The following is a 288,358-nucleotide window of genomic DNA, read 5'->3' on the forward strand; positions in this document are numbered from 1 at the left end:
GAAGAACAAAAGGAGAAGAGGAGTCAAAGGGAAGGGGGGAAAAGGAATAAGAAAAGTAATGAAGGAGGATATCAGTTACGATTTTCTCGCCAACAATTTGTTGATCCTCAGGGGGGGGGGGACAAAAAAAAAGAGAGTAGGAAGGGAAAAGGGAAGAGGAGAGCTAAAGGGAACAAAAAAGGAAAAGAAGAAAAAAAAAACAGGTAAAAAGAAAGGGAGGGTGGTCAGATGCAATTAATCCAGCCAACAGCATGTGGTTCGGGTAGGGGGTGAAAGGCCTTTGCCTCCCCCCAGCAAACTTTAAAACGAGAGAAGGAAGGGAAGGGGAAGGGAAAGAGATAAGTAAGGGAAAGAAAAAAAAAGAGGAAGAAGAAAGGTAGGGGAGATCAGTTGCGATTTTTCCCGCCATCAAGGTGTGGATCGGGGGCGAAAGGCCCTTGTCTCCCCCTCCCCCCTCAGCAAAAGAGAGAGAGAGAGAGAGAGAAAGAAAGAAGGCAGGGAAGGAATGGGAAAGAGGAGAGAAAGGGAAAGAAAACAAAGAGTAAGAGGAAAAGAAAAGGGGAAAAAAAATATGGTTTCGCGCTCATCTCGCCTCCCCAAACGAGACCAAGCGCCAGATACGCCTCTAGACACCACTGGCGTACTAATTCGAAGGGGGCAGCCTCCCCCTTAAGTGGTTCATTACTAATTCGATTTTAGTGATTTACAAATGTTGTAAAATGACATAATTTTTTAATAAATTATACTGTTTATGAGTTTGTTGGAAAATAACGAATTCCGAAAGTTACAGTCAGGCGAGAAATATGCTTATTTTGAGGTATGCACGTCAAGGCTCGCGGAACATAAATTGGTGTGGAGTCTAGGGGCGGAGCCCCGGAAGCTCAGGGGCAATGGGCATTCATTACGTTCAGATGAGCATATTTTGATACCTTATTAATGACACGGGTAGGTCACTAATTGGCGTGGGGTCCAGGGGCTGAGCCCCAGGAAACTCAGGGGCTATCGGGGCATTCATTACGTTCAGATGAGCATATTTTGATACCCCAGAAACTCAGGGAATTTTAGGCATTTTATAACGGTCAGATAAGCATTCAGGGGCACTTCTTCTTCTTCCTCGCCCCTCCCACGCCTGGTAGCACACACTTTAGCAGTCATGCAGTCATGTAAAACAAACACTTGCAAACTATTATTTTGTTTTAATCTGAGAATGTATACTATTATCTAGATCTGTTAAGAATAAATCATTGTCAAAATCATTCCATAAACTGGGGTAAATAGGCCACCTTTATGACCAACATCGTATTATTATAATTTGATTGCAGGGACCTCAGGGAGAACAGCATTATTACTGATGAGGCTACCCTGGGTAAACAAGACAGTATTATTATTATTATTATTATTATTATTATTATTATTATTATTATTACACATATCTTAAACATTCAAATATTAAAAACAAACAAAGAACAGAAGTATAAAGAAGGAAAAAAATAATACACAATGAACAAATGAAGATACTACCATCCACCCCCCTATCATCAGTTATTGTTTTCCAATCAGCGTTAAACAAAAACGTAGAGTTATGTAAATATATATTTAAGCGTACGTAATATATAAACACTATCAATTATTTCAAATATTATAGAACTCAAACAGTAAATCATATTGGGATTGCATTACCCCTTTGTACGCTACATGACGCGAAAACCTTCAAGGCCCGAGAGTGTTCAAGCCCCTATCCCCCAACAAGACACAATTCTAAAGTCCCCCCCCCCCCCACCCTCTCAGAGCAGTAACTAGGCTTGTAGTCCGGTTAGCTCCGTTTGGTATCCTGAGGTTTTGAGAATTTCGATGTCATGGACAAACGAAAATCTTGAATTTTCATTGGCTAAAATTGTATAGTTTCTGGGTGCCTGGAGATGGTAGGTCCATAAGTTCTAATAAAAGCTCCGTTCACATATGCCTTCCGTTCACAAAATCATATCTTATTTAGCTAAAAATCTTGAAAATCTAACTTCCTTACTTATTTGGAAAATATATCGTGCAATATTGTATATTTACGAAAAGCTTGAATGTGGTATAACCTAAAGGCTAAATTCACTTCAAAATACTTCGCTTTCAATAGATGCAGAAAAACAAGAGGAGCAGAGCAAAAAAAAAGGGTAAAATCGGATAACTTATAAGGAAGTTATGATTTTTTTTTAGATATGAAAAACTATGGAACAATGGAAATCACTACACAAATTGCGAATTTGGTTATCAGTTTGTGACGCCATTGCCTCACTATTTGTCAATTGCTTTATATATTTTGTTCCCATTAATTTTCCTCTTTATCCCAAAAAACTTGATTTCCCCATGCATTGGCCCAGGTTGTATGATTTGTATCGTATTGCGGGCATGACATTTCACAAGATCTTTTATAATCTTTGAAGAAATGAAACTATTTTCAGAATATTGTATATTCATAATTATTGACTTTTATATAAATACATTTTCAGAATTCACATCTATATTAGATTATTAGTGCATCCACACAAAAACATATTATTATCAATATGACTTGGATGCTGGTGTTAGGAGATGAGATTCTCAGGGGGAAAGTGAGAAATGTATATTACCAATAGAAAGAAAACAATAAGAGGATAGCGAGGCAATGACGTCAGGCGCGGATCCAGGGGGCCGAGCTGTCCTTGCCCCCCCCCCCCCCCCGCAAAAAGAGAGAGAGAGAGAGAGAGAGAGAGAGAGAGAAGGAAGGAAAAGGGAAAGAGGAGAGTTAAAAGGGAACAAAAAAGAGGAAGAAGAAAAGAAAAGGGTGAAAAGAAGGGAAGATCAGTTGCTGTTAATCCCTTCAACAGCGTGCGGAGCGGGATGGGGGCCGAAAGGCACTTGCCCCCCCCCCCCGGTTAACCTATAAGAGAGGAAAGGAAGGGAAGGGAAAGGTAAAGAGGAGAGAAAGGGAAAGACAAAAAAAGAGAAAGGAGAAAGGTAGGGGAATTCAGTTGCGATTTTTTTTCCCGCCAACAAGGTGTAACGGGGGAGGGGGGGGGGGGGGCACTGGTGTACTGATAGGGGCGGGGCGGCTTGGGGGAAATACAATTAAAACGTGTTTTATTTCTAATTCCATAACGGTGGTTTACAAATAATGCTAAAATGACATAATTTTTCCGAGATTTGTCCTCACTTTTTAGTAAACTACCTATATTTTTGAATGCGTTTGTTGGAAAATGACAAATTCCTAAATTTACAGCCAGGCAAGAAATATGCTACTTGAGGTGCCTACATGTCAGGGCGAGCGGAACGGCGGGGATCTGGAGCCTCAAGCTCCCCCCCCCCCCAACACACACTTAACAAAAAAGTATATTAAAGAGAAAAAGAAAGAAAGAGAGCAAGAAAGAAAGAATGGTTAACTGCCAGTGGCACAAAATAATGAGGTATCAAAATATGCTCATCTGACCGTGATTAATGCCTATAAAACCCCTAGCTTTCGGGGGCTCTGCCCCCTGGATTCCACCTAGGGGTTTAAGGCGGGCCCTTAGATGCTCATCTGACGGTGATTTATTGCCTTAAACCCCTGAGCTTCCGGGGCCGGGGTGGGGCAGTGGGGGCGGTCCTCCCTTAAACGCTGGCCCCCAAAAACAAAAAAATAAGAGAGAGGAGAGAAAAGGAAGAGGACGTAGGAAGAAAAAGGTGCAGACAAAGAAGATTTTTGAAGGATTAAAATAAGAGTCGAGAACGGTATACAACGAATCGTCTTCTTTCTATAATGATTTAATGAAACGTAAAAGCTTCCGCGCTTCGCGCAGGAGGGGGGGGGACTGAATTTAGACGAGGATTAAGAGACGAGAACGGTACAACGAATTGTCTTCTTTCTCTAATAATTTATTGAAACGTCAAAGCTTCCGCGCTTCGTGGAGGAGGGAGGGGGAAGCTCGCCCGTCCATGTACCCACCCCTAGTTCATCACTGCTGGTCACCATTACGTACCAATATTTGGCTCGCATGATTTCAAATTTGGCCCCCCTCCCCCCTAAGAAATCCTGGATCCGCGCCTGAATGACGCCACATGGCCCCGAATATTTGTAGAAAACATTTATTGAAAACGTACATTTCTGAACAAATAAAGAAAAAAGGCGTGCCCCAATAATGTACGCGACCCATCATCCAGCCCCTGCCCCCCCCAAAAAAAAAAAATCATTACGACCACTCTGCGCCATTCGGTCCACCCTCCCCGCAGTATTCCCTTGGTACGAGTAAACAGCGGGGGCTAGGGTACGTCGCCGCCCAATAAAAAAAACACAAAGAAAATGCAATAAATTATCAATAATTCATTGCATTTGGCCCCGACCCCTAACATAACAAATTTCTCTATGTGGGCATGCCTTAAACTATAATGCATGGTCCTACAGAGTTCCTATTTAACTAACATCTACATTATTATAAGAACAGTTTCATTATCAAATCGAATAAACACTTACATACAGATAATGTTATATATGTTTTGTTCTTATACACATCATATTCATACTAGTATGGTGATCAGGGGCGTCGCTAGACCTTTTTCAGTGGGGGAGGGGGGGGGGTGTAGAGGCCAACGATTACCGACAAAACTAGCCACCAATTACCGACAAAATTAATTTTCCAATATCTACAAATGTAACCCTATAAACCCGGGGCCGAAGGCTAAATTGTTTTTCCTATGGACTATCTATAGTACTTGCGTATGCGCAAATGGTCATTTTCCACGACGACACAAATATACGAATTATTTCGTCAACTTAGTCAGCATTCATAGCTATATATTTTAATGCAGACACGGAGCTAGGATCTTATTTTAGGGAGGGGCGGTAGTGAGCAAGCGAATCACTTAAAGAGCGCGGGGGTGTTGGTGATAGGCCTCCCGCGCGAAGCGCGGAAGCTTAGACATTTCCTCAAATTATTAGGAAAAGAAGACGATTTATTGTACCGTTCTCGACTGTTAATCCTTGTCTAAATTCAGTTCTCCCCCTCCCGCGCGAAGCTCTGAAGATTTGGCGTTTCATTAAATTATTAGAGAAAGTAGACGATTCGTTGAACCGTGCTCGACTCTTAATCCTTGTCTGAATTCAGTTTCCACCCGCGCGAAGCGCGGAAGCTTTGACGTTTCATTTAATTATTAGAGAAAGAAGACGATTCATTGTACCGCGCTCGACTCTTAATCCTCGTCTGAATTCAGTTTCCTCCCGCGCGAAGCGCGGAAGCTTTGACGTTTCATTAAACTATTAGAGAAAGAAGACGATTCATTGTACCGCTTTCGACTCTTAATAAGCCCTATTTGTCTGAATTCAGTTTCCCCCTTTAGCGCGAAGCGCGGAAGCTTTGACGATTCATTAAATTATTAGAGAAAGAAGACGATTCGTTGTACTGTTCTCGACTCGTCTAAATGAAGTTTTTATTTCCGCGAGAAGCGCGGAATTTGTGGCGTTTCATCACAATATAGAGAAAGGAAGACGATTCGTTGTACCGCTTTCGACTCTTAATAAACCATATTTGTCTGAATTCAGTTTCCCCCTCTCGCGTGAAGCGCGGAAGCTTTGACGTTTCCTTAAATTTTTAGAGAAAGAAGACGATGCGTTGTACCGTTCTCTACTCGTCTAAATGATGTTTTCTCCCCTTCCGCGCGAAGGGCGGAATTTTTGGCGTTTCATCACAATATAGAGAAAAGAAGACGATTCGTTGTACCGTTGTTGACTCTTATAAACCTTGTTTGAATTCAGTTTCCCCGAAAATTTCAAACCTCTGCTTTCTTAAGCTGATATTATAGGAAAGCGAAACTTCGAGAAAATACAAGTATAGTAGTTGTAGTTACTCTCGAAGTCGTCACAGCGGATAAAAAGTCACAGTTCGTAGGGAAAAAAACTTGTCGGCACCCCCCACCCCCACCCCCCCCCCCCCTTTGGAGACGCCCCTGATGGTGATTCGTTATACCCTAACTCTACTTCATTGTATCTAGGCAATCTCATCTAAACGCGCTAATCTATTATCCTCTCAGATTTAGAAATAATAATACTAACATAGAAATATGTAATTGTATTCTTCCAGCACACAACACATACATATTCCAGGTGTAAATATCGTTTTAGGAAAACGAGCTTATCAATCAATACTGCAATCTGCATGTGATTCACCTATAATTATTGCACTATTATTATGCTTCGACTACCCATATGACATAGAAATATAAAGGAATAATCATAAACTATATACAAGACAAGAAATATAGACTAAAATTGATTGTCTCTAAGAAATGTGATAACATCCACTAAACTAAACTGCCGCGCAATATACAGCAATACATGTTGTAGTATAAGCAGGGAGGTGTTTAACTCACATACCCTGGTATAAGCCAATCAACATCCAAACATCAACCCTTAAATACAATTAGGCCTATGGGATAATTATGAGCAGGTTTATTCGATTGAAAACTACCAAATAATAATGGTCAGACAATCCCTTGTGCCAAGCAAATGCAAACTCTTCACAGTGTTTCCAACTTCTAATCTGATAAGCAAACATGCCTCCTATCACTAATCCCCCTGTCCTAGCCCAATGGAGAGTGTTGCTCAACAACACAACATGAACAAAAATATTGGGGAAGAAAGGGAGAGAAAGAGAGAGCAGGGAGGTGTGTGTGTGTGTGTTCCCCTACCACGAGTGAGGTGACCTCTGTACAGAGTGACCCAAGAGAGATAAAGGAGAGATGGAAGAGGGGGAGAGATCTAATCTGTTGTTCCAACACTAACTCCATTATACCGTATATCTACACTGGATCATACACGTTATCACAATGGCACTGTTGCATAGTATATCACCTAATTTGCAATTAGCGTAGGTTCTGAATGATGGATTGTAAATCTGGAAACTACCATTCATGATATTAGACTTACCTTTTCTTTATCAACCCTAGACTAGCTTTATAGTATTAACAAACTCCAATACTAGGTGGAGGATAAACTTTCATATAGCAGTTCGGCACCTCGTTTATAATTTGCATCAGAGAGTTCCAACCTCAATGGAAGTACTCTTACAATGTATACATCTTTTCTGACATAGAAATCAAAGTCAATACTTTTAAGAAGGGTAAGAGTACCACGTGCGTCGATCACCACGTGCCCAGTACATTTTTGCTTGTCTGCGCTGCATGCACTCACCGTACACGCACATTAAACTCCATATTAAACAAGGTATCTGATTGGTCGATCAATTCCAGACGCATGCGCAGTAAACAGCATCCGTCTGGAAAAAGGCACACGTGTGCTAATAAAGTAACAGGCGTGTGCTATCACACCTTGCACGCGCCTGCTAAATAACAGGCGGTGATTGGTCAATTTAGCAGACGTGTGCCGCGTTCCATACGTCTGGGGCACGTGAATAAAGTCACCAACGGCTTTCCATAATTGGCTGTGTATCGTACGCGTATATTCAGGGTATTGCGCATTAACCGGTAGTACCGTGTATTTACATGTACCAACTTTCTTTTCTTTGGAATACAAAGTTTTTTTGGGGGGTGTAAATGCTGGCCTGTTGGGCATTGTGTATTTGTTTAAGTAGTTTGTGTTGACTAAAAATAATTAGTAACTAAATGGGTAACTACTATAGTGTGTTTAAATTGAATAATATAGATCTATGGACCATATAGATCTAGATCTATTTGCCAATTTGTAAAATAATAATAATAATATATTATTTTGCAACTTTTCAAGTCACAATTTACATATATTTGAAAACTATATATCAAATAAATGTAAATGCATAAATTATTGGAGGGTTGTAGTGTTGCACAAATCGACTGGATGATTATGAGGCATATGAGATGAGCGATTAACTAGGTCAAAGTTCCCAGTCCCAGCTGATCATAATTTGTACGTATAACAAAACAAAACATATTACGTATACTCGCCTCTTGATGGCGCTAGAGCTGCAATATTGTCATACAGCAAAAGCAATTCACTTTTTGTGCAATTAGTCTAAGTTTGTTATTTATTTAGCATTGTATTTGTATTCGATATTTGAAACACTCCATTTGGAGATTTATTGCTACATTATCATTGGTGTTATTATAATCATTATCATTATTATTATTGTTTGTCATTTATTTGCAATTAGTCAAACACAAAGTACAAAGCACAATTTAAATAAAGTCAATAGTTATATTAAGAGTGCATTTTCTAGTTATGCCGGGGTAGAAAAAGATCCTACTAGCAAAAGGCTCTTCCTTCCATTATCTTCCATGTTATGCCATTTATACCGCAGGCTTTATATATCACTATCAATTTATGGAAATTGTGGATAAATAAATTCAGTGTAAGGTAACATATAAACTGAGTGTTAAATACTGATTTAGCGAGGGTCGACGAACCTGCATGGCATCATGGGGGGGGGGGGGGGGGGGGGGTGGCACTGTCGGTGATTATAGTCAATGATATTGTGCAAATATTATAAACTGATTAGAGAATGGGTATGGGAGGGGGTCGAACCCCTCCCTCCCCCCGCCTCCTTCCCTCCAAGTTCTTCCTCCCTTAATTCCTTCATTCAATCTCTCTCTCCTTCCTAGCTTCCTTGTATCTTTTTCTTTCTTCTATCTCTCGATCTCCCTCTCTCTCTCTTTCTAAATATCTCTCTATATATATATATATCGATCTCTATCTATTATATCTTTCTCTCTATCTCTCTCTTTCTCCCTCCCCATTTCTCTCTATCTTGTTCTCTATATCTCTCTCTCTCTCTCCGTCCTAGCTTTCATGTATCTTTTCCTTTCTTCTATCTCTCTAAATATATATATATATACATATATCAATCTATCTCTCTCTCTCTCTCTCTCTCTCTCTCTCTCTCTCTCTCTCTATATATATATATATATATACATGTCTCTCTCTATCTCGTTCTCTATCTATCTCTCACTTTCTCCCTCCCCCTTTCTCTCTCTTTCTGTCTCTCTGTGTCTCTCTTGTTCTCTATCTGTTTCTCTCTTTCTTCCTCCCCTTTCTCTCTCTCTCTCTCTCTCTCTCTCTCTCTCTCTCTCTCTCTCTCTCTTTCTCTCAGCATTCGATGGGGGGGGGGGGGGGGGGGGTCGTGCACCCAGAAGATATCCAGGACGATATATTTCATATGTCAAAGAAAAAGAATATCAAAACATGATAATACAAGTACATGCAATGTATATCTTTCTTTTCGACCAGGTATCTGTAAGTGCTCCCCTTTTCTCCCAAAGTGCCATTTTTTGGCAATGTCCCCACTATGAGAGCATTTGAATGTTCACTTGGAAGGGTTACTTTTTATCGCAGGCATCAGTGTTATCAGTGTCTGTGATATGGTGGAATATTGAAGCCCAGAATTGCGCTTCAAGATGATCATGAAGTGCCTCAAAAAAGTAAAAATCTTTGAGTGACTGGTTTTACCACTCATTTTCCCCAATAGACTGTAGTGTTATAAAAACTGTTAGGAAAACGGAAAATTAAATTCTGATTTCCAATCATAAATATCTTGATAATGAGACAGGCGATCGGCTAGTAAAAGTCATTGGATTCCTGACTGACCTAAAAGTTTATAATTATGATTGCAGCATGAGCTAAATCAAGGATTTTTGGAATCTGAGGCAATGTTACGAGTCACTTTTAAGGTATGCCAGAATGGGTTTTGCATCACGTCCCCTTCCCCTCCCCCACCAAATAACACACAAAGCATCTTCACTGACCCAGCTTGAGGACTCACAATCATCCAAACTAACAAATACAGTACTATACACACACAGGCACACACACTCATGCAAATTCACCCATTAAAGGTACTATGTCCCATTTGCAGGCCAAAAAATGAAAAAGTTAAATTCCAACTGCATTTGAAAGATAATACTAATTTAGAACTTCCCTAAAAAAGGTGGGGCTTGAAAATGTCTTCAAGTGGGAAAATAACGACTATTAGTTGTCAAATCGACTTTAGGGCTATAGAGCCCAAAAGTAATAGTCTTGATTTTCAGACAATTGTACCGAATGGTCATACGTTTTATTATGCGCAAATATTCAATCAGTTTAATCTTGGCCATCACAAGAAGTGGGTTATTGATGTAGACAAATGCTCATGTATACCCTTTACAACTCTTTTCATGTATGTTATTACCAAAGAAGAAAAAAGCCAGTCAGTCACTCAATAGTATAGTATTAATGACTGCTTTGAGAGAAATAGTTGTTTTATTACGCTCAAGGGAAGGTTAGAATTGTGCTATTCCCCGAGGCTTGCCGAGGGGAATAGCCCAATTGTAACCTTCCCGAGAGCGTATGAAAACAACTATTTCTCGAATATTAAAGCAGTCATTAATACTTTTATATGCCGAAAAAAAAATAGACTAAAAAATAAAAAATAAAAAATAATTTACATTGTAGTCGAAGACGGGATTCGAACTCTTGCGTACAACAAGAGGTGTATCGAAAACCAACACTTAGACCACTCGGCTATCGCGCGACGTTAACATGCTAGGCAGTTTTCTCCAATATATACATTAAAATGGATTGAAAACGGCTCCGCGTGAGGGATGCTTCGCAAAAGCTCCATGAAACGGACCCTTCTTTTACTTTTGCAATGCATATTGGCACGAACTTAGATCAAGATCTATCGGCAGATGTTGTTTTTTTGTTTTTGAGAGTTAATTTTCGTCTTCATGTCAACAATGCAAGATAAAATTGTCGGTAAGATCGATCGAGATTCAATTGTATTGAAATTGCCGACCAATTTTTCGCACACGTATGGTATCCTCCATCGCTCAAACCATTTTTTAACATGTAAACCTATGGGGTAACCATGGAGACTGACCTATTTTTTTAATAACCATGGTTATTAAAAATATTGAAATGTTTTATGCATGGTTACCGGGAATTTTACAGGAACAGTTGAAGTTTATGAATGCAATTCGACCAATCAGATGGCTGGATTTCTTAAGTGAGGTATATAATGTCTGACAGTGAAGTCTAGCAATTAAACGGGTTTCCTTGAATAATTTGAATATGAGGACACTGCTAACGTTTAAATTTCACAGATAGGACATACATGACATATTCATAATTCCTGCAAAGTTCTACAGCATTTGAGGTTGGCTGCAAAAGGGACATAGTACCTTTAAGCAAAGATCAATTAATTAACATACTAATCATAAATTGATCTGAACTGACCGGTACAGCGTAATGACCCCAAAATATATTCACCTAAGCAAACACATCTATTAAATCAACATCCATACAAAATCAACCAAACTGCAAAGTCAGAAGTTAGAAGATAAACTCACACATTTCTCCAGAGGCAATCATGTGTTCTTTGTGCCACTTCACAATATTTAATATTTAGAAGGCACATAATTCATTGAACAATCTGACATGTATACAAACAGTATATTAGATCAGTACTGTTGTTCTTGTTTTTATACAAAATGAAATGAAAGAAACTCTACAATGTCATTAAAGAAACTCTGATATCCATATTGTAACTGGAAGATATAAAGAAAATATATTTTTGGAAAATCATATCATATAGATAGAAAAGACAATCCATATTAAACGTCTCTACGCAACCAAAACATTCCTTTAAATTTCAGAATGTACACAAGAAATGTTGAAGGTTTTTACTTGACTATTTTGCTTATAACATTGAGCAAGCAAAAATACTATTATCATGTCACACGCTTGTAGTATGGTTGGCTGATTATGAAACCAGATTTCATCTTGTCTAATAACTATACTACACTGGATATATCATTTCCATCTTACCCTTTAATATCAAAAGTCTTTTTCACTATGTTTCATAGTTCAAATGAAGCATTCATCAGTCATTTAGACACGCTTTTGTCCCTTTTAACTAGAAACACACAAATTCTTAGAAAATAAATTCAGATTAATATTCACTATACAAATTATACAAACATATGACTAAACATGGAAACTGTTAGTAATTACATTAAAATACCTCAAGAACCTTTGGTCTATCTGACTTCCAACTAGCTGTAGTGTAACTTAGGATAGCAAACCAGAATTGTTACTTTGACAACACCCAACCATTCCCTGCAAAGTTACATCACAAGATTTAGAGGTAGTTTTAGTTCTACAAGTACTAAGATTAGATGAGTAAACAAATATTGTACAAGATTTTAAACCTCCATTTGAATGTTTCTATAACTTCCCAGCATGCAGCTTAAACTTCCAAGCTCAAAAAAACAAAAATATGAGAATTATCAGAAAATGGGATTACTCCACAAATTCCCTTTCATTTTGCTTCAATTTATGAATTATTGCAAGACGGTATGGAAATGCATACATTTTAAATAATACAATGGTATAAACTTGGCACTTCCTTTCGTATAAAGTGCAACACACAGGTTGTATGCTTCGGTGATACACAATACAAACACAATACTTCTCGTACATTTTAAAAAGACGATCACAAACCTTATCATTTTGCTGACATTAATGCTATATTATCTTGCTGATAGGTCAAAGGTTACATGGGAGCTGGGGTGGCTGGCCACAAATAGAATATGTCAGAAATATAAGCAGCGAGGTTCACGATATATTCATACAGATACATTGTACATGACAACAAAATAAACAAGTTTAGTTAATCTCAAACAAAGAGGGAAGTTAAAAACATATTTGCATAAATCAACTTTGTATCAAACCTGCGTTTCTTGCATCCCTGCGGATCACTCTCTGTATCCAATGTCCTTCAGACGCTCTTCATATCTCCCTTACTATCCAAACAATACTATTGAACTGTTATACATGATTTTGTTCTCTTTTGTATTAAGTAAAAGAAATATTAACAGCATAAAAATAACATATGAAAGTAAATAAACTGCATGGAAGTTATAATACCCTAACTCTTTGTTGCTCATTGCCAAGTGTTTTTAACGATAGTAAGGCAGTTCGAAGGTCAAGCAGTGTTTCATACATACTTTACAATAAGAGTTCCTCTATAAATACCTTCCTGCTTTAATAAAGGGTTTATACAAACAAACCCAACACTACAAAAAAGCAGTCGGCTATAATAAAGCTTCTTCTTATCCATAGAAAATCAACTAGCTAATTCATGATTGAATATAAAATGGAAAATATCAAACATTAATGTACACTTTTTACATGATCCATAGCTTCATGGTTTTCTTTCTTATATAATATTACAAACTTGGATTGATTAACATTGATTGTTTATAACACAACCCTGCAATTCTATTATATAAAGCTCATTCCTCCGCAATGACTTAGTCTATACATTTATGTAATAGAATTTATAACAAAATACATACAAAATTCATTTTCGGCTCTCACAATTAATAGTTCAAATAAATGTGTAAGTCTAACAAATACTTGGATTAACGTAAGAAAAACTCATTTTCCATTCAGAGTTTTCTCACATCAGTTCAAATAAATGTGTAAGTCTAACAAATAATTGGATTAATGTAAGAAAAACTCATTTTCCATTCAGAGTTTTGAACGCCGCACTTTATTTGAAGAAATACATGTTTGGACAAAAACAATGAATCATTTTACCTTTGTATTCTATTGGAATATACTAGTGCATTTTTACAAACATAGCTTTGGTGTGAAATCAAGCCTTGATAAGAAAATGAAGAGAAAAGATATTCGAGCTGATACAATCATCAACTTAGAAATATTTGTATAAAATGTTATTGACCGAGTATTTCAGATAATTTGAGTAGATGAAAGTGGCACAATTAAATATGTTTTATTTAAGTGAGACAACATGAAAAGGGTTGGGAACCGACAAGAAATTCAATATTAATGTTTATAAGATGATGAAGCGGATCCTAATCAAATGATTGGTTGAGAGCCTACATGTGACCAGGCATTTATTTTGCCAAACACATAATTTTACTAATGACCGGTCATTAGTAAAATCATGTTATAAAACATCATTCTACGTAAAACAAATAAAACATCCATCTTACAAAACAAATAATACACACCATTTTGTTCAGGCATTAGTAAAATTACCCACACTCAGTACCTTCAAAACAGTTCAAACACCCTTGGCTATCGCCTTGGGCGTGTTAGACTGTTCCAAAGGTACCTTGTGTGGGTAATTGTTCTATTTATATGTATCCTCAACAAATACATTTCAGCGTTTAGGCTGCAGCATGTTTTTTTAAATAAACCGTAGAATTGAAGAAAGAAAAAAAATTGAAAATATATCTTATGAGGTGACAGGTACCAGGGTTGCAAGGTATCATACTGATGATCAGGGGGGGGGGGGGGCAATTAAGGAAAAAAATCATCTTTTCTATTTTATAGGACAGAACTGAAGATCCGTATCGTGATGAAATTGGCGGTACAGATGGACAAAATCTGTTTGCGTTTCTTGCGTGTGCATCCTTGAGCGTACGACAACAAACAAACTACAAAGGAATAGAAAGCTAAGCTGCTGCGGCATAGAAAGTTGAGTCTGTGTGATCTCTGAAGCTCAAGCTACTACACGTAGCTGGCTCAGACCATGTTCTGATAATCTTCAAGAAGCTTGAAGTTTCGGAGTCCAGCGGCTTTGACAGGTTTGTGATTCGACGGGTACGCCTCAAGATTACTTACAGGACATAGGCTTTAGATTGTAGTGGAGCTGAGTTTCTTGAGTTTTCTCCTCTGTGCAAGGTTGGAAGCTGTTACTGGTTCTAGAGGGCCCTGTTCAGCTTGAGCCTGGTTGAGAGCCTTGAAGGTTGCTTTCACAGCAGACTGCAAAAAAACATCAAGATTATTATCATCATTTTTTTAATAGTCTTTGATAGGTTTGTGATTTGATGAGCAAACATTAAGCTAATTGTAGGATGTATGTTAAGATTGTCAGTAGTTTAGCTGAGTTTCTTAAGTTTCCTTCTCTTTAATTTCAATGGTTGATAATAATAATGAATAATAATAGGCATTTATATAGCGCCCTCTATCTAGACAATTCTATTTCAAAGCACACAAGAAAAATAGAAAGAATGAGAGAGTTCGGATGAGTGGCAAAGTGCCAAGTACAGGGAAGAAAACTTCACGTACCTAAGTGTTGACTTTAACTTTTAAATTACAACTCAAATCAAGAAAAGTATTAATTGAGGACAGCAGAATAATTACCTTAACTAAAGTTGTTTCTGGTGCCTTGAGTTTGGTTTCTGAGAGTAGATCAATCCTCTGGAACCAGGTATGTTGTAAGACTTGCTTGGTACTAGGTCTCTGGAATGGATCTACATGTAGCATCCTGGAGATCAGATCCTACAACAAGACGAAACATAATAATAATCCTTTCCCGTATAGCGCATAAAACATTATGAATTTAACGTTCCTATGCGTTTCCAAAGAGCTTTGGAAAATATTACCCTAGCTTTAGCTCCGACAGGTGTTATCTGTGCAAGTCTATTTCAAGGAATAATCCTACCAGGTACCCATTTACCTCACCTAGGTGGAGTATGGCAAATGTAGAATAACGTCTTGCCAAAGGACATTAGTGTTGGTACAGGAATAAGATTAAACTCAATACAAGTCATCTAAGCAATGGAATAAGATACATGAGATAACTTCATGAAAGAGGCTTATATCTAAACCATGCATTATAAAGAGTTGCGATTGATCCTGATCCAAATCCATCGCAAGTCCTCTAATCAATCGCAAGTTTGCTATCCCCTATATTTTATGTACATAGTTGTGATTGATATCAATCGCAAATAAGTCGCAATCAATATCATCTCATTATAAGATGGGGCCCTGATCCTAGGACAACACCACACATCAATACATAAATTCACATACATGTATACGTGTTGCTTCAGTTCTCATTATACAGTAAAACCTCACATCTTTGCGTACATGAAATGTTCATGAAATTCAAGAGAGATTGCAGATTTGAGAAAGTTGCATGTTGCGAAATAAAAAACAAAACACCAAATTTTCATGATTCATGAAGTTTCTTGTATTACCCTGAGGACTTGGTTTGTGCTTACCTTAGCTCTGTCTGAGATGTTGTCCCAGTTTCCTCCGTTCATAGTGAGGTATTTACCTTCCTGTATCCTGGCTAAGATCACCTTACTTGAGTCATCAGGCTTGTGAACAAACGGTGTGAACCTACAAAGACAGATAGGAAGAAAAGATTACTTATTAATGTCACTTTGGAGACTTACAGTTTATTCATACCCCTTATAATTTTGATTTTTTTTTTTTTTTTTTTTTTTTTTTTTTTTTTTTTTTTTTTTTGTAACTCAAGATCAATAGGTGGACTGGTTGAGTTAGGGTCTTCGTTGAACATTTTTAGATCGAAGCTTTGATATGTCATTTTCAACAAAAATAAAACGGGCCACATTGATTTTTCACATAGATCTAAAATGACAATGCTTGGCTAGGGTATGAATAATTTAGTAGTTAACTGTACATTAAAGCTAGTTATCTTGATGTCCCAGAAACACTGGATGGATATATACCGGTATGTAGAGGGACCTATAGAATACAATTCATTCTTAAATGGCCATAGGAATAGACAACTGCATTGCATACCTGCCATCTTGTCTACAGCAAACATCAATAATAGAGTTATACTGAATATTTCACATGCTTACATAAAGAGGTTTTCAGAAATCAAGAGAATATACAGTTCATAAAATTAAGGCAGAAAATAGGAATCCTTGTCCTTGTATACATGTACATATGAAAGAGTGAGATGTATAAAGGAAGTGTGGTTGAAGAAGATTCAAAAGCTTGAAAAGTACAGTCAAAGCTGCTTTAAGAACCACCTGTCTACAAAGACCACATTTTTGTTTCCCATGAAAATGGTTTCTCATTGAACAATGTACTAAAGGAACCTGTACATAAAGACCACCTGCTTATAAAGATCACTTTTCTTGTCTCTCTTGGGTGTTCTTTATAGACAGGTTTGACTGTATCTGATAATGTAATAGGACCTACCCTGCTAACATGGTGTAGAGAATCACTCCTAAACTCCAGATGTCACAGGCTGCATCATAACCCTGTTTCTTCAGCACCTACAATAAAAGCAAACATACAATTAATTCATTAATTAAACTTATTTATTAATTCATTTATTAAGTCATTTATTTTGGATGTTTATACTGGGTGGCACATTTCACCAATTATGGTGGTCTTCCATTGAGACCCTGTTTGGTAATAATGCTATTCAATAAAAATCATCAATAAAAATGGATAACAGCAACAAAACAAAATAGAGAAATAGAGAAATGTATACAAATTAATTGGTATCCTCATGAAAAGCAGGATATTCCAGAAATACTGTTTTTTAATTTCTTATATCTTATTGTATGTAAAGACAGTTATTAGTGGATAGAGGGATCACAAGGAATTTCTTAGAATATACCGTTTAGAGAGTTACTGTGAAGCCTTGTTCTGATATGTGGTAAACTGCTGCATTTTTTTCTTTCATGAAGTAAGTGTGATATGCTTCTGTAACTTATAACACAGAGCTTTAATAGGGGAATACTTGTAGGACTTTTGTAGGGTGCAGATGCCATTTATTTACATGTTTTAAGAATAAAGGTGGGGTTATTACTACTTAAAGGTACTATGTCCCATTTGCAGGCCAAAAAAATGAAAAAGTTAAATTCCAACTGCATTTGAAAGATAATACTAATTTAGAACTTCCCTAAAAAAGGTGGGGCTTGAAAATGTCTTCAAGTGGGAAAATAACGACTATTAGTTGTCAAATCGACTTTAGGGCTATAGAGCCCAAAAGTAATAGTCTTGATTTTCAGACAATTGTACCGAATGGTCATACGTTTTATGCTGCGCAAAGATTCAATCAGTTTAATCTTGGCCATCACAAGAAGTGGGTTATTGATGGAGACGAATGCTTATGTACCCTTTACTACTCTTTTCATGTATGTTATTACCAAAGAAGAAAAAAAGCCATTCAGTCACTCAATAGTGTCTGACAGTGAAGTCTAGCAAGTAAACGGGTTTCCTTGCATAATTTGAATATGAGGACACTGCTAATGTTTAAATTTCACAGATAGGACATACATGACATATTCATAATTCCTGCAAAGTTCTACAGAATTTGAGCTTGGCTGCAAAAGGGACATAGTACCTTTAAGATACTGAACAAGCCTTAAGTCAACATAGACATTCCTAGCGGTTCATATATTTTTCACATAAAGGCAATTACCAGTTCTAATCTTTTCAGGGGAGTTTTTAGTTGGTATTATCTCTTGTTTACCATAGGATTCACACAAGTTTATATTTTCAGCCTACAAAAGGGACACACCACCTTTAAGTCAACATAGACATGACTATTCAGTGATTTTATTGCAACCTGTTGACTGTAATCAGTATCACAAAGCTTTGGGCGAGCTATCTTTATTATGGAGAGGATCAAATTACTGAGCCCCCACTTGTTTTTCCCTGAGTAAGGGAGAGATTAAGCACAATTTACCTCAAGTACAGAAATGATGAATGAGATAATTTGTAACAAGGCACCTAACAAAGACTTGTGCATTCAATTTTATTACATTAAATTACGAAAACAGTCTATTGGACAAAGTGTACTAACCTCTGGAGCTACAAAGTTGGCTGTATAACAGGGTGTCATCAGCATACCATTATCAGCTCTCATCTGTTTAGCAAAGCCAAAGTCAGCTATCCTCAGTGTACCAGGTGAATAGGTCTCATCGGCATACAAGATATTACTAGGCTTCAAATCACGATGTACAACCTATGGCAAACAATCAAATACAGTAAACAGAATATAATAATAAAAATAATAATAGGGAAATTCATATATGAATATAATCTAATGCGCTTAATACAAGGTATATTATTACCCTGGCTGTAGCTGAGCTGCCATGATAAGGTGCTAAAGCAATCAAGGAATTTCTTTTTATCGGGTACCCATTTACTTTACCTGGGTGGAGAGTGGCAAATGTAGATTAATGCCTTGCCAAAGGACATAAGTGTCGCGGCAGGACTCAAACTGTGAACCATATGATCCACAGTCTAGTGACATATCCGCTAGACCACGACACCTCTACTAGGATTCAAATCACAATGTACAACCTATACTCACACAATCAAATAAAGCAGGATTACATTTAATTTGATGTCATAAAAGTTTAGGCATTAGCAGGAACTCAAGATCCAAATGCAACAAAAAAGAGTCAACACAAAGGATTTAGCCTTTTATTATGTTAAAGGGATCGTTTAACAATGTTAAATCTGAGATACACGGCCCTACGTGTTATCAGTGTCTGTGATATGATGTAATATTGAAGCCCTACAAAAATTGCGCTTCAAAATGATCAAGAAGTGCCTCAAAAAAGTAAAAAATCTTTGAGTGACCGGTTTTACCATACTCGTTTTCCCCAATAGACTGTAGTGTTATGAAAACCGTCAGGTGAACGGTTTTCAAAATTTGTAATTCCAATCATAAATATCTTGATAATCAGACAGGCGATCGGCTTGTAAAAGTCACGGGGTTCCTGACTGACCTAAAGGTTTATAATTATCATTGCATTATGAGCTAAATCCAGAATATGTTTTCAGAATCTGAGACAAAGTTACCGGATCCCTTTAAGTCTTATCACGTCTTACCTTTTTCTGATATTAAATTAAAACAGGTCCTTTATCAGGATGTGACTACATCAACCTCTTAAGAACTCTAGTTACATACCAGTTACAACACTAGCATCACATCCAGAAAACCTTCAGTAGCTTGACAGTGTCAAATCTGATATTTTCATTTGTGTTTGTATCAATTACCAAGTAAAAGTAAACATACTCTAACATATTTCACTACATTTTAAATATGTTGATATGAATATACCTTTTGTTGATGAAGGAAGTCCATGGTCCTGGTAACCGTTAACATGATCTCACAGGCTTCACGTTCAGAAAGAAACTTCTGTTTGAGCAGTCTATCTAGGAGCTCCCCACCTCGCATTAACTCCATAACCATGTACACATTCTGACCATCATCAAATACCTGGTGTAAAACAAAGCAAACAATTTCAAATAAAGGCATCGTTTAACAATGTTTTCAGTTGAGATGCATGGCCCTCCGTGTTATCAGTGTCTGTGATATGGTGTAATATTGAAGCCCTTAAAAAATTGTGGTTCAAAATGATCATGAAGTGCCTCAAAAAAGTAAAAATTCCAACAAGAACACACCACTACGAACTCTAACTGACTATATTAATTATTAATGCCAATCAAATAAAACCCTACAAAATGATGTTTTACAGTTATACAGTGTATTACATATTACATTTCACTATATATGACTTACATCTCTCAATGTAATGACGTTGCTATGGTGACCGTATCTAAGTAAGATCTCAATCTCCTCTCGTACATCCTTGGTGTTCTTCTTGATGATCTTGACTGCATAGTCCTGGCCTGTTGCTTTGTGTGTACACCTCTTACATACAGAGTACGATCCAAGACCTATATCCTGCAATCAGAACATAATTACCAATCTCAGGTTTAATATATCATTATTAGTATTTATTTGACCAAACATACAATGAGTATAACAATCAGTTAATACATAGAAATTTCATAATACATGCAAACAGCTTTAGGAAAGTGGAGAGGAGAGAGAGAGGGCTACAATCTGCTGGTCAGGGGTGACAAAAGCGATTAAAATTGCTATTACTTGAAAGTATGTCACCCCCCAAATGGTGGTGTGTATTAAGTCATTAGTTTGCGGATGCACCCGAGGACGAACAGTCATCCTGTTCAGAACATTGAATCTCAAGCTCTATCTCTCTTTAGGCCAAACTAGTGCAGACAGGCTTTAATACCTCAGCCTCTATCCATACAATACAAATTAGTCCTCCATGAGATGAAACTGAAAGAATATCTCTCTCTCGCGCTTTCATTTCTATCCCCTTCTCAGGACAACCCACATGGTGAAACTCAAACTTATGAATTTATTAGCAATCCCAATGATCAGAAAAAACATTTTTTATATATTCATAAATATGACGCAAGAATGCATTCATCCAATATTGTTCCAGCATATTTGTTGGTACCTGGGGCAGTCTTCTAAAAACAATGTTATCTTATATCTTCGGGAAAAAGATGTTGTCATAATAAAACTGAAATTGCACAGAACTAACACTTTCCATCGGTGTGTTTTGCGCAGATATAAAATAAGCAATGACTTGTCCTAATTTGGATTTGTTATGATGATGAACATTAATCTAGTAACATAAAAGATAACATCATTTTACGAATACCACTCCAGATCTCATCTTGACCTTACACACTATTAGCCAAGTTAAATTTCCCTTGCCAAACAGTGCACTCTTCGAGATATTCATCTATATCCAAGGTTTTCAACTTATCTTATTGAGAAATCAACAGAGTTAATAGACCCGTACCATCTTAACACTATATGAACAAAACACAAAACCCATTTGCCAATGAAATGTATTTCAAAAGGTGCTGAGCTTCTCTGCATTTGCAACGATATTCTGATTACTTTTGCAAGCTTTAATAGCACTTTCATATGACTGATTCGGGCAAAAACCTAATTATCATGGCCTTGAAAAAGATAAATATTTCACAAAAACAGAGAGCCGAAATCGTAGGACATAAACAAAAGCACAAGGAAAATGGCGAAATAAATAACGTGTTGTGATTGGCTGCTGGAAAGTAAACGTTATGCTAGCCGTTTAAAGACAACAGGCTTTATCAATGCTAACTAGAATAAGACACGTCCTCGCGAACTCTTTCTGTCAGCACAGAATAGGGATTTACTCTGATTAAGGGCATGACGAAAAAGCTTCAGAATGTCTGTATTAGTTTGCTTATTCTTTAATTCTGTAATAGTAAACAAAAATTTACATGAATATTTGTCTTTCAGTAATCATTTGAGACAGAATATCACCTTTTTTTTTAGATAGACATGAGTTAAATGAAGCAATGAATAAGAACCACTAACCTCTTGTAAGTCGTACTCATCGAGGATCGAGGAGACTCGAGCGTGCTTGATTGCAATCTAAAATAGAGTAATACAAAAATAGATATTAAATGAGTATGGCTGGTGATAATAATATTCTGGTTCTTATACATACGTTCACACTATCTCTCAGACTATAACTGGTTACGTAAGAGAACATCATTCTTGGAGGATAAAAGAGATTTTCTTGCTATAAGCTGCAGGCTGAATTCTCTATAAGTACCTGTAATCTATACAAATATTTAAAAAAAAGATAAATCCATCAAAGCAGTTGTGCATGGCTAGGTAACCATGTATAAAAACACAAAATGAAGTATTTTTCATAATCATTAAATGGGTAAAGTTGGTAATTTGATTAGTGCACGAAAGTGAGCAGGAAGCAAGGATCAGGTGTCATACAGATAGTTATCAAATAAAGTCTACTACTACTACTAACATTACTACCACTACCACTACTTAATACCTAGAAGAACTACTACCACTACTACCACCACTACCACTACTACTACTACCACCACTACCACTACTTCTAACATTACTACTTCTACTACTATTAAGCATAGAGAGTTTTTTCTTCTTATTGTTTTCTTTTCAGGAAGTTGGTAGGATTTGGTACCAATAACTACATGCATTGGATGATAAAAGATTCAGAATTTCTGTCAGAAACCTCTTGGTTACTATGGAAACAACAAACTGAGATACGTACCTGTTCTTTTGGTGATTGATGCGAGTTATTAGATTCAGCTTCTTTCGTTGCCTCTTCTAATAAAGTAGGATCAATGTAACTAAATCCTCGGAACAATTGATGAGCACCAGCACTGGGCGGTATAGCAGGTGAATCTAATCATGAAAACACAAATTAATGGGAGCTCATTGTTATCAAAATCACCCAATGAATTATATTGATTGATTGATTGATTGATTTTATTCCATTTCATACATCAATTCTTTGCACAATAAAAACAAAGTTGACAAAGTAAGTTCAAACTTCAAAGTTATGTAATGAAACAGGAACCTACAGGAAAGCACAGCTTGTTTTTGTAGGTTCCCAAGAATAAATATAATATGAACATTAATTTCATAAATCATTTTAAAGTGTCTTAATAATCACAGTAAAATAGATATAATATAATAACATTGATCTGCATGGGCCCTGTTTGATAAAAATTTGTTATCAATAACACGTTGTCATTGAATTTGATTGGCTTAAAGCAAATTTGTCGTAAATCTGAAGCAGTTGTCATTAATAAAAAAAAATTATGAAACAGGGCCCTGACTGAGCTGTGAAGACCACACTTCTCCTCCCTTCACCCCCCCCCCCCCCCCCCCTAATAAAAATAATGCCTCCGGCTACTTTGTAGCGGGGGCATGAAAACATGACTAATCATGCCCTGATCATATTCTGTAAAATCAAACTTAGTACTCATTGAGAATATGTTGAGGCCAAATAGATAAGGAAATGGTCTTAGAAACAAAGGAGATTAGGAATACACATCCAGGTTTTGTGGTAGCACCAATTAGAAAGGTACCAATCCTCAAATGGCAGGTTCCATTAGATACAACTTGGTTAATTTACTATGTAATACTAACTGTAACAATGAAGTAAAACAAAGTGCCAGTCAGCCCTTACAGATGACTACAAAGATGTAAATATGTATATAGTAATAAATCATACCCACATTACTGCTCTTTTGTTTATGTGTAGAAGGCATTTACGATTGATCGTTATAGATATCGGTGAGTCCGACCAGCCGTTAAAGATGAAATATGAAAGCTTACCTCTGGGAGTACGTGATGTGAACTCTGTATCAAAGTAATGTACTATATCACTGGTAGGTATGACTGGTCTGAAAGGTGGGGTCAGCTCTGCCTTCTTCAGTTTCTATGACAACAATAGGTCAAAGGTCAAAGGTTACAGTGATCATACATTGGGCTCAACAATTAATCAACTCATTATTTTGTGTCTGGCTTGTATTCTTGTTATATCTAAACAAAAATGATTATGATCATTGCTACATTATGAGAAGAGCTTTAGTGCACCATACAAATGATGAAAGGCAGAGGGCTCAGTGAGAGCCGATCCCAACGTGTATTTCATAAGAAAGGGAGTAATATGAAGCCATAGTATGGTGGGGTGACCATATTTCATGAATGACCTAATTTCACTTTCTCCAGAAAATCTATAAGATTTCAAAAATCTGATACCACCAATGAAAAGAGGAATTTAAAATTACCCAGAGACAAAATTATAAATAGAATTGCGTGTGAAATTATGAAAATATTTTTAAAAGATCAGCAAATATTGCATTCTTTTACGTCCGTTCCAAAAAATATGAACTATGTTGCACACAAATGTTGATGCAGATCAAGCCAGGAATCAGTCACAACCGTCCAGGGTTTCCACTCTCCTATATACTATCACTTAACTCAATAAACACTTACTTCTTGGCTCTAAAATATAAGCTGGATGAATGAAATATTTGACTATGTCATATGATTGTGGTAACTTACTTCCCAAAGGATGCTTGCGAAGAAGGCATGACTCTTGATATCATTAATACCGTTAGGACCAGCTCCAAGCCTGTTCTGAGGATTCCTCTTGAAGAGCATCCTAAGAAGACTTTGGGCTTCAGCACTCAAGAACTGAGGCATACCTAGTTTGGCTCTGAAAATCAAACAAACAATAAACAATGTTTCCATGGTTACTAATTTTGTAAACAATCTCTAGAGCTCTACAAATTCCCAGATTGGATTAGATTGGATAATAATAATAATATTTAGCTTTTATATAGCACTTAATACAAATGTCTCTAAGCGCTTTACAAATATACTATTACCCCGGTCATTGGATTCAGTGCTTGCCCGCACACACTGTGTGCACAAGCTCAACTCCCTGGGGAGCATTCCAGCCAGGCGTTACATGACGCTCAAAAACTGTTTGACCAACAATGACCGTCCCATCCTACCGGGTACCCATTTAACCTGGGTGGAGAGTAGCAAGTGCAGGTTTATATCTTGCTAAAGGATATTAGTGCCGTGTCGGGATTCAAACCCTCGACCTTCGCATTTCCAGCGGGTATACCACATAGAGGATCTCTAGTGGTCTTTAAAGCCCCACTGTCCTACTTGTAGCTACTTACTCCCTCTATATAGAAAACTTCCCCAATTGGTGCCTGTTGGTCCCCCATGATCCTCTATGTCTTATGTTATTTGAGAGCTGAGTTGATGAGATAGCCACCTGTCAGTGACCTCGCTGTGTGGTCTAATCCCTTCTGGCCAAACTAGTGCAGATAAGCTTTAAGTGCTGAGGTGCAGCTACAAAGGGGGTACTACAGCAATGTGTGATGGTAAATGAAAGGTCACTGTAAAGCCTTGTTCGGGTACGCAGCGGTACACAGAAGGCCTGTTTTCATCAGTTTGAGTTTGTCAAATAACCCCCTATTTTCAGAACCGCTCAAAATTGCATTTTCACCAGACCGTTACGCTCATCACAAACTAGCTCAGACGGGCGCAAATAGCATGATTATTGTTTTGGAAACCAGTCCAAGATTTCTTGGGATATTTTCTCGATCAAATATTTCGCTGATTGCAACTAGGGACTGATGAATACACAAATTAATTTGTGACCAGGATAGTTCAAATAGTGGGTTATTTGGCAAAATCGAAGCTGATGAGGACAGGCCTAGAGAGATCTTTTTTTTAAATGATATGAAGTGTAATATGCTTCACATTTCTTAATCTTATTACACAAAGCTAAATGAAGATGCGTAAGTCCTTTGTTGTCGCAGTTGCCATTCATTCACACATTTTAAAAATGGTGGGGGTTTATAGCATTACATATGAAGTAGCCTTAATGGGTGTATAAACTTACTTGAGAATGAGTGCCATGGTCTCTTTCCTGTGTTGTCCTTGAAATGGTAATGCTCCAGTCAGCATCTCATACTGTACGGTAGAGAGAGAAAAGTAATTTGATATAAACACAATCATATTTGATGGTTATCGATGAGTTCATCTATTTTCATATGCTTTTTATACCTTCTCTTGTTTAGTAGATCTGTAATGTTGGTACATTTACTCAAAGGTCCATCTTAAAAGAAGGGATTCTTCATGAGAAACCCATGAATTTGTTCACACATGCATTCATTTCTCAAAAGCCACACTCCAGAAGCAAGGAAAGAAATTAAGAGAGAGAGAGAGAGAGAGAGAGAAAGGAAAAAGGAGAGAAGGGAGGAGGGATAGAGAAGGAAGGTGGGAGAGAGAGAGAGAGAGAGAGAAAGAGAGATAAAGATAGAGAAAGAGAGAGAGAGAGCATTCAATTGGATGTAGAGAAATGGAAACAAGCAGGTCACAGTATAAGATAACTCAGTATCAGCTGGGTATGAACACTTAAATTTCTGGACCTGCTAACACAATCTGAAAGGAACTTTGATAGTTACAACTGACTAGTGTATAATAATAAAGAGCTACTACTGACCATAAGAACACCAAATGACCACCAATCAGCTGCTGTAGTATGGCCTCTCCTGTTGACCACTTCAGGTGCCATGTACTCTACGGTACCGCAGAATGAGTATGTCTTGCCATCTACCGACTCCTTGCTTAGACCAAAGTCTGTTAGCTTGATATGACCGTGATCATCAAGGAGTATGCTGTTTAGGAGCAAGAATACAGAAATGTTAACATAGTGACCAATAAACTCTCCTTATCATCATGCTCGTCGTCATTATCATCATCATGGGTACCCGGTAGGATGCGACCGTCATTGTTGGTCAAAAAGTTTTCTAAAGTCAAGTAACGCCTGGCTGGAATGCTCCCCAGGAGCAGAGATTAAGCACACAGTGTGTGCGAGCAAGTATTGAATCCAATGACCGGGGTAATTTTTTTTTGTTGAATGAAATTAATGTGCTGCGTGACGTACGGGACCACAGCGTCCCGTACGTCACGCAGCACATTAATTACATTACAAATTAATTAAAAAATTGGTCAGAACTAAAACTTTCCACAAATGAACTAGCCCATAATAGCCACAGACTCATACCAAAAGATAGCCATATAAATAATTTTATATGTTGTTATTTCTTGTTTAAAGTCTCTAAATGTCCCGTACGTCACAATCCAAATAGCTTGGACCTGCCCTGATACGAAGCTTGCAAACTTTTCATTCCTGCTGCTGTATTCATCTATCGCCATGGTAACTACTTACTTTTCTGGCTTGAGATCTCTGTAGATGATACCTAGTGAGTGGAGGTGATCCAGGGCTAAGGCTAACTCGGCCAGATAGAACTTCACATCCTCCTCTGTAAACATCACCTGCATAATCACAACATAACATTAATTCTCTCTGCTTCTTTAATTTTTTTAATTTTTTTAATTTTTTAGGGGGGGGGTGTGTGTTTTCGTTCTTTTAATAGAAGTTTGAAATATATTGAAATAGATCTTTATTTCATTCATTATAAAAACATCATAAAAACATAAAATACAAAGCATAGTGTACAAGTAAAACAAACACATTAATAGAATACAGCAAGAACAAAAATGTCATATGAATATGGAGACAGCTAGGAAAGGCAAAGGTTTTGTTGGTGCTGCCACCAAAACAAAATATAGTATATTGTAGTTTAAAAAGATGATTAAAAAAAAAATACATGTATATGTATGTAATAGTTTGTCTAAAAATAACAATAGACATGTCTCTTCACATCATCCAAAATGGTAAGACATTATTACACAAGTTCAGTCAATTGGCATTGCATTTAAATACTGGTATGTGTGCTTGCATAAAACATAAAACCAGCACTACTGGTACATGAAATTCAATTTGAAAGATTCTTTGATATCCAACGTCCGAATCTTAAATACGTTATTAAGTCAGGTCAAAATATTTGAACAGTACTTCATAATAAGCCAGTTCATAGTTGCAGTCTGAGCATGAGCAGATAAAGGTCATTGCAGACCAAATTGTGAAATACGCAGAGACAAAATACTGGATAGGTGCTCATTCAAGTTATGTAATTATTATTTATTTATGCACAAACAGTGCACTCCATGATACACAGGTGGAAGTATTCTTTGAAAAAGGGAAACAAAGGCTATTTATTTGGCACCTCCATTGCTGTAGGACTGATTTTTTATAAAATGTACAAGTGGGACCCCTTCATGTTTTGAAGATCTGTGGATATTCAGGGTCATTTGGGACATGTGCTATAAACCGTGAACTAGTCTATTATTAGAGGATGATCGTTTTACTCAATGACAAGCCAATAAAATCAGTATGCCACAGATTAGGCGCGTCTTCATCATCTCAAGATTGCCAAATAGCCCGCTTTTTCTGATTTAGGAAATAATCCTGAAGTTACAAATCGCGTCTTCATCAGCTCAAATTCGACCTCGAAACTTGAACTCGACCTTGAGAAATTAGCTCGAGATATTTTGCTCAGCGTTCGCGCATAGGGTGAGTCTTCGGTCTGGAGAGGACGCACCGGACAAATAGCTGGATATTTTGCGAACTATCCCAAGATATCTTGGGATGACAATCCCGACCAAATATCCCGCTAATTGCAACTTTGGGCTGATGAAGAGGCAAATTAGCTGGATAGTTTGCGATCGGGGTAGTTCAAATAGCGGGATATTTGACAATCTCGAGATAGTGGAGACAGGTCTAGATTATAAGGCACAAGATCAATTTGAGAAGGAATGCTGACTGACTTACTTCTTTGGATAGCCTTGTGAACAAGTCTCCTCCTTTCAAGAAATCAAGGATGAGATAAAGTTTGCCCTCTGTCTGGAATGCTGTAACAGAAAGAAGAAAAAAAATCATGATAAGATCAGCATTTCATTATGTGGCACGGACTCGGTCCTATCATAGTCAAACTTGCTTTAAATTTTAGCAACCGGCTTTTAAAGGTATAGAACAGTTGTGGAAACGCCCCCCTCTCAAAAAATGAAATGGAAGCTCTTATTATCAATCATGTGAAAGAATATGTTTCGACTAATAAGTGATGATACAAATTTTGCCAGAAAATCGTCTACTAATTGATATATTTGGTAAATTATTATATCTCTCTGGACTGGATAGATATTGTGTAGCCCTATATAAAATTTTCTGTGTACAGTGCTTGTAAATTTACCAAGACTGGGCCAAATTTCTAATCATTTTGATGATTCCAGAACCTTGCAGTACACACCAATACTTATACATGTATGCTAGATGATCAACCTTTTCTGATCGATTCCACAACGTTTCTTTCACAATGCAATCGCATGACCAGAACTGGTCTATACCTTTAAGAAAGACCACATGTTTCTATTTTTAAGAAAGACCACCTGTCTCTACAAAGTCCACATTTTCCATTTGCCTGGAAAATTGCCTCTCATTACAGCATGGACTAAAAGAACCTGTACATAAAGGCCACCTGCCTATAAAGATCTATTTCCTTGTCTCCCTTGAGCAGTTTTTATTTATAAACGGGTTTCACGGTACCTGTAGTTCCACACTTGCATTATGTTGCATAATAACAGTGACAACGCCAAGTATTGTCACCTCTCCCCAGAACTAAACCTTCTCTTTAAAGGTAAAGATCAGTTCTGGTCATGCCATTGCATTGTGAAAGAAACCTTGTGGAATCGATCAGAAAAGGTTACGTAATCATCTAGCATGTATTTAGTATTGGTGTGCACTGCAAGGTTCTGGAATCATCAAAATGATAAGAAATTTGGCCCAGTCTTGGTAAAGTTACAAGCACTGTACACAGAAAGATGTATATGGGACTACGCGACATGTCCGCGACATCTGTCAGGTCCAAATAGATATAATAATTTACCAAATACACACTGTATATCAATTAGTAGGCTGTAAAATTTGTATCATTACGTATTAGTCAAAACATATTCTTTCTCATGATTGTTAAAGGCCCACTGCACTACTTGTAGCTACTTGCGCCCTCTATATAACAAACCATGCCTAATCGGTGACCATTGGTCCCCCATGATCCTCTTTTTCTTAATTTAACTGAGAGCTGAGTTGATGAGATAACCACCTGTCCAGTGACCTTGCAGGGCAGTCTAATCCCTCCTGTAAACTATGGCAGATACGCTTTAATAAGAGCTTCCATTTCATTTTTTGATAGGGGGGCGTTTCCAAAACTGATCTTTACCTTTAACTCTGTGATACATGATCAGTTAAGACTCCTCTGATTCTTAGCTGACAGTACATTTAAACAATATGGCTGACCCATAACAGTTTACTGCAGTGGTTGAAATTTCAATACGCAACGCCATTGATGGAACATTTCCAACCCAATCATTAAAGGACAAATCAACCCTCCTAATAAGTTCATTTAAATGAAAGCATAAAGATCAGAGAAACAGAACGGCGAAAGTTTGAAATAAATCGGACAAATATTAAGAAAGTTATGAGTGTTTGACATGAGATCACTACAGCTGTGCGAATCTCAAATTGGCAATTTTGTGGATTGTGACGTATTGACGGATTACTCTCCTGTTTGTCGCGTACAAAAATATCACTTGTATATTTTTTTATCTTCCAAGTGCCTTCACCCTCGGGGCACTACTCAAAATATATCATGTAGAGTACATTATTACAGGTCCTCTAAAAAGAACAGATCATCCCGAGTCATACATTTATGATAAGTTGAAATTTTAGTCATTTTGTGTGTTGGAGCAAATGGGAAAGTTGTCCGCCACTAGATCACATAGCCATTATCAATTCAGCCAAGTTGAAGAGCCCATACCTATATTAATTGCAACTTTCAACAATTTGTAACTTTCTAATTTTTTGTCCGATTTCATTCAAACTTTCATCAGTATGCTTCTCTGATTTTTCTGCTTTATTCTAGACAAGTTTGCTATCAAGGTTGGATTTCCCTTCAATGATTCAGTCAGGAAGTACCCACCTCTATACACTTAACATCTCATTAGACTAAAATGATATCACAAATAAGTTAAATAATATCACAAGTATACAAGTGACACTGCATACATGTTCCTCCCCTCTGCTTGTAATATTGATTCTTAGTATCAATGTTGTTGAAATTTCCTGAAAATATCTTTCTTTAACAAGTAATTCTTAAAAACACACCCACTCATTTTCTAAAAATAAAATTTGGGATGCAGGATTTCCTACGAATCTACACAATATGCATCACCACACAATATGATCCAGGAAACTAAAAAAAACATGACATTACCAGAGATTTAAAAAGGAAATGGATTAAAAAAGCCACAATGACCTTCCTAAGATTAAAATTACATGACAGATAATATTGAATTGTACTAAATATTCTCTGAAATACAAATACTGTATTTATCAAATGAGCACTTCAGCACTACAGGTCCAACCTTGCCAATAGTATGATTACATATGCATCTAAAGACAACCTCTACCACTTAAAGGGATCCGGTAACTTTGTCTCAGATTCTGAAACAAAATTCTGGAATTAGCTCATGCTGCAATGATAATTATAAACCTTTAGGTCAGTCAGAAACCCAATGACTTTTACAAGCCAATCGCCTGTCTGATTATCAAGATATTTATGATTGGAATTACAAATTTTGAAAACCGTTTGCCAAACGGTTTTCATAACACTACAGTCTATTGGGGAAAACAGTATAGTAAAACCGGTCACTCAAAGATTTTTGCTTTTTTGAAGCACTTCTTGATCATTTTGAAGCGCAATATTTTTAGGGGTTCAATATTACACCATATCACAGACACTGATAACACGTACTGTAGGGCCGTGTATCTCAGATTTAACATTGTTAAACGATCCCTTTAATCTGTTTACACAAATAGAAACTCTATTTTTCTTAAGATTTTCAAAGCACTTGATTTAATTATTTCCTGAACATGCTTAATAGATATGAGCAGTAAATGATGCATCATTTCTCATACATATTGGTTGGTAGGAAAATAGACTGTACCAAGGCTTACATGTCAGCATTGAATGGAATTTACATCATTATCAAGTATACATACAAAATAGTTCTTCAGTAGACTGGGAGAAGCGAGACTAAATCTTACAATTGTTTGTTTATATGTATTGGTAGGTACATGTAAAAAATAACCTAATATGAAGTCATCCGTCAAACTGGATCATCATACATCCAAATAATAAAATATCAGTGAAGGACAGAAATATACCGTATTTGCTGGCGATAAGGCCGCAGCGCCGCATAGGCCGCACCCCCGATTTCGACATTTAAAATAAAAATTAAATAAAAAATTGTCGGAGGCGGGATATGAACCCTCCCCTACAAATGTTGATATGACCCAAATCACCGCCTTAGACCGCTCGGCCATCCCGTCCCTAATGCTATCCCTTGCAGTTTTCTCGTCTATATATTGAAATGGATTCAAAATGGCGACTTCGCGTGCTGGATGCTTCACGGCAGCTTCGTTAAACAGGCCTTTCTTTTACTTTTGCAATGCATTGGCACGCACTTAGATCAAGATCTATCAGCAGATGTTGTTTTTGGAAGTTTATTTTCGTCTTCATGTCAACAATGCAAGATAAAATTGTTGGTAAGATGTGTGGAAATGTCCTGTACCATAGTAGTATAGTTATTGTACCGTTTGTTGTCCCATATGTGCAAATTCGTGCTGGTTTTGATTTTTTTTTTTTTTTTACTCTTTCGCCGCAAAGGCAGCACCCCGACTTTTTGAAATTTTGTCTTCCAAAAATACTGCGGCCTTTACGCCGGCAAATACAGTAGGTAACTATCTAACTTATGAAAAATAAATGTTTGAAGGTAAACTAAGTCCACATTGTGATAGGAAGCAAACAATAATATGACATTGTTGTGAATATTACCCCAGTGTTTAGATTCAATTGCTATTCTAAACAAAATAATGCCCACACTCCGCTCCCTGGAGAGTATTCAGGCCAGGCGCCATTTTTTACAAGTGCACACATACCACCCACATTAACATTCACATCCTACCAGGTACCCATTTAACACCTGGGTGGAGGGAAGCAATGAAGATAGAATACCAGTGCTCAAGGACATACATGTACAGTACATTTAAGTGCTGTGCTGGGGATCGAACCCACAACCTTCTCATCTCCACTCATGTGTTCAAACCACTCGACTACAACACCACTCTCATATATGAAGAAAGAAATGTAATTGTAATTGTATGTAGCATGGTGCTACTTGATCCATTGTAGGGTGTTATAGAGACATTGGATCAATGCGACAAGAATGGCCCAAGGGAGTATTCATCCAGGCTACATAAATCGAGAAGATGTCTACTGCAATCAAACTCAATTAGTTGGTACACTTGCATTGATGTACTCAAATGACAGAGCGATGGAGGGAGGGAGGGAGGGAGACAGATAGAGAGAGACAGAGACATAGGGAGAGAGAAAGAGACGGAGAAAGAGACAGACGGATAGAGAAAGAGACAGAGGGATAGAGAAAGAGACAGAGAGTGTGAGAGAGACAGAGAGAGAGACATAGAGACATAGAGAGAGAGAGAGAGACACACACACACACACACACACACATAGAGTGAGAGAGAGAAAGAGACAAAGGGATAGAGAGAGACAGACAGACATACAGGGACAGAGAGAGAGACACACACACACACACACACACACACACATAGAGAGAGAGAGAGAGAGAAAGAGACAAAGGGATAGAGAGAAAGACAGACAGACATACAGGGACAGAGAGAGAGAGAGAGAGAGAGTCACAGAGAGAAAGAGACAGAGGGGTAGAGAGATACAGACAGACAGACATACAGGGACAGAGAGAGAGTGAAAGAGACAGACAGACAGAGACAGAGGGATAGAGAGAAACTGAGACAGAGAAATTTATGATATTTACATGAACATATAGTATGATATTGTATTCAGAATGAGTTAATTAGTCATTGCCACTGACCGTGCTCCAGAATCTAGATTTAACCTGGCATCAAACATTGTATCTGGCAACCAAACATTTAGTGTACATAGTAACACATTGCAAATTTGGCAACATAAGCATAAAGTATAGTAATGCATGAGCACTGAGTCATACTGTATTATTTGGAGCCTCAGGTTGTCACTTTCTGTTTTGTTTCCCGTGTCTATTAATAGCAAACAACATATACTCAAAGAAAGACAAAATTAAAACTATTAGCAACTTCAACTAGCCAGCTGCTGAAGTACAGTTCATTGTAAACTCATTGGGCAAAATTCATCTTTATTGACCATTTCCACTGAAATTAGTGACAAACTAGGCAGCCAATACAGCATACGGCAATGTAATTTATTAACTTGATTTCATATTTTAACGAGGAAAATTGTGATTCATAGACATATGAACCTACAAAGGTATAATACCTGAGCAGCTAGACTGGTCGTCTGTAGGGCTTGTCTTTAAACAGGAAGATCTTGATTTTTAAAACTAATCAGTACGCTCAGATCCTCGTGTGTGAGTGTGTATAGTTTTATCATGCTGTCCAAAACAACTATGCATTTCAACACAGCTTCAAAACTTATTTTATTTTATTTCATTTCAAATTATACAAATAATGTTTCTGGAAATATTTGATTTACAGTTTACTTGTCTGCATGTGTATGATATTTGGGAAAGGGAGATCACTTTCTACCAGTTCTGCAGTAGATACATAATACATGTGGGGAGGGGGGGGGGGTGTCAATGAGAGAGTGTTGACTGACTTAACTTTCAAAGCTCTAAAAGAGATCTGGTAACAAGAATAGGTGAAAGACATCAATATCGATGTGAGAGAAAAGAACCCCATGGTTTACCGCTTCGGCTTCATACTATATCTAAAGGGGTTTTAATTTAAACATGCACACACCTAGAAAGAGGCTACATCACTGGGTGATGAATTCTCCTCTTTTATTAACTGAAGGTAGGGGGTATTCATACAGCCTTGAAGCTAGGCTAAGAAGGCTAAGGATACTATGTAATTGTAAGAACATAATGCAGGGGCACAGAGAGATACCATAGTGATACCGCTTTATATCTAGAGGTGTTTTAAACATGCACACACCTGGAAAGAGGCTACATCACTGGGTGATGAATTATCCTCTCTTATTAACTGAAGGTAGGGGGTATTCATACAGCCTTGAAGCTAGGCTAAGAAGGCTAAGGATACTATGTAATTGTAAGAACATAATGCATGGGCACAGAGATAGAGAGAGAGAGAGAGAGAGAGAGAGAGAGAGAAAGAGAGAACGCGAGAGGGAGAGACAAAGACAGAGACAGAGAGAGAGAGAGAGAGAGACAGCGTGATGATAATGGCCAGCCAGGCCAGGAGGGCTAGCTACGTACGTCCATTCATTATTCATGTATCCTGACTCACTTTAGCACACCATGAGCACAGAAAATGAGCTGAGGCTCCCTCTTAAATGCGCCAAGTTTATTAGGTGCATGAATATAAATGATCAGCGCATCTTCCCAGATTGTGAGTAGGTAGAGGCCACATAAAGGACAAGCTTCTACTGCTTAAAGCTAATCTTGAGCTCTGGCATGAGAAAAGTATTTTGAGAGAAAATTGCAATGATTTATTCTGGATTGTTTATCCTGCAGTAGATTGGTTTTTTTGAACCAGTGAAATACATGTATAAACAATCGCACAAAAACCTACTGGGCATCATCTTGGACGAGAAAAACATAACTCTCATTTGCACATAGTGACCTGTGTTTATAAGGACATGGTGTCGGCCTACTTACCCAGATTTCCTCATGCTCATTACTCAGCCACTATACCTTTTCTTCCCAAATTGTTTGGCACATGACATTTATTTGTGATCTTGAGCATTGAGTGTAAGTTTTGTTGGATTCTGTGAGAATTTATTTTCTATATTTACCAGAAATTCAATTTATCTTTAACCAAATCTAAAGTCATTGCCTGTTGTTATGGCTTGGATACAGCAGGGGTATAGAAAAGCAGCACAGGATAAAACAATTATATTCATTTAATTTTAGTGATTACTCTCTCTGAATACAATTGTTCTGAAATAACTCTAAGGAGTGGCCATTGCTTATTCAGCAATACTAAGATCCCTAGAACAGAAGGGAACTAGATGGAATTTTGACTGCGCGTAGTCCAAAATGATGCCTCCGCCATAGAGCAATTTAAACAAGTTTGGAGTTTAAATCTCCAGTGGTTCTTGAGATATCATGATAACAATCTCAATGTATGGAATTTCATAAGTTGACCTCTGTGACCCTTGACCTTTGACCTACGTGCTCCAAAATCTAATCAGATTGTCTTCCTATGGTGATACACACTATCATTAAGTTTGAAGTTTAAATCTCCAGTGGTTCTTGAGATATTATGATATGGTGATACATGTACATACTATCATTAAGTTTGAAGTGAAAATTCTCCAGTGGTTCTTGAGATATCGCGATAACGATCTCAATGTATGGAATTTCATAAGTTGACCTCTGTGACCCTTGACCTTTGACCTACATGCTCCAAAATCTAATCAGATTGTCTTCCTATGGTGATACACACTATCATTAAGTTTGAAGTTTAAATCTCCAGTGGTTCTTGAGATATTATGATAACAATCTCAATGTATGGAATTTCATAAGTTGACCTCTGTGACCCTTGACCTTTGACCTACGTGCTCCAAAATCTAATCAGATCGTCTTCCTATGGTGATACATACTATCCTTAAGTTTGAAGTTTTTACATCTCCAGTGGTTCTTGAGATATCATGATAACAATCTCAATGTATGGAATTTCATAAGTTGACCTCTATGACCCTCGACCTTTGACCTACATGCTCCAAAATGTAATCAGATTGTTTTCCTATAGTGATACACACTATCACTAAGTTTGAAGTTTAAATCTCCAGTGGTTCTTGAGATATCATGATAACAATCTCAATGTATGGAATTTCATAAGTTGACCTCTGTGACCCTTGACCTTTGACATACGTGCTCCAAAATCTAATCAGATCGTCTTCCTATGGTGATACATACTATCCTAAAGTTTGAAGTTTAAATCTCAAATGGTTCTTGAGATATCGCGCTAACAATCTCTGTCTCTGGTACTGGCATACTACATCATAATCTTCAGGATCAATCTCATGAACTGAATAAGAGTAACATTAAACAGTTGGAAGGTGGTTCAGTTCCTCCGTTTAGAAATAGGGGCTTAAAATTTGCCCATTTGAATATTCATAGCTTAGTTGCTAAGATTGACGAACTAAGATTACTTCTGAGAAATGCATCATTTGATGTTATTGGTTTAAATGAAACATTTTGCGACTCCATGATTGATGATTCTGAATTGTATATAGATGATTATATTTTATTACGTAGAGACCGTACAAGACATGGTGGTGGTGTGGCTGTATATATATCCAAGAGGTTCAATTATAAAAGAAGGGATGATTTGATTTCATCTACTTTAGAATGCCTTTGGTTTGAATTGCATTATCCAAATAAGTCTCCCATCCTGGTTGGAGAGTTTTACAGACCTCCAAATTCTCACGTTGATTTCTTTGAAGAATTAGACGGAAATATGGACGCTGCTCTCTCGCAAGATATGAGCTGTATTATTTTAGGTGATTTCAATTGTGATTGTATGCCACACCAACTTGATCTGAATGCTGAAAAGTTAAGTTTTTATACAAATATGTACGGGCTAAGTCAGCTAATTGATACTGCCACAAGAGTTACAAATACCTCTTCTACTTTAATTGATTTGATATTTGTATCAGACAAGGAACTTTACAATGAATGGGGAATATTTGAAACTAGCATAAGTGATCATTATTTGGTGTATACGGTTCGCGATTTTAGTGCAAAGATCCATAACAAATCTGAATACGCAGAATTTCGCTCGTTTAAAAATCTTGACGAGGAGAAATTTTACAGTGAATTGAGAAGTACTCCTTGGCAGGTCATAAAAGATATAGATAATGTTGATGTTGCGTGGGATATGTGGTTGACTCTATTCAATAACATAATCAACAAGCACATACCAGTATGTAAAAAGCGGATAAGAAAAAAGGCATGTCCATGGATATCTGACGAGATTGTTAAGCTTATGACGGAACGTGATAAAGTTCTCAAAGCTGCTAAAGCTAACAAAAGTGATGATCTTTGGGACACCTACAAATATCTAAAGAATAAAGTTATTCATCTCATGAGGAAAAGAAAAAGAGAATATAATGCAGACCAGATCTCGCAAAATCATAACAATAGTAAGCAAATGTGGAGATGTTTGAGAAACCTTGTGCCTAAGTCATTACCTATATCTCCCAATAGCATAAATGTTGATGGTGCTAATGTGTCAGACAATGCAAATATTGCTGAAGCTTTTAATGACTTTTTCATTTCTAATGCTACTAAGATTACAAAGGACCTGCGAAGGAATAAGTCTCAACTGAGAGTAGACGAGGACAATAATATTGGTCCAACTCATTCGCAATTTAATTTGAATTTGATTACTGAGGATTTTGTATTGAAACAGATTGATAATCTGAGTATAGATAAAGCAACTGGTGAAGATCACATCAGCTGTAAACTTTTAAAGATGACGAAGAATGTTATCTCAGAGTCTCTTTGTGATATCATTAACAAATCCCTGTCTACAGGAGTTGTTCCACGTGAATGGAAAAAGGCTCGGGTAGTACCAATATTCAAATCTGGAGATATTTCTTCTTTGAATAATTACCGCCCCATTTCAATATTACCTATCGTGAGTAAAATTATAGAAAGGGCCGTCCACCAACAACTCAGTGAATTCTTGGACGTGAATCAATTATTACACCCTAATCAGTCTGGTTTTAGACCTAAACATTCAACAGCTACTGCACTTGCAAAACTTGTAAATCAATGGTCGTTGAATATTGATAACAAAGAGATTTCTGGAGTTGCCTTCATAGATCTTCGTAAGGCTTTTGATACTGTTGACCATGAGCTACTTCTACATAAACTAGCTTGTATAGGGTGTAGTAATAGGACTATTTATTGGTTCAAATCATATTTAGGGGATCGACAACAAGTGACCCAATTTAAAGGAGCCAAGTCGCATCCATCAACCATCAAATTAGGTGTGCCACAAGGTTCAATTCTTGGTCCCCTTTTATTTTCAATATATGTTAATAGTCTACCTGAATGTACTCCTGAAGGTATCATAAATATGTATGCTGACGATACGACACTTACCGTCAGTGCAAATGATGCAACTGTTGTGGAAGAAAAATTAACTGTTGCGTTAAACAGAGTCATGGCATGGATTAAGGAAAATCGTCTTGTTCTTAACACTGAAAAAACTTGTGTCATGTTAATAGGCTCTCCTGCTAATCTCAAGAAAATTGAATCTTTCACCATTTCATTAAACGGCAATTTGATCAAAAGAGTTCAATTCACCAAATGCTTAGGACTTTTGATAGATGAAGAATTGAAATGGTCTAAACAAATTGAAAACGTAAGTAAACTTACCCAGAAAAACATTAGCATGATAAAGAGAGCAAAGAGTTTTTTGCCTCAAAAATCCTTAAAGTTACTTTATAACAGTCTAGTGTTGCCACGATTAGATTACTGCTCTGTTGTATGGTCGAACCGATTTCATTCTCATACAACGAAGCTGCAAAAAATTCAAAAGAGGGCCGCAAGAATAATATTGAACAAGACATATGACACACCGTCGGCTGATTTGTTCACAAGTCTTAAATGGATGACACTAGACAAGCGGTTTGAGTTAAGTCGTGTTATGATGATAATATGCATTCATAACTTAGCACCTTCTTACCTTCAGGTAGGCTTAATTAATCCTAATGATGTACATGAGCATCATACAAGGCAAATAGACAGTGGATGTTTACGTGTGCCTAGATTTCACACTGATTGTTATAAGTGTAGCCCAATTGTTTCTTCCATATTTGAATGGAATAAGCTAGATAATTCATTGAGAACGGCTTCCTCTGTCAATTCATTTAAGAGATTGTTTAAACAAAGTTGTAATTTGTGAATGGCTCAGCCGTATATACACTACGTGCATGTTCTGTAATATTTACATGACTTATTCACATAATTGCGACTTAATTAATATTTTCCTATTGACATTACTGTTTACTAGGTTTATGATATATGTTTATTTTGCAAACGAGTATTATTTTTGTAACTGTTCTGTATAAATGTTATAAACGATGTAAATATGTTCATTCAGGGCCCCATGGAAGACCACTACTTGCTGGTGAATGGGCTACCCTGTCAAAAGATCAGAAATAAATAAATAAATAAATAAATAAAAATACAAGGAATTTCATAAGTTGACCTCTGTGACCTGTGACCTTTGACCTACATACTCCAAAATCTAATCAGATCGTCTTCCTATGGTGATAAATACTATTCCCGAGTCTTAAGTTTAAATCTTAAATGGTTCTTGAGATATTGTGATAACGGTCAAACGGGACGGACGTACGGACGTACGGACGGACAACCCGAAAACATGATGCCTCCGGCACCACCTTCGGTGGCGGAGGCATAAAAAAGGACAATAAAAGGAACCTGAGAAACTTGTGAATTTTTTGCTATGATTGAAGTTCTTGACATATTTCTGCTCCCTTGCCCGACAAGGTGACTGATAGTTGAAAAAAAAGCTATGAGTTTGGTGGTCTGCATAGGGCTACATATTTGTGAATTAGATAATACAGTGAAACCTGTATACAAAGACTGCTAAAGGGAGAGAAGAAAAGCGGTCTTTATAGGCAGGCGGCCTTAATGGGCAGGTGGCCTTTATTACAGGTGACCTTCATGTACAGGTTCCTTTAGTACAAAATTCAATAAGAAATTCTTATCAACGGAAACAGAAATGTGCACTTTGTTAGACAAGTGGCCTTTCCATACAGATGGTCGCTAAGGCAGGTTTGACTTTTCTTGTCACTAATTCCTCTCACATACAGTATATGCCATGTGATCTTCCTATATACAGCAGGCCTATTATTATGGATGTATCACCATACTATCACGTAAGATTGATAGATGATAGGCCTTGACACATCTGTGCAGCTCGTTAAGTTCCTCAATATACGATGACAGTGCAGTAATTGGCTCTTTGCAGTCTGACCTAAGTTTACCTGTTCATACGTAAGTAGGTCAAAAGTTGGGTATAGAAACTCATATTTTCCTTGAATTTGAAAAGTAGATGAGGATTGGCCTTTAATACACAATATTTCAAATACACCATGTATTTGCGTTGAATCTCTTTGATGATACAAAGTTCATCTTTGGGTAGATATGCTCAGGTAAATCAGTTTTGAATACTGTACTTTCTATGGAATGGCCGATGCAATGTTTGATGACTTTTCAATTCTACGTAAAAAGAACAGGGGATCCCTCTAGGTCAAACTTAAAGTAAATGGAACCAAAAATATCTTCATTAGTGCGCAGCAAGGGTGTAGTAGCAATGATTTATATGATGTTCTTGTCATGCACAACATGCTTGTTAACATACATATCATTCTTGGAATGTTTACCAATCAAATGCCTCTCATTGTGCAGACCTAATGACATGTTAAAATGATGTACGGTGTATATTGCAACCTTGCTTTGCCCAAGCAAAAAAATGCTATTAACCCTGGACTGTTTTTAAATGACTGCAATCACTTTTTTGGATAGAGCAATTATTAGTCATTAGTCTTCTTAATGATCCTTAAGGCATGTCACTTTGAGAAAAGCAATCAATTTCAGAAACGACATTTATTGATGGAACCCTGCTCTTACTATAATTATTATTTGTTTGGCACTTTTATACAAGTCATTCATATATTAATTATAACAAATTGAAGGAATAAAATGAATATTTACTCATTTGCCAGGGTTTTCCCCTAGCCACTATAGAAAAGGCAAGATTACTAGACCCGTACGTCTTTCCTCCTGACATACAAGAAATGTTAGTCAGTGTTAAACTTTACCAGCTACAAAGATAATTTGCTCAACATGTCAGGGATTCCACATCACTATACTATTTTCAAGCTACAAGCTCTATTCAATTTTATTCCTTGTTTTCTAATTAACTGTTATCCCATAGAATGCAAGGTTTAAAAAAATGGTTGATTTTATATTTCATACCTTCTAGTTGTACTCAAATTATATTTGTTAGGTGATTGGTAGACTTTAAAACAGAGACAAACTCCTACAACACATTTACAGTCTTGTTCTATAATTTAAGAAGATTGAAATGGTGCAAAAAGGGTGCAAAAATAAAAAAAATAAAGCTAAATATTATCCCCTTATGATCAGCTTACAAAACGAAACCACTTTGACGTAATTTCTTTGGAAGATATCTGAAGAGTCCTGATGTTAAACGTTTGATGTAATTAAATATATCAAGTGAATTGATCCACTTCCGAGCCACCAGTTCGGACGCTCCACTGGCTAGGTAGCCCTGATGGTCAATTACAATTCAGGTAGCATTATCATCCAGAGTCCGAGAGTGTGTGTGTGTGTGTTCGAGAGTGAGTGTGTAAGGTATACCGGTAGTGACATCAACCTGCTACTCTATCCTCTCCTATGTCCCATCGATTACAAGCAGTGCCTCAGGATATTATATCCTCACCATTCATCTCATCAAATCACAAACTCTACTCCTAGCTTTACCTGTACCCCCATTTCTTTTTCATTAAAATTAGGTGAGGTTTTTTGGTTCACTTTTTGATGAAAGAGTTTCACTAAGGATGGAAAAATGGGAAGGAATCGTCATCCCAGGAGAAGAAAATAAGTCTATAAGCATAAGATGAAAACAAGAGTAACATGAAGCCAAAACGCTTAAGATATGGCGCTGTAAACCGCTGCTAAAAAACACAGGATGATTCTGGACAATGAGATGCATAAGTAATGGAACCGGAATCGCTCCATGTTAGCCTTCACCAAAAGTTGATTAAAAATACTATACAGCAGTGGTTGCTATTTTGGTAAAGTACCCTGCCTTAAAAATCAAGTTGTTTTACACGCACAGAGCTGAGTTGTAGGCCTGCATGCAAATCCCATATCAGGAAGATCTAACATGACAAGAAAACAATGTCTTTATGCCCATTTACATTGTAGAAAACAAGTTTGAAAAAACCATTGATTTTATTTGAACCACCATCTACATTACTGGAAAGGCCCATAAAAAGGCTGTCGGTGTTTGCTCATTCTTTTTTGTACCTGTTCTGCATGTGATAGCATGGAAGCAAGAGGAGTTACATGAACCGTATTAACGGTGTATAAGCCACACCCCTCTTTTTCGCCCTAAATTTTTTTTTTTAATTCTGACTCTGTCGGCAGCAAGCCAGGTCTGTGTTAAAAAACCCATGCGGGAAGGCCTTTCATTTAACTGCGAGGTGCAGCTGAATGTGTAAGATCATTAATGTAAATTAAAATACAGTAGAGGACCTAGGATAGAACCTTGTGGTACGCCATGTAATAGAAGACAAATTGGAGGAATTATTATTATAAACTACATATTGAGATCTATTAGAAAGATTACTTTCAAACCTTCTAGTTTCCGAGTGGTGAGTCAACACACCGATTACTGAGCTGGGAGACATTGCCAGGCATAGCGCCAGGTTTTTTTTGGTTTTTTTTTGGTGTACCGTGTATAAGACGAACCCCCTTTGAATTTTTTTCGGCGGCAAAAAAGTGTGGTTAATACACCGTTAATTACGGTATGTGAGCAAAAACCAGAATAATTCACTGGTGTTGTACATGTAAAAGCTAGAATTTACACTGCAAAAAAAAACGGCAGAGTTTCAGCAAGCGTTTCAAATAACCACAATTTTAGAGGTAATTTTTTGTTATGGTATTGTCTTTTTGCCTAACAAACTCTGAATGTGAGAGAAACCAACGGTTTTTACTTGAGTGTAAATGCTCCTTCTATCAGTATTCAAGTCAGGTATTGAGAACGCTAAGGGATACATGTGAGATACCACTTATCTGCTTTCTTTCATTTGCATTTCATCATGTCCCAGGAGTGGCGCACTGCTTTACAAAACCTATCGTCTCTCATTAATAATCACCTAAAGCTCAAAAACGCATCTAGAGAAGCGCTCTATCATCATAATGCTCATTGGAATAAAACTATGAATTTTCTCTACATCACAAAATGATAAAGTTGATTTACTCATCATGTATCACTATCGACATTAACCTGCATGACATTTTGACAAGTTCTTTATTTAGATTTTCTATCATCCTAGCAATCAATGCTACTGTCATTTAAAAAAAAACTACTTTCGCATTGCCATATTAACTATATTCATGAAGTAAATATAATTCTGGATAGTAAGTAACATCCTTTTCTTCTATTGCACTTCGATGCATCCATACTGGGTTGCTGACTCTTTCTAATCATCCATTAAAATATGAACATATTCTCATCCTAGGACAGATTTCAGTTCTGCTTCAACTCACATGATAAAAAGCCAACATTTAATAGTTAGGATGCTATTGTCCCGACTAATATCACAGTGAATTTTCTTTTATCGCTCTGCTCCAGCTGGGCATGTTCTCTTTCTACTTCAAACTATCTCCTCCTTCTTTCTTGCTCAGTTCTCTTCCTTTCCTTGTAATCTGCTATCTATTTCCTTCTCCTATTTTTGTCACCAATTCTCAATTTTTGTTTTCTCTTTGCTTTCATGATAACATCTGTATATCAGTCAAATAAGAAATCTATAATTTGTTACTGGAAGAATGAGATTGAGAATGATGATATTAAGAAATTCAAACCTCCAAACTATCCGGAACGCTGTTGTACATGTACACTGTAAGTTAACCCGACGATTACTAAATTTTCTCACTGCCACAGGCTTACTACATGTACATGGACCACTCGGTTCCAGAAGGCAATGGGTTAAATTCATGGCCTTATCAAGAAAAGTTTCTAGGATGCATTGACTTACCATAGTGGAGTTGGACGATAAATGGATGATTCACATCCACCAAGATGTTTCTCTCCATCTTTGTCCTCACACGATCACGTACTGTTAAATAATGAAAAGACAAAGAGATATATAACTAAAGACAAAGACACATATAACTAAACATCATGGAATATTAAAGATGATTAGGAGGAGATGTAGAAATGACTGAATTATTGTAGAGATAAGGACATAATGTAGGCATATCTAGAAATTAGTATACAACATTATACAATATACCAAAGGATGGTTAAAGCTATGAGGAAACATAGTTGACAAGACTATGGAGTTATACAAAAAACAAGAAAGTGATAACAAATACAATGGCAATTTATAAGAGCATTTGGGATAGGCAGAAAGGAGGGATTCCTTATATAAAAGCCTACCCCTAAAAACACACATACAGGAAAACGAGGACAAAAGAACAGAACAAAAAACAAAGAACATACTAAAACTACTGTAACCTATCTAATATGAAATTGAAAACATGGCTTACATAGACACTAAAAGGATATTTTCACAACTACAATATTCCTCTGAAATTTCCTTTCAATTTATTACAAGATATTTGAAGAAAATTAAATGGTTCTGAACATATTGTACCCACTTGTTATAATGCATGTGATGGAAATTATAAGCATGAATACTTACTTGATTGATCATAATTCAGCTATCACATTTTATTCTATAATCAATTGACCGATATATACAATATATTTGCATTCTGGAACATTCGGTGTATATTTCATTGGGTAGAGTCAGTGAGAATTGATTTTCCGTCCTTGCCAGTATACATGTAGTACTCATAAATCCATTTTAGAATAAAATTATGTTTTCTGTCTGGTTGGATAAACAGATTAGGCATTGATGTCCTCTTTTATCTCACTTTCCTTTTATAAACATCAATGATATTGCTTACAATTACCAGGGGGCATACATGTACATGTATACTGACACAGTCAGAACAGGATAAATATGCAATCGCACCATTTGTGGATTGAGAATGCATTATTCTAATACAAGAAGTCTGTAATTATGCATAACAGCTCAATCAAGATGAGCAGAAACAGATTAGATATACAGGCTAGAATAAAACTCAGTTTGAATAAAAGATGAGGACTCTGTTCCTATTCTGATGAGGCAATGATATGTCTGGGTTCAAAAAACAAAGTATACAGGGAAGGATTGGCGTAACCATAAGATGCGTAAAATAATTTTGGAGGGCTACTGCCTGCAAAGCTAAAGTGGACTTTGCCATTATATTTAATGATTTAATAATTTAATGATTCATACATTAAGAGCCATTAATTAACAGAAATTGTTTTAAGTGTGCTAGTTTTTCATTAACATGGGTTATATTTAGAGTTTCTTAGACTCAGATCATGCATGCTTCTTTTGCCTGAGGATGGTGCCACTTATTACGAGCATCAGGGAGAGGAGATGAACTATTAATATTATGATTACAAATAAGGCGTAAAAAATTAAGTATTGTTTTTGCTGAATCTCTAATTGATAACCCACAATGCAAAGGCTGGATTCCTGAACAAAAAATTGTTGGCATGTCATTATGAAATAAACATGCCAACATAAATAGTTGCAGTAGCAACTACTCCGAAGATCAAGATACATTAATCTTGATCTAAGGAGACACGAACGAACGAACGAACGAAAGAAATAAACACAAGAATAGTCAATATAAATGCAGAACCTCTCGTTTTAAACAAAGTGCAATACCATATTTTATTGATCTTCTTAATAATCACTGATTGTTTTAAGTTTTTCTTTTCAAACCCAATCTTTTTTATTTGTGTATTTGAACAGTTGTCTTTTTAACCAGACCAGTATTTTATCTGTCATGGTTTCATTGTACGATAATGTAGATATGTTTTGTGAATGGATATTCTTTTCTATTTATATGTATCCTCGATCATTGTAAACACATACATTTCAGCTTTTTAGCCTTGAATTGAATTGAATTATCAATGATATAAAAGACTTCTTAACTACACACTCTTATCTTCACACAGTGCTTTTTAATGTCTACCCGCTTGCTCCATGGGCCTAGATTTATATTATCATTATACTTTTCATTTCCCAAATATGCTTTCTTTCTCGTAACTTTAGTTGTTGTTTTTCACAATGTATTTAGTTTTTACGGGCTGCCCACTTTGATCAGTCAAAGGGTTTCAAAACAATTGGCAATAATTAATCCTATTTACCGACCCGTCATAGTTAAGGGGAAAAATGTTTTGAACCAATATTAATGAAAATTGCAAAATTTAACAGAAAAATGACAGATTTGTACACAAAAATAGTGACTTGATATCTTAAATCGGGTTGCTAATTTAAAGACTAGTTAATGATGATTAGTTAGTTCAATTAAATCTAGGCCTGAGTCATGTCGGGATTTTCATAAACCGGGTCCCGACGGCCTTGCACCGGTCGGGACCCGGTGTCCCGAAATCAGCTCGCAGGATTTGTCACTTGCCTCTATAAAAAGCGCATATCATCAGTATGTCCCTTAAAAGTGACATTTTTATCAGTCAAATAAATCAACACATGCATACCTCGGCACAGATTGGTATATTCTTCCATTTGACATTATATTCATCCATGATTGGCGATGTTTAGTGCCATTATCGTGCCTCTAAAAGTAAAAAAAACTCGAGCAAAAATATAAAGACTACAATCGAGCCGCCATTTTGTCTATGCAGGTTGAATAAATCTTGTCCAAAAATATGAATGTTAGAATAATAAAACGGCTTTCTAAAAAATTCTTCTGTACAATATACCGATCATATAATATTTTAAAGACAAAAATAAATATTTATCTTTTATTTTAAACATCGCATGCTTTTTTTTTAAAGCTGAAAATTACTTGGTAATCACAAGAAGTTTCGATACGAATAGCTGTTGCAAGGCAAGTTCAGACTAGTCTCGGAAAAATGCGCAGTGCTCCTCGTTATCTGTAATGCGTGCCAGAACGAACCCAAACAAAGACGTGATCGTAACGAGAAAAAAATCATTAAAAACTACGAGAGCACAATTGGAAAGATATACTGCTCAAAATTACCATAATCAGATACATAACTTGGACAAAGAATTCAATAATCGCCCAAGAAATGCCACAGAAATTGTGATAATCGAGGAGTAACTGGGTACATTTTTATCGCAAGGGGCCTGCTGCAAATACTCGAATCCTTTGTTATACTGCTTTTTACCGTAGAGGGCGGTATTTGCCTCGTGTTCAATTTAAACACGTTTAGATATATTGCAGCAGGCCTTTCCGATAATGATTGTACCTATAGTAACTCATTAAATATCACTATTTATGTGGCTTTATTTGGACAACTATTGTATTCTTCCTCCAAGTTATGTATCTGCTTACGATAATTTTGAGTAGTTGTCTTTCCAATTGCGATCACGTCTTTGTTTGGGTTCGTTCTGGCACGCATTATAGCTAACAAGGAGCACTGCGCATTTTTCCGAGACTAGTCTGAACTTGCATTGCAACAGCTATCCGTATCGAAACTTCTTGTGATTACCAAGTCATTTTCAGCTTTTAAAAGAAGCATGCGGTGTTCAAAATCAAAGAAAAAATATATATTTTGTCTTTTAAAAATTATTCGATCGGTATGTTGTAAAGAAGTACTTTTTAGAAAGTCGTTTTATTATTCAAACATTAATGTTTCTTTCAACCTGATTTATTAATTCTGCCGAGAGACCCGGCCAGTACAGTAGCTAGCTAGCAGCTGGCAACAACAACCCCATGGGGCGAACTGCTTTGCAACCCATATTTATATCAGCAGTTCGGATTGATTCTGGATGAGCTAGAATACGATTGGTAACAATTAAATACTTAAGTTTTAGGGTGGATTGATTTTAGTGGTGTGCAAAACTGCAATTTCTTATATATTTCATTATTTTTTTCGGAGCGCCGGTTCTCAAAAAACGAAACCGGGACCCGACGGCAACGGTCGGGTCCCGGTGTGATCGACCGTACCGACTCAAGCCTAATTAAATCGCTCTCATTCAAAAACTTCAAAATGTACTTCATTGGAAATAGACTAAAAACTTTCTATACTTTTTGTTATTTCTGCTCATTTATAACATAGTTCCTAGCATTCCAGATAACAAATAACGCAAAAATATCACTTAAAGAAGACGCTGTACTGTTATGGTAAATCATTTCTGACTGACCTAAAGGTTTATAATTATGATTGCAGCATGAGCTAAATCCAGGATTTTGTTGAGAACCTGAGGCAAAGATACCCAATCCCTTTTAAGAGATATGACCCCTCATCTTACCTTTAAGTGTAGCCTTCTTTAAGACCTTCATGGCGTATTTTGTTCCTGCATCTTGACCTGATGTTTTTCTCACCAAGAACACCTGAGCAAAAGGAACAAAGAAATTAATAAAATGAAGTAAGTTTACATTCCTGTACTGCTGGTTATGAAATATTTGCATTGGTGAGCAAACTTTGTTTTCTTGAACTTCAACATTCATAATTAAAATCACTTTTTTGAATTCTGATTTTGTATGTGTAAGTGATCTCTAATTTATGCAGCTTGCTGTACATAAGAAATCCTGGAATATGTTCTACAATAGACAAATTATTTAATTCACCTGTTACAAATAATTGCAAATCAATAGTCAGTATGGTAATTGCAATATATTAATTATTCCTAGGTTAAACAAAGAAAACATCATGGCTTGTCCTTCCTATCGACACATAATTTATACAATTTGCATTCTGACTACCTACAATTACATGTATATGTAACAGGTGAACTAAATAATTGTAATGAGGCACTCATTAAAGTTTTGTGCAATAAAATTTGATTTTACATATATTATGAAAATGGCCTGTTTTCTCACGGACAAGAATCATTGCTTTAACAACATGTACATTCAAACCTGCTTTGTAAAATGACCACCTGTATAGAAAGAACACCTGTCTACAAAGACCACATTTTTTGTTTCGCTTGAAAATGGTTCCTCATTAAAACATGTACTATAGGCACCTGAACATAAAGACCACCTGCCTTTTAAGACCACATTTTTTGTTTCCCTTGAGAATGGTTTCTCATTGAAACATGTACTAAAGAAACCTGAACTTAAAGACCACCTGCCTATAAAGACCACTTTTCTTATCTCCCTTGGGTGGTCTTTATAGACAGGTTTCACTGTATATATATATATATATATCATGTGCTGAGAGCCAGAAGGGTGTTAACTCTCATGCCCTTCTGGCTCTGAACAGACGATACATGTAAATGTATGAAGTTTGAACTTTAGGCGGTGTCACATAGAAAAATCCCGACCCATCTTGAATAAACCAGATTTTAGAAATCTAGTTTTTTCATTTACTTTGGTGAAAGACTGGTGACAAATACCAATAAACCGGATAACTGATATCCAGATTTTTGATGGGCCACTGCGCATGTGCCGTTTAGGTAGATAAACATTGTTAAATCACACGTTCAATCATTAAATGTGCGCTACATTGTAATATAATTGTGCGCAGGTTATGATAGCGCGTTAAAAACCCTATGCCAGCCAATCACGTTAAACTTACACTGACCTTTAAAGAGATTATTTCAACATCGGTATCAGATAGAAAATCCCTTAAAAAAAACCTTGAAAAATCCTTTCAAGAGAGAATTATCTTGCTTCATATGAACATTTTTGAAGGGATTTTTGAAGGGATTTTTGAACAGACAGCCAATTAAGAGGATAACTAAAATCTGGATAACTAAAATTCAGATTTTGGGCCTCTGTGTGACACTGTCTCATGTGTGAACTTTATGTACCTCTGTTGGAATGTCAAAGATATGTAACATACATAGGTAGCTTCCATGTGAATAACATTACAGACATGTTATATGAGACAGGAAGTACAGGGCATAGAGACGGATGTAGCCTACACTCATCCTAGAACATATATGACTATCCAATATAACTCAGCAGGCACCTTTCAAATGAAAAGTGGTGTGATCAATAATGAGCTAGAGTCTCTAGGCACGTCTTCATCAGCTCGAGATTGCCAAGTAGCCCGCTATTTCTGATTTGGGAAATAATCCCGAAGTTACAAATCGCGTCTTCATCAGCTCGAGATTCGACCTCGAAACTTGAAACTCGACCTTGAGAAATTAGCTCGAGATATTTTGCTCAGCGTTCGCGCATAGTGTGAGTCTTCGGTCTGGTGAAGACACACCGGACAAATAGCTGGATATTTTGCAAACTATCCCAAGATATCTTGGGATGACAATCCCGACCAAATATCCCACTAATTGCAACTTCGGGCTGATGAAGACGCAAATTAGCTGGTAGTTAGCGATCGGGATAGTTCAAACAGCGGGATATTTGGCAATCTCGAGCTAGTGAAGACAGGACTTCTGGCTGGAGCACTTGTCATCAATTCATGCTGTCGCGTCGGTGGGACAGGTATTTAAATGAACATTGGTAAGAACGCACCACAGTGGAGAGGTGAGCCCCTTGGGAGGAGAGGAGGGCATCAAAGAGAAAAGTTTATGAAATTGAATGGAAAGGGCAAGTCAAAGGAGAATAATGGCCCGTTCAGACGGTAGGGAGAAACGATGTATAAAGAAACGTTGTATAGCGAAGAAGCATACAGACTAGATAACAAGATTGTACAAAGAAATGTCATATGAAGAGGGTATCTCACTGAGCGGCGAAAGCTTGCAAATTAAGCGAATTGGGGTTTCGCCAGGGTTCGTAAAAGGTCTCAAACAATCACAAATGATGGCAAAGGATTGGCAAATGGTGGCAAATGGTGGCAAAGGATTGGCAAATAGTTGCTAATATTCGCTAATACTGTTGCTAACATTTGCTTACAGTTACAATCATTAATAATCGCCAACTGCCAAAATTCACAACGTTCGTAAGCGTTCGCTGCTCAGTGAGATACCACCTTATAGAATCATTGTATAGCGAAGGAGCGTACAGACTAGATAATAACATTGTACAATGAAACGTAAGTTTGACAAAGGCTGCGTTCATGCTTAAATTTTGAAGGCAGAATGAGCGATCTGAAACGCTCATCGTAAACGCTCATCGTGATCGCAGTTCCACGATGTAGTGTTCATGCTTATTTCTCTGGCTCCCCCAGGCAATTCTCAGTGTGTGGCCTTAATTGGTCTTCCAGCTGGATTCGCAAACCTTCACTGTGCATGCTACGTAGACCCACTAGAGGTCAGTGCGTTGACCCCATTTAAACGCGTTTACAAATTGTAAACGCATCTTTTTGTGAGTTTACGATCGGCGATCGTGATCGCCGTTTTTCGGTGATTCTACAAAAGTGAGCTAAGACGCAACCGTGTTTTAAACTAAACGCGTAACAGATGCCTGATTCTGGCCGTCAAAATCAAGCATGAACGCGCCCAAAGTCAGTCGACAACTTGATGTGACAGCTGGCTAATTTTCATTTCTGTGTGCTCACAGTAAAATACAATACGACATTCAGACTAGAATAGGACCCCGAGTCTAAATTGAGTTTTCATTGAAACACGGCACAAACAGGTATTTTGCTACACGATAGTTCCAACATTTCTTAACAGGGCGCTCAGACTAGGAAAAATGTCATCACTAAATCGTATCTAGCTAAACGAGAGTCGTACAGCTATAAGACGAATGCCGGTAGTCTGAATGCAGGAAAAGTGGGATGGAAGCGAGGAAGTGTAGAAATAAGGAGGAGAGGAGGGGGGGGGGGGGGAGCATGTATGACTCTTTGATCAGTTAATTGTACAGGTATAAGAGTGGGTGGCGAGCTTGACAGAGAGGACATTTTAAGCAGGGAAGATTTATGAGAGGAAGTGGGAAGAGGGAGGATGATGAAATACGCCGAGTCAATTTAAACAGTCTGAATAATTCATACGACTGCAATATTCAATATATTCTCGAGATTGGGGGATCCTTACAGGATATGAAATGAAAAAAGAAGGGTCCGTCTAAACTGTAATTCCATTCGTCAAATATCTTGTATGCACTGATTTCTGTCACATAAGATGATATACAGTAATGCTGTTTTGTTTATATGAAGGTTGATAATGATCTTTAATACAAGTATATGGTGAAGAAAAAAAAATTCTCTTTTTGTGTTTGGTAATGACACAAAATCCAATCAATGTATTGTGTGCAAGAAAGAAATCAAGAAAAACAAATATAGAGTATCTCAATCTTGCTACAGTTCACTGCACTTCTAAAACTGGCTGACTTTGCATTGAAAATACAATAACTTTCATTCAATCAAAAATTCTTTAAAATAGCATGTTTTTTTATGATGTAGAATAACCTTCTTCACAAATGCAGAAGGTTACAATCAATGAACGTACCAGTAATCCCATTGTAAGTATCCAGAGTAGAATAGTAATTTGACTCAAAAACATTTAAACTGAAACCTGAATGATAGATGGTCTGTTGAGGAAACCTTGGGATCATGATACAACACTACTATTTTCTGATTTATTTGCCAAATCAGGGAATTAGTTCATAGGTATGGCATAACTGCACAAACTACAAATGACCTTTTATCTGCACACACACAATACATGTATAATCTCTGAAGTAGCTCGAGAGGAAGGAAAATCAAAAAAAAAAAATAGGTTTGTTCATGATCAAGTTTCTCTCTTTCTTAACCAATGCCCCCCCCCCCCCCGCCCCCCTCCCTTTTTGATTTTTACCTTTCCACATCTAAATATTATTTGCTAATGAGTATTCTGATATCTATTTTCAATGTGCTAGAATTCATGACCTTTCAAAATCAATACGAAAAATTAATAGAGCACAAAACACTCAATTATAATATTTGGAAATGTCAAGGGATTATTTAAGCCTATCAATGACACTATTTGAATGACAATAGGTAAGTGGTTTTGAATGTAAATCTTAATCAAATCATTTTAGAACAGTCCGAGTAGGTCTTGTACAATACAGCTAACGTGATGCAAGAGAGTGGCTTCCACGGTCGGTCCATCATTTCCTCAATTTATGCTGAAGTCCATTTCAAGGAGACACACACACGCTTATCTCCATTGATCATTTACCTCCTTTTATTGGGGTAATGTACTTTATACAACCACCATCTCAGCAAGAAAGTGGTTTCGGATTCCCGGACAAAATTAGGCACAAGAATTACGTCAGCGCAATCCCAATGTACTTTATACAACCACCATCTAAGCAAGAAAGTGGATCGGATTCCCGGACAAAATCAGGCACTAGAGTTTAATACGTCAGTGCAATTCCACTGCTCATTTTGGTTTCCATATGAACTTGTCCAGTCAATTTCTTTTCTCAAAAATATCATGAACTTAAATGGAAGTAGGTCCATGATGAAAGCATCGATTTGACATATCTGTTACATAGTGAACCAAAGTGGAAGGAAGTATGTCAGTAAGACTGAAGGACGTTGCATTAAAGGTACTATGTCCCATTTGCAGGCCCCAAAAATGAAAAGGTTAAATTCCAAACGCATTTGAAAGATAATACTAATTAGAACTTCCCTCAAAACGAAAGGGCTTGAAAATTGTTTTTGTTGGGAAAATAACGACCATTACGTGTCAAATCGACTTAAGTGATTGCAACCACTTAATAATTATCAGACACTTTTACCAAATGGTCGTAAGTTTTGTGCTGCACAAAGATTCAATCAGTTTAATTTTTGCCATTACAAGTAGATGGATATTGATGTACCGTATTTGCCGGCGTAAAGGCCGCAGTATTTTTGGAAGATAAAATATCAAAAAGTCGGGGTGCGGCCTATGCGGTGAAAGAGTAAAAAAAAAAAAAAAAAAGTAAGGCAAAACCAGCACGAATTTGCACATATGGGACTATAAACGGTACAATAACTATACCACTATGGTACAGGACATTTCCACACATCTTACCGACAATTTTATCTTGCATTGTTGACATGAAGACGAAAATAAATTTCCAAAAACAACATCTGCTGATAGATCTTGATCTAAGTTCATGCCAATGCATTGCAAAAGTAAAAGGGCCGTTTAACGGAGCTGCCGCGAAGCATCCAGCACGCGAAGTCGCTATTTTGAATCCATTTCAATACACAAGAGAGAGACGCAATGTATACATCACAGAAAACAGCATAAGCTAGCATCAGTGCGGGATGGCCGAGCGGTCTAAGGCGGTGATTTTAGTCACATCAACATTTGTACGCAAGAGATCAAATCCCGACTTCGACAAAAGTTTTTTTTTTTTTTTTTTTTAAATGTCAAAATCAGGGGGTGCGGCCTATACGGCGCTGCAGCCTTATCGCCGGCAAATACGGTAGTCAAATGCTCATGTACCCTTTACAGCTCATTTTATTTATGTTATTACCAAAGAAAAAAAGCCAGTCAGTCTCTCAAAAGTGTCTGACAGGGAACTCTAAACAGGGAACTCTAAACAGTAAACTGGTTACCTAGCATAATTTGGATACTAGGACACTGCTAATGTTTAAATTTCACAGATAGGACATACATGACATACATGTATTCATAATTCCTGCAAAGCTCTACAGAATTTGATGCTGGCTGCGAATGTGACATAGTATCTCTTAATAAAGAATGTCTAATTGAAGGATTTGATTCAATCAAAATATGATAATTGCTTACCTTTCCGAATGATCCTTGTCCTAAGACCTTGAGTAGCTCAAAGCAGCTTGGATCAGCTTTCTCTAAGCCCTCAGCAGCCATGCTGGTAACCTCTATCTCCCTCATCTCTTGATCCTCCTTGACAAACAAAACCAACATAGTCACATGTCAACAAAACATGATATTATCAGGGGAAAAATGTTTTAAAAATTTGGGGGGCTACTTTTCAAGCTAGCTGCATGAAAATAACATTCTCGAATTTGTTTTGCATAGAACTCTGTGCAAAAATTTTGGGGCTCTTTTATGACTTTCGGGGACTACTTCGCCCGAGCCCCCATGAATTTTTTTCCCCTGGATATTATATTCTCAAATGAAAAATGGCAACATCAAATCAGATTCTCAAACATTGTTAACATTATTATGTGGCGACATTGGTTAACGGTCATATATGGATTTGAATCTTACAGAGATAATGTGCTAACCCTATCAAAGTCTGTTTTTCGTTGGGGGCGGGGGGAGGGGGGCGAGGGAGAGGGTTTGTCTGCGACTCTGCGGGCACACTTTACCACAATTCCTGAAGCCTTGGACCAAGCTTAGCTCTGCCAGTCTCTGGCTGTGTCAAAGAAGAGCAGCTAATTAGACCATGCTGTCACACTATAGTCTCACAGCCCAGACACATCGACCGACTCTAAACAGGGGAGGGGGGGGGGGGTGTTGGGGTGGGGGTAGGCTCATGCCATCTGTAAGTCAAGTCTAGCGTCTATGGGTGCGTTTATTGGGTCTTGCCACTAGATATGTACAAATCGTACCCTACTATCATACCCCACTATCGAACCCCACTATACGAAAGTGATTTGCGGGATGTCACGTTTATCGTCTCTTCACGATTCAAAATAAAGGCCTTGTGTCTGCGCAGCTGTTTTGCGCCGTTTGACCCGGTAAGCAGACAGTTTTTTCGGAGGTCAACTACACACACATGCTTGTACACAACACATGGCGCACGCTAGCCTCCAAACCGGAAATTAACCTGGGTGGTCCGATTTGTATGTGGGGTTCAAAACAGCTTTGCGTTTATCATCTCTCAGAAACGTGATTCTGGCTGTATGTCACATTCAAAACACACCTTTTTGCGTCTTTAGATATGCCCATATCTAAAGACCTTTAAAAAAGGCTTTGCGTTTATCACCTTCTAAATTTGCCTGAAAGACGTTTGAGAAACCTGATTCTAGCCAAAAATTTGGTCAATAAACGCACCCTATTATGGACCCGGCCATGCTTCCATCTATCCTCCATTCCATCATCCTTCAGGCTATAACAATTAGCTGATGAATAAACCCCTCTTCTCCCCATAATGCATTTCTTATGAGATGAATTCCTAACTTTCCTATACATTCTACACAAAATATAATGCACTACCACGTAAAAAGTGACTTGATGCTTCAAAACATCATTTCTCATCTCATCAATACATGATGCGATGAACGACCGCTGCTTTTTTTTCTCTTCATGATGATGTTAAGTTAATATGATTCAAATTTCTATATATCTTATAACACAGACTTCAGTGAATGTGCGTAGGACTTAATTGCGCGCAGTTGCTTTTCATTTACATGTTAAAAAGTTCATCACTTCATATCTGAACGAGCCTTATGGGATTCAAAGGAACAAGTAGATGGGGGCATACCTAATCTTTGTGAATATGGGTCTGCTGAATATTGATTGTGATAAGAAATTGTATACAAAATAACATAATAATAATAATAATGAATTACTTAAAGATCTTTCCCAAAAGATAAAGCACACACACCCAAAACATAACCAAAGTTAACATACAATGACTGTACATGTACAAATCTGTGTCAATGATTCATATACAACACAAGTCCCTTTAATGATATCAGCCATTCCAATGTCGATTGGAGGGCAGCCTTGTAGAAACCAGCCTTGTAGAGACCAGACAGACTTCTTTACTTACATTATACATTGCTTATCCGGTCTTTCAAGTACACACAGCTAGCACTGATAATAAAAACTAGCCAAGAGCATATAGTATGTCACAGTAAAGCTACGTTGAACAGCACTGGCAGTGAGGTGTACAGCGGGGTATATTCCTGAGAAAAGTACGGATGTAATTCATCATTCCAGGAACCTGCAAATATTTACGACTGTACCGAGAAGTGACTCAGTTCTGGGCATGAAGGTATTTCCCCTCTGACTGATGCTCAACAACATTTTCAAGTCAACTGTTTCAGAGACCCTGACTTACTCGCTGTCAACAAGGATTCTTTGTAGGGCAGATCACTATCAGCTTTTCCTCTTTAAATTGGCAACACCAATATAATTGGCAACACCTACATGTTTATGTTACTGTTTAATACAGTCTTCCGACAAAACAGTCTGGGTCTAAATAAAGTTTCAAACAAATTATCTTTTACCGCAATTTAAACAACACTAATTGATAAGATCTATTTTACACTGAATCATATCTGCACCTTTGGACTACAAGATTTAGGTCCTGTTCTTAGTTTCCCCGAAACTTATAATAAATTAACCCCATGACATTTATTGGAGAGGGAAAAAAATGGGGGAAAAAACGGGGAAAAACAAAAGGGCAATATATATTCTGCTCATCCTGATCATGACATCTCAGAAGTGTTTTCATTTTCATCACTCCAGTGCCCTTTTAGATTGACAGATCATGTACTAAATGTAACTTGCCTTTAAGTCAATCAACATCACATTTGATTTTTTGTTTTAACAGTTACTATGTCAAATACAAAACTTGTCAAGAAAACTAAAGTGTATTTGCATACATGTACAGTATGATGTTGACCTAAGCTTTCATGATAATTCCCCCTGTATAAATGTCAAATGCAATAGCTCTTGAACTCTCTTGATCATACATGATGTAAAGAGTGTCAAATGGGAATTTCATCAATTAGAGCCCCTTATTGTGACTCATACCTTTACTAAGGACCTTGAAGGTGAGAGGCTTGAAAGTTTCAGTATTGGATTACATACAGGTGAAGGCTAAGTTCACACTTTTAAACCATGACTAAACTTAAAGTTTACAGAGTGTTGTGTAAACCTAACTATGGATACAGAAAGACATAATAATACTCAGTTTTTATATAGCGCTTTATATTACAATCACTAAGCGCTTCGAAACTTGGAGATTATTACCCCCGCTTTATCTGTGCTGCCATTACGGCGCTTTAGCATTTCAAGGAATTAATTCCTGCCAGGTACCCATTTACATCACCTGGGTTGGGTGTGGCAAATGTAGATCAATGTCTTGCCAAAGAACCGCGGACCCTGTGATCGACAGTCTGGCGACTTAACCACTCGACCGCGGCACCTCTAGACATGTGTACATGTACCGTAAATCTCCGTGTATAAGGCGCACCTGTGTATAAGGCGCACCCCTTATTTTGGGAAGGAAAAAAAAAAAAAAAAAAAAAAAAAAAAAAAAAAAAAAAAAAAATCGTTTTTTTTTTTTTTTGGTTGTTGTTGTTTTGTTGCCGAAAACCCACGCGGGGAAGGACCTTCATTTTACATCGAGGTGCAGTTGAAGGCGCTGATTTGTGCTTGTGAACTTGTCACAAATAATAGTAACAATGTCGTTTTTAGAAGAGTGTGTAAGATCATTAATGTAAATAAAAAACAAAAGAGTACATATGGTACCAATGGTGCACCTTGTGGAACACCATTTGCTATTCAAAAAAATATTTGAGGAATTATTATTATAAACTACATATTGAGATCTATTAGAAAGATTACTTTATAACCAAGATGATAGACAAATTTGAGTGTTGTTGTAGTTTCCGAGTGGTGAGTCAACACACTAATTACTGAGCTGGGAGACATTGCCAGGCATAGCGCCATAAATCGAAACTAAAAAAAAAAAACTATAAAAAAAAATTTAAAAAAAAAAAAAAAAAAAAAAAAAAAAAAAAAAAATTTCTGTACCTGTGTATAAGGCGCACCCCCGACTTTCAAATTTTTTCGGCGGCAAAAAAGTGCGCCTTATACACGGAGATTTACGGTAACTGCAAGATAAGTTCACACTTTAAAACCATGACTTAACTTAAAGTTAACAGGGTGTTGTGTAAACCTATCTATGAATACAGAAAGACATGTGTAACTGGAAGATAAGTTCACACCTTTAAACCATGACTAAACTTAAGGTTAACAAAGTGTTTTGTGATCCTACATGTAACTATGGATAGACAGACATGTGTAACTGCAAGTTTAGTTCACACTTTAAACCATGTCTAAACTTAGAGTTTACAGAGTGTTGTGTATGGATACAGAAAGACATGTGTAACTGCAAGATAAGTTCACACTTTTAAACCATGACTAAAGTTAAAGTTAACAGAGTGTTGTGTAAACCTAACCACGGATACTGGAAAGACTTCACAAAGATCATTTACAGTTCTGTTTTCATAGTAATAGAGCTTTGTAATAGTTGACTACATGAACCAAGGAGAAACATTTCCTTCCTGTTAGTTACAATACACTAAATAAAGCTACAGAGAATGCCAGATAGCTGTACGACGCAGTCATCATCAAAACGGCAACCACTGGCGATCGTAAAGTTGGCGGCTTACTTCAGTCTGCCAATTCACGTCTGAGGAAGATATCTGAACTCTAGACATCAAAACTGATACAGGTAAATTTCGGATATGATACCAGGGCCCCAACTTACAAAGAATTATGATAGATTCAAATCAATCGCAAGTTTGGAGTCTCCTATCTCTTAATATGTACATACATGTAGTTGCGATTTATATCCACTCTTTGAAAGAGGGGGCCCAGAACTTTCAAATCATTATTACAACCATCCTGATGAAACTCTTTCATAATCTACAGAAAATAGAGAGTTTCATATTGAAGAAGAAAAAAGATTCATAGTTTGGTTTGACATCTACTAGACAAAGTATATTCAGTAAAGATATTTTAATATCTTGTGCACACACAGTGGAAGTCCGTCCCGAAAAACAAGCATAGCTTTGTAAAATTATTCCTAGCTAAACAATCAAGGAATTTGAAGGAGATTACAACATTAATACCAGGAAGTAATGTTTCTCTTAAAGGGGAAGTCCACCCTGATATTAGGTTGGTTTTAATAGAAGCAGAAAAATATAAATTGGTTAAAATTAGAACAAATTCTGCTTGAAAAAAAAGATAGTTATGAATTTTTGAAGTTGCAATCAATCAAACAGAAATTGGCAACACTGTGACATATCTTGATAGCTCCTTTCCACTTTGCTCTGTGCATACAATTTCATAAACTTTCACTTTCTCTGTTATTGATGATAGAATATATTTTGTTATCCATCCAGGGGTCGAATAGAAACTTGTTAGCAATAATTATTATTTAGGGTGCATGCATGATTTAGAATTTTCTTCAGGGAAAATTAAAAAATTCTGATTACTTCCCCTTTAACTGGCATGAACATATTGGACAGTACATGCATTTAGCATTCTTGTGGAAGAACATTGTCATTAGCTCACATTACTAATGTGAGTTTTCTAATGATCTAGAATACATGTTTGCATTCATGCATGGCACGTCTTACAGCCTTTTCACACACAGCTACAATTCATTGTACATGTTTCTAGAGCTGATTAGTTTAAAGCTGTTTAACTCAACAGTTTTAAACAGCTTTAAAGAAAATTTTCCCTGTGTGAACATTGTTTATACGATGTTTGGATAAATACAAAGTCGTGATTCATACGCCGTTCAAAGCAGGCTGTAGATACGAAGTCCATATCTAGAGAGCTTGACATTTTGTGTGTGAACGGTTATACGTGTTTAAACTGGATGGAGCGTGCGCTTTGTTTGATATTGTCTCTCATAAATAGTGACAGGAAACAATTACATTTTTTTTTTAAAGCAGTTCTTCTGAAATGTCATGTATTCTTGTTGGTCTGCTTATTCATCCTTTGATCAAATCAACTTCCTATTGGGGTAAATAACATTTCAATTTTCTGTATTATACTAAATGAATCACAGAGTATAACCATCTAATGTTGTCTGTATGACATCCACTTGGCTGGACAACTAGAATGATATGCTCGCTATCTCAAGTCTAGATAGAATCCAAAGAGAATGAAATGAAATCTATTGTTCTATTAAATATCAACCAATCCCCGGTTTCACATCCTATCGGCTATTACATACAAGTATAGCAATCCTTTCACAAGGCACGTCTTCATTAGCTCAAGCTAGATATTACCCTGTGGCTGTAGTTTTGAAACTAGCTCGAGCTTAATATCTCAACCTATTTGTTAGATGAAAGATGTAATTAGCTGGATATAGAAGAGGCGTGATATAGCTCAGTTGGTAGAGCAGTGGTCTCGTAATGCAGTGGTCTCGTAATGCCGTGACCTGGGTTCGAAACCAAGGCGATGCGCTAGTGCTATTTGGTAAGGCATTAATCCTCATTACCAGGTCCCTCGGAGAGGACCTAAAGCCGTCGGCCATCTGGTTGCCTACTAATACAAGCATTTATGCTTTCTTAGCAGTCAGGTAAAATAACCATCACATCCATCTACATGTAGCTTGAGCTCACTGCCCCAGAAAGTTTTGGCTAGTTCGTAAAATGCCATGCTACAGTTGTACATGTACATGTAATTCCGAGATTCCATAACTGGCTATTTACATTCTGTCTTCATCAGCACGAGATGCAATCTCGATCCCAACATGCACGGCGACCATCCATTTCCGGTGGTTTGTTTACTTTTTCGATCAGCTGCGTGGATGTAATGCCTGTACTTACGGCCCGGGTGTGGGGCATTCGGTTTCCCCTGCGTGACTGGAGCCCGGTATGGCGGTATACAGAACAATTAAAACTGCTTATTCAATCTAGTGCATAAGTTTTGAGCTTATATTTCAATATTCGGCATGCCGTTCAATCTTGAGCTGATAAAAAAGCAAACCGAAATTTCAGGTTAAAAAATAAGCTCCCTTTTTTTTTGTTAAACTCGAGCTAATGAAAACCAACCCATATTGTACATGAATGTCACTTAGCATCGTCAGAGAGAAGATTGCTTTTAGTGAGTGCTATTGACAACTGAACATGTAATTACTTCAAGATGGCCTACAATGTACAAATGATGTGAACAAGATGTCTGGTGACTCACAGTACTCACAGTACATACAGATACCGGTAACATTCAATTCCATTCTATATTGTAGAATCATGGCATTTGGGATAGATTAAAAAATGAAAGGTTATAAAATATGTTGAGAAATAGTAGAAATAAACAATATTTTTCTCTTCCGTTTAATTCTTTTGTGGATGAATATCATATTACTAATGCTACAAGAAAAGGATTGCTCCTAAAATGTTCACATGTTCAAATGTTTTAATTTTTCAAATATGACGAGAAGTACTGTACAAATCTGGACCAACATTCTAATAACATCTGTATCGTACCAATGCTTATCATTGAATTCTTTTAATGATGTAGTCTTAAAGGGATCCGGTAACTTTGTCTCAGATTCTGAAAAAAATTCTGGATTTAGCTCATGATGCAATGATAATTATAAACCTTTAGGTCAGTCAGGAACCCCATGACTTTTACAAGCCGATCGCCTGTCTGATTATCAAGATATTTATGATTGGAATTACAAATTTTGAAAACCGTTCGCCTGACGGTTTTCATAACACTACAGTCTATTGGGGAAAACGAGTATGGTAAAACCGGTCACTCAAAGATTTTTACTTTTTTGAGGCACTTCTTGATCATTTTGAAGCGCAATTTTTTTTAGGGCTTCAGTATTACACCATATCACAGACACTGATAACACGTAGGGCCGTGTATCTCAGATTTAACATTGTTACACGATCCCTTTAAAATTCAACATCGCAGGGGAATGTACAATATAGCCATTATCTAGCATTCCTTGCTGATATTTACACTGGTCATGCGATTTGCATTGTGAAAGAAACGGTGTGGAATCAACCACAAAAGGTGATCATGTATTCATCTAGCATATAAGAATTTGTGTGTATTGCAAGGTTCTGGAATCATCAAAATGATAAGAAATTTGGCCAAGTCTTGGTAAAGTTATAAACACTGTACACAGAAAGATGTACAGTGTATATGGGACTACACGAACACGTGGCGTAAAAATCCTACCCCCGAGTTTTACGATGTTACATGTCATATTTAGAGTATGAAGGCATTTGAAGAGCCATGCTTTTCAGGGAACATGTCTTATCTGATGTTCTTCCACACTTGCATAATAAGAATGATAGCGCTCACAAATTATTTTTCACCTCTTCCCAGAACTCAACCTTCTCTTTAAAGTTGGTGGACGCACAAAATGACACACCTCCAGTTTAAACACCATTACGGCATCTTTTGGAGGAATCCTACCAAGTACCAAGTACTATCTCTATCTAAGCAATGTAAGCATGTATTCGGCAAGCACAAAACAAAAGAATATACGCCATGTTGTGACCCAGTGACACCGAGTTGGCCAAACTCTGTGTATAGATGGCTCTGGGTACTACCATCTCTGTCTAAGCATGTATTCGGCAAGCACAAAACAAAAGAATATACGCCATGTTGTGACCCAGTGACACCGAGTTGGTCAAACTCTGTGTATAGATGGCTCTGGGTACTACCATCTCTGTCTAAGCATGTATTCGGCAAGCACAAAACAAAAGAATGTACGCCATGTTGTGACCCAGTGAAACCGAGTTGGCCAAACTCTGTGTATAGATGGCTCTGGGTACTACCATCTCTGTCTAAGCATGTATTCGGCAAGCACAAAACAAAAGAATATGCGCCATGTTGTGACCCAGTGACACCGAGTTGGTCAAACTCTGTGTATAGATGGCTCTGGGTATTACTACTATCTCTATCTATCTAAGCATGTACCAGGTCAACAGGACATTGCTCATAACACAGCCTGCCCTTGGAGTAATCAATGACCCAACATCACGCTCCACCAATTTAAAAAAATGCAATATGGAAATAGATCATTTTCCTACGCCCAGGAATGTGATTAAAGAAAGAGACCAAATTTATTTTTTTTCTATGCTTTTGCTTTGCTTTTTATATTCAGGTTTGTTTAAATGTACTACAGTACATGTACAATAAAGCAGGTATCTCTTTGCTCTAGTTTTGTGCATTTTCCAATCCATCAGAATTGATGTAAGTATTAGGACACCATCAGAAAATCTCTGCCTTCGGTGGTTAACTTGCAAATGGTAATTTATTCATTCCTTTCATTGCAAAAGGGGGCGAAGGACCAAAGAACATTCCTCTTTGTGTTTCTGGTTGCATACCAGTAAACTAATTTGTACATATTTACGAGTTTCAAATACCACTTATCATAATAAGAGCTTAAATACGGTGGAATTACAATCTACATTAGTTATAGGTTCAAAAGAGACATGTGAATTAACCGGTCAATGCACCCGGAGCCTTGGCTTAAATTCTGTATGGGCCTTAATAAGAAGTCACTTACCCATTTATGCGCTTTCAAGAACCGATAAAAGTTTGCATACTTTAACTACATATCCCCCACCCCCCTAAAGAGAATTTTTACACAAGCTGCCCCCCCCCCCCCCCCCCCCCCCCCCCGTCCCCTTATGCTCGAGAACTGTAGAATTCCAACTGGATCAGATGTGCTCAATAAATTACCTGTACATGTACATAAAGGTATTAACATATTATGGAGTGGCCATACATGTAATCAATAGAAACAATCAGACTAGTGTGAAGACAATTTGAGACAAATAACACCAACGAACCAACAATCCAATCAGCTGATCAATTATGGTGTGAATACACCAATCACTGCCCATACATTGAATCAAGCAGTCAATAAGCTCATTTCATAATGATGTGAACGTCATACCAATCACAATTAGCTACATTCAGCTCATCAATTTTTGTTCTCTCTATAACAGTAACAAGAATACACAAATCACAAAACTCACGGAGTCCATACCTCTACATTCAAGGCATCCATCACATGTAGTTAACACATGTTTACAAGCTCAAATCATGCATAATAAAATGTGAACATGTCCACAAATATTTCAGATTCAGATAAAAAAAAAATCTAATGTCAACAAACATCCATTTAGTCTACAAATGCCCCAGCAACAACATCCCCATTTCCCCTCGTTTAGACTACCAAAAATTCATTGTATAGCCTAGGCCATAGCTGTATGAAAACTATCATTACTAGTGCTGTAGTCAAACGTTTAACCGTCCGTTTTTTTTTTTTTTTCTCTTTTATTTCTCCAATTCGTTTAACCGAAAACCGTCCGGTTTTGACTGGCGGTTAAACGGAATTGGAGATATCCGTGATGTTACGGCACTAATCTTTACAAATATATGATTTTTTTTTTTTTAGTCTGAAAGTTGCATTATAATGAAACATAACATAATGAAATGAATTTTTGAGCATTGTTTCAAATAAAAACTGACTAAAGTGCCAGCTGTCATGTTGACTCACCTCTTCAAGATTCCAAAACTAGTGTTTTCTATGAGATAAATCTTTATACTGTTCAAAACTTTTTTCATGTGTGTACACCCCTTTCAGTCCACTACATGCTGATTCTGTATTTGATGTTTCTTTATACCAGAGATGTGAAAGGTATTACAAGCATCGCATCAGATCTGAACGAGGCCTTGCAGATTAAAACCAGTGTATGGAGCTCTAGGTGTATTGCTCTAGTTCTGATCAAGTGTGATCAACTTGATCATTGAAGCAGAATAACTAGCAAACAAATTGTGCTCATCAGACAGCTACTAGCTGCTACTGCTGACATGTATGTATATGTATGGTACTTATCAGTGACCTTCATGTGCATGTAGCTCAAGCTCTAGCTTCAATTCATCAGATTAATCTTATTCTCCATGGATTGGAAGGCATTGAATTTTACCATCCTCTGTATTAGGGTATGTATCAGGGTCTGTATGGAGTCGGAAGGACATTGGCCCATTAGCTCATAATTTTTATAAGATGATGACATGGAGCCTAACAAAATGATTGGTTGAGAGCGTACACGTGACCAGGCATTTATTTCGCCTAACACGTAATTTTGATAATGACCGGTCATTATCAAATGCTTATGACCGGTCATTAGTAAAATAATGTTTTAAAACATCATTTTATAAACCAAATAATTTTTTATCATTTTGTTTGGGCATTAGTGAAATTACCCACACTCAGAACCTTCAAAACAGTCCAAACACCCTCGGCTATCGCCTCGGGCGTGTTAGACTGTTCCAAAGGTACCTTGTGTATTAATAACACACAGTTAAAGATAGTGTATCCCTTTTGCAGCCAACATCAAATTCTGTAGAACTTTGCAGGAATTATGATAGAATCGGCAAAATATTTTTTTTTTTTTTTTTTTTTTTTTTTTAGGGTGAAAAAGAGGGGTGCGGTTAATACACAAGGGCAGTTTATACACCGTTAATTACAGTACATAAAATGAGCTGTAAAGGGTACATGAGCATTTGTCAACATCAATAACCTACCTCTTGTAATGGCCAAAATTAAACTGATTGAATCTTTGCGCAGCACAAAACGTACAACTAATGGTTAGAAGGTCTAATTAAACGACAGCGATCACTAAATTCCCAGAAAAAGACATTTTCAAGCCCCTTTGTTTTGAGGAAAGTTCTAAATTATTATTATCTTTCAAATGCCGTTGGAATTTAACCTTTCAATTTTCCGGCCTGCAAATGGGACACAGTACCTTTAACATAACATATGTATAACTTAAATGTGTAGAACTACATGTATAGTAAGTGTGTCGTCCAAGCAGGGTATAGTCCCACCTCCCTGGTACAAGTTAGTATTATGATGTACACAATATGTGCATTGTAAAGTAGACCTCATACACCGGCATGCAAAGGATCAATAGTCAATACATTTCAATTTTGTAGTCTGCATGAAAAGGTCATGCATTTCAAATTTTGTTTCATTTCCAATAAATTAGGACACAGGATATTAGGTCATTTGAGATTACGAAGAAAGGGATAATTACATGTTTCCAACTTTCCATGGATTCCTTGTACAATTTTGAAGTTTGTACATGTAATCCAGAGCTGAGCATACGTATTTTCCTGTAATCCAACACTTTCTAAAAGTAGATTTTCTTGTACATGATGTGATTGGTATGCCACCCATTAGCTTGCATATATAATGAACCTCCTCACTCTTCCTCATCTTCCTGTTATTTTGCTCTGGTCTTTGGTTTATCTTCCGGTATCCTACCATGGTATCCTACCATTGTATTCCATTCACTTCCTGCCAGCGTGAGACCTGTCTACCCTTTAGTTTATCAGCCTGTTCAGACCAGGGAATAATTTTCTTCAAATTTTTTGATTAGCAATTTCAGGCGATGGATAAATATTTCAAATGAAATTCTGTACATGTACATTTCTATGGAAGAAAACTGCTACACAAAAGATATTTTGTATAGCAGTCATGCAAAAATGCATAGCAAATTGCGATGCGATACCAGGAAAATTATTCCCTGCAGACTATAGGAAAGTTACTATTACAGTGTACATGAAGAACATAGAATATAAAAGAAACGTCATATAAAGAAACTAATTTTGACAAGATCAAAGCCTCAGTCACCATTTCGATCTGCTACGAACGCCGTACGAACGAGTTCCAGACCATGGAAAAACAGGGAGACCGGCGTTCGTACGAACCTTTGTGGCCGTAGCTTAACATTACATTTGTTATATGGCATTTCTTTATACAACGTTCAGACTAAGACAAATTGAATTACTTATCGTATAGCTATACGATAAAGGCTGTTAGTCTGAAAAGTGTATATCTTTCAACACACACTGCTTGTCTGCCTACTGTACACACATTAGGAAATATTATAAAATGCACCCTAATCTCAAAACCTACTGATCAATGGAGGAATTCATTGTTATACTTGTTTATGTATTTACTCTACTTTATTCATTGTTTTGAACAAACGTTTCTGAACATTTTATGTTGTTTCAATCCCATAATTCTGTGCATTATGCAAGGCCAAACATTTTGTAATTTTTTTGTTGTTAAGGACTCCACTGTCTATTTCAAATAATTTTCCTACAGCTTCACAACCTAATCATTTTAAAAGTGTGTGTGTTCAGTCCAACTGTAATGACCATGAAAAACTGAAATGCCTGGTATTTCTTTTCTAAAAAGACATGTTTTTTTATTCACACTTCTTATCAATTGAAAGAGGAAATTACTTAATGCAGAATGAACTTAAATGAAGAAATTTTGTGAATACTCTGACGATAAAGCACTGCTTCTCCAAACATAATTTGGGTGAAGTATTTTTCTTAATTACAGCATCTCCCTGCCTGTATATAATGCTATATTCATGTACAATACTAGCTTCTACCATCTTTTTTCTTCTTTTTTTTTTTGCCATAAAACTTTTAAGTTTGAATAGAAGCAGATTATGATGGTATTCTAGTTTTAGATTTCGGTATCATTCCTCAGTAGCAGTGAGTCTAGCCATGTGAAATGATCTCTTATTGTCAAGTTCTGAACTTTGATCGAGTATGGGAAGGAACAAAACACCCACCTAAACTCCCTCCCTCTAAGTAAAAAGCACTCCCATACCAGGTATGACTAGGATGGTGCAAACAGTACACATACAAGTATGTAATGTTCATTTTCAAATGACTGGAATTTATTTTCAAAGAATTTAATAAGAGCTATTTTTTTCCTTCATGTTGGTATACTAATTCCCAGCTAAAATATATCAAGGTTTTTTAACAAGTGAAAAACATATCTCCCCATACCCCAATGAGCAAATCTTTGAATGTGTTATTAAACTTGCTTATGTTCAGGAAGCAAATATTGTTGTAAAGCAGTATTTGTTTAATGATTGAGTGACTTTGAGTCTGTAGCAAGTTATTGAATGTGCTTGCTTACATTGGGCTGGACATAATGAAACATACATGTAGATCTGCTCTTTTGAAATCTTTTGATTTGGGGTGAAATTTTGATTGATGCAGCAACAAGTGATTTGTACCGCTCACATTGGAGAGCAAAATATACGACTTTGAACAATTTCAAAAGCATTCCTGTAAACTCCAAAGTTCAGAGAAGTTTTCAGACAATATTACTTGTGCTATAAGAGAACAAAAAAGAACTCATGTGAACATAATTTACACTGTTTACTTCAACATTCAGGAAACTATATCAAATCAAGAATTATGGTAAAAAGAAATACACAACCAAAGAAATTACTTAATTTGTAGGTTACCAAAGTCAGCTTTCGGCAGTCATTAACAAAATTCACAGTTCCATGTACATCTAAATTCAAAAAAATTAATTAATCAATTAAAAATAAAATATAAATTGCTGGAAGTATGACTGCGAAAGAAAAATAACAATAAGTATTCAATTTAGAGAGAAAGTGATTGAAGGATCTTTCAGGAATTTTTATATTGCAGGAAGAGTGAATTAAAGGTATTACAAAGTTTTGGTATGGGGTCATGAATTTGGTTCAAATTAACATATTGGAAGCATACATGTATGCGTTCCTACAATATACATTGATCGTTGTCGCGGTTGAAATCGAGTCTAAAGTTATGAAATTATAAATAATAAACTCTTTATGTTGTATAGCTCCCTCTCAAGGTCAAAATATTAATTTAGCTATGAAACAATGTTTCTTGACTGAAATCGACCGACTAGCTATTCCCGTTTGGAAATTATATATCCCAACTACATATTCTGAGATTTTCATGGTCGCAGCTACGATTGTACGGCCATAGGCGCTATTTGAAATTATCAAAATTTACCGGGAGCACCGGTAAATTTTTATATTCAATTTTTCTTGAAAACAGAAGTGTTTTAGGGGCTATTTTTTTAGTGCTTATAATACATGCACAGGGGCATCCTATCAAAATTGTAAAGATTCACTATCCACCCAATTTTCAAAATTTCCCAAAACTTTGTATTACCTTTAATGAATTGCCAGGCATTAACTCTGTTATGCCACCACAGCCCATCTCTAGCTATCTCCCGGACCAAATGCTTTGACGAGATACAGTAATAATGGCAACAATGCATTTTCCTCTCTTGCCCAAAAACTCAGGAACAATCTTCCCATCTACATCCATAATTATCTCCTCCCCAGACACTTTCAAGAAACATCTCAAATATTTTCTTCTTAGGCATTCCTAGAAGAAGTAGTAGTGATAGTGGTAGTGGTAGTGGTAGTGGTGGAGGTGGTAGTGGTAGTGGTAGTAGTAGTAGTGGCAGTAGAGGTAATAGTGGCAGTAGAGGTAGTAGTGGAAGTAGTAGAAGTACAGTAGTAGTAGTAGTAGTAGTAGTAGTAGTAGTAGTAATAGTAGTCGTAGTAGTAGTAGTTGTGAAATTTATGTGTCACTAATGATTTCTCTCTCTCTCTCTTTCTCTCTCTCTCTTTCTCTCTCTTTCTCTCTCTTTCTCTCTATCTCTCTCGTCTCCCCTCCCTCCCCCTCTCCTTTCATTCCTGTCGCTTCTTGGGCACAATAGAAACGTGGTATTCAGCGCTTTATAAATGTTTCATGTGTTACTCAAAGTAACAAGAACTGGCATACTTACAGGCCCATGACTTTCACTATCGTCCAACATTTCTTCATGGCTTTTCCCCTGAAAAGATAAAATATAACAAATATTGAATCCAGAACTAGTCATACTGGAATTTAGAATGGATCTAACAGGTAAACATAGCACAGATTACTACAGACCCCAAACAATATCATAGTTTCATTTTGTTATTGAGCACTTCACAAGCCCTGTCTGGTGCTGCAGGGGTGTTGAACCCTCTAGGTCTCTGGGAGGGGGGGGGGGTGCACTTCATATTTTGATTATGTGGGCAACAGGCATTTGACTAGTCATCCTTTTTAGAGGACATTTTTTAATGATATTCTTCCACACCAATGTTGACAAAAATGAAAAAAATCTCACAAAATATTTTGCAACTTTCCCAAAGCTCAACCTCTTCTTTTAAACTGAACTTTAGTTTTTTTCATCTGATCAAGCTGATTAAAAATTTACCCTAATTTCTTTTTCAGGAAAATCTTGATGATTCCCATTTTTATTTTTGGGCATTGAACACATTAAAAAGTGGTTCTTTGCCACTGCCACACTTCATCAGCTCTTGTTGAGCATTAGGGTTAATATTTTGTTAATCATAGTAATTGGAAAGTAACAAGATTGATTTTGTAATCTATACTGCACCAATTGTCATTTCCGAACAATAAACATGCACTCCCTCATGCAGACAGTTGTGATTATAATTTGGCTTTGGACAAGAGTGACTTGATGATACCAAAACACAACCATCAAAATTCTGCATGACTGAAAACAGAACTTGGGTTGATTGGATGACCAGTAGGGGTGCTGGTCCGCATAAACGAGGATCGTCTTCGTAAACGCGGACAGAGGCGTCTGCAAAAATAAGGATCGTCCTCATTTTCTCTGACGTTTTGTATTTCCGATCTGCGCGTTAGCGATACGAAAATCGAATCGGATGATTTTCTTGATGCATTTCAAATTTAATTTTTACAGAGACTTTCACGTTATGAGCGATAAATCTTTGAAAGGACGGACAACCCATAAAAGCAGACAGTGAACTGGGGTTATTTCATTCGCGGAATCCGTTTTTCGCATCGCCGGGTCTATGACCCGAAACCTGCAGAGCGCCGATGAAAAAAGACAATCCATATTTTTTAGGACGCAATTTGCCAGCGTTTCCAATATCTTTGTTTATGCGGACAATCCTCATTCTCGGACCAGCACCCCTACTGATGACAAATTAAGACGCTACTTTTTCTCCTTGTTCTCCCTCATCCGGTTTTACCAGAGATCAGCTAAAAATACTGCTTTCATCAGTGAAACTGTATATTTTACTGAATCTGAAATAACTCTAATATGTAACAATTGCAAGCAGCAAAGAGCAAATGTTGAAAAATAAAAAATGATTGACGTAAAGTCCAACTCAAGTATTTATTAAAAAAATACATTTTCACACAAATCTATATTTAGTTATTACTAGACTTCTATGCCAAGATGTTTTTGGCAGCCATCAAATATAATTAAATTGTATTTTTACAAAACAATACAATGTCAACTAATATGGCCCCACTGCCACCTCAGCTGTTCCGGTTGAGATCCATGCTTATGCACATCATTCAACGGAAGCAGAGGCCAGCCAGCGCCAGTAGCCAACATTATCTAACTCACTCACTGGTTGGTATCCCCGACCCCGGTTCCTTTTAATACTTTTAAAATCTGAATTTTAATTTACCTCTGCCAGTTGTTTTACTGGCACTTTCTGCCAAGGGTCCGCTAGCTGGTGTAGCGGCATCTTCGAATGAAGTCCGAGAAAAATTTTGAGAGATTTCAAATGCTTCCAGGAAGAAACCAGTCTGTGGAAGTATCCCACTTTGAACCTGTTGTGTGCCGATACGTATACCACCAGTCCCGATGTAATGTGCACAATATTCCAATGCAATAATAGCGCATTCTCTATAACATACACCCAATATGGACGTTCGGACAACTTGAAACTCAGATGGCGCTATGGAAAGATTCATATCGCTACGAGGACGTGACCACTCAGAAGTCGAGAAAATGAATAATCATTCCTTAAAGGACATTCGTAGGACATTCTACAAATGAAGGGGGGGGGGGGATTATATTCCACTTTTATTTTCAATAACAAGTTTTAATCAGCAAAATCATGAAAAGTGATTGGAGGCTATATTAGAATTATACTGAGATAAGGCCAATCAATTACTTATCCCCCAAGAAAAAAAATCTTAAGTTTCTCTCAGATAACACATTTTCCGATTTTAACCTATACTCAATACTAACAGCTAGTATTCTTTTATTCTTCTACATTGTATATTGAAGTCAATCCCCGATTTTTAAAAGCCAAGAGTGGGGAGGGGCAGTAAACAGAGCTAGATGCGCTCTCCTTTTTTGATTTGCATAGGCCGGGGGGGGGGGGGGTCATTGTTTTACGACACATATCAAATGCTCCTGCGATATATTTTGTTCCACGATAATACTGACCGCATTGTTAACTTCAACCCAGGACTTCAACCATGAACCCAACACCCTAACCTAAGTAAATTAAGGTATAATATAATAATTAACTTCACCCAAATCCTGATAACCTATAGTTTCTAACCTGAAACCAAATTGCATCCCTAACCCTATAAAAACCAAAGGATTTTATTGTTGCCGGAGTAGTTTCGGATCACCACTATTATCAATTCTTATGGGTTATTCGATCAATAATTTATTGAACAGTTGTAATGTTGTATTATTAATTATTATATTATACGAACCTGAAACTCAACTCAAATTGATTGGGGAATGAGATTGATCCTAGATGGGATGGGATTAGCTGAGTTTCATGTAATGAAGTGGTAAAGTATTAGGCGAGTTTAAAGGGAAAGTCCACCCCAAAAATAAGTTTGTTTCGATAGAGGCAGAATAATAAGAAAATCAGGTGAGTGAAAGTTTGAGCAAATTCTGAATGAAAATAAGAAAGTTATGAATTATTGAAGTTGTGATCAATCAAATACAATTGGCAACTCTGTGACTTATTTACGAGCTCTCCTTCATTTGCTCTGTGCATAATATTCCATAAAATCATGTTTTCTTCGTTATTGATGACGGAATATATATTTGTTCCTTGCAGGGGGAGTATAGAACATATTTGCAATTATTATATTTAGGGTGCATGTATGGTTGAAATTTTTCTTGAGGGAAAATGAAAATTTTAGATTTTTTTAGTGTGAGCAAATGGAAGTTGAGCTCGCATGATACGTCATAGAGTTGCCAATTTGTGTTTGATTGATCACAACTTCAAAAATCCTAACTTCCTTATTTTTAATCGGAATTTGCTCAAACTTTCACTGACTTGTTTCTCTCATTTTTCTACTCCTATTAAAACTAACTTAATTTCAGGGTGGACTTCCCCTTTAAAACAAGGTGCGGTGGGGCGTCTTTCAAAGAGGGAGCACAGAAGGGCACTTAATTGGGGGAAACGGGGCACTTACAAAAGGTAACTTCAAGGCGGAACTACTGTTAAATACCCATACTTATACTTATGTTAATGATAGTCTGAAGATTCGTTTGCGAGAAAGAGAAGTGAGCCAGCATAACAAACAAAATTTGTGAGGACATAATTATAATTGTGACCGGTCCGATATCAATTATTTGAGACAATACAAAACAAAAAACCCCAAAATAATATAAATTCGACAGTCAAGGTTCAGCTACATTATAATTGGATAAAATTTGAATATAATACTCTCGATCGTAGCGAGCAAGCTTTGGGGGAAATTCTGAAAAGAATGCTAGGGCACGTATAGCCTACTAAATTAGTAGGCTATACGTGCCCCAACATTCTTTTCAGATTAAATGCGAAAGCGGGAATAAGAATTTGTTTTAGAGGATGAAGCGGAGTCAAAATATCTTGTCATAGCACATTATTGTATGCCCTTTTTATACATGATTTACATTAACTTGGTATATGCTTTGCAGTTGTCTCGAAAAAAAAAAACAAATTCAGTTTTCAAAGCGCACTTTACCCAAATTCATGACACCGCCATTATGGAAATGCAGGGGCAGAGAAAGATCATTATATGAAAGACATTTGGGGGAGGGGGGGGGGGTACTGAATTCATGGATGTTGTATGATTCAGTCAGTGGCAGATTCAGGGGGACGCAGGGGGCACGTGCCCCCCGATAACAAAAAGGGGGAAGGGGAAGGGGAAAAGAAAAAGGGAGAAAAGGAGAAAAATGAGGGGGAAAGAAAAAGGAGGGGAAAAGGAAAGGAAAGGGAAGAGAGATAGAAGAAGAAAAGAGGGAGGAAAGAAATGGGAGAGAAGAAAAAAGGAGGAAAGGAAGAAAGGGGAGGAGAGAGGAGAGAAAAGGCGGAAAGGGAAGAAAGGGGGAAAGACGGAGGAGAGAAAAGGAGAATAATGAGAAGGGAAACAAAAGAAAGGAGGATGATATTATAAGAAGGTGTTTTTTTTACCGGGAAAGAGGCGGGGGGGGGGCACGCAATGTTGCAGCGTGCATTATGCCCCCCCCCCCTCAAAAAAAAAAAAAAGCGCAAGAAGAACCAAAAAAAAAAAAAAGAGATGGAAAAAAGGGGGAAATAGAGAATGTTTGTGAGTACAAGGAGAGAGGAAAAATATGAAAGAGAATTAAACAACGATAGAAGAGAGGCGCGAGAGCATGAGGAATTGCATTTCTTTTAAAATAATAATGGGATAACAATCAAGGGCGTTGCTAAAGAGGAAGGGATGCGACACCCCACCTGTCAGGATATTGTCGGTAAAATTGCGCTGCTGTCGGTAAAAATGAGAAAAGGGGGAGGGGGGAAATGAGAGGGAAAGAAAAGAAGGGGAAAATGAAAAGAAAGGAAAGAAAGAGAAGAGAATAGAAGAATGAAAAAGAAAAAAAAAGAAAAAAAGAGGAAGGAGAGGAAAGAAAGGAAAAGGAAGAAAAGAAAGAAAAGTAGAAAAGGAAACAAAAGAGTGAAAAGGGAAACAAAAGAAACAGGGGAAGAAAGAGAGGAGAGAGAGAAGGGGTTAGAGCTTGATAGAAGAGGGGTGGGAGTAAGAGAGAGAGAGGGGGATGTTGGGTGGAGTCACCACGTCCAGGGGCAAGAAAGATACGCATAGATAGTTGTGTTGCTGTGTCGGGTCCGCTGTGTCGGTATTCTTGCGATCCTCGTGTGCTATATCAATGCAGAAGTTTGAAGTCGGTGAAATGTATTATGTCGGTCGGCCGGCAATTTTTTCCCCCTACGAACTGTGACTTCTTACCGGACAAGAAACATTTTTGAATATTCAGACAATGATGTACAACGAAGCGTTTTCTTTCTCTCATAATTAAATGAAACGTCAAAGCTTCCACGCTTCGCGCGGGAGGGAGGAAACTGAATTCAGACAAGAATTAAAAGTAATAATTTAATGAATTTCGAGCATTTTGAAATAATTCAATGAAACGTCAAAGCTTCCGCGCTTTGCGCGGAAGGGGGAAACTGAATTCAGACAAGGATTAGGAATAGAGAACGGTAAACCGAATCGTCTTCTTTCTCTAATAATTTAATGAAACGACAAAGCTTCCGCGCTTCACTTCAAACAAGGATTAAGAATTTTAATTTAACGAAACGTCAAAGCTTCGCGCGGGAGGGGTCGAGAACTCACATTGTCTTCTTTCTCGTCAAAGCTTCCGCGCTTCGCGTGGGATGGGCGAAAATGAATTCAGACAAGGATTAAGAGTAATAATTTAATGAAACGTCAAAACTTCCGCGCTTCGCGCGGAAGGGGGGGGGGGGGGGGAACTGAATTTAGACAAGGATTAAGAGTCGAAAACAGACAACGAATCGTCTTCTTTCTCTAATATAAATGAAACGTCATATCTTTTGCGCTTCGCGGGAGGGGCGAAACAGTCCTGTACAGTCCTCATATCTACCGCTATAGCATGGTACTCCATGAAGAAAAGCATGATATATCTATGCCTCGAACAGGCTTTTAACAATTGCGTATATATCACGGTAGTTTAAAGGGGCACACTTTTTAATGTAAAAAATTATGTACAGGCTGCTCTTCTTGTATTAAGGGGATTTATCTCGAGAAGAGGCATAGTGATATCCTTTGAAATGAGCACTACGACCAGTATGTTTTTTTTAAAGTGGCACTGTTTGTTCTTGTAATATTGGCGACATTGTGCTCCCCCCCCCCCCGCTCCCAGTTCAACTTCTTTGCACTTTTGATGAGAGCAATTAATAGAGTAAAGGAACTTATATAAGCTTCTCCAGTTCTTTAAACTATAATGGGAAACGTAAACAAAACCTTGGGCATGAACATGATTATCAAGGACTTTTATCAGAAGAGAGGAAAGTGCAGTTATTTGGAAGAGAGCATATCCAAAGAAAAAATGGGGAATTTTCGGAGTATAAACAGGAACCCTTATCCGAAGTATACTAACTGTTGGGTGGGATGCGGGCTCCATCCCAGTATACATCAATGATGTATGCTGCTAGCCTCTAGAATCTAGACGGCGGGTGGCTAGCCAAAGGGAATATTTTCCTTTTCCTCCCCTGTTGTAAAGCCGATATGTTAATACCAAATTCTAAAACTATATTCTAAAACTATAAGTTACATTTATTCTCTGAAAGTGATGGACAGCTAGAATAAGTGCTCTGTGATCTCATTCTTCACTTCCTGGAAGCCAGCGATTTGTGTGTAGGCCATAAAGCGTTGTATTCATACTATTTTGCCATTTCTTCATGGCAGTAGCACAATAGGTTTTGAAATATCGAGCCATTACACCAATCGGCTATATTTAGCATGCATTGCGCGCACTCCATTTGCACATGTGTATGTACGCAGATCAACAAGGCGACAGAAAGTCATTCATTCTTTAACGAATTACGACACATGAATTGCAAGTTTCTTTCAGTGGATTTCTCATTTCAAGTGCACCAGATCATCCATCATGCCAAAGAATAAAGGTGAGTTGTAAAAAATAACTCGATTTCATTCATTTTAATTCGAAATTTCACACAATATGTCGCCAAAGTTGACATCTGTGAAGTCTACAGTAGTCACTCAATGCAATGGGACTAAGGGAAAAAGTGTTGTGTGATGGACTGAGCTGATGAGCTGATTATACTTTGTTTTCAATTGCTTAAAGTTAACAAAGTCATTGTTACAGAAGAAATTCTTTAGTTTGCATTGATTCTACATTTTCTTAAGTTGAGTTTATGAGAAAATTAAGTCGGACAAATGTTTTTTTGTCGATATTGAATGATGCCCATGACTTGAGTTGACCATCGCCATTTTGTTTATTTTAAGTTACCTTGCTTGGGTTTAACATTTGAAATGCGTTGCTAAACTACATCAACGCACATGTCATAAATGAATGCAAATTTTGATTTTACAGGTGATGTATGTGAACTTCACCTTGATTTCAAATTGGTCCGAGAATGAGGATCGTCCGCATAAACGAGGATATCCTTGTAAACGCGGACAGATCGTGTCTTAAAAAATAAGGATCGTCTGCATTTTTGCAGACTTTTTTTCCTGTGGAGCTTTGCGGGTGTAGGGTTCCCAATTTGCACGCTGGCAATGCAAAAAACAGATTCTGCATAATAAGATACCTTGGTCTCTGTACAAAGTCAATCAGGAAATCTGTTTTTCGCATCGCCAACGCGCGGTTTGGAAATAGATTATGCTTGACGGGATTAAACACTGTCTTAAGGTTTGTTGAAAGGTTGTATTCTTGATTTTCTTTACAGGAAAGGGAGGAAAGAACAGGAGGAGAGGAAAGAACGAGAACGAGTCCGAGAAAAGAGAACTGGTCTTCAAAGAAGACGGACAAGGTCAGTGAATCCTGTCAGGATTTTTTTGTTTGGGGGGGGGGGGGGGGGAGAGGGAGAGACAGAGGAGGGGGTAGGAACTCTGTGACCATCGGAGATGCATGGTAATTTTCTCTATGTTCATAATATTTATTTCCATTTTGGTATTTTGCTGTCACATTCAAAAGAAGTTAACTGGGAAATAAGTTCATAACTTGAATGTCTTTGGGACTCCATTCTAGGAAATCTTATATTAAATATTTTTACATTGTATTGTAGTCCTTGTAGATTTGCATCCCTGAAATTTGGTCAGCCTTTGGTAGGAGAAAAAAAATCAATGAATATTTTCAATAAGAATTGTTTATCATTGAGTACATGTGGGACAAATATTTTAGTCTTTTTTTAACAGACATACTGTATTAACTATAAGGGAAATTTAGTGAAGGAAAACTTAATTAACTTATAGAACAAATGTCAACCCCCCTTGCAACCTTTAAAGTAGACAGAATCTCAGATCTTTTTATTTTAATTTTTTAATTTTTGATGAAAGACGGAAGTAGGAATATTGTCTCTCTGCATTTCAATCATAGTGTTACTCACAGGCTCTGATTGACAAATGAATGCTACATGGTTTTACACACTGTATTTGTATTAATTGCTTATTTCTTTCTACAGAGTATGCTCAGGTGATTAAGATGCTTGGTAATGGAAGGTTAGAGGCGCTGTGTTTTGATAGCAAAAAGAGGTTGTGTCACATCAGAGGAAAATTAAGAAAAAAAGTGAGTATGTTGTTGGAATTATTATGGCATACAAAGCAAAGTATTATTTGGTGTTTAAAGGCATTGTTTAACAATGTTTCCACTTTTACAAATCAAAATGCATGGCCTATGTGTATCAGTGTCTGTGATATGGTGTAGTATTGAAGCCCAAACAAAATTGCGCTCCAAAATGATAATGAAGTGCCTCAAAAAAGTAACAAATTTTGAGTGACCTGTTTTCCCATACTCATTTTCCCCATTAGACTGTAGTGTTATTAAAACCGTTGGGATAATCAGACAGGCGATCGGCTTGTAAAAGTCATGGGATTCCTGACTGCGCTATAGGTTTATAATTATGATTGCAACATGAGCTAAATCCAGAATTTTGTTTAGAATCTGAGGCAAAGATACCCAATCCCTTTAATACACTTCAAAGTAATAAGTACCATTTTGTGGAAAATCTGTTTATAACATATTTATTTGCTCATTATATGATATTAAGCAAATAATTACTGTTGGTGAAGGTGATGGGACAAACTATCACTTCCAAGGCGATCTGGATGTAGCTATCTTTCCGAAGCGAAGCTGAGGAAAGATAGCATATACAATACATTCAGATCGCAGAGGAAGTGATAGTTTGCCATCATCTGAAACCAAAAGGTGATTATTTGCTTTATATTCCACATGTGAAACAATTTAACTACAGAAGTCAGAAAGAAAAGGATGTGTATTCATCTACAAGAGACACCTAGGCCCAAATTCACCCCAAAAAAGTTTAACCCAACCCCTCCTTTGTGCGCGCATGTGTTTTCTTTAATTGCGGGCATTGGTAATGCACGCTTATTTACGCCTATTTTAGTGCGCTTTTGGATAAGAAAGTACGCAGTGCAACACACTTTTATCCAAGATAGTACACAGTGCAGCCCCCCCCCCCCCCCCCACTCCGAGAACGAATGGACCCCATGCGTGTTGCCAAAATGTCCTTTTCGTAACAAAAGAAAAAGGTCGACCCGGCTGCGACGGGTAGTCGAATGCTCGAGTACCCGCACGGTTGACAACTACTCGGGTACGATTTCTCGTACCCGAATATTCGGCCGCAAAAAAAAAGAATTAAAAAAAAAAAAAAAAAAAAATGTCCAGGCCCACGCTTAGCCGTGCCAGGGAGAGCGGCGTCCGCTGGCATGGTACCGTCGGTAAAAATGTTTCCCAACTCAAGCACTGTCTAACTCACCTTTCAGAAACTGGGACCAAATGTCTGGATTTCTGTTTGGACTTGGAGGGAAATGGATTATTCTGCCATCTTTGGTTTTTAAAACAGCATTGTTTACTGTTATTATTCTTATTAAATCGGCGCCTTCAACTGCAACTCAAAGTAAAGTTGCATGCGTTTTCAGCGAGGGACCTTAGAAACTGCCGAGTGGTATGGTAGTGGCAAAAAATGAAGAAAAAAAAAAAAAATCAAAAAATCAAAAAATTTAAAAAAAAATCAAAAAAATTATAAAAAAACATGGCGTCCGAATATTCGAGTATTCGCCTGTGAGCCTGGGAGTGTACTCGGGTACCTCATTACACTGTTGAGCACAGCCCTAGTATTGACTTTACACACCAGACTTTTGCTGAAAAGGGGGGATGCTGAAAAAGGCTCGTATACAAAAGAAAAAGGTCGAGCCGTATTGACTTTACACACCGGACTTTTGCTGAAAAAAGGGGGGGGGGGGGGGTCGGTTGGAACACGCATATGCGTACCCTAAATAACACTGAGTGGGGGGGGGGGCCGGGAGTGCAGCGCTGTAATTCTATAGAACAAAGCTATTAATTTGAGAGATCGGCGAAACACAAAAATACTGCAGGGCGATTGATAGGCGCATCTATCTTTCTTCACATGATTTACTTTTGACCAATCATAGAGCTAGATTAATGTTGTTGGCCATAGAAGCTGGACTGAAATTGAAATAAGATAGAATCATAGCTTGGCTACCATAACATTCAGCCCTTCTAGAACAAATTGTAGAAAGGCAGATGCAATTCAAAGCATAATATTATCGTTCTAAATGGATTATTTGATTTCTTGCAGGTTTGGATCAATCAAGGTGATATCATATTGATTGGTCTGCGTGATTACCAAGACGAGAAAGCGGATGTCATCCTCAAGTACAATGCCGACGAAGCAAGAAACCTCAAGCTCTACGGAGAACTCCCGGAGAATGCCAAGATCAACGAATCGAGCGCGTTCGGTCAGGACTACGAGGATGATGAAGTGGCGTTTGACGATCAAGGCTTTGATGATGACATAGGGGATGAAATAGCGGGGGTAAGTAGCATCTACATGTAGGAGTAGTTGGTTTGCAGCCTTGTTGATGTGATGATAAGGAGCGATGATATAAGACATGGAATAGAATCAAACATCATCTTAAAGAGAAGGTTGAGTTCTAGGGAGAGGTGAAAAATAAGTTGTAAGCATTATCGTTGTTATCATGCAAGTGTGGAAGAACATCAGAGTAAAAATGTACCCTGAAAAGCATGGCCCTTCAAATGCCTTTATACCTTTTATGGCACATGTTTGTGTATACATCTTTCTGTGTACAGTGCGTTTTACTTTACCAAGACTGGGCAAATTTTCTTATCATTTTGATGACTCCAGAACCGTGCATTACACACCAATACTTATATGCTAGATGATCGACCTTTTCCAATCGATTCCGCACATTTCTTTCTCAGCATGCTCTGAATTTGATTTTTGTTCCCCCCCCACTCTACAGATTTAGCAGCGTGAGAGACAACAGGATGGGATCCACTCTGTGTGCCTCTGGTTTCAGTCTTGTGCAATGGAATTTAGCAAAGGACAATATAACATCGAACATCCACTCCTTTACTTCATGGAATCTTGGTCAGAAGGGGTTATGTTTCCATTTTTTTTTCATTCTGTGTGAGAAGGTTAAATACTCCTTATCTCCATCAAGTTTTGACCAAATCACACAGTTATTAAGGGTTGAAACAGGTTGAAAGTATAGACTATTCCAAACCTTTTTCTTCCTCATTCTGTTGCATTTCTATCTAATGTAAATGTGTATGTTTTGATTTCATTTTTAAATCTAATATTTAATAAATTTTCCTATGAGGAGTCTAATGGGTATCAGACTGTCTAACTTCCGTAATGGACAAAATACATATTATATTTAATGGCCCTTTTATTTGGAAGAGGGGGGGGGGGGGGGGGGAGGGGGAGGGGGAGGGGGAGGAATCGCTTTCAAAGGGGGCATACCCCTTTTGGAAGCTGAACCAAAGAAAGAAACAAATTATCCCAGAATTAATCTCTCCAGTCTGTATATGTTTGATGATTCAGTTTTCCCCATTTTTGTTTGTGGTAAAGATGGCAGCGGTGGGCTTATTTGAACAGATTTGAACAGTGTAATGTGAGTGAACTGTGGCACGATGCCCTAAGAATTCCTGCATCATCGTCTGTACTGTACAAAGGAGTGTGGATAAATTGTAATATAAATTTCATTGCACAAGCTACTGTAGATAAGAGAACATACAACAAATGAGGAGAAGCCAGGGCCCGTAAGGGACAATATTGCCTTTGTAAAACTGCATGCTATTTCATATTCACATAAACAAGGCCAATTATATAGCCATGCATGAGCCGATCACATGCATAACTGACTTGTGAATAATAATAAATGGACATATTTTTGTCCTAAAGAGAAATGCATAATGACTATATTGGCACGATGCAGTTTAATAGCAATTACAATGCGGAGATAAAACAATGTAAAGAGGAAGTTGTTTTAAGGCTACATGTTCATTTGTCGGTGCATATTTGAATTTTGAAGAAGTTTAAATTTTCTTCCAAATGCAAGACTGCTTTGTAATTCATAAACCTGTCTTGGATTTTTCTTTTCTTTATGGTTTCTAGACTAGTTTGGGAGAGATATTGAATGTCTGATCGCATTATTGACTTTAATGTTATGCTGAATACGTAAAAATGAAGATAAATTAAAGTCTACTGCTAAAGTCATTCATTTCAACAACACATTTATTGCATCCAAACACCGTGGCATTGTTAGGCCCAGCAAGACTGATGTATTGGAAAGGATTGATTACGGTATTAAGATTATTTTTTTGCAATTAAAATTGTTTTTCATCAATCGCTCTGATTCTATTATAAAATCTTCAGCACTTCCACCCAGAAAATCAAGTATTGTACGTTATTATGTCTTGTCTTTGGAATTTTTTTTTACAATGATTAATATATATTTATTACCATTCCCATCATTTCAACAGGTTTGATACACTTTCTCCATATAAGCAAGTTGCATGATATTAGAGTATTTTTTCTTTTGGATAGGGCATACATTGTAATTTTAAGACTTATCGTTTGACAGTCGTATTGGTTAAATGTGTTTGTAATACGTCAAATAAAGAGCATTCAAGAACCTTACCAGGATGATTTCACGGCAAGGATAAATAATTATTGATCAAGAAAATGGTTTAGATGAGCTCTGTACAAGAAACTGAATTTGTTTTCCAAGTTTTGTAATCTGCATACTAGTTGTAGAATTTGAGTCAGCACCGAAGTCAAATCATTGCCTGATGACTATTTTTTGTGCTATATTATGTTTTGTCCATGTACATGAAATTACTTTCTCATGTAGCTTGTATAAACTTTCCATTCAGATATCATTTACTTTCTGTATAGGCATGTTCACATATACCACAGTAAACTGCCACAGGTATTTTTTTGTTTTAGTGGGTGGGGGATATTAAATTAAGGGCCAGTGGAAATTTTAAAAAAGTGTCTGCATGCCACAAAACATAGTGCACCTACTCACTTGATCTGTGTGTCATAATAATCTAAAGATCTGAAGAAATTACCATGGTGAAACCACCTTGGTTACATGTTCTGTGGCTTTTGCGAACATGTAGTAAGGCTTTTGCTTTAGCTCTCCCAGTCATTTAATCCTAGAAGCAAGTGCCAGCATTGTTATGTACTTACCGGTATTTAAACAGGCAGGGATTACACATGTACAGTAAACCTGCTTTAGCAACCACCTGTATAGAAAGATTTTCTGTTTTCCTTGAATACATTACATTTCCCTTCTGAAACATGTACTAAAGGAACCTGTACATAAAGACCACCTGCCTATAGTATTACTTTTCTTGTCTCTTTTGAGTGGTCTTTCTATACAGGTTTCACTGTACATGTTACATGTAGTAGTAGCATGAGGTTATAAAAGTATATCTTATTTTAGTTTTTCAGTGATTTAGGGAAGGTTAGGTAAACCTTAAATGCACTTTTTTATTTGGTTTTCTTTTACTTCAGCATATTACATTCTGTAGGTTTTGGGAATAGGACATAATGCCACATTTTTTCATTTCTTTGATAGCTAGGGTTTGGATCTCACATCAAATGTACATGTTCTTTTATCAGTCCATACAAACCATTCAATTTGAATCAATAATTGCCATGGTATGATTAGTGTAATTTATAAAGATTAAAATTGAGAGATATAGACAAAAAGAATTAAAAGAAGCCAGCAACGTGGTTTTAGACAATGAATATTAAGATACTGATGTATAAAATAAGTTCTTTTTCTAAAGAATGAAATATTCAGAGAAGTAGAGATGAATTTTGGTAACCATACAGAATTAGCTGAGAAGAATATTGATTTACACTGTGTATAATTTGCATATATGGAATCTCGAGTATCAGACACACTTTTTATAAGTGATATGGCTGTAAATGAACTCCTTATGAGCATGCAAGACAAGGCCATTTTTGTTATAACAAACATTTTATGTTAAATAGCAGGCATTATGAAGTAAAACACTGCAAATAAATTCCTTTATGACAAAATTAATGAAGACTTTGCATTTCTTTATTCATACACTGCATTAAGAGTGATGTGAACAGTGGAGTATGTGATTGTGTATCCTAGTCTGAAACTTTAAATCTGCAATTACAGTCAAATCTGGTTGAGTGACCACCTGCCTACAAAGACCATATTTTATGTTTCCCTCGAAAATGGTTTCTCATTTGAAACGTGTACTAAAGGATCCCCGTCTACAAAAACCTCTTTTTGTGTTTCCCTTGGGCGGCCGCTATAAGACAGGTTTTTGACTGTTCCGGTATAGTGAAAGATCAATTAGAGATGCAGGTACATGTACTAAATGTGCATTTCTGATTGAATAAAATCCCTGTTGGTGTTACTGTGAGGGATAACGCGTGATCATCGGCATTCAAAAATGAAAAAAAAATAGCCGGATATTATCATATAACCCTATTTTGGATATTTTCAAAGCTTAAATTTAATTTCCCCCCCCCCCCCCATTTTCAGCATTAAGAAAAGGTCGCTGAACAGTGAAGTAATGAATATTCATCAGATCAATAAGAAAATGTCATGTTGTTTCATTGGAATGTGTTTGATGTCTTAGGGACTCGACTTGACTCGTATCAATATTTGTTTTCAATCATTATAGTCTATAATTAGAGGTGTTGTGGTCTAGTTGATAGTCAGCGGACTGTAGATCAAATGGTTCACTGTTCGAGTCCCGCCACGCCACTAATGTCCTTTGGCAAGGCATCAATCTAAATTAAATGGGTACCGGTATGAGCACCACTTGAAGGGTGCAAACGACACGAAAGAGAGAAAGAAAGGGGGAATCTTGTTTATAGGGAATGCTACTGATCAAGTTTTCTATAATGGAGAACTTTCTATTTGTGAGTTTTTAGGTGGAATTTGTGCTGTGCCAAGGCATCAATCTTAGGTGGACATATCGGTGATAACACAAAATGATACTGTGTTCTAGCAATAAATGTCAAGCTACGGAATTGCGTAAACCATGAATGAATCACACTTTAGATTTATATATCTTTTTTTTACAAAGAGTGCTTTTATTTTACAAATAAGCAGGAATATGCATGCTTTACATCATCACTATTCACAATGTAGATTATTACATGAATGATGTTCCATGTACAACATTTGGCAATATCTATGATACACAGTAGATTTACAAAATCCTAAAGTGAATGTCTTTCAGATTTATGACAAAAATGGAAGAAGTGACCGTATTCCCATCATGCCATTACTTGAACAATATTGGCTCTTTCATGCTTTGTTTGGATCGAAGGTGGTTCACTATTCTATTCCAAGTAAAATGGTTTGTGAATCCAATGACTGACAAATTAATGTACCTTTACGCACTTTGCTCAGTTAATTATATCTGGGGAAAAGTGTTTCATAAACATGTTGAAAGGCATGCATTGTCTCCCCTACATTCTATCATTAGAAAAAGGATCACTTTTTGAACATTAATGCCATATTTCAATTGGTTACAGGTCTCAGCACAACCCTGGAATTTTGCATTGAAACTATCACTAAAACCATATGGGAGAAGTAAACTGAATCAAAATTGGTTGAGAAATAACGAAGAAGCATTTTCATATACAATGGCACTAGTGCACTTCACTACCTATTTTTATGTAAATTGACCCTTAAGACTTTTAGACAAGCTACATCTTTATTTAGTCAGTCTACAATATATATTCCCAGGATCACGCAAAATGATTCTAGGAATTAAAACAAATATTTCAGAAGCAGGATGGACAGATATGCCATTGCAAGATGATAAATTTAGGTAAAATTCATTATCATGTGAGCATTTGAAAGCTACATTTCGATTTTGCAAAGACAAGCATATTATGTCTTCAGATAAATTCTGTTATGCACAGTTCAGGAATGTTCACATGAAAGATGACATTTCAAGCCTTGTAAATTCAATTGAATAAATTGAACCATTTCCAGTATTTAAATTCACTGATTGAACCAACAGCTTTTGCATTAGTAATAATTTGTTGCAAACTTTCGATATCATGAAATTAGCCTCAAAGGGCCTCCAGAAACACAATTATAAAACGAGCTGAAGTGTGCACCTGGTAAGATTCCATCTACTATCAAGGGAGATTTACGTGGTACAATCGCATTTTTAGAAGGTACCCTTTGATGAATTGATAGTAGTTTACTTGGTAGGATCCCATCTTTAGAAGGTACCCTTTGATGAATTGATAGAGGTTTACTAGGTACAATCCCATCTTTAGAAGGTACACTTGAATAAATTGATTGTAGTTTACATGGTACAATCCCAGCTTTAGAAGGTACCCTTTGATGAATTGATAGTAGTCTACTTGGTGTGATCCATCTTTAGAAGGTAGTTTACTTGGTACAGTCCCATCTTTAGAAGGTACCCTTTGATGAATTGATAGTCATCACCAGAAGGTACCCTTTGATGAATTGATAGTAGTCTACTTGGTGCGATCCTATCTTTAGAAGGTACCCTTTGAAGAATTGATAGAGGTTTACTTGGTGCGATCCCAGCTTTAGAAGGTACCCCTTTGATGAATCGATAGAGGTTTACTTGGTACGATCCCGTCTTTAGAAGGTACCCTGTGATGAATTGATAGTAGTCTATTTGGTGCGATCCCATCTCCAGATGGTACCATCATCACATGCAGCAAGGAGGATGTTACCGCTGGGATTGAGAGCTGTCTGGCGGATGGCTGATACACACTTCGGATGAGTAAATGTGGCGCATCTGTAGAAATATCAACAAGATAATAAATCATGAGACTTTGGAATATAAATCATTTAAAACATTCAGTTCAAGAATTTCTTTACTAGAGAGAGAGAGAGAGAGAGAGAGAGGCAGAAAGAGAGAGAGAGAGAGTATGTGTGGGATTATAAGAGTAAATATTACATGAGAGAGAGGGAGAGAGAGAGAGAAAAGTCAGGGGAGTGCACAAAATTAAGAAATCGATGGAGAGAGAAGGGGAGATCATAAAGACAAGGGCAGGAGAGACAGGAAAAGATGGGACAGAACTAGAACAGAGGAGAGAAGGAGAGAGAGAGAGAGAGGGAGTGAGAGAGAAAAGGAGAGTGAGAGAGTGTATGAGGTGGGGTTGTGAGAGTAAATGTGGCATGGGAGAGATAGAGAGAGAGAAAAGTCAGGAGAGTGGACAAAATTAAGAAATCGATGGAGAGAGAGGGGGAGATCGTAAAGACAAGGGTAGGAGAGACAGGAAAAGATGGACAGAACTAGAACAGAGGAGAGAAGGAGAGAGAGAGAGAGAGAAAAGGAGAGTGAGAGAGTGTATGAGGTGGGGTTGTGAGAGTAAATGTGGCATTAGAGAGATAGAGAGAGAGAAAAGTCAGGAGAGTGGACAAAATTGAGAAATCGATGGAGAGAGAGGGGGAGATCATAAAGACAAGGGCAGGAGAGACAGGAAAAGATGGACAGAACTAGAAAATGAGAGAAGGAGGGAGAGAGAGAGAGAGAGAGAGAGAGATCATTTAATTCTTACTTTGGTTTGATGCAGTCTTCCATCTCGAGATCCCATACAAATATCTTGCCGACCTGGTTACCAAGGGCTAGCATCTGGAGGAAAAAATAATCAAGAGATAACCTTTAGTAAACATGGATCTCAATGCCTAATGTACAGATGCAAGCTGATCAAATAAAGAGTAATTGAAATAAAAGAACATTTCTTCATAATGGATTTTGTTTTTATTTTGAGATACTTGCACTCACGAATACACTTTTATCCATAACAAAATTTGAATAATTTTTCTTACCATTTTCCATGAAATGATCGTGACAACATGATTTATTCTTGATAGATAAAGTGTGCAGCTTCTCAGAACTTTGTTGATCAATCCGTACAGTTGTAGGGATTGGTCAATAAAGCTTTGCATGAGTAGATATCAACTTTATCAGTCAAGAATAATCATATTGTCAAAATCATTTCATGAGAAGAGGTACAGAAAACCTATTACAAATTTCTAGGCAACAAAGTAGGAAGAGAATGTTACCTTCTGTCTGTAATCCATGCTGAACCTCATGAACCAGATATCACACTGTGTGTAGTTGAACCGGGTCAAGACGGTGACCTCTGACATGGACGGCTTGATCATCTCTACAGGGTCATGAATGCCACCAGGTTTCCAGCAGACGATGCAATTCTCACATGACTGTGGGATGAGAAACATTCATGTACAGTTAACAACTGTGGGGGCCCTAATTATAGGCGATCTGCTTCTTTTTGAGGTCCTGACCATAAATTTGTACTTTGTATGCTTTATGAACTCTATTTTCTAATGTATGTTTTGCTTTTACATGTACCTGTATATATGGTTTAATAAATTAAATTCAACTAAGTTATTCATACCCTTACCAAGTATTTTTATTTTAGATGTATGTGAAAAATCAATTTGGCCAGTTTTATGTTTCTTAAAAATATGACATATTAAAGCTTACATCTAAGAGTATTCAACAAAGGCTCTAAATTCAACCAGTCTACGTGTCTATCTGTTAAAAACATCAAATTTACAAGGGGTATGAATAATTTAGTTGTTAACTGTAGTTAGGAAAGGTCATGGATGCTTAGAAAAGAGAAAAATATATTTTTTCATCCATAGTTATATTTTCTTCCACTTTACAAGGCTAAAAAATGAAAACCATTTGATATGCAATGATTCCTCTTTATTTCATAATCAGCAATGTATAATTACTTCTAGATATTTTCTTTCAAAGTGCAATAGTACTCCCACTGTTCAACGTTACTCTCATCCATGCTCTACTGAAAGGCACTAGCCTGTCACCATGGTTTCTAATTAAATCATTTCCAGTTCCAAGACCACTGTTCTGACAACTTACCTACACATATTGAGCATTCACTATTTGAATAATGCTCATATATAATATCATAATAATTTTTCGGAAAATCACTAATTAGTAAACAAAATGAATATAGATAATTTAAAACAAGCAATGTTGGATGTAGATTACCTTAGAGAGTACAAAGTCGCCCAGCCAGCGTACACAATCAACATAGTTCCTATGAATGTCACGAGTTGTGAAGTCGGGTGTATTCACGTACAAAGACTTGAAAGGCCTGGGAAAGCACACACATAGAATCAAAGTATTAGGAGCGTTATAAATGTGATCTATTATTATTATTATTATTTTAAAGAAATTTACCATCAAGGAGTAGTTTGCCGTGAAATTCACTAACTTCACCAATTTACAAGTGTTTCAACTTGGGAAACTGAATTTATAGCATGCATTGTCCACATAAACTACTTATGGCATTTTGCTAGTGAAATATACATCTCCCCAAAATAAATTGCATCCTCTTCAATCAATCGTAACTTTACAATAAGTTGTGTCAGACAATTTATCTCATGTTGCAGATAGGTAAAATGTTTGGTTAGATTCAATTAATTGCATCAAAAATTGGAGACAATACAATTTTAGGATTGACTGTTGGTCAATTTTCATGTTACAGGGCCAAGGGCTTATTACGGTGAAACCTGCTCCAACAACCACCTTGTCTACAAAGAAAGATCACATTTTTTGTTTCCCTTGAAAATGGGTTCTCACTGAAACACATGTTCTAAAGGAAACTTTACATAAAGACCTGCGTATGAAGATCACTTTCTTGACTACCAAGGGTGATCTTTATACACAGGTTTCACTGTACTCACTTGTTAGTCTTGGATGCAATGTATGCATGTGATGCTTTCATGGCTCGTTGAATGTTATCTTTCTCCAGGTTCCAGATCTTCAGTGAATGATCCATACCACATGATGCTATCCGCAAACCATCAATGTCAAAGTCCTAACAAAAATAACAAAAAAGTACAGAGTTCTCTACTTATTTTATGTGAGAAAATAATATGAAATGAAGAAAAATACTATAGACTTTAAGAAATTCTTCAACCAGGTACAATTAATATATCAGTTGAGAGAGACAACGATATACACAAAATTACTTGTCTCAGGGCAAACATTGACATTTTGGCATTTGGGTTAGAATGTGACAGAAATGAATCACTAAAAATACAAAGGTAACCTCATAGACTTATTATTGATCACATTTAGTTCCAATCTGTTTGTGATTATCCAATCATCTCCTATTTACTCCAATATTTTTTCTGTTCTTAGAAAAGTTCACTGTAAACCATTTTATACAAAACACTAACGACACATACATGTAACTGAAGTCATATATGAATATTTTGGTTCTCATTTGTGCAGAGTTCGATCGATGTCACATTTTATTCCATTAATTATCTTCAGTCTAAGAGGGCAGTTCCTTAGCTAAACTTGAATCACAACTTAAAAGGAATGCTTACCCCAGACAACACTTCATCTCGATGACCTTCGACCCCACCAAAGATGGCTACTAATGTATCTGTTTTCAGGTTCCATAACCTGACTGAATGATCTGTGTGTGACAAACAAAGAGCATTGTCAAATGACTATACAAGGTGGTATTTTGGTACATTACAAAAATGGCCTATTCCAAATGAAGCAATGGCAAGGCACATGCAGTTCCAAAGCCTCGGAGGCTAGGATCTTCATAAGGCAAATACTGTGAGACAAAAATGTTTTTTTATAGTCATTATTTGACATGAATCAATTATTAAAGACCCTATACGAAGTGAAGATTGAAATAGATGAATTATATATAAAAGGAAAGCTTACAAGCCGTAGATTACAATAATACCAATAATTTGCTACTTCAGTGCTTGTCAGACAAGTAACAGCTTTCTGAAAAATCGAAATCTAAAGCTTTGAAAATCGAGAGTTGTTGACCTAAAAACTAGCTATCGAATTGATGACATCATATGTGGGGTGCGCATATTCACAATGACTTTGCATTAATTAAGCATGGCTCATCCCCTCAGCTATATAGGCGAGCTGATCAGGTGCACATGTTATGTCGTCAATGTAACTGCAGCAAATTTGACCCCTGTCGACATGTTATTTGGAGGGGTGCAGAAAATGAGGTTTTGATTTGCTTTTGTGCAATACTGAAAAAGAAAATACTTTGTATTAATACGTTCATTCAGTTTTCCACTTATACAAAGATAGGGTGACAGGGTCTTTAAACATTATTTACCTTTGCTGACTGATAGAAGTAGGTTGGAGTCATGTGGGTGTGTCTTCAATTCATTCACAGCATTGCCGTGGGCGATGAAATGCTGAAATGAAAAAACCGTATCATAAAATCAACCAAATTTCTGGAGGCGTGGTCGGTAGAGCAGTGGTCTCGTAATCCGGTGACCCGGGTTCGAAACCAATTAGATGCGCCAGTGCCCTTTGGTAAGGCATTAATCCTCATTACATAACCAGGTCCCTCGGGGAGGACCTAAAGCCGTGCCTGGTTGGTGGTCTGGTTACTTACTAATAAGCATTTATGCTTTCTTAGCAGTCAGATAAAATAACCACCACCACCACCACCACTAATGCTAAACAATTAGATAGTGATTTGGGCCCTTATGAATATATCATTCATACACTGCATGCAAATACAGGTACAGTATCACAGTGGAAAAGTAAAACAAAAAATGAAAAAGAAATTAAAAATTACATAATTGGTCTAATATGACAATGAAGTATTAAAGCCCTGGCAGGAATGTATTCCTTAAAATGCTAGAGCGCCATTATAGCATCCATGCTAAAGCTGGGGTATTATTCACCAACAGGACATAGCTCGCAATGTTTTTTAATATCCATTTGTGCACTTTACTGATGTTTAAATCTACTAAACTTATTCATCTATTAAGCTAGTAATCTACATTGTAGGCAAATACATATGGTGATTCACTTGAACAAATTGAGTAAACAGAACAAAATTCAAGAATTTTGACGCATATTAAAAATAAGAAATAACCGAATAAGAATTTAATTCATCAATAAATGAATGTAAGAATATAGGGAGGTATCACTATAATGCATGAAATAAAGTAAATCATTTTATTTTGAACCCCTTGTAAAGATAGAAAAGTGTCCATAAATTTATATACCCTCCAAATTAGACAATCAATTTCATTCTCAAACAAGCAAGTAAAACAACTAAGATTTTTACCCTAATACACTGTAGTGTTATTGGGCTGATGATTCGGATGACTCCTCTCGAACCAGCAACGGCCAAAAGAGGGAGCCCTGTCGTTTCTTCATACGTCCATGCACATGTGTAGAAGTTTTCATCAGACTAAGATCTCAAAGTTAAAGAAATGCACCTTTGAATAGCACAATATTTTAGTTTCAAGTTCAAATAATCATTATGCTATGTTTTCTAGGGCAAAATGAGAAATTAACAGCTCTTTTTCACCTGTGGCTACCTTACGGTGAGTATAAATAAGAATGACCCAGCTTTCAAATACAGTCTTTAATAGCAAGCCATTGGAACAGAAAAAAATCATGAAAATCTTCATTTCAAAATAACTTCAAATAACATTATATATCAGCATGGCATGTTTTGTGTTCCACATCTAACCAAGGCAAGGTGAACAGATGAATGAACATCATCATATTCTGGTTATCTTGATCAATTATTTCCTTAAATTATAAAAGAAGTCAAATATGAATCAACAAATATATTGTTCTCCTACTCAATTTACGGCAGAAGGCTGGATAATAAATATCAAAATTATCATGTTTTACAATATAAAAAAGACCTTTTGCCGAGACGCCAAGTTCAAAGATCGGCAATGCGTGACATTTTCATGATTCGGCGTGCAAGCACGCGTGCGAGGGTATAACACACGTATAAGGTATAGCGTTTTTTCAAAATCTAGCACGCGCGTCGTGCGTAAGAGCATTTTCAGACCCTCGAAATGAGTGATGTCACGCCTAATGCGTAATACTTGGTAGCTCTGCTTTTGACAGCAAAAAGCTAATATAAAATTGATGAAAAATTATAGAGTAATGGAATTTCTCCTACTACAGTGGAAAAGAAAGGATACATCAGCGTCAACATAGCTCTGTAATAGCTTAATCTTGCCATCATCCTGAAGCTCGTAGATTGAAACACGGTTACTACCAACTGAACAGAAGACATTAGGATCACTTTCCTTCCGATACGGGTTGAAGATAACTCCAAATATAGGCTGACCATGGTCCTCCTGGGGAGACAAAAATATAATGATAATAATAATAACAAATTAAAACATTTTTTTTTTTAAACTCACACTTAGTTGATTTCGCCAGCTCTGTATAGTCACGCCTTTGCATGGGCAATTTATGCAAAACAATGGGCAACAATTAACTTGTCAAACAAAATGGTATTGCAAAATTACCCAATCCCTAGCCTTGATTGGCTTCATGATAACCCTTTTAATACCATTATAGATTAGTCTTGCACTGAAAACGGTTAAATGATATTGAAGTCTTTGGTAGGCCTATATCTATCCCATGATAATAAATGCAATATGGCCAGGGAAAAAAATACACAGGGCTCAGGGCGTATTAGCTCCCGAAATGCCCCAAAGAGCCCCCGAAAGTCTTAAAAGAGCTCCCAAATTTTGCATAGAGTTCAACGCAAAACAATTTAAAGAGTGTTATTTTCATGAAAAGTAGCCCCCAAAATTTTCAAAGTAATTTTTTCCCTGAATATGGCACAGGGAGATTATTTGTGTGGCATACAAAAGAGTTGATTTTCAGGATTGAATCTCTGCATATTGTAAGCAACAACATATCACTTGTATTTTTGGAAAATGAAATGTGTATTCCCTGTTTGTGTTCCGAAGTATCTTGATAGTCTAAAGTAGGTAAACAATTGTCTTCACATGGCATGATTTATCAAAGGCAGTGTTATGTGCCTTTGACATTGAAAGTGCAACATGAAGCTTGGCATGTATGACTTCTATTATATCAGCAACATTTTCATACATTAGTTTTTATGTAATTGTCTATTCTCTAATGAACTCTTTCGAAATGGATTTTCTTAAAGGCCCACTGCACAACTTGTAGCTACTTGCGCCCTCTTACAACAAACAATGCCTAATCGGTGACCATTGGTGCCCCATGATCCTCTTTTTCTTATGTTAACTGAGAGCTGAGTTGATGAGATAACCACCTGTCCAGTGACCTTGCAGGGCGCTCTAATCCCTCCTGTAAACTATGGCAGATAAGCTTTAAAACTTCAGGCAAGTGAATTTTTCATGGAATAGTGTCATCTTTGAAAAAGTATAGTGTTCCCTTTGAGACGGATAGACACATGCACTTGCAGAGGAATGCACCCACCCTCCCCCCTTAAAAAAAACAAGACAGAGATAAACAGACAGAAAGGAGGAGAGACACATAGACTGAATAGATTGACAAAAGACTGACAGACTGAGAAACAGATGTTTACCTTGACATAACAGCTATACTTGAACTGCCATTTGCATTTCTTAGATTTCCACCTTCCTCTTGCCCATCTCTTGGCTACAAGTGCTTGATCTGAGCCAGCAGCAGTCACCATGCTTGTAGGGGTTTCTGATCGAGAGTTTGTACTGTCGAGTGATTGACTCGTAGTCTCACTCTTACTATCATCAATGTCCATCATCTGTAAAGAATAAAATGCCAGTTACATCATAATTTCCAAAGCGCATAGAGACGTTATAATGTGATATACTGATGTGCTATTCAAGAACCAAATATTATTTTCTCTAGACTCAGTATAGTTTAGTTTTCTCTTTGCACTGGGTTTATTTTTTGCATACATTTTTATATCAGTTTGCTTAAATTGTATTTGTAGAAATATTAAAGCATACCTAAGGTTCAGAAGAAATTTTAAAACATATTTATTTTGCCCTTTGTAAAATCTTACAATTCTGATCCATTTCCACTGGACTGGACAAAATGATGAATGTCTGCTATTGAATCCAAAAGAAGTCATACTCATGTACTCATACCGACGGTCACTATTAGGCCATGTAAAATTGATTTCATGTTGATCGTCCCCGCCCGCTTCCTTTTTGGGGGCCGCCTCCTATTTTTTGTTATTTGTTATTTTTTTTTATTTTTGATTTTTTTATTTAAAAAAATTTTTTTTTTTGATTTTTTTTTTTTTTGAAAGAAAAAAAACATGAAAAACACTGCTAAAATGGCTCTATTTCTGATTTAAAAAAAAAAAATTGTCGGCGGCCATCTTGAAAAAAAATAGCCTCGACTGTCGGGGAAAATGTACCGAGCGGCCATTTTGAGCGGCCATTTTGAAATATCAAATATCAAATAACATGGTACACCCTCCTCCTCTTTTTCAAAAAATCCGGACGATCAACATGTAATCAATTTTACATGGCCTTACAGTCATAGAGACAGCGCCAGTGGCAGTGTGAAAGTAAAAGTGAAAGGCCCCCCCACCCCCACCCCCCCCCCCCCCCCCTTGAGCAAAAATTTGCATACGATGGGGGGGGGGGGGGGTAGCTAGTGAGCACTAAAAATGAAATTGGTTCTTATATTTGTTTTTTTACTCAACACCCCCCCCCCCCCCCCTCCCTTGCATGGGCAAAACAAAATTTGCATACAATACGGTACGCTGCGCTGGTTCGTCCTAACACTTATCAAACAAACCATAATGAAACAAACGCGTAGAGGGCTACTTAATCATTCATTTTTATTATGATGCGGAAGATTTTTCATTGTACATGTGATGTGGGAGGGAATTTTTTTTCACAAACCGGGAGATTCTACATTTGTGCGAGAGTGGGAGGAAGGGCGTACGCGTGGTGGTGGGAGTCTCGATCCCAAGTAGGAGTACGAGCTGGCCAATCAAGCCTGGTGCCAGTGCTGTGGCGGGATATCGCGCGGCGGGAGAATGAACGTGGACGTGGTGGCGTGAGACAATACGGGACGGTTGAAAGCCCTGGAGATATTTTTTGATTCCTTGTTTTAATCTTTGACTCAAGTTAGCATGGTAAGGATGCGCACACTCCCATACCCATAATATGCCTTGAGTAAAAGATCTATACAATTTTGAATGAGCACTAGCACCTAGCAGAGAGAGAGAGAGCCACGGCTCCAGCACCGCGCTCCCCACTTGGCCATTGGCTAGCTGCATACTGCACTTGACGCTGTTTGGGCTGCCACTGAAAAAGAAAGAGGATCTGAGGATTCAGTTTGCGATGTTAAAATTCCAATATTTTAGTCCTTTAAATTTTATACTGATGACAGACATTACTCACCATTGTTTCGCTGATGCCTGTGGTCACAGAAACAGACGTCTGATCTTCTTTTGTTGCTTGTAATGTTAGTTTGTTTGGGATCAGTCCGTCCGGACCGACGTTTGAAACACCCGCTTTGTTTATGTCAGCCATCGATCTCGCTAAATCTCTGCAACATGTGCGTGAACTCGTCCCTAGCTCGATCGTGTATTCTGCCAGTAAAATTCGCCCATTCGCCCATTTTGCTGTTTTTAGAACAAAGTTTTATAAAATTTACAAAAACTGATGATATGAGGCACGGATCATGTGCTCCTTTCTCCCATGGCAGATGTATGGGTCTTTTTGGAGGAGCACGCTGGTATCCTCTTTTAAAAACAAATGTGGCATATCAGAGGACTGCAAACACAATTAATTAAAGGAAATCTGTGCCCCTTTTTCTGACCTAAAAAGTAAAATTACACCCCAAAATTTGATTAGGCCTACACAGGCGCGTACGCAGGGGGGGGGGTTTGGGGGGTTAAACCCCCCCCTTTGGAAATTTTTTGTGTGTAAACCCCCCTAAAAAAAACCTAAAACCCCCCCCCTTTTGGATTTTTTTTTTTTTTTTTTTTTTTTTTTTTTAATTATTAAAAAAAAAAAAAAAAAAAAAAAAATTATTCCCATGGCCGACCTAAAAAAGGTGACCTTACCCCCCCCCAACGGAGCAAAATGTCAAATTTCCAAATTTCGAGACCAAAAAAAAAAAAAAAAAGTGTCCTCTTACCCCCCCCCCCCCCCCCCCCCCCCCCCCCCCGCTTATTCAGCGGTCGGCTGAGTCGTTGCGATTTTTTTGGGACCAAAAAAAAAAAAAAATGTGTCCTCTTACCCCCCCCCCCCCCGCTTATTCAGCGGTCGGCTGAGTCGTTGCGATTTTTTTGGGACCAAAAAAAAAAAAAAATGTGTCCTCTTACCCCCCCCCCCCCCCGCTTATTCAGCGGCTGGCTGAGTCGTTGCGAAATTTTCGGACCGATTTATAAATGTTAAAACCCCCCCCTTGAAAAAATCCTGCGTACGCGCCTGGGCCTACATACCTTTTATCCAGTAGACCCTACGTTGTTCTTTTTTCTTTGTCTTTCTTTCATTTGCTTACGTGCTTGTTAAATTAATCTTGTTGAAAAACATATTCCTCCTTTCTTCACTTTCAGTACACACAGTGGCGTTTTGAGCAAACCCTTATCTCTCTTTTTTTTTTTTTTTTTTTTTTTTTTTTTGGGGGGGGGGGGAGGAAGGGCAATATTTCTAAACCACTGGTATCGTGTTTGAATTTTTTTCGGGGGGGGGGGGGGACTGCTCGCAAATGGTTCAGCATTGTAAAAGCATCAATATTGAACACGTTTATTTTATTCAATTGTATGTTATGGTTTGTATTGCACATATGGAGAAATAAAACAAAATTGTTAAACAAATTTTTTTTTTAATTGTCACATAACCCAGATACACCCTCCCCCCGCCCCCCACAAAAAAAAAGGTGAACCGAAAAAAGGATAAAATGAGACACTTCTTGCACCTGGAAAGAGGCACTCACCAGGGATAAAAATGGGCAAGAATATGAGAATGGAAAATGGGCATTTGTTGACGGAAATAAGGCACCCATCAGATTTTGATAGGGGCATTTATAAGAGGTGAAAATGGGCACGTATACGGGGCACTGACCAGATATGAAAAGGAGCACTTATGAGAATATAAAAGGGGCACTTATATTGAAGGAAAATTTACATTAAAAAAAAAGGGGGGGGGGGCACCGATCAAATCTTAATGAGGGCATTTATCGGATGTGTAAGGGCACTTTTATGAGAAGGGGAAAGTAGCTTTCATTAAAAAGAAAAATAGTCAGCTGTCATAATAAACGGGGCACATATCAGAGATGAAAAGGGTGAAGGGGCACTTATATAAGGAGGAAAAAGAGCATTTATTAGAAAAGAAAAGGGGCACGTTTCAAAATAAAGGGGCAGTTATTAAAGGTGAAAAGGGGTACTCAGAGATGAGTACATCAGACATGAAAAGAGCAATTAGTGAAGTGAACATGAAGGGGGCACTTATCTGAAGTATCTGAAAAGTAGTAACTTCTTGTACTTGAAAAGGGCCATTTACCATAGATGAAAAGGGGTACTTATAAGAAAGAAAAGGGACACAAGTTTAATTGGTGAAAAGGGGCATTTATGAGAAGGGGAAGGCGCTCTTATTTGTTTATGGGGGCACTTATCTTACGGAAAAGGGGCACATGTTAAAATTGAGGGTGCGCTTATCTTATCTTATCTGAGTTAAAAGGGGGAAGGGGCACTTGTAAAAGTAAAAGGGGCACATCTCAGATTTGACATGGTCAATTAACAGAGGTGAAGGGGCACTAATCAAAAGTGAAAAGGGGCACTTCTCGTTCCTGAAACGGGGCACTTACTAGAGATTGATAAAGGCACTTATGAGAATGGAAATATTGACAAAAATTATTATTGTAGAGGAAGAAATTAGGAAAAATGTCGAAGGAAAATTTAGGGGCATGTGTCAAAAAAGGGGCACTTATCAGTGGTGAAAAGGGGGCATTTCTATAATAGAATAGGGGCACTATTAAAGTAAAAGGGGTCCTTTGTGTATATAAAAAGGGGCACTTTGGGGGTACTGGAAAAAGTGGGGGAGGGGGGCACTTCAAATTACACCTCTTGCACTGCACGTAAATGTCTAGTCTGCTATAACAGACCCAAACTTGACAGTTTATTATAATTCAAAGATTTTAGTTAGTGGAGCCCTGGAGCCTAGCTCTGTCAGTCTCTGGCTGTGTCAGATTAGAATCGACTAAATTTCAGCGCCTATGGTGTAAATTAGACCAGCATATTCCTCACAGAGCACTGAACTGAGCAGACACTTTCTTACTCACAACGACTGACAAAACGTACAAGGGCTTGTGCTTGCAGACTACTAGCTGTACGCAAACGTAACGTAACAAACTAGATGCATGATGTCATAACTTTCGTGCTGAGCTAGCTGCTGACGTGAGAGGAACTTGACTTGAGCTGAACGGTGTTACTGTTCTTAGTTTTCCATAATATCTATGGATAGTTAGATCTACCGATCTTTCCATCGATTATTCAACACATGACGAAATTGTTCCCTCTGTATTCATCTCGATAGAATGACTGAAAACCGAATAATTTGACAGAGAACCGAGAAGTGAACAAAATGGATGCAGTGAACGGAGAATCGAGTGAAAGGCAACGCACATCACGGCAGTCGACGGGAGAGTTTCAATACAGTGAACTGCCCGTAGCACTCATTGCTACCAACGTCAGCGAATGTGTGTTTACAGATGACAAAGAAAGGGTAAATGGTAGTTGTAACGTAAATTGTAAACATAACAAGATTGTGAAGAAAAGTGCAAAAAGTTCAGGGAAAGATGTTATTTTTGTAGAGATTTTTCATTTTTCAGTATTTTTGTTGTTGCAATGAATGTTGGTGTTAACTGTTATTAATGTTACTGTTAGATTGAAAATTTCTGTCTCTTTCGTTTGTTAGCCTCTGATTTGGGTTGGGTCGGCTCATCTCTTCGAGAGAGGAGCTGACTCTACTCTACGCAAATCAGAGGCTAACCAACGAACAAAAGAGACAGAAATGTTGGTGTGTGCGCAACAGGGGTGATAGTGAGCACTACAAAAAAAATAGGTTTTTTGTTTTTCCCTCAACCACGCCCCCCTTGAGTAAAAAAAAAAAAGAGGATTCGCGGGGAAAAAATGGCATTTAACATTCCCCCTTTCGAGTAAGAAAATTGGGACAAAATTGGGGGAAAAATAGGGCAAGATTGGGAAGAATAGAGAAAATAATAGGGAAATCGGGAAAATCAGGATAAAATAGAGAAGAAAAAAAAAATTGGTAAAAAAAAAAAAAAAAAAAAGAAAATCTGGATTTTTTTTTTTTTTTTTTTTTTAAATCGGGAAAAAAAAAAAAAATCGGGAAAAAATCGGGAAAAATAAAAAAAATCGGGAAACCGATTTAAATCGGGTTTTTATCAGGCCTGGCGCAATCCAGAAAAGAGGGGAGGGGGGGGGTGGGGGGTGCCGTAGTGATATCCATTTTTGACCCGTAACTCAGGAATGGAGATGCCCTACTAAAACGTACCCCCAAAAACCGAAAATACTCTAAAGAGCTAAGAAAATTGACATGAAACAGGTAAGAAACATAACAACTTTTAAATCATGACCATTATTTGAACAATTGATGAAGATTTAGTTGATTTTGGGTAGACCTATGTTTCAGTATGTTTTCTCCACGCCGGAGTTATGGGTCACAAATGGATACAAAAGTACACTATTTAAACATATTTGTGGCTTGCACCCAGTAAATAAGATCGGTTGATCGATCTGTATTGAAAAACAAGTCAGAAAAAATCTTGGAACCAGCGGGACTTGAACCTGCATCTACTGCTTGCCGGGCAGCGACTCTACCACCAGGCCATCACAGGTCCATGGCACAATCAGGATGAACTAGAAACAAATACCGAAGCTCTCCTGATTTATTCTGACTTATTAATATTCATTAGTCCGCCATAGGACAATAACTTTTATAAGTGTAATGCTTCCTGGGAGAAATTTCAATTATTCTTCTTCTTCTTCTTCCAGTATAGTACAGTCCGCCGTTGGCGTATTATCGTACCTTATTTATTTATTATTTAAACATATTTGTGGCTTATACCCAGTAAATAAGATCGATTGATCGATATTGAAAGCTTCAGAGCTTTGGAGAGCTTTGGTATTTGTTTCTAGTTCATCCATGACTGTGCCATGGACCAGTGATGGCCTGGTGGTAGAGTCGCTGCCCGGCAAGCAGTAGATGCAGGTTCATGTCCCACTGGTTCCAAGATTTACTCTGACTTGTTTTTCAATACAGATCGATCAATCCTTTACCTTTACCCAAGATTCTGGAAGAATGCTGTGTTCTCAGCAGTCGGGCTTCCAGTTCAATTTTATTTTCTTTCTTCTCGTAGTTGGGTGTCTTCATCTTGGTAAGTTTGTCTGGCTCAGTTCTGCATCGGGTATTCTACTCATATGGGGAGCAGAAACGCTTGTCCTTCCATACTCGATAATGTCTGGCTTTAAAGGCATTCACCGATCTTATTTACTGGGTGTAAGCCACAAATATGTTTAAATAATTGAAATTTCTCCCAGGAAGCATTACATTTATAAAAAGAAAGTACACTAGCGCCAAGAGGGCTAGGGGCGAATTTTAGCTTGATAGATTACAGACTCTAGCCCTTTTTTTAAATACCCAACATATCCAGTCATAACATATCAGGAAATTCTATCAATAGAAGCCATAGCATGATTTGATAATGTTTACATTTGATGTCTTTATCCAGGCTGCATTTGAGGAGATGTGTTCTGTGTATGGAGAGAGGGTTGAGTTCCACTACCTTCCCAGCTTTCGTCGTATCAGAGTGACCTACGGATCACCAGAAGAAGCCGTTGGAGCTAGGATAGCGTTACATTCCAAAGATATCTGTGGCTCCATTGTCAATTTCTATTTTGCACAGGTAATTGTCGCCACTTTTTTCAGCCACAAGCGCTCCTCATTATTTTTTTTCACTAACCAAATTCATAGATTTAACCCTGGACCCAAAACTGTACCTAACCCTAACCCTTTGACAAAATAAAGCCTGGAGCGCTCATCATAGGACTAAATGTTGCATCATCGATTAGACATTGTGTGGTGATTATTTAACAGAAAGTATGTTATATCAAGGTGATCTTTACCTCCTAGTTATGCATGAAATCTATCAATGATTTATTAGTTGGAATCGTGCAATTTCCTGAATGTAACATTTGAATCTAGTTATTTTATGTGGAGTGATTTTAGTGCATATAAACTATCAAACTATGAAAGCATGTGTAGATTTGATTTCATGGGGATTCATCAATGCCATGAAATTATTTGAGTCAGTGATCATCAATATTGATTACCGTATTATTATGATTTGAAAGATTAGAGTCTCTGAATCCAACTCCGGCCATACTTTAGGTAACGCTAAAGAGCTGAGCTCTATTCTCTCATCATCATTCTGTGAATGAAATCAGAAAATGAATTATGATAGCCTTCTCAGTTATTGTTTACTTTTATGACTATTTTCTTGTTTTTGTACCTGTAGACCAAGATATTGAAAGACAGCAACCCAAGCCTGGAGCTTCCTGAGCCGGTCAGACAGTTCTTGATATCCCCTCCAGCTTCTCCTCCTATCGGTTGGGAGCCTGTACCAGAGTCAGAACCCGTGATTGACTATGACCTTCTAGCTGCACTAGCCAATCTTGCACCAGGTAGATACAATATTTATAATTAACCGTATCAGACATCTGAGCAAGGCCATTTTTAAATTGTATTGTCCTCGAGGTTTAATTGATAAGCCAACAAAACCATGGGTGAAACAAATTTTATTGACCGCTCAAAAAAGTCAATGGGATTTGTGTGTAATTTGCCGGTCAATGTTATTAGACAGTTAACCAATGAACAAATATTATTGCCCAATCTGAAAAGTCAATGGCAAAATGCATGTTAAAATACTGTTTGCAGTGTATCAACATTTTTGTCAAGCACTATATGCACAGTGCTGGTTTGACAATGTTTTTTGCAACTTTTCATGCTAGGAAACCCTGTGCAGTGTAGGTTACTGTATTTTACATAATTTAAGAGCAAGATAGTAAGAGTTTCTTGTTTGCTCTAGATGTCTGATGTGGTTAATAACAGTAATATTGACTGCCTAATTCAGGACAATACGACTTGTCATTTATCACTCTCACCTTCGGTTCGGGCGATATGTATCATATTGCCCTGAACGCAGTCAATACTACTTAACTATGACATCAAACTTTTGCCATTCTGTTTCTCTTACTTTTCCACTTTCATACCAATGACAGAGATGCCAACTGTTCCGTTTTTGCCGTATTTGTTCTGTTTTGTCGCTATGAATTCGGCAGTACGTTTTTTGTATGTTTTGTTACCCAATCTTTCAAATTTAATTTTTTTTTTTTTTTCTTAATTTCTGATCATGGGCTTTGTGTCGTAAGTGTATTATGCCTTTACATCTTCAAACGATGCACGCAGGATGGTGATACGGGCCCCAAACTGCGCACATTGCGAACAACCCACGTGTAATGTATGCAAGTTGCGCTCCAATCCGCGTAGGTATACGTGGTACTGCCGGGTTTTTTAAGCTGCTCGATTGGGCGATATGTTAAGTTGAGAGATTTTTTCAAAAATACTGTTTTTTGCTCTTAAGAATACTTTTTTTTGTTGAAGAAGGTTGGCATCTCTGCAATGAACTCATTGGAAAGGTTGGATTGCCCTTCAATTACTATCTATATTTAGGTACATGTATTGTTTCATGATAATTGTTTATAGACAGTAGATAAAGGTACTTCCTTTGTGGCAAAGCAAGAGGTCATCTGTGACGTACTCGCAGTTCACTTCTAAATCCTGTTATTACATGGCCTATTTCTTTATGAACAAAAATAGCATTAGATGGTGACTACTGGCTGAATTGTTGTGGTTTATCCAGTACAAGGCCAAAGAGTTTATGTACAGTCAAATCTGCTTTAGTGGCCACCTCTCTGTAAATGCTGGGACCTGTCTATAGTGCTCACCCATATTGCCTCCCGAGAAAGAAATTTGTTTTGAAGAACCTGTCTAAAAAGGCCACCTGTCTACAGCGGCCACTTTTTGTAGACTGGTTTTTATGTTACACACATCTGTATGTTTGCCATGTAATGTCTAATAGTCATACATCTGCTAATTGAAGACCCCCCCCCCCCTCCTTTCACTGCCATAGTTTTGTTTCAATTTTTATTGATAGAACAAGACAGGTAGATAGATTTGACGTTTTGATTATAAACATTAGTTCTAAGAAAGCCTACCAATCAGGTGAAAATCTTAACAAGGAACCAACTCTATTTGTTTGTATAAACTCAAGGTGATAATCCCAACCTTTACTGTTTGCTCGTATACAGTATGTGATGATACATTACTGTGATACATGTACATGTACACATACTGTAAGAACACTTGAAAATAAGTTCTTTCTTCACAATCAGTAGAAAAATTACCCATTACGATTAAAGCTTTCACTAGGCCTGAAGAAGCAAGCAAAATCTTACCGAAACACATAATTTCGCCACTGATTGTGAAAAAAAATAAAAAATTTCAAGTTACATCACAGATCATATGATCATATGAGTAGGAATGCTATGATAGAAATGCCAAATTGCCAATATTGGAATGTTGTATGATTTTTTGTTTGTACATGTAAACAATGTGATGATACATTACTGTGAATCACTTTCTGTATTAGAGCAATGCTGATATTCAAATATTGTTTGAATGCTTGTTTGATTGCTCGTTTACAGGTGAGACTCACGAGCTCCACCCAGCCCAGGGTAACAAGCCAAGCATCGTAGTAGAGCCTTGCGATGATCCAAAAGCAAAACGGCCAGTCCCATCGAAGATCCAACAGACCAAGAGACCCGATCTTCCATGCTCATCATGATCATCACTCAAATCATCAGAGCTCAAGACTGGCTCGATTGATCTTATGTGTCTCGTAGCTGAATGACTCTTTATAGTCTGCATCAGAAATGAGGTTACTGCCTTGGTTGGTTCACACAGGAAGTGAATACTGTACTAGTAATTAAGATCAACTAAACGCTTGGCTTCCAGCTTAAGTTGAAGCTTACTTGTTCACTTGAATATTTTATATGACCAGGCAATTACAGCTTTAGAAGTTTATCTCTTCCAGCCTGAATCTGGGGTCCTACACGACCCATTTTTGGAGGGGGTTCGGATTTAACTTTTGAGAATCTGTTTGCTTGCGCTCTGTGTTAAGGATCTTGAAAGCTTGGCGATGTCGACTTTATTCGCATCTGTGTGTTCCGAACGCAGTTGGTGTCGAGCCGTGCTTAATCATTTCTGTTTGCTCAGTAGCAAGTGTACATGTATTTGATGTAGACAATTAGGGCTGATAATAGCTGCGTTTATAACTTGAGATAGAGAAAGCTAGAGAGAGAGCGAGAGAGAGAGAGAGAGAGAGAGAGAGTGAGAGAGAGAGAGAGAGAGGGAGCTGGGCTACAGAATTTGAAATTTAGTCACCTTTCCCTGACTCCACTAGAGTGAAACATATTACAAATAAACTGTTGATTGTCAAACAAATATTCAAGCGATAATACTAGGGCGTGAAGAAAGTGTGATGCAGTCTTACAACGAAGTTATGTTTGATTATATTTATTTATCAAGGATATATTAGTACTATTTAGCACTAAAGCCCACTGGATATATTATGTTCTTCTGTTTATGAGCTAGTTTGGAAGAATAGCAATATATTAAGATTTAGACAAGATAAATATTCATTGTTGAGGTTCTTTATGATCATAAATAGCGCAGGGCCTGGTGGGCTGTTGGTTGGAGTAAGGTCTATATAAGGACATCATTGACAGTCTTAAACCTGGTCCAACTCACTATGAGTTCGAGCTTCTAGGACTTTTCTTACAGTGGGAAGGCCTTCAGGAAGCCACTTTAGAGATAGGATCTAGGCAAGGGCCAATATAGGTCACTTGTACAAGACTGTAAAAAAACCCAGAGGGGGACGTTGGTTATGTGTTTAACTGTTCATGGAAGTTATGTAAGCGCTCATTTTTGCACCAATGATGCATTATATGATACGCAGGTGGAAATATTCTTTCAAAAAGGAAAACGACAAATAGGCTTTTCATGAAGCATCTCCGTCACTTTGGCAGTGATTATTTTACAATACACTACACAATTGGGACTTCTCCATGTTTAAAAGATATGTGGGTCATTTGAACATGTCTCCAAAGTCTTGACCTGGTTATAATTTTAATATTCATGTAACCATAAAGAATGTCATTCAGGTGTCTAAATTTTCATATTTATGATATTCTTTACCAATTTGGACTGCACTTCAAAAGGAAGCAATAGGTCATTGGATGTTGTAAATTGTTGTATAAAATTTGTATTTGTAGGTTAGATTAATGCAGATGCCAAATTATCAGTTTTCCTTCGTTGTTTTACCAAGAGTTGCCATTATAGAATCCTTGATTAATCTTAAATGATGTAGTGATCATATTATCAAACTTGTTTCTTTCAATGGAGAATGGAGGTGTATGTAGGGGAGAGCTACCATATATATATATATAACTGTATGTATATTTTTAAAGCACAAGATCAAATATCTTTGTATTTGACATCATTAGACTATTGTCATTAAAGTTTCATTTACTCACAATATGACAGGTTTTCAAATGATACCACCTCAGTTGACTGCATGGGTCAATGTTCTTTATGCTACTCATATTTGAGGCAATTTTAATGTTTCCTAAAACAGTTTTAATCTATATTCATGAATTATGCTTTACATACAGTAGATACCGAATCTGTGGATTTTCATTTAATGCATGCATTTGGATGAACAAAAATGGCCATTGTTAAAAAACCTATGATGTAATGTTATGAGTTTTTTGAGTTATTATGCAATGATTCCTGAGTCTTACATTTGATAGAAATCAGGTTGATACACTGTAACAAGGCATTTGTCTGATTTCAGGCCCTGACAACTTCCCATGTTGGGCTTTTTCAGGCTTTATATTGTACAGCACATATGGGGCTTTAACGTGTTCTGGCTTCTTTTCAGGCCCAGTGAGTAAAACTTACTGGCATCCCTGATATTGATGTATTTTAATCAATGTGTTTGAAGTACAAAATGTAATGTACACTGTAAAAAATGAATACATATTGATGAATTTTAATCAAGCCGTGGGACACGTTACGCAGCAAAACGACAATATTCAGCTTGTGATCTTGGCCTTGGTTTGAGAGGAGATATTATAAATATTTGTTAAATTAGATGTACAGTATTTATTCGAAGGAATATTAACATGACTTGTAAGGTTCAGATATAAACTGCATAGTAGTCCTCATGTACGGTGAAACCTGTCTATAAAGACCAACCGAGAGAGACTAGAAAAGTGGTTGTTATAGGAAGGTGGTCTTTATGTACAGGTTCCTTTAGTACATGTTTCAATGAGAAACCATTTTTAAGGGAAACAAAAAATGTGGTCTTTCTGTACAGGTGGTCACTAAAGCAGGTTTGACTGTATTATGTACTTTTTTTGTTGCTGCATTGTGGTGCTCATGTATTTTTTTAATGTAGTTCGCAGTCGTTTAGTCGCAACATGTTAAGTTACTTTTAAAATTGCATTTAAAGATATGCATGTCCCTTTTGTAGCCAACATCAAATTCTGTAGAACTTTGCAGGAATTACGAATATATGTCATGTATGTCCTATCTGTGAAATTTAAACGTTAACAGTGTCCTAATATTCAAATTATGCAAGGAAACCTGTTTACTTGCTAGACTTCACTGTCAGACATTATTGAGTGACTGACTGGCTTTTTTCATCTTTGGTAGTAACAAACATAAAATGAGCTGTAAAGGGTACATGCGCATTTGTCTACATCAATACCGGTAACCCACTTCTTGTAATGGCCAAAATTAAACTGATTTAATCTTTGCGCAGCACAAAACGTACGAACATTCAGTACAATGGTCTGAAAAATCAGACTATTACTTGGTTCTATAGCTCCTAAGTCAATTTGCAACTAATTGTCATTATTTTCCCACTTAATAACATTTGTAAACCCCCCTTTTTTTAGGGAAGTTTTAAATTAGTATTGTCTTTCAAATGCTGTTGGAATTTAACCTTTTCATTTTTTGGGCCTGCAAATGGGACATAGTACCTTTAAAGTAAGAAATTGACATCAATCATGGGCTTTTATGTGGAAAGCCACCCCACTTAGCCCAGTTCAGAAAATGTTAATGCAAAAACATCATTATATAATAGAATTTATTTGCTGAAAATAAGTATTTATTAGCTCAAAGTGTTCTGTTATTTTTCCTATTATGAATTAATTTACTTGATCTCATAGAGTAAAGAGTGATGGTTCATGAAGATTATGATGCCAGTATCATAGAAATTGTATCAACTTATAAACCAGTGATCACTAATTTGCTATAATAAGTAAAGAGGAGTCATTAAAAGAAATTATTCTCATACAAGACTCATCTTTACACGACTCAACTACTACCGGTTAATGTCATGAAAACGTTTTTGTTGGTTTCAGGTACTTTCAGGCAAAGTTCAGCTTTTGCAGCTTATTTCTCCCAAAGAGTGTAAGGGCTCGGTTCATAAATTTTATAAATCATCACTTTAAACAATGAGCACCTATGTGTTTGTATGTACATGTATGGATAATTTAATGAGTAAAGAAGTACCAAAATGGCTGTCTGTGATATTATGGATGCTAGAGTGTGTTGTTATCTCCCATTCGAGTGATTGTACTCGCTACTGTACAACAAATAAATGGGACTTGTGGTTATAGGGCTTGTTCTGATAAGCCGCACTCCCGGTAAACTGCCATTTTTCTTTGTTTTCATGTGTAAACGAATGGCAACTGCGCTCCACAAGGATCCTATGCGTATTCACTATGTTCTGTTTTTTTTTTATAAGATACAGAATTGTGAAGGGTAGTATACTTACGTCATCAACAAACACTGGTTTACCATGTGATACCTGAACAAGGCTCCATCATCATGAATTGTAATCAGGGGGGTGTTTCACAAAGATCCTAAGTTGAACTTATCTCTAAGTTGGACTTAACAGTTATGGAAAGCCATTAGCATCCTTGAAAATATTTTGTAAAAGTTATTTTATTAAAAGGCATCAAATATTGATTCAAATCATTCATATTTTCTATTATCATGGGAGATTTCATGTTCTTGATGTGGAATTTATGAAGTCTAAAATACTTGAATTTTTGCTTTTGAATATATTTCATTACAAGGCTACAAATGGCTCTCCATATTATTTAAGTCCAACTTAGAGTTTAGTATGACTTACAATCTTTGTGAAACACCCCCCTGGTATGTGAGTCATTTGTTTCAATTAATGTATGTTGAGGAACATGTTTCTGTGTCTTGTTATTTTGTATATATTTATTGTGCAATAAACATGTTCTACACACAATTGATGGTATTGTTTTATCTCAAGTCATTGTATGATCTGTGTTTAGGATGGTTTCTTTAGTAATAATTACCGTCATCATGCAGTACATGAAGAACGGCACAAATTGTTTGTTTACCAAAATGTTGTCCTTCTGTTAAAACCAAATTCAAACTAGAGTGAAATTCTGCATTAATTATTAAAATATAGAACTTCTCATATACATCAACAAGAAATTAGTGGAAGAAATGTATATTTTGCAATAGCCAATAATATGTGCTTTGATAGCTTAATTTTCGGCTTTGCGTTAGAATGCAAACTACAATTATAATTATCCTAATAATTCTTAAAGATTTGAAAGGTGCATTACTCAATTTAACAGTGATAAGTTTGCATGAAATCTTTTGGTTAAGAACGAAGACTAATAACAAAATTCCTGAAAGTTTGTCGAATAATCAATTAGATAAAGAAATATAAATATTCTCTTTCATTATAAATGATAGGTATTCTATTCATATAACTATGAATATTAAAGAGATCCTATCATACCCATAAATGCATTTTCACATGAAAATCCCTTTTACTACATGATCAATAATTTAGAATAACTTTTATCAATTTCTCTCAACCATTTAAAAGTTTTGAAGCCAGGGGTCGTATTCCAAAAACAATGTTATCTCTTGTGTTAGGGAAATGATGTTAATTATCATTAAAAACAAATCAAAAGGTGCGGAGCTAATGCTTACCATTATTGCTTGCAATGATGTCTCTTTTAACACAAACACTGCCAGCTTTGCACAGGCATTAACCAATGACTTGTCCGACTTATGCTTTATTTTGACAATTAAAATCATTTTACTAACATAAAAAATAACATCGTTTTCGGAATAAATAATAATAATAATAATAATAATAATAATGGGTTCTTGTATAGCGCTCATGTCTGTCAGATTTGACCCTCTTGGCGCTCCTGATTAAAGCCAATGAATAGTATTCAAGATTGTCTGTAACAATACAAAGGTAATACAACTCTTCACATACTGGCTAGTAGCTATGAATGAACACAAAAGAAAAGAAAACAAAAAACAAATACCAGTTCCGATCCCAAAGATTCATCATTCTTTAATTCAGGTTTTCATATCATCATAATCCTGCCAATTTAATAGGTCAAAAAATGAAAAACCTATTTCTCTTAGCAAATCAGCAAACTGCTTGCATCAACATTGCAATGTCGGTAAAACGGTTTCAATTAAACAAAATTTAGATGTTTAATTGAGTTTGTTATTAAGAACGGTATAGTAGCAGAAACAAGAGTTGCCAATTTCTATGAGAAGAAATGGTTCATGTCCTTTAAGGGCATATACATTTCTAAAGGTTTAAAACGAGTCTTGGGCAGACAACGTTCATCATGTGTAATACAATTAGTCATAATATCAATAATCTACAAGTACAAAGTACTTATTCCAACTCTGAAATCAGCATGGGAGATTTCAGGATAAATTCAACATTATAAAAAAAACATTCTTTCAGACAATGGGAGATTTGGAATGAAACCAACATTCAGCTAAAAACACAAATACTTCTTCCAAATTACATCTACACACAAGGGACTCATACTGCTTCTTCGACATACTCTTGCTTGTGCAATCTTAATGAGACACAAAGGAGGTTTGTCGACAAACCTAGGTTTATGTGTGTCATATGACGTGTTTTGATGCGTTTCGATGCGTTTCAGACAAACCTTGGTCTGCAACATGTCAAAACGCGTCATATGACGCACATAAACCTAGGTTTGTCTACAAACCTCCACTGTGAATTTGGGCCACAGGCAAACAATAACAAACTCCCTGTACAATGTATGTTACCCACAATGCACCTTGCATATCAATCTCCTTTATACACATGTTGTAGTTGTAGCATTGAACCAGAAAAATGAAAAAGAGAGACTAGTACAGAAATACATTATTACTAAATGTGACCTGTGGGTTTTATGTCTATTACCTTTCTATACTACAACTATCAGTTCTTAGGGTTCTTAAACTGGAATTAGTTATGCCTGATGTTACTATGGATTGTGACTAATGACTATTCTAGCGGCAAAAGTAGCATGTTGTTTATTTCAATATAGATTGTGAGTGACTAATAACTATTCTAGTGGGCAATAGTAGCATGTAATTTATGATCCCCCCACAATCACACCTAATCACAACACAATTTTAGTGTGATGCACCATTGCACATTTGTGTTTATTTCAAAGCAAAGAAAATGTAATTGTATTTGATCTTCCAACTCCATGATATACCAAAAGTCCAAAACCAACTCTTCATAATTTGTTTTCATAATTTTGGTTTGAATTGCTGTTAATAATATACATCAATGTTATGCTTCATTGACAGGAAATTCTACTTAGTTTCTCTCTGTAAAAAAACCCACAACAATGTAAAACCTAGTGTATACTGGACAATGCATAAAGGAACTCTTCACTCTTTCAACAGTAAGAATCGACATAATGCAGTTTGGAGGGTTCTACTTGCGATGTACGCAGAAATGCGAGACATGAGAAAAGAAAAAAGAAACAGAAATTTTCAGAGATGCCAACCTTTTTCATCAATTGAATAAAATGTGTTTTCTGAAGCATGAGCTTTCTTTGTTTTCCTTCTAATTTTTAATTTAAAATAGCAGTATCACTGTCCAATGGATATAGTGGAACATCAAATCTTGTACCATGAATTCTAATAAATCAAACTTTGTCAGAGAAGACCAATATAAGCATAGGTAGCCGGGTTTGGTGAATGCAGTTTCTGCTGGTGCATTGGAGTAGATTCTGGTTGATACAAGCAGATTCTATCCCTCTATATTTGGGGGATTTTTAAATAAAGACTGTAACTTCACTATTCTTCACCAATAATGAATCCTTATTATTCCTCACAAGATTAGAATGAAGATTTTAGAAGGGTGAGCCATTGTAATAATAATAATAATATTTTTAAAGTCCACTCCAAATTTTATTAAGTTAAACCGAAAATGGAAATTCTTTTTGCCCAATTGATTGTGAGCCCTGCAGCCACTGAGCAGCGCCACATCGATGTTGCTCTATCCCTTATTGTTGAATGCCAAACAAGGTAGCAGCAACTCCCATCTTTTAACGTCTTTTGGTATGACGCGGCCCCGGTTCGAACACACGACCTCCCGGTTGTGAGGTGGACTACATTGTAGAACTACAATGAAGAGGCAAGTTAGCTCAGGTGGTAAATCGTCTGCTGTCGAACCAGACTAGGGGTTCAACATTACAAGCCAACCCAGGTGGATACCGTAACAAAAGCCTGCGTTGTGTATTAATGCACCTCCCATGTTCCATAGCACAAGCCAAGGTTACAAGAGAAAACACTGTACCCATTGGCAAGGATGTTCGATGGAGGCCTTTGTAGAGAGGAGAGTCGCCACCTTTGTACTTTAAGAACCCACTGCACTCTTCATAGAAGAGCGGGAGGAAACCCTGGTGTAGTGGTTTACCTGCACATTCCAATCAGTTATACAAGGAGGGAAAGACCCAAGGGCTACAGTGATTAAAATCACTAACCCCCCCCCCCCTCCCCCCCTCTCATTCACAGATGATGCTAAATGAATAATAATTTTAATTGTTGGGACAAAAAACATTATTTTAAAAGGTGTTTTCAGCAGCTTTTGAAATTTGAAATGAAAATTCTTTATAACGGTATTTGATCAACTTGGAAATTTAGTTACAATTTCGGATCAAGAAACCACAAGAAGTATTCTTTGTAAAATCAAAATCGTGAGCATCATTTTTCCTGTCATTGAACAATGAATTTATAAAAATAAATATTTTGTGCATGTATTGTTTATCATAAGCTTCTTCTTTCTAATCCAATTTTCTTTTCCTGAGTTCCTTTCTATTTTTCCAAAGATCTTTTGGGGCTTCCCGTATCTGAATTGCTCTTCACTTGCATATATACACATGTTTAATTTTTTAATAAATGCATGACAGCCTGATGTGTATTAGAATTGCATCAGACTTATTTTATGGACAAAGTAACTACTCTTATGGCTTGCAAAAAACTAAAAAGTACCTTAAAAGATGCATAGTAGTGGGCTCTCATGGGGAATTTGACACTATTTTGGTGTTTACCCAATAACAGGTGTTATCATCACCAGTAATAGCATTGTTTTATGGCCAGCAGGCCTTATGTAATGCTCTGCATTTTTGCACCAATGCTCCGTACGGAACAGTCATTACCTCCCCCAGAAGACTCTCCGAAAGACTAGGGGGCCTTTCTTGATGGGGCCATGGGATTGCTGTGTGTGAGACTTAACTGAACTATACCTCGTTGACTCTAGCTCCAATCCAGCACAAGCCAGTGTACATGTATCTAACATTACGATACCAACACACATGTATGAGGAAAAGAACAACTTACATGCTATCTTCATTAACCCATCAACCATGGTATAAATGAAGAGACAACATTCAAATATTTCACGTCTGTGTCTCTTTACAGATACCTTATCTCAGAATCTCTTAGAATAACCTTTAAAACAATACAGAAAAAAGGTTGTGACGATCACTTCTGTCATCAATTCCATCTCGAAATGGTCAAACTCACATCACAATTGTGTGACTAACACTGCACAATAATTGGAATATCAAAGTTTAGCACCTTTGAATGATGGGGGACACATGACATAGCTAAGATTGTACCTCTTCTGTGACTTGCACATTGACCATGGATGTGTATACCAGCATGACTGATATACATTGGATATAACCTTTAGCTCTTAAACCCCCCCCCCCACCCCCTCCCCTCCCCTCCCCTCCTATAATGAAGTTAAGGGGTTCTAGCTTCACCATACAGCTGCACATTTATTATCGGGAAATATAGAAATGCTCTATTACAGCAAAACTTGCATCTGGGCTCATATTTCACTGGGGATTCACTGGTTGGCATCTCTGAAAAAATGATAGATTAGTTTCTCTTTACAAGGGAAAGAAAAAAAGATTATTTGAGTGCACCAAAATTATCATGACATGTTACAACTTATCATTTTCATCGAACATAAAAAAAACATGAGGCTGAACAAGGTACATAGATTTTCTGATACACCGTCTAAAGTTTGATTTCAAGTCTGGTGTACTAGTGTGATTGTTGAACGACTCAGACAGAAATTTCTTCAGGGTTGGTAGAGTTTGTAGCAGCAGCTGGGGTCTCTTCACACTGTGCTGATTCAGTCCTTTCATCAGGACTGTTAGAAGTGTAAGAGTTTGAATTCAAAGACTTGTTGATAATCACATTGTCTGTTCTTACAACCTCCCCACCATCGGATGCACAATTGTGATCCGATTGAGGACTGGACATATTACTGTCTAGCCCATCGTCCCCCGGGTTAGATAAACCATTATTATTATCAATAGTCGTTTCTTCAGACTGGCTGATTGTCTGAATGTCTGACGGTTTATCCGTGATATCGGATTGTTTATCAGTAATATCGGATTGTTTATCGGTAATATCGGATTGTCTGTCGGATTCATCGTCGAGACTGCTGCCGATCTCTCCTCCCTCATTAACAGCCCCAAAAGTACTAGGATCTCTGACCAAGGTGTTCAATTCATTAACATCATCATCATCATCACAATTCTCATTATCCCCCACCAACCTCCCATTATCCGATTCCTTCCCATTATTTTGGGGTATGGTAAGAATGGGTTCAGAATGGTTTTCATCACCGTTTGTACTGAAATCTGGGGTCAAGATTCCTGACCCTTCTTCACCCGTCCTTGAACTGACCGCATCAACCTCTGGACCATCCTCACTGGGTAAGCTGCCCTGAGACGATGATTCTTCCAGTGGAGTCCTGACCTGTGGTTCTTCATCCTTCTCGTTGTCTCTGTAGTCTGTAGTTCGCTCCTGATCCTGCTCTGTTGAGTAGTCTTCAATTAACAACTGACCATCGGAGTCTGTCGTTTCAGGGGAATTCCCTCCTTGGATTTGGGGGATTTCCCTTTCATCCGCAGCGTTGGGTAGTTTGCATGTCTCCTTGGATGGTGCTTCTGTCCTGAATTCTCCATCACCCATGATAGGCTCTTCAGCTGTTCTAAGTTGTTCCTCCTCTACGGGGCTAGCGGGTGACTCCACGAAGTGGGATGGGTTACACCACGGCTCTACAGACAAACTCTTATTCTCCGTCAGACCAGGGTCATGAGGAGACATCACATCCATGGGCGTCTCTTCATCATCTATGTATTCTGTAGTTCTCACATCAGGTATCTGCTTTTCAACTGCCTCCTCCTCCTCCATGTCCCCTTCCATCTCCTCCTCCTCCTCCTCCTCTTTCTTCTCCTCTTCTTGTTCTACAAGCTCTTTACAAGGTTCTACATGCTTACCCACTTCATTGTCTTGCATATTAGGTGGACTACCTGGCTGCATATTAGGTGGACTTTCAGGCTGCATGTTTTGCTCCTGATTGTCTTGAATCTGTTGTTCATGTTTCATGTCAGCTGATGACACCGGGGTTAGAAGGATGCCAGCCGACTCTGCAGCATAGGTTAATCTGGTTAGCTCCATCTGTTTGTCTTTGAGTTCTTGTTGCAGTGCTAGGATGGTGCTCTGCATGCCTTCCCCTTCGTCGTTCAGTTGGATCACCATCTCATACATCTCTGTTGAAGCAATGCAAAATGAAATGTGTAAAGGAAGTTTACTATTAGCAAAACAATCACTGTGAAATCACTATGAAATCAGTGTTAGGGACCTTTTGCTAACTACTGGTTTAGTACCAGGCGAATCTATGGAGTATGGACCCAACCCTATAAAAAGGGTGAGCAACCTTCCCCAGCATTCAGATTTATATAGGAACCATATATGGTCACGTGGTCTGTGAGAGGCTAGTTTTCTTACCATCCTGACTGGTCTTGAGCTCCTCATTGATCTCTTTCTGTAGAGCTAGTTCCGCTTCCACCTGAGCTACCTTCCCCTGAGACACCTGCTTACCAAGCTCCTGATTCTCTTGGAACAGAGTGCGACACCGAGCCATCAGACGCTTCCCCGTTTGACTGCAATACACACACAACAAAAATTGTCATTGTTATTCCTACAGAGGATTTTAGAGCCAAAATACAAGATTTGTTGTGTCGAAACACTTCATTAACGGTCATGTGTGACTGGGCCTTCAGCCTTAGTCTTAAATCCAACCCTCCATTCTAACCTTCGTAATAAGTTTATTTGCATGCAAGCAGAAGAATTAAGATTAAGATTTAGATTTAAAGGGAGTGTAGCGTGGCAAATACTGGTTAATGCCATCTACCTCTTCTTTTGGACAACTGCACCTAAACAAATGGACTTGATTAACGGTAGTCAGCAAATTAATCTCTACATGGTCAGCGTTCGTGAAACAGACCGAAGTTCTCCTCACGCTTCGGTTTTTCCATATGTTGCACGCACGTGATTGCTCGTCTATGGTCGTATTATATCCGATTGGCCCTGAGTCAGGCCACCAGAAAGACTTGTAGTCTCGTTAGGCTACACTCCCTTTAACATTGCTGTATACCTACCTGTCATGGGTGAACTTCCAAGCTGCCATATCCTCTAGTGCCTGCTGAAGAGTAGTCGTCTTATCTTCGAGTTCTTTCTTGAGACGTTGAATCAAGAGATTAAGAGCAGGGTCCACTGTAGCTGATCGGAGCTGAGCTGTGCTGGCATTCTGAGTTTTATCTGCAAGCTGAGTCTATAGAAATTTAAAAAACAAGTATCATGGTTAATAATACTAGTACTTCTACTACTAATAATGGAGTCTTGCATAACACTCCTGTCTGGCATATATTGCCCCTCCTGGCGCTATATTAATATTATCCCTGCTTTAGAATGGTTGCCTTTACAGCGCTCATGCATTTTATGGAATAATTCCTGCCCAGAACCAGTTTACCTCATTGGCAAATGTAGATTCATGTCTTTCAAAACTGTTAACTGATCCCTGTAAGTCTTAAGCATAAAAATGACAATGATGACAAGAGTATTCAAGTCCAAAAATGGCTTCAATAGGAAGACTGTTAGCACATACAGTAATGTATGGCATTATCTGGGCATGAACATCACTGGTACATGGACCTTAGAGAAAGATACATGTAAGTTCATTGAGATCTGAGTGTGTATGAGAGAGAGAGAGAGTGAGAGTGAGTGAAACTGTTTGAAGACCTGTCTGTCATATAAAGTATCTTTTCCAAGGATGGTGGTTTCAGTAGCTGTTAAATATTTTATAAGTGTAAACATCACACTACTTGATTTACGTTTGGGGCCTACATTAAACATACTTGCTTCGGCACCGCGAAGTTACATGCTCGAGCTAGCAAACCATATTACAGTCAAACCTGCTTTAGTGACCACCTGTCTACAAACACCACATATTTTGTTTCCCATAAACATGTACTAAAGGAACCTGTCTACAAAGACCACTTTTTGTGTTTCCCTAGCGTGGTTGCAACAGACAGGTTTGACTGTACTCATCAAACTTTACGACACAAAAGAGTTGATCTTGATGACTTACAGCTAGTTCATGAAGTTCCTGTTCCTTAGTGGTGAGTCTCATGACCAGAAGCTGTTCACGCCGAGCCGCCTTGAGATGACGAACCTTGTCCTCTCCATCTCCTGTGTTCAAGAAATCATCCAAAACTTCATTATCCATTCTTCAAGAAAACTGTTGTAACAACTACATAACTACATGTGTACATGTATGTCCTGAAAGTGTTTAAAAAAGACTAAGATTGATTTTAAGTTGAACTCAACTATGGCACCACTGGTCTCTCAATTATGATCTTTAGATAATATTTTTTCCTTTAATAATGAACTATCAAAAAATGTAAATTCTGTAGATTTGTGAATATGATTTGTACGTCCCTTGAGAGACCAATGCCAGTGAATGGTGAGAGTCTTTGTGAAAAACACCCCGCTGATGGTCTAAAAATTATATTTTTACTCTACAGTTTACATATTCCTACTTCTTGTACTACACGTATTCTCCTGAGTAAGTAAATGATCTGACTAGCATCTTGTTTTTAACTGTTTGGCAACTTGAAAAGAGTAATGGCTCGATGAACAGAGTATTAGTGCAATGTTCATATGCTACCTCTCAGGCTCTCACGTCACAGGGAATCAACACATTCACACACAATTACAAAAACCATCAAAATAAATGAAGACATGATGTAAAATTCTGGATTACAGGTAAAATCACCTAGTGAATTGAGGAATTTTAAATTTAATTTTATCCAAGCTGGTCTAGAGAATACTGAAAGATTAATGAATGTCTCAGAGTGCTTGGTGTTTCAGTCACACAGTAGGAAGTGAATGAAGCAAGCATCTATGAATCACTATACGCAGAAGAGAAATCTGTCTAAGCCACCAAGTATAAGGCTCGACAGTCAACGTTTCTGCAATAATAATACATTATGGTCTCTAACTCTCTATTCTAAGGGTGGTCCACAAACAAAATTCAAACGTGTAAAATTGGAACATGGACAGAGCATGAGATGACGTATGAGAAGCATGAAGTCCCTTGTGAATGAAACAGTGTGGAAGCAGTTGAAAAAGACAGATTATGTAGCACATAAGTATTGGTGTACCGTATTTGCCGGCGTAAAGGCCGCAGTATTTTTGGAAGAGAAAATATCAAAAAGTCGGGGTGCGGCCTTTACGACGAAAGAGTAAAAAAAAATTTAAAGAAAGTCAAAACCAACACGAATTTGCACATATGGGACTAGAAACGGTAAAATAACGATACCACTATGGTATAGGACATTTCCAAACATCTTACCGACAATTTTATCTTGCATTGTTGACATGAAGACGAAAATAAACGTCCTAACACAACATTTGCCGATAGATCTTGATCTAAGTTCGTGCCAATGCATTGCAAAAGTAAAGGAAGGGACAGTCTAACGTAGCTGCCGCAAACATCCATCCGAAGTCGCCATTTTGTTTTTCCATTTCATGCATTTTCGCATTACACCGTACATTGTGGTAGGGGTATATCGAACACCAAATCTGCCTGCGATCACTTTTTTAGCTAAACTTCCGGTAAATTATAAGAATATGGATGAATTTGGTATCAGTTTGTAAAAAAAAATAGTGTTTTCGAGAAAATTATGATTATTTTGTTTTTCCCGTTTGTTTTTGTTTTTTGTTTTTTGTTCCCTTTTTGAAATGTCAAAGTTGGGGTGCGGCCTATGTGACGGTGCGGCCTTATCGCCGGCAAATACAGTATACTGTAAAGTTTTGGAATCATCAAAAGGATAATGAATTGACCCAGTCCTGCTTAGTTACATGCACTATACAATATACATGGGACTACACAAACATATGCCATGAATGTGTGTGGTCCAAAACCTTTAGCTGTTGCTTGTCATACTTCGAATATAAGGGCATTTGAAGAGCCATCCTTTTCAGGAGACATTGTTCTTAAAATACTCTTTCATACTCACACAACAACACAAAAAGAATGAAAAAGCTCACAAAATATTTTATACCCTATCCCAGAACTCAACCTTCTCTTTAGCTATCAAATTGTCTTGGTGGTCAGTTACGAGACAATTAACTATTTTGAAGCAGACCATCTCTGAAATGTCTTTTAAAGGTATTTGCCATTGCCCTATAACATGTAAAGGCTTGAATGAACCAACAGTTTCACCTACTACTTCCATTTGTCAAGCTGTGACATAGTGCTCTTACCATTGTTACTAGTACTAGCAGCGCTCATTTCTAGTCTTGCCTCCAGCTCTGCTATATATTCATCTTGTTTCTTGATGTGTTCCTGTAGATCAGGTTTACAAAGGCTATCCACCTCATCTTCACACAGTCTTGCCTGCAAAAGACAACAAAAACAAGAAATTACAATCTCTTGTATTGTACAGATTGAACTTGATGCCCAGACTTAATTTATTACATTGGAGAATGACACACCGTAAGTGGAAAACTACAAAACAAATTATTAAAATTCAAAGGGGTCATCTCATTGGTGTGGATACATGTTGACCTCAATGTAATATCAGAAGAAAATTTACAAATATTAGGAATCATATCCAAATATTTAGGTCATACAGTGAGATTTAAAAAAAAAATAAAAACAATAAGGAAGAAATAAATTTTTAGACTTTTGCACCATAATGATTATATATTGACCTTAGCATCATAAACTAGGCAAATAATGCCAATGGTAACCTTTATGATTTTAAAGCCCCTGTACATACTCTGCCCCCAACAGAGCTGGGCTGAGCTCAAGATTTGTGCCTGCAATTTTTTTTTTTTAGTTTAATTACTTTCAGGGAAAGAGGTACAATGTATAACATTTTTGCACACAACAAATTCATACATATATTTTGACAGAATACAAATGATATTGGTGTTTACCCTTTTTCTGGGACTTTCTTCTGTCATGTTGCTGCCTCTGAAAGATAAATTAAAAAGGTACCAAATTAAAACCACATTAAAATCTTCAATAACAATAATTTATCAATAACTGACATATAGATCTAGAGGACATCAAAATCAAGTTTAGGATAACATTTCCAGCCATGATCAGCATCACAAATGCTTGGCAGAGGCAAAAGTTTTTGCAATGCAAAAATTCACATATCACTTGTCAGTTAAATGTTAACAAGTTTAAGATTTATAAGCAAAACCTCCATCACTCCCGTAACAAACTTTTATATTTTTGGTTAAATTTTGAAGTGTGTTTTCAACGAGGAGAAAGAAGAGCCCTCCGGCATATCCAATTAACTCCGAGTCTGAAGCCGTGAAGGTAGTTTGCAAGACCAGGCTGGTCATGTGCTGGAATGGGTGATTACGTCCACATTTGAAGTTTTCTTTTTCTCCCCAGTCTCCACACAATGCACAGCTCAGTCACACTCGCACACACTCACAGGCAAATGGATCAGCTCAGTTGGTGATACGACTGATATCGATATCAAAATATTTCATAAATCACCACGCACAGAGTAAAGACCCCAATGAGAATTCATTAGATTAGTTAAAAAACTTAGAATAAGGTTAGACCTATGCAATATCAAGTCAGATTTCCATTGCCAAATCAATTTGCATCACTCCAGCCCCCGGCATGACTTAATTTCTGTTAATTTATTTGGAGCAAGTTCATTTGAACGTTAGAAAAATATATGGTGCCCCCATCAAACGAAGTCAACAGAGTACTTGTCATTTGTTGTCAAGTAGAGTCTATATCAACATGATTAGTATCAGACCAATCACACTTCACAGTCTAGACTCTACAGAAGAATTGTAGAATCATTTTTGAATCGACACATTTTTATTTGATCGAGCTGATGCCCGCAATGTAGCATAGCGACTGGCGAGGCTAGCTGACGATTGATGCTTCTGATCTGCTAGACTCTACATATCTATTAATATTGTGCCAAATGTAAGTTCATTGTTAGTCAATAAATATAAGTAATGTCATAATTTTAAAACAGAGATTAAATAAAAAGAGAAATTGGCAGCCATGGCAGTCTACAACTCACTGGCTGAAATCAGACCTTTGCGGATGGCGATCCCACTTTCCAAATTCCAGCTCGAGCTGACCTGGTTGGTCTAGAAAAAAACGTCTTTAAATTTCTCAAAGAAAAAAAACTTACTCTGCCTTTATTCTTCTGTAATTACCTTTCAGTTGTACTTCTTGTGAATGTGTTATTCCAAGAGGTAGAAATTTGGGACACCAGAAAAATCTCGAATTTCTCTGTCGACATGCATCACGATATTCACCATGTGCAACACCACTCTAATTCTAATTCTCATGTACGTACAAAACACATAGGGGAATTTTCATGCATGCATATCGCACGTTATACTTTGCATTGAGCTTTGCTCGAGCCTCCATTGGCAAATTTACGCGTTTACATATTCAGGTGTATGTTGTGGTCACGCCTTCTGAAGTTCAGAGGATCGAGAGAGGTTAATAATTATGTTGCGCCTGTTCATTTGTATTTTACGTTAAAAAAAGAAGGAAGTTCCTTCATTTTTGATCAGTCATAAAAGAAAATATATTATGTTTTTTCAAATTCGATACTTTTTCTACGGAAAAAAATTATATCAGACTTTGTTATGCGGAAGTAGAAGAAGAAGGAGAAGACAGAAGAAGGACTCGGAAGCCAGAATTTTTTTTAAAGAAGAAAAAGAAGGAGAAAAAATAGAAGAAAAATTAAAAAATTAAAAAGGAGAACAACAATGAAAAGAAAAGGAGAATAAAGGGAAGAAAAGAAGAAAAGTATAAGATAAAAGAAGGAAAGATGAAGAAAAAAGAAGGAAAGAAGAAGGGGAAGATAAAATGAACTTAAAAAAAAGAAAACAAGAAGAAACTAAAGGAAGTAAAAGGGAAGAAAAAGAAGAACAAGAAGAACATGAAAAAGAAGGAGAAGAAAGAAAAAAAAATTTGAAGATGAAAAAGAAGGAGAAGAAGAAAAAGAAGAAGAAGCCAGAAGAAAGAGAAGTATTTTTGTTTATAAATATGATATAATGCAGTTGAATCGCAAAATTGTATATATTGATGATTTGTCTTGCCTATTATATTGTTATGGTTGACCATTTTAGGCCATTTTCTTTTTTACTGATTACGGATGATGAAATTCGAATCTGAAATTGGAATCCAAAGAAGAAGAACTGAAAGAAAAGGAGGGGGAGGGGGGGGGGGATAGGCATATCACATGGCCCGTGTGCATGATTCCTAAATCTCTTCATGAATCAAAGGCGATGCCTCACACAATACTTTTAGTCACTTCACTGAATTGACGCCAAGCCTTCGGAAATTGTTTTTTTTTTTTTTTTTACATTTCATCATGCATAATTTTTGTAAAATTGTATTAGTTTGTTTTGTCGGTCTCATATACAGGTTGTCGGTCTACTCTAAGAGTGAACTTTAATTTGTTAATGGTCTAGTCTGAAACTTTTATAAAATGATATCACTACTGTAGGCCTATACATGCGACCTCCGTTTAACGTCCCATCCGAGGGACCTACACAACTGCCTGCACTCAGGGGCGGATCCAGGAATTTCTTCCCCCGGGGGGCACACGGGGGGTAAGTTTATATATATATATATATATATATTTGTTAGTCCACAAAAAATCGCAACGACTCAGCCAGCCGCTGAATAAGCGGGGGGAGGGGGGGGGGGCTTTTTTAATAGCATATTTTTTTTGGGGGGGGCGGGGGGCGGGGGGCGGGAGGGGGGCAGATGCCCCCTGTGCCCCCCTGGATCCGCCACTGGCACTGAAAACAGTGGCGAGGAATGCTCGCTTTTTTTGTCGGAGAAAAATTTCCGAGCCATTGAGCAGTATCAGTTCTCGGTTATTTTCTCAGAAAACTGAGAACGCATTGCAATGTCAAGCAGGGCTATAAACCCAAACTTTAAACAAACTTGAGGAATAAGGGAAATTGAGGGCACATAATTATGAAGGCTGCATGGGAGCTTGATGGTGAAACGTGACCCCCCCCCCCCCCCCGGCCCTCCTCCTCCACTGCTCTACCGGGTTTATTCGCCAATGCTCGCCCCAATCGTCTCCATATTTACATGTACATATTTTAACATAACTTGTTTAATCCTTTGTGGATACATACTTATTTCATTGCAATCATAATATTACAATGTCTAAAGTTTTGACCCGGGGGGGGGGGGGGGGGAGGTGGGTACTCGCCTAATACGGTAAACGGGGAAGTACCGCTCTGGAATACTTTTTTTTTGCACAAATCCCTGACATGGTATGATTTTGTATTACAAAATCCCTAAAAGTGTCCCCACTTTTAAGATTTTGGCCTCAAAGGCATATATGTAGCAGGCGTGGATCCAGGGGGGGGGGGCGTACCGACGGGCCCGGCGTCCCCCCCCCCCCCTTCCCGATTGAGCGATATTGGTCGGCGCGATTTCCCAATGTTAGGCCCCCCCCCCCCCCCCCTATCGGCAAATCCAGGATCCGCCTACCAATTGCATCCATTATCAAATTCTGTATAATATAATAAGTATAATATCTTAATTTTTTAATACTGGAGAAAAGAAGAAGAAGAATGATGAAAAAGAAGATACCTGGAACTGTAGTGTAAAATGGAATCATCAACCAAACGCTGCCGCTCGCTCGACGCCCGCCGCCCGCCGCACGACGAACGTACGCGCGCTGAATCGGGCCCAGAGCACAAGTGCATCCATCGCATCGCTTTTGAGACCTCCGTCTCCCGCTCAACTCGGAGCAGTCGCTGAGCGCGCCCCATTATAGATAGGGCCTAGGGGCATGAATAATTATTTGATAGGCAGTATATAACTTTAATAGCATCACCGTTATTACTGTCTTCAAGAATGTGGCCTTAACCAATGGATTTTAACGTTGAAAACTTATATATTAAATTGAAATGAAGAAGCTTCGAGTATGGAACTGCGTCTCTCTTTAATTGGGCACGGGAAGGGAACTATAGAAAGGAGGCAAACATAAAATAACGGAGACACCATTTATTTATTTTATTCGCAATACAAACATTTGATCATTCCTTTACACTACACTTTGATCAATTATTCTTTACATAATTATTGATCGGGCATAATCATAAGGGAAAGTATTTACCTCTACTTGTCGGATCTAAGAAACTCTCTTCATTTGATACCGACTTGATATCAATGCAACTGGAGATCGTCTTGAGTAAATGCTGAACCGTATTGATCTACACGCTACCACGTATACCACATTGATTACCTGTAACATAATGAAGTAGGCCTAATAATGGGAAAACATACGGTACATCAATTTTAAATCCAAGATTGAAAAAATGTACATATTCTATATACCTTCACATTTTGTCTTAATATGATATTCGTAGACAAAAAACCCAAATCTTCTTTGAACAAAAGTGCAATAGCCTATATAATGTTATTACTTTATTGCACATGCAGCATAATGATTTTTAAAAACCTTTACAGACAACTTAAATTAAAGGTAAAACAAAGTTTTGTGAAATTTTAAAATTGGATGGAAAGTGATTCTTTACAATTTTGATATATTTGGATGTCCCTGTGAATGTGGAAGTGGTAGCTGCGACCATGAAAATGTCAAAATATGTATTTGTGATATAAAATTTCCAAACAGGAATACTAATCGGTCGATTTTAGTCAAGAAATATTTTTTTTAAAGCTTAATTAATATCTAGACCTTGAGAGGGAGCTATACAACATAAAGAGTGTACTATTTACAATTTCATAACTTTAGACTCGATTTCAACCGCGGCAACGATCATTGAATATTGTAGGATCGCATGTGCTTCCAATTTGTTCATTTGAACCAATTTCATGACCCCATACCAAAACTTGGTATACCTTTAACTTTGAGAAAGTTTTGAATAATTAGATAGTAACAAATCTATAGTGTGTATACATTTTCTCCGCCATGGGTGCGTGTTTGTGTATTCACCCATGCACATACTGGCTGTGTTTGACAGTATACACTTTGAAGAAATGCAATAGACCAAAATGTGAGTAGTTATTGGAAATTAGACCGAATGGTTATTAGCCCAAATGGTCATTAGACCAAATAATAAGTAGACGAAATGATTATTAGACCATATGGAAAGTAGGCAAAATGGGCATATAGACAAACTGGCAAACAGACGTACTGGGTATTAGACTAAATGAGCAATGGCCCAAATGGGTAGTATATTTATTTAATATTAGACAAAATAGTTAGCCTTTACAAATGGTCATTAGACCAAATGATAAATATAAGAAATTATTATTAGACCATGTGGATAGTAGACAGGCTTGGTGGAGAACATTAGGCCCCCCCAAAAAAGTGGTGCCAAAACATGAGTCGGTCGGTCGGAAATCATCTTTCTTTTTTAAAAACTTTTTTTCTTCTTCTTCCTCTTCGGGCTTATATTTCTCAGTTTTGAATGCTTTAATACATACCTTTTTTTTTTTATTCATTAAACATTTTTAAATGTTTTAACGTAAACAATTTTGTTTTTAAAAGCCAACCGTGATTTCAAGATTTGTGGGTCGGTCGCAAAGGGCAATACAACATTTTTTTTTGTTAGGCCTTATGAGAATAGATCAATACTTATTGGGTATATTATGAACTGCATGGTTGTAGACCAAACGGCAACAAACCCCGTGCTATCTTTTTGGCATGCACCGACTTATTTTTAATTTCACTTTGCCCCCCCCCCCCGAACCCCTTCTCCATCGAAGACCATTTTTTATATTGCTTTTCTATTTTTGCCCTGCCCACTCTTTTATAATAATATTACATTAATCCCTTCTCTCCAATTAGGAAAGATGATTACATCTATAAGATGGCTGATCTCAAAAACATAAGGTCAAACACCAATTACTCACTCCTGATTAGGACCACATACCTCAGTCATAGTTACAGCATTCACAGTATTTTGTACCTACATCATCATAACCAATTTCCAGCATCAATATCATAATCACCATCATCATCACGTATCTTTTACAACATAAGAAAATGAAAAAGATTGTTTTTAATAGCAATATCAAGTAATTTTATGAACTCATTTATTATGACATAAAAATTAAGCAACGAAACCCGTTTACTTCACTGTCAGACACTATTGAGCGACTGCAATATTGACTGACTTCTTTTTTTTCTTTGATAATAATTGCCATAGGCTCCGGAAGTGGGGGGGGGGGGGGGGGGGGGGGGGGGCAGGGGGGCAGTTACCCCCAGTCAAAAAAGTGGGGGGGGGGGGGGGGAGGCAAAACGCATTTTTGCCCCCCCCCCAAAAAAAAAACGTCCCTCCCCCCTCGAGAAAAAAAAGCAGTAAAGGGGTAAACATGGTTTGTATTTTTAACCCAAAAGAACATAACAAAAATAAAAACCTGAACAAAATCACATATACAATTCCAAGGGCCCTAAGGCAGGGCCCTGTATGCTCATCTGACCGTAATTAAATACCTAAAACCCCTGAGCTTCCGGGCGCTCTGCCCCCTGGACCCCACCAAGGGCCCTAAGGCGGGCCCCTTGATGCTCATCTGACCGTAATTAAATACCTAAAACCCCTGAGCTCCCGGGTGCTCTGCCCCTGGACCCCACCAAGGGCCCTAAGGCGGGCCCCTGGATGCTCATCTGACCGTTATTAAATACCTAAAACCCCTGAGCTTCCGGGGGCTCTGCCCCCTATACCCCACCAAGGGCCCTAATGCGAACCCCTGCATGGATGCTCATCTGACCATAATTAAATATTAAAACCTCTGAGCTTCTGGGGGCTCTCCTCCCCCCTGGAACACGTCAATAGCCTTAAAGAGGGCCCCTGGATGCTCATCTAACCGTAATTAAATACCTAAAACCCCTGAGCTTCCGGGGGCTCAGCCCCTTGACCCCCTGCCGAGACTCATGCCCTGGATCCCACGCCAATTTACGCTCTACCTGATCGTTAATACTCCACTTTGAAAAACGTTCTGCGGGACCTGCATGTAACGTGTAATACTGGTGGTGATGCAGATTTTTCGTCTGCCCCCCCCCCCTTCAGAACGTCACTTTTCCTCACTGGCGTCACTGCCCCTGGAAGGTGAGCCCCCTGGAATGTTTGCCCCTCCCCCCCCAAACTGCTTCCGGCGCGCCTGATAATTGCATAAATGAGCTGTATAGGTACATGAGCATTATTTTCACCCATTATCTCGCTAAGTGAAAATTTCAGATGCAAAATACCGCAAAAATAATTGAAACCATTTCGCTTTTTCATCCAAAGTCCACGCCGATGGTCGCACAGATTTATAAACGGGTAATCCCCTCCCCTCCTCGAGCGTACGCATAATAACAAAACATGGGTTGCGTTTTGAGAATCTATTAATGGGTACCATTTCATAGTCTCCCAAAATGACCCTTAAAGTCGATGGCTGGACCCGCAAATTTTGTTACCATCGCCAAGTTTTAGGCCATGCATTAAAAAAAAAAAAAAGTAAGTAAGAAACTAGATGGAGCAAAGCGATCAAGAGTAAAACAATAGGACACAATTTATTATACGCTAATCCGCTAAGCGTGAAGCTACATTTAAACTTTTTGCATTCGTACCGTGAGAATGACAAATTATTTGTCTATAGTATCAAAATAGTCTGGACATTTAACCCTGTCTCAGTGTAAACCTTATATTTTTTTAAATGTTGAATCATTTATTTATTTTACTAAACAAAACTTTAATAATGTATATTTTCCCATTAGAAATTTTCCCATCATACCTTATTCGTGTTTTCTTTATCGCAGCCTTAAAAAATCATAACTATACATGTATCTTATTTTTCATCGGGTTTCAATGATCTCTTTCTGTCATTTTTCTGCTTGTTTGAAAACCAACTTGATTTCAAGGTATAGATTTCCCTTTTGAATAATAAAAGAATATTACTTTTTATCATTAATACATTATTTCATCAGTAATGATAACGTCATGCCCTTTACTAGATTCGGGTGGCAATTTTGCAGTCAATAAAACAGGTTAACAATAACATTTAATACAAATGTAGGCCTTTGTTTTGTTTTGTAGTAGTGTACAAGCTTGTAAATTTCTTCTAATTTGCCTTCTGAAAGATACCATACCATACGCTGACCTCGTTCGCATTGCTAGCTATAGCTAGCTGCTGCCAGGGCCTCACATCACTGACCCCCATGCCCTATCCTAGCCCTGGCCCTGCGATCCCCAGCTATCTGCGCTGCATGCGCTGGTATACTATACGGTGTAGGCCCTAGTTGTTTAGTAACATATCAGCAGGCTGCGTCAACACTGCACTGTACTGCTACTGCTAGCTGCTAAACTGAGACTCCCGGCAAGTAATTTAAAATTGGAGACATTCTGTTAGCAAGGAGGGCAAAATGCTAGCTGCAACTGCTGTAGTAGGAAGGTGAGTATTTTCACCCTCAGTCTCAAGCATTAAATTAAGGCCAAAAAAGCCCAAAGGCAAAGCCAAAGTCAAAGAAGAAAAAGAAGGAGGGAGACATGGTCATGGACTCTTTTGTCTTGACTTGTCTTGGATTTGGAGAATTGGCATGGCCTGGCCTGGGGAATGAGAAAAGCATAAAATTAGGTTAGGGCAGGGCAGTCAACTTTGGGGAACCGCTTAGAGTTGGAGGAAGATTTTTTTCTTCAGGGTTGATAGTGAGCACCAGAAATAATATATTTTGTTTAAAAACTCAACACCAACTCCGGCCCAGCCCTGAACAAAATCTGTTTGCATACAATACAGTAGGCCTATGCCTACGCTGGTTCGTCATAGTTAACCGCTATTAAATGAATCATAATGAAACAAATGTGATGGTTCCTTTTTATTGGTGCAGGATATTTACGTTTGGTGGGAGGTTTTTTCATATAGACCGGGAAATTCTACATCGTTTGCGGGAGGAAGGGCGTGGTGGCGGCCTTCTCCCTCCAAATGCAGGAGGGTTGACAGCCCTTGGTTAGGAAGGAGGTGTAGGTAGGAGGGTTGAGGGGGGGGGGGAGGGGTAGATGAAAGAAGAACAAATTGTAGAAGGAACAGAAAGAAAAAGAAACTCTAAATTGTTGGGTCTACATCCAGACCCAGATTCAGAGAACAAGACTGGGAATGATGACAACCCCCTCCTAGCCAAAAAAGAAAGAAAAAAAGGAGTACGTCTCTTCTAAAACTGTTCTGTTTTGTGGTCCTGATCCTTGAAGTGGGATGTTGTTGACCTAGATAAGAATGTTGGTGTCCGAGGAAGAAAAGGAGAGTGTGTAGTGTATTTAGTAGGAGTTGTGTCCAATCACTTTAAAATTGCAATGAGGGACTGTGTTTATATCGCCCCTTTTGATTGGATATTAGTGTTATATACTAACATGTAAGTTGAACAGATTGGATTTAGCAAGAGAATTTAAGTGAAATTTCCATAATTTCCTCAACTCAAATTGTTTTCTTGGTTGGAAATATAAAATATGTAAATGGGGGAGAGGGGGAGGGGGGGGGGGGGGACAACATGCTCCCTTGCCCCCTCCCCCTTCAAATATGCTAGTACATTAAGGTTTGGACTAATTAAAACCACTGAAGATAGCATGTAGTCACAAATATTGTTACTTCAAAAGAGGAAATCATGATTCTCATCTCATATTTCTCATGTTTTTAATGTTCTATAAAGGGCACTCCTGAGGAGTCAAGCCAGAGTAGTTTCCGGAGTGAGTTCCCTTCACACATTGCCAGAGCTTCCCTATGACTACAATGCCTTGTCTCCAGTCATTAGCACAGAGATCATGGAGCTCCATCACAAGAAACATCACAACACATATGTGACCAACCTCAATGTGGCTGAAGAGGCATTGGAACATGCAGTTGAAGCAGGTATGTGAAACCCTCTCTCCCTCTCTCTCCTTAAAGACACTATGTCCCTTTTGCAGCCAACCTCAAATTCTATAGTTTGCAGGAATTAAAAATATGTCATGTATGTCCTATCCGTGAAATTTAAACGTTAGCAGTGTCCTAATATTTAAATTATGCAAGGAAACCTGTTACTTGCGAGACTTCATTGTCAGACACTATTGTCAGTATTGAGTGAGTGACTTGCTTTTTTCTTTTTTGGTAAAATGAGCTGTAAAGGATTTGTCTACATCAATAACCTACTTCTTGTAATGGCCAAAATTAAACTGATTGAATCTTTGCGCAGCATATAACGTACGACCATGCGGTACAATGGTTTGAAAATCAAGACTATTACTTATTGGAATTTACAGGGGTTATATTGAAAACACTGCAAAATAGAATATCTATCTCTCTTTCTGTTGATACCCACAATCATATGAGTTTGACTAGTATGGCAAAATACTTGAAAATACTTTGATCGATATTTCAGATTTCCTTAGCCTATTGTTTAAATAGAGGACAGATAGGCATTCAGGTGAGAGTAGAATTTATTATTTGAGGCCAAATTACAGCTTTCCTTTTAGTATTGCATGTACATTAAATGCAGTCGATATAACATACATGCACATACTTACAAGTATCTAATTTTGAACGGAAAAAAAAAGTATTTTCTCGGAAATGGTCAAGCCTTTGAGAAACTTGAAATGACAATTAAATAGGAATGTAAGAACCATCAGACTGACAACAATTTTCATTTAATACCTCAATACTTATTGTGGATATATTCCTTGACGTATGAAGTATTTTCTCAGAAATTTGAGAAACTTGAAATGACAATTAAATAGGAATGTAAGAACCATCAGACTGACAACAATTTTCAGTTAATACCTCAATACTCATTGTGGATATATTCCTTGACATCCTTGCAACAATTAATCTTTATGTTGTGACATCCCTAGGCGATATCAGCACCATCATTTCTTTGCAAGCAGCACTGAGATTCAATGGAGGAGGGCATATCAACCATACCATCTTCTGGCAGAACCTCTCACCAGACGGTGGAGGAGAACCAACAGGTATATTAACCACACCCTAGAATAAGAACCTTTCACCAGACGGTGGAGGAGAACCAACAGGTATATTAACCACACCCTAGAATAAGGACCTCTCACCAGATGGTGGAGGAGAACCAACAGGTATATTAACCACACCCTAGAATAAGGACCTCTCACCAGATGGTGGAGGAGAACCAACAGGTATATTAACCACACCGTAGAATAAGAACCTCTCACCAGACGGTGGAGCAGAACCAACAGGTATATTAACCAAACCCTTGAATAAGAACCTCTCACCAGACGGTGGAGGAGAACCAAATGGTATATTAACCACACCATAGAATAAGAACCTCTCACCAGACGGTGGAGCAGAACCAACAGGTATATTAACCACACCCTAGAATAAGAACCTTTCACCAGATGGTTGAGGAGAACCAACAGGTAAATTAACCACACCCTAGAATAAGAACCTCTCACCAGACGGTGGAGCAGATCCAACAGGTATATTAACCACACCCTAGAATAAGGACCTCCCACCAGATGGTGGAGGAGAACCAACTGGTATATTAACCACACCCTAGAATAAGAACCTCTCACCATATGTTGGAGGAGAACCAACAGGTGTATTAACCACGCCCTAGAATAGTGGGAAGGATGATTACACTTTCACACGTGTTCATGATTTCTGTGTTGTGCAAGCATTAAATTACTAATCATCCTATTGCATAATACTCCATAACATATTGAATCTTGGAGCATGGAAGTAAGAAATCCTATCCTTGAAAATTATGTTGTGGTTGTCTGTCTGTCCATCCATCTTTCTCACTCCATCTTCCCCAGTTCTCTGTCTCTCTGTCTTCAATTCAATTCAATTCAAATCTATTGGAAATTTGTTGCGTTTACATGCATTATTCACAGAAAAATAATAATAAAATTTACATGTGCATGATACATTTAACATTCACATTGTATACCAGTAGATATTTTCTCTAAATTTACATTATATTCCATGTTTGCTCACATATCCAGATTAATTACCAACACAGTAATAACACTGCTTCTCTTCATTCCTCACCCCCCCCCCCCCATCTTACTAGGCGAGTTGCTGAACGTGATCAAGAAGGACTTTGGTTCGTATGATGATATGAGGAGCAAGCTTTCTGCTGCTACCGTGGCGATCCAAGGATCTGGATGGGGGTGGTTAGGGTACAACAAAGGCACCAGGAGTCTTCAGATCGCTACATGTCCTAACCAAGATCCTCTAAAAGCCACTACAGGTAAGATAACTACCTTAATGTAATGAACTGAATCTGAAACTAAAGTCGTCGTTTTCTTCTTTATTCTTTTTCATTTCATTTTAAAGGCACACTGCCCTACTTGTAGCTACTTGCTCCCTCTATATAGAAAACTTCCCCAGTCGGTGCCTGTTGGTCCCCCATGATCCTCTTTTTCTTATGTTAAATGAGAGCTGAGTTAATGAGATAGCCAGCTGTCACAGTGACCTCGCTGGCTCGCTGTGTGGTCTAATCCCTTCTGGCTGAAGTAGTAAAGCCTGCGAGAGAGAGAAACCTATATTTTAATTTTATTTTTGATACTCTTATTTAAAAAAGAGAGAAAAAAAAGAAATAAAGCAATTAATATTAAAAAGAAAGGCGTAGGTGATAATATTCAGTTCTTGACTGATTGCCATTATAACAAAAAACAACAACAGTTGAGGTGTCATGGAATAGTGGTTCATTCACTTGACTCCCAATCCAAGGGTTGAGGGTTCAAATCCCAGCCCAGCACTAATGTCCTTTGGCAAGAGATTAATTTACTTTTGCCACTCTCCACCCAGAGTGCTACATATTTGGCCTCTCGGGTATGACCGGGTTAGTTTGTTTGTTTGTTTGTTTTTATTTCTGCATTTTCACAAAGAACATAATCATATACATAAAGTAACAATTTTTTCTTTATTTTACATAATTATACATTTTTAAGTACATTAAAGGTACTCTGTCCCTTTTGCAGCCAACCTCAAATGCTGTAGAACTTTGCAGGAATTATGAATATGTCATGTATATCCTATCTGCGAAATTTAAACGTTAGCAGTGTCCTCATTTTCAAATTATGCAAGGAAACCCGTTTACTTGCTAGACTTCAGTCAGACACTTGAGTGACTGACTGGCTTTTTTTCTTCTTTGGAAATAACATACATGAAAAGAGTTGTGAAGGGTACATGAGCATTTGTCCACATCAATAACCCACTTCTTGTGATGGCCAAGATTAAACTGATTGAATCTTTGCGCAGCATAAAATGTTTGACCATTCGGTACAATTGTCTGAAAATCAAGACTATTACTTTTGGGCTCTATAGCCCTAAAGTCGATTTGACGACTAATAGTCATTATTTTCCCACTTGAAGACATTTTCAAGCCCCACTTTTTTTAGGAAAGTTCTAAATTAGTATTATCTTTCAAATGCAGTTGGAATTTAACTTTTTCATTTTTTTGGCCTGCAAATGGGACATAGTACCTTCAAATAAGATGCATACAAACAAAAATATTTTTCAATGAAAATAGATAAATAACAGAAAACGCAGGAGACCGCCATCATGAGCGGTAAGCTTGAAATCGATGGCGGCCTCAAGTGAATAGCGACAAACTCTTAAATTATATAATTGTACACGCGAAATTGATCAAGTGGGTGCATGTGCAAGTGCGAATGAGGTTCTGGTACGTAATGTTTATACTACCGTAGTGTATTTTAAGAATTAATAAATTAGAAATACATTCGAATTCAGAGACGAAGTTCAATGAGAAACGATTCTGTATGACGATGTAATGTGACGTTTTAGTGTTGCTTTAAAAGAATAAAGGGTCGAGCATGATTTGATTATTTTAGAAAAATTGTTTCATAAATGTTGGAGTGGCAGGGGCGTCACAGTGTGATGGACATGTGCCCTTTATAAGAAGCCACTGTTATCAATATAAATATAAAACCAATTACATAAATCATATTGCATTTAATGCACTTGAAAACAAAAGGAAGATATTAACTTGAAGACAATAACAAACTCAAAATTACAAACAGTAGAGTGCCCAATGTAAAAATGTTTAGTACTGAATAATTGAATGAATGAATTTTTTCTTCCTAATGCAGGATTGATCCCGCTGTTTGGTATTGATGTGTGGGAACACGCCTACTACCTGCAGTATAAGAATGTCCGTCCTGATTACGTCAAGGCTATCTTTAACATTGCTAACTGGAGCGATGTGGAGAAGAGATTGACAGACGCTATGACTACTTAGATCAATCGTCGAGTCGTCATGCCATTTAAGAAGAGTTTCACATGACTAAGCCTGGCAGACCATCAAATGACTCTTATCATATCAGGCTTTGGTTGTATCTACTGAGAGTCAGGAGGGTGTTAATTCAAACACATTCATGGAGATTAAACACCCCTTCTAGCTTTCGGTATATATATAATCTGTAAAAGGATCTTACTTCATATAGTTTATCAATAACTTCCATTCATCATTATACCATTTCAGGTCATGGTGCGGTGTTCCTCAGTATTTCTTTTTCACCAACTGAAGTGTTGAAATCAAAATGATATTATCATTGCATGTTTGAATAATGCTCATGTTCGTGTAAGGTTCACCGATGAAAACAAACATTATAAATTATATTATTATCATGCATGAATATTGTTCATGTTTGTGTAAGGTTTACTGATGAAAACAAACATTGTAAATGAATGATATCATCATGCATGTCTGAATAATGCTTATGTTTGTGTAAGGTTCAACCAGAAAATAAACATTATAAATGATATTATTATGCACATATGATATATTGCTTACGTTTGTGTAGGGTTTACTGGTTAAAACAAACATTATAAATGATATTATCATGCATGCATGTATGAATATTGCTCATGTTTGTGTAAGATTCACTGGTGAAAACAAACATTGGAAAAAGGGGAAAGGACAAACTTTGTATATATTATATATATATTCAATCTCTAAGCCTTGGGTGATTAACTGATTATTTTTCTTGAATTTGAAAGCACATGTGGGTGTTATACTGAATGTCTTGCATCACGCTTGCCTTCACGAATGTTTATGAAATCAGAATTTAAGAATTACTATGTAAATCTGAGAGTAGACAGAGCTATCTCTCTGCTTGAAGGAGTTTATTAACAAATTTTTTCTTTTGATGCTCTCGAGAGGGATTCGGTGAAGCCAGATGTATTCTCAGTGGAACATATCTCTGATATTTTTTTGGAACAAAATAGACTGATATTTTAGTCTAATGTAAGAGTTGCGTAGTATCAACCTTTCAATCATTATGATTTGAAATCAAACTTAATGTTCTTGTGAATGAGATCAAAGGTTTAATTCCTAGATTGTAAGCACAGGCAGAATCGTACATGTTGGTGTTGAGTTCTGATATAGTCTGTTCAGAACCAGAAGGACATTAACTCTGTGTTAAAGTATATGAGTTAACGCCCTTTTGGCATTAACTCTTGGGCATTAACTCTTATACTTTAACACAAACTGATGATATATGAAATTATGAACGACATTACTATGATAGACTGTGGAGATGTATTCTTGTCATATGGAATTGACCTTACAAAGTGTTGGTTGGATTCTGTTCTTGAAGAAACACTCAAAATTGTGATTTTTATCATGTGAGGAGTTGCTTAGTACTAGAGCTTGAAAGATTATTATGAAAGTTCAAATCAAAACACTTTTCTTTTCAAATTTTATCCCTACTGCTTTGAATCGGTCTGAAATTAAACTAGATAAAGTTGTTCTTGGTTCTTCACATTTTGTATGAACTGCCACTATTTTCCTATCATGAACTGAGCTACCGGTATGCCATATGCCAATGAATATAGGGAAGATAACCTAGATGATACAGAGAGATTCTCAACCAATCAAAAATAGCCTTTTATATGTAAACCTTAAAATAGAGAAGCTTGTATGTACAAGATGACATGTACATGGCTAAAGACAATTTATATCTATACATGTAAGAAAGCTTAAAATGAGCATTATCTGGTATGCATGGTTTGAAACGATTATTAAATGTGCGGTGAGTTTGAGCATATTTAGTCCCTGAAATCATTACTGTATTGGTCTTACCACACCTACGGAATCAAAGATTTTACCAAAAGAATTAATTTGGATATATTTTCATCAAACCACATTAAATGTGTGAAATAAACTTTTTGTGTATGTTTTTTTCTTCTTCTCTCTTTTAAAGCCCTATTGCCTGCACTACTTATAGCTACTTGCGCCCTCTATATAGCAAACAATGCCTAATCGGTGGTCGGTGGTCCCCCATGGTTCCCTTTTTCTTATGTTAATTGAGAGCTGATTTGATGAGATGACCACATGTCAGTGACCATGCAGGGGGGGGGGGGGTCTAATCCCTCCTGACCAAACTAGTGCAGACAGGCTTTAAATCTAATCTTGTAACAAGCTAAAGCTTAGTTGTGTGAAAGCAGAAAAATAAGAGAAAGGGGTTGGCTAAAGATTAAACAAAGTTAGGAAAGTAATAAAGTTATGAATGTCGGATAGATGAGGTCACTAAAATTAGTTGTATCGGTCAGTTGACTGTGATATACATTGTGTGTAGAGGCAAACAGGAGAGCTGACTGACCATACAACAAAGTGACAATATCTACTTTGTCGCTTTGAAGTTGGCATTTTAGTAATATTAACTTGCAAAAATTTATTTTGTCTGATTTTGTTCATACTTCTACCCATCTGTTTGGGGGATTTTTTGCTATCAAGAGTAATTTGCAATCTATAGGTTTGAAGTGAGAATTCACAATGATGACCTACCAGTTGTGCATACGCATTACTGAATGGTACTATAATTATGTACCTGTTTGTTGAGAAAGCTTTCTGAATACTTTCTGAAAAAATGAGAACGGAGAGAGAGAGAGAGAGAGGGGGGCAATAGGGGAGGTGGAGAGTAGATCATGAGTGAAGCAGAGAATGAAAGAGAAAAAGAAGGTACCTGTTGGCTTATACAGAGAATGGAGTAATAGACAAAAGAGAGAGTAGCGCGGAGATAGGACAGGAGAATATGAGAGAAGGAAATGTCGATGGGAAAGAAAGATGGAAGATAAGAAGATATGGATGGAATTAGAAAGGGATAAGCTAGATAAAAAGAGAAGAGACAAACATGAAGAGAGAAGGGGGGGGGGTAAAAATAGGAGATGTAGAGTTAAGGCCCGGCCCCCCCCCCCCCCCCACTCAGAGGTCGGAATGACCGCATGCGTGTTGCCAAAATGTCCGGTAAAGGGTACTTTTCGTGCGACAAAGTCCGGCCCGAGAATTGTAAAAAAAAAAGGGGTGTATTTGACTTTTCACCCGGAGATTTCTTTAAAAAGGGGGTGTTTTTCTTTTTTTCTCTCATCTCTTTGGACTCCTGAGAAATTATTCTTAATTTAGGGGGGTACATTGAGCATTTTTCCTGATTTAGGGGGGTCTCCAAGGCAGGAAAAGCACGCGAAAAGCCCGCGAAAGGGGGGTTCGGAAATGTTGGCAGTCCTCAGATAGGGGGTGCTTTCAAAAAAAGGGTACGAGCATATGCGTACCCTAAATAACACTGAGTGGGGGGCCGGGAGTTAAGGAGAGATAGATGGGAGAGAGAGCTGAGTTAATGTTTTATGTGTTAATGTGTGAGGTCGCTGGGCGAAAAATTACATCTTATAAAAAGGAAAAAACCCAATCCTAATGGGGATATACGCACATTCTCATAACGGAAGACTTAAAAGACCTTTGATTAAAGTAACAAAAGTATATCATCTATAGATGCGTGACAGTGTAGCGAGCGAGCTTTGGGGGAAATTGCTCTTAGTCGCTTGAAATTAGCTAGGGCGCGTTTAATGATGAGAGGAGCAGGGGACACTTATCAGGAAAGTAAAGGAGCATGTGCCAAAGTAAGAAGAGTAATTATCGAAGGTTAAGATAAGGCACTTATTACACCCTCAAAAAGAGGCACTCACCAGGGTCATGAGAATAGGAAATGGGCACCAAGTTCAATGATATATTTTGAAGTAGATTCACACTTGACCAGTTCACAAAACTTCGAACCAACCACAGAACATGAACTATCTTGGAATGGCCAATAGAGGGCGCGTGACATTTTTCTGATTAGGATCTTGTTGGCATTGGGAGTGTTATCTTTGGAAGTCAATAACTTTTTAGTTAGAGTAGTAATGAATATAAAATTTTCACAGTGTAATAAATGAATATAAATGCATTTTTTTAAAGTAATTCTTTAGGATTTTCATTGTTTCCTCTTTTTTTACAGATACGAACAAAAAGTGATAAATTATGATTTTAGTGAAAAAAGTCAAAAAATTACATTTTAAACCCTAAAAAAGGTTCAAAATATCATCAAATATTATGAATATTCATATCATGTGATAGATAATTTCATTATCTTTCATTAGACACAACATTCATTAAAATTGAGGCTCTTTTTAACAAATGACATGTAAAAAACAACTGTTAGGCGAAATCAGGGTCAAATAAAGGTCATTGACCTCTGAAATCAGGCCCCCACCACCCACGACACACAAGACATCACTTTTCAGACATGTCTGAGGATGTTTTATCCAAAAATTAAAACAAAACACTTGGTCTTTTTTGTCAAAGAAATTCAAGCAGGCTCTTTGACTAATGGTAATCCCATACAATTTGCGTGCGGATTTTCCTCACTACCGTCACTTCGTGAAAACAGGAAGGATTTGCCAACTTGGTTATCAGTTTGTGACGTCATTGCCTCACTATTTTTCAATTGATTTTTTATATAAATAGTGTATCAAAATTCAAATTTTTCACGATGTAACTGAAAAAAAATTACTCTATATAAGTGCATGATCCACATAAAAACATATTACTATCAAATCAATAAAACTTGGATGCTGGTGTGAGGAAATATGATTTTTAGTGGGAAAATACGAAATGTATATTATCGATTTAAAGAAAAAATAATTAGTGGATAGTGCGGACATGACGTCACAAACTCATGAGTGAGTTGTCAATTTGTTTTGCGATTTTCAAGGTTTTTCGTATCATTGAGAATTCATAACTTTCTTATTAGTTATCCGATTTTGCTCAAAACCTTTTTTATTGGTTTGTCTGATTTTAATGCTTTTATTGAAAGTAACTTATTTTTGGAGTGGACTTGGCATGAGACGTTAGTTTTGGGATAGGATTCGAACTCTCAACCCTTGAATTGAGAGTCAAGAGAATAAACCAATAAACCTCGACAACACCATAATTACAAATCTTATCCCGAGTGACATCTTCATTTTTTTTTTTTTTTTATTTATTTATTTTTTTTATCTCTCTCTATATTAAACACCCATGCAGCGATTAGAGACATGGATGTAAATTTATAGATTTTCCCCGAATCACAAAATGAGATTATCCAAAATTTAAAAAACAGTAAGAAAAACTTAAACTTCACCGGAAATGTAATTAAGTTTTTTTCACCAATAGATCAGATTCTCACTCAGTACACTCTTAGGAAACAAAACACAACTAACCTGAACTACCAGTCTCATAAGCACTCACTTACAACTCCCACAATAACATGATTAATTAAAAACACTCACATTATGAATACATGTCCGGTGACGTATAATTCTTGGACATACAAAAATACATTTCTATTTAAATGGGCAAATATATATATATATAAACATCCATGGTAAAGGAAATAGAAAATTATGCTCATTTTAAGAGGGAATTAAAGGAATACCTAGTACTTGACAGTCAGAGAAGAGAAGTGAATGACATGTTATATGATTGAAATTTGTATTCTTCCGTCGGTTCATACTTTTTCATTTTGTATATTATGTTTTCGTACGTTATAGAAATTCTACAAATTCATCATTATTTCCCTCTTCTTCCTCCTCCTCTTTTTCTTCTTCTCCTTTTCTTTTTGTACTTATTATCATTTCTATCATCAGTTTAATGTTGTTATTATTATCATTATCTTTAACAAGTAATTCTTTTATTTTTCTTATCTGCCTGTATATATTACTATCTTAACTTATTAATTTTATACATGTCTGTAAGGGACCCCACTGGAAATAAGCTCTCGAGCTTTCGTGGGTTATCCTGTTCAAGCTGACTTATTTCTGATCTGATATTATTGTATATTGTTGTATGTTGGAAGCTTGTCGAATAAAAATCAATCAATCAATCATGACGTCACTGGTTATTTAGTACATTAATGAAAATACTATTGTTTATAAAGGTGTTTGAAAGAAGAAATAGACGTGGAATTCTGCAAAGTACTATAGATAATGAGTTATACAGTGCGTCCCAGAAAAAACGATGTTATCGATGTTTTATCATAACTTAATCACAATTATAATTAATAAATGACACATCTTTGGAAAGCTTAGATCCTCCTCTTTCATTTGATGCAACTCATATGATTCATATCTCACGCATGAGTGATTAAAAGCAATTTGAAGAGAGGAAACCAAAAAGTCATTTAGCGGGCGGTATCTGAATTTCAAGGAGAAAATCACATTTCTAGAAAGTTCATGTTGTGCGCTTTCATGACACCTCAATCAGGAAAAATGAGTCAGGAATAACAAAGTTCTGTATGTTTCAAGTAATGCTTGCATTTCAATAATTTGATTAAACGAATTCGTTTTCACTGGCTGCTTGCCGTGTCAACAAACATAGTTGACAAAAGACTTAACTCCGTTTCGTTGACAATCAGCCATTCATCAAATCTTTCGTCTTCTTTCTGTATGGCTGATCGTGAAAGGGCAGAAAATGTGTCATATCATTTATTAATTATGATTTTGATTAAGTTATGATAAAATATCGATAACTCTCGGTTTCGTTTTTTCTAGGACGCACTGTATATAACACCTCCTGAATACATAAGATTGATCCTAAAGCATTAATTCTAAAATAGGTTTTGGTAATATTACACCTTTTTTGTGAGCGGCTCTTTATAGTGATTTATATTATGCCTATCGCAAACCATCTATATTGCATTGCATAGATGTGTTGGTATACATAATTAACATGGTAATTATAATATAATATAGAACTATATTTCAACCGTTATGACTATTATCGTATTTTTCTACTTACACTTGAGTATAGTAAGTTTATTTGCTTTTTGCCATCTTTCCATCTTGAGATGTTTTTCCCCGGTCTTTCCTATATTTATGACACGTTATCCTGACTTCCTCCTCATCATAGCTGTTTATGCGGTTTAATATAGTCATTGCCACTTAATGCTTCTCCTGCAACACGGATCTTCTTTCCTTTGCATCTATTATATTGAGGACAAAAAATATTGTGGTAGTTTCCATAGGAGTTTGATTACAAAATAATATTTGTCACTGACGTGTTTCAATTTTCTGAAATAAACATGATGCGTTTGGTGATTTTTAAACCGGAAATAGATCATGATGCCAGACTTGATCCAATTTCATAATAACAGACGGACACATATGACACAAACAAACACATAAACAAACAAATAAATAAACAAACAAACAAACAAGAAGTTGACAAACAACAGCATCTGTACGATTTTTGTTTTGATAGTCCACGACAAAACTTTTTTTATTTCTAACTACCCCTTCTGCATTTCATTTTATTTTCTAGTTATGTTTACATGAAGTTATTTCTATCATTCCTTTTATTTTATGTATGGATTGTATTGTAATATTGATGGTTTATATGATTTGCGTTTGTGGAATATAGTTAAACTTGAATTGAATTAATATTTCATAGGCCTATATATTGCTTTCGGATGACTATTTCTCAACGTTTCAAAGCAGATAGTTTAGGAAGGTAATATTCTGAGCTTTGATCCCTTCTTAATTCCATTTCCCAAATTTTAGAAATCAGAGTCATGATCACCATTTTTCTACTGAAAAATGGCCACCCCCTCGCACATAGCCTGATTTCTTTTCATCGATTAATTTGAGGGAAACAATATCCACAGGAGTTTTATTTCAAATAATATTTGTTATGTATAACCATAAACATAAAAATATAAACATTTAACGATAAAATTCATGTCAGACTTTATCCAGTTTCATGGAAAACAAATAGGCAGAAAGAAAAAAAGCAACTGACAAATAAACAAAAACTCAGATAATATGACAAGCTTGCTATCTTGCAACATTCTTTAATTCTGTTCTATTGATCAACGTTTCATAATAACATTGACAGCGTAACGTCTCACTGTGTATGCATGCGTTTTCAATTCCTGTTATGTCTATTTCAAGTATATGTTATATTCTCCTTTACTTGAATTGTGTTTTGTAGTTAATTGCTTTTTCTATTTTTATTATATTGTGATTTGAATTTGTATGCTTTTGATTTTTGATTGGAATTGAAAATAAATGATATGTGATACTAGGCCTACTTGATATATTTCAATTTAATTACCCTATTTCAACAATTCAAAGCGGACAGTTTAGAAGGGTTCATCCTAAATTCTGTAATTCCATTTGACAAAATTCTGATATCACACAGTGATGGTCAGCATTTGACTAACTTCCATGAAAGTTCGGACAATTTATGGCCTTGCCTTGCTTTAGATAGGAATGTTTCTCGCACAGAGTGAGTGGGCGGTCTCATCGCTCTCTCTCTCCCTCCCCCCCTCTCTCTCTCTCTCTCTCTCTCTCTCCCTCTCTCTGGTTGGAAATCAACATGCCTGTCCGCTATACTCTACACATTCCGATCGCATATTTCTAGCGATACAGCATCAGCCAACATAAACAGACGTGTACAACACTTCACTCTCTCTCTCTCTCTCTTCCTCTCTCTTCTAAACATCATACGTTGCCATCATACACCGATGGTAATGACGGGATGATAGGCCAATGTGTATTCCACGACATCGGGAACGGACGACATTGCGCGGTCATCGACAACGGTGAACGGTCATAAAAACAAGATGCGATCTCTTTGAATTTTAACCTCTGGTTGTCAAGGTTAGTCGTCTGCTAAATCTTGGTTGCTCTTACAGCGCTTCATGCACTGCACATAGTACTTTCATTACTAATACACAACGCTGTATACGTGCGGAAGAAAATATGTTACGAGTGATAGACTGAGAGAGACGAGTGTATGATCAAATTGCATTTTTCTTCATCCGGATATTAATATACAAGTAAAGTGAACATAGGCTGTCAGAGTGTCAGTATTGCTTTCAGTCTGTCCGTGATCAGACGTTGTAATTCGTCTTTGATCGTGAAACTCAAGCCAGCGCCATAAGCTACGTGACTTCGTGTATCTCTGGATTATAATGGAAGGCATTGTTTTGTAGACATCTTCTCGATCTCGGCTGTCCTCAATCCATCGAGTTGTCTTCCCTTTTACAACGATATTAGGTATGTATCTAGTCTATCAGATTATATTCCTTATATGAAACTACATAGTTCTTGTAAGATTGTTAGATTGTAAGATTTTTAATCTGAGAGTATAGCGTAACGGTTATGTCTCATCCTTCTATATCATTATAAGCGAATCGATTCCTGTTTCAAAATAATGTGTTTGTTACATAATGTTATGTTTTATATTATGAGCATGCTTGAGTATATTATCCACTATCTAGGTAAAACGGTATTTACTGGCATGTCTTAAAACCATAAATATTATAATTTGATTCTATAGGCCGACTATCCTTTTCCTTCCCCTTCCCCTAGGTATAAGGTAATACCACTTCACTTCTTCCTCGCTAGGACAATAACATGTATCTTGGAGTCCGGACATAGGGCATAATACCCCGACCCTGAGCTGCATGATAAGGGTAGTCCTCGAGAGAAGAAAATAATGAAGAGGGGGAGGAAAGGGAGGGGTATTACCTCGGGGAATAAAAGTGGTAGGGTTGGAGGAGAGGTTTAATTATCAAGCAAGATACCAGATATTATTTTTAGAGGGCCCAGTGGGGGCGGCTCCTATATAATTATGGGTAAAGCAGCCTCGGATGATAAAATAGCGTCCAACCACTTATAAAAAGTGTCATAGATACAGAAGGGGGTGGTGCTTTGGGGGGGGGGGGGGTATGGGGTTTCTTGCATTTAATGTTTACATGTGCCTCGCGATTTTGGGTTTTCTTGGGGGGGGGGGGGGCTTGAGGCCTCCATACCCCTCTAGAACATCCATTGCCCTAGATGTAGCAATCAAAATTATCAAATCAAGGAAACAAACACATATTCTATTTCTCAAGATGTGAGAATTTGTTTGCAGGTACATTTTTATTACGAATATTACGTTATGTTGCCTATAAACGGAATGTAGGAACCAACGAGAAACAGAGGAGGGCAAATTAATGAAATAACCAATTTACTTGAGCTGAAACTTTCCGATAATTTGCAATGAAATAGCATTCAATTCGCAATATAATATACATGTATTTCATTTAATGAAAGTAGCAAAAGTCACGAATTGTAGGACGCTCGATCTTGATAAAATACGGATAGTTGAAGGGAAAAAGTAAAGTGCATTCTTTGACAGTGTGGAGAAAATATAGATAGAATACATTGTATTTATATTCAGATTCATTTTGTCAAATAATAATGTGTGATATAAAAATACATCATGTTCAAAAGAAGTCGGTTAAAGGTATAGATGCAAACTTATATCAATATTTCTCGATTGAGTCGTGTAAATGTTCGATTCGGAAAGATTGGAAAGTGAGAGTGATCTATGAGTTTTGATTTATTTCACAATTATGACAAGGACTAATAAATGTTTGTATTGATCTCGATTTGAAAGTAAACAGCTTTAATTATTTCTTTAGTTTAATTGATGTCAAGTTTTATTACTGATTTGTGTCAAATATATTATCAAATAGTAATTTGTGTCAAATTTATTTCCATAAACCAATCGATGTAAAACTTCTCCATCAAACATTAATCATCTTCAATCCGATAATAGGACAGAGTCTTGACATAAAGCATAATCATTAATAAGATGCTGAAACTAGATGTCATGATACTTTAAAGGGATCCAGTAACTTTGTCTTAGATCCTTTAAAAAAAATCCTTGATTTAGCTCATGCGGCAATGATAATTATAAACCTTTAGGTCAGTCAGGAACCACATGACTTTTACAAGCCGATCGCCTGTCTGATTATCAAGATATTTATGATTGAAAATCATAGCACTATAGTCTATTGGACTACAGTCTATTGGGGAACACGAGTGTGGTAAAACCGGTCACTCAAAGGGTTTTACTTTTTTGAGGCACTTCTTGATCATTTTGAAGCGCAATTTTTGTTAGGGCTTTAATATAACACCATTTCACAGACACTGATAACACGTAGGGCTGTGCATCTCAGATTTAACATTGTCAAACGGTCCCTTTAAAAGTCGAAGACAATATTTATCATGACAGTGCACCATTGTACACAGAGGAAGTGGAAGTGGGAAACAAGAGAAAGACAAAAAGAAGAGGCTTTGTGATGCAAAGTTTACCGTTATTGTGTTATCAAGCTGCCTTGTCCTTGAAACCAACCCGCAGTAAAACATTGTAATGTAGGGTTCGGTGAAAAACAGGATGAGCATTGACTTGTCAAACAAAAGAGATAGTATTTCTTGGGTCAAACTGTATAGTTACATGATTGATGCAAAGTTTACCCTTAATGTGTTATCAAGGACCTGCTTGTTCTGGAAACCAACCCGCAGTAAAACATTGTAGGGTTCTGTGAAAAACAGGATGAGCATTGACTTGTCAAACCAAAGAGATAGTATTTCTTTGGACATACTGTATAGTTACACGATTGATTCAAAGTTTACCGTTAATGTGTTATCAAGGACCTGCTTGTTCTGGAAACCAACCCGCAGTAAATCATTGTAGGCTTCCGTGAAATACGGGATGAGCACTGACAAGTCAAACTGTATAGTTACAGGATAACGGTTTGAAACGTGAAGCGACCGAGCCGACCCCACTCTATACTTTATGAGTACAGGGTGACCCTGAAAAAGGAAACACACGTGTACAAACTGGATAAATACAGATTATTCTTTGAGTAATGATGTAAACGTAATTAAAAAGCTTTTTTTCTTTCTCTTCTTCCATAATTCTGGTGTCGAACATGTCACCAGTAAATCACGCATTATCGAGGCTGAAGTGCAGTGCCAGAAACCCAATATTGTCCAAAATAAGTGGGTCGCTGTTACGTTTGGTTCATTATGCCATGCTTTGGAAAGATATGAATTAATTTGGTATTAATAATCAAATAAACACATCATATTTTAAAAGCTCACAAATCTCTTCCTTCGCCATAATCATCATGGAAGGATCACGCACGAGTGAGAAGGTATATAGCACAATGTGCAATTGATTAGACACATGCCATTTTCTTGTAGGAAATGAAATGAAGCAGTTGAACACATGACATTGTGCCTTAGCCCATTACAAATTGTGCCTGCTCGGTCATTCTATCATGAATACGATGCCATATGGAAGATGAGATTACGAGTTTTTAAATGATGTGTATTTCCAACGATTAAAAGTCCCATGTTATTTTCTCTCCTTAAAAAAACATGGCATATAAAATTATCCAAATGTAGCAGATATTTTGCTTATTTTGGACAATTTGGTTTCTGACACTTAATTCTACTTCTGTCTGAAATAAAATCGGTCAATGGTCATACGTATAACTTTTTGATAATGGCTTTCTGTCATAATTTATGAACAAAAGAAGAAAATGAGCTTTCCAATGATGTAAACATTATCTTAAACAGTATTTTAGAATACTTGAGTGATTTACCGAGAAACTTTGGTTTCCTTTCTTCACGGGCACCCTGTATACTCGTCTGTATAATGGTGATGAACTCGCTTGATACACATTCATCGCATAGCTGTAATGTCGGGGGAGAGAGTAGTGGTAAATTAGATTTGATGTCTAGTACTATACCACAAAACAGATGGGGCATTTCACGTCTGGCTGGCTGGCTGGCTGGCTGATCAGGTCAAGAAAAAGATTGGACATTATGTTGTTTTAAACAACATCCGGTTCATGTGAGCATGGACGAACATGTACAACACAATATATAGAATAGATCCTATCTATGTAACCAGGGAGGTGAGAATTTAACTCACATGCCCTGATGTAACGTATGTTTTATGGATCTCTGCCTTGTGCAGCTGAGTCTGAAATAAAGTTCTGAATTGAATTGAATTGACATGCCTTGAAGCGAGATTACGGCGTATATATTATTCTGAAAACAGGTCGATGTGCACAGTGTTAATAGATGTGACTTAATGGGGGGGGGGGGGGGGGGGGGGGGGGGAGTAGGGGGGGGCATGGATGGGGATGGACAACGTAATAGATGTAAAATAATGATACAAATATGTAGACTTTTAGAGAGAGAAAGAGAGAGAGAGAGAGAGAGAGAGAGATGAAGTGGGCCTAATATTGTTGACTACATGACTACTCACAAATTGTGAATATCCACAGTAACGCAGGCCTACAGTACTTATTTGCTAATTTGTCCATGCACAAACTGTAGCCATACATACTTGCATAGGGTCTAAACTAAAAGTAGATGAATGACACGTTAACTAAATTTGTTTAACGCCGTTTTTTTACCTTTCGGTTTTGTATAGAGGTTCTATGACCTCCTGCATATTCTGTCTAATGCTAATCAATATAGGAGCCTATAGGAGGCCATGCTGCATCTTGAGATAGCACTCGACCTCCTGCATGGCCCTCCCTATATAGTAGGGTCTCCCGGAATGTAAGATATACAGTATGGAGTATGGGTCCATCACAACAGATGCACGGAGACCGTCGGGTCTTCACATCGGGTGAAGTACAATTCAATTCAATTCAATTCAATTCAATTCAATTATATTCAAATCAAATCAAATTCGATTCGATTCAATTCAATTCGATTCAATTCAAATCAATTCAAATCAATTCGATTCAATTCAACTCAATTCAGTTCAAGTCAATTCAATTCAATTCAATTCAATTCAAATCAATTCAATTCAAAGTGTATTGATTAAAATCTAAACAAATAGGATCATTCTCAAATGTTTTGTAACATTGGATAACAAATTTCGAAATTATAGTCTAAAGTTTTGATTGAGTGCGAAAGTAAAAACTAGGAATGACACAAATTAAAGATAAACTTTAGTACTGGTAATGCGATTGCATTGTGAAAGAAAAGGTGTGGAAAGGATCAGAAACAGTTGATCATGTAGCATGTAAGTATTGGAGTGCACTGCAAGGTTCTGGAGTCATCAAAATCATAATAAATTTGACAGAGTCTTGGTGAAGTAACAAGCACTGTACACAGAAAGCTATATATGGGACAACACACATGGTGTCGGATGGGGCTAGTACTACCTTGATTTCCTTGTCTTTCTATGCTCATTATACTCAGCCAGTATACATTTTCTTCCAAAATTGTTTTGCACATGTCATTTATTTGTAATCTTGAACATTCAGTGTAAGTTTCGTTTGATTCTGTGAGAATTATTATTATTTTTTTTTTTACCAGAACTGGAGTTTATCTTTAACGTACTACTGCGTGTCTCTTCTGGAATATAATACAGGAATGTTATGTTACTCGTGAAGTACAAACAAACTCTGTAGTGGTGATGGAGGGTCGGGGGGGGGGGGGGGGTGAAACAAATTAATTTTGACTGCCATGGTTAATCGACCCTGAAACCAAAACCGATAGGGTCGAATTATTATGTTCTATTAACAATGCCATACAACAATTTGTTTATATGCCATGAATCTGATAAATAAATCTTGTCAAAAGACTGAAGGAAAATAAAGAAACCTGAAATATGCATTTAAAAGATTATGTCTTTGCATCGTATAAAGTAGACAAATTTGAGCCTGGATAACGAGATAATGTGTACTGGTGAGGGGGAGGGGTGCACTTATTTGGACTCTAATGGATTACTAAATTATTTCACAACCACAATTATTATATAACCACACTCTATATCTAATACTATAAGGTAAGATGAGATAATCAAATTTATTCCATTCATCATAAAAAACATTTAGATACAATCACATACAAAATCACAAGATATATAGTCAACATAAACAAACATTACATAAGATAATAGTACAATATAAGGTGATCTGGACAAAAATATCTTAGAGAAAAGTGAGTATTTATGTGAATGAGGAGGCAGCTAGAAAGGAAGTACCTTCAGTTGAAAATTTCGACCTTAAACACATTTTGTTTTGAAAATCCTTGCACAAAATTATGTGTCGTAAATGACACCCTCTTTCACATAGAGTACCGAAGCCGTGACGTCATAAAAATCTATTTTTAGAATTTCTCAATTTTTTCTTCATATTCCGAAAGAACATCAAAAATAATGTCCAAATGTCGAAAACCAATTGAATATGTTAAGTATTGGGTGAGATATGACCATCTTAATAAATATACTCCCAATAGGAACTCAGTGTTATATGCTCTGGCTCCTAATGGTTAGGAGCCAGAGCATATAACACTGAGTTCCCATAGGACATATATTCATTCAGATGGTCATATCTCAGCCAATACTTAGCATATTCAATTGGTATTCGACATTTGGACATTATTTTTGATGTTCTTTCGGAATATGAAGAAAAAATTGAGAAATTCTAAAAATAGATTTTTGATGACGTCACACTTCACCACTCTATTATGATACTATCTAAGTGAAATTTTGCCATAACATTTTGCGGGGTCCCAACCCTTTAAGTTAATTCATTTTCCACAACAATAAAAGTGCAAAAGTGTACAAAGGAATAAACAACCTCGAAGGCGAACAACTGTGACAAATCAAAATGAAATCAAAATACAAAAGAAAAGTCGTTAACAAATTATAATGGTATTGACGATTTAATGTTTTTAAGATAAGGAAATGAATAGAAACAGAATGGATTTGTTTCCTCATCCTGTTTCAAGTTATTTATATACACATCTTATTATTGAATATTGTGAAAAGAGTATCTTAAAGAAAATTAAAAATAGTGTTAAATTTTGTTGTGATATTACCAATGGTAGATTTCATCATCAGTTTTTAATTCAAATTGCGTTTAAAATATAGCAATTTGTTTTGTTTATAATGAATAGTAACTCTGAAAATAACAGACCAAAGACGATCAGACTCTGGAACGTTATTCATGTATTCATGCATATACATATTTATTCAATATTATATTTATTATTTTCTCTGTACTTCTTGAGTTGGCTGACACTGTCAACAAAAGTTGGTTACTGTTAAGAGGCGCTCAGAATATAACATAACAACGGAGGAAAGAAAATCAATAACATGATACATGAAACATACGATATTAGATTAAATAAGTGATTGTCTACAGCCCATTAACTATACTGAAAACCAAACCAAAGTGTAATTAGTTTAAACACAAATGATACGATGTTTAATTAAGTTTAGTATGAGTGTAAGACACACGCATCATGGATACAATAGTCACGTGACCATGAGCTGTGTTTCTCATTACTCTCACCGCTAAGAGCAGAGCAAGCTGCCCATATATGGTCATAATCATGTTCCCCTAGAAATGATCGAAACAGAAACATTAGTTGCTAGACATTGTCAAACAATGCAGATCTATTGACAAGTGCATAATGATTTTCTTAATGATTCAAGTTGTATAGTATTACTTCTAAGTTTTAAATATGGTTAAGTCAATCAATAGATTTTTAGTTTCACGTCCGGATTTTCAAAAGTTTATGTGGAGGTGGTTTATGTAATTTTATATTTTTTCTGAACATAAGATGATATCAATTGGGCCAATTTCAATATAATTATGATTCAAGTTGTATAGTATTACTTCTAAGTTTTAAATAATTATGGTTAAGCCAATTAAATTGAGTTTTAGTTTCACGTCCGGATTTTCAAAAGTTTATGTGGAGGTGGTTTATGTAATTTGATATTTTTTCCGAACATATGATGGTATTGGGCCAATTTCAATATGATTCAAAAATAAAATCTAGGCCTACATACATTTGCAAATTATTTTCGTTTTTTATGTTTTTAAATTTTTTTAAAGATTTTTTTATTTGTTATCAAATTTGGGCTATCTTTAAAAATAAAAACAAAATCTTAATCCGTTATTAAATGCTATGCCTAAACCATGGTGTTTATACCGTGTGAGTAAAAGGGTGTAGAGGCAAAATCCCCTCCACAATTTATGAGGGGTCGGCTAAACATGGCCAGCTCCTTCGCGATGAAGACATACCGGCGCATTGTCTGATATCAAGGCATTTCTTCGAACCGGAGGGGGGGGGGGGGAGCGAACACCTTGTTCAATGCTGGATACGCCAGTGAACAATCATTGTAAAAAAAAAAAAAAAAAAAAAAAAAAAACGTTTATAAATATTAGGTACTAAAGTAGCCTTACACTATATATGAGCACAAACTCAAAGTCAACCAAGCTAGTGAGCGATTACATAAAATATGTCACACTTTGATCCATTTATTTCATCGAATTAAAGGAAAACTTTTATTGATATTAGCATTAAAATGAAAGTGATACCAATAAAGACCATTAGTCAATAATTATCACATGATGACGTGTTTATGTTTTAAATGAAATATATGAATAACAGACCTATTTTGTACGGGAAATATATCACGAGGTCCCCCTCGTGGACAATGTAAAATGACAGGTTTGCAACACTGGGATATGCATCAGAGCAAACCACATCGCAAATTAAAGTGACATTGCTTCAGATTCTGAAACAAAATCCTGGATTTAGCTCATGCTGCAATCGTAAATATAAACCTGTAGGTCAGTCAATCCCATGACTTTTACAAGCCGATCGCCTGTCTGATTATCAAGATATTTATGATTGGAAATCGAAATTCCATTTTTCGTTTTCCAAAAGGATTTTAATACTACAGTCTATTGGGGAAAATGAGCATGGTAAAACCGGTCACTCAAAGATTTTTACTTTTTTAGGCACTTCATGAACATTTTGAAGCGCAATTTTTAATTGGGCTTCAATATTTATCACAGACATTGATAAAACGTAGGGCCATGCATCTCAGATTATTATAGCATTGCTAAATGATGCCTTTAACAACAAAGAAAGCAAATCTTAATTTCTCCATATGAAGGAAGAAAATGTTTACTTGTACTGCAGATTATCTGCCTTCCCTAACTGTCAGCTTAGAAGAAGGATATAGGGATGGGGGAGAGGTAGGTCTATTACCAAGAAGGAAATAAAGCAGATGTATTTAGCATGGCTGTTCAGCGAGCGTATCAAGGGAGCATTATAGGTTAATAATGATATACATCTGTGTTCCCCATATCTAATAGATTCAACACACATTAATTAATCAGTGCTGAACGCAGGCCATGAATCGTCTTCTAGCTCGGAAGCAGTTTAGGTGTGTCTCTCGTCCACAGTGGATTTATATAGTGTGACATTTTCATTGCATCTTAAAGCCCCTCTAAAGTGTTGGGAGCCCCGAATTCGCCGAAAATTTGATGGCAACATTTCACTTAAATTGTATCATAATCAATGTGAAAGCGGATGTCATTTAAGACACACTGTCTTCTGCAAAGATCTTCTCCCTCCCCCGAAAAAAAATCTTGATAAAAAATACATAATTTGTTTTTCTGTTGTACGCAGAAAACCTAAATTTTGTATTTTGTTTTGAAGATCCTTGCAGAAATGTGTCTTAAATGACATCCTCTTTCACATTATGATACAATTTAGGTGAAATTTTGCCGTCAAATTTTTTGGGCTCCCAATACTTTAGAGGGGCTTTGAAGGCAAAAGATTATGTCTCCAGTCTCTATGTGGCTCATGAAGAGAAAGTCAGAATAAATGTTGTGTGAGATTTGGGGGGATACTTTTTCCTGAGAGATAACATAATTATCATTAGTTTATCGTGTCGTATAGGCCTAACATCAAGAAAGAAGCAATGTTTCAGAGTCTCTACTCTCGGATTTGTTTCAAGAAATAACGATTATGCATGTAGGAATATAGTGTTAATTAAAGCTTGCAAAGAATTTTTTCTCTTCATTTTGTGACATTTATTTAAATGCGTACAGAATTGACGCGAATAACGACAACATTTGCGTGCATTGTCCTGTTATATACAATCATATGCGAAAACAGTTAAGTTGGCAACGTTAACAGCAAGACCCAGCAACTATCTGGAAAGAGATCCTCGTTAAGAGCTATTTGATGGGGTATATTTCATTTCCCCCAAAACGTTATTTGATCATATTGATACGTCATACATTGCTTTAAAAGTGAATTGGAACGGGTTTAATCGATGAAAATCGAAACGGCGCGGCAAGGGAAAGAGTATTACGAGTGATGTTTGTCAATATTCTAAGCCGAGTAGAATATCTGATAAAATGACGTATACAACCATGAAAATGTAAGGTAAGGTGAAGTTTACCTAGTGTTGAGTAAAAGGGAACATACCCTTTTTTTAGGGGGGGGGGGTAAAACTGTGTTCAATATTGGGCAAATGTTATGTAATTTTGAGTACCTTTTACTCAATGTTAGGTGAAATTTCACATATCAAAATGCATATTCCCTTTTTTTTTAATTATCCAGTATCGGGTGGAATTGTACCCGATTTCTTTTAGAGTTCTACTTGGAGAGCATATAATTATTCTGTTTTTATTTACTAATGTAAAGCGCTTTGAGCATGTTTATGTAAAGGCGCTATATAAATATCAATATGTATGTATGTATGTATGTATGATAGTACAACTCATTGGACTGATAAAAATCAAACATATTTCGAGGACTAATTAATACGAGAGAAATGATTAGGCGCTGATAGAAGAATGTGAAAGTAAAAGGACTTGAACGTCTTGAATCTTATATTACGAATAACAAAAAGTAAAAATTTTCGCCTTTGTCATGCTAGAAGTGGATGATAAGAGATCTTGGGGGTGTTTTCACAAAGATCCCAAGTTGAACTTATCTTTAAGTTGGACTTAACAATTATGGAAAGCCGTTACCATCTTTGAAAATATTTTGTAAAAGGCATACAATTTTGATTTTCTAATCATTCATATTTTCTTTAATCAAGGAGATTTCATGTTCTTGGTGTGGAATTCATGAAAAGTCTAAAATACTTGAATTTGTGGTTTTGAATATATTTTAAGGCTACAAATGGCTCTTCATAATGTTTAAGTCTCTTCATAATGTTTAAGTCCAACTAAGAGTTAAGTTCGACTTAAGATCTTTGTGAAACACCCCCCCCCCCAGAAATACAACCTGAAGACTAATGAAAATGATAGTTGGTGGTTACAGTTTCTTCAATTGGCATTTCCTTTCAAATATTTGGCCTATTTCAGTTTCGGTGCCTGCCATGATGTGCCATCTGAAAACAATATTAAAACAAAAACTCGAGGTTACGAATACGTCGTATAACCTAGTAACTGAAAGTGAATTTCTCCACCATTAGAAAGAGGAATTTGACACCATATAAGTACTTTGAAGCACCGTCACCATCTTTTGATAATGAAACTGCATTTTATTCGAAGAACAAAAAAAAAGATATTTTGAATAGCTGATTATGTAGGTCAATGCCGTAGTTAAAAACATGAACGTGATGAGCAAACATGAGAAATTGAATGAAAAATGTCTTTTTAGCTGGAAAGGTTGTGCATACAGTGGATAATTTATTTGTATTAACTTTTCTTTTCAAATTTCTCAGCTTTTCTATAAGCCTTATGTCTTCATAAAGACATTATGTTATTATGGCAGCCCCCTCCCTCTACAAAAAATCCCAATAACAAGCAAACAAACGAACGCTTTTAATGCAAGCAGTTCAATACTATTTTCCGAAATTTGTCTCCGTTCGGGGGTATCTTGATCTTTAACAAGATACCCTCGAACGGTACAATACAGGGATGTACAAGGAAATTATAAACACTGTCTTTTCCCTTCCGAAGGACTGATGTTCATCTTGAAAGTATACTTGGTTCATTTATCAGAGTGGATTGGTTCACAAGCTTCGAGAATCATCATGAAACCGAAAACAAAGTGATTAAACTTTGTATATATTTGAAAGACAGTCTTAATACATGTAGTAAGATTAATTGTTGTTTGTGATTCATTTCCGGTGTAAAAGTTCAACCTACGAAAAGACTAAACTGAATGGAAAAGCAATTTAAAGTAATATTAACTGTTTTCATTTTCATTTATTTTCTGGCGGGGATCTAGGAGTGAGTTGTATAATATTGTGTTATCCTTCGTAATTTTTTCTTCGTATTTATGTATATAGTGACCCTTATAAGGAAATAGAATCAGTCGACATGTACTTCATAATGTTTAATGATAGGGAACTGAAAGTATTTTATCGTGATGAGGATGATTATTACGGGGCCATAACAACGCCCTTATATTTTGTTCTGTGAACGTACAAGGTTATACACCCACACGCTATACAAGAAATAGTAGTGTACTGTGCTGAGTATATCATGATTAATATAACTAGCCCTTATAAAGACTATACCATCATCGTTTTATATTCAATTTCAAAGTTGAAGTTCTTGTTAATTCTATTGTCATCATCATTATCGTCGTTATTATAATCAGTACAATAATAATTATTATTAATGGTAATGGTAATGGTAGTGGTAGTAGTAGTAGTAGTGGTAGTAGTAGTAGTAGTAGTAGTAGTAGTAGTAGTAGTAGTAGTAGTAGTAGTAGTAGTAGTAGTAGTAGTAGTAATAGTAGTAGTAGTAATGTTAGTAGTAGTAGTATTGTTGTTGTTGGTGGTGGCAGTGTTATTCATAATCAATTCAGTAACTCAGTGAATATGAAAAAGATATGGAGTTACGAAAACCTATATGAATATAAACCTCATTCTTATTGTGAATGTAATCTAATCAATTATCTCTGTTTTTCTTTCTTTCAGTCCCTCATATTTCTAGCTCATCAGTCACAAACAATCCAACATGATGTCACCTGATAGTGACGTGGTGTCACCTGATACGGACGTGGTCTCACGTGATACTGACGTGGTGGTGTCACCTAATACTGACATGGTGTCACCTGACACTGACACGGGGTCATCTGATAATCAGGGACCCATCGTGGTTCACGAAGGGGCTCTCAATCTCAAATCTCGTATTATGTTCTGCACGAGATGGAAGTCGAAATACGTCAAAGTGCGAGCAGATACCAGACAGCTAGCTATCTACGACAAAAAGGTTAGACTGCTTGTCTTATGAAAGGAAGCAAAATGTACTTGTATAGTCCAAAGTTGTATGAAAATGTAAATAATTATATTATATTCAAATGGAAACGGACCCCTAACCAAACCCTGAATTGAATTAATATCCCATCCCATCCCATCAGAGAATTCACTGGTAATACAAAGTTTTTGGGTCATGAATGAACATATTGGAAGCATATGCGATCCTACATTATTCAGTGATCGTTGTCGCGTTCGAAATCGAGTCGAAGGTGTTGAAATTATAAATAATAAACGATTTATGTTGTATAGCTACCTCTCTAAATTGATATTACTTTAGGCTTCAAAACAATGTTTCTTGTCTAAAACCGACCGATTTTCTATTCCCGTTTGGGAATTATATATTAGGGCCCCGTCTTATAAAGAATTGATATCATTCGCAAGTATTTACATAAGAGATAGGAGACTGTAAACTTGCGATTGATTAGAGGGCTTACGATTGATTTTGATCAATCGTAACATTACTCTTTATAAGACGGGGCCCAGAACTGCATATTCCGAGATTTTCATGGTCGCAGCTACCATTGTATGGCCGTAGGCGCTATTTGAAATTCATCGGGAGCACCGATACATTTAATATTCAATTTCTCGTAAGCAGATGTTTTAGGGGCTAGTTTTTAGTGGTTATAATACATCCACATGTGCATCAAAATATATCAACATTTTAAAGAATAACCAACCAATTTTCCAAAACTTTGCATTACCTTTAAAGTAAAGAACATTTTGCTTATCCAGCATAAGGCACCTCCCCGCCCCCTCTGTTTGAATGTTAAGACAACAGATTGATGCAATTACAGTTCTTTCTTTAAAAGTGAAGCGAGTGAATGAGTGGTATGAGGGTATTGAGGGTATCTATGAGTAAAAAAGAAGGGAAAGTTATTCCACCTCTCCCGATTGAGAGTGTATGGCACAAACAGATCAAATGCAATATATGAAAGAGCGCCATCTATTGAGTGATTATATATTTTTTTCTATGCCCTCTCATTTATATTCTGTTTCGTGTAAGAGCTTTTTGTTCGTAATTTACACCAATTATGCACTATTTTCAGATCTTGTTCCCAATAACTAAAATCGCAAGCTGTCAATTATCCCAAGGCTAACGCGCATGCTCATTGGCAATCGGTATGCTGCCCCTACGTTGAAGGGGGGGGGGGGGGGCTGGGGAGGTGATATAATTATTATTACGCTTTGGGGTTATACATTCTTTGTGTAAAATGCTATCTTGAGATCTCATGTGAAAACTAACATTTCAGAAACCGTCCTAATGGTGGTGGGGGGGGGGGGGGGTTGAAATTCACCCCCTTCACCTTCACCCTTGAATCATGCTTTTAAAATAATCACATAATAAAGTGTCAGATATGGATGATTCCGTATGAGAAACAAAAGAAAATTATTCAAGTCTAATTAAATTATAAGGGGATAGAGAGAGAGAGAGGGGGGGGGGGGGAGAGACAGACAGACAGACAGAGATACAGACAGAGAGATACAGACAGAGAGATACAGAGAAAAATAGCGAGAGAAATACAGACAGTGAGACACGGACAGAAAGAGAAAGACAGAATGGGGGGGGGGGGGGGGGAGTGGGGTGGAGCGCGCGCCCAAGTAGGCTACCTCAGAGAAAGACGGTAAAGCATGACATTGGACACTGCTTTAGAAGAAAGTAAACAAACAAAATCATTTCTTCAATCTTATATAATGATAGCAAGAATATTGATGAATAATGGATATGTTAATAATCATTCTTTGTTTATGTCGAGTGATGTGTGTATTACGCACGCCCTCAATTGATCGTATCTTTCTCTGTCTCTCTGTCCTGCTCGAATCAAGGTATCCGCTACCTCCACAGGCAAGCGAGGGGAGTGTCTCCTCATTCAGCTCAAGCAGGTTGTCGAATGCAGAGCAGCTGTGACCAGCAAGAAACGGAATAGCTTTCTCATCCAGAAGACCCCCAATGCTGGAGCTAATCGACAGGTAAGCAATACTAAACCTTCAAATCATATCATTATGTTATCAAGGAGATATGAGATTGTGAATTCTACGTTGGTGGGATGCGCAGTCGAATGCGGACCCTTATTTCGTAGGTTCTATTGTTGTGGAGATGCGAACGTTCGGCCTTCAATCGCAGACATCATCATCATCATTCTCGCTTTCTCTGTCTCTTCCTAATCTCTCCTTTCATCTCTCTGTGTCTCTATCTTTCTTTCTGTCTGTCTGTCTCTGTTTGTCTCTCTCTCTCTCTGTCTCTCTCTGTCTGTCTTTGTCTTTCTGTCTCACTTCCCCCTCTCTCGATCTATTTTTCTCTTTCCCATCGTCGCCTATCTTCCCCTTCCCCTCTCTCTGTCTCTCTGTCTCTCTCTCTCTGTCTCTCTCTCTCTCTGTCTCTCTCTCCTTGTCTCTCTATCTCTGTCTCTCTCTTTTCCCTGATCCCTCTATCTCCCTTTATTTCTCTTTTTCCATCCCTCTCTTTCTACCTCTCCCCTTAACATGCATGTATCTCACTCTCCCTCTCTATTAACCCTATTTCCACCCCCTTTCCAAATTCCCCTTAGCTTATTCCCATCTCCCTCTCTATGTTTACCACGCCATGCATTACGACCCTCCCTCTCTTTGTGTCTCCCTTTGTCGCACAGAGTGAGCGAGAATGAGTAGTGATTGTGGGTTGATAGCTGCGTGCACGGGATGGTGCGCCATGGTAACGGGTTATAATGAGATGACGACTGCCCATGTTTAGGATTATATGCGCGTGTTGACCGTACAGTCATTTTCAAGTGTATTGCCGCATAATCATCATACCCAATGTGCTTTAGGCAAGTGCTATATTGGTTTACGATAATGAAGATATTTAGATGATCTTTTCAGTGAATTCAAAGCAAATTTTGATATGTACGATAATAATTATGTCCAAAGTACGATCGTGGCTTATAATAAGCTATTTTGATTATGTTGACCGTACACATCTTCGAGTGTATTGCCGCATAATCGTAGTATACTCAATGTGCTTTAGGCAAGTGGTACCATGCTATATTGGTTTACGAATTACGATCATGAAGATATTTAGATAATATTTTCAGTGAATTTAAAGCTTATTCTAAAATGTACGATAAAATTTATGTCCAATTGAAAGTACCATCGTGGTTCATAATAAACTATGCTGACTGATAAACGAGGGCACAACGTTAAGGGCAAGGAATTATACTTCAATAAACAAGCATGATTATACTAATAATAGCCATAATTATACAGTACTAGCTTATCTTTTTTTGATTGATATTTGACCGAAGCATATTTCGACATTACCATATCGAAACATAAAGTGATATTTTTTTAAATTACATAATATTTCATGAAGCCAAATGGATGTAATCAAGACTTGATAATTACATCAGTTATTATTTTGCTATATCACAATCGTATATTAATTTGTATACAAAAATACATGTTTGTGAGTGCATTAGTGAATATGCACTGCACGCAGGTTAAGTCACAGTAGGATAATGAACGAGACTGGTCGAGTTCATTGTCCGTCTCATTATGACTTAACCAAGTGCAGTGCATATCACTAATGCACCAGCTAAAACATGTGTTATCATATTGTTTTATAAGCTGCGTCTACAATATGAGTCTAAAGTCAAGAAATGGACGGTTGTTATCACCAAAATGCACTCCCCGTGCATATTATGGTAAAAATGAATGCACGCACATGTGATACATTTCGACGCCTCTCATTGGCTACATTCTTGAACTGAAATTATAATATTTAACATTGTTAATATTTTAATTCTGGAACACTAGACTGCAGCCATATCTAATGTGAATACGCACTTTGTATCTTCTTTATCGTTAACATTATATTATATATATTTTAACGCACCATTTTATAGTTATATAATTATGAAAACAGTCATAATGCATAACGTATTAAAAAAAAATCTGGATAGTGCATAACGTATTATGATTGCTTATTTAATTTATTACAGCTCTGTGATGTTTGATGCTGTATTCGGTTTAAATCGGTTATGCACAATTTTGAACCGTAATTGGTACATTTTGATTCAACTAATGCCAAATAATTTGCAATGCCATGAAATTTACCCAAAACGAAATTACACGCAAACTTAAACTTTGAAGACAATAGGGAAAATCCCCACAACTACCAGTTCACTTAAAGGTAAAGACCAGTTATGGTCATGCGATTGCATTGTGAAATAAACGTTGTGGAATCGATCAGAAAAGGTTGATCATCTAGCATCTAGCATCTGCAAGGTTCTGGAATCATCAAAATGATAAGAAATTTGGCCCATTCTTCGTAAAGTTACAAGCGCTATACACAGAAAGATGTATATGGGACTACCCTATATCTCTCACAGACCATGAGAGAAACAAATTTACCAAATATATGAATTAGTAGGCGGTTTCCCGGCAAATTTTTTTATCATCATGTATTAGTCAAAACATATTCTTTCACATGATTGGTAATGAGAGCTTCCATTTCATTTTTTGAAATTGGGGCGTTTCCAATACTGGTCTTTACCTTTAACCTGTTCAATTTTTTTTTGCGATAGGATGTTCCCAATAGACCTCCCATTGTTTTAAGTTACTTATATTGTGATGTACGTTGAGTGCGTCCAAATTCCACTTTGATTTCCAAATTTTTGACAGGCAAAAAAATGTAAGCAAGATTTCCCTTACATCATTTTGATGACATGCGATATTTATTAGTTCCTGTGGTTTAAGCGATGTCGGTTTATGAAAGAGGAAGTCGAAAGAGTTTTATTTATTTATAATTATGTTTGTTCCTCATCATTACGATAAGGCGTAGATAATTATAGTCAATATTGTCAGAAAGAGATTAATGCCGATTTAGACCTAACTGTTCCTGAATGATAAGAAAATAAACTGAATCAACAGAAAGCATAATTAAACCCTGTAGTGTTGCTAAGAAGAAGTTTGATCAATTTGTTCCAGATATGTCATGGGCTGAACTACCAATGAATTCCTGCATTTAATGTTTGCACAAAACATGATAAGCTGAGAAATAGCAGAATGGATATGATAATTTCCAATCTTTTACTATATGGTCCTATGTATTCTGTCAGAGGTTAAACTTCTATTCTTATACACAATATATTTTTCTAAATCCATGTTTAATTTGATTGTTCGTAGAATGTCTTTTTTAAACTCACGCTGACTTTCCAAATGATTTAAAAACTAGCCAAACGTTTGTATCTATGCAGCAGAGTTTTTCTCAAGGAAAAAAGAAATATCCATGAGAACATCCATGAGCTGTTTTGCGCCTTCACACTCGTCATTAAATATTAATTGTTGAAGTGGAAGTGTCGGAGTATAGTGGTTCGTTCACCCGAGTCTCAGTCCCCAGCCTGACACCAATGTCTTGAGGCAAGACATTAATCCACATTTTCCATCCTCTACCAAGGTGTAAATGAGTACTTGCCAATTGCTTATATAGGGTAATACTTATTGCAGAGCACAAAGGGAGAGCATTATTCATAGTGATGTGGCTACCCTGGGTAAATAAGACGCTATTATTATTTAAAAAGATATAATAAAGATATTGGTTATATACCAGGTTAGAAGGCCAGTACTTTAATTGGTGTAAAATATGGTTCCCTGTCGGAAAAAGAAATAGATTAGTAACTGTACAAGATATTTTTATATTCCTTCCTTCCTTCCTCTTTCCATAGCACACTCCGAATCCATTTATTTTCTGCTTGAATCCAACTAATCTTTTGAACAATCTTTCAGGATCGGATCCAGGCTTGCCATAAAGGGGTGGGGTGGGGGAAGGGAGTGTGTAGGGGGGGGGGGCTATAGAATAAACGAATTCCATTTGGTTTGTTACCTTTCACTTTTGTTTTGTTATGTCGACCCCACTACAGACTTATCGTGCATTGTTTTTATATTATATTTCATGATGTATTCATTTTGTTTTTGTTTTTGAGAAGGAAATAAACGTTTATTGAACTGAATTGATTTTGTTATGATGGCTTTTAAATGAGGCGTGGCGGGAGGGGGTAGCGGTTAGCCGTTTTGATCCCTTGAACCCGCCTGTCTCATTTACTTATGTTCAGAATATTTTAATGTCTTTGATTTATCATACTTTTCATTTCATATTTCAGATCATATTTGGCTGTGTGAATCCAGCTGATCGGGACCGGTGGGTCCACGTCATTAATGACGTCATGAATGGGACCATCAGCGGCCAATCAGCGGTGAGTTTATTTAGGCTGGCAGACAGCACGTCCATACATGGTGCGATCGATATGAAAGAAATTATGAGTCAGTCAGTATGTTCACTCATGTATTAAACGCGCGAAAACCCCTTTCTAATAGATAACCATACATTAGCAGACAGAGCGTGGAAAATGCAGAAATTAATCTCATATTTTAATGAAATCTTTGTATATAGAATGAAAGGAGCAGATGGAATATTTTTTTCATTTTTCATGAACGCCTAATTTTTTTAAAGCACGGTATCGTCTCATGCAGACACAAAGTAATTTCGGTTGAATCTTAAGCTTAAAATTGATTTATTTTCGTAGTGCTTACATAATTATGGATGGATATTTTCTATTCTGCAAACATATAAAGAGAAATTTTATATTGCTGTTTCATGTAAATTGACCCCCTCTCTTTCCCCTCCCCTCTTCCCCCTCTCCCTTGTTAACAAACATTCTGCATACCGACATTAAATTTTGCTTCTCACATGCTTATTGTGAAGAGCCGCAACTTTTATGTAGAAAAACAAGCCGTATGAAATTGACTTTTACTTTTCTTTCCCATTGATACTAAGAGTCATTCTGTCGTGTTTCTTGTACCTTCCAGTAATATTTTAATTTGGTTTTCGTAATAGTTATGTTTATTATTCGGTCTGTGATCATCAGCATTACCCATAAACCGCCATGATGCCATTGCCTGCAGGGGCGGATCCGCGACTGCAGATCAAAGGAACGGCTCAAAATTAAACCCATAAATTTCGTGGACAAATCAATTATGAGAAAAAAAGGGGACTAGCTCAGTCGGGTTGTAGTTGTTGGGAGACACTTTTCAAGCCTAAGCTATTTTAGTAGGGGGGGGGGGGGAGGTGTCCCGTAGGCCCACCGAGACCCCCTGTTTATCAATGCTAATCAAGTCTGGGGGAAGGGGAATTTATTAGCGTCTTGCTATTCTGTTTCTTGAACAACACGGAGTTATGCGTACTTTTCTGCAATCGTTGATGGTGAATTCGTAATTGATATTCAAGCGTACTTTCCGAATTTTTCTGAGAAAACTGATATTTCAATGACCCTAGCTCTAAAGCTTTTCAAGCTATATAAATGGGGTCAAAGACGGAGCCTCGGTTATTGATCTCTATTATTCATGGTCGATATCTTCACCATCCAGAGTTCTATTTAAAAACATGTCTTCATCTCTCATTCTATCTTCATCTCTCATCCTGTCTCCATCTCTCATTCTATCTTCATCTCTCATCCTATCTCCATCTCTCATCCTATCTTCATCTCTCATTCTATCTTCATCTCTCATCCTATCTTCATCTCTCATCCTATCTTCATCTCTCATACTATCTTCATCTCTCATCCTATCTCCATCTCTCATTCTATCTTCATCTTTCATTCTATTTCCATCTCTCATCCTATCTCCATCTCTCATTCTATCTTCATCTCTCATTCTATCTTCATCTCTCATTCTATCTCCATCTCTCATTCTATCTTCATCTCACATTCTATCTTCATCTATCATTCTATCTTCATCTCTCATCCTATCTTCATCTCACATTCTATCTTCATCTCTCATTCTATCTTCATCTCTCATCCTATCTTCATCTCTCATTCTATCTTCATCTCTCATTCTATCTTCATCTCTCATTCTATCTTCATCTCTCATTCTATCTCCATCTCTCATTCTATCTTTATCTCTCATTCTATCTTCATCTCTCATTCTATCTTCATCTCTCATTCTATCTTCATCTCTCATCCTATCTCCATCTCTCATTCTATCTTCATCTCTCATTCTATCTTCATCTCTCAGTCTATCTTCATCTCTCATCCTATCTTCATCTCTCATCCTATCTTCATCTCTCATTCTATCTCCATCTCTCATTCTATCTCCATCTCTCATTCTATCTCCATCTCTCATTCTATCTCCATCTCTCATCCTATCTTCATCCCTCATCCTATCTTCATCTCTCATCCTCAATGTTTTCAGTGATTTATTTTTTACCCGAAATATACTCCCTATACCCCTGACGTCATGCATGGACTCCTTATAGAAGGTGTACCGCGGCAGCTGATACACCATGTAGACGGGATGCGGAAAATGGGATGGAAATGGGATGGGTAATGGCTTCTCGGGAATAAGATAATTATCATAAAATACACTATATTTTAGATGGAAATTCAGATTCAGCCCATGAAGAAATATAACACAATTTGTATAACATGCAGCCTAATTTCATGTCTACATGACCATTATAGCTAAACGGGTAGCATAGGTCACCACCATTTTGATATAGTGAAATCTTAGACTCATGAGTCATAGATAAGCAAACAGCAGTCGGAGTCCATTATTGGATTATAAGGTTTGTCCTGTTTGTACACACTCATCTCTGCTTATGAGCAAAGAACCTATACTTCACAATATCATATCATTTAGCAGATAAGACCTGTATGTAGTAGAATATTTGTAGAATATTCAAATAATGTATAGAGAATAAAACGATATATCATGATGCTTCCAGCTCGCAGATTCCATGTAAAACAAAAATGCGAAGATTATAACATTGCGCACCAAGGGAGAGGATACCAATGAAATAACCCCAGATTACCTATTTCTAACAAATATCTACAGGGGCTCTTTTCATTAATTTGTGAAGAAAAAGAGAAGTCCCAAAAGATACACAGAGAGAGAGAGAGAGAGATAGATAGAGAGAGAGAGAGAGAGAGAGAGAGAGAGAGAGGCAAAAACATAAATAAAACAGTGGCTATCATAGCTCCGAGCCCCGTATACTTTGTGCATGTTTAGTACTGACATGAATATGCTGTATGACGTGTTGTTATCTCACAATTTGAACGCATGACTTCCCACATATCCAACGAAAAATTGAGAGATCAATTTTCAGGCCTTCATTCGTCGACAATTTTACGGACCACGATATTCGATGATTGAATACTTATGTGATAGTATCCGCGATATGTATACTTGGGGAACATTTTTTAGTATACAAATTGGCTAGCGATGTCAACATTTAGGAGTGCTTTACATAGGGGCACATCAGTAAACCTTTTATATGAACTTTCTTGAAACGCTAAAAATATAGGATTTTTGTTTAATAATGAATAATTGAAGTTCCTTGAAAGGAGCGTTTAAAATCTACAATTTTCATTTTCGGGTCAAATACATGTAGTCGGTAAATATTTATTGTTTAAAATCTTGATATTTTTCTGCAAAGTGCAAAGTGCACATTTTCAGTTTCATTTTCAAATTCTCAAACAAATCTTGTATGGTTTTATTTGCTAAACATCGATCATATCATATACGCTTATACATGGCAGTTTGAGCTTCGAAAGGAAAAGCACAGGGCTTCACATTTTTAAAGAGGCAATTTTAAATATGGGAAGAAATCTAATAAAACTCATTCCCGATATTTTTTATCAATATCCGAGCAGCCGACACTTATTAGTATTCAGGCATCCGCCATCTCATCTTCGGGCAGTGATTTTTTAAAGATTCATTTAAAATTAACCTATCTTATTCAACTCATTTTGATGACAAAATTACATTTACACGCAAAGAAAGTGTCAACATGCTTTTTTCTTTCTCGCTTTCCTCGCTTGCAAAAAGTTGGTGTGTTGGTAAGAGGCGTCAGCCCCTGGAGAAATAGTGTCAGTAGTACGAACCTATATGAATGGTATGATATGAATTCTAACGTGTGATGATTATCATGTGACGAATAAATCTAATCAAATAATCATCTTAATAATAATATATTTGTATTTATCTATATTTTGTTACAGTTTGATGAGGTGGTAGTGTCATCAAGCGCCCTCACTCATCTTGTGAAGGGCAGGCCCAAGAACCCTGGTCGACGCCCACCAGGACACAGAGCTAGAGCATTGGTAAATCACTATCATATCCATCTTGATATTATAGTTAACAAAAAACCATGCACTGAGAGGCTCTTGTTGAAATTATGGATCGAGGTGGCAGGAATAGCACTATTTATGTCGCCGAGGAATCCATAATTTGACTAGTGGCTTGAAATAGTGCATGATATATTTGTTTTATATTTTTCAAACCAACCTTCATAAAAATAATAATAATAATTTCTGTCACCGAGGAATCGATGCATATCTATGACGTCATCCATGTTATAGTGCACTATACCATGGATGACGTCACGGTATAGCACATTTTTCTTATCGGTAACATAGCAATGTTATGTTTAGTCAGATGATGCTATCAATCACCGAACAGGATTTCATTATATGATATATTCTATTCTCCTATAAATAGTACTTTCATTCAGGAAACCACCAGTTGATTTAAGTTACTATATATACCTTTTTACAAGGCTAGCCTGGAATGAAAGTAAATCCTGAAAGTTGTAAGAAAAATAATCCACCTGTACAGTGAAAATTATTCTTAAATTTTAATAAAGATGTTAAGTATATTCTATTCATACGTTGGTACTTGACTATGGATAACTCTAAAAGCAGAGGTATCATCAAAAATAGAACAGTGACTCAATGGAATTCTCCAAATCGAAAGTCTTGTTGACATAATGCAATGATTTTCAACTCTTGTTATCACGAGTTAAGTAGTTATGTTGCTTCCTTCCTCGTATAGAGAATAAAAACATGGGTTTATTAAAATCAATCAGTGTGCTTCGGATAACTAATTTGTGGTACCAGTGCAAAGTTTCACCCCTTAATTACTCTATGAAAACCAACAATTAGGGGGAAATGAATGTATTACTTTGAAAGCTCATCAAATACCTGCAGTAATGTGCCAGTGTCAGAGGCATTCGATCCTTTAAAGGTACTATGTCCCATTTGCAGGCCAAAAAAATGAAAAAGTTAAATTCCAACTGCATTTGAAAGATAATACTAATTTAGAGCTTACCTAAAAAAGGTGGGGCTTGAAAATGTCTTCAAGTGGGAAAATAACGACTATTAGTTGTCAAATCGACTTTAGGGCTATAGAGCCCAAAATTAATAGTCTTGATTTTCAGACAATTGTACCGAATGGTCATATGTTTTATGCTGCGCAAAGATTCACTCAGTTTAATCTTGGCCATCACAAAAAGTGGGTTATTGATGTAGACAAATGCTCATGTACCCTTTACAACTCTTTTTATGTATGTTATTACCAAAGAAGAAAAAAAGCCAGTCAGTCACCCAATAGTGTCTGACAGTGAAGTCTAGCAAGTAAACGGGTTTCCTTGCATAATTTGAATATGAGGACACTGCCAACGTTTAAATTTCACAGATAGGACATACATGACATATTCATAATTCCTGCAAAGTTCTACAGAATTTGAGGTTGGCTGCAAAAGGGACATAGTACCTTTAAGCGGAATCATGTCTAGTAACCCCAGACTGTGTTTCCATAGCGTTATGAGGAAGTATATATAACGGAAGATAGTAGTGTTTTATTCTGAGCAAATAAATATAAGATTAATTCACCGACTTGGCATGGGTAGGCAGGGAACCTAGTCAATGATAACATCAACAGGAAATACATATAAGTCATTGTACCATGTTAATAACTAGAGTAGATGTGTCGTGGTCTAGTGGCTACGTCGCCGGACTGTGGATCACAGTGTTCGCGGTTCGATCAAGTCACGCCACGGCACTAACGTCCTTTAGAAAGACATGAGATATTATACAAATATGCACTGTCTTGAAACTACGGGCAGGAGGTGACTCCAAAAGTACTAGCTGCTGAGGGACGTAGCCCCGAAGCAAATGGTATTATTGGAGTCACCGAGGACCAAAGTTATAACCAGTACCTTGAGAAGAAGGCAGGGTATATTTGTTTTATATCAAAAATCAAAAAAAAATATTTTTCCAATTTTTTTTAATTTTTTTAATTTTATCATTTAAAGATTTTTTAATCACATTTTTACATTTTAAATTTTAATAAGATTTAACAAATAATTTTTTTAATCAAAAATAAGTTTAAACCAAAATTTAACATCATTATTATTATTGTTATTACTCTTGTTATTCCTATTACTTTTCTGCTTCTTCTTCTTCTTCTTTATTATTATGATAATTATTATTACTCTCATCATTACTATTATTATTAATGTTATTATCCACAGCACTATGATTATTAACTGGAGTATGGTTATTTCACATTGTAGATCTCGTCACCAACCAGTGAGATCAGTAGCTTCGGAGACGATGCGGACTCGGGGGTCGGGGCATCATCAGAACTACTGGCTACACATAGCACGGTGAGAGGTTTGAACCATGGTGATGGGGCTAGTGGTGGTGGTGGTGGTGATGATGTTGAGGAGGAGAAGGATAAGAAGGAGGAGGAGAAGGAGGAGGAAGGAATGGATGATGAGGAGGAGGGAGAAGAGGAGGAGAAGGAGGTGTGACGAAGAAGGAGGAGAAGGAGGAGGAGGAGATGGTGGAGTGTATGATGGAGAAGAAGAATGCTGTTTATGGCGGTGATGATGATGATGATGGTGATGATGATGGGGATAATGATGATGATGATGATGATGCTGAGAAGGAGAAGGAGGACGAGGAAGAGAAAGAAGAGGAAAGTGATGAGGATGAGGATGGTAATGAAGAAGAAGATGAAGAAGAGATAGTGTAGGAAGAGGAGGGGGAGAGGAAAAGGAGAAGGAGAAGAAGAAGGAGGGAGAGGGAAATATAAGAAGGAGGAGGAGGAGGAGGAGGAGAATGATAGCGATGTAGATATTGATATAACAAATTTAATGATTGTTGCAGGAAAGATTTCATCAAATGAATTGAAGCATAGTTACTTACACACAACGAACTCTTGTTTATTTTAAAAATTCTAGTGTGACTCTTTTTAGTCTGTTCTACAGAGATAATTAAACTGATTTGTCTTTATATCTTCATGTGTTACAGGTGCACAAACTGGATGGGGAATTGGTTGATGACGTCATCGAGCAATCTCCTACGTCAGAGGAGTGTGCAGATCGAGCAGTAAGTAACGAATGTCTGGCGGACGTAGAGGAGGAGGAGAGTACTAAACCCAAGAATGACAAGGTCTCCTCTCTCCAGAGGGTCAAGAAGCCGAAGAAGACTGAGCCAAAGGCCACAAAGCAGGATAAGACTGAGGCAAAGGCCACAAAACAGGAGAAGTCTGAGGCAAAGGCCACAAAACAGGAGAAGAATGTTTCATTCTTCAGTCGTCTAGGCTCCCGCATCTCCCGCGCTCTGAGTAGGAGTCAATCCACGGACGAGTCCATTGAACAAACAAAGAATATTGAACAACATACAGGGTCTCAGAAAGAAGATGGTCCAGATCAAGAGAGGGAGATTGAGGAGATTCGAGAAGAAGTGATAGAAGAAGTCAACTTAAGTCCTTCCCGTGATACGTTCTACGCCATGCCAACAGGTACTAAGTCAGGTCATGATAAGGTCATTATGGAGCTTGCAGCCATCGCACAGAATGCCAAGCTTGTTGCTGCTAAAGCTGAAGCTCTCAAGTCAGCTCGTCTCCAAGGTGAGAGCGACTCAAGCGGTGAAGAATCCTCTGGTACGAATAAGACTTTGTCTCGACGTGACTCGGAGAAGAACATCGAACAGGCAGCAGAGAATCTAAGAACCACTCTCAAAAACCTGAGCGAAGCTGAACAATTCGAGATTGAGAAACCCGACGGTGACAAACCAGAGACACACAAAGAGGTGACTAAACCAGCTACCGCTATGAAGAAGAAGATGAACGTATCAGTCATTAGTGAAATGGAAGGTTTCTTTGCAAAGTCTAATAAAGGTAATCAGAAACGCAAAGAGAGCGGTGAGAAAACTCCAGATACGAAGAGCATAGATGAAGAGAAGAAAGAAATTTGTGCAGTTCAGGAGAAAGATGAAACCTCGAACGGGACGGTGAACGATGACAGTCTTGATGCGACCAAGGAAAAGGAAGAAGACGAGAAGAAGGATGATGATATGGAGGATGAACCTGAGAAAGAGAAATCAAAGACTGATGAGCCCAGTGAGGTGAAAGTAACGCAGGAAAATAAGAAGGAGGATGAGGGAAAGAAGGAAGATGAAAGTAAGGAAGAAGAGGAGAGAAAGAAAGAAGAAACTGATAAAAACGTCAGCCAAGATACTAAACAAGTTAAACCTGAGGAAGATGACGATGATAAGGTCAAAATAAATGGAAACCTAAGCGACGATGACAAAACAACGGACTAATTACAATGCTTTCTTCACTTATATGCACTTGCAATGATATACAAGGTGAACGCACTTAATTTCTTGCCAAAATAATATCGATCACAAGAAAATATTATTAATTCTTACAAGGAAAGGTTGGGTGATTTCTTAACAATCGTAATTGCCGCACCCGCCTAAAATCAAAAGTTAATATTTTGCTGCATGAACAATTATGGTTATGCATGTGTTTGCAATGAACTCACACTAAGTACAACTCTAAAGCTTCTGACAGTAATATTTGATAATGATTCGTTAATATATATATCTTCTCTTTTTTCAAGTAACTGTAGGTCCAAGAATAATTGCCTTGATGATGACTAAAAATATGTGCAAACTTGATTATAATTAAGAGTAAATAGAAAAGTATCATTATTCTTCCAATTTATCTGTATATTGTGCTATGTTTTATATAATCTCTCAGTTGATGAAAGGGTTCTCAAACTAATATTTTTATTCATCGTTTAAGTGCCAATTACAGGAGAACACAATGTCTTCAACTGTTAAAAGTATTTCCGAGGTCTCTTAAATGCTTAATCAAAACAATTAACCAAAATGTTAGAAGTACACATGAATATACCTTGATAATAATTTATTGTAAATAATGATACAGTATTGGGTTTGAGGATTTCCCTTCAGTTCTTAGTGTACTTATTACGACATTACTAACACATTTCGCCTGGCATGTACAAATACATTTTCTTCCTTAGCATGAACTCATGGATGAGATTAGTCGTATACCATGTCGTGTAGACTTGGTAATTACAGTAATGTAAGTCTTGAAACATTTTCATCTCGGTCATTTAATTTATTGTTAAAAATGTGACTGGGAAGGGCGTAGCGTGGGGGCACCGGTCTTCCTAGCTCTTTCAAAAATTGATGTTAGCCCGACCCAGGCTGGATTTACGTCGGGACAAAGTACGCTAAGGTCCACTTTGACGATTGTATTTCTGTAATTCTCTCTTGATTAATTAATTCACACAATCACACGCCTTGTGCGTACTCAGTAGCGAATACGTGTGAAAAATGAAACCAATTTTCTTGTATTAATTGATTAAAAATGCAGTCTGATAGCTTTTTATCTTGCCATTCGTATCACAACATGATTGTTCTTAGTAGTAATTGAAACTTGTTGATTCCAAATCGACAGAATGCTGCTTTTTAAAAAGATATAATTTAAAGCTATATCGAAATAGATATATGTTATGTATGAAGTAAAGTAAATTGTGCATGACATCGGTTACACTTCGACTCCAGGTTGCATGGTAATCCGTTATAGATTAGAGACAACTATTATAATTTATATATTTATAGGCACGTTGCTATGTCAGTACTGTGAAGGGTATTCCTATGTCGGTATATTCTTGTATACAATGAATGATAAAGTGTTGTTCTCTTTTATATTTATGTCAGTATTCTGTGCATTATTATCGTTTTATTTTATCGTACTTATTATCTTGTTATTTGATTATGCATTTTAGTTTATAATATCCTGTAGTTAGTGAATACGTTATTATACTTTTGTAGATAATCATATACCATGCAGTGTGAATTCTGTTATCATGTGCATAGATCGCCAAACATAATGGATAGAACTCAAATGATCTACTCCATGCAATCGAACAGTCTTGCCGTTGAAAGATTCATACTAAACAGCAATCAGAATCGCTATTGATTTTGTCCATTGTAAATTGATTTCAGCTATATGCTCTTGCCGAATGAAATGATAGTTTTCAAGAACTCACAAACTCTGCATGGAATATGGGTTATTTCCTTCCTCATTTACTCCATCACTAGTACACGTTAAGTATTTTTCTTTCAAATAGTTTGCCATACTTTTTTTGCCTTCATATTTGTAAATTCATGGTTGTAATTTGGACGAACACGGAATTGAGTGTGATGTCCTTGCATGTTATGTAATGATTGCAGCATTGTCATAGTTACATGGTATCGTGCTGTATCGGTTAGTCTATGAAAAGAAAAGAGTGAATTTCCACTCCTTTTTTTTCCCTCCTTCGGGATTCACGTCAGTGATCACTTGATTAGGAGTGAATATCGTTTTATTATAGAGTGCTCTCTAAAAAGAGTGAATTTTCACTCTATTTTCACTACATTTTCACTCTCCAGAGAAGTCATGTCAGTGATCAGTAGACTTTTTTGGAGAGCAGTGAATGATTGTCTCTTTGGGGCCAGAAGGGAATTAACTCCGAGTTAAACAATTACAGTATGTGAGTTAAAGCATTAACTCTGAGTTAAACAGTGAAAGTATTGGAGTTAGAGCATTAACTCCGAGTTATGCAGTTAAAGTAAACGAGTTAAAGCGTTAACTCCGAGTTATGCAGTTAAAGTATATGAGTTAAAGCATTAACTCTGAGTTAAACAGTTGAAGAAATATGAGTTAAAGCATTAACTCTGAGTTAAATAGTTACATGAGTTAAAGTATGTACTACGAATTAAACAGTTAAAGTAGGCCTATTAGTTAAAGCATTAACTCCGAGTTAAAGTAGGTCTATTAGTTAAAGCATTAACTCCGAGTTAAAGTAGGCCTATTAGTTAAAGCATTAACTCCGAGTTAAAGTAGGCCTATAAAACCTTTCTGGCTCCAAACAGACGATATAAACACTTAAAGTTTTAATGTTGATTATTTGGTGCTTTGGCAGACTTCGCCGAACATTTTCATTCAGTTAAACAACAAGCATGATACATTGCATGGATGACATGGAAGCTCGTTTAAAATTATTGTACTAAAATCAAAAAGACAAGTGATGTATTATCTTTTTTAAATATTCAAACGTCGATTTGTTTTTTTCAATAAAAGGAACACATTTCAGTCACTGAAACGTCATTGTCTAATCTTGTTTTGTTTCATCTGTATTTGAAATGATGGGATTGTTAGATCGCAAATAGAATCGGTCGAATGCAGAGGTTTGATCTTTCCCCGTTTAGTCGCTATCAATAGTCTACGGTTGCTAAAAGTTCTCTTGAATGTAACGTTCCCTGGGACTTAAAGATAAAGTTGAGTTCTGGTCATGTGATTGCATTGTGAAAGAAAGGGTGTGGAATCTATCAGAAAAGGTTGATCATCTATTATATAAGTATTCGTGTGTATTGCAAGGTTCTGGAATCATCAAAATGATAAGAAATTTGGCCAAATCTTGGCAAAGTTACAAGCACTGTACACATAATAATGTATATGGGACTACACGAGCACATGGTGAAAAAACCTACCCCCCGATTTTTACGATGTTTCATGTCATATTTAGAATATGAAGGCATTTGAAGAGCCATGCTTTTCAGGGAACATGTTTAATCTGATGTTCTTCCACCCTTGCATAATAACAATGATAACGCTCACAAATTATTTTTTACCTCTTCCCAGAACTCAACCTTCTCTTTAATTCCCCCCATAAAATAAATCGCTGTCCATGCGTGCAACAGAAGCTCATCGGAGCCCCCCCCCTCCTCCACTCCCCTCCCCCCAAAAAATATTCTCGAACCGAGCCTCCAGACCGAGTTTGTTCAGACCCTGCACTGTCAAAAACACTCCGCGCTTCCTGATACAAGATAGTAATAGGCCTGCTTAATATATTTATGTTAGGATTAGTTCGTGTGTGGATGGGTTGATTTCGAAACTACCAATATTTAAACAAAGGCAACACATAATTATGTGGCCAGTATTTTGGGGCATTGAGGTGCTCTTTTTAAATTTATCATAATTTTTCAAGATTTATTTTCATCATTAATAAAGTGTAAAACGTATTTTGGGCAAGGGATGTCTGCTCACACTTCCCCACGGCCACCACACCGAACGTGTGCTATGGGTATCTTTTTTTATCTTCCTCTTTCTTACCCCTCCCCCTCTCCCAACCAAAGCTCATGTCTAATTGTCTCTCTCTCTCTCTTCCAACCCAAACTTATGTCTGAGAGTCTCTCTCTCTCTCTCTCCCTCCATCTTCTCCCAACCAAAGCTTATGTACATGCGAGTCCCCCCCCCCCCTCTCTCTCTCTCTCTCTCCCTCTTCCAACCCAAACTTATGTCTGTGAGTCTCTCTCCCTCCCCCTCTCTTAAAAACTTATGTCTGTGAGTCTCTCTCTCTCTCTCCCTCCCTCCTCCACTCTCTCCCTCTCCCAACCCCTACCATTCAGCCAACATGACACAAGTATTAACAAACAATATATGCCTTGCTCATTGAAAGGTGATTTATTTCAATGTAATTATCCAACACGATTACTTATTATGAATCACTTCTCTATCATTATCAAGCCTAATTCATTCATACAACTTATTATTATTATTATTATTTTCTTGGTAAACATTATAATTAAATAAGTTCGATTCACATAAGATCGATTCACATTTGATGTGGAAGTGCCTATTAATACGAGTACTGTTGCTTAATCCTTCAATAAGTTTTTTCATCAATCCCACTTTTTGATTTCAAATGATTTCTTAGTCAGCAATAGTCTAATATAGTTATGAAAAACAAAACAAAACTACAATATATATAATATGTACTGTATTAAGTATAGTTTGTAAACAACAAATTGTGTCCTCTATAGTAACCAGATATAACAGTACTGTGAGATATATATAAATTGGTACTTTTCATGAGTACATCGTAAAAATGAAATTCTGCACTGAATAACGAGGGAATGTCAACCGAAGAACTTGCAAAGCAAAGTCCCTTAAGCTGTTTGCAATTTGAATACTATTCAATTTAAGTTTTAGCCTCATCTATTCATCTTAGTTCAATATGAAGGCCGATGTCTTGCTTGAAATGTTGCCTCACACTTTGCGTATACAGTGCAATAGACATGGTTTTCAGAATAGATGCTTAAATCTACATAAAAATGTTATCTTCCAAACCACTGTGTACTAAACCAAATTAAACTCTATCTTACAGTATACCCTCCTTGCGACTGTGACTTCTATATATGCTATAAGGACTATCGTAATTACTTTTCTCTATACAGCTTTTTTCTGTTTAAAACTAAAATGAAAAACAAAAACAACCTAAATGAATGACAGAAAATCTAGAACATAATAATTTACACTGCATGAAAATGTATAGCAATGAAACACATGATACTAAACTTCTGTAAAATACTCACATGAAATTGGACATAAAATATAAGCATTGATATGGTAAATGAGGAATCTTAATAATACACCTATTTTTTTGGTTATATTTTCATTCATATACAGTATACTTCTAAAAAATTAATTTCTTTTTTATGAACCCTAAAATATACAAATCAGCTTAGCCAATGCAAAACTATTAAAAGGAAAATAATCTAGCATTGATATAAAAGTATATGCTTTTGCTACTAAAGAAAACACAAAATTGATTTCAATCATACATATACATTGGCTATTCTTGGTTTAGCAATTTTAAATACAAAATAGTAAGCTCTGAATACCTTTTTCAAAAGATTGTAAAAAACGCAATATCCTTGTCTTCTGAATGGAATACAATCAGTAGGTCTACATTTCAAATCAACCTGTAGCCTATATCATTTAAGTACATGCGTGTCAGTCAAAGACATTGCTCATTCATTAACTAAATTTAGTTCCCGTTCCGTTCACGATTGTTAATGCTATGTGTCTATCCCAACACTTCCATCACAAGTTAACCAAATCGGTCATGCTTTGCCTTATCTCATACCTGCTTTAAATCATCTTCCCCTTCTACCTTCTCCTCTTTTCCACCATGTTACATAATGGGAAGATGTCTGATGATCACATGACTTAAAAACCACATGACTTGCAATCACATGACTAGTGATCACATGACTGGTGGTCACATGACTAGTGATCACATGACTTGTACACACAAGACTTTTCTCCTATTCCTCAATACAGTTTCCTTGATGATAATTTAAGTACCGTACACAAAGCAGTTGAACAAGTTAAATAGTAGCATAGACGTGTCGGATGATTCCAAACAAAGCAAAGATTACATGCATGAAAACAGAAGGCGAGAAGAATTTAAAAGCTCTTTAACCCAAACTTCAAAACAGCACCATAGATTATTCACATATCATACCAAAATCTGAACCATCAGTTTTTAAAATCAATAATCTTCTTCATGAGTTTCCTTCTAAAGGTTGCTGTACGACAGAGTGCCATGAAATACATAGTATATATATACAACAAAATGATATGCTTACTCGTTTTGCATGAATGCAGTTATTTGTACAAACTCAAAATGCTAGCCTCATAGCTGCATGTAATATAGGAGCTTTACAAGCATATGGCCAAGGCACTCGGTTTTTATCAACCATAATTATAAAATGCCATTCAAAATGATAAGCTCTTTATATATTCACACAGCTTAAGCTCTACAATCGATGCATCATCGACTCTTTTCTGCAATATTAGCAACAAACTTTGTTTATATATCTCTTTTTAACAGGCAACAATGAATGAATTCTCACCACATTAATCAGTGGAATGTGTTTATATAGAGAGAAACATAGCTCATTGCTATTTCTCTAGTTTTGGATGACAACATACAGCTTTGGTTTTGGGTTTGTATTTAACGGCTACCATGGTTACGTAGGTATACCCATTCCCAGGTCTAATGTGAATAGTGCAGATATATTGCAATTTACCATGTTAGATAATATTATCCTTTTTGATTAAATATTAAACCTTCTTTCAACCATGATCCTATATTTGAAAAACCAATGACATTTTAAATCTATACAGCATCATATTAATATACCATACCCATTTATTAGGTATGCTTCTAGTCATTTTATCGCTCAATTATTTCAGCCATTCAAAAGTCTAATACTAACCATCATACATACATGACATTGTATCAAGTGTTTTGCATGACAAGCTTGCTTCAAATATTTATAATGTCAACGATTTGTGGAAGGTGAATATAATACACATACATATATTCTACTGTGAGTAATCTTCATTTCAAATATAATTTGCTGTTCATCACAACATGCATAACCTCACCTGACATTTACACGTTTTTTTTTTGGAAGGGTATCAAATATTGACTTGTAAAAAGGTTGTATGATTACATCCATTAGGTGAGGGATGTGTAAGTACTCATGATACTGGTTTCTTATTAAATAGATCCATCTTGAGATGTTTTAAAAAGGATATTTGCTAGTTGATTAATCACTTCATTGTCTTCTTGCAAACCAGGATCGATGCGTTTATTAGAACCAGAATCGATGTGTTTATTAGATCCAGTATCAATGGTTTATTAGAACCAGGATCAATGTGTTTATTAGAACCAGAATCGATGTGTTTATTAGAACCGGAATCGATGTGTTTATAAGGTCCAGAATCGATGTGTTTATTAGAACCAGAATCGATGTGTTTATTAGATCAAGAATCAATGTGTTTATTAGGACCAGAATCGATGTGTTTATTAGATTACTTCCATGCCAATGCTGTGCTGCTACATCCTGAGTACTATCTGAATAAAATGAAGAAGGAGAAACAGAGGAACTCTGGTTATTATCCCTCAAATAGGATGTTAAATGGAGGCCCCGTAAAGGAGAGTCACCACCTTTGCACGTTAAAAACCCACTGCACTATTTGTATAAGAGATAGGGGAAACCCCGGTGTAGTGGTCCACCTGCACACCCCTAATCAATCATACCGGGAGGAGAGACCAGAGGGTTACAGTGATTCAGTATGCTTTTCAACTCCCAGGCACAGGTGACGCTAAATACATAATAATCAACAGGCCATATCAACAAAGGTTGGACTCAAATTTTATCAAATTATCAAAAACTAGTCTGTAGGAATAATGATATTCTGGGTTTTTACAGCACTTATTGATTGGCGATGTATATTTCAAGCCCAAATTCTGTAACAAATCTATTAAAAAACGAATGTTTAAATTTAGATTTCCAATCGTAAATATCTTGATAATCAGACAGGCGATCGGCTTGTAAAAGTCATGAGGTTCCTGACTGACCTAAAGGTTTATAATTATCATTGCAGCATGAGCTAAATCCAGGATTTTGTTTCAGAATCTGAGACTTCTGGCTCTGTACAGACCAATTACAATCGACTTACTTTGATTAACGTTGATTGTTTAGATGTTCTCAAAGACATCAATACGTTGCCTGGTGTTACCAGATCGGATGTTCCTCAGAGTCTGGTACTTATCACGGCCAGCTCGGACATTGTTTATATGGATCACGTCATTCTGGGTCATCTTCTTGGTATCCTTCAAGGCTTTCAGCTCCTCTTCAAGATCCTACAATAAACAAAAATATTGATTGGAGACTTGAATTGAGCCCACCACACACTATACGATCTGACTACCATTGTCTTCAAGATCCTACAATAAAAAATATCAATGTAGACTGAAGCCCACCACGCACTATATGATCTGACTACCATTTGATTGAGGAACTATACCATCTGTCTTCAAGATCCTACAACAAAAAAATATCAATGAAGACTTGATCCCACCACACACTATACGATCTGATAGCATTTCATATGAACATTCAAACTTCTAAATTCTTAATGATTAATGATTTGAATAGTCATGATTAATAAATTTCAAAATGCATAGAGTACCAAACAAAGCTGTGACATCATAAAAATCTATTTTTAGAATTTCTCAATTTGAACTTCATTTTCCAAAAGAGCATCAAAAAAACTTTCCTTCATCACAAAAAAAGAAAGACACAACATTAAACAAGCGAGTTAAAGGGGCACTAGAATAATTACCTGCAATTGGTTTTGAAGATTCCTCTTGCCCTGGTAGGCATCTCTCATTTCTTCATTGCGATCGTTCTGAATAGGTTCGTTGGTGAACTCGTGCTCTCCACCTTGATCTTCATCGTCCTTCTCATCAGTAGGGATCTCAGCAGCAGCAGCAGCCTCAGCCACGGCCTGAGACGCAGCAACCGCTGCGGCTTCCTGGGCCTCGAGGAACTCCATCTGCATACGCTCTTTCTCCTCCTCAGCTAACCTCAACTACAAAGACAAATAAGATCAACAAATTATAAACAACGTTCCTTCTCCTCAGCTAACCTCAACTATAAAGACAAACAAATTCATTGTATTAAAAAGAACGTTCCTTCTCCTCCTCAGCTAACCTCAACTACAAAGACAAACAAACTCGTTATATTACAAAGAATGCTTCTTCTCCTCCTCAGCTAAGCTCAACTAAAAAGACAAACAGTTATTATATTAAAGGCATTGTTTAACAATGTTTCCAGTTTTACAAATCTGAGATGCATGGCCCTACGTGTTATCAATGTCTTTGATATGGTGTAATATAGAAGCCCTACAAAAATTGTGCTTCAAAAAAGTAAAAATCTTTGAGTGACACACAAATATGTGGCATAAAAATGTGGTCCTTATTTTCAAGCTGTTACATGTCATATTTCGAATATGAAAGCATTCGAAGAGCCATGCTTTTCAGGAAACATTTTTTTCTCTGATGTTCTTCCATACTTGCATAATAACAATGATTACGATCACAAATTATTTGTCACCTCTCCCCAGAACTCAACCTCAACCACTGTACTACTTGTAGCTACTTGCTCCCTCTATATAGAAAATTTCCCCAATCGGTGCCTGTTGGTCCCCCATGATCCTCTTTTTCTTCTGTTAATTGACAGCTGAGTTGATGAGATAACCACCTGCCAGTTGACCACGCTGGGTGGTCTAATCCCTCCTGGCCAAACTAGTACAGATGGGCTTTAAGACATGAAAGATTACCTTCTCTTGTAAATCAGCCTGTTGACTCTCTGCATCCTCTCTACTCATAGCCAAACGTTCCTTCTCTTCAGCCAGCTCCTCCAACTTCATGGCCATCTCTTCTTTCTCATGAGCGGTCATCTCTTTCTGGGCCGTAGCTTGACCGATCTCCTGTTCCAATTCAGCCATCTTGCGCTGAGCCTCTTCACTCTCCATCTGACTCCTTCTGGTCGCCTCTGCCAGGGCTGCTGCTTCCGCTTCCTTAACTTGCATCTCTGCAATTCAAACACAAACACAAAAACACTTTTATGGGGCGTTGCAAGAAAGCTGCAATCAATTGCAAATCCCCAAAATAAAGCGTAAGTCTTGCAATTAATTGCAAATTTGCAATTGATCGCAACTCAACTTTCTTGCAACGCCCCATTAAGGGAGAGAGGGAGAATAAAAGCTAGATCTAGTTAACTGAATTTAATTGTTAAAACTTAAATCCTAACAAAATCCTAGAAAATTTAGGAGATTAGTGCCTAGTGGGGCATTGTAAAAATGTAAGAAAGTTGAGTTGCAATTGATTGCAAATATCAGTTGCAAATTGTGCAACCAATTTTGTACCCAAGCGTGACATCATACTGGCAAAGTTCTCAAGGTTGCTGCTTCTAAACAATGTTGCGCTAAAGAATTACACCAGCCCCAAACACCAAATTAGCCCTGCTTCACCTTTGCTTCAATGGTTTCAAGGTGAACCTCATGCGTCTAGGTTTGTTTTAGAACCTAGAAGAGGGAATATGACATGAGCACTTCGATACTCTAGGAGTACAGATTTTGTAATCAAAGAGGTCTTAAATCATCAATAAACAGCACAATCAACGTTAGCAGTGTCCTCATATTCAAATAAGTAAACAGGAGGTGTTTCACAAAGATTTGAAGTCAAACTTAACCCTAAGTTGGACTTTTATTATGGAGAGCCATTTGTAGCCGTAAAATAAAATATATTCAAATGAAATATTCAAATGAAAAATTCAAGTATTTTAGACTTTTCATAAATTACACATCATGAACATAAGATCTCCTTGATAATAGAAAATATGAATGATTTGAATTAACATTTTATGCCTTATAAATAACTTCTACAAAATTTTCAAAGATGCTAACAGCTTTCCATAATTTTTAAGTCTAACTTAGAGATAAGTTCAACTTAGGATCTTTGTGAAACACCCCACGTCCATTGTTCTCAATTAAGAATCAATGACATTGAGCTGACCTTCTCTATTTTTCCTTGCCATATCCTCCATCTCCTGCATCTTCTGTTCTAACATTCTCGCTGTCTTCTCTGCCTCCTCTCTCTTCTTCATCTCAACAGCTAGCTGTTCCCTAGAAAAAGAAAAAACACAGTGGATAACAAAATAATTAGAAGCGTGTAAATTCAAACCTTATGCTTATAATGGATTAAAACAGATCCTTTTCCATGATTCCAAAACTTTTAAATTCAGTATCGATTGAACGCATTATTAAATTCATTGTATGGCATCTTTGGTTGACGTATAGTTTGCTTTGCCAGGCAATAACGTCTTCTTGAATGAAACCAGTTTCGGCAATGTACCTGCAGAAACACATTGTAACTTGTTACTAGATAATGTTGCTGTGTGTCACATATTTTACCCGGCGACATAAGGGTCGATAAAATTTCTACGAAGCCTCCAGTACAAAACTGTAAACACATGAATGCTAAATTGATAATCATAACGATAGTGTTAAAATGATGCATGCATCTATTGTATAGAGAAAGAGAGTGATAAGATGCATATCCAGCCGCAACAAGAGCCAGATAGATCGTATCATGAACGAATGAAGACATGAATCATGTATTTTGTACAACAAAACTCCTAGATCCTGGTTCTTTGATTAACTGAGTCATTTTAAGACTGGCCCATGTCATCTCGATGTCAAATAGATACCAAGTTTAGTAGGCTTACTGTACCCACACAAGGAGTACGAGTGCACTCACCTCTACACGGTTTCATGCGCAGTGCTATAGCCAAAAAATAATAGCGCATCTCATACTTAAATTTTGTTCATAGTATTGGAAACCATAACACGCTTTTAGATGGAAAAAACATGGGGCAGTCTCAATAAATGGATCACACATTTCTGCGTTCAACAAATCCTTTGGTTAGGATCTAGGAGTGAGTTGAATAAAATGAAAGAGATCTTCCCAGCACTGTACATATATATCTGCACAACCTCAAAGTTTGAAGCAACATGGTGGCCTGTACTTAAACAGAAGAAGAAGAAGAAATAAAGGATGACATATCTTACTTTTCTGCTCTCTTGGAAGCCTTGTCGTCTCTAGCCTGTGCTTTCATCTGCTGGACCTCAATGGTGTCTGGTTTACGTCTGCGCATGTAGAGCTCATGGTTACCCATGCAGAGGGCAAGGATTCGCTTGTTGATTCGCAACCGAGAAGCATAGAACACAAAGTCCTGTAAAATCAAAATAATACACAATGGTAAAGCCTCTTTAGACTAAAGGGAATCTATACGAAACTCATATAAAGAATCATTGTATAGCAAGAGGGGCGTTTGGACTAGGCAACAACATCGTATAAGGGTAATTCCATAAATTAGGGACCCACTTTGTGACATGTTTGGTGTCCCTGTTACATAAGGAAACCCACGTATTTGTGGCTCTGAGTAAAGACTTGAATAGTGGAGTGAGATGGTAAAGTGATTTCCAAGCATAATATTGCATCCTCATACTTATAAATCACTTTTAACAATCATAATCCACTATTTCAGTCTATACTCAGAGCCACAAACATGTGTGGGTTCCTTATGTAACAGGGACATGTCACAAAGTGGGTCACTCATTTATGGAAATACCCATTAAGAAAGGAGTGTCATTATGTCTGAAATTCAATAACCCCTTGTAAGAAGGAAATGCTGACTTTAATAAATGATAATGAAAGGCACTAGTGAAGAAAGCTAATACTGAATGTCCCAGAGTGCTTGGTGTTTTCAGTCACACAGTAGGAAGTGAATGAAGCAAGCATCTATGAATTATTATACGCAGAAGAGAAATCTGTCTAAGCCACCAAGTATAAGGCTCGACAGTCAACGTTTCTGCATTAACCATACATTATGGTCTTTATTCTAAGTTTGTCCACAAACTAAAATTTCAATGTAAAATTGAGAGATGGACAGAGCATGAATTCCCTTGTGGCTGGGCTCCAGGGCTTGCTAAAGTATAACACTCAACATCGAAACACAAAAAACTAAATCCGCTTTACCAAAGTTTCTAAAATGTTACAGTCAAACCTGTCTACAGCGACCGCCCAAGGGAAACACAAAAAGTGGTCTTTGTAAACAGGTTCCTTTACCCAGTACACACTATGAACATGACAGACAAAGAAAGCGGACAAAATATACAGTTCCTCAGGTAGACAAAGGAACATCCCTTCACTGCTATTATGTAAAAAGGTGAATATGCATGTGACACCTGTTCTACACATTTTTACATAATAGCAGTGAAGGGATGTTCCTTTGTCTACCTGAGGAACTGTGTATTTTGTCAGCTTTCTTTGTCAGTCATATTCATAGTGACAGAACACATATCTCATGTTTAACCAAGTATCAGTGTACTTACAGGAGCTTTCTTCTCGATGGGCTTGATGACGAACTTCTTGTCGTTGAATGAGATGTTACGGATTTCACTCCACGGGAACCCAATCTTCGGTGTCAATCTGTGGTAATACAATAGACACACATACATTATTACACTCAACGATCAATGCCAATGTGTGTGAATACAATACAAAACTAGAAGCGATATAAAAGATTACTCAAATTTAACTATTAACTTGCTCTAAAGGAACGGCGAGGCTGTACCTTCAACAGCAAGGGGATAACATTGTTTACGTCTGCCTTGAAAACTATTCTTTGGATCAAGTCATCCTTTCCCACTACTTTCCAAATGTTCCTTCCATAAATCTAAATCATATGTATAAGCTCAGATTCACTCATCAGCATTGGGATAGGCCTTCAGAAGGGGTGTCAGAGTGAGTTTCATCATAGCACATGTTTCTTTAAATCCTGTCTGTACTAGTTTGGCCAGGGGGGATTAGACCTCCTTGCAAGGTCACAGGCAGGTGGTTATCTCATCAAATAAGCTCTCAATTAACATAAGAAAAAGGGGAACATGGGGGACCAAGGTGTACCGCTTAGACATGGTTTGCTATATAGAGGGCGCAAGTAGCTATAAGTTGTGCAGACCTGCTTTAAACAGAAATATTCTCATCATTGAAAGGGAATTAACTTTGTAACTTTCTCATTCTTTTTCGAATTTAGTTCAAACTTTCACCAATCTGCTACTCTAAATTTTCTGCCTTCTTTCAATTTTTTTATTAAGTTTGGATTTCCTTTGACTTACTTGTCGTCCCTCTCATAAACATTCAATCCAAGGGCGTCGACTCCAAGCCACAGATCCGTTCCCTTCTTGTTCCTGATTTCAAAGTAATTGACTCCATACATCTCCAGATCTTGTGCAATCTTCATGTACTCAATCATTGCCTCTTCCCTAAGAGAGAGAAGGTGGAGGAAAAATTGTCAGTAGTTGAATAGTGGAGAACAGGGGGGGGGGGGGGGGGGTGTCACAAAGATCCTAAGTCGAACTTAACTCTTTAAGTTGGACTCAAACATTACGGAGAGCCATTTCTAGCCTTAAAATAAAATACATTCAAAACACAAATTCAAGTCTTTTCATAAATTCCACATCAAGAACATGAAATCTCCTTGATAAAAGAAAATATGAATGATTAATTCAAATTCAATTAAAAGATTTTATTTGTCATGCAAAACATAGTACAAGAATAACGATATCACAAAAAATATGCAATGAAACGACAAATATAATGGAAAAAGCACGAGAAAAGAGGAACTAACTTGAAGCAGAGCTTGTTGAAGTGTTAGTTCCTCAGATCATTAGAATCAACATTTTATGCCTTTTAAAAATAACTTTTACAAAATATTTTCAAAGATGGTAACGGCTTTCCATAATTGTTAAGTCCAACTTAAAGAGAAAAGTTCAACTTAGGAATCTTTGTGAAACGCCCCTCAGAAAGAGCAATGATGGTGCGAAGCTGTCCAATAGAAAGAACATACTGTAAGTGAGCTCATGGATAGGTTCAGTCTGGGCCCTGTTGCATATAACTTACCATTGATGGTAACTTTGCTATTAACGGTAACTTCCATGGAAACCTTGATTGGATTGGCTGTTGAGTGATGTTGTCATGGTAATTAATATTGATTGCATAGTTACCATCATGGTAAGTTTCATGCAATTATTGAATGTCCTAGAGTGCTTGGTGTTTTCAGGTACACATACGTAGTGAATGAAGCAAGCATCTATGAATCACTATACGCAGAAGAGAAATCTGTCTAAGCCACCAAGTATAAGGCTCGACAGTCAACGTTTCTGCACTAACAATACATTATTATCATCATTTTAGAATGCTTACATTGTCTAGGTATGTTATAGAGTGGTGAAGTGTGGCGTCATAAAAAATCTATTTTTAGAATTTCTCAATTTTTTCTTTAAAAAATGAAGAAAAAAATGGAGAAATTCTAAAAGTAGATTTTTATGGTGTCACAGCTTAGGTACTCTATTCTTTGATGATGAGTTCCTGGAAATTAAATAAATAAATAAAAATAAATTGACCGAGAAGAACTTACTTGAGCATTCCTTTGTGTTCCTTGTACCAATTTGAGACACGCTCATGCCACTGGTCCTTTGTCATTTGTGTTGTTCTGTCACTCTGAAATCACAATAAAAAACATAATTCATATTACAGAATTCCTTTACACAACAAGCAAAACATGAGATATTACATGACGTCACTGCTGGGTTCTGGATTCAGTGTTGTTTCATTTTTTGTTTAAATCGCCTAACAAAATAATTTGTGTACAGCCAGAATGTATCATACATGTACCACACACACACACACCAAAAAAGTTAACATGGCTTTCTATGGGCTAATGGATAAAGAGTATGAAGAAAATTAAGAATAACATGAACAGCAGACACGAAAGCCAAGCCATACTTGGATTTCCTGAGGGCCCTATTTATAATAGCGTGTTTGGTATAAGCAGAGATGCCAACCTCTTGACACACAAAAACAGACTGAGTATCCTAAAAAAATCAGATTTCAGCCCCGGGCCATTAAAATTTAATGAGAAAATTGTAAAGCAAAGTTTTTGTTGGGTTTGCGGGGGTTTACTTGTACATGTTTCTATGCGATTCCGGGGGGGGGGGGGGGGGGGGGGGGGGGGGGGGGGGGGGGTTTTTGTTTTGTGTTTGTGTGAAAAAAAAAGATGAAAAATCGTATATTTCAATCTTATTATCGAACTAAATATGATTTAATCGTACTGGTTGGCATCTCTGCATAAGTATGACAACATGGAACTACTAATCCAGCAAAAACAAGTTGTTTTGGCTATTGAACCACTTTGATACATATGGACAATTTAGATTGATTATCGCCACTTTAACCATTTATTTGTTACAAATTGAATCGTTGGACTATCACGTTGTTTGGATGATTGTTTCACACTAGTACGTGTGACAAAGGTCATCTGTGGTGGTATGCGGTCTGTTGCATTAGTCGCGGCTCAACACTCGACGTCGGGACACAACAATCTAAATCCTTTTCACCAAAGTTTCAAAAATTTTACAGTCAAACCTGTCTATACCGACCTCCAAAGGGAAACATAAAAAGTGGTCTTTATAGACAGGTTCCTTAGTACATGTTTCATTGAGAAACCATTTTCAAGGGAAACAAAAATGTGGTCTTTATAGACAGGTGGTCTTTGTACATGTAGACAGGTTCCTTCAGTACATGTTGCATTGAGAAACCATTTTCAGGGGAAAAAAATGTTGTCTTTCTAGACAGGTCACTTTAGAGCATGTTTCATTGAGAAACCATTTCAGGGGGGAAAATGTGGTCTTTGTAGACAGGTAACTTTAGTACATGTTTCATTGAGAAACCATTTTCAAGGGAAACAAAAAATGTGGTCTTGATTTTGATTGATTTTGATTTATTGGTTTCTGTATTTTTTTTTTTCCATCATACATTTTCATGAACATAATATGGTTTGATACAATATTTGAAGTAGTTTAAACATATTGTGGCTTACAACCAGGAAATAAGATCGATTGATCGATCTGTAATTGAAAAACAAGTCAGAAAAAATCTTGGAACCAGCGGGATTTGAACCTGCCATCTACTGCTTGCCAGGCAGCGACTCTACCACCAGGCCATCACTGGTCCATGGGACAGTCATGATGAACTAGAAACAAATACCCAAGCTCTCCTGATTCATTCTGACTTATTAATATTCATTAGTCCGCCATAGGACAATAACTTTTTATAAATGTAATACTTCCTGGGAGAAATTTCAATAGTTTAAACATATTTGTGGCTTACACCAGTAAATAAGATCGATTGATCGATCTGTAATTGAAAAACAAGTCAGAAAAAATCTTGGAACCAGAGGGATTTGAACCTGCCATCTACTGCTTGCAGGTCTGATTGTTTTTCAATTACAGATCGATCAATCGATCTTATTTACTGGGTGTAAGCCACAAATATGTTTAAACTATTGACATTTCTCCCAGGAAGCATTACATTTATAAAATATTTTAAGTGTATATAATTTTATACATATTATTACAAAATTAAACAAATATATTGAATGCATAAGTAACATACATTAGATGCAGGATGCAGGTGGCTGCTAAAGCAGGTTCAACTGTATATAGGACTCATGGATACAGACTCATTAAATGTGGACCCTCTTCCAAATAAGTTCATTTGGAACCCTGCATTAGTAAACCTAAACAAGCGAAGAGTGAACTTACCTCTTGGGTAGGATGTTGGAATCTTCGGTGAACTTGCACTTTGGATGGTCATAGTCACCGTGTTTAGCCTGTGCTGCGTAGGACGCAAGCAAGACTGATGTCTCGGGAGGACAGTAGACCTCGTCTGTCAAGATACCCTCCTTGACTTGCAGGAAAAAACAACCGCTGAGAACAAGAACAACAAGAAGGATCCAAGACTTTGAATTCATTGCAGATGGTATTAAAGACTGTCAATACTACTGGGCCAGAAGTGATTAGACCACCCAGCCAGGTGCTGACAGGTGGCTATCTCATCAACTCAGCTCTCAACTAACATAAGAAAAAGAGGATCATGGGGGACCAACAGGCACCGATTGGGGAAGTTTTCTATTGAGGGAGCAAGTTGCAAGAGGGAGCAAGTTGCAACAAGTAGCACAGTGGGGCTTTAAGCCGTTAAACCTGTCTATAGTGACTAAAAGTGGTCTTTGTAGACAGGTTCCTTTAGTTCATGTTTCAATGAGAACCATTTTCAGGGGAAACAAGAAATGTGGTCTTTGTAGACAGGATCCCTTAGTACATGTTTCAATGAGAAACCATTTTCAAGGGAAGCAAAGAATGTGGTCTTTGTAGACAGGTTCCTTTAGTTTGTGTATCAATGAGAAACCACTTTCTAGAGAAGCACAGAATGTGGTCTTTGTAGACAGGTGGTTACTAAAGCAGGTTTGACTGAACAAGGAAATAGCGATAACTTTAAGATCTTTACATAGTGTAATTCTTCAAAAGAAAACCTCAATAATGAGTTACTAGAAACATAATTGTGTCCTGATAAAGTCCAATTCATCTTCTTTCAACGGTACCAAATATGCGGATACTGTCTGGCATGCATGAATGAATCTGAGGGAATTTTAGTCATTGACGTCAAAAGAAGTTTGTGCACAGAAGTGAGGCATAATGAATCCTCTTTAAGTACAATGGAAAGATACAAAACAAATTATTTATATTGTTGGCTTAAAAAAGTTTTAGTTCAATGATTTCAGGATCTATCATCAAAATTAATATGTCATCAGAATGCGGATCAAATTTCCTTTGTTATGATGTATTGCAATAATTGAGGTTAGGTTAATTTTCCAAAGATGTTGCTGGCGGAATTTGGGTTTCCTTGAAAGAAAAAAAAACTCTGAATAACTTGCATAGCGACATCTACATGTATCTGGAATTTCAGAATGTAAAACTACTCTTTGAATAAGGAACTGAAGAGCCTGTAATTAAACCTTCAAGGTAGACATAGCGGAAAGTATATCCTTGACAGTTCATGCTTCATTAGCTAAACTTGTAGGAAATGTAGCTAGTGTACAACTGTACATGTATATCCAATAATTCTGTACAAACTACAAAGTGCAACTTTGTGAACTTTTATGTGAACTTTTATCATTATTGGCCTACTCGTACTTTAAGATCAAGCTCAAAATCATTATTCATTGTCCCTCCCACCTCAACAAAAACATACGGTGAACATTCTTTTACACACGCCTCCCCAGTTTTATGGAATTCACTTTCAGATTCCATGAGAAATCACAATAATTTAAACAAGTTAAAGGTTTCTCTTAAAACGTATTTATTCAATGTTAATAGTGTAGACCCATGAACTCAGCGTCCAACACTAGATGTACTTCTTTGCTTCGAAGTGGATTTTCTTATTTGTATGACTTTTTCTTGTAATTATTTCCTTTCTATTTAAAGAGCATAGGGACATGCTATCCTGTAATGTGTTATGCGATATAAAAGAACTGAGTATTATTTATTGTTTGTGAAAATGGTATTGAAATATTTTGTATATTTTGCTGCTTGTGGAAGCTATAGAGACTCACCTGTGTGACTTCTTGAATCAATTCTTCAGTGACTTCTTCTGGGTAGAATTTGACTCTGAATTTGAACTGTAGAGGGTTGTCTTTCCTCAGATCTTGTGCTACTACCTAATACAGGAAGAAAGGAGAAACAATATTTGAGCAAGGTCTTTACATGCTAACATTTTCTTACACATCCTGATTTTTGTATTAAAAATTGTTTTTCTCAAAAACAAGGCAAAAATGAAGATTTGGAAGGAAAGAGCAAACCTTCAAAAGGTGTTTGTAAAACAGTTTCCATTGATTAAAAGTAGTAGTTCCAAAAAACTTTTTAGGGTACTACCATAGATTTTTATGTAAAACATGAAACTTAAGTCATCTTCAGTTGGGTTAAAATTAAGTACGGTATTTCTCAAAAACATCACAAAAATCAAGATTTGGAAGGTTAGAACAAACTTTCAAAAGGTGTTAATAATCAATTTTCCATTGATTAAAAGTTGTTCCAAATGATTTTTGGAACTACTATATAGTTTTGTAGGTTAACCATGAAACTTTAGGTCATTTTCTTCAGTTGGGTTTCAAATTAAGCTTCAGTCTAATGTGTTTAAAATTTGTAGCACCATACTATCATGGTGCGAAAGAGGGAAAATGCTGAATTTCATAAATGATGATGAAAATCTGAATGTCCCAGAGTGCTTGGCGTTTTCAGTCACACAGTAGAAAGTGAATGAAGCAAGCATCTATGAATTACTATGCGCAGAAGAGAAATCTGTCTAAGCCACCAAGTATAAGGCTCGACAGTCAACGTTTCTGCACTAACAAATACATTAAGGCCTCTATTCTCAGGGTTCTCCACAAACTAAAATTCAAACATGTTAAATTGGAACATGGACAGAGAATGAAGTCATGTATGAGAAGCATGGATGATGATGAAATTCAATTACATGGTGTACTAAGTATTCATTTACAACATTGCCAATATCAGTTATAAAATATTAACTGGCAGATTCACGTAAAATAAACATTTGTGTTTAAATTGTGAAAGAATCTCACAGAGAGGATGACATAAATCTTCAACTTGTACATTGAAAGCAAGACAGAAAGAAAATTAGTGTCAAACCGTACATGCAACGTTTCATCAGAAATATGTGCAGATCTTTGACCATTTCCCCCCTCATTATTTGTAAGTTTGAACGAATAGCATTAGATACATGTACATGTATGAATGTTTAGAGCTTTTGGGCTCACTTTCAAGGGTATTTCTCCACACATGTACATGTGCTACTAGTGACAGTGAAGCTATGAACAATACTTACATGTACATGCATGTGCGCAATAGTCAACCTCACACCTCAACCCCCATTTTCATTATAAAATATGAATCTTTCTATACTAAGGAAGGAAGAGAGGAAAGAGAAGGAGAAGAAAAGAAGAAAGAAAAGAAGAAAGAAAAGAAAAGAAGAAAGAAAAGAAAATGAAGAAGAAGAAGAAGAAGAAACTAAAGAAACAAAAGTGGAAAAGGAAGAAGAAGAAACATAAGTAAAGAAAGAAAAAGAAGAAAACAAAGAAAAAGAAAAAGGAAGAAAAACAATAACAAAAGGAAAAGAAAAAGAAGAAAACAAAGAAGAAAAGGAAAAAGAATAGGAGGAAAAAGAAGAAGAAGAAGAAGAAGAAAAAGAAGAAGGGAAAGAAGAAGGGAAAGAAAAAGAAGAAGAAGAAGAAGAAGAAGAAGAAGAAGAAAAAGAAGAAGAAAAAGAAAAAGAAATTAAGAAAAAGAAAAAAATCAAGAAAAAGACAAAGAAGAAATAGAAGAAGAAGAAGAAGAAAAAGATATTAAAGAAAGGCTTCAAAAGTATCAAAATAAGAGACGGAAATAGATGTACATATTTCTACCATGACATCAAAGTCCTACAGTACAATACAATACATGGAGATGTGGAACTTACTGGAACTTACAAAAAATGTCAGTTATGGGGCATTTCCACAATGATGCATAGTAGTGCATACCTACATGTATGTGTGTACTGTAGATTAGAGTTGTCTGCTATTACCATACAGTTCAAGCATTACCATATAAGGTACAATACGACGCCGCGCAGGCAGAGAAGTAAACTCAAAGATCAAAGTCCATGAGTGAAGCATAACCTTCTACTATTGTATCGAGGAATGATGAATAAATAATGACATGCTTCAATGGGCTCTCTCTACAAGGGGAGGTAACCCAGATTTACAAGTGAAAGGCGGAAACACTATCAAAACTCATGCTCATATCATATTACACACAGGTATGTTATTTACACAGGTATGCATTCCGTCAATGTAAACCCATGTTGTGCATTGATATTCATACATGATACTTTTTAAGTACATGTAGATCAAACAAGTCACACACACACACAAAAAGTTGTGAAAATTATTTCCTCATCATCAGTGTACAACTGCACAGGGCTTTTTAGTCTTAAACTTACATGTAAAATTGTAAATGATATCGTAATTCGAAGATCATCATTTAATTAAAAGGCTTTATCAAAAATAAATTGCCTCAGCAAGATAACAGAACATTTCAACACTTTTTGTTGATATACTGACATCTTTTTGAAATTCGCACACCATTAAACATCTGATGGGCTAGGAATAATATGTACTGTAGGTCCTACTACAATGACAGTTTATCAGTTATTTTGTGCCCCTGTACATTGAAATACTGACAATGAGTTGAGGAAATGATAACATAAAGTCCTACAGTGCTTGTGTAATATTGCATTGCATAATTTAATATGTCATAATGCTGGGCACACCAGGCCATTGTAATCTGGTACAATTCCCTTTAAGCCATGTACTGTAAACTGTACATGTACTCATACGGCCCTACAAGTCTATACAGGGTCTACTACAAGTCTATCCATGGTGTACATGCCTGGACCTACTTCAGACAAGGTCCATGGTACAAGTATGCCTAACAGTATAGCCTAGGCCTACATCAATACTGGACATTCTGTTTGTGGACCTACCTACCAGACCCTCATCCAATCCCTCCTATTCAATCAAGTTGTGTACTGGTCAACATCATAAAAGACATAAAGAAGCAACTTTGTCCCCATGTGTAACTACTATAAAACAGCCGATAAACCAAAGCATACATGTACACAGTCTGATTTTCCTAGATTCGTTGCAAGTCTTTATGCAAGTCTTTGTAAAACACATCTATAAATAGATACTTATTATGCCACAGCAAATTGATCCCTATTCTCTGATCATGATTTTTCGAAAATGAAGAGGAAGTTCCATGTTATTGATATCTTTTCTGTACATACACTATAGGAATGCTATTGAGTAAATTTCAACACAAATTTTGTTGAATTCCAAGTTCATTTGTACATTCACTTCTAAGGCTAAACTGACTAAGGAGAAATGCAGGTATGCCAACCTTTACATTCAGCTTTCAGGGAGGTTTCTTTCAATTGCATACAGCATAATAGGAATAATCTTTCAAAAAATTAGGAAGGCATTAACATTTGTGTGGAGTGACGTCTCAATTTTTTTTCTTCTCAGTGAGCCTGAAAATCAGGAAGGGTTGGCGTCCCTGGAAATGTCATCATATTTGAAGTGCCCTTATTGTTGTAAGAACACTTAAACATTTTTGTTATTGAGAGGCAAATCAGTTTTTACTCATAAATTGCTATAGGCCTACTGTGAATGAGTGAAGCCCAAGAATGAAAACTGTTGTGGTAATGCCATATGGATCATTGATCACAATCAAAGCAGACCACAGATAAAACTACATACATGTAGAGGTACATGTACATGTACATGTATTGTACAACCTACATGTACATGTATTTTAAACTTTGATTTAGAATTTCAAAATTCAAGTACAATGTATAAGTTACATACATATTGTTCGGACTATGATATCAAGTACACATTCACTTAATAATATACATTCACAGAATAGTCTCACAGTGCAGACACTTTTATGCATAGCGGCTGACATGGGCGATGCCTGCAAACTACACAATGAGTAGCAGTGATTTTTTTTTTTTTTTTTGGGGGGGGGGGGGGGGGGGGGTTTCAATCCAATTTTCGGGGGCTTCTTTTTTAGGGGGTACTTTTTCATTAATTCATTATAGGATACAGTTTGTTGAGATTATTTGGTAGGCTTACTGGGCTGAGTAGCCTGCAATATGCTCCCTTATTACACTGTACCAGTAGTAGTACTAGTAGTGACTAGTGACTGCCCAATTTGTGAAGAATGCAGACACCCCACCGACTGGTTAACGCTGGGGGGGGGGGGGGGGGGGGGGTCAAAGGTCATAATCACTCCCACTTCTCAGCCCGAGATGAACAAAAAGCATGTAGTGAAGTCTATGGTATAATACTATTTCATAGTCTAGGAGATGAAAATGGACAACAAAAACTCTGAAACACTAGGGGGTAGCTCCCCTGACTTATTTATAACAAGTGAGTCAGAGCTGAATTCTTGTCCATCTCAAATAACTACCGGTAGGCCTAACAAAAAAACTTCTTCCTTATAATTACACCACTAACTAAAATAATGAAATAAAATGAAACAAAAAAATAAATCTAGCTTAAAACTAAAAACAAAACAAGTAAAAGCAAACAAACTATATAACAACACACAAAACAAAATAAAAGTTGGAAGACCAGCCCATAATTGTTTGTTAATAAAATAAGAAAATAGTGGAAATAGATACCGGTAGGTGAAATCAACTTTCAACTATTTCCTAGAGTTAGAAATTTGTGTTAGATCAATCACACAAATTTAAGCAAAGCTCTTCGTAACTTTTCGATTACATTCCCTAACATTCCCTGAACTTTATGAGATTCTGTCATATCTAATTAATGCAGGGGTGGAGAACTACCCCTTTAATCAATTATCTGAAGTTACGGGAGTCTTGGAATCGACACTGCTAGGTCTATTACAAGAAGTCCACTATGGCCATGGAATGGAACTTCTTACTATAACTGAGTCCTTTGTCCTGGCTCTCTGAATACCAGACAGTGTGAAGACTGAAGAACTAACAAATGATGCCATCTGGAACTGTTACGTTCACACGACTGACAAGAAAGTCCGTTCACCCTAAGTTTAGGTCATGGTTTTACAATTTAAGGTAATCTCAAAGTTACGGACCGTGCAGCCACACCCTTGATTATAAAACTGCATGTTTACAAAGTTATGTGCCATGCGTGCGCATGCTTCTAACTTTGACGTTACGTCAGCTCATAGTTACAAGTAGTCACCCGAAGAAAATTCACAACAACTGATAATTATGGACAAATTGAAGATGGATGGAGAAATTTTATCTTAAAAAAATTTATTATTTGCTGAAAAATCATATACATGTAGTTATCAATGCATTCGTAGGTGACGCACATATTTTTTGAGCTCCCGCACTTCGTACACACTGACTATGTGAAATAGATTTTGAGAGATGAGTGAGAAATCTTATAACTTGAGGCATCCTTCGAAATCTTTTCCGCTGAGACAATCTAAGAAAATGTCTGCTTCTTCTTCGTTTACGCTTCGTTGACTTTGTCATTCTCAGCTCTTTTATACCCCATCCTTTCTCACTCAAATGTCTTTTGAATACTGACTTACATTTCCTGTTTTCGCCTTATTCTAAATAATTTTGATATTGGAGCTTGTAACATTTTTGTTGTTGTTTTTTTTTTTTTTTTAGTACGGTGGCGTCTCGTGGCTTACCGGGCAGAGTAATTAGATGAGGCAGCATGCTTTTGTTGTTGCTGTTTGTATATATATTTTTTAAAATATTTTTTCTTGCCCTCAGGATGCTTTGCTCACGGTCTGCCACGATGCGCAATCGCATGAGGTCTAAATAAATAAGTATTTAATAATGACGTTTTTTCTTTTTTCTTTTATTTGTTTTTTTGTATATGTATTTTCTAAAAAATGAAAGTAATTTTCATTATTATTTCTGTTATATTCACTCTTTTGTTGCGTATAATTATAACTATGACTAGTCTACATTGAAAATCTATTTCGAACTTCTTTATCTATATCAGGGAGTTCAAGATAGTGTTGTTTTGCTTTGTAATGCTTTGTTACGATTTTGCGGATGTTTATCGTTTGTTCTCCAAGCCTGCGGAGATTTCTTGTAATATATTCATATCTGTTAAATGTTCGTCTTTTGTTTGTCTATGTTTACTTGTGTATTTGTTCTTGTCTATACTTAATTTCCATTTTTATATCACAATGTTGTCCATACAGACCGATTCTCTTTTTCTAACTAAATTTGAAACTTCCATTTTAGATACTGCGCATTATTGTATATTATACTACTATTTTGTTACGCAATCCTTTTGTGGTCAAACTCTAAATGGATACGTTACATAATAACTTAGCGTTTAATTCTCTTCGTGATGATCGATATGATGAGACTATCGCCAATTCTCTAACTGAGTACATTACTAACCATCAATTCAAAGACTTTATGTGTAATAATAATATTAATAAAGATACATTTTCTTTATTCCATTTAAATATTAGAAGTATTAATAAACATTTTGATGATTTTCAATTCCTCTTAGATAATTCGTCCCAATGTCTTCCCTCTATAATTGGGCTTACCGAGACTTGGTTAACCACAGATCCTAACCCACCATTTGCCCTACATGAACATGATTTTATCTTTAGTAGTAGGAAGGAAAAACTTGGAGGAGGTGTTGGTTTATATGTTTCAAAAAATTATTCTTACAATGTTTGTAATGATATTACTATAATGAACAATATCTTGGAATCCTTGTTTATTGAAATCTTATTGCCAGGTCGGAAGAATGTGATAATTGGTGTAGTTTATCGACCCCCAAGTAGTAATACTTTAGATTTTTTATCGTCCCTAACTGATATTTTGAATAATTCGGTAATGATTAATAATAATGGGTGACTTCAATATCAATTTATTAAAATATGATAGTGATAATTTATGTCATGATTTTTTGGAAATATTTTTATCAAATTCATTCTTCCCACTTATTTCTAAGCCCACTCGTGTAACTAATAATTCTGCTACATTGATTGATAATATCTTTAGTAATGTCATTCCACATCCTGATTCATACATTATACTTTCTGATATATCTGATCATTATCCCATTTTTACTCAGTTTACTCTTTCAAATTCAGTCCACGGTGGACGGCCTCGTCCATTAAGACGCCGAGCTTCCCCAGAGAATATAGCAAGACTTGGAGCCAGTTTAGAGCACGCAGATTGGTCAAGTGTTTATAACACTGATGATGTAAATAGTTCGTATAATAATTTTTTAGATATTCTGAATGAAGAGTTAGATACATGTATTCCCTTACAAAGAGATAAAGTAAATAATTATAAAATTACCCCTAGACTGCCCTGGATTTCGAAATCTCTTCTAAGGTGTATTAATAAAAAGAATAAGTTGTACTATAAGTATAAAGCAAATCTTACAGATAGAACTAAAAGTAAATATACTTCGTATAAGAATGCTTTGATTAGAATTTTGCGTTTTGAAAAGAAGAATTATTTCGTGAATCGCTTAGAGTTTTATAAACATGATATGGAGAATACTTGGAAAATTCTTAAACAGGCTATGAATTTGGTCCATAATAAAAATGATATTATTAAAATAAAAAGGGATAATGAAGTGATCGATGATTCTGATATGATTGTAAATATTTTTAATAAACACTTTTCTTCGATTGGTGAGACGTTAGCACAAAATATACCACAATCAAAAAAATCTTTCACAGATTTTTTAAACGCCCCAAATACAAATTCCATTTTCTTTGTTCCAGCTCATAGATTTGAAATAATAGATATTGTTTCTCATTTGAAAAACAAGAAAAGTTCTGGTGTTGATAATATTAATAACTTTATTTTAAAAGGGATAATACCTTTCATTGTAGATCCATTGGTTCATATCTTTAATTTGTCTTTCTTGAATGGAGAAGTACCTAATGTTATGAAAATTGCAAAAGTTATTCCACTATTTAAGAAGGGTGATAAGCAAGATGTAAATAATTATCGCCCGATATCTTTATTATCATCTCTTTCGAAGGTCTTAGAAAAACTTATACATAAAAGAACAGTTGCTTTTTTGAAAGTTCATAATATTTTTTGTGATTCCCAATTTGGATTTAGAGAGAAACATAGCACGAGTCATGCATTATTATCACTTGTTGAAAAGGTAGCTCATGCTCTCGACTCCTCTTATCATATGGTTGGAATACTCCTGGACTTCTCCAAGGCCTTCGACACGATCGACCACGATATTTTGCTTCATAAACTTTCTCATTATGGTATACGTGGGAAGGCCTTGGAGTGGTTCAGGAGTTACCTTTCCGATAGGAAACAGTTTGTATTTCTGGATGGTCACACTTCTGAATTACGAAATATTAATTGTGGGGTTCCTCAAGGTAGTTTGCTGGGCCTGCTTTTGTTTATTATTTATATTAATGATTTTTATAGATCATCAGATATGGCGTCTTTTATATCATTTGCTGATGATACAAATTTGTTCTTTTCACATACAAATCCAAATACTCTTGTTGAAATTGTAAATTTTGAATTAGAAAAAATTATTCAATGGATCCGAGCTAATAGGCTGTCTTTAAATTTACAAAAGACTAAATATATTCTTTTTAGTAATTCAATAGATTCTTTGCCAACTGATTTAGTTTTTGATGACACTCATTTGGAAAAGGTTACACATTCTAAATTTCTAGGTGTAATAATTGATAATAAGCTTTCATGGAAAGTTCATGTCGATAACATTTCTAAAAAAAATTCGAGAAATATTGGTATATTAAATAGACTTAAAACACAACTCCCATCTTCAGCATTATTAACATTATATTCATCCTTAACATTACCTTATCTGAATTATGGCTTACTCGCATGGGGTAACGCTCATCAGAACATTTTAGACAAACTTTTATTGTTACAGAAGAGAGCAGTTAGAATTATTTCCCAGGCAGATTTTCGTGCACACACTAATCCGTTGTTTTATGATAATAATATTTTGAAAGTAAAAGATTTGTATTTGCTTCAATTAGGTCAATTTATGTATAAAAATACTAATGATTTGCTGCCAAAAATTTTTAAGACTATGTTTTTAAAAAATCGCTCTTTTCATCAACATTCAACTAGACAATCGGAAGAGTACCATTTGCCATTACTTCGAACTTCCTTCGCTAAAAACACTTTTATCTATGATGGCCCAAATTTGTGGAATTCCTTTACTGATTCCTTGAAAAATGCCCCTTCATTATATACATTTAAGAAAAGATTAAAAATATTTTTGTTCTTAAAATATAAAGTAAATTAGTTTGATTTACCCCCCCCCCCCCCTGACACCCACACACACACACTAATACTTACACATTATACACGATGCATCATTGTCTTGGTCATTTTGAGGAGAATACGCGCATACTTTCCCCTTATTTTCTCTTTAATAATTATATGCGCAGTTATCGATTTATACGGTCTTACTTTTTTACTGATAATCTGATTTGTATTGACAATAGTATACGGAATGTAGAATAACTGATTTGTTATTTTGGAAATGTTACGTCCACGTCTGTGCTGTATATTCGTTTTTTTGTTTGTTATTGAATGTCTTTCTCTGTCTTACATTGTCTCTACTTGTTACTGTTCTGTCTTCGCGGGCTTGTCATTGTCTTTACTTTATTTTTTATTTATTTTTTTTATTTTAAAAACAAAGAGCAAACTTTTATATTAATATATTTGTGTTTTTTGTTCTGTATAAGCTAATTTGTGTAATGCTACTTTGTTATTTTGAGGGACCCATAATCTACAAGTATCCACTTTTTAATGGGTCCCTCCATTTCCATAGAAAATATCAATTTTTTTTTGTATTATGTTATTCAAACTTTGTTTATATGCAGTTTAAGTATTTGTAAATGATATTATTCACATGTTATCTTGTTCAATTTTTTGTTTTGTTTTAATGAAATATTGTTCTGATTTCTGTGGAAATGAAAAATAAACTTGAATTGAATTGAATTGAATCATGGAAAGCCGTAAAATGCAATTTTGTGGCTAGCTGTCTTTCGCATGTGGCGTCACAAATCTTGACGCTCTAGGGAGGAGCGCTGAAGGCACAAAATCTGGATTTCAAAATTAACATTTTTGAGAGACCATTACTGCGGGCCCCAAACATTTTTTGAAGAGGGAAGTTGTTATAATTGATCAGTAAGGCTTCTCCTTCGCAATAATATGAATTTTGCATCGATTCAAAACACTTTAGATTCTTTGGGTGACTACTTCAAAATACCTGCTTGCATGGCTTGTGGTTTTAAACTTTAAATATGTGAGCAGGAGGGTGTTTCACAAAGATCCCAAGTCGAACTTAACTCTAAGTTGGACTTAACTATTACGGGAAGCTGTTAGCATCTTTGAAAATATTTTGTAAAAGTTATTTTAAAAGGCATAAAATGTTGATTCAAATCATTTGTGTTTTCTATTATCAAAGGAGATTTCATGTTCTTGATGAATAATTTATGAAAAGTCTAAAATACTTAAATTTTGGCTTTTTAATATACATGTATTTTATTTTAAGGCTACAAATGGCTCTCCATAATATTAAGTCCAACTTAGAGTTAAGTTCGACTTGGGATCTTTGTGAAACACCCCCCTGGTACTCGTTTCAGTCCTGTGTGAACCCTCATCATTGCTTGTGGATCACGGTAACATGCACACTGAACATTTAAAACTACATGGTCCCCTATGAACATAGCTAATACTAACTACATGTCAACAACATGCTCTGTTACAATCATCAGTTCTTCTACAAGCATGTCACACATAATTTGCTGAAACTAAATACTTCAAGACACCTCTCCTTTCCATGTTCAAAATTGTTAGACCGCAAGTGCCCGTTTAAAATTGCGCGCAGACACTGACATTATTGACTGTATTCTCTGTGCAAGTTTGTAACGTAAATGTGATACATGCAGGTATCACATGAACAATTAACTATTTAAATGTGTTTCCTTATCAGTACTTGTGAAATCAATACTAAATTCAGAAGATAATACAAGTGATACTAAGATTTAGTTTGAATTGGTCAAGAATTCTTTAGCAGCTCCATTACATGTAATACATATGTATGTATTGTATATCAAAAGTTGAGATTGCAAAGTTGTCCATTAATAAACACGACTTTATGACATGAAAATATGTTGAGAGATGATATTATAGATTAGCGCCATTTTGATGACATAACCTTTGTGCCCTACCTGATCAAGGTGTGGTTATTATAAAAACATGACCTTTATTCAAAGCTCATCTACTAACCTTGCTTCAAGGATAAATCATTTACTTTTCTTAATCAAAATCATACAGTTTTAAAGAGAAGGTTCAGTTCTGGGAAGAGGTGAACAAAAAGTTGTGAGCGTTATCATTGTATTAAATGCAGGTGTGGAAGAACATCAGATAAAAAATGTTCTCTGAAAAGCATGGCTCTTCAAATGCCTTAATAAGGCATGTACATGTACATGTAACATTAGAGGAATATGGTGTTGATAGATTAACAGAAATTATTAACAAAATATATGATGACGAAACATTTCCAGATGAATTGGGCAGATCCATTTTCATTACTCTCCCAAAGAAACCGGGAGCCGTGGATTGTGAGCAATAAAGGACAATCAGCCTTATTTGCCATATCACTAAGATTATTTTGAGGATTTTGCTTTTGAGAGCAAGAAGTAGAATATCTCCCATGGTTGGAAGGGAACAATTTGGTTTTGTAAAGGATGCGGGCACAAGAAATGCAATATTTGTGGTTAGAAATATAACGGAGAGAGCAGTCGAAATGCAAAAGGATGTGTATATGTGTTTTATTGATTATTCAAAGGCTTTTGATAAAGTAAAACATTCAGAACTTTTTGAAGAGATGAAAAACCTTGATATGTATAGGAAAGATCTAAGACTGCTACAAAGTCTATATTGGAATCAGTTTGCATGCATCAGGGTAGAAGGAGAGTGTAGTGAATATATTAACATCAGATGGGGAGTCAGACAGGGCTGTGTTATGTCACCAGACCTGTTCAATATGTATAGTGAAATCATTCTAAGAGAATTGGAAGATGAAAATAGGATACAAGTGGGTGGTCATTTGATCACAAATATTAGATATGCTGATGACACTGTTTTATTTTCTAAATCAGAAAAATATCTCCAGAGACTCCTGAATGTAGTTGTAAAAGAAAGTGAGAGAATGGGACTAGAGATCAACTATACCAAGACAAAGTGCCTGGTGGTCTCTAAGAAGAGCAGTCCAAAATGTAACTTGAAACTGAAAGAACAGATTATTAAACAAGTCTCCTCATTTAACTACCTCGGCAGCATGATCACCGAGGATGCCAGATGTGAGACAGAGATCAAGAGAAGGATAGCTCTTGCTAAATCTGCATTTTCAAAGCTAGGCAAAATTCTGACAAATCGAACAATGAGTATGAGGACCAGAATAAGAGTATTAAATTGTTACATCTACCCAGTACTTATGTATGGTAGTGAAATGTGGACTTTAGCCTCTGATACTAAAAAGCGTTTGGAAAGTTGCGAAATGTGGTTCTTAAGAAGAATGATGAAAATCCCCTGGACTGACAGAGTTAGTAATGAGGAAGTTCTTACACGAGCTGGAGTGCAAAGGAAAGTGATACCTGAGATGATGATTAGGCAGTTGAAGTTCATGGGTCACATTACACGTTAAGAAGGCCCAGAGAATCTTGCTTTGACAGGGAAAATTGTGGGAAGAAGGAGTAGGGGAAGAAGGAGGATACTTTGGATGGACAGTCTGCAGAAATTGTTGGAAGAGAGAGGAGTGAAAGAACTGGGAGTGGTACTAATACAGAAGGCTAGGAACCGAGGGTTGTGGAACAGCATGATCGCCAAAGTCAATCGATATGGCACTTAGAGAGAGAGAGACATGTAACATCATAAAAACAGGACAGATTTTTATGCCACATGTTCGTGTACATGTACATGTAGCCCCATATAAATCTTTCTGTATACAGTGCTTGTCACTTCACCAAGACGTGGCCAAATTTCCTATCATTTTGATGATTCCAGAACCTTGCAGTACACACCAATGCTAGATAATCAACCTTTTCTGACATTTCTTTCACAATTGAATTGCACGACTAGAACTCATCTTTATCTTTCAGTCCTGTCTGTCTTTACTCTGTAGATTAGAATGATAATGCCAATGATCAATCTCATTGTCTCGGTGTAAAACATACTTTTCTGCTTCCGGGAACTCTTTTAGAATTTGGGTTATATTAAAGCTTTTCTCAGTGATATAATTGTTTTAAAACCCAAGCTCTTTTTTATGAACCAGTGAACCTTTGGAGCATTTGAGAGAAAATTGCTCAACACTCCTGTGTATATATTTTAGATTGAACTGCCTCCTCATTCACTGCAGTGGGCAATGATTGCAAGTCATTAGCATGGCACAAAGAAATAGGTCATTAAGGCTGTAAGCCAAACTACAGGTAGTAATCTGCAAGTATAATGAACCTAAGGATCACTATGTTTACCGAATGGGTTATCAGGAGCATTCACACTGCGGTCAAATACTGTCCGTTTTTCTCGCATTCCAGAGTTTTGATGGAAGTTGCTATAAAACAACTACCCTTTAACACGACCACAAAAAAACACAGAAACTCCAGTGGTTTTGCTGTGTAAATGCTTGCTCTCAGAACACCAGTGAATTATTTCTGTTTAAGGTCAGGTGACCCTCCTCGCTTTCCTGCTAACGCATGCAGAGCAGCAACAAGTTACGCATACGCACGACTAAAAAAAAAAAAACATTGATCAAACACAAACTTTTTTTTACGAGTTTTCCAGTAGTGCAAATGGTATTAAAAAAAACAAAAAAACAATACTTTTTTTTCTTCAAACCGTTTTTTGTGCAATGGGAATGGGGCTACTGGGAGGGGTCTAATACCTTTGTGATATGGCCTACTTTGTCAACATTCTCTGGTGGCCTATCTTGGATAAGGGTTTGATCAGCCGCCCAACATGTGCACATACTTGCATATGGGTTACAGCATGAGCTGTTAACCGTGCCGTTTGGCAAGAGAATTCTGCTCATTCCTAATTATTCACTTTAACATCAAATATCCCAGTGATCTCTTGAATGTAACACTTACATTTACACTTGTAAGTAAAAAACAAAAAACAAAACAAAACATGGAATAGCTAAAATGCAATGATTATCAACATGTTGATTCCTACCTTTTTGTTGAGTTTCAGCCATGTAATAAGACCTTTAGAATCGATGTACTGCAAGCCGAAGAACCAGATTTCCCTCAGACCTATTGTTTTAACAACCTAAGGATAAGAAATATCAAAATATTGAATAAAAACAGGAAATAGAAAATATTTGAACTGCATGCAAAGTGCAAACCAAATGAGTTCCTAGCATACCAATGTGTGGGGTGTGTGTTTTTTTTTGTGGGGGGGGGGGGGGGGGGGGAGGGAGGGAGGGGGAGAATATAAGATAATTCAGTGTCATCCAATATGTTATAAAGTATTGAGAAGTTTTTGACGCAAGTAGCATTAAATCAATGCATCATTTCTTTTATGTGATCTGATCCAAGTTTTAGCAGGGCTATAAAATCAATACAACAAAAATAATACAAACGATGAAATGTACCAACATTTTGGACTGGCCCAATTATAAATGTGTGAGTTGCAGTCAAATTCCTTTTACCACAATGGAGCTACATGTATACTATACACGTGCTTCTCAACTGCCGGTACATGTACATGTATCCCGGCCCCCCCCACTCAGAGGTCGGAATGACCGCATGCGTGTTGCCAAAATGTCCGGTAAAGGGGTACTTTTCGTGCGACAAAGTCCGGCCCGAGAATTGTAAAAAAAGGGGTGTATTTGACTTTTCACCCGGAGATTTCTTTAAAAAGGGGGAGTTTTACTTTTTTTTCTCTCATCTCTTTGGACTCCTGAGAAATTATTCCAAATTTAAGGGGGTACATTGAGCATTTTTCCTGATTTAGGGGGGTCTCCAAGGCAGGAAAAGCCCGCGAAAAGCCCGCGAAAGGGGGGTTCGGAAATGTTGGCAGTCCTCAGATAAGGGGTGCTTTCAAAAAGAGGGTACGAGCATATGCGTACCCTAAATAACACTGAGTGGGGGGGGGGGGGGGGGGCGGGACATGTATTTAACTTTTCCTCACTGCAACAATATGTGTGTATAGTACAGTTAACCTAATTATTCTTACCCTTACCAAGTTTTGTCATTTTTTTAAGTTTGTGAAAAATTGAATTGTCTTGATTTATGTTTTCTTGAGAATGTGACATATTAAAGCTTACATCTAAAATAACTCAACAAAGGCTCTAATTCAACCAGTCCACCTTTCATTCTCCAGTTTAATACAAAAAACACAGAAAACATCACATTCACAAGGGTTAGTTGTTATTAACTGTACATGTAGCTGGAATAGATCAAATGATTGAACATGTGAGAGCTACGTGTAGCTGCCCTTTTAGACACATCTGTCAACAAACCAACTCCTCCCACCTCTCTCTCAATCATACAAATCATCCGACAGGTAAATCTACACTAATGACCTATCTATCAGGGATACACCCAAACATTGCATACAAAGTTCAACTTGGGACACTCCCTAGAAAACTTCCACTGGTAAGGTGGAGAGGGGGAGGGGTGGGGGGGGGGGGGTACATGTAGCAAGCAAGATGCTTGCAAGCCTAATGCCTCATTCTGTGGCAAGTTTTTTTTAATGATGAAGTATAAAGTGTAAGACACAGAGCTCATTCAATACATGTTGGACCTTTGTACAGTTAGAAGTTGTGACTACTTTTCATGTTCATTGGAAGACAACTTTTTGGTAAATGGCAACTGCTTAAACCATATTGTTAGAGCATTACATTGTAAGCAAATTTTTAAAATAAAAGTGAGTCACATATTCATGATTACATACAATTTCTTACACTGAACATATTATCTGAATCAATGTTAGTTCCTGAAACCAGAAAAAACAAACCCCCAAAAAAGCTATTTTTTACCCATTAAGTTATAAGAGAGGGGTGTAACAATCAAAGATTGGAGACATGTGCAACTGATGAAACAATGTTTGTTTTACTGATATGTCACAACATGTACTTTGTTCAAAACTATTGTTTTGTTTTTGCTCAAGAATGATTGAAATAAAACATTTCTTTGAAGAAAAAAAAGAAGAAAAAAAAAAACAATCAAAGAGTTATGTTTGTAAACATTAAGTCTATGGGATGTCACTGAACTTGTGCTTGTCACAGTTTTGTGAAACCATGACCTGAGGGTCATTGTCCTTTATTAAACTCCTAGTAAGGAGCAAATTTTGGTGTACTACAGAATGGCAAGTGAAGATGGACAAAATAGCTGCATGTGACAAAGGTACTTCCCATAGTCCTGTACTGAATAACCTGCATTTTATAAGATATGAACAAGTGATGAGCGGTATGCTAAAAATATAAAACGCCCATAGAATGTAAACCACCTCTGTTTGCTGGGGCACATGTAAATGAGCCTATAGATTAACACATTGATTCTCACCTGATCAAAGAGCTGTTTGCCTGTAGTGTTTGGCTGAATGGCAAACTCCAGCTCCGCATCCATAGTAGTCACACGCACTGCAACCTGCTGGAATAAATACAAAATAGCAAAGTCAAATTCTTATGTTCTAAAAAAATAAAATAATTCTAATCACTTACAAGAAACGAAATACATGTTTTTAAAAAAAAGAGATCTTCATTGGTACTTGCAACCTGCAACCTGTATCAAATACAAAATGGGAATTCTAATTCTCATGTTGGAAAAATAAAATTCTTATCACTTACAAAATAATAAATAAATACACTTGATAAAGTATGAGCTTAGGAGATCTTTATTGGTACTAGCTTTGAAGGCATCATGAACGCTCTTTGGGGGAACACTATTTCTAATATACTGTACATCTTATTCCCTGCATACTTCAGTGTGTTTGACCATAGGCCCATGATTTGACCTGCCTCCAAGTGGGACATCGACTCCATCCTTGGATCATACAATCACGAAATGCTTTAGATACAAGTAGCTCCAATATAACCTATAATTCCTTCCATTTCCCCGAGTTGTATTTGCGTGAAAGTTAGGCAATAATTCTATCATTATCATTATCATCACCATCAATCAGCATCATCAATATCATCATTTGTAATTTTGTATCATTATTTATTTTAAAAAAAACACATCAAAAACATTGATTCTTAGATAATTCTGCAACAGATGAAAGTATATTCTGCATAAAATTAAAGGTTTGGTAGGCAAAATTATCTGTATTTCTGTAAGTAATGCAGTAGTCTTGTATCATAGGAAAGAAAGACATCTACATGTACATGTACAGGTGTATTTGATTTGATATGCTCTTGATTTAAATTACCCCCCCCCTATATATTATATTTTCAAAGCTTTTTCAAATGTAATGTACATGTATGACACTAAAATACATTACATACAGCAAGGTTTTATCAATCATAAGCAAATCATATGTATATACTGTGCAGATTATGAGTAATTGAGCAAATATGTAAACATGTTTAGACCTGCAAAAGGGATATTCTTTTTGATTTGTTTTCCTGCCCTGATATTGTGCATATCATTTTTTATAAACAGAAATTATATTTCTTCATTTGCTTTCTCTCATCTTCACAAGGCTAAGAAACCAAACAATATCAATGTATTTCTGACATGTTCTCTCTCTCAGAATCTCTAGTCAATAAACAGTTTATGAATGCAATCCACTTAGAATAATTATTTGTTTACTATCAATGTTTGGCAAGCCTCAGAGAAAATATGAAAAACAATTATACTTCCTCTTTCCAAGAACAGTGAGAGTCTGGAAAATTCTTTCTACCGGAAATGGTGATTCCACGATTACTGGCAACCTTTTGTCAGAATTAAATTAAAGGCAGACCTGAGTTATGCATGATGTGCTTTTAATTTACTTGCACCAAATACAATCTTTACAAAAATTGCGTAGAGTACTACAGTAGTACACATCAACCTGCAAGAACCTTCAGTATTGAAAGAGGCAGAGGGGCCCAGATGAAAAAGAAGTAATCTACTCAACTGCATTCTACTTTTAGTAATCTTTAAAGTGACCATCAAAAACTGATCACCCAGACTGTAGCAATGTTACTCACCCCACGAGGCATGATGGCGACTTTTGTTTGACTAGCAAGATTAGAAGAAAAGCGACTATCTCTCCGATCGGTCTCCTCCGCAACTCAATTAAAGTGCTTTATTCCACTGTTTGTTAGCAGCTCAATTCACCTCAGTCTCCTTCCCTCCTGAAAAAATAACAAAATATAAGCGTCTACATGAAATAAACATATTTCTCATTGTTGCATGTACAGTACATGTATGTTCTGATTCAATGATCAAAGAAGGCTTTTATAGTATAAAGTTAAAAAACCAACAGCCATATTTTAGTGTCATCTTTTACTTTTAGTAACATTAACAAAAAAAATCCATCTAGAATGCTTTGAATTACAAATTGTAGAGAAGCAGAAAGTGCAAAAATCATTGGAAAATTAAGTCCACTTCTATTGCTGTATGCTGTGACATTCATGAAGAAGAGGGATTTCATCAAAAATAACCTTTGAAGTATCAACAATTATATATTATAATATAGGCACACAGTGAAATTTATTATCACTATTTCCTGTTGATTAAAAAGCAAAACATGAATACTCTATTTCATTATATAAGTAACATAGATGGCCTTGTCTTTGTCAGACTAACATCTAGATCAACACGACAACGTGGTCGAACATCTATAATTTTACAAACATGGTCCACAATCAAACACACGTACACCATCAATTCACAACTAAAAAAAATGTGTTACCTGAGCTGCTATCCCTCATCAACGAACGATTGCAGTTGAACTTTCAATTTGCATCCAGTCAAAATCAAATCACAACATTGATTTGGAAAAAACACACTACACAGATCATATTCATAAGGTCACTGACACTGTCTTAGACTTAGCTCGTCTAATTTGTGTTGTCCGACTAGGGTCTAGGCAATACTTACTTAGCACAATGTTTGAAGAGCAGTGAAGTTGAAACTTAAAATTAAAAGATTTTAACATAAACTTCAGACTGACTGGTCCACTCTCAACAAGAAAGAGTTGAATTCTATTTCAAAGTTAGGTGGAGTCAAACGAGGAATGCCATACATGTATGATTCATACTAAACATACACACCCACTAAATAGTAACACCCATTTACGTTCGTTAGTCAACTTGCTTTCACAGACCAACCACTACCACTCACAAAACCGAATGCGGAACCATTTATTGTATGGTTTCGCCGATTACGTGCACACATACGCCCCGGCCCGGAGTGTCGCCGTTACATCGATGAGTGTGTGGTGTGTACGGCATCGCCACTACGCACACATAGTACAACGGCGATCTATGCAAGATCCTCCCGATCAGTGGGCGGTACTCGAGTTAGAAAACGTGTCAAGATTCCGCAGCTAATGTCAGTTTATGAGTGGCCTACTGCCATTTCTCTTTATTTTTCACGGATTCACAACTTTTAAGATGGCCTGTATCTTTCACTTTAAAGTTAAAAAAATGATTCAACAAGTACTTACCGTAGCTAGCATGCAATGGTCAGGTCATTCAGCCGTACGGAAACCAGTCGCGGTATTGGAATTGGTGTCTAATTCATTCAAAATGGCAGTCAATGGGTGTGGTGACGTTATCTGTCAATCAAACTCTTCAATAGGTCTACCCCCTCGCGGAGTTATTGCTCAATTGGGGGTTACTATAATGACTCGAAATGCTACCTGCGATTTGAAACTTGGCCTAGACCATTGTTATAATTCATTTCATTTTGTTTGAAACTTCATCAACTGAGTGAATTTAGAATTAAGGTAAATTCTTCCAATGTACACAAAAAGAGAAAACATTATCTAGGTAAACTGGAATATTTTTCAAATTTCTGTAAAAAAATGTTATGATACAATTAAAGAGACTACTCAACCATGTTTTGTATTATGAAGATGATGATGAAGACAACCAAGATAACGATGACGACTACGATGATGATGATGATGATAATAATAAGATAATGATAATATTAATGTTAACATAATGAGAATGTCATGAAATTTTGATAGTGGAATATTTGAAGGTTTTCAAGTTTCAAGTTTCAAGTTTTTATTGTTCCACATTTTACAAAAAATATAGACATACATATAAAATGAAAAAAATATACAATACATGTAGTATAAATGAGCACGTCTCAATAATTCTCAATCCATAATAGATTGAGTAGAATATGAGGAACCTATTCAAAAGCAGTGCTTGCATATTATAGATTCCTGGAAAAATAAGTATTGTAAAAGAAAAAAACCGTAGCAGTAGACTGAAGGACGTAATTTAAAACACAATGGAATAAGGAAATTGTGTACAAAATAAGGCATTAGCACCAATTACCCCGCTGAAGTTACTATTGTACGAGAAAACAATTACGCCCCCATGAGTTGCTTTTGAAAGCAACAAATCTAAGAAACATGTTTAAATAGGCCTACATTGAGGAAAATCTGATTAAAAAAATGACACAAGAAAGTCTTTTTATTTTAAATCCATCAACAATTTGAATTAGATATGTCTTGTTTAATGGACACATTGAGAATTTGTTCTTAATGTCTTCAGTGTGATTTCTTTCCCTCACCATATATACAACGCTCGCTTTGCTTATTTTGATACAATTTTATTTCACATTCCATAACAAAGTAAATAATTTCCACATTCCTTAATTGCACCGAAAAATCAACAGTTAATATATATATAGACCTACCTACACTGTCGCTCCTAAATTTGGAATATTTTTTTTCTTCCCCAATTCATGAAATTATTTTAAAAATAATTAAAAAATAATAGATCTAGATAATAGTATACATTCTTAGATTTTATTGAATAATAAATTGACAATGTGTGTTTTGCGTAACTGCTAAAGTATGTGTATGCTACTATGCTTATCAACTAGGGGACCTATGCCCTTAAGTCATAAATGACAGTAATGAGGATTAATGCCCCACAAAAGGGCACTAATATAGCACATCGACACGGTTTTGATCCTGGAGCCTCACAGTTACGAGGCCATTGCTTTGTCACTGAACCATGTCTGTACGCAGTGGGGGCTAGGGTAGGGGGCAGTTTCCATAAATATAAAAAAAACACAGAACATGCAAAAAAAAAATCAATAATTTATTGCACTTTACCTCGGTCCCCAACATAAAAAAATCCTCTGTGTGCCAATGCCTTGAGCCATAATGCATGGCCGCTAAGAGGATTTTGATATGTTGGGGACCGAGGTAAAGTGCAATAAATTATTGAAAATTTATTGCATTTTCTGTTTTTTTTTTTATATTTATGGAAACTGCCCCCTGCCCTAGCCCCCCAAAACAAAATGGCCGTTTCAATGTGGTGCCTTTTAAGATTTTGATAAGTCACCCGAGGCATAAGGTGAAGGGAATATTTTATTTTTATCATTAATTCGATGTGTACTTTATGGTACGCCAGATGCATGATTCGGCCGGGGGTGCATGAAGTGAGCATCCTAGACTCTATTCATTAGTTTTAATCCAAATCTCGCCAAACTTTCCCACTCTTTCTTGTTTCTGAGACAAGATTTAATCCATGAAATGCATATGGCCTACATTAAAAACAAGATGAGAAAAACTTATAGGGAACCCTTTTTTTCTGGTGATTAAATTAAATATGAATAGCGAGAGAAGCGACATCACAACTAATGACTGGGTTGTCAATTTGTCTTTGGTCATCGGCCATTTTGTATGTCATAAAAATAATTTTTTATGATACTGTTGGCCTTAATAACGTGTTTGAAATTGCTTGTACGCAAGACAAAGAACAAGATCATCATCTACAACAACAGGGATTTCTGGCTCGGTATAAAAAAGTCAGAGGAAAAAATGTCAAAGGTAAAAATGTTAGAGGTAGAAATGTCAGAGGTAAAAATGTCAGAGGTAGAAATTTCAGAGGTAAAAATTTCAAGGGTAAAAATGTCAGAGGTAGAAATGTCAGAGGAAAAAATGTCAGGGGTAAACATTTCAGAGGAAAAAATGTCAGCGGTAAACATTTCAGAGGAAAAAATGTCAGAGGAAAAAATGTCAGGGGTAAAAATGTCAGAGGTAGAAATGTCAGGAGGAAAAAATGTCAGGGGTAAACATTTCAGAGGAAAAAATGTCAGCGGTAACAATTTCAGAGAAAAAAATGTCAGAGGTAGAAATGTCAGAGGTAAAAATGTCAGAGGTAAACATTTCAGAGGAAAAAATGTCAGAGGTAGAAATGTCAGAGGTAAAAACGCAGCGGTAAACATTTTAGAGGAAAAAATGTCAGAGGTAGAAATGCCAGAGGTAAAAATGTCAGAGGTAAAAATGTCAGAGGTAAACATTTCAGAGGAAAAAATGTCAGAGGTAAAAATGTCAGAGGTACAACAAACAACGAAAAGGTGCCCCTTTTACTTTGACAAGTGCCCCTATAAATTTTTAAAAGTGCCCTTACCCATCTTCACCTCTGATATGTGCCCATTTTATTTTGACACACGCCCTTTTCCTTTCGAAAAGTTCCCATTTTTTTTGGCTATCAGTGTCATTTTTCCATTCTCTTAAGTGCCCTTTCTAATCTCATGTAAGTGCCCCTTTTCAGGTACGAGAAGTTCACTTGTCACGTTTGATAAGTTCCCCCTACACCTCTGATAATTGCCCTATTAAAATCCAAGAGGTACCACTTTTACTTTGACGAGTGCCCCTTTAGTTTGTAAGAAGTGCCCCTTCCCCCTTTTCATTACTACTCCCTTTTTAACTAGGATAAGCGCACCTTGTATTTTCACATGTGCCCCTTTTCCTAATGAAAAGTGCCCCGTTTAAAAAAGAGCCCCTTCCCCTTCTTATAATTACCCTTTTCATCTCTGATAAGTGCCCCGTTTATTTTAACTTGTGCCTCTTTTTCTTTTTAATAAGAGCCACCTCCCCCTATTCATAAAAGCATCCTTTCATCTCTAATAAATGACCCCATTAAAATTTGATTGGTGCGCCATTTCTTTCAACTAATGCACTACGCGCGCTCGCATTTATAGATGATATAATTATGTTATGTATCAAAGATCTTTTCAGTCTTCGTTATGAGAATGTGCTTAAAACCCATCATAATTGTTTTTTCTTCCTCTTTACAGTAAGATGTAATCTTTCGCACTGCGACATCACAAATCTTTAAATTTTTCCTCGCTCGCTTGCAAATGAAGTTTCAGACCATCGCACCCAACTGCAAAGTACTCGAGCAATTATGGTATATAAAGAGAAATGACTATTGAAATCATCACTGATAACGTAAACACAATGCAGGGTATATACCAATATCTAAAAAATTGTATATTTTCGCTTTGAGATTTCCCTTGGTAGGTGCCCTTTTTGTACAGCAAGTGTCCTTTTTTGTTGCCCCCCCCCCACTTTTGAAGTTTCTTCGCCGCCCCTGCATGTACATACATATTTGTTCTTTCCTTCACATTTGAAATACAAAATAAAAGAACACCATCAGATCATAGACAGTAAATTGATGAGCGCCCTCTATAATGAAAATACTTTTTGTTTTCGTTTGGAATATCGACGCTCCGTATGTGGATAGCCCAATGAAAACAACTTTATACCACTAAGAATTCATATTTTTAATCTCTGAATGGAAAATGAAGCGAGGATGCCCTTTACGCAACAGGGGAAGCTTATTTTCTGTACATCGGCAGAAATATGTAAAATAACATGCAATAGGAAGTAACGGAATCATTTTTTAGAGGGGCATTTCATCCAGAAAAGAAATGTCCGATTCTTGTCTTCTCTAAAACTATAGCATTCAAACGATCCATGTATATTAGATGGAGAATCCTGATTAAATTCAAACAAATATAATACTACACGTCGGTATTCCTAGCTATAAACAGCGCATAGCTAGGCTGTAGGCAATCTTAAAATTATGAAAAGACACCCCCCCCCCGCAAAAACAAATAAATGGTGACACGGCCTGTATGATCGATATTCTAAGGCATTCATACATTGAAAGTGCCAAATCAGTTGCCTGACGTATGTAAACTAAGTGGCATCATTATAAAAGAGTGACAGGGATATAAATAGGGCTCTATAATGATGAAGTATGTTTCTTTCATTATTGTTTTTATTTTTTTATTTTTCTCTTTCTTATTGTTGCTATGTGACTTTTGGGGCTGCATAAGGAGCCAGTCAGATTAGTACGCCTTGACAAGAACATCGATGTAAAATAATAATACTAATAATAATGCTGATATTTATAATAACAACAATGATAATAATGATAATGATTATAACAATAATAATGATAAACAAAATACATGCACTGCGAGGCTCTAGTTTAAATTATGGATCGAGGTGGCAGGAATAATATTATTTTCTGAGGGGCGTAAATAGTGCTGTTTCTGTCGCCGAGGAATCCATAATTTCACTAGTGGCTTGAATTAGTACATGATATATTTGTATTATATTTTTCAAACCAACCTTCATAAACAAAAAAACATTGTTTTATTTGATTTGATTTTGATTTATTGGTTTCTGCATCTTTTTTTGCATCATACATTTTCATTAACATAAATATGGTTTGGTACAATATTTTAAGTGTATATAATTTTATACAGATAAAAAACGAAATTAAAGATATAAATTGAATGCATAATTAACATACATTAGATGCAGGAGGGCTACAGAAATAAGCAAATTAGCTTAAAGTACTAATTTTGTCATAAATGTTTGTTTTTATCTGCCACAAAGTTTTTGGCCGTGATGATTATTATCTGTGTTAAGCCATTATGTATGGAAATTATTTCTTTAATTATTTGTATAAAATATATGGATATACTGTATATGATGGAATTTGTTTTGAAAATAGAGAACCCTGTGGATGGGAAAAAAAAATAGCTTGACGTGCTCGCAGCCCTTAACTTAGATACAACAATAAAAAAAAAAAAAAAAAAAAAGAGTGACTTGCAGAGAAGAAAAGAAGGGGAGAGAAGGAGTGTTGGTAATAATACAATAAATCTAAAACATCTGCTGATTGAATGCAGGTCCATTCATGGATGGATAACGATACTAGGTCATGGACTCCATTAGTACCGTTTGCTCCAGCCCCGGAGCAAAATATGGTACTAGTCACCGAGGCCCATATTTATGGCCAGAACCTAGAAAACATTAGAAGAAAAAAAAACGTTTAATAGAATTTATATATATATATATATATATATATATATATACATTAAATTTTGATAAAATTATTTATAGAAATTATACAAAACAAAATATACCCTGCCTTCTTTTCGAGGTAGCCTACAGCATGGTGATAACCATGGGCCTCGGTGAATCCAATTATTTTATAATTTAATTTTTAAAATATTTTTCTATCTTTAGACTATGATCGACTGCATGAGTTATGATGTTCCGATCCGGTGCCGATCAGTATAGTCTCAGTCTCTAACGGAATATTCCAACTACATCCTGGTCTCCAATCAAAATAGCCTATAATAGGCCTGCAAACGCGCACATTGTTTACCAAGGCATGAACCTACCAACCGCGGACACACCACACGACACGCACGCACTGCTATATAAAGAGAGAGTTTACCTGTACATTATACAAAGAAGCGGATTATCAAACAGATAAAACTGCATGAGGCCCAGCGGGTGCCAGGTACCATCATTCAGAGTGCTAAATAAGGTGTACTTACCAACCAGTGTGCTTTGAGGATTTGATTCAGACATGTTCCTACCTCGAACATCAAAAGCAAGGTAGATATACCTTTTTGAAGACTGTTAATTCGATATCTTTAATATGAAGCTATAATAATAATAATTCAAATAATAACAATGATACGATAGAGGGTACTCGTAAAGCGCTCATGTCTGTCAGACTTCACACTCTTGGGGCTCTACAAAATTATCCCGCCTTATCCTTTTTTTTTTATTCTTGTTCCTATTGATAATTTATTATAGACCCTAAAAGTGATTTGTTAATTTGTATGTCATCTTGTATGGTAATATCTTATTTTGTATATCATCTTATTTTGTATATCATCTCGCTATGTAATATCTTATTTTGTATATCATCTCGCTATGTAATATATTATTTTGTAAATCAGCTCGCTATGTAATATATTATTTTGTATATCATCTCGCTATGTAATATATTATTTTGTATATCATCTCGCTATGTAATATCTTATTTTGTATATCATCTCGCTATGTAATATCTTATTTTGTAACGGGGTAATGTCTTAGTTTTGTAACGGGGTAATATCTTATTTTGTAAATCATCTTACTATGTAATATTTTATTTTGTTTTGGAATAGTTACCATAAGACAGTCCATTAATACCTAAAATTCAAGAACTCAAAGAAATTGTGCTTGATTGGAAGTAGGAATAAGACAATTTTTGTCCTTCTCGATCAGCGATATTAATTACCATTTCAAATGAAATATGTTGCAATGAATGTTTCCCTTTTCAGTATTGATTTAGAATATAGCTTGAATTCAAATTTGCCACAATATACTTTTGCATATAGGTCTGTTAATAATATTGGAATTGGAAGATGTACATTGTTTTCTGACAATCGGTACATTAAAATGTTATCTGAAGCATTATCGAGAATAATGATAGAATTTCTTCACCTTATCTCACGACTTGCACTATATAATTGATAAAGATTTTATAATATTATTGTCAACTGTATTCATGAAGACAATTTAATACGGAATTGATTTCTTGCAATTTTAATTGTGGTGTTTAACACAGCGGGTCGGCGTGGAGGGGGGGGGGGGGTAGGAAGGGAGTATGGGAAGGGAATGACATTCACGAGGTATCCATCTTAGCTATTTGATTATCAATATTAGTAGCCTAATGTGATTAAGAATATTTTATGTTTCAAAATTAGATTCAAATATTGTGAATGAAAATACCAAACAAATTATTTCGAATATGGCATTTTCGATATTGGACTTTAAGATGGGTTTAGGACACTGGCAATAAGCCAGTTCACGGTTGCTGTCTGAGCATGAGCAGATAAAGGTCATTGCAGAACAAATTTTGAAATACACAGAGACGAAATACTGGATACGTGCTCATGAAAGTTATGTAACATTATTCATTCATGCACATTCAGTGCACTCCATTGTACACAGGTGGATGTATTCTTTGAAAAGGGGGAACAAAGGCTATTTATAAAGCACCTCCATCGCTGTAGGAGTGATTATTTCAAAATGTACAAAGTGGGACCTCTTCATGTGTTGAAGATCTGTGGATATTCGGGGTCATTGCAGTAAGGTGCTAACCGTGAACTGGTCTATTAACCAGAGGTGCTCAGCGGGCTTAATTGCGGTTTCAATGGCATAATATTATATCAGAAAACAGTTGAACAGTTTTGCTAGTTTTATATATATATATATATATATAGTGTTTGTGTATAATAGATAAACACTTAAATCTGTACTCGATCAGCTGGTAAGGACCCATGGTACAATGATCCTTATCACAATTTGATGTTGGGTAAACTCTGTTAGTTCCGGTTATACCCTGATCGACACGTCAATTTCCTTGGGTCACTCTTTCCGATTCGAAAGGCGAAAGTTGCTCGGATACGATAAGCATAATACCACTGTCTTCGCATAATACTAATGGCAATGAACGAATATTCTCAGATTTTAACAGGGATTGTAATTAAGAAAAATAATCCGTTATCTTTTTAAGAGTGGAATGTATAGACTATATCGAAACTATTACTATCCCAAGGGAAAAATGGTCCTGTCTATATCATTATTATGGAGATAAAACGAATGTTATCAAGATATAAGATGTAAGCCTATACATGACCTGTTTGATGATAAGGGAAAACCTCTGACTTGTGAGCAATACGAACAATTCTGCTGGAAACTAAATTATTTGTCTTATTATTCTGTAACTCAAGCTATAAAGTGTCGATATCGAATGCATATTGAAAAATGTGAACAAATGTAGTAGGTCCTTTAATGTCGTCACTTATCAAAATACTAATACATGACATAAAAGGTTGTCAATATACTTACAAAAATTTTCTTGAAAAAAACAAGTTGTATACCCTCAATATATCTGAAATGGGAACGATATTTAGATTTAACCCCTGAATGTCAAAGAATGCGGAAATATCATAGGATGATATATCGTTTTACTCCAGATATTGGTTTAAGATATTTTCAGTACAAGATAGTAAATAGGATTCTGTATTTGAACAAGCAACTGAACATAGTGAGTAATGATAAAAGTATGTTCATTTTGTAAAAAAGAGCTGGAAGATATTGTACATTTCTTTTATAATTGTGAAATCAGTAAATCAATCTGGAATGAAACGCTGAAATGGATAAAAATTAATGAAGGTTCTCGAGTGCAGATAATTTTTGGTTTTGAAGACAAAAGAAACGATGTTTAAATTACATGGTTACTTTGATTAAGTATCGACTATTCATACACAAACTTAATAACAAAATTCAAAATTTTAGTTATTTGAAGAAGAAAATTATTCAATATTATGAAGACGACAGATATATTCATTCTATATCTGGTATGTATAACAATTTTAAAAACTAAATGACAGTCACTTCAACATTTTGTTTGTTTGAACAACAAGGAGAGAAATGTGAAAATATTTTGTTTTATTTGACTTAAATAAAGACTTCCTTTCATTTCATTGTAAAATGTTTTGTTTGACTCAATAACGTAGCCTATGAAGGACTAAAAACATAGGAGGGAGGGGGGGGGGGGGGTTACACTAAGCAACTTTCTTATTTTAATATTTAAATGTTTGGATTATAAACCATGTACATTGTCACGTGAATCTTCACACAGAATATTACTTTCCATTATGATGGAGGGGGGGGGGGGGGAGTAAGGATTAAAATTCATTTTCAACACTTTTTCAGGTTGTTGCCAGCGACACTAAACAAAATTCATGAGAGGCTCGGCATACGTGACATGCTCAGTGAGGCTACATTTCTCAGTAAGAAGACACTGAAGAAGGGGGAGGGGCAGGATACGACATCCATAAAATCGTCTTTAAAATTGCATGTGTCTCACTTTGCTCCCTACTTGAGAGGAAATATGAATTGAACACAAGAAATAGGTATATTGGATTTAACATAACATCGAATAAACCTTGAATTAATTGTAGTCCTGATTATCTTGTAACTTTTTTTCTTCTTCGCAGTGTGTCTTTATACGTGTCACTAGGTGTAACACAGAACGCAAGTCAAGATGACATAAAAAGTGCATATAAGTTGGTAAGTAATCCTCGCTTAAACATCTTAAAAAAAACCCCAATTAAACATTCATTTACTATTCAAATTCAAACGCAAGCCAAGTTGACATACAAAGAGCATTATAAGTTGGTCAGTTATCCTGGCTAAAAAATTAAAAATGTTATCAAACAACCATAATGTTCATTGTCTTTAAAATTAATTTTTATTTTAGTATGTTTCCTCTGGAATTTTAATTGCAAACCAAAATTACAGAAAAATTCAACAATATATTGATAAATAATTATTCTTATTTCTGTTGTATACCGATTGAAATTAGGATGCCTCGATCACGGAACACAATGAGGATTTTGATGCGTGCACTAATTTCGCAAATCGCGATGACATCACGAATTAATACAGATTTATGCGGATTTTGTTTAGTAGGGGTCTAGGTGAAAAATTCCCGAAAAATGAACAAAGGTCTCTACAAAGGGATGAGAAGAAGCCGCGAATTGGTGAAAAGCGGAAATAATTGGCTTTAACCGTTTTGCCTGAGGATGTTACTACATTCGAAGAATTTCGTCCCGGATTTAATTGAATATGCAAATAATTATGTCTTATAAGGTAAATTTGCGAGCTGCAAAATGAGTCAGTCAAGTAGATGAAGTTTGTTTTATATTTTGTATTCTTCATCACGGGCATGTAAACATAAAATAGTACTTATATTCGGAAGACACTTGACGTGCTCGAAGCAAACATTGAATAGCAAACTTTGAGCTAAACATGCCACCATAATTTATTTACTTTGTACCCATTCACTTTATTGAATAATCAAGATGTGAGTACAAATCCTCTGAAGAAAGAAAGATAGAATAACATAGAACAAAAAGAAAGATAGAGAGAGAGAGAGAGAGAGAGAGAGAGAGGGGGGGGGGGGGGGGGAGAGAGAGAGAGACGGGGTGTGAGAGAGAGAGAGAGAGAGAGAGAGGTATATCCCGCATAGAACATTTTGACGATTTCCGCATACTGCACTTTACATCCTACCGAAATGTACAGGAAATATTATAGATTAATCTCGATTAGTCTCGATGTCTTTAAGCAAACTTTGAGCGAATTAACATGCCAGCGTAATAATATTTTATACCCCAATATAATTACTACAATGCTATATATAGGTCTACAACGAGATTTTAAATATATATATATATTTTTTATATTTGAGGGAGTGGGGAATCCCAGATGTATCCCTTTTATGCCTAACTCATCGTACTGATATTATCCTTTATTTGCAAATTAAAACTATTGTAAAAAAGTATGGAAGTGGAACAATAATTAATGAAAACATAAGTAATGTATTTATGTGGTTGTTTTGATATCATTTGCTTAATATAGGACGAATAAATTAGTCATGTTGAATAGAAACCGACTTTCTACCTAAAATGTTTAGAAAGCAATCAATAAACCATGACTATTTTAAGCATTGATTAGGGCAAAATTGCTGGTAAATAGCAGCCAATAAATCGTATAATGTTTAGAAATAGAATCCTATAATAAACTTGATTTTCTTCTTACAGCTTCACATCAAGTACACAAAGACAGGAGCAAAGCGAAAGGTATGTACAGTTCTGGTTTTAACACCATTTTTGTAATCTAATCAAATGAATAAATGCACATAGCCTATAGGTCTTTTTAAAGTTCCTCGTTACAAATTAACTCCCTTTACCTGTCAATACTAATTGTATTTTAATAGTCAGAATTGCATACTTTACGTGTTGCTTGTCCTAGCTACCATATAGGGAGAGTCTGGTCCTACCAAGCAATACGTAATGTATGCAGTTCGCATTCTGACTATTGAAATACAATTATTCGCAACTAGTGAATGAAATAGTTTGTAACGAAAAACTTGAAAAAGTTTTGTGCATAGAATTTGATTACATTACGCAGATGGTATATAGCCTATATTATATTTCATCAGATCAAGCAGACGAATGATATGAAATACATACTTCTTTATTTCGTAACCATTTACTGAATGATCAAGATGTGAAAAAAGATCCTCTGATCTTTCTCAGTCACAAAGGTAAAAAGGACAGAAAGACCGAAAGAAAGAAATGAATAAATACAAAAAGAAAGAAAGAAAGAGAGAGAGAGAGAGTATGAGAGAGAGAGAGAGAGAGAGAGAGGGGAGAGAGAGAAGTATCACAGAACATTTTGACGATTTCCGCATAAAGGGTCTACGTGCTTACAAGTATCCCATTTTACGTGCCGAAATGAAAGTACGATTTGATATTAGATTAATAATTAATATCAATACCACTGCTTTACAGTTTCATACCATTAATAATTTAGACAAACAAATTTTATAACATGATAAATATTTATTGTTTAACCTCCCAATTTTGGAGTACTTGCCAAATGAAGCCGTATATTGCGAAATAGATGTGTGGCAATCAACCAGAGAAGAATATTTTCTGCTCTTTTTGTGTCAATACAATTATTCGCTTGGGTTTACCCCCATCTTTTTTTTTAGGACCGATTACCAAAATCCATTCATGTCAAATGAATGGAATATAATTATGATGTGCAGTGATGCTTGGTGTACTCTGTAACCTCAGACCCCCTCAGACTGGTTAATCCCAACTATTATTATTCATGAATGGACGTAATTCAGTTGTAATTCTTTTTTATCTTTTCTTTAGAATCACAAATGAGATTGCTCAATAATTATGTAGAAGTTAGAATGAATATTATAAAGGGGGTTTCCCTGCAATATGTCTATTACGTCATGTGTCATGTGAAATGTTATCCATGACCATTGCCTACTTATGGTTCTATCTTGTATATCAAGATTCTTTAAATTTCTGGATGACAAAATGAAAAACGATTATTAAGTCGTTCTGCATTATTACACGGGAGTTATGCACATCTATATAATGGCGATAGTATAACCAGGATTCTGGTCAAAATGACCACCTATAGATTCGTTATTTCGATCAAGATTTGGAAAATAAACAGTCAATTAGAACCGTTAAATTAAGCAAATTCAATTGGTCTTCTGGACAAGATCCTGGTCCCAACGGCACTGGTCGGGAACTAAGAATTGACCGATGAATTCCACAGGGGAATTGTTTCGTTTTAGCAATAAATAAAAACCTCTTTGTGGTGCCACTTTTAACCCGGAACTGACACACTGTTATTTTGCACATCAGAATACAGTGATCCATGTTTCCGACTTTAAAGGCACACTGCCATACTTGTAGCTACTTGCTCCCTCTATATAGAAACTTCCCCAATCGGTGCCTGTTGGTCCCCCATGATCCTCTTTTTCTTATGTTAAATGAGAGCTGAGTTAATGAGATAGCCACCTGTCACAGTGACCTCGATGGCTCTCTGTGTGGTCTAATCCCTTCTGGCCCAGTAGTGGTGACGGTTTTTAAATAGAATCTTCATCAGTAGGCGCATTTATACTGTCAAATACCTCATTTTGAAAAGTCGCGATGTTTCGTGCACCCGGTTACACTTGTGCTGAAACATCACCGACGGAGCTGTTCAGCGATGTTTTGGCGTGTTTCGGTTGGTAATGCGCATGTGCAGTCTTCCCGACCTTTGACCCCGGCCTGCTATAAGATTTTTAGCGCGCGCAATTTCCAGCTAGCGCTATAGCTAGCTAAATAGCGATACATCCCATGCGCATGCATGCGATATGTTTTGTTTATCTCGCGTGTAGTATTTGAGGCAAGAGTGGATAAGTTACGAAGTACGGACTACGGCTGCTGATTCAGTTTTCCCAAATTCAATCGAAATCTAGTAGTAAAAACGATATGGGAAGGTTAAGAAAATCATCGTTGTTAATTGGAATTATGAGAATTCGCCGACGTCGTAGGGAAAGTGATCGTCGTGCTCGTTTTTTTAGGTACTTTATGAGGCGACAGCAAGAGCTCACCAACCTCATTTTGACCGCTTGGAAGTCTGGTGGAGGAGCTCTCCCTGCCTCCACATCGAAATCAAGAACTTCATCTCATCATCAGTCCAATGGGAATTGTTCACTTCCATATTAATTAATCTAACAAAACACTCAAATACTACTACTAGACAGATAGGGCCAGACGGGAATAACGAAGATTGAATAAAGGATGAGTTAACGGAATTGGAACAAACGGAGCTGAATGAACGGATAACACGCGCGACGATGGAAATGCTATAAATATCACACGGGAAGAACGTGGTTTAAAAGAGCGCGGGTAACAATCCGGAAGTGCCGGAAGTCATGTGCCTAACATCGCGATGTTACAACTGCGAGCGGTTATACTTGCCAAACACGCCAAAACACGCCAAAACACGCCAAAAGATCACACTTCGTTTTGGAATGTTTGGGGCTTGGCATGTCTGCCGGTAAAGCGTAGTTGCCCTTGGTAACATCGCGGCCAGGCTCCGGTTTGGCATTTTTTGGCGTGTTTGGATGACAGTGTAACTGCCCCTAGTTTGTGTAGAATGCTGCTTTGTGTAATTCTGTAAATATTCTGTTTTCATTCTGTTATTGTTTTATTTGATTTTTGATCAATAAATACTTAGAGAGAGAAAAAAGATCTTCATCAAAGGTTAGTTTAAATTGAACTGGTTATATTGTTCAAAATATCGCACCGTATCGTATATACCATGGAGTAATCTTGATATCTTTTAGCGCTTACAGACTTCGGTGGAAAGCGCTTTATAAGTAACGTTTTTATTATTATTATAATTATTATTATCTTTTTTTTTCTGTTTTAGTTGAAGGAAGTTGAGAAGGCTTATAGCATTCTTGGTGATCCATCTAAGCGAGCGATGTATGATAAACATGGATCGGTGAAATGGTGGGCGAAGATACAAAAACCATTCTCACCTGAAGCTATGGACAAACAAGGTCCCGTCATGAAGGTAATTCATTCATAATTAAGAAATTATTTAATTCATTTTCATTTTCTTCCGTCATTTCTTCATTTGACAAATTTCTATTCATTTTCTTTTTCTTTTTTCATTTATTCATTTGACAAATGTACGTTTGACATGAATATTGTTTGACTCACATAATAAATGAACAATAAATCTTTGTGACTCAGATATTCCAATGAGCAGAAATAGAATTAGAAATAGAATAGAAATAGAATTGTCGTTCTTGTTGTTGGTTGTATTTTTGGCGATCCGTCGAATTTGGCTATTTACGCTTAGTCTTTTTTCAGTCGAGGTATAGTTGACAAGAAGTCTGTTGATGGCAGAATAACACATCCTACATAATGTTGAATTTGGTTATGGCTTGTTTCATTTCCATTAGCCAAGTACTTATTCCTATTTATATATCGATTAAATGACGAAGTCTCTACCATTATAGACCTCATAATGCATGCACATTATTATATATAGCAAATGCAGCTATTAAACTGCATTTAAGTACATGTTGTATATCAAAATAACTCTGATGAACGAGAAAGAAAGTAATCAATGACAATTATTATGTGCAAATCATAATGGACTTATTCATAATTTCCCTTTATCTCCGTTTCGGTCTTACCTTTTTTTTCTTCTCAAATGAATCGCGATTCATTTTCAGGATATAAGCCTATATATAATTATGAAACAGGGCATGCATTTATCGTATGTAAGGTGTTGATTAAATTTTATGAGCACCATGCATTCTAGCTCTCATAAGAACAGGTACTGCCATGTCTATGTCGTTGCTTTACTGTCTCTAATTCCCCAGTTAAAGATGTCAAAGTATTTCCTCTTATTTGCACTGTCTGTCTCCCTTTCACTCTCTTTATTGACTTTTATTCCTTGGATGTATTCTTCTTTATCTCCTTCGTACGATTCTATTCTTATTCCAATCCTTCTCTTTCTCTGGCTCCATTCAAGCATGATCACTCTCTTCTCCTCTTAAACCATTTATACGATTTCTCTTTTATACCATGCACTCCCCTCATATATCATTGCGCTGTCCACATCATGCAATCAGTTACTTTCTCTTTTTGTAGTTTCTAAAATGGGCCTAATCCCACAGCCAATCGCACACTCTATGCTATCTAACTATATGATCCGATTTTGAAAGAATTTGCAATAGCATTCAATATGGACATTCAGATTTCTCAATGATCTGAATAGTCATACAATAAATGAAATTAAAATGTCTATTGATTTCACGCTTCCGTGGAGGAAAAAAAGCTAAATCGGATCAGAATCTGAGTGAAGCCATACCAGTAGACAAGTGCAATTTCTACGATTTATACGATTTGAGGCCGTGTCGGCTTTTATGCTGACCAAAAGAATTAAATGCCCTAAAATTCATGTTATTAGTATTTTAATGATTATTCGGAACCTAAATCATGAAGATCATATTTGATCAGGTTTTCTTATCTAATATACTTGCAAGTTCTTCGAAAACCGGATCGCAGGAACATCGTATAGTTTGCGGTGGGCTTACGAATTGGCGCATTTGGCGCGTTTCTAAATAACTATAGCTGAATCACTTTTATTTAGACGTTATTATCACAAGTTCTCTAAAAACGTTACAGTGATTACGCTTGTGGGACTGGCCAATCAAATTGTAACAAAATAATAATTCATTGCTTAATATACTTTTGTCATACAAACGAATAGGTCACTGGACATAACGAGTGGAGGGGAATTCCCCTTCCTCTGTTCTACTTTAAAACAAAAATTATGTCTCTCTCAGCGACCGCGACATTCCTGCCACTTCATTGTTGTGCTCTGCGTTATCCTCTTATGCTTTCGATTTACCTTTTCTCACAATTTCTCTGTCTATATCCAACTATATTGATTGCTCCCCTCTCTATTACAATGTCAGATAAAGTTGAGTTCCGGTCCTGCGATTGCATTGTGAAAGAAACGGTGCGGAATTTGAACAGAAAAAAGTTGATCATGTAGCATTATATACTAGTATTGGTACTGCAAGGTTCTGGAATCATCAAAATGATAAGAATTTTGGCCCAGTCTTGGTGAAAATATCAAGCACTGTACACAGAAAGATGAACTATGGGACTACACAAAAATGTGGCATGATGCATGGTCTTCATTTTAAGCTGTTACTTGTCATATTTATAATAATAACGAAGGCATTTGAAGAGCCATGCTTTTCCGGGAACCTTTTTCTCTGATGTTCTTCCACACATGCATAATAACAATGACAGCGCTCACAAATTATTTTTCACCTGTCCCTAGAACTCAACCTTCTCTTTAAGTCAATGGTATAGACTTTCATCCTCTTTCCTATCATGTTTATCACATATTTTCGCTACTTTTAGGTGAATATTTCCTTCTAATCTGCTTTTATTCTTATAATCCTTTTAATCCACCAGACGTTATATTATCAGACGTCCTTCAAAAGTCATGCCACACGATTTGCTTGTGAGAGTAGACATAATAGGCCCGAATTCACGAAGGAGGTTTGTCGACAAACCTTGGTCTGAAACCGTCGAAACGCGTCATAATTATGACGCCGCAATAAACCTAGGTTTGTCGACAAACCTCCTTTGTGAATTCGGGCCGTTAAGTCTGATTCATTGTTAAATAATTACCAACAAATAGATCCCTCTGCATGCCGAGGGGAGCCGGGGACCCCCATTTTCTTCATTTCTTTTCACTCTTTGAGTTTACGACTTCTGAATTCCTTTCGCCTAGCTTTTGTTTCTATTGTATCCTCTTTTCTCTCCCTGACTCACCTTCGATTCTCCCTTGCTTGCACCCCTATTTATCCGTCTATCTATACAATTGATTTTTTTTTCTCCGTTCTTACAGGGTAATTCTTCGCCTTTTGCCATTGCATTTCTCCTTCTTGCGAAATCTCTCATACCACTTCCCTCTCTTGTTATTTTCTCATTCCCTTCAAACATATTTCCCATTCCAAAAACGTTTAAAAATATCTTCCTCTTTTTTTGTTTGTTACTTATCACCCAGTTTATGAATACAATTAGAATGAGTGTGACACCCGAAATATGTTTAGATACGTCGTCATACTTCATAAAATAGGGACTTTTAGATTCGCATGAAGACAATAGGTCTATGCTACGATCGACGTCCTTTTAATGCACTGCCTTGAATAGACGTCACACGTATCAGTCCACGCAAATCTAAAAGTCCCTAATAGCTGATGTTGAGTTCTGATCATGTGGTTTCATTGTGAAAGAAACTATATGGAATTATTTGGGAAAGGTTGATTTTGTATGATTATTATACTGTGATGTTTTTGAATCATCAAAATGCATAAGAAATTAATTGTACTGGCTGAAATCACTTTCACTGCACACAGAAATGAGTCTAAGGGACGTAGTAGTTTGGTTTCCACTTTTGAGCGATTTCTTTAAGGGCATTTAAAGAGACAGTATCCTTTAATTTCAGCACACATATTTTGTTTACTGTGGACATACAAAAGAATAAGATAGCTTGCAACCATTTACTCAACCTTCTCTTTACTTAAAAGTACTACAATAATTAGTGCTGTCATAAACAAGTTAAACTGCTCCATGAATACATTCAGTTGATAAATATATCCTTCAAAGCAACTAAACGTTTTCAACCACTTTCCCAATCCTACAGGGTCTATTGACATTCTGTTTCACTACGACTTGTTGTTGTTTCTGCTACTGCTGCCATCACTGTTGTGGCACATGCCAATCTCCTACATGCGACCACGACGACGATGAGATCTACATCAGGACGAATTTTCCAGAGTACCTCACGCAAGGCTCGACCTCATCTACTTTCTTCCGAAGACGTCAACATAAGGAAATAAAGCAAGCCGCGAGGAGGAGAAGACGAGATAATCTGTTCGCGAAGAGGGGTCAGCAGAAGTCGGAAGATAACAGTGAACAAGACGAACAAGAATGCGAGGTAAAAGGTGACGACGCGAATGAGAAGACAGACGGTAACGACAATCCGATCAAGAGAACAAATAGGTCACTTATTAGTAAGGACAGTGGGTATGATCTCGGAGTAGATAACAATGGATATGTCAATGATCTGGATGGTGTAAGTATTAATGATAGTGAGGGTTTCGGTGAAGAAATCGAATTAGATCAAGCTTCGATTGAGGTACACGAGATAGAGAATCAAGGCAACTCAGTCGACCAAGGGAATTCTCCTAGTTCGGATACTTCGAATGATCTCAAGGAGAGTAACCTAGATGAGATAGAGAATCAAGAAAACTCAGAGCAAGAGAATTCTTCTAGCTCAGAAACTTCGAATGATCTCACGGAGAGTAACGTAGATGAGATAGAGAATCAAGAAAACTCAGACCAAGAGAATTCTCCTAGTCCTAGCTCAGATATTTCGAATGATGTCAAGGATTGTAGCTTAGATTGTTTATGAAATAAGATCAGTTTAGAATGTTCCAAAAATAAGATCAATTTAGAATGTTCATGAAATAAGATCAATTCAGAATGTTCATGAAATAAAATCAGTTCAGAATGTTCATGAAATAAGATCAGTTCAGAATGTTCATGAAATAAGTTCAATTCAGAATATTCATGAAATAAGATCAATTCAGAATGTTCATGAAATAAGATCAATTTAGAATGTTCATGAAATAAGATAAGTTCAGAATGTTCATGAAATAAGATCAATTTAGAATGTTCATGAAATAAGATCAGTTCAGAATGTTCATGAAATAAAATCAGTTCAGAATGTTCATGAAATAAGATCAGTTCAGAATGTTCATGAAATAAAATCAATTCAGAATGTTCATGAGATAAGATCAACTCAGAATGTTCATGAGATAAGATCAACTCAGAATGTTCATGAAATAAAATCAATTCAGAATGTTCATGAGATAAGATCAATTCAGAATGTTCATGAGATAAGATCAACTCAGAATGTTCATGAAATAAAATCAATTCAGAATGTTCATGAGATAAGATCAACTCAGAATGTTCATGAAATAAGATCAATTCAGAATGTTCATGAAATAAGATCAATTTAGAATGTTCATGAAATAAGATCAACTCAGAATGTTCATGAAATAAGATCAATTCAGAATATTCATGAAATAAGATCAGTTCAGAATGTTCATGAAATAAGATCAATACAGAATGTTCATGAGATAAGATCAGTTCAGAATGTTCATGAAATAAGATAAGTTCAGAATGTTCATAAAACAACATCAGTTCAGAATTTGATGTGGAGGTGTCGTGGTCCAGTGGTTCATTCACTTGACCCTCAATCCAAGGGTTGACGGTTCGAATCTCAGCCCGACACTAACGTTCTTTGGCAAAACATTAATCCGCATTTGCCACTCTCCACCCAGGTGTAAATGGGTACTTGTCATTCACTGGGTAATAATAATTGCAAGAACGGAGAACATCGTTGAAGCTGATGAGGCTTCCCTGCGTAAACAAAATTATTATTATTATTAAATCAAGAATGTGTGTGCATGTTGTTGAAGGTAAAGTCTAGATGCATGAATGTTTTGACCACATATTTGATTAAGACCACCATTTTCAGGTCATAGTCTGTAAGTTTTGTAGATCAACTTTTATCTCCCTCCAAGAGGCAAGAAAGTGTCCAAGTGTACTAGGACTTTTCTTCACTGTCACGAACAAATGTCGTATACCATCATGTTTTGTAGTATTCATTTGCGAATGTATGTAATCATTAACATCACCCAAAGTCAATATTCATGTATATCTATAATATAGATCCAGGTGGTTGATTACTGATAGTTTCAATAGCTTTCCATTTAGTAAACAAGTTTAATGACTAACGAATATCCTAGTATTACTGATATGAATAGAAGTGCAATCATCTTATTGTTGTACATATATTTTTGTTGGTGTCGATTCAGACAGACTTTTACTTATATCATTCATAAGCAAAGCGGTGGAATGTGAAAGCTAGTCTTAATACATGGAGATAAAACAAGCGACAGTTTGATTTTGTATGATTATTATATGTATAATGTGGTGCAAGTAACTATAAGGGTCCATTTATACATTTTGTGTTGCATCTCAAATGCTCATCTGACGCGTCAGTGTCTGGCATTCATTAAATGATTGTCATTAATTGCGGTCGATTCACTTTTTTGGTAATTTTTTTCTAGTTGTTTATGGGTTCTCAATCTCACTTCTTACTTGAATATGCTATGTTTATTATGTCTTATACTATTTATGTATGCCTTTCTGTTTTTATATAATCTACTATGCGAGTGAACTTTCTAAATGTCACAATACAAGTTCTAAAGGGAAATTAAAGGAATGTTTTCAAATGTTTCTTGAAATGTTTGGAAATTACGGAAAATTCAATATTTATTGTATCAATATTCTAATGAATGAATTAAATCAAAGTTCTAAAGAAGGAAAATGATGGGAAATACAATATTCCAATCAGTATATTGTATCAATATTCGAATGATAAGCAAAGTTCTCTAAAGTGGAAATAATTTAGTGAAAATTTAGGATAAATGTGAAAAGAATAAGGAATTTACGCCATTGGATGGGCTGATGCCCATATTGGCCCGAATTCACAAAGGAGGTTTGTCGATAAACCTAGGTTTATGTGCATCATATGACGCGTTCCAACGCGTTTTTACCGACCAAGGTTTGTAAAGACGCGTCATATGTCGCACATAAACCTAGGTTTGTCGACAAACCTCCTTTGTGAATTCGGGCCATTGAGTTTGAAACGCAATTCTGGTCAAGAAAGGTAAAAGAATCCAACCGCATAAAAAGCGATCAATCATTTACTGAATGGCGACTCTGGCACTTCATTGTCACCTATCTTCGCTCTACTGATCACGAGCCAGTAAACAGCAAGGAATTGCGTGAATAATCAAAACTCCACAGGAGTGGACGAAAGCAAGCCTACTAAATGTTAAGGTTGGGAGAAGCTTAAACTACGTGTTATTTTTTTGTTTGTGAATTACAAAGTAATCTCCTGTAAAGTGCGATGCTATAACCACAGAATCTATTCATCTTTTTTGTTTGTGAATTACAATGTAATCTCCTATACAGTGCTATAACCACAGAAACTATTTCTCTTTTCTCTTTAAAAGAGACAATTTGAGTATTTATCTTTGTTGTATGTTACTAATTTATCTATTTCCTCTACAGTGTATTTGCTAAAGATGTATAATGAAGAGATTAATAAAGATATATATGCTTAAATCAATGAACTGGAATCTTGTGAATATGATACACAAAACACATAAAATAACTGCAAGTTGATCAATATCATAAGTTTCATCTTCTGATTTATTCATAATCGTATCTAATGAAAGAGCAAGCATTACGAACACTATCTCAAATTGAAATGATTTAAATCTCTTGTTACTATAGGCTTTCGTAACAGTCATTCACTTCTCATAAGCAATGAGTTAAGTATTCTTTTGACTGCACACTTTTCTGTTCGGACTACTGCTCAAAATGATTTTGATCACTGAATGATATCATGGGACCTCTATCCCATTTACAAAACAAAATAATAAAAAACAACCGTCCGTACAGGCCATATATATCAAAGTCTGAAACATAGTGGTACATTGCTATACATATTATCTTGTACCCAACAATAATCCTTGAAACAAATTATTTCAGTGATCCTTGATCTCATTAACATATATATTATAAATTCAAATATTTCCTTAAAAAATTCAAATGTTTTTATTTGTTTACTGGAGACACAATGTTCAGTACGACTATCACGGTGTCTATAAATCTTGTATGTTTTATGAGCTTATATTTGCCTACGACATACTCCAAAGTGTTATGGATGGCAAGATGAACAAAAGCAAAGAATGAATGAAATGTTAAAAATGAGAGGGCATTTGTGGATAATTAATATCTTTTGTGTAAACTTTCCTTCAAACTGCGATCCCTTTGCATGAAAATAGTAATTTAGGACTTGATTATTAAGCATAGATTTATGCACCACTCAACCACTCTCATTTTCACATAATAATATATTATACGAATAATACACAGGTGTGAGTGCGTTATGGTCGATGCAGCTTACAAGGGTATTCACTATGGTGCAATAAAATTCATGAGGCGTAGCCGAGTGTATTTGTGCCATTGTGAATACCCTCATGCGCTGCGTCGACCATAACATCACAAACAAAAACCTGTGTAATATTTATTTTTTTATAAAATGTGTTGGCAATCTTACTTAACGAGGCGATAACACTGTAAACCTGCAACCTTCATAAGAAATAACGTGTGCACACAGACGATCCCGGCAGCAGTGGCCTAGAAAACAGAACTGTGCCATGTATGGTGGGACTTCTCGTAAACATGCATTGAATTACACGCAGCATGCATAATGCATTTTTGTTGCATATTTGTTGCATATGGTAAAAAATAATGCATGGTAACATGATCCATTTTGACGCTTCTCATTGGCTACATTCTTGAACCCATTTTATACAAATTTATAAAGCACTGACATCTGAAACTTTCAATCAAGGCACACAAGAATGAATATGCAAGTTACATTTTAATAAATAGCTCATAAGATAATCTACAGGTAGAGAAAGTCACATTTTAACTATACAGATACATTTTCAACTGTGTTTTGAATTGAAAATGTCTAAAATGGTACTTTTAAAAGTACAGCTATTCGGTGAGTGAGATGGAAGCAACAAAAAGAGAATGGACTGATATGAGACACATGATTTGTAGAGTCAAACCTGTATGTAAAGATTCTTGAAGAGAGACAAGAAATGTGGTCTTTAGAAGTAGGTGGTCTTTCTATCCAGGTGGTCACTAAAGCAGGTTGGACTCTACTTCATGCTAAAGAAAAAAGCTGCAACAGGTGTCGATCCATTCTAGAGAGTTGGAACAAAATCAATCACACCTTCTTCTTTTGGTATGAAATATATGTAAAGTGAGATTCACAAGACAGTCTATTAACTTCAAGTTTAAGTCATGGTTTTCAGCTTCAAAGTCATCTTGTAGTTGAGGATTGTGCAGAACGGTCGACTTTAAGTTGGACTTAACTATGGCAGGCCATTCATGCCACCGTTTGCTCTCACCATTGGTCTCTCAATAAAAATCTTTAGATAATATTTTTTTCCTCTAATAATGAACTATCAAAAAATGTAAATTCTGTAGATATGTGACCATGATTTGTATGTCCCTTGTAATTGAGTAATTAAGTCCATCTTAAAGTCAATCTTAGTCTTTGTGAAACACTCTAATGGTTACAAAACTTTATGCTCACTTGAAAGTTCCAAACCATAACAGATCTTAAGGTTAGAGCAATAACTACGTCCAGCAGAAGGTCTAGGGCTCTCACTTTAAGTTTTATGCGGTGTGAATGCAATCAACTTCAAGGTTACATCAGCTTAAAGTAATAAAATTAATCCTTTCCGCCGTTGGGAGATGTGAGTTGGTCTAGCGGCACGTTCACTTGGTCCGCTCTCTGTCTTCGCCTACATACTGGCTCAGGCGACCCAATTCGAAACTAAGTGACGTCTTTTACATCGTGACGTTAAAGGTCGGTCCCCAGACGTAGATAATCATATCTGATTGATACATGTCTGTAAAAATACCAATTACACACACAAACACACACACACATAGGTTGTGAGTTGATTGTTGTTTATAACTTCAAAGTTTCATGAAGTTTCACGGTGCGTGTGAACGTGGCATAAGAGTCCAAGCTGATGCCACGGGTCCATTGCTTCTTCAGATTGATTTATGAATGTGAATACACCCTGGTCAGCTCGTTGATGAGTTATCCATCTTGGCTAACTCCATGACGTTCCTTGCTTGTAAGACTAGAGGCATGTCGATCATACTCCCTCTGAACATAAACGCACCCTGCAAAAATGAATCAAACACAACAGAAAATTGGTAATTTCTGATTTATTTCTTCGGCGGTGGAAAAAAGGAAATCATTTATGATTTGCTGTAGTCAATGTGAGATATCTTCTAATCTTGCAACAATATTGATATATTCCTCTGTTTCATACAAGAGCTCAATTTTAATTTTCCAGGGCTATTTGACAGCTATATATTACAGCTAAATCGTTCATTGCTAACCCCAAAATGTTGCACCTTTCCTGTGCCAGTTGTGACATTTGTGAAGGTTCATTTTTATGACTGGTCCAATTCTTAACTTGAGAAATTTATACACAATTATACTTCTTATAAAATTGTTGCTAGAATTTCATAGTATATGCTCAATAGAATAATATGATAACCTTCACAATTCTGAGGCCGTTTAAGTCACAGTTTACTTTTATTCAGCATATTACCAACTCTGAAGAAATATATTTTCAAAATATGAAATTTGAAATAACAGTGAATAGTGACAACAGGAGCATCAACTAATCTTTGCCAAATCAATATAAAACAAGAAGAGAATGTAAAGTAGAAATTATCGATGGGAAAGTGCGAGTGGGTGGGGGTGGGGGGCTATGAATGATATCCATTCAATCCATACAATATTTGGACATTAAGCTAATAAAAATCGAAAAAGTTGAACTCGTGTACTTCTGGCAATTAATCCATACAAACTTTTGTAAAAACAAATAAATGGACAAGAGGCAAATCTATCTTTTAAAATAATGCTCAGCACTACATCACATAATAGCACAGTAATGTACAGTTCCACCAGTGTTACTTTGAATATCAACAATAAAACAGTTAAATTCATTCACCTCCATCATACACGTTGTTTTCGACATATTGAGAACAGTTCAAAATAGGAGAAGCCTTCTGAATTCAAATGATATTGAATAATACCTTAAATCCAGTACAAGGTGAATCAAAGGAGTTAAACAACAAACAAACAAACAGATTATGGTAATTAAAGTTGCTCAAGCGTGGGTATATACTGTAGAGGCCAGCACACGGACGTATGCACAGGAGTGTAATACCCATTGGCTCAGTGTTATGTAGTGATCGGGAGTAATCGCCAAGTTGCCTACTTCACGAACGACTATATACCCACGCTTGAGCAACTTAAATATAGGATAACATCCTAGAATTCAAAAGAGAGGTAGCATCAATGATAGGTCATGAAAAACCTTCTTTTTTTTTTGCTCAAATCGAAGGCTTGTTTTTAGCAAAGTCATCTTTCAAAACAGCACCAGTCATGGATGGCAGAATTCTTCCATTATTAATATGACCCTTTATGACCTTGCCTAAAAATGGCACTATTCAAGGTTTCAGATAATCAGTCTCCCAAAAAGAAGATCAAAAGAAAAAGACAAAGAGGAAGGAGAAGAATAAGAATGAGAATAAAAAGAAGAACCATAAAACTTTTTTTTCTTTCAGGAGCCAGGCCATGGAATGTCAACTTTTGAATACCGGTAAACTTGATAATTAATCTCATTCTTATCCCAAGGGAGGGACCTTGATAAATTGATGAAAATAGAGGTCATCAAAGAGAAAGGGGTCAGACAAATATTGTCCAACTGTCTTTTAACACTCTTACTGATCCCAATTTCCCTTCAAGACAAAATAAATGTTAATATGACTTTGCATACAGTTTTAGAAACTCTGAGAACCAATCCCGACTAGCACTCATGCTAACTTTTGGTTCTCCCTTTAACAACATTTTACATTTTTAAGTTTAAAAATATCCCTTATTTGAATCACTTATACGTTATTGGAACTCTGTGAATTTCAATTCCAGCCACAAATCTCTACGTATAATATGAAGCTATAGCTAATTCACAGGTTTGATATGACATGATATATGATTAACTTAATTTGTACATATGGTTCATGAACTATGGATATTTTCTTTTTCTTTGTAACCCATGTACATGGAGATGTATACAACATGTTATTTTTGTTACCCACTTGGATACATGTTGTAACATTGTGTTATGTTGTTGTTAATCAATTCAAATTCAAATTCAATTCAAGACTTCCTGGTGGTATACATGTATATTTTCATATATTATCTATTTCAAGGCAGAAGGGGACTAAATCACATACCGTAATACAGAGTTAATGCCTTTCTGGTTCAGAACAGACAATATTATATTGAATCATAAAAACATTAACAAGGTTTCGGGGGGAAAACTTTCAATGCATGGCCTATAGCTTATACACAAATGTATTTACCCAATTTGCAATAACTTTTACAAACAAGAAACAAGATCTCTACAGGCAAGCACAAAAAGGAGAGACAGCTATAAATGCATTAGTGCATGAGAGGTCGTTAAGAAATAAAAGAGATTTTTTTTACGATTCAGTAGTCACCAGCATCTTCTTTAAACAGAGAATCAAATCAGGGTATTTTCTAATCAATCTGACCTCGATAATTCAAGACGACGCAGAACAAACACGGCATGGAAGGGCATCAAACTCTTAAAGATAAAGTTGAGTTCTGGTCATTCGATTGCATTGTGAAAAAATGGTGTGAAATCGATCAGAACAAGTTGATCATGTAGCATTAAGTATTGGTGTGTATTGCAAGGTTCTGGAGTCATCAAAATCATAAGAAATTTGGCCCAGTCTTGGTAAAGTAACAACCACTGTACACAGAATGATGTATATGGGACTACACAAACATAAAAATTAGGCCGATTTGTTTAAGGACAAGTCCACTCGAAAAATAACTTACTTTCAATAAAAGCAGAAAAATCAGACAAACCAATCAAAAAAAAGTTTGAGCAAAATCGGATAACTATAAGAAAGTTATGAATTTTTGAAAAAGTATGTAAAACTATGGAACAATGAGAATCACAAATGGTTGTCAGTTTGTGACATCATGTCCTCACAACTTGTCAATTGCTTTACATAGTTTAATCCCATTAATTTCCCTTTTTATTCCCCAAAACTTGATTTCCCCATGCTTTTGCCCAGGTTATATGATTTGTATCATATTGTGTGCATGACATTTCCCAAAAACTTTTATGAATTTTAAGGAATTGATACTATTTTCTGAATATTGTATTTTTATAATTATTGATTTGTATCTAAATAGTTTATAAAAATTCATTTTTTTCATGATTTAACTGGACAAAAATTACTCTTTATTTGTGCATCCACACAAACACATATTACTCAAAATATAACTTGGATGCTGGTGTGAAGAAATACGATTATTAGGGTGAAAATAGGAAATTTATATTATTCATATACAGAAAATAATTGGTGGATAGTGAGGACCATACGTCACAGAATCATGAGTGAGTTGCCAATTTGTGTAGTGATTTTCAAAGTTTTTCATGTCATTAAAAATTCATAACTTTCTTATTAGTTATCCGATTTTGCTCAAACTTTTTTTGATTGGTTTGTCTGATTTTTCTGGTTCTATTGAACATAAGTTATTTTTGGAGTGGACTTGGGCTTTAAGCTGTTACATGTCATATCTAGAATATGAAGACATTTGAAGAGCCATACTTTTCAGGGCACTTTTTTTCTCCGATGTTCTTCCACACTTGCATAATAACAATGATAACGCTCACAATTTATTTTTTACCTCTACCCAGAACTTAACCTTCTCTTTTAATAGTAAGGTCTCAAAATATATTTATTAAATCAATGCAAGACAACTCTACCAGGCATTTTAAAGGTTAAAGCATGTCTGCATTAGTCTGACCAAGAGGGATTAGACCTCCCTGCATGGTCACTGACAGGTGGTTATCTCATCAAATAAGCTCTCAATTAACATAAGAAAAAGGGGATCATGAGGGACCAATGGGTACTGCTTAGGCAATTGTTGCTATATAGAGTGCGCAAGTAGCTACAAGTAGTACAGTCCCGCTTTAAGAGTTATTGAGTATGAAAGTGACAAAGAAGAGACAGAACCCAAGTGGAATTTTTCTGTCAACTAGTTTACTCACAAATTGCTTTCACATTTATTGAAAATTATTTGAATTTGGAAAATCTCTTTATAGTGCTTTAAAATCATATTCTGTATCATATAGTGAGGCAGGTCTCGATCTTGATCGAAAGTCTAGTGACTTAACCACTCGACCTGTCCAAGAGTTTTCCCTCTCACATGATGGATTCATTGTGTAAAACAGACCTCCCAATCAAAACGTTGAAAAGAAGAATGAAATAACGTTGTGTATCAAAAAGGCCAAGTCGATCAAAAAGATTTGGTTTAATTACCAATTAATGTGTGCACAGGTCACTCGGGCAGCGAAACTCGTTGACCCACCAGAAAATTACTCAAGTCTGCCTTTGTATCTTGAGGGTGAGGGAAATTATTATGACAAGAATTCCTTATGGTGGTACTTTCATGGCACAGTGCATTACACAAGACCTGTTGGTCATAAAAGTGAAGTCCACTCTCGCTAATTGACAACTCCTTTTTATTGGGTAAACACCTAAATGGTGTCAAATGGTGAAAACCCACTTTTAAGAGTCTTTAACCCTATTTTAACTGGGCTATTTCAGACCAGGTTTTTACTGGGGGGGGGGGGGGTCAATTTGACCCCCCCCTAAGATCTCGGCCGTTTCACCGCCGATCGCCGCGAAAATTTGCATGCATGTCAAGTGAAGTGTATAGAATACTATGGTAATTTCAAATTTTTGAAAAATTCACTCATTTGCATATTTATGGTAATTTATGCAAATAAGGTTATAAAATTCACATTTCGGCCCATAAATCATAGATTATTCATATTTAAGTATTCTTTTTCACTACATATATTTATTAGACCATTTGGAATAATGATACAACACAAAAAATTGGAAGAGCCAGGTTATTCCTTATGTTATCTCTTGTTTTTATAATTTCTTATGTATTTCATTGTTTTTTTAACTTATGTATTTTATTGTTTTTGTTGTTTTATTTCATTTATAACTACAATTCAACTATTTTGACCTCAAAACAAACATCTAAACTTTAAACAAGACTGAATAACCAATGTTTTATCTATTTTTAGGAAAAATGACTTTTACATATGTTTTGTACACAAATCACGAAAATGAGCGATTTTCGGGCTGACATGCAAAGACAAAAGGTCACGCGACCTTGTAACCGTAGGTCCGATTTTCAAAAAAATTGTTTTAAAAGATGCGTAACACTCGAAAGTAAAAAGTCATGAGAGGAAAATTTTATATCTGCCGCGGTTTCGGAGTAGTCGTGAAATTTCTACAGGGGGGGGTCAAATTGACCCCCCCCCCCAGTTAACGTAGGGTTAAGCCCATCTGCACTAGTTTGGCCAGGGGGCATTAGACCTCCCTGCTAGGTCACTGACAGGTGGTTATCTCATCAAATCAGCTCTCGATTGACATAAGAAAAGAGGATCATGGGGGACCAACAGGCACCGATTAGGCATTGTTTGCTACATAGAGGGCGCAAGTAGCGATAAGTAGTGTAGTGGGGCTTTAAATGAAGAAAAAAAAGAAAGAAGAAGAAATTCTGTCATACAGTACCTGACCGGTTTGTTGATGTTGTTGGAAGCCAGCTAGGAGTTCTGTTGCCCATTCTATCCTCTCTGGACTAGGACTAAATGCTTGCTGGACTATAGACACTTGGGTGGGATGTATCACCTGCTTACCTGTAAATGATACATCATACAAACATACATGTACATCAACACTGGTAAAGTCAAACCTGCTTTAGTGACCAACTGTCTACAAAGACCACATTTTGTGTTTCCCTTGAAAATGGTTCCTCATTGAAACATGTACTATAGGCACCTCTCTACAAAGACCAGATTTTTTGTTTACCTTGAAAATGGTTCCTCATTGAAACATGTACTATAAGCCACCTCTCTACAAAGACCACCTGCCTATAAAGGCCACTTTTCTTGTCTCCCTTGGGTGGTCCTTAAAGACGGGTTTCACTGCTGGTAATACATTTCACTTTATACTAATAGGCATTGAAAACAAAAGGGTATCCTCTCTGGTCTAGGACTAAATGCTTGTTGAACTGTAGATCCTTTGCTGGGATGAACCACCTGTTTGCCGAACACATATCAAACGGTACACATTATTCAATCAGTCGTAGAGGCACGATTCTAAAAATAGCCACTAACATAATCCTAACCCTACTCTATGCAGGACACGGTATGCACATTAGCTACCTCTCCGCCCAAGTGCTAAAGGGAAAGTCCACCCCCAAAATAAGTTTGTTTCGATAGAGGCAGAATAATAAGAAAATCAGGTGAGTGAAAGTTTGAGCAAATTCTGAATGAAAATAAGAAAGTTATGAATTATTGAAGTTGTGATCAATCAAATAAAAATTGGCAACTCTGTGACTTATTATACGAGCTCTCCTTCATTTGCTTTGTGCATAATATTCCATAAAATCATGTTTTCTTTGTTATTGATGACGGAATATATATTTGTTCCTTGCAGGGGGAGTATATAAAGATATTTGCAATTATTATATTTAGGGTGCATGTATGGTTGAAATTTTTCTTGAGGGAAAATGAAAATTTTAGATTTTTTTAGTACTGAGCAAATGGAAGTTGAGCTCGCATAATACGTCATAGAGTTGCCAATTTGTGTTTGATTGATCACAACTTCAAAAATCCTAACTTCCTTATTTTTAATCGGAATTTGCTCAAACTTTTACTGACTTGTTTCTCTCATTTTTCTACTCCTATTAAAACTAACTTAACTTCAGGGTGGACTTCCCCTTTAAATGGGTACCCGGTAGGTTGCGAAAGCTAATGCGCGCTTGTAAAAATGATGCCTGGCTGGAATGCTCCCCAACGGAGTGGAGAATGTGCATACATTGTGTGCGGGTAAGCCTGAATCCGATGACTGGGAGAACAGTATAAATACTGATGAGGCTACCCTGGGTAAACAAGACATATTATTATTATTATTATTACCTTTGCTATATGACGTCAGTGGCTATTCTCAGAAATATGCCTCTACGCATATGCCTCACATCAAAGCTGGAAACACATTTCATATTATACTACTAGGCATTAAAAACAGGACAGTATCTAAACAGTACTATGGTTGCAGACCTGCCAACCTCTGGAGTTAAAAAACTGTATTCTTTAATCCCAAAAGTTGTATTTTACTGACAAAAGTTGTATTCTTTAAAAAAAAAAACGGACTGTTACGCGAATCAATGCCTCTTACAGTTCGTACATACAGGAAGAAATTTTGTTAAGTATCATTGGTTGAATATGCATGATTTCGTCACGTCTGGTGTGTTCGATGAACCAATGAACATCCCCAAATTGCTGATGTGAGATGCTTGTAGGATACTTTACAGGACAGAATGGGAATTTTGCCATTGAACATGGGACACACACACAAAAAAAAAAAAAAAAAAAGAAAAAAAAAAAAGTTTTTTGTTTTGTTCTTGAAAATCGTGTTTTATTCAGGAAAATCGTACTGTCGTATTTGCTTCTAAAAATCGTACCAAATACGACTAAATCGTACTGGTTGGCTAGTCTGCAGAGACAGCTTGAGGAGAGAGGAGTGATAGACCAAGGAAGGAATGGAGCTCCTGACGAAGGCTAGAAACTAAGAGTTATGGAATAACATGATTGCCAAAGCTGATACTGTAACTTTCGCTTGATTCATTTCGCTAAATTCATTTTTAGCGCTGAGCGACCCCAAAACATATTCACAGGTTCTTAAATTCACTTTGCACACTTCACTCCATTGTTTTCTTTACTATCGGAGCACAGGTACTAGTATTGCACGCAATTCAGTCCGTTCAAAACACGCATACAAAATTATGTTTATATTTTCATGAGTTCTAAATCGCGCTTGCCGATCTTAGCCTGAAATTCGCGAAAATTAATGTACTGCAAATATTTCTACTTTTGCAGTAGTCATGGCACCTAGAGAGAGAGAGAGAGAGAGAGATCCCACCAAATGACACCTATGAAAACATGATCATCTGCACCAAGATTCATATCATCTGAGAACAGAAAACCACGACCCCTTCTTTTCATGGCACTTTCTGTGCCTGGGAGGCAAGAAGCGAACTGAATCACTACAACATTTCTCATTTTACAAGAGATTTTTCCTAATTTTTTTTGGACACATACATAAAGATTGTCGTATCTTGTAGCATCATCATGGTAACAAGCGTTACGGAGGATGTACTCACCCGTGAATCCCATCATGGCACCTTCTTCTGAATACTTCTGAAGACCCTCTTGATCTGAACAAATAACACACAATATTAAATGGTAAATCTCATGACGTTGCATAAACGGTTTGAATAAAACGGAACAAAACAATTTTTTTTTCATGAGCACATACATGTTTCAGTTAATGCACTTTATAATGTATTCCCCCCTCCCCTTCCCTTTTGTATTGGTGTTCAGGTTTTCTCTGCTTTTGTTTTTCTTTTGTTTTGTTTTCTCAACAATATAGTGTATACTGGGTTGACGTTCAAAAGGATAATTGCCCTTTTTGATAACCCCACATTCCCATAAAATTTTGTTTGCTCTTTCGCTTTGTATTTTTCTTGTAATCAATCTTTTATCTGTATATCATGTTTGTATGTTTCAATGTTTTTTATGGAGAACGAAATAAATGAACTGAAATGAAATGAAATGTATATATATTTCATCATTCATAACCATGAACTACTACAGCATACAACATTCGCACCCGGAAAACATTCCTCAAAACAACTATAACAAAAACTACCTCCGAAGGTAAATATATTTATCAACTTGTCCCTTCTTGGCTTAAAATGAACTTGTCTGGGGATGATTATTCTAAGGGTTGATCATTCTCTCGAGTAGTTGTTGCACGAAGGAAGCTCTTGTGGTAGTTGTACTAGGGTGGTTGTTTGGTGTTAAAGTAGATATTCATTGATTTAAAAAACTAACTTTAGTTTCATTATTGCAAAGTTGAAACTTTGATTCGACAAGGTTATTAAAATTCAATGCATGGAAACATTTGAAGTAAAGATTATTATAAATTACAAAACGCTTAAATACAGCCCCGGCATAGCACCTGAAGAGCTCTCCGAACGCTGCTGAGATATGTGAGATCACAGTATGGACATGACTTGCACAATCAGACGATGTCCAATGACATCTTACACATTTTCAGTGCATGTGTTTTCATCTTCTCTTCAGTTCTTTCTCTTACTTCAATACCGTCAGGCTAAATGTATAATCTATTGCCTCACTCTAAACCCTGCGCATGGTTTTATTTTGATGATAAATGCAGCGATACAAAAATAAAGGAATCCGTCGCTTGTAAACAACACAAGACGCCATTGTATATTCAGCTGCACACACCGGGGTATGTTTGGCGTTTCAAGAGGGAACAAATGCTGTCCTTAATATCATTCCGGGGGGTTTTCAATTTGAAAGTCTGGTTTCTTTGATTGTTAATTAACCACTATCCTGTGTATTTACAAGCAAAATATTTTAGTTATCAGAATCAGGTCATATCCCATTTTGAATGGTTTGACATGCCATTACATTTATATACACTAAACTCATTATAATTTGAGAAATAATAGCTTTGCAATTATGTTCATTCTCTATGGAATGTCGTCTGCTTGGGCAGTGGTTGGTCCATATAGTGACATCATTAAAACACCGTTATTTTTCTGGCGAATCTCTCGTATATCCCAGCTGCTATGGAGGTGTTTGTATTTGTATTTCTATAAATCACCCGATATGTAGTTGACCTAAAACTTGTACAATGGCCATCTGTTAGCTTACCAGTTTCTAGTGATACATTAGTTGACATATTTGTGATCTTCTTTGAATTTCACCTTTAAGCATTTGGAGATAGTTTTCTGGGGTTTGGTTATGGAGAAACTGTGTCTCAGGGTTCCTTTCATTGGTGCCCCAAAGACCTCCAAGCTGTGGGACATAGATAGATAGATTATGCAAGGGATTGTATTCCTGAGGGTAGTTGTCCTTTGATGATTGAACTGTACCTTTAACATCTATGTGAACCATGTCAATAGCCTGAAGTCCAAATGCCTTGGCTACTGAGACCACCTTCTGCCTTGCATACAGGAGCTCTATTCCATCTTGTGACCGCGTGGCTCCTACAATCAAAATGAAATCAAATGGTGAACATTCCAGCTAACAGACTTCTACAGAATGGTAAAACAACAAATAATACAAGGATTTGATGAAAAGCACCATGGGTATAATAATAAAATAATGAATTACATAGGTAAACAAAGAACATCCCGTTTTCTATCAAAACAGAAGGCAAACTAGACTGTAAATTGTTCAAGTAAACGTTATATGTACTTATTTTAAGATTATAATGAAGTACTGTCCTATGTGCCATTGTGTTGACATCATAACATTATTATACTGTTTTTCGTAGCATAATATAGTACATCAATGTTTGTACAACATTGGGTCATAGGTGAAAGGGGCAAAACAGCGCTAAGGCAGTTTTCGAATTACAAGTAACTCTAACTCTAAAATGCAACTATTATAATGACCCCATTGTCTAAATGAAATGTGCATGGTACATTTTTTGTAATGCAAACTCTCAGCTACAACAAATTACATTTTTGAAGACAATTAAGCAGAGACAAGCGGGACACTGTCAATAGATCATATTTTAGAATATGACGTCATTAACAAAAAAATATAAAATCTTACTTTAAATTGCAAGATGATAACATAAACACTCCCTTTTAGAATATCCATTAAAAAATGGGGTCACTGGCCACTTTGAGGACCTACAGCAGATTCAAACCTGACCACCTGTATAGAAAGACTACATTTTCTGTTTCACTTGTACTCAAGTAACATGCACATAATGACCACCTGCCCATAAAGACTGCCTTTGTCTCTCCTGAGTGGTCTCTATATAAAAGTTTCACTGCAGTTGGAAGAGAAATACCAGCACAAACTATCTGTGCAATTTTAGTTTTCATGACAATTGACATACGCTCAACTAATGTCTACTTTACAGGATAGCATAGTTTACAGAAAAAGAGCCTGAACATTGAAAACCGATGAGAATAGAACAAGCCAATAGCATATTGAGAGAGATAGTTGTGACATGCCCATGCTTGCTCACTCAAGGTTCGATTCATAGAGCTCCAAATAGTTCCATCCAACATACAATCTCTATGGGAGGGACTATTGGACTTAACTATGGCAGGCCTTTCATGCCACTGTTTGCTCTCACCACTATGATCTTTAGATAATATTTTTCTTTCAAAGTTTAATAATAAATTATAAAAAATATAAATTCCATAGATTTGTGACCATGATTTGTACGTCCCTTGAGAGACAAATGCCAGTACAGGGTGAGAGCAAACAGTGGCATGAATGGACGGCTATATTTACATGTAAGTCCAATTTAAAGTTGATCTTAGTCTTTGTGAAACACTCCCCAGGATTTATTTGTTCCCATAGGCTTAAAGCCACACTGTCCTACTTGTAGCTACTTGCTCCCTCTATATAGAAACAATGCCTAATCGATGACCATTGGTCACCCATGATCCTCTTTTTCTTATGTTAAGTGAGAGCTGAGTTGATGAGATAGCCACCTGTCAGTGACTAGCAGGGTGGTCTTATCCCTCCTGGCTAAACAAGTGCAGATGAGCTTTAATACAGGGAGCTCCCTATTCCAGTAGGTGAGATCCCTGGCTATATACCTTACCTATATTAGCACAGTAATCATCCGACCCAAAGACCACACCATCCAAAGAGAAAGGTTCAGAGTCAAACAGCTCCAAGGCCTCACTGATGATCTCTGGTAATCTCAATAGGGCGATGGCACTCTCTGCATAGATGATGACCTTGAGTGGTGAAGTCACATCTCTGTCTCTCAAATTAGACTTCAGCTGCCTCACCAACTGCAGAGGTATAATAAGATTTGAAGTTTACCATTCTCTGAATAAACTGACCATCAAAATGGGATACTCCATCTCACCTACATGTAGGTAACCATGTACAAAATGACCTGACTTTCACTAATAGGCAACTATTATCTTTTCTGAATATTTACAATCTGTTGAATTCATCAAAAATCTCTTGCAAAATAGAATGTTGAGGAAACATGAATACATAAAAACAGGAAATTTTAATAATTTCTTTGTATATTGTTGTTTTATAATTGGCATGTTTTGTTGTTTTTGTTGTTGTTAGTATATGAAGTGTACATGATCTATGTTTAATTACCAAATGAATCACCTTTTTGATTGTAATGCTACTGTACTTCTATGAGGCACTGGCATCTTTGTTATGCCAAACAAATAATAATAAAAATCTGAATTTATAAACTGCTTAATAAGAAATATATCATTTCTAAGCGCTTTACAGATATTATTATCCTGGTCATCGGATTCATTCACGTACAATGTGTATCATCTCCACTCTCTGGGGAGTATTGCTACAATGGCACGGCAATTACTAATACAAATGCTTTTGTCATCCTACCAGGTGGGTCCCCATTCCTCTCATGGGTATGGAGTGGCAAATGTAGATTAATGTCTTGCCAACAGATATTAGTGCCATGTCGGGGATCAAACCCACAACCTTTGCATTTCAAGTCAAGTGCTTAAACTACTTATCTACAGTACGTCTACAACATATTGTCATGTGCTTAGGTAGACCTTAATTGATTCCATTATAAATAAAAAACAAGATATAGAGTGTAATCATAATAACAGCTGTAGACAACCATTGTCAAGACCCCTTTCCACACATTTTTTAAATTTTATTTTATTTTATTTTATTTTATTTTATTTTTTTTTTGGGGGGGGGGGGGATTTATCTCTGTAACTGACAAATGCATCTGAACATTATACAAACATGAATGCAAAAAATCTTTGTAAATCTCTTCTTTGGTTTAAATCAACAAAGTGAAACTCATGCTTGCTTGATTTCCAGGGGGGTGTTTCACAAAGATCCTAAGTCCAACTTGGACTTAAAAATTATGGAGAGCTATTTGTAGGCTTAAAATTAAATATATTTGAAAGTGAAAATTGAAGTCTTTTAGACTTTTTATGAATTCCACATCAAAAACATGAAATCTCCTTGATAGTAGAAAATATGAATGATTTGAATCAACATTTTATCCCTTTTAAAATAACTTTTACAAAATATCTTTCATATATGCTAACGGCTTTCCATAATTGTTAAAGGACAAGTCCACTCGAAAAATAACTTACTTTCAATAAAAGCAGAAAAATCAGACAAACCAATAAAAAAAAGTTTGAGCAAAATTGGATTTACTAATAAGAAACTTATGAATTTTTGAAAAAGTATGTAAAACTATGGAACAATGAGAATCACAACACAAATTGCAAAGATGGTTATCAGTTTGTGATGTCATGTCCTCACAACTTATCAATTGCTTTATATACTAGTTTAATCCCATTAATTTCCCTTTTTATCCCCCAAAACTTGATTTCCCCATGCCTTTGCCCAGGTTATATGATTTGTTTCATATTGCGTGCATGACATTTCCCAAAAACTTTTATGAATTGTGAAGAGAATTGATACTATTTTCTGAATATTGTATTTCATAATTATTGATTTTTATATAAATAGTTAATCAAAATTCAATTTTTCATGATTTAACTGGACAAAAAATCCTCTTTATTTGTGCATCCACACAAAAACATATTACTAATAACAATCTAACTTGGATGCTGGTGTGAAGAAATAAGATTCTTAGGGTGAAAATAGGAAATTTATATGATCAATATAAAGAAAATAATAAGTGGATAGTGAGGACCATACGTCACAGACTCATGAGTGAGTTGCCAATTTGTGTAGTGATTTTCAAAGTTTTTCATATCATTACAAATTCTTAACTTTCTTATTAGTTATCCGATTTTGCTCAAACTTTTTTTGATTGGTTTGTCTGATTTTTCTTGTTCTATTGAAAGTAAGTTATTTTTGGAGTGGACTTAGAGATAAGTGACAACTGAGGGTCTTTGTGAAACATCCCCCCCCCAGGATTTAGTACCTTACCCAATAAATATGTTCCACTGAATCCACCTTAGGGAAGAAGAGTGTGTCTGGGAGTCTTTGGGCCTTGAGGATTGATGTCAGGTCATCTTCTGCAAACCCACTCTCCATTGAATTGATTCGGACGGCTACATCAGTGACCAGGGGTAGATCTAAAGAATCCAGCATTCGACATACCGTCTCTCTGGCATCTGCCTGAAGGTTGCAATCGTATATTTCAGGTAAAAAACAATCATTAGAGGTGAAAGAATTAAGACATTATTAAAATTGGTCTCGTTTTCTGAGTCGGATCTGACATGGTACTCGATGACGATGCTTTGGGCATCTTTTCACGACACAACAATAAGAACAAGTTTGCCAAAATCCTATTGAAATTCATCAATGTTAATTTCAATTAAGTGTTTCAAATTCAATGGTAGGCTGTTGTTGACTTTAGCGTTATATGGCAATCAGTCTAATTTAACATCATCACCAACAATAAAAAAATAAATGGAGATGAAATATTATATCAACGTTTTTCCGAAAAATACTCCAAAAATAACAAGAAAATTGACAAGAAACAGGTAATAAACATAAAGACGTTTAACTCATGATCTTCATGTGGACATTTAATGAATATTTACTTCATTTTGGGTATGTTTTAGTAGGGTATCTCGATCTCCACACCAGAGTTACGGGTCAAATTTTGGATAGGTTTCTGAACAAACACCGAAATACCTTCTTATTGACTGCAACTCCATCTTCACACTCCATCACTGCACAATCAACTTTCAGATCAGTCAATTTCTTCAACATCTTCTCACTATGGCCCGGTACATACAATACAGCACGTTGAGGTGTTTTGGAGCTCTCGGTCTGTTCATGACTGCCATTGGTAGTTGAGCATTGTCGACTAGGTCTAGTACTGACAACCGAGCGGTTCTTCACCGCATTCTCCCCCGGAATCCAGGCGCTCTCTGCCAAGTGTCTTCCCGTACACCTCAACAAGCTTCGCGCAGTCCGTAACATGTCTATTTTTTCTCAATCTTAACACAGTTTACAATCCTCAGGTTTTGAGATTTAAGTGGCGTGATACTTGCATGTAAGTTATATGACAGAAAAGATGTCATGAATCTGTTTTTCTTTGGAATGCTTGATTAGAAACAATTGAAAATACACAGTCGGAGGAAACGTCGGACGTCGTCAGCTGCTGCGGTAAGGTGCGCATGTACAGTGCACGCCCATTGATGGCGTCCTATAGGTTGTCGGCCTCTGGTAAAAGTTCACCGCAAGGCCCGACGAACTACTGTAGGCCTATAGGTTCTGAAGTTTGAGTGCCCCTCTCCATCTACACTACCTCCCCCTGGAAGAGCAGAAAAAGAAGAAGAAGAAGAAGAAGAAGAAGAAAGAAAAAGAAGAAGAAGAAGAAGAAGAAGAAGAAGAAGAAGAAGAAGAAGAAGAAGAAGAAGAAGAAGAAGATATGAAGAAAAGAAGAAGAAGAAGAAGAAGAAGAAGAAGAAGAAGAAGAAGAAGAAGAAGAAGAAGAAGAAGATATGAATAAAAAGAAGAAGAAGAAGAAGAAGAAGAAGAAGAAGAAGAAGAAGAAGAAGAAGAGGGGTAAGCGGACACTTTTTTTTGTTTTTTTGGTAGTCCAAAAAAAAATCGCAACGACTCAGCCAACCGAAAAGTCGCTCAGTTGGGGGGGGGGGGGGGGGGGGGTTAAGCTTATTTTATATTGAATAGGATCTACCTGCCTTTCGCCATTCTTCGTCTGACGTTTATTAGCTGCACATTCGTCAAATGAATATGTTAACAATTATAATCGCGAGTTAGCTAGCGTAGCATGTGAGCGAGTTCTTTTGCACTTCTCTTTTGATAATAATTATAGGCATATTTTGTTTACATAAGTAACTGTGTCTTCTTGTCCCTTGAAAGGGAGGGCACAAACACATTTAAAGGTACTATTTCCCATTTGCAGGCCAAACAAAAATGAAAAGGTTAAATTCCAACTGCATTTAAAAGTAAATACTAATTTAGAACTTCCCTAAACACAAAAAAAAAAGGGGGGGGGGGGGCTTGAAAATGTCTTTACGTGGGGGAAATAACGACTATTAGTTGTCGAATCGACTTAAGAGCTATATATACAGCCAGTGAGTAATAGTCTGATTTTCAATCAGATTCAATCAGTTTAATTTTGGCCCTTACAAGAAGTGGGTAATTGATGTAAACAAATGCTCATGTACCCTTTACAGCTCCTGTTATGTATGTTAATACCAAAGAAGAAAAAAAGCCAGTTTGTCACTCAATAGTGTCTGGCAGTGAAGTCTAGCAAATAAACAGGTTTCCTTCATAATTTGAATATTAGTTTAACTTTCACAGATAGGACAAACATGACATATTTATATTTCCTGCAAATTTCTACATCATTTGATGTTGGCTGCAAAAGGGAAATAGTATATTTAAGGGAGTGTTTTTTTTGTTTGTTTTTGATTCTTTAATTTGGCAAACAAGGAAGGCAAAAATCATAGGTTATAATCTTGAATATAATTTTCTACATTACGCCCCTTAATTTGAATCAAATGGGCAAGTATTATTCCAGGATTTATTGTTTATTCCTTGTTGGCGAGCGAGGTTAACGAATGGTCGAAATTCTTGGCTTGCCATTTCATTTTAAAAAGCATCTGCGAGACCAGCATCGCTTGTTAATCACTGATGTACACAAATGTATTACGAACATAAAAAGGGTAGCGAGCAAGCGAATTTTCATCCTTTTCATATCATAACTGAAATCCATCTGCCTTAATCAATAATTATTATTTCACGAGCATGTAGGCCTATATATTTCATACTCCATTTTATTTCTAGTTTTCCCCCGACGTGTCCCGACGCCGCGTCGGCAAGATTTACCGTCATTAATTTTCCTATATTCTATTTTGTGTCCCTTTTCCCTTGTCTTTAGCCTTTTTTTTTTTTTTTTTTACTTGACCATTTCTTTTCCATGTTTTCTTGTCCTTTTCTTTTCTTCCTATCTTTTTTCCCTGCAAAAGGAAGCATTTGTCTCCAACGGGGTATTTTGGGGCCGGAGCAATTGTCGGCGGAGCAAGTGTCGGCGGAGCAATTGTCGGCGGAGCAATTGTCGGCGGAGCAAATGTCGGCGGAGCAATTGTCGACGGAGCAACTGTCGGCGGAGCATTTGACGTCGGAGCAAATGTCGCGGAGCAAATGTCGCGAAGCAATTGTCGCTTTTTGCGGAGCATCTGTCGGCGGAGCAATCGTCGGCGGAGCATGTGTCATGAAACCCTTAAATTGACGACTGTAATTTCGACCAATCAGATGGCTAGATTTCTAAAGAGAGATATATAATTTCCACCACCATCCTCATGAACAGTCAATACTTGTATACTATTACATTCACAATACCTGATATATGTATTACATCAAATATTCTTCGATATACATTACTCTCCTCCATAAACAAACATATGACAAAACCAAAAAACAAGGCAGAATAAAGCAAAATTACTTTTAATCGAAAGAACCCAAGGTTTATGGAAACTTAACAGACTTTGAAGATGACATATCTGATTAATTTATTGAGAATATATCACCGTTCATAATTCAACATTTGAATCATGACACGCATGTGAAGCTGCTAAAGTGTAACCTCACGCTATAGTGTAACCTAACGCCTAAGAAACTGAAAAAAGGTTCACTTCAGCGGATACGCTATATACACACTGATACACAGTGGAACCGTTATTGAGGAGCACACGCTAACCGTAATTTGTTGGGAAACACAAGCGAACCATAATAGTGGCTATCTGAAGGGACATCGCGAATCACAAACTTTGAAGTGAAATTCGTGATGAAAATATGCGACAAATCTCATATTTTGTCTCGATTTTTAAATTTATTTAGTTATATTCTATTTCCTTTATCTCTGCTTTCTTTCTCTTTCTCTCTCTTCCTCTCTTTCTTAATATATCTCACTTCTATAACCCCCCTCTCTCTCTCTCTCTCTCTCTCTCTTTCTCATCTCATTCTCTCTCTCTCTCTCTCGTTATCCTTCTCTCTCTTTCTCTACACTTCCCCCGCCCTTTCTGTTTTTCTCTCTGTCTCTCTCATCTTCTTCTTCCTTTTTCTTTCTATCTATTAATTGTTGTTTTGCTATAGCCGAGCTTTAGAGCCTTTCTACATTGTTGGAAGGCCCAACAATTTGATAGACACCAGGCTGATGGACACACTTAAGACACACTTCTGCATGGATTTTCAAAACATGTTTATGAAGACGAATATAGTGATGAAAGTACAACATTAGGGTTTTCTGCGTACAACACAAACCTAAATAAATTATTGGGCACTCCTTCGTCAAATTCGTCTTCAAACATATTTGTTTTATGAATCATTGCAGAAGGACATCCTCTTTCGCATCATTATATAATTTAACTGAAATTTTGCTATAAAATATTAAGACAATTTTGGGCTCCCAACACTTTAGAGGGGCTGTGTTTATAGTGCGTTCATTACATACATTCAGAAACATAAATGAAAGCTCAATTTGATACGCTGACCGTTTTAAACGTAGTATAAATTCAAACATCTTTGGTTCTAACCAACCACATGGCCACATGATTGTTTCACGGTGAAAGAATAATGTCTGTGAAAATGTCAGGTGTTTAAGGCCCCTCTAAAGCTTTGGGAGCCCCACAAATTTCATGGCAAAACATTGATCTACATTTGCCACTCTCCACCCAGGTGTTAATTAATGGGTACCCGGTAAGATGCGAAAGCTAATGTGCTTAGATTAGCAAGTGTGCGCTTGAAAAAAAATATGACGCCTGGCTGGAATGCTCCCAAGGGAGTGAAGAATGTGCATACATTGCGTGCGGGTAAGCCTGAATCCATTGACCCGGGTAATTATATGATTGCAGGGCCCTCAGGGAGAACAGTATAAATACTGATGAGGCCAGGCGCGGATCCAGGTTTTTTCGGGGAGGTGGGGGTGGGGGGGGGGGGGCAAATTTGAAATTATGCGAGCCAAATATTGGTACGTAATGGTGACACCGGCAATGGCAAAAACGTTTGGGGGGGGGGGGGGGTAGACGAAAAAATCCCCATCACCCCACTCTTATATGCAGGTCCCGCTGAACATTTCTCGGCGGGGGTCAAGGGTGGAGCCCCCAGAAGCTTATGGGGTATAGGCATTGAATTACTGTCAGATGAGCATATTTTGATACCTTATTTGTGACACTGGCAGGACACAAATTGGTGTGGGGTCCAGGGGGCGGAGCCCCCAGAAGCTCAGGGGTTTTATACATTAAATTACTGTCAGATGAGCATATTTTGATACCTTATTTGTAACTCTGGCAGGACACAAATTGACGTGGGGTCCAGGGTGCGAAGCCCCCGGAAGCTCAGGGGTTTGGGGCAATACGGTCAGATGAGCAATTAAAAAAAAAATTTATCTCCCTCAAAATCTTTATGGCTGATAAAGATATTTTGATTTTCATTATTTTTATTTTTATTTAAAGGGTGAGAAAAGAGTTTTAAAACGTCGAAACAATTTTGAAAAAACAACAACTAAATGATAAGTTAAAGCCCCTCTAAAGTGTTGGGAGTCCTACACATTAATGGAAGAAAAAAAAGTATGCACCAAAGCAAGCCATCAATTCAAAAAAAAAAATCACATCTGAAGGGGCACACCCCCCCCCCCTCAGACACCCCCTCCCCTTGCGTTCTTGTTCCTGTTAATTGAACTTACGACTGTTTTCTTTTTAATTTGGCAAAAATTATGCACCAAATCGAGCAATTTATGCATCAATTGAAAACAAAACTTAAACTCTGAGGGGGGTACATCCCTCTCAGACACCCCCTTCCTTCATTGCACGTCCATTCGCCTCCCCCCCCCCAAAAAAAAATAAATAAATAACCTGGCGCTTAAGTGTAACCTGCTGCTAAAGGGTAACCTGCTGCTAAAATATAACCTGCTGCTAAAGTGTAATCTGCTGCTAAAGTGTAACTTGCTGCTAAAGTGTAACCTGCTGCTAAAGTGTAACCTGCTGCTAAAGTGTAACCTGCTGCTAAAGTGTAACTTGCTGCTATAGTGTAACCTGCTGCTAAAGTGTAACCTGCTGCTAAAGTGTAACCTGCTGCTAAAGTGTAACCTGATGTTAAAGTGTAACCTGCTGCCATGGGCGGTGCCACAGGGGGGCGGGGGGGGGGGGGGGGGGACAGGGGAGCACCTGTAAATTTTTTATTATTCATTTTCTCTAAAGCAGAAGTGTTTTAGGGGCAAATTTTTTGTTGCTTATTACATCCACAGGGGTATCCAAGTTTAAGTGAAAACAGACCAATATTGATAATAACAATTGGAAAAAACTGATCTGATCGACTCCTTAATTCTCCCAACTATATTATTACAATTTAATTAAAATTAAGGTGATTGTTAATCATCAAAAAGCAATGAATTGGCTCTATATACCATTCAAGACATTTAATTGTTGAAAGATTTAAACAAATCCTGTCTTACAGTATGTCTTATTTTCATGAAAAAAAAAACGGTTGGGAGAATTCAACCAGAACGTCAATGACGTAGCGCTCATCCGCATCTCGCAACAACAAATAACCAAAATAACAATATGTTAGATTTCATATTGAAAACGGTATTATAATACTATTTCCATGAAATGTAGAGGACTATTTATAACTGGATGAGCAGATGAGTAACTGTGAGGTAGATGCTGGACATAGTGTGGTAACGCATGACGGTCAGTCTCTAGATCTCATCACGCGTGCGCCTGGCCTCAGCTCAGCTAGCTAGCTCCAGACGTATACACGAACAACGAACGCGCGCCGGCATCACGACCGCTACGGCCGCGAGCCCGTTCGCCGAAGTGAACTTCTTTTTCAAAAACTTAGGCGGCAGGTTACACTTTAGCGGAGTTTTCACTTCAGCAGCTTAACACACGCATGTCTGCTTAAACAAATGATTCATGATAAATCACTTTAAAGTTTATGTTCAATCTGGTTTAACTCATGCTATATATCTAGCCCTTGTCTAGCCCTTGTCAAAGCAAGATTATGCTGGTTTGATTCTTTTGCTTTATACGGTCATATAAAAAAATCAACAATTAAACAACCTGAATCATGTTCATTTGATAAGTCTAATCGACAAAATTACATCGACACGCTTTTGATCCTGGGGCCTCACAGTTACGAGGCCATTGCTTTGTCACTGAACCATGACTGTACGCAGTGGGGGCTAGGGTAGGGGGCAGTTTCCATAAATTAAAAACAAAACACAGAAAATGCAATAAATTTTCAATAATTGCATTTCACCCCGGTCCCTAACATAAAAAAATCCTCTGGATGGCCATGCATTATGGCTCAAGGCATGGGCACACAGAGGATTTTTTTATGTTGGGAACGGGGTAAGATGCAATAAATTATTGATTTTTTTTTTGCATTTTCTGTTTTTTAAAAATTTATGGAAACTGCCCCCTACCCTAGCCCCCGCTGCGTACAGTCATTGTTCAGTAACACAGCAATGGCCTCGTAACTGTGAGGCCCCAGGATCTAAACCGTGTCGATGTGCTATATTAGTGCCCTTTTGTGGGGCATTAATCCTCATTACTGTCATTTATGACTTAAGGGCGTAGGTCCCCTAGTTGATAAGCATAGTAGCATACCCATGCTTTAGCAGTCACGCAAAACACACATTGTCAAATTATTATTCTATAAAATCTGAGAATGTATACTATTATCTAGATCTATTATTTTTAAATTATGTTTGAAATAATTCCTTAAATTGGGGTAAAACAAAAATATTCCATCTTTATGAGAGACAGTGTAGCTCCGTTTATTCTCATTTAACAACGCCCCCTATCGTCAGAGTCAGCAGCCTAACATGTTAGCCTATGGAATTTTACCAACAAAATCGTTACAAATTCATTTTTTGTTTAAACGAAAAGCACATCCACCTCGACGTACGTTATCACTAGCTCTTTCATTGAAACCCTCATGTCTCATTGACTTTTGAAGGTTAACCCACCGTAATTTCATCAAAATAGGTCGCAAGCTTGCCATTGCCTATTATATATAACACATGTACAACAAGTCGAACTTTGGACTCAATTTACCACGCGATTGTAAGGTTATAAGTCAAGCACACGAAGGATAAGAAGCATGAATTATCATAGATCAGTTCTGATTTGTTCATTATGTCCATTTCATCCAACCCCCATCGTAATGTTTCCATTTAGTAGAGGCCAGCATTTTGCCAAGGTAAGCAAAAACATGAATATTCATGAGCGGTCAGACAATACAGCCTTTTAGTACGTAACGTATAGTGAATGGGAATGGGCGATGATCCGTCCAGGAGGTAAAGGTCAGTGGTTTGTGCTGGCAATTTTCCAGCGAGCGAAAATGAGACAACCGGAGCAATATGTAACACCACAAGTATACCAGTGATCACGAAGAAGATGGTATAAGATTGGATGACGTCAAACAAAGCTCCTGGGTGAAGAGAGGATTCCTCTGAATCAATCATGACCGGAGCGATGCTAAACTTGTTTGGACTTGACTCTCCTGTTTAACAGTACCGATATGACTACAGTGTTAATGGTGAAGAACAAAACAGGGATTCCAGTCATCATAAAGACGATGGTATAAGACTGGATGACGTCAAACAAAGCTCCTGCATGAGAGAATAGATTAAGAAATAATAGAAAAAGAATTGCAAGCTTGAATAACACAAAATAATAGGCGATGAGTTGTCCAGATCTTTGAGTGCTTAAAGGTTCTATTTGAAAATATCAGAATATTTTAGAGTAAAACTGAAATAGCTTCATTGTTTTAATTTCAAACCCCTTCATAGTGTAGAAAATCCTAGACGAAATACTTATCACTAAATTTGCTCTAAAAATGACAAGCTTACCATTTCGATTTTGTAAAAAAAAAAAAAAAAGAAAGAAAAAATCTCGAAACAGAGTGGAACGTTAATAGAACCCACACTAGTATCGTGCGGGAGGAAACCATGATGTGCGTAGTAGAGACACTTTTAAACAACTGAACCATCCCTACTAGGAAAGATCTATGAATTAACAATGGCTGTTTTACAGGCCTGGTACTTTAGTAACGATATGCGTTCGACTATTAAGTATTATTTTGCCAGTTTATTTTAGATTATAAATTGATTAACAATTGAATTGACAAAAAAAGTTGTATAAAAAGTGGCATTCTCTAGTCTTAATCAAGTTTGTGATAATTTATACAAAGCTTGAATTTAATATTATTTAGGAGTGTCAAGATATTCTGTCTACCTGTGAGTAACCCTGCCGAGATATTACCAGAGCCGTGCATCAACATCACCAGTCCAAGGCCGAAACTGAAGTTGCTTTCATCTACCAACGTCAGTTTAAGAAAAGTTGCGTCTGAAGTATCCAGAACAAAAAAGCAGAGGCCCTGAATAAATGCCCAAACTGAACGAATGATGAATGATTCACCGACGAAATCCAGGAAAAATGACAAGCTGGTAATAAAACCAACGGTGATGTAGATTTTGAGCATGTGTACTTTCTTAACGAGGAGAATAACTGCAATTGTCCTGCCTATAATCCCACTGATTCCACCGATTGAAGACAAAAAGACAGCTCGAGATGGGGTGATGCCTAACTGTTCTGCGTGAGGCACCAGGAACAACACCCAGGCTCCGAACGAATAGGCACGAAAGTAATTCGCTGGGAGGCACATTAGGAACAGAGCTTCCTTGGTCATAAACATTTTGCAGCGAGATATAAATGATGAGCAGAAATTATATTTCTCACTATCATTTTGACCAGATCTTGAAGCATTAGGAAGATCGCCCACCTCACCAGGATGATCACATGCACTATTGAGCAAAGAAACGCGTTCCTCACAGTTATCATCGTCAATTAAAACCCCTTTATCCTCCTCGTATCTTTTTGTATCATTTATTACGATTGCAGCATTTAGTGTCTCCGTATTTTCAAGGTTTTCCTTGGTATGAAAACGGTTTTCTGCCAGTGCCTGGCCTTGGTCCGTATCATATCTCGGTTCATCTTTCGATGTGGGCATTTGATCACCTCCTTCTATACCATCTTCCTCATCGTCATCCTCCGACGGTTCATGACGGATTACCTCCGACGGATCTTGATCTCTACCATTTTGTCCAGTGGTGTTATTTTTCACGCTGAAGATTGGTTTCCGAATGGCCGCTCCCCCTGCAACCTTATGAAACATGATTGCTCCAAGAATCATGAAAACTCCAGAGTAACCGTACGCTTCTAGCGATCGCTCAGCGATGACAGGTAGGAACATTACGCCTGCTGTTGAACCATATGATGCTATGGTGTTCATTAGAACATAGTTCTCTTTGAAATACTGGTTCATCAGGAGAGCAATCGGAAAGTAGGCACAACATCGGCCAATTCCTGTCAATGAGATAACAAAGTGTTGTTAAAAAGCAGCATAAGTGAAACAGGTTGACTTCGTAGCCCAGTAAGGCCATTAACCTAGGAGTCGGAGCTCTGATGTAAAATCCCCAATTCAACCCGCACTGGGCCAGCGTGGATGGGTAGGCCCACACAAACCAGCATGACAGACACAAATAAGCAAAGGCCCCCAGTCCCCAGCAGCTCATTTGTTCCGGACCAAGGTGGCGACCCGATAAAGCATGGAGCAGGGGGTGCTAAGAATCCCTGGGTTCGGACAGGACACCAATGGAAACTGAACATTGCAACCTATAACGTAAGATCACTACTTCAAGAAGAGAGACTACTGGAACTCGAGGAAGAACTACAAGGAATAAAGTGGGACATCGTCGGACTGGGTGAAGTCCGCAGACGAGGAGAAGAACTCACAGTACTGAAAAGTGGGCACCATTTCTACCATATAGGAAAGAAGAATACGAGTGAAGCAGGAGTAAGATTCCTGGTACACAAAAGCATCGCCGGTAACATTTCTGAAATAAAAGGAATAAATGAACGTCTGGCACAAATAACAATAAAAATCAATAAGAGATACAAAATCAAGATTATCCAAGTCTATGCTCCAACTTCAACACACGACGATGAAGAGGTAGAGAAACTCTACGAGGAAATAACGGACGTGATAAGTAAAACACAGTTTACAATAGTCATGGGTGACTTTAACGCCAAGGTCGGGAAAAGAGAGGAAGGAGAAGAAAGCACAATCGGCCCCTTCGGAAGTGGGCAAAGAAACGACAGGGGTGACCGACTTCTTGAATTTGCCATTAGCAACAAAATGAAAATAATGAACACTTTCTTCAAGAAAGAAGCATCCAGAAAATGGACATGGAAAAGCCCAGGCGGAAACACAAAGAATGAAATTGACTTCATATTAACTGATAATCCTCACATCATCCAAGACGTGAAAACAATCAATAAGGTGAGCGTGGGAAGTGACCACAGGATGGTAATGGGCAAGATGAAGATCAACACCCGACTAGAGAGGCAAAAACTCCTAAAACCAAAACAAAGTAGCATTAACCTAGAGAAACTAAAAGAGAAGAGAACAGAATTTCAACTGGAGTTGAAAAAACCAATTTCAACTCCTGACGGACAAATGCACAGACGAAGAAGGAAAGGGGGGGGGGGGGGGGGGGGGGGGGGGGGGGGGGGGGGGGGGGGGGGGGGGGGGGGGTAAGAGGACACTTTTTTTTTTTGTCTCAAAATTTGAAAAATTGACATTTTGCTCCGTTGGGGGGGGGGGGTAAGGTCACCTTTCTTAGGTCAGCCATGGGGGTGATTTTTTTTTTTTTTTTAATAAAAAAAAAAAAAAAAAAAAAAAACCAAAGGGGGGGGGGGGGTTTAGGGATTTTTAGGGGGGTTTACACACATAAAAATACCAAAGAGGGGGGGGGGGGGTTAACCCCCCAAACACCCCCCCCCCCCTGCGTACGCGCCTGATACCACGTCAATGGAAAGAAGCCACAATGATAATTCTGCACAAAAAGGGGCACAAGCGAGACCTAAAGAACTACAGACCCATCAGCCTCCTCTCAAACCTGTATAAGCTGTACACAAAAATCATCACCAACCGGCTAGAGAAAATCCTTGGTAACAACCACCCAAGGGAGCAGGCAGGCTTCAGAAGGGGTTTCTCAACTATGGACCACATCCACACCATTAATCAACTGAAAGAAAAATGCCAAGAGTTCAACATCCCTCTATGCGTAGCATTAGTAGACTACGAAAAGGCATTTGATTCCGTAGAAACCTATGCATTACTGAAGGCACTTCAAGACCAAGGAATCAACAAAGTATACATCGAAATCCTTAAAGACATTTATTCAGACTGCTACAACACTGTCAGAATGCACAAGGCCAGCAACAAAACCATGATAAGGAAGGGAGTTAGACAGGGAGACACCGGCTCACCAAAATTCTTCACTGCTTGCCTAGAGAGCATCTTCAAAACATTGGACTGGTCATCAAAGGGAATCAACATAAACGGGGAAAACATGAGTCACTTAAGATTTGCAGACGATATTGTCATCACATCTCACAACTTAAACGACCTCGAAATAATGCTGCAAGCACTGGACGATGCAAGCTGACTAACAGGCCTCAAAATGAACATGAAGAAGACTAAAGTCATGGCAGGATCAGCCAAAGATCCAAAACAAATCCAAGTGAACGGTACCAAAATGGAGCAAGTAGAGGAGTAAATTTACTTAGGATATCGTTTCTCCTTCCAAGACAAGAATCAAGATAACGAAATAAGAAGAAGAATCAAAGCTGGATGGCAAGCTTTCGGCAGATACAGCGCCATCATGAAAGGCAAACTTCCATTATGCCTGAAAAAGAAAGTGTATAACCAGTGCATCATCCCAGCAATCTCATACGCTGCAGAAACATGGACACTAACATCAAAAATGGAAAGAAAGCTAGCAGCCTCTCAACACAAGAAGTATTCTAAGCATCACATACAAAGACAGAAAAATGAACAAATGGATCAGGGAACAGACAAAAGTCCAGGACATCCTTGAAACAGTGAAGAGAAGGAAATGGAATTGGGCGGGCCACATCAGCCGTAGAAATGACAATCGCTGGAGCTCAGCAATCACACACTGGACACCATATGAGGGAAAGCGAAACAGAGGACGTCAAAGAAAAAGATGGCGAGACGAGCTGCAACAGTTCTGGGGAGAGACAAATTGGCATCAACAGGCACAGAACAGAGGCATTTGGAGACATCATGCTGAGGCCTTCATCCTGCAGTGGATTGACAACGGCTGATAAAGTAAAAAAGTAAAGTAAAGTGAAAAATATTGCAGATTGATGTTAAAGATATCATTGCTCGCTACTACTTTAAGAATTTTTTTTGTTGGTGTTTTTGTTTTCTTCTATCGCTCATATATTTTGCTTCCTTTCGGACAAACATGAATACATAACTAAGATATAAATGAAAAAAGCCCTAGGGTAATTTCCAGGGTGACACCAACAACGGTAATATGTTTAAAATGAAACCACAAGATACCAGACACACCCATTTATTACCCCTCCTAATATGACATACCTGTGAGTGCCAGCATGAAACCTAGTCCGGTAATGTTGGAGATGAAACCGCATGCTACCAGACAGCCCCCACTTATTACCCCTCCTAACATGGCAACGATTCGATGATCTACCCTCTGAAGGACCAAGGAAACGAAAGGACCTGCATGGAAATTGATTTAATTATAGAAATTCCATATTCTTTAAATTTGCTTCGATATACGATCCGAACTCGAATATGTGTACCTATAACGCCATTATCATTCCAACGATACAACTATGATAATGTATGTATAAGTTTCCATAAATTTAATGAAAAGCGGTTTTTGTGTAGAAATCTCTACAAAACCCCTTGACAAAACCGCCCTTGTGGCCAAGAATGTGTAAATAATGTCTAAAATAAGATTCTTGTTCTTTCATCAATTTAATACGTCCAATCTCCTCTGTACCCTGTCCACAGTCAGTTCATATAAAGTCAGATCGGGTTATTTTCCATCTCCAAGTAGTTCAAGCCCGACCGTAGTCAGTTTAACGCGCTCGTAACTAGTTCTACCTCATCCCCAATACGTCCAAACCGATTCTAACTAGTTTGTTACCCGACCGCCCCGTTCAGGGACCTTTCCGTTCTCAGTGCGTTCAAACGCGCTCCTATAATAGTGCTTGTAATCCCGTCCTGCATGACCAGAGGGCTATAAAACCCACTGCGTTCTTGCCATTCATCATTCCCGTACAACGCTTCAAGCTGTCTAGATCAAGACATTCGAGTTGGGACTATTTGCCAACGCCCAACGGGATGAACAAGCAAACGGATCTGATCGAATTAAAAACTGACTCAGTTGTACTGCTAATTGATGCTCACGTTGTAACACGTTCCAAGAAGGATCGCAGTACGGCAATTACCTTCGTAGTACGTCCAATTTGTTTTAAGTACGTGGTCACTCCGTCTGTTTGCAGGATGGGGACAATTTTGAACAGACTCAAAGTTCTAGAGCACCCTCCTCGTCTTAGCAAGTCTGAGCCCGTCCATGACGTCCTTAAACGGATGTTAAACAGTTGCTACTACGTTTAGTCTGTTTGCACACAGTTTGAGTGCCTTTGGCAACATTTTCCGGTATGTAGTGAGAACTAGTTTGGTGTGATGGGGGCTTTAACTGGGTAATTATTCATGAGTGTCCGGGTGTGTGTGGATGTGTGCTTGTGTGTAGATGGGGGACGGGGTATGGACCCGGAAATGGAATACCATTATGAATACGTCTTACAAATTTTGATACATTTGAAAATATAGATCTAAAGTCAATTGTCCTTCAAAGAATTTTAAAGAAACAAATAATTCACCTGAAAAGAGACAGATTGTACCGGGTAGACTGCAGATAAAGCCTACTGTAGCGTAATTTCTGTTGAATCTTTCAACCATTACTGGAAGGAGAACCCCGAAAGCCTTAAGGATCCCAGAACCCATGTTTGTCATGAATTTGCATAGTATGATGACGTAACCCCACTTCCAGTTTAAAATGGAGATCTCTTGTCCTCTTGATGACACCATTTCTGCAAGCAAAGTAGTCGTACAAGAAAATACACAGTAAACTGTTCTCACCTGTCTAACGACGTGTAAATCTGAAACTCCATTGTATTTAATCCAAACAGGTCAAGTGTATCATTCAATCAATATATCAAATGAACCCCACACACAACCAATCAATCAGTCAACCAACAAATCAATTATTCAATCAACCAACAAAGCAACCAACTAACCAATCAAACAATCAGCCTATTAATCTTTCAATCAACCAACAATCCAACCAATCAATCAAACAATCAACCAATCAATATATTAATCAACCAACAAACCAACCAATCAATCAAACAATCAACCAATCAATCAATCAGTATTCAACCAACAATTTCACCAACCAACTAACCAATCAAACAGGCAACCAATCAATCAACCAACAAACCAACCACCTAACCAATCAAACAAGCAACCAATCAATCAATCAATCAACCAATAAACCAACCAACTAACCAATCAAACAATCAACCAATCAATCTATCAGTTAATCAACCAACAATTTCATCAACCAACCAACTAACCAATTAACCATTCACTCAGTCAATCAACCAACAATCCAACCAACCAATCAAAGAATCACCCAATCAATACATCAATCAACCAACAAACCAACCAACCCAACAAACTAATCACACAATCAACCAATCAATCAATAAATCAATTAACCAACACATCAACCAACCAACTAATGCCTGGATTACATTTCGCTTGCGATTAGTCTACGGGGTCCGTATCCTGCCCATACCCCCTTTTCTGTGCGGCCTCCGTGGGGAGGCAGAAGGCGGCCGTGAGATTTCGTACGGATTCACGGGCTCCGCGGCTACTACGATTTAGTTTCGCGGGGAGTTAAACAAATTTGAAAAAATCGTAAGCCCGTAGCTCGTCGACATGTCGTAGGTGGTATTGCACAATCCCCGCACGGGCATTGCGTGGAGGCCTCACGCTGATTCAGTGAACATTGGGGCAACAGACGCCGAAAAAACGGCACGGAGGCTGCCCGGTCACCGCGACTTCTCCGTGAAATCTCTGTATGGAAGCTGCACGAGCTCCGTACGGTTTCCGTGCGGAGGTTGCAGAGACTGCACGGGTGTTGCACTGAAATCTCCGAGCAGCCTCTGTATGGATGTGTCCCGGTCTGCCCCCAAGGGCCAATACAAGAAAAGGCACGATGCTCGTAGATAATGTAAACACAAACATCGTAGCCCGTAGCTTCCTACGATGCCCCCAAAATCGCATGAAAAATCGTAGACCAATTTATCGTGCGGCGCCCGGGCCAAATGTAATCCAGACATATCCAATCAAACAATCAGTCAATTGATATATCAATTAACCAACAGACCAACCAACCAACTAACCAATCAAACGATCACCCAACTAATATAAGTGTTAAGTGGAGCCAGACGTAAAGGTATATCTTAAAGAGCACAATTTATGTCAGACTCACTCTCATGCAGTATGTCTGTAATGTATGTAGACCAGTAGATTTGGGAATCAAAGATCACGAAAGTTAATAATGCCCACACAGCCGCACTGTTTATCATTCTCATTCTTTTTCTCGTTCAGAGTGGTTGCAAGCATGCACGTTAAACACTATACCAATACAACATAACGTCCACAATAATTTCCTTCTCCGTTCCATGCCCGAGTGGAACATCACAATGCAAGTTATTTTACAGAAATAACTGTCCGGTATGGGCTATTTTTTAATAAAAACGACATGTATTCCATAGAGGTGGTGAAGCCAGACGCAAACAACCGTCGATATGACGTGGAGACTGAGCTTTTGTCTACATAGTGTCCTAGTTGCACTCAAGCGATGGATGAACAAGTTTAATTGAACAAAGCTGGTGTAGCTATGCGAGATAAATATTTTTTCTTTAATTCCACATACTTTTCTTAAGTTCAGTTCAATATTTATTCACTATGAAATGATAATTGCAGTATAATCAAGGGAGGAGAGGGACAGTAGTTTGAAAATCGCACAAATAAACTACGTACACTGTTGCTCATCAATGTGGAATGTTTTTGTCCAACCGCTTTTCATGAAATGAGTGTGACAATATGACTCATTCATGATCGATTTTACATCTTTTGAGAGCTTTATTTATCAATCTCTATGATTTTCGGTTGATCAATACAGTCCTGAGAAGATATAAACTTAATCTATGAAGAATAAATCATATTCTCGGCACAATCAGTTCATGAAAGAGGTCAGAAAAAGTTATTCCAATTTTATGGGTAAGCGTGTAAAGGCCTACACTACAGTATTGGAAAATGGCGTAGTGATATGGTTGAACCTACAACTATACAGATAGCATTTTAGCCTATCTGTCCATAATCGCCTCTCTGTATGCAACTCAACCCCACCACCTCCCCGTGGTACCAGGAGCGGCGATCCCGGGGGGGGGGGGGGGGACACGTCCCCCCCTCAATTTTTTTGAAAAAGTGAAAAAGGGAGAAAAAAAGTAAGTGTATAGCAAATACTGACAAAAGACTGCAACAGACTTTTAGGTTTTGGAGGGCCAAATAGTGCAGTATGGTGGCCCTGAAGGGACATCGCGAATAGACTAAATCGTGAAAAATATGCGATAAAATTCACGATATCGTCAATTTTATCGCATATTTTTCATGAAGAAATTCACGAAATTGACGATATCGTGAACTTTATCGTGAACTTTTCGCGATGAAATTCACGATATCGTGAATTTTATCGTGAAAAGTTCACGATATAAAGTTCACGATATCGTCAATTTTATCGTGTACTCTATCGTGTACTCTATCGTGTACTCTCCTGACGGGCGCTTCGTAAACAAAACCAGCCCTAGCTGGGGGAGACAGAGAGAAGGAAAAAAGGGAAAGGGAAAGAGAAGATAAAAGGAAAGAAAGAATAATAAGAAGAAAAGAGGGAAACGGGGGGGGGGGGGGCGAAGGGCTCTTGCCTCCTCCTCACTCCCCCCCTCCCCGCCAAAAAATAAATCAGAGAGAGAGAGAGAAGGGAAAGGGAAAGGGAAAGAGAAGATAAAAGGAAAGAAAGAAGAGGAAGAAGAAGAAAAGAGGAAAACGGGGGAAGGGCGAAGGACTCTTGCCCCCCCTTCCCCCCGCCAAAAAAATTAATCAGAGAGAGAGAGAGAAGGGAAGGGGAAAGGGAAAGAGAAGAAAAAAGGAAAGAAAGAAGAGGAAGAAGAAGAAAAGAGGGAAACGGGGGCAAAGGGCTTTTGCCTCGTCCCCCCCGCCCCCCGCCAAAAAATAAATAAGAGAGAGAGAGAGAGAGAGAGAAGGAAAGGGAAAGAGAAGAAAGAAAGAGAAAAACGAAAAAGAGGGAGAATAGGAAAGAAAGGAAAAGAAAGAAAAGAAAGGAGGCAAGAGCCCTTCGCCCCTGTTTCCCTCTTTTCTTATTCTTTTTCCTCTTCTTTCTTTCCTTTTATATTTTCTTTCCCTCTCCCTTCTCTTTCCCTTTATGGCGGGAGGGGGGAGGGGGAGGTAAGAGCCTTTCGCCCTTCCCCCGTTTCCCTCTTTCCGTCTTCTTCTTCTTTCTTTCCTTTTATATTTTCTTTCCCTTTCCCTTTCCCTTCTCTCTATCTCTCTCTCTCTCTCCTATTTATTTGTTGGCGCGGGAGGGGGGAGGAGGCAAGAGCCCCTCTTTTCTTCTTATTCTTCTTCCTTTCCTTTTTTATTCTCTTTCCCTTTCCCTTCTCTCTCTATATCTCTTATTTATTTTTTGGGCGGGGGGATGCAAAAGCCCTTCGCCCCCGTTTCCCTCTTTTCTTCTTCTTCTTCCTCTTCTTTCTTTCCTTTTATCTTCTCTTTCCCTTTCCCTTTCCCTTCTCTCTCTATCTCTTATTTATTTTTTTGGCGGGGGGTGGGGAGGGAGGAGGCAAGAGCCCTTCGCCCTTCCCCCGTTTCCCTCTTTCCTTCTTATTCCTCTTCTTTCTTTCCTTTTATATTTTCTTTCCCTTTCCCTTCTCTCTCTTATTTATTTTTGGCGGGGGGGGGGGGAAGGAGGCAAGAGTCCTTCGCCCTTCCCCTGTTTCCCTCTTATTCCTCTTCTTTCTTTCCCTTTCCCTTCTCTCTCTCTCTCTCTCTCTTATTTATTTTTTTGGCGGGGGGGGGGGGGGGGAGGTAAGAGCCTTTCGCCCTTCTCCCGTTTCCCTCTTTCCTTCTTCCTCTTCTTTCTTTCCTTTTATATTTTCTTTCCCATTCCCTTTCCCTTCTCTCTCTCCTTATTTATTTTTTGGCGGGGGGGGGGGGGGGGAGTGAGGAGGAGGCAAGAGCCCTTCGCCCCCCGTTTCCCTCTTTTCTTCTTATTATTCTTTCTTTCCTTTTATCTTCTCTTTCCCTTTCCCTTTTTTCCTTCTCTCTGTCTCCCCCAGCTAGGGCTGGTTTTGTTTACGAAGCGCCCGTCAGGAGAGTACACGATAGAGTACACGATAGAGTACACGATAAAATTGACGATATCGTGAACTTTATATCGTGAACTTTTCACGATAAAATTCACGATATCGTCAATTTCATCGCGAAAAGTTCACGATAAAGTTCACGATATCGTCAATTTCGTGAATTTCTTCGTGAAAAATATGCGATAAAATTGACGATATCGTGAATTTTATCGCATATTTTTCACGATTTAGTCTATTCGCGATGTCCCTTCAGGGCCACCATAGTGCAGCGTTTAGACAAATAAAAGTGCAACAATCTTCTCGCTCGGGAGCTAAGCTCCCTCGCATAATATTCTTCAACGTGTAGAGTAAATATTCTAGAAAAGTGAAGAGTGCAAAAAGTATATTGCTTGTATTTATACTATTGTTTTGCTAAGGAATGTAATGTGTTAATACAACAAAACTTCAAAAACCTGTAGGGGGGGGGGGGAATTAGTCACTTCCATCACCTTCACCCCTCTCGTTCACTATGCTTCCTCGCCCTGGCGTAACGATGGGGGGGGGGGGGAGCTTGGGGTAGTTGCCCCCTAATGAAATTCAAACTTGGTTTATTTCTAACTCGATACCAGTGATTTACAAATGTTGATGAAATGGCATGGTTTTTCCCTGAGCTTCCGGGGGCTCTTGACCCCACCATGGACCCTAAGGCTGGCCCCTGGTTGCTCATCTGACCGTGATTAAAGCCCAAAACACTGAGCTTCCGGGGCTCTGCCCCCTGGACCCCACCACCCCCCGTCCCTCGCATTTGGTCCCCCCGGTCATGAAAAGAAATCGCCGCCCCTCCGTGGTACCAACCGGATACCTTGGCTCCGCGGTCTGGGGAACTGACATTGGGCTTTGGGTATAGGGAAGGAAAACCCGATAAAACCTCAGGAGTGGGATGGTGGCCTTCTCCTTAAATCAACAGAACATTGTTGTACCAGACTGGGAATTCATTAACCGCGCGTGTCCAGTTTCTGTGCTTTGGCACACAGGTCAAAACTCCTTTACCTCTCACAACAAACAAGTACTGGTAAATATACAGTATAAGAGATACTATTATATACCTCATATATAGATTGTCATTCACTGATTGGTCAAAACTATATCACATGACAAGGAGCATCTCGATCTATCATTGCGTCAGAGGGTTTGGGCATTCTATCAATTGACCTACGTGATAGAACGCCCAAACCCTGTGATAGTACGCCTAACCTCTCCGCGACTTTTGCACCAAAAAAAAAAAATTGGTTCAGGTTTTAAGAGCGCTTTCAATTTCTTGAGTCGCTAGGTTACGACTACGTTAATCAATCGCACGGTACGTGCAGCGAGTAAGAATTCAACATGGCGAGTGACTTAGCAACTGATCGAGCTCCGACTCCAAGATTGGAATTATTAAGTGAGGAGGGTTTGGAGCAGTTACTAGAGGAAGCAGAGAGACAAATCAAGTACGCGGTCTCTATCTTTAAGGATTACTGCTCAACATGCAATATTGGTGACATCGAGAACATGAGCGACGCGGATTTGGATAATCTTCTTTCAAGATTCAATGCAGGAGCTCGATTGCCAGAAGGCCGGATAGCTGAACTGTAGGAACACGATACAATCGATGCGGTATGGCCTGCAAATTAAGGCATCTCCAAACTACTCGCAATGTTGATATTGTGAAAGGTACTGTGTTTAAAGTTTCCAACAAGATCTTCAGTTCAAAGCCTTTCTGGAAAAGTTGAAGAAAAGTGGAAAGAGTAACGTCAAACGACACCCGCTGGTGAGCCCAAGTGACATGCAATGCATTCAAGAAAACCTGGATTTGAATACTTATGAAAGAGTGTTTTATTCCAAATCATTTGGTATCATTTTGGTGTGGTATGTGTTCACGCTTGGGTGAACAGGAAGCATTGTTTGCGAGAGTGCAAAAATCGACTTGCGCCAAAGTGATGCCTACTGTATGTATTAAGTGGGGATTAGCGGAGTGAGAGAATAAATTGAATGTATCAAATGAAATGCATTGCATATGCTTTTTGCAGAAGCAAAGTCACACACACACACACACGCGCGCACAAATGTTCGTTGATATTTCATATTCGATATTTTGATAAGTGTGGCATGATTAATTCTGTTAGGGACGACTTTGGCGCAAGTCGATTTTTGCACTCTCGCAAACAATGCCTCCTTTTCATCCAAGCTCAACACATACCATACAAAAATGATACCAAATGATTTGGGATAAAACACTCTTTTATAAGATGTATAATAATTTACTGTTCATAGATGATTTTTTAAATAAGCAATTTTCTAGGTGTAAACTTTTTGTTGACTCACATTGTATAGTATGTATCCGTGACACCACTAAAGATTTTTTTATTTAACAGTGAATACAGGTGAACTGAATTTTTTATTAAGAACACTATGGAATTAACGAACAAAATACATATGTAGCATAACTATACCAGCTCAGTTCAATAAAACATGTACATCCATTGCTTGAGTGCACCTTGTACAGCTAGACCGAAACCCTAGTCGGTGGTATCGACGGTTTCTTACGCCTGGCTCCGATCTAACCTCCTCTATAATGTTCAGAGGGCAGGGCTCAAATTAATTTTTTGTCCACGGGGCTCTTTTATTACTGACGGGGGCTCTTTTTTATACAAATATCCATTGAATTGGTACCTATGATACTCCTCAATTATTTGCTATTTCATCATTATCATTTCAATCAGCATTTTCCCTCTTACAAATTTACAAGCTACATAGCTGTTACTGGCCTGTGTATATAATATATACGCATACAACACTGATCTTTATGATGTCTTTAACGTGACATATCTTCTTCTCCCCTTGCAAACGAAAAAGAAAACATGGTCATTAAAAGGGATTAAGCGACAAATAATGATTGTGATTCAAATTGATGCGAATATTTGTTTGAATAAGCACTGCTATTCACCCGAATCTTCTTTGTAAAAACAACTTTTACAAATCTCAGCCATGCTTACTGAGTTGAGACGTTTCATTTAATTTAAAATACCCATTACATATACACTTCTCCTAATCTCAAAGTGATCTTACAGCACAGTGGCAGAATTGCATGGCTGAGATTTGTAAAAGTCGTTTTTACAAAGAAGATTCTGGTGAAAAGCATTGCTTATTCAAAAAACATCCTTGCATCAATTTGAATCACAATGATTATTTGTCGCATGGTCCTTTTATTAAATAACCTTGTTTTCTGTTTTGTTTGCAGAGGGAGAAGAAGCTATGTCACATTAAGAAATCATAAAGATCAGTTGTATTATGCGTATATACATATGATACCAGAACAAATGTTGATTATCAGAATGTCATTTTGGAATACCTCGATACAAATACCACATTGTCTTTAGCCCGTATCAGTATTAGTATGATCCAATATAAAGCTATTATTCTTTATTTAATTCAGTATAATGCTTTTCCTCAAAAATAATTTTGCTATTTTTTTAGGGTTGAGACGCTAAGAAATGGTTTCAAATGTACATTACACGAACTCTGAACCATTGCAAAATGATGGTGGTTCTCTCTCTCTCTCTCTCTCTCTTTATTTTAATCATGCATTATCAACTACATATAAAGCAGCAACCAAAAACTTAGGGTTATCTAAGATAGGTGAAAGTAAGAGTTAAAAAGAAAGTCATGCTAAAACGGCGCTTCACTTCCCCCCGCCCCCTGAAAAAAATAAAATAGATTAGTATTCTCCTCTCCAGAATCCCCCTCCCCCCGCTTTAATATCACATTTTCACTTGGCAGCCCAAGGGGGCCGGGGGATGGGAGGAGGGGGTTAAACCCCCTACCCCCCCCGCCGTAGATCTGCCCATGTTACCATATCATTCCACGACATTTTGGTCTTCCTCTTCTCCTCAAAATAGTCAGGTGGCTTAGCGAAATTATCGTTACACGGCGGACAAAAGCGCCATTTTTGGTACAGGGCTTCCTTTCGACCTACTGAACGATATTAGCCTAGGAGCCCTCGGCAAAAAATTAATTTAAAGGTGTGGGGGGCGGGGGCGGCATTCCGGAGCCCCTTAATAAAATATAAGTTAAAATAACATTGATCTGTTGTTGTACGAATGTAATTTTTGGTACAGGGCTTTTTAGAACCATCTGAACGATGTTAGGGTTGCAGCCCCTTCAAAAAAAAAAATATATAGGTGTATTTTTGGGGGCCGGGGCGTCGTACCGGAGCCCCCATATTATATATTCTGTAAGATCACATTGGTTTGTGATTATACGACAGCCTGTTTTTGTACAGGGCTTCCCAAGGACTTACTGAAAGATAGTAGGGTAGGACCCCCTGGCAACAATTTCATATAAGGGTGTAGGGGCGGGGGCGCCATCCCGGAGCCCCCCAAATACTATAAAGGTTAAAAAAAAAAAAAAAATCTTGCACAAATGCAATTTCTGGTACAGGGCTTTTTTTTGACCTACTAAACGATGTTAGGGTTGGAGCCGCCAACAAAACATTTATATAGGTGTATTTTGGGGGCGGGGGCGCCGTACCAGAGCCCCCGTGTTAGATATCATGAAAGATCACATTGGTTTGTGGTTATATGACAGCCTTTTATGGTACAGGGCTCTCTTATGACCTACTGAATGATATTAAGGAAGGAGCCCCCGGCAAAACAATCGCATAAGTGTGAAGAAGGTCGGGGCGTTGTTTCGGAGCCCCCGTGTTGATTTTGTTAAACCTTAATAATTTGCATACTCTGGGGGTAGAATGTTGCCAGTCGCCAGTAATAAGTCTTAACAACAGAACACGCTCATGTCAGGTGGCTAAGCGTTACTATCAACTAATCATAGCCTAGGAGCCTTTCAGAATTTTTGAAAAAAATCATGTAAAACACAGAATTCCAAGTTAGCTGACATTTGTGACATAATTCCACTCATTCCTGAGAATCATAAAAAGTTTTAAATGGTTACGAAATATATGTATAGAGGCCACTGATCAAATTCAATTCAAGTTTGGATAAATTGCAATACTACAAGTGGACCTAGCTACAAGCAGTTTCACCAAAGTAATCATTGAAATGTGTGACTCTTGGATAATTGGACATTATAAAAATAACAAAACATTTTTAATTATTATATATACCGTTTTTATTCAACTTTCAATAACAATCCACCCTCTTCAGGGGCGGATCCCGGAATGTTTTAAGAAGGCGGGAGGAGAGGGTTCAGGCCCAATAGATTTTTGTTCACAAAAGAAATGAAATAAATAAACTCATATGCGCAGTATGCTTTCTAGCACTTATTCCAAGCGTTTACCACATACCATGTATAATCCATGGGGGGGGGGGGGGTGCGTTGACCACCACCTCCCCGGATCAGTGTCTGCTTTTCTGATTTGAAGTTAAAGTTGATCACCCATTTTAGTAAACATTCATTCGTTCTCAATAACTAGATAAAACTTGCGTTTCAGCAAAAAAAAACAATTCTTAATTTTCATGACTATATCTCACATCACGGAGATTAGAGCATTGCATGTGGTTGAAATGGATTGCAGTGTAAAAGAAACTTTCATAGTTTTCTCAATTTTCTAAGTATGTGGGATTGTTAAGTGATGTTTAATAATAAAATCGCTTACAGTTTACAATGTTCTATGTAGTACAACTGCACTTGCAAAGTGGTGAGCAGTCCAAATTTGCTTTGCCGCATTTGCAGTTGGAGCAGTCACCTTTGCATGAACATCTGATAAGTTCACGACATGATCTGGAAATCTCTGGAATTGTCATCCAAACTGGTACCCATGACTCTGATATTTTGGTCCAGGCAAAGTCCTTTGGAGAAGGAACCACTGGCTGTGTTTGAGTGCAGGTCGTCCAGATTCCCGCTTGATACACTGCACGGCGGACATGCTGGAGTAGTGCATCCTTGGTGGGTGGCAGTTTGTCCATTGCTCGATTCTTATGGCAGAAGAGTTCCTGTCTTGTCTTGTTGACAGAGTTCAAAGGACTGGTTTTGTCATACAGGATAACAGTCAGTCTCTCGAGCTTTAGGAACGAGTCGTCGTTGAGTTCCAGCATCTGGAAAGGATGGTCGGCTAGAGACACAAATGTCTGTGTGACGTCTTTATAGATCTGCCAGGCCTGCCAAACTGACTTCTTGCCCTTGCCATTGAAAGCAGAGGTTGTGTCACAACCTGAAAATGCGTGGAACATGGGTAATGCACGTGATTTTTGCTGCCCTAGGCTCGAGTAGATGGCGTTGATGTGGTAAAACCTGTAATTCTTGCCCATGCCAAAGGCCACCCAGATGTCAGCCAAAGGTTGAGTTGAAATCAGATTATGGAATGTGCCAGCAAGGATTACTACAACATCTGTGTCCACAGTTCGCACAAGGATAGTCTTTCCCCCGTGTTTCAGAGAATGTAGCACATGAACCACAACTCTAGTGTCCGCCTCCTCGTGATTACAGTTTTGCATGGGGATGCCAGTACCAATGGATGCCACAGATTTCCCGGATGTGACATATACAGCTTTGGCTGGCGGCAAGTTGAAATCCTCAATCTTGGAAGTCAAAAAGGCAAACAGCTCTTTCTTGTTGAGTGGGTCACGGAGAAAGTCCATCCAATTGCCTGGTAGTTTGGTCTCACCCGATACTTTCCTGCGCACACCCTTGCCTCTCTTTTCCCGGGTAGATTCTTTCAAGCTATCTGGAATGTATGTGTCCCACACGACATCCAACCTCATGGCGTCCTGAAGCTGCTTCTCCAGGTATGGGATGAATACCCTGTCTGCATACTCATGGAATGTGCTGACGCTGGTAGTGGGCAGACAGTGTACGATGACGGCACCATCCAGGACTTTGCAGTCATAGGTTGAAGGTGGCTCTGATTGACCAGGTTGCTCAAGACATTTCAGCAGGTCCGACTTCGTGCTGGGCAAATGAAGCTTGTTAAAGTCTGAGAGGGAAGGAGGGAAGGACTGTATCTCATGTGCAAAGAACTCTGCCAAGTCACCTTCCCGGTTCTGCATAGATATGTACAACTGGCCGAAGAGTGCCACGTTGTTTTGAAGCACTTTGATCTTCTTCCCCTGCTTAGATGTTACCTTCCGTTTAGGTTTACTGAATAGTGCTAGAGAATTCCTCTTGATTGGGTCATGGATGGAGTGGCTGCGAACATCAAGCACATTCTTGACAAAGTTCTTGTACTGTTTCCTGCCTGTATCCTCCAATGTGTGCAATGCGGCTACCACTGATTCATCCGCACAGTTGCGACTGTCAAGAGTTACTAGTTCGGAGAAATCATCCAAGAAGGGATTGCCCATTCGTCTGATGGTATCGGAGAGGCTGACAACCTGTCGCTGGAAGGTCTTCTGTGTTGAGAGACCCTGCTCATGATGCTGGAAGTTCTCCGGGATCTCTGTGTCATCATCAGGAAGGTATTCTTCTTCGAATTGCTTTAGCAGCCTGGACATCTCTGGTCCCGAAAGCATCCATCGTCGAAAAGCCACAGGGTTTTCTGTGAGTCCAACAGCTCCACCAGAACCTTTCACGATCTTGTTTTCCTGCTCATGAGCTTGATCAAATGGGATTGCAGAGAATTTGTTTCTTGTCTTGGAAAGGACCCAGTGAGAAAAATTCTCAAACTCATCCTTGATAGTGTCGGGCAGAGACTTCATATCTCTGATGTGAACTGGCATCCACCGTGAGTAGTTCACATGATCCAAGGCAAAGAACAGTGGTGTGAGTTCCTCCAAGACTTCAACATACAAAGGGAAATTCTTCTCTCTGTGAGCCCTGATGAAGATAAGAATGAGGGTTTCATATCTCATGATCAGGTCCCAGTACATGAAAGTAGGACTTCTCTTCTGCATGTTGTTTTTCCAAGCCGTGAAAGATTCTTCATCTTTGGGGCCGTCGCTGTGCATGAAAGCCTCACTCTGAAGATTGTGCAGAGTCAAGACAGTGATTTGGTGGGCGCGCCTAGTTCTAGTTAAGTGTGCTGCCTTCAGATACGAATCGGCCGTGCCAGATGACGCTACCTCTGCCTCTGTGAGGGCTGTGGTCCAGCCAGAACCTTCTAAGACATCCCCAAGTGTGTTCCATAGTGCCATTTCTGTGTGCAGACCTCCTAGCATAACCACATGCACTTTCTCACCATGAGTGTCTGGCCATTTCCACTGTACAAACTTTGCCAAGGCAAACAGAGGCTGGTCAAATGTCGTGACTGGGATTTGTCCTGGGTTCAGAAATTCGACAGCTTGGCTCTCGACATCCATGCCATGCTTAATCATAGCAGGAGTTGCAGACTTCTCATAAAAGAGAGGAAGGAGTGCACATTGTGCTGGAGGGTCTTCTACCGGAGGTTGATTAGAGGCATGATAGGCAGCCCATGAAATAGTATCTCCACTGATGAGTTCTTTTGTCTCTAGAAGTGGCAGTGAATGCTCTACCCAACTGTGTTCCCCTGCTTTGGCCGCATCTAAGCACCTCTCGAGTGGAAACACTTCACTTTCTGGCACCGCAACAGCAGTTGTCTTCAAAGCTGTGGCTGGTACATAGGCGTAGCTATCAGGAAGAGCATGCTTTTCATTTCCAGAAGGTGGTATCACAACAGGTGCTCTGCTCTCGCCAGGTTTGGCCTTGGTAGGCAACTGTAAAAGGCTGATTCCAGTCCCATGGAATGATGTTTTGGAAGTGGTTGAGCTCGGGTTGTGGTCTAGGTTGTCGAGGGCGCCAACAGTGAACACACCTTTCCGGAGGCTAGCCGGAGACACCACTCCATCTTCTACAAAGCGTTCACAGGTAGAAGTTGCGATCCATTCCTCAATCTCCATAATCCTGTCATAAGAAATGCTGATGCCAAAGTGATACAACTGCGTGATGAGCTTCTTGCTTCTAGTCAGTGCATGCATACTGATGCCAATATAGATTGGGAGGGGTGGTTCACGCTCCAGAGTGTGTCTGGTCTTCACAGTGGTATCAGATGACCGTTTCTTTGTATTGTAAGTGATGCACTGGCTGATTGTGAGGCAAGCCTGGGAGTCACGCTTGTCTTGATGTTTTAAGTTGGGACCATTCAAGATCATGGAGACAAGAGACTTGATGCTTGAGGGCAGTGAGTCTTCCTGACATTCTTCCGGGAAGCAACCAGTGAATTTGAAGCCTTGATGGTTAAAGATGTCTTTTCTTATTATTGTAGCAGCATTGGCCAAGATAACAGCGTCTGCTGAGAAGTCTCGACTCGTCAGAGCTTCTTTCAACATATTGTGCATGCCTTCCTTGAAAATGAGTACAGTGTTTTTCCCAGCATACTGTTCTTGTGCCTCTGAGAAGCGTCCTAGCAAACGAACCTTCAGTCTGGTCTTGTTGACTTGTTTCTTGATACCCAGTTCTTTAAGACGAGTCACATACAGATCGTGAACCTCATTCAACTTGAAGAGGAGAGTTCCAGAATCCACAGACTTCTCAATGTAGCTGGTCAGTTCCACAAATGCCCGAGACTCGTTCATTTTTTCATCTGTGTTTTCAGCTGCTTGGCCTGCCTTGCGGGTATGACTACGGTAGCGATTTCTTAGCTTGGTCAGACATGTCAGATGGTATTTTGCCTCCATTGCAATTAGATCTCCCCCAACTATTCTAGCCATAAGCAGGGTATCATTTAGCTCTGTGATCATGTCCCTGATATTTTTGTCGGTATCCAAGGTTGAAACTTCATGGAGAACATTTTCTTCTTCACCTTTCTCACAGAATATACACCTTTGAACATCTAGTGATTTGCGCTTACTGGGCCTTTTCTCTTCACCATCAGGGTTAGGCTCTCTCTTCTTATTTGTCTTTGCCAACTTGGAATTGTTAAACTTTAAATGGCAAGATTTGTGCCAGGAGGCAGAATGAGAAACAAAATTGTCAACAGTTTCATCACTCCCAAAATAGAGTTTCACAGGAAGAGCACCAATATTCCTGAACTGTTCTACGTTGGTCAGGAATGATGTGTAGGCACATGCCTTGTCAACACTTGTCCTAGGACTCTTTAAGGGACACTTCAAGGGTTCAGCAGTGTCGTGCTGGCAAATCACACAGCGATCCCAATTTAGCTCCATGTTTAGTCACACCCTAAAAAGAAACAAATGTATTGGAATACTATGAAAGGTGTCCGAGGCCACTACAATATTTAGTAGGATGTAGGTTCAATGAATTCAGGCTGTTGGCTCATTAATTCATGTCTCATATGTTACCTTCTTTTTTCTGAGCAGAGCTACATATTATGTGTGTATCAAAGTAACACTCGACAAGTTAAGCCTAATGTTCTCCATCAAAATGATGATGAACTATAATCAATCTGTCTAGCCCATTGCCCTGCTTCATCTATACTCATCAATGCTTTGATTTTCTTTCACAACTGTTTATTTAATTATAGACTTTTCACCCTATTAACAATCAATGAGTTCCCTGGCAACATAACACAAAAAGACATGAACTCACAAGCATTCATAAGCACGCCTGTTAAATTTACATACACACACATACAATCATTCATATTCATACCAATCTACCCCTATGCAATTCAACACACTGCACAGTCCCAATTTGGGCGCATGCACTGCCAACTACTCAACTATTATGCAATGTGTATCCAACACACTTACTATGCACACACAGCACATCATTTAAACTTTCTTGACCTTTCCAACTCTAAAATCAGTTTTGTATAGGAGGACACTAAACCACAAAGTTGTCATATAGTCTGTAACTATCAAAGAATGTAACAAGTAAAGAATGATACCTTATCTCTCTATTTGAATAAAGATGTTTATGGATAGAAATCTGATAAAAATAAGGTTTTTTCTTACCTGATACATAATGTGCTGGATTAGTGAACTTCAGATTAAGTAGGTCACAAATGAATGGACAAGAACAAAGAACGCCATCACTCATCAATATGTGCTTAGTGTCTGCTTCAGAATACGTCTTACATGTTAATACTCTTTATAGAGACTGGAAATATCTAAACTCAAACAACAAAAACAGGCAATTATCAGAGTAGTGGATAAATTGAGGGGAAAAAATAAAATTTGTGAACATTTTATAAAACAACACTTCTCAAGGAACTAACGGCTCATCACATTAAGTACCCATTATATATAGGTTTATGGTTCAATAATTACTTTGGTAAAACTGCTTGTAGGTCCATTTGTAGTATTGCAATTTATCTAAAGTTGGATTCAATTTGATCAGTGGCCTCTACACAAATATTTCGTAACCATTTTAACCTTTTTATCATTCACAAATGTCGGCTAACTTGAAAATTCTGTGTTTTACATGATTTTTTCAAAACTTTCGAAAGGCTCCTAGGCTATGATTAGTTGATAGTAACGCTTAGCCACCTGAAATGAGCGTGTTCTGTTGTTAAGACTAATTACTGGCAACTGGCAACATTTTACCCCAGAGTATGCAAAGTATTAAGGTTTAAAAAAAAATCAATGCGGGGGCTCCGAAACAACGCCCCGACCCTCTTCACACGTATGTGATTGTTTTGCCGGGGGCTCCTTCCTTAATATCATTCAGTAGGTCCTAGGAGAGCTCTGTACTAATACAGGCTGTCATATAACCACAAACCAATGTGATATTTCATGATATCTAACACGGGGGCTCTGGTACGACGCCCCCGCCCCCAAAACACACCTATATAAATGTTTTGTTGGGGGCTCCAACCCTAACAGCGTTTACCAGAAATTGCATTCGTGCAAGAAAAAAGTTTTTTTTTTTTTTTTTTTTTTTTTTCCTTTATAGTTTTTGGGGGGCTCCGGGATGATGCCCCCGCCCCTACACCCTTATATGAAATTATTGCCAGGGGGTCCTACCCTACTACCTTTCAGTAGGTCCTAAGGAAGCCCTGTACAAAAGCAGGCTGTCGTATAACCACAAACCAATGTGATCTTACATGATATATAATATGGGGGCTCCGGTAAGACGCCCCCGCCCCCAAATCACCCCTATAAACATTTTTTTTTTGGGGGGGGCTTCAACCTTAACATCGTTCAGAAGGTCCTAAAAAGCCCTGTACCAAAAATTACATTCGTACAACAACAATTCAATGTTATTTTACCTTATATATTATTTAGGGGCTCGGGGATGACGCCCCCGCCCCCACACCTTTATATCAAATTTTTACCGAGGGCTCCTAGGCTATTATCGTTCAGTAGGTCCTAAGGAAGCCCTGTACCAAAAATGGCGCTTTTGTCCGCCGTGTAACGATAATCGATAATTTTGACGCTAAGCCACCTGACTAAAAGGGACTTTTAGATTTGCGTGGACGTGGACGTGTTGCGTCCTTTTAAGGCACTGGCAATCACATCCTTTTAAGCACTGGCAGTGCCTTAAAAGGAGGTCACACTTTGCGGTCCACGTTCTCATCGTGCAAATCTAAAAGTCCCTAATATTGATTTACTGGTGGAGGTTCATTATTTGCTGACAACGAAAAACTTCTCCTGGCCATGACCATGTTTCTGCCCTTGCCCGATCGCCTCCAGCTCCAGCAGACATGGCGCGGCAGCGTGCACACGCACCGCTACTAACGGCGCAGTAGGCCTATAACCACTGCTGACGGCGGCACTGCACTGCGAGCTGAATCGGTAATAGGCCTACTCATAAAACGAGAAATCTTGCACGCTAATCATAGTTCCATTTCATTGGTTTAAGGTTTGAAAATTGAAACTCAATATTGTGTTAAAGTTATAACAGAAAAGATTATCTTTATTTTATAATTCCAACGGGGCGATTTTTAATTTTGCAATGGCCCTCGTGAGCAACCTGACGGGGGCGATTTTGTAGCTCACGGGGGCGAATCGCCCACCGCCCCCGTGTATTTTGAGCGCTGTCATAGGGTTTGTTATAAATGTCGGTTTATGAAAGAATTCCCCATGCATATACCATTGTAATGTCCCACTCAGGCATGAAACAGAGAAAGAAAGATATATTGTACGTGCTTACTTGCAACCACTCTGAGCGAGAAAAAGAATTAGAATGAGTATACGGTGTTGGCCTTAACTTAATTTCGTGATCTAATTGATTCCCAAATCTGCTGGTCTACATACATCACAGACATACTGCATGAGAGTAAGTATGACATAAATCGTGATCTTAAACATACCTGTATATCAATGAATGTTCTCTCATGGTTCTCGCTTGGTTGTTTCATTCATATGGAAACGTACTTTTATCCGCTCAATTTGACTTTGCGTGCATAAAACAAAATGAGCATTTTTGCATGAAAAAGTGAATTTCTAAAAAGTGTGTTTCTTTCCAGCATTGGAGTGCCCGGGAGTCACTTGGGTATCCTTTGAAAAAATAAAATGTACAAAATAAATATTCACTTTCTCTGTACTTTTGTCGGAAAAAACGTAGTAATCCAGCACAATGTCATCTCTTTTCTACGTTGGAGGAGATAAAAATAGCGAGTTTCAATAGACCATTTTCGTAATGTAACCAAATTTAATGCATAAGTCTTTGTGAAGTGCCTCAATACAAATTATTTCATTCACCTGATAAGAACAATAGTATTTCAACAGAATCCGAACTGCATACATTAGTCCTGCCAGGTTGGATAAACATTATGGCTTGACATACTTAGCAACAATTAAAATATGCAGTTGCATTCTGACTATTGAAATACTATTATTCCTATCAGGTGAATGAAATAATTTGTATTGAGGCACTTCACAAAGACTTATGCATTAAATTTGGTTATATTACGAAAATGGCCTATTGCACTAATTCAGCCGCTCTCGCAAGCCCTCACTCGTTCCATGCATTGTGATCAGGCGGCCTCGGGGTGAGTGGTTAATGCATAAACTAATCGCTAGCTTTCTTCTGCTACATCAAACTTGCTTTGATTGGTTGTATATTGTTGTCGGAATAAAGGAAACTTAAACAAAAAAAATCTGCGTCTGAATGGAATTTTTGACCTTGAAGTGCCGAATGCACGCGCAGTACCTGCCCGATGAAGCCAGTGGCCCATGACCCCAACACTTAACACTGTATGACAGTATGGGCGTTAGTTTATGGCCAACTTCTTTTATATGACAAATCCAAGTATAGTCGGGTCATAAACACTACAAAACTGCAACAAACGGTTTTTCAACGGTTTCCAGTAAAAAATAACATTCTAAAATTGTGAAAGTACCAAAATCCACGGTTTAGAAAGCTGTTATTTTCAAGATGGCGTCCAAGATACCTAAAAATGGCCATAAATCACTTATTATCCATCCTAGAGACATACCTTTAGTGTCTATCCCATGGTTTTTTGAGGGGGTCAGATAATCCATTAGACAGTAGAATGTTTTTAGATGGTCTAGGAAACCCCCACATCCAAGATGGTGTCCAAAATGGCCGCCGCTACCTAAAAATATAGCCATAAGTCACTTAGTATGTATTCTAGCTAGAGGCATGACTTTGATGTCTATCCCATGGTTTTCGGGGCGGAGAATACATTGAAATGAGTTAAAATGTTCATTGGTGGACAGCTAGCTATAGGAAACCCCCAAATTCAAGAGGCCTCAAAAGGGCCATCATCTTCAGCGCTCTGGAGCCAGTGTGTTGCCTCTCTTCTTGCTACATGTCCAAAACATCTAAGTCTATTTATCCTCATAACCTGCGCCACCCCATCAATCCCATTGATTGAAGGAGGACTTCGTTCTTCCTTCTCTCGGGAAGTGATATGCCCTGCACATCCACCTCACCATCGTCATCTCAGCTTTCTCCATGCTCTTTACATTGGACGATTTCATTGCCCATGTTTCGCTCCCGTACGTCATGCATTTTCTTACTCGAGCAGACCACACCTTCCCTTTTACTCTTAAAGGGGTTGCCCTTGAGCTGAGGAAAGGAGAGAGCTCACGAAACTTTTTCCAAGCGCTTTGGATTCTTGCAGTCACAGCTGCTGTCTCTCCTCCTCTGACAGCCATGTCTCCCAGGTAGCAGAACTTCTACACCTAAGCTTATCATACGCCGTTCAATGGAGATCCAAACCTGTCACATTGTCACTGGTACATTTTCTATGAGATTGTACCTAAGCATCTCTTTCAGATGAATGTCTTAATAACTTGCTCCTTACAGGCTACCAAATATTCCACTGTACCTGCGTTGGAACCAGCAACTGCATTTGGTGCATCTGATTGAGTTTGCTCCAACACCTGTATAGTAAACTCCGCAGTGGTATTCTGTTTTCTCTGTCTCACCTGCATCAGCAGAAGACACCATGACCTTGGACTTTTCAGCATTCACTTTCAGACCCTTTCCTTCTAGGGCTGCTTGTCATGGAGATATGCTAGCTATAAATTAAGTTCTTGATCACTCTTAGCCATCAGCACAAGGTCATCTGCATAATAGCAGTTCCCATGGAAGCCTTCCTGAATGTCCTTTGAGATGACATATATTACGATGATGAAGAGGAAAGAGGATAAGACTGAGCACTAGGCCTTGGTGAACTCCTACTTTGACATAAAAGATTTTGCTGTCACCACACGACGTTTGGATGTGTGTCTTTGCTTCTGTAAATAGTGCCATGACTGCTCTTACGAGCCACTCCTCAACACCCGCTATCCTCAACGTCAAGTTGACAACCTCCCTTGGTATTCGGTCAAAGGCCTTCTCTAGGTCGACGAATGCAAAGTACAGCTGCTGCTTCTTTGCAATAAACTTTTCTTGCATCTGACGTACGGTGAATATTGCATCGATAGTTCCCTTTAGTTCTCAAACTGAATTACATCAACTGCAACCTACTCTCTGACTCTCTTTTCCAGAACTCTCTCATAGATCTTCATGGCATACTCAAGAAGCTTGATGGTTCGAAAGGACCTAAAATGGCCAGAGGGTTTCCTTTTCCTTTAAAGAGTGGAAATACAGCACTCAGAGTCCAGTCAGATGGAATGTGACCTTCATCTAGAATATCATATAACAGATCTATCAACCACTAAACACCATGTTTCCCTAATGCTAGTATGATTTCCTTGACCACTCTTGATGGACCAGCTGCCTTTCCCTTGCTGGAGAGTAAAAGGGCGCGAGCAACCTCACCTTGTCAGTTGTGATCGAAATGCGACATCTTGGCCCCTCTGTTGCGTCACACTAAGTAATCACATCCCAAGAGTTTTCAACATTCATGAAGCGTTCCGTGTAACTCCTCCACGCTTCTTTCACACATGTTGGGCCCAATACGTCCACAGCAGCTTGTGCCATCTGCTCTACTATCTTGAATAGCTTCTTTTGATTCCCTTTTGTTATTTCCTTCACAAGCTCACTTCTCTTGGCCTCCTGGGCTTCCCAAATCTCTTGCCGTGAATTTCTTTTTGCTACATTGTATGCTTTGTGGTCTTCCTCCCTCCCTGATTGATTCCAGATTTTAAACTGTGCATTCTTCTCCTCAGCAGCCGTTGTGACATCCTCATTTCACCGCCAGGTTTCTTTGTGTCTGTTTTTCCTTGTGTCCATCCGCACACCTATGCTGCTGCCTCGAGCCAAATCTTTTCATTGCCAGCCGTTTATATTTTATACCACTGGCCTTTTGGACCTTTGCATGTCTGTATTCAATAATAGACCGAAAGCGCTCCTGTTCTTCTTTCTTCTGAATTTTCCAGATCTGCAGCCTTGGCTTGAACTTCCTTCGTTTCTTCTTACCGGCCTTTATGTGGAGATCTGCAGCTACTAGGTGATGCTGAGAGTCGCAATCCTCTCTGGCAATTGCTTTCACATTCTTTATCATGGCCCAATCAGTGGCTCTTACCAGGATGGGATAGATTTGGGTTTTAATTCCCCCAGAGTCATATGTGATAAGGTGACTGTTCGGTTTGCTGAAGAAAGTGTTTCCTATCATTATTTCCATGGCTTAATTCAGCAACTTCTATAATTGTCTCCAACTCTGTGTTCCTTCTGCCGAATCCCATCCCTCCATGCTCACCCTAGCTGGTAACCATCTGCTAACTTGCCAACATGACCATTTAAGTCACCTCCTAGGATGATTGATTGACAATCAGGAATGTTGCAAAATTAACATGCATCAGATCCCAGAAGGCATCCTGTTCCTCCTGTGTCCTGCCTGACCGAAGTGCAGAGACAGATAGAATGTTGACAAGTTTGCTCCCTATGACTAGTTTTAGGGCAATGGCTCTTTCGCTTATCCTGTCCATGCTAGCCACCTGAGTAACCGATGTCTCGCTTAAGAAGATACCTAACCCAGCAGTACCATCATCTTTCCTTTGCCAGTAGAACTTATACCTGGCTCCTACACTACAAAGCCAACGGGCACTGCTTCCTTTCTATCGGTTCTCCTGCAGACAACATATATCAATCTTTCTCCGTCTCATCACATCTACACCTCTCTAGACTTTCTTGACATACACTCAAATTCCATGTGGCTACACGTACGCTGTTTTTCGAACCTGGATGTCTGATATTGTCCTTCTAACCGTCAACAGCGCCAGCATCAGGCTGTTTGCCATCATCATTGACACTAATTCGGTCTATTCTTCCACCACGGCTTTGCGAGGGTCGGTGAAAATCGAATGACCCGCGCCGTCCTTCGGGCTGGACGGTGCCCGTATTGTGCTTTCCATACAAAGAAATTTGATGGAGCTTTATTTTACGCCGGATGCCCTTCCTGTCGCAACCAGAAGTGGCCTCTTCCCAGCAGCTTTTCCACTCGTAGCCTTGGGTCACTGAGGCGCAGCGCTGCGCCCTGCAACCAGGAGCCAGTGGCCGTCTTTTCCTAGATGCATGACCAACCGGGGCCATGCTTTTGACAGGTGTTATTTTTCATCCTAGAGGGTGTCCACCTGTAGGCACCCTCCCACTGAGAGACTCGGTGGGGGCCGGATTAGTCGCCGGCAACTCGACCATGAAGCTGGCAGTACAGGCCTATATGGTTACCTGGAGCAACAAAACAGTTGGCCAGACGTAAATCGACAATAATTAGCCTATACCTAATAGAGAGGGCGTTTTATATTGAAAGCACTTTGTGGTCCTTTGGACGCCATATTGGATTTCGTGGTTTCCTGAACCACTGCTTAGTGATGATACGTGACTTATGGCCATATTTATGTTGAAATTTTGGGTTTCCTGGACCATCACAACCCATGTTTACTTATTTCCATGGATTCTTTGACCCTCACAACTAAGGGATAGACATCAAAATGATGTCTCTATAATATATAATAAGTTATTTATGATCATTTTTAGGTATCGGCAGCCATCTTGGACGCAATCTTTAGAATAACAGCTTTTTGAGGAGGGGTAATAAGCGGGGTCTTTCTGGTAGCATGTGGCTTTATCTCCAACATCACCGGTCTTGGTATCACCCTGGCAATCACAGGTATGTCATATTGAGAGGGGTTATAAACAGGATGTTTCTGGTAT

The 288,358-nt window shown here is 37.2% G+C and overlaps 13 protein-coding genes and 1 long non-coding RNA gene across 17 annotated transcripts; 7 read left to right on the top strand and 7 right to left on the bottom strand.

The window, feature by feature from the left end:
• Window positions 1–14,003: 14,003 nt before the first annotated feature.
• LOC592417 (ribosomal protein S6 kinase alpha-2) lies at window positions 14,004–73,002 on the bottom strand. Of its 2 annotated transcripts, XM_030994668.1 has the most exons (20): window positions 72,808–73,002; window positions 71,100–71,147; window positions 55,517–55,633; window positions 49,193–49,274; window positions 44,867–44,947; window positions 28,696–28,775; window positions 27,190–27,296; window positions 26,461–26,635; window positions 25,858–25,928; window positions 24,498–24,651; window positions 23,766–23,868; window positions 22,693–22,826; window positions 21,969–22,025; window positions 20,307–20,471; window positions 19,845–20,003; window positions 18,576–18,737; window positions 16,958–17,034; window positions 16,003–16,123; window positions 15,140–15,277; window positions 14,004–14,758 (listed from the first exon to the last, which is right to left on the bottom strand). In XM_030994668.1, exons 1-20 carry the CDS (start codon window positions 72,865–72,867, stop codon window positions 14,630–14,632), a joined length of 2,220 nt encoding a protein of 739 aa, XP_030850528.1. In that variant the 5' UTR covers window positions 72,868–73,002; the 3' UTR covers window positions 14,004–14,629. The 2 variants fall into 2 exon arrangements, with proteins under 2 accessions (XP_030850528.1, XP_030850529.1); XM_030994669.1 differs by lacking the exons at window positions 71,100–71,147; window positions 72,808–73,002 and adding an exon at window positions 57,471–57,591.
• A 4,858-nt stretch (window positions 73,003–77,860) lies between these two features.
• LOC581190 (eukaryotic translation initiation factor 1A, Y-chromosomal) lies at window positions 77,861–85,510 on the top strand. The gene is made up of 5 exons (XM_011676460.2): window positions 77,861–78,045; window positions 78,832–78,915; window positions 79,567–79,670; window positions 81,724–81,960; window positions 82,409–85,510. The coding sequence occupies exons 1-5, from the start codon at window positions 78,030–78,032 to the stop codon at window positions 82,412–82,414; spliced, it is 447 nt and encodes a 148-aa protein (XP_011674762.1). The 5' UTR covers window positions 77,861–78,029; the 3' UTR covers window positions 82,415–85,510.
• A 1,895-nt stretch (window positions 85,511–87,405) lies between these two features.
• LOC115928054 lies at window positions 87,406–88,303 on the top strand. The gene is made up of 2 exons (XR_004065845.1): window positions 87,406–87,893; window positions 87,929–88,303. It is a non-coding gene; the product is annotated as an uncharacterized LOC115928054 (long non-coding RNA).
• On the bottom strand, window positions 88,096–97,826 carry LOC581239 (polycomb protein eed-A). Its single transcript, XM_030994670.1, has 11 exons — window positions 97,667–97,826; window positions 95,851–96,045; window positions 94,463–94,621; window positions 93,583–93,708; window positions 92,614–92,695; window positions 91,844–91,935; window positions 91,193–91,326; window positions 90,495–90,600; window positions 89,519–89,677; window positions 89,011–89,084; window positions 88,096–88,244 (listed from the first exon to the last, which is right to left on the bottom strand). Exons 1-11 carry the CDS (start codon window positions 97,796–97,798, stop codon window positions 88,118–88,120), a joined length of 1,386 nt encoding a protein of 461 aa, XP_030850530.1. The 5' UTR covers window positions 97,799–97,826; the 3' UTR covers window positions 88,096–88,117.
• Window positions 97,827–100,640: 2,814 nt separating this feature from the next.
• Window positions 100,641–106,470, top strand: LOC580232 (calcipressin-3). Its single transcript, XM_030994671.1, has 4 exons — window positions 100,641–100,996; window positions 103,026–103,199; window positions 103,812–103,977; window positions 106,060–106,470. The coding sequence occupies exons 1-4, from the start codon at window positions 100,856–100,858 to the stop codon at window positions 106,197–106,199; spliced, it is 621 nt and encodes a 206-aa protein (XP_030850531.1). The 5' UTR covers window positions 100,641–100,855; the 3' UTR covers window positions 106,200–106,470.
• A 9,149-nt stretch (window positions 106,471–115,619) lies between these two features.
• Window positions 115,620–123,527, bottom strand: LOC580176 (probable serine/threonine-protein kinase tsuA). 2 transcript variants are annotated; one of them, XM_780249.5, is made up of 7 exons: window positions 123,395–123,527; window positions 122,132–122,168; window positions 121,454–121,586; window positions 119,274–119,374; window positions 118,285–118,457; window positions 117,632–117,786; window positions 115,620–117,393 (listed from the first exon to the last, which is right to left on the bottom strand). In XM_780249.5, the coding sequence occupies exons 1-7, from the start codon at window positions 123,478–123,480 to the stop codon at window positions 115,895–115,897; spliced, it is 2,184 nt and encodes a 727-aa protein (XP_785342.3). In that variant the 5' UTR covers window positions 123,481–123,527; the 3' UTR covers window positions 115,620–115,894. The 2 variants fall into 2 exon arrangements, with proteins under 2 accessions (XP_785342.3, XP_030850533.1); XM_030994673.1 differs by lacking the exon at window positions 122,132–122,168 and having other exon boundaries at window positions 123,395–123,519.
• Window positions 123,528–130,475: 6,948 nt separating this feature from the next.
• On the top strand, window positions 130,476–138,358 carry LOC580111 (superoxide dismutase [Mn], mitochondrial). Its single transcript, XM_780185.4, has 5 exons — window positions 130,476–130,622; window positions 131,869–132,068; window positions 133,046–133,162; window positions 134,239–134,418; window positions 136,283–138,358. The coding sequence occupies exons 1-5, from the start codon at window positions 130,594–130,596 to the stop codon at window positions 136,429–136,431; spliced, it is 675 nt and encodes a 224-aa protein (XP_785278.3). The 5' UTR covers window positions 130,476–130,593; the 3' UTR covers window positions 136,432–138,358.
• A 6,505-nt stretch (window positions 138,359–144,863) lies between these two features.
• On the top strand, window positions 144,864–175,666 carry LOC583697 (myb-like protein X). 2 transcript variants are annotated; one of them, XR_004065846.1, is made up of 8 exons: window positions 144,864–145,541; window positions 158,047–158,341; window positions 160,213–160,356; window positions 164,523–164,615; window positions 168,417–168,518; window positions 170,771–170,863; window positions 171,513–175,333; window positions 175,408–175,666. XR_004065846.1 is itself a non-coding variant. In XM_030994674.1 (7 exons), the coding sequence occupies exons 2-7, from the start codon at window positions 158,087–158,089 to the stop codon at window positions 172,806–172,808; spliced, it is 1,983 nt and encodes a 660-aa protein (XP_030850534.1). In that variant the 5' UTR covers window positions 144,864–145,541; window positions 158,047–158,086; the 3' UTR covers window positions 172,809–175,666. The 2 variants fall into 2 exon arrangements, 1 of the variants encoding a protein (XP_030850534.1); XM_030994674.1 differs by having other exon boundaries at window positions 171,513–175,666.
• A 4,561-nt stretch (window positions 175,667–180,227) lies between these two features.
• On the bottom strand, window positions 180,228–212,096 carry LOC764541 (moesin). The gene is given in 17 exon segments (XM_030994675.1): window positions 180,228–180,274; window positions 180,883–181,066; window positions 181,549–181,797; window positions 182,548–182,801; window positions 183,785–183,894; window positions 184,840–185,003; window positions 186,166–186,262; window positions 186,949–187,095; window positions 188,250–188,313; window positions 188,316–188,332; window positions 190,435–190,592; window positions 190,594–190,599; window positions 192,282–192,386; window positions 206,540–206,635; window positions 208,876–208,962; window positions 210,504–210,650; window positions 211,967–212,096. Coding segments are annotated over 15 exon segments (1,731 nt in total). The 5' UTR covers window positions 210,516–210,650; window positions 211,967–212,096; the 3' UTR covers window positions 180,228–180,274; window positions 180,883–180,901.
• Window positions 212,097–218,026: 5,930 nt separating this feature from the next.
• Window positions 218,027–233,821, top strand: LOC100893833. Its single transcript, XM_003725791.3, has 5 exons — window positions 218,027–218,200; window positions 221,644–221,716; window positions 223,249–223,287; window positions 226,442–226,588; window positions 230,258–233,821. Exons 1-5 carry the CDS (start codon window positions 218,172–218,174, stop codon window positions 231,026–231,028), a joined length of 1,059 nt encoding a protein of 352 aa, XP_003725839.1. The 5' UTR covers window positions 218,027–218,171; the 3' UTR covers window positions 231,029–233,821.
• A 65-nt stretch (window positions 233,822–233,886) lies between these two features.
• Window positions 233,887–251,712, bottom strand: LOC580730 (citramalyl-CoA lyase, mitochondrial). The gene is made up of 7 exons (XM_030994676.1): window positions 251,193–251,712; window positions 250,479–250,670; window positions 248,158–248,353; window positions 246,458–246,571; window positions 244,655–244,708; window positions 242,002–242,126; window positions 233,887–236,472 (listed from the first exon to the last, which is right to left on the bottom strand). The coding sequence occupies exons 1-7, from the start codon at window positions 251,481–251,483 to the stop codon at window positions 236,371–236,373; spliced, it is 1,074 nt and encodes a 357-aa protein (XP_030850536.1). The 5' UTR covers window positions 251,484–251,712; the 3' UTR covers window positions 233,887–236,370.
• A 7,156-nt stretch (window positions 251,713–258,868) lies between these two features.
• LOC105446449 lies at window positions 258,869–261,020 on the bottom strand. The gene is made up of 2 exons (XM_011683333.2): window positions 259,775–261,020; window positions 258,869–259,149 (listed from the first exon to the last, which is right to left on the bottom strand). Exons 1-2 carry the CDS (start codon window positions 260,862–260,864, stop codon window positions 259,016–259,018), a joined length of 1,224 nt encoding a protein of 407 aa, XP_011681635.2. The 5' UTR covers window positions 260,865–261,020; the 3' UTR covers window positions 258,869–259,015.
• Window positions 261,021–261,068: 48 nt separating this feature from the next.
• On the top strand, window positions 261,069–263,052 carry LOC590229 (LINE-1 reverse transcriptase homolog). The gene is made up of 2 exons (XM_030994368.1): window positions 261,069–261,395; window positions 262,450–263,052. Exons 1-2 carry the CDS (start codon window positions 261,069–261,071, stop codon window positions 263,050–263,052), a joined length of 930 nt encoding a protein of 309 aa, XP_030850228.1.
• Window positions 263,053–274,643: 11,591 nt separating this feature from the next.
• Window positions 274,644–281,149, bottom strand: LOC115928055. The gene is made up of 2 exons (XM_030994677.1): window positions 280,801–281,149; window positions 274,644–280,063 (listed from the first exon to the last, which is right to left on the bottom strand). The coding sequence occupies exon 2, from the start codon at window positions 280,048–280,050 to the stop codon at window positions 275,602–275,604; it is 4,449 nt and encodes a 1,482-aa protein (XP_030850537.1). The 5' UTR covers window positions 280,051–280,063; window positions 280,801–281,149; the 3' UTR covers window positions 274,644–275,601.
• Between the last annotated feature and the right edge of the window lie 7,209 nt (window positions 281,150–288,358).

Source organism: Strongylocentrotus purpuratus, unplaced genomic scaffold (genome assembly GCF_000002235.5).
Source record: "Strongylocentrotus purpuratus isolate Spur 01 unplaced genomic scaffold, Spur_5.0 spur5_scaffold_21, whole genome shotgun sequence".
Taxonomy (NCBI): domain Eukaryota; kingdom Metazoa; phylum Echinodermata; class Echinoidea; order Camarodonta; family Strongylocentrotidae; genus Strongylocentrotus; species Strongylocentrotus purpuratus.

Bases quoted from the DNA above. Each gene is read 5' to 3' on its own strand.
- LOC592417 (XM_030994668.1), bottom strand. From the start codon at position 72,867: ATGCCGCTACACCAGCTAGCGGACCCTTGGCAGAAAGTGCCAGTAAAA. The intron at 20,472-21,968 runs GTTAGTGGTTCT...TTCTGATTGCAG, and splicing joins ATGAGTACGACTTACAAGAG to GATATAGGTCTTGGATCGTA. The intron at 18,738-19,844 runs GTATATTCATAT...TGTTTGCCATAG, and splicing joins ACTTCCTTCATCAACAAAAG to GTTGTACATCGTGATTTGAA.
- LOC105446449 (XM_011683333.2), bottom strand. From the start codon at position 260,864: ATGAACCAGTATTTCAAAGAGAACTATGTTCTAATGAACACCATAGCA. The intron at 259,150-259,774 runs GTAGACAGAATA...TCTCTCATGCAG, and splicing joins CTCGGCAGGGTTACTCACAG to GAGCTTTGTTTGACGTCATC.
- LOC580111 (XM_780185.4), top strand. From the start codon at position 130,594: ATGCTAGCTGCAACTGCTGTAGTAGGAAG. The intron at 132,069-133,045 runs GTATGTGAAACC...TGACATCCCTAG, and splicing joins GGAACATGCAGTTGAAGCAG to GCGATATCAGCACCATCATT. The intron at 134,419-136,282 runs GTAAGATAACTA...TTCCTAATGCAG, and splicing joins TCCTCTAAAAGCCACTACAG to GATTGATCCCGCTGTTTGGT.
- LOC590229 (XM_030994368.1), top strand. From the start codon at position 261,069: ATGACAGACACAAATAAGCAAAGGCCCCCAGTCCCCAGCAGCTCATTT. The intron at 261,396-262,449 runs GTAAGATTCCTG...CTGCACAAAAAG, and splicing joins AGAATACGAGTGAAGCAGGA to GGGCACAAGCGAGACCTAAA.
- LOC583697 (XM_030994674.1), top strand. From the start codon at position 158,087: ATGATGTCACCTGATAGTGACGTGGTGTCACCTGATACGGACGTGGTC. The intron at 158,342-160,212 runs GTTAGACTGCTT...GCTCGAATCAAG, and splicing joins TAGCTATCTACGACAAAAAG to GTATCCGCTACCTCCACAGG. The intron at 170,864-171,512 runs GTGAGAGGTTTG...CATGTGTTACAG, and splicing joins TACTGGCTACACATAGCACG to GTGCACAAACTGGATGGGGA.
- LOC581190 (XM_011676460.2), top strand. The intron at 78,916-79,566 runs GTCAGTGAATCC...TTCTTTCTACAG, and splicing joins CTTCAAAGAAGACGGACAAG to AGTATGCTCAGGTGATTAAG. The intron at 79,671-81,723 runs GTGAGTATGTTG...GATTTCTTGCAG, and splicing joins GAGGAAAATTAAGAAAAAAA to GTTTGGATCAATCAAGGTGA.
- LOC580232 (XM_030994671.1), top strand. From the start codon at position 100,856: ATGGATGCAGTGAACGGAGAATCGAGTGAAAGGCAACGCACATCACGG. The intron at 100,997-103,025 runs GTAAATGGTAGT...GTCTTTATCCAG, and splicing joins TTACAGATGACAAAGAAAGG to GCTGCATTTGAGGAGATGTG. The intron at 103,200-103,811 runs GTAATTGTCGCC...TTGTACCTGTAG, and splicing joins TCAATTTCTATTTTGCACAG to ACCAAGATATTGAAAGACAG.
- LOC581239 (XM_030994670.1), bottom strand. From the start codon at position 97,798: ATGGCTGACATAAACAAAGCGGGTGTTTCAAACGTCGGTCCGGACGGA. The intron at 94,622-95,850 runs GTAAACATCTGT...TTGTCTCCCCAG, and splicing joins AGTATAGCTGTTATGTCAAG to GAGGACCATGGTCAGCCTAT. The intron at 89,678-90,494 runs GTAATCTACATC...CTCATCCCACAG, and splicing joins GCGACTTTGTACTCTCTAAG to TCATGTGAGAATTGCATCGT.
- LOC580730 (XM_030994676.1), bottom strand. From the start codon at position 251,483: ATGTTACGGACTGCGCGAAGCTTGTTGAGGTGTACGGGAAGACACTTG. The intron at 250,671-251,192 runs GTATTTCGGTGT...TGCAACCTTCAG, and splicing joins GAGTTGCAGTCAATAAGAAG to GCAGATGCCAGAGAGACGGT. The intron at 248,354-250,478 runs GTAAGGTACTAA...ATACCTCTGCAG, and splicing joins CAGTGGAACATATTTATTGG to TTGGTGAGGCAGCTGAAGTC.
- LOC580176 (XM_780249.5), bottom strand. From the start codon at position 123,480: ATGTCGACAGAGAAATTCGAGATTTTTCTGGTGTCCCAAATTTCTACC. The intron at 117,787-118,284 runs GTAGGTATACAG...TGTGTATTGCAG, and splicing joins TGGAAGTTCACCCATGACAG to TCAAACGGGGAAGCGTCTGA. The intron at 117,394-117,631 runs GTAAGAAAACTA...TTGCTTCAACAG, and splicing joins GCTCAAGACCAGTCAGGATG to AGATGTATGAGATGGTGATC.
- LOC100893833 (XM_003725791.3), top strand. From the start codon at position 218,172: ATGTTCCTACCTCGAACATCAAAAGCAAG. The intron at 218,201-221,643 runs GTAGATATACCT...TCTTCTTCGCAG, and splicing joins CCTCGAACATCAAAAGCAAG to TGTGTCTTTATACGTGTCAC. The intron at 221,717-223,248 runs GTAAGTAATCCT...TTCTTCTTACAG, and splicing joins TAAAAAGTGCATATAAGTTG to CTTCACATCAAGTACACAAA.
- LOC115928055 (XM_030994677.1), bottom strand. From the start codon at position 280,050: ATGGAGCTAAATTGGGATCGCTGTGTGATTTGCCAGCACGACACTGCT.